The 243,793-nt window shown below is 38.4% G+C and overlaps 2 protein-coding genes across 4 annotated transcripts; one reads left to right on the forward strand and one right to left on the reverse strand.

Moving 5' to 3' along the window:
- The first annotated feature begins 122,378 nt into the window (after positions 1–122,378).
- Positions 122,379–130,810, forward strand: MOCS2 (molybdenum cofactor synthesis 2). Of its 3 annotated transcripts, none has more exons than XM_044232055.1 (6): positions 122,379–122,463; positions 123,520–123,664; positions 126,253–126,380; positions 127,159–127,309; positions 128,660–128,783; positions 130,686–130,810. In XM_044232055.1, the coding sequence occupies exons 2-6, from the start codon at positions 123,567–123,569 to the stop codon at positions 130,752–130,754; spliced, it is 570 nt and encodes a 189-aa protein (XP_044087990.1). In that variant the 5' UTR covers positions 122,379–122,463; positions 123,520–123,566; the 3' UTR covers positions 130,755–130,810. The 3 variants fall into 3 exon arrangements, with proteins under 3 accessions (XP_044087990.1, XP_044087996.1, XP_044088005.1); XM_044232061.1 differs by lacking the exon at positions 130,686–130,810 and adding an exon at positions 129,434–130,432; XM_044232070.1 differs by lacking the exon at positions 122,379–122,463 and adding an exon at positions 125,623–125,679 and having other exon boundaries at positions 123,647–123,664.
- A 5,218-nt stretch (positions 130,811–136,028) lies between these two features.
- Positions 136,029–243,369, reverse strand: ITGA2 (integrin subunit alpha 2). The gene is made up of 30 exons (XM_044232083.1): positions 243,229–243,369; positions 216,025–216,142; positions 200,931–201,040; positions 198,051–198,142; positions 194,701–194,815; positions 194,409–194,536; positions 191,422–191,570; positions 186,779–186,929; positions 186,329–186,494; positions 184,264–184,340; positions 182,169–182,307; positions 180,591–180,736; positions 178,219–178,362; positions 164,604–164,807; positions 163,757–163,893; positions 161,133–161,272; positions 157,809–157,960; positions 155,952–156,062; positions 155,295–155,377; positions 154,726–154,867; positions 153,317–153,409; positions 152,643–152,719; positions 152,472–152,555; positions 148,482–148,584; positions 146,278–146,388; positions 145,256–145,360; positions 143,353–143,466; positions 140,239–140,328; positions 137,589–137,705; positions 136,029–137,107 (listed from the first exon to the last, which is right to left on the reverse strand). Exons 1-30 carry the CDS (start codon positions 243,284–243,286, stop codon positions 137,027–137,029), a joined length of 3,537 nt encoding a protein of 1,178 aa, XP_044088018.1. The 5' UTR covers positions 243,287–243,369; the 3' UTR covers positions 136,029–137,026.
- Between the last annotated feature and the right edge of the window lie 424 nt (positions 243,370–243,793).

Genomic DNA, 243,793 nt, shown 5'->3' on the forward strand with positions numbered 1-243,793 from the left:
TTCCATGTCATTCAGAGGATAGTAGTGACAGTGCTTTTTCATTTAAGAGGACTGGGTTTTCACCTGAGCTGTTATCTACACATCTGGAATCATGCACGGTGAAAGGAGGACATATTGGATGTTGAGGAAGTAGCCAACGAAGTGGAAAGACAGAGGCTTTGGTAATAATTTAATATGATAAAAGTGAGAAGATTGTAAACTTAGAGGCTTAGGCAGGAGAACGGAGATAAAGTTAGATACATGGGACTCTTCAGTTTTGGTAACACTCATTATAAAATGTGCACTGTCATGGTTAAACCAACATTTGTAGATGCAAATTAAGAGGGATGATGTTTTCTAATTTGAAAAGATATATGAACCCCTATGTTTATTGCAGGAATATTTACAATAGTCAAGTTATAGAAGCAACCCAAGTGCCCATGGATTAAATGAGTGGATTTAGAAGTTACACACACATCCAAACACACTCACATACATACACTGGACTCAGTGTATACTCAGCCATAAAAAAGACTTAAATCTTGCCATTTGCAATAATATGGATGGACCTAGAGGGTATAATGCTAATAATAGTCAGAGAAAGACAAATACCAGATAATTTCACTCACATGTGGAATTTAAGAAACAAAAAAGAAGAAAAGAGACAAACCAATAAACAGACTCTTAACTATAGAGAACAAACTGATGGTTATCAGAGGTGGGTTGGTAGGGGGATGGATGAAGTAGGTGACCAGGATTAAGTTAAGCGTATGCTTATCATGATGAACACTGATTAATGCATAGAATTGTTAAATCACCATATTGTATACCTAAAACAAACATAACATTATGTTAACTATACTAGAATTAAATTTTTAAAAAAATAACAGAAGAAGGGAGAGATAAAAAGTTTTGAGGAAACAAACATACTGGCAAAAAATTTCCCAGAAATTCAACATAGGTAAACTCTTCAGAATGCTGTTACAAAACACACAAGTGTGTCTGTGCAGGTGAATTCTTGGAAAATAAAGCAGCATGAATAATTTTTACAGTTGTGCATATTGGAAAGATGATTGATTAAAGTATGCATTTATTTGGATAGGCCGGGGTAATCTCTTCCAATTTCATAGATAAGTCTTGCACAGACTTGTGCAGGTTGTGGTTTGTGGTTTTACAACCAAAGTGCCCAGAGGGAGGAGAACACAGCTGGGTTGGTGGCTGTGACTTTCTTACTTCCATCATCATCATTAGGCAACAAGAACACAGTACATCTTGGGGTGTTGAGTCCCACCACTGTGATCCAAATATCAACTGCCTAATTATTTCCAACTCTTCCAGATTACTGAGATCACAAGCCCAGCCTCAGTGCCAACGGAGAAACTACCATCCTCAACTGTGTTCCTTATCTCCCCAATCTCTAAGGATTCCTGGCGTTGCTATTATTATTCCTAGTCTCTGCTCTGAAATCTTACCTTATGTGACTTAAGTGACTCTTCTTCATAGCTCTTTGACCCATATTGGACATTGGACATTGGACAAATATTAGACATATTTCAGTTCTCCAAACTGCCAATAACACAAGGCTGAGCATGTGGCAGACTTTTACTTTGAGCATATTTGCTGTGGACTGAGTATTTGTATTCTACCCAGCTTCATATTTTGAAACCTTAATCCCTAATGTTATGTCTTGGTGTTCAGGGATGGGACCTTAAGGAGGTAATGAGGGTGGAGCTCTCATAATGAGATTAGTGCTCTTTTAAGAAGAAATAAAAGGGAGTTTGTTTCCTCTTTGCATATGCACAGCAAAGGTAAGCCTCTTAGAGACATAACCAGGAAGAGGAGCCTCACCAAGAACCCAATTTACTGGCTTCCTGATTTTGGACTTTCAGCCTCCAGAACCATAAAAAAATAACTGTTTGTTATTTAAGCCACCCAGTCTATGGTAATTTGTTATAGCATCCCAGACTAGACAGTAATAGAGTGATACATGGTATAACTATGGAGACAAAAAAGAAATGGAATATTAACCATCATTGTTCTAACATTCATTACTAATTTCCTACCTTCATATAATTTTTGCTATACATATGACCTCCTTAAGTTTTGGCTGCCTCCATTTTTATGTCTCTGGTCCTCTCTATCTGCTAGCCTCCAGCCCCCAAAATTCCCATTAATTTTTAGGCAATCTGCTTTAGTTTTTGGCCTGCTACTCTAAACTAGACAATGTAATTGAGTATGTTTTAACACAAAAGACTTTTCTACTGGGGGTAACTACTGTTTCACAGCATACATTTAAGAAGCTCTCCTAACCTAAAAGTCTTTCTACCACAGTTATCTAAAATTTAACAGTAGAGGAAAAAACCTAGCAGAAGCTCTGTAATTTTTTTATATTAAAATATAATGCGTTATTTGTCTCAGAGGTACAGGTCTGTGAGTCATTAGGCTTACACATTTCACAGCACTCACCATAGCAAATATTCTCCCCAGTGTCCATAACCCAGCCACCCTATCCCAGCAACCCTTAGTTTGTTTCCTGAGATTAAGAGTCTCTTATGGTATGTCTCCCTCCCGATCCCATTTTGTTTCATTTTTTCCTTCCCTATGCCACAAAACCCACAACCCCCTGCCCTTCCTCTCAAATTCCTCATATCAGTGAGATAATATGATAAATCTTTTTCTCTGGTTGACTTTTCATTTAGCATAATACCCTCTAGTTCCATCCATGTCATTGCAAATGGCAAGATTTCATTTCTTTTGATGGCTGCCTAGTATTCTGTTGTGTATATATATACACCACATCTTCGTTATCCATTCATCTGCTGATGGACATCTAAGTTATTTCTGTAATTTGGCTATTGTGGACATTGCTGGGTGCATGTGCCTCTTTGGATCCCTGCATTTGTATCTTTAGGGTAAATACCCCATAGTATGATTGCTGGGTAGTAGGGTAGCACTATTTTTAACTTTTGGAGGAAACTCCATACTGTTTTTCAGAGTGGCTGCACCAGCTTGCATTCCCAGCAACAGGGTAGGAGAATTGCCTTTTCTCTGCATCCTTGCCAACGTCTGTCATTTCCTGACTTGTTAATTTTAGCCATTCTGATGTGTGAGGTGATGTCTCACTGTAGTTTTGATTTGTACTTCCCTGATAGTGAGTGATGCTGAGCACTTTTTCATGTGTCTGTTGGCCATTTGGATGTCTTCTTTGCAGAAATGTCTGTTCATGTCTTCTGCCCTTTTCTTCACTGGATTCTGTGTTCTTTGGATGTTGAGTTTGAGAAGTTCTTTATAGATTTTGGATACTAGCGCTTTATATGATATGTTAATTGCAAAAATATTCTCTCACTCTCTGGTTGTATTTTGTTTTTTTTACTGTTTCCTTTGCTGTGCAAAATCTTTTGATCTTGATGAAGTTTCAATAGTTCATTTTTGCCCTTGTGTCCCTTGCCTTTGGCAATATTTCTAGGAAGAAGTCGGTGCAGCGGGGGTCGAAGAGGTTGCTGCCTATGTTCTCCTCAAGGATTTTGATGGATTCCTGTCTCACATTGAGGTCTTTCATCCATTTTGAGGCTATTTTTGTGTGTGGTGTAAGGAAATGGTCCAGTTTCATTCTTGTGCATGTGGTTGTTTACTTTTCCCAACACCATTTGTTGAAGAGACTGTCTTTTTTCCATTGCACATTCTTTCCTGCTGTATTGACCATAGAGTTGAGGGTCTATTTCTGGGCTTTCTATCTGGGTTTATTTCTGTTGATCTACATGTATGTTTTTGTGCTGTATGTACTGTATTATCTTGATGATTACACCTTTGTAATAGAGCTTGAGGTCTGGAATTGTAATTCCACCAACTTTGGCTTTCTTTTTCAACATTCCTCTGGCTATTTGGGGTCTCTTCTGGTTCCATATAAATTTTAGGATTATTTGTTCCATTTGTTTGAAAAAATAATTGATGGTGTTTTGATACGGATTGTGTTAAATGTGTAGATTGCTTTAGGTAGCATAGACATTTTCACAATATTTGTTGACTTTTGGTGTATTCTGGCCTCTTAGAAGAAGCTACCTCCCAAAATTTTAAAGAAAGAAAAACTTATATATATATTCAAAAATAAGGGTAAACACAATGAAGGGGTGGGATATCAGTAAAGATAAAAATTTAAAAAAGATTATAAAAGGAATTGATAAGGTAAGTTGGTTGGATAAAGAAAAAAAAAAAAGAGGAAAGAAGGTAATCAGGCTGGAGACTAGAAAAAGCCATGTGCTAGAATTAGGGTATATTTTGATGTATTAGAAGAAATTGTATCCCAAAATTTAAATTAAAAAAACCATATATGTATACAAAAGGTTAAATACAATGAAGGGATAAAATATGACTGTAACAATGAAAATTTAAAAAGATTTTTAAAAAAGGTATTGATAAGTTAAAATAGTTTAAAAAAAGCATTAAAATAGGAAAGAGGAAAAATTTTTAAAAATAGAATAAGAAAAAAATAAAAAAAATTTAACTTTGAAAGACTAAAGGATCATGGGGAAAAAGCCATGAATTCTATGTGTTTATTTTCCCTAGTTCTGGAGTTCCACAGTTCTCATTTATCAATGAACTAGTTCTTAGTGGGATGTTCTTGCTGATCTTTTGGGGGAGGGGCCTGTTGCAGTGATTCTCAAATGTCTTTGCTGGAGGCAGAATTGCACCACCCTTGCCAGGGGCCAGGCTAAGTAATCTGCTCCAGTTGGCTCTCTGTAACTTTTGTTGCCTGAACACTTTCCATAGAGCTTTGGAAGACGGGAATGAGGATGGCAGCCTTCAAATCTCTGGCCCTGTAGGAGCCAAGAGCTGGCGGCCCCATTCCTCAGTGCGACCTCAGAGAAAAGCAGTCAATCTCTCCCATCTCCCTGGTCTCTGGCTGCACTCTCAGCTTACCCAGCCTGTGATCAAGTGTCCCTATCTCTGGTGCATGGTCCCGTTTGAAGTCTCCAAATCCAGCAGATTCCTGCTGTGTGCTGCTGCACCACTCTTCCCAGAAAAGGAAGGAGGAGGTCTTCCCGGATCTGCCACTTGTGGGGTCCCTGCTCAAAGAGTAGTGGTCTGACTGTGTCTTGGGTCATGGTTTAAAGTAAGCCTGAGCTGAGAGTCCATTTATCGGCTCTGTCTCTGCAGCCAGCTATCTGACTCCGATACCTGGGAGCTCTACCACACTCAGAAAGCCCTGGTCTTTCTGTGACCCCTTGCTCCACAGGGGTGGAGCCCCTGCTTAACCTCTGGAGCAATGTCCCTCAGTAGAGCAGACTTCTAAAAGTTCTGATTTCATGCTCTGCTGCTCTCTTATTTGCCAGGAGCTGGCCCCTCCCCCCATGATCTATCTTCCTGTCACTTCAGATTCATGTCCTACCTTCCGCAAAGTGGTTGCTTTTCTGTTCCTAGAATTGCTGCTCTTCTTCTCTTCTATCTTCTGTTGAGTCTGTAGGTGTTCAGAATGGTTTGATAACTATCTAGCTGAACTCCTGGGGCCTGATGATACTTCAGTCTCCTATTACTCCACCATTATGCTTCTTCCCCCTCCGAGGTTCTGTAATTTTTTAACATAATCAGAACTTTAGAGAAGATTTCCTTTCCCTGGTTAGAGCACAACACATGGAGAATTTTTTTCTTCTTCTTTTAGAAACACAAATTAAACACAATGATCCTTATATTTTAATCATAACAAACTGAAACAATTCATTGTAAAGGGAAATAGAAAAATGTATTCATACAAAAAACTTCAAGTGACTTCATGAGTCAGAATTCGTGCTCAAGACTTTTAAAAAATTATTTATTTATTTATTTGATGAAAGAGACACACTGAGAGAGGGAATACAAGCAGGGGGAGTGGGAGAGGGAGAAGCAGGCCTCCTGCAGAGCAGGGAGCCATATGTGAGGCTCAACCCCAGGACCCTGGGACCAATACCTGAGCCGAAGGCAGACACTTAATGACTGAGCCACGCAGGTGCCCCTGTGCTCAAGACTTTCACATACCTAGTCTCCAATTTTTATAACCATCTGATGGGCAGTTTTTAGTCATTTAATTTCATAATGCTAAGCTATTGAGTGCCATTCAGATAGAGATCTTGACTGATGGGCCACTATATTGCAAGTTGTGTTCTCAGTTTGACATGTTAATAATCTATTCAATTTCATATATCCTGAAATGATCCAGATTTAAGTAACAGATTCACACTATCCTGATCCAAAAAAAGCTGATATATGATCCAGAATGCCAAAATTCTAATTTATAATAAGACACATCTCTCCCCAATGACCATAACTTTTTGTGTACTGTATCTTTGGGGGCTACTTTCTTCCTCTTGAGTCAATGTATTTGGGGGTCAAACTAGTAATCAGATATATATCATTGGAAAATAGGAAGAAGAGTTGCTTAGAGGTATTTTACCTAAATTCAGAAAACCGTGATCAACTATGTATATTGCAAAGTCTCCTACAAGGAGACATTTTCAATGCAGGCTACCCTCTTTTCCTTGACACATATTTTCTTAAGATCAGTTAATATTACCAGTTTATACATAACCTAGCCATTAATTCCAGAATTGAGAAAGAGTCCAATCATCAGAGTGTTTGATTGGCTCAAATCATAATTTATATACACTGTAGAGAAAAAGGAAGACTAAGATTAAGTGATTCATTCATGTCCCAAGGGGAGCAGGTATTCATTTTTTTTTGCTTCTATACTACAGAGGAAAAGCCACTGTTTAAACTGAGAGGCTACAGCATCAAGAGCTATTTTAGGGGAAAAATGAAATCAATATGAGTGAATAGGCCCTTGATTTTATAACAGAAATAAAATTACTAATGTAATTGGAACACAAAACATTGCTAATTGTGTATTTATAGTCTGTTCCCTCCTTTCACTCTCATCAGAGGAAAAGATTTTTGCCCTCTGCATCAGATTCTGGGCTTTCCTTTGGGGTAGAGAACCTTAGTAATGGGCAAAGGAGAGAAAAAAAATTTAAAGAGAAAGCCAAGAAGCTGAGTTGATTTACCTAAGATCTGGGAATGGGAATGGTGGAGAGTAAAGCAAAAACCCTTATGGCCTTTTCTTTTTTTTTTTTTTTTTTTTTTTTTAGATTTTATTTATTTATTTGAGAGAGAGATAGTGAGGGAGCACAAGCAGGGGGAGAGGCAGAAGAAGAGGGAGAATCAGGACCCTGGGATCATGACTTGACCCGAACGCAGAAGCTTAACCAACTGAGCCACCCAGGCACCCTGCTTTCTGGGCTTTTTATTAGGGAGAACACATTTTGCTACAAAATGGCAAGTGAGAAGCAAAGAATAAAAGATTCTAGAGCAGGTCTCATAAGGGAGGATCAGAGAATAGGAACCAGGAGTTTAAAAATTACAACTTTCCATTATGAATTAGATCCTCTTTATTGGTCTTTGCATACTGCAAGCAAAGAGAAGAATTATTCTTAATTACACTTAGCTACTTTATTGACTTCTGTTTCTTTGAGTGAGATACCCTGGCAAGTCTAGGTCACTTGAAGTCCTGGGATTTATTTGGATAACAGCTGGAGGAAAGACACATTGTACCTGAAAATTCATTTATTTGAAGTAAGGTTGGGGCTAGCTTCATGGGTATGTGGCAACGCAGTGGCACAGGCTCCTGTACTCATAGGACCCCATCTTTGCCAACTGTAGTCTGAAATTCTTGATAATTCTACCTCAGGATTTGTGTTTTGTAAGTGAGTTCTGATGGGACAGTGGGATATGGGCATAAAGGTGGGCTAGCTGGAGTCAGGCCATGTCTGGCATATCTGGCATAGTGGGTCATTGTGGAAGCCGTCCTAATGCCAATGATACAGAGAATTAAGTGGCATAGCAGAGTACAGCCTCCTGCCCACTCTGATGTAGGGGTTTTAAGATCCTTGGAGTCATTTATCTGCACAGAGTTGGGCTAGTGGGAAGGGGGAAATGATTGACTGGCTTTCTCTACGGTGGTTGGTGGGAGGAGGAACCCTTGCTTGGGTCCTGATGCAGTGCCTGCACATGGTCCACTCCCCAAGGCCAGACCTTAGGGCCTGAGGGTATGGAGTGGGAATGGTCTGGGAAGGTCTTCTGTCTCCCGCCACCAGTATTTTTGTGGCCTGGAGTGCTCCTTTGACTGACTTTTTATTTGTGGGCTTTTCCTACTTCCTATCTCCTATGTTTGACTTGTGTATGTCTCTTCTGGTCAGTTCAGAAGGCCTATGGGAATGAACCACTAAATGCTAACTGAGTAATTATGATGATTCCCCACATCAATTAAATACTCACATGTATCCATTTAGAACTAGCACTGCGTAGTATAAATATGGATGGTAACATTCAGGCTAGTAATTTAAAATTTTAGTTTTTCTTTACTTAGGATGACATTGAGTAGCAAATATAAAACAACATGATAAATAGAGATTATTGGGAAAATGACAAAACTTTGTGCTTTAGTTCATGTAATGGCATTTCCCCCCACCTCTATTTTTGAACATAGGGCTTTTTTGTTTGTTTGCTTTGTTTTGTTTTGCACTGGGACCCCCAAATTATGTAACTAGCTTCTATGAGGGAAATTTGAAAGACATCATTGCTAGGAGAAGGGAGAGGGCTGGCAGAAATGGATTCAGGCTTGAGATGGAAATGCAGTCAAGATGCTTTACCACTGGAAATGATGAAATTACTTTGAGTGGATAAAATGCTGCAGAACACACGATCCCACTTGGATTCTCTGGTATAGCATTTCATGACTTGACTTCTACATGTCAATGTATGGCTTCTACAGTGCATTTATGGAACTTTCATTTTTTGGGAAATGAATCATTCCATCAATTGCAGCATAGGGTGTAGCTTGAATATAGGGGCCATTTGAATATATTGTCACTAACTGAATTTTCCCAAGATCTTTATATAATTAGGTTGGTGCTGTGAGGTTGTCTACTGGAACTTTTGTTCCACCTTCCATAATGTAGAGTTGTCACTGCAAAGTGGACAGGTACTACATTTCCCAGTCCTTCTTGCATCTAAATAGGATCACGTGATTAGTTCTGGCCAGTAGAAAACAAATAAATGAAAATAGGGGTGTCCTTTCTAGGTAAAGGAGTTTAAGAAATGAGTGTAGTTTCCTTCCTTCTTCTTTACTCTTTTGTGGGTCAGATGCAGAGAGATCCAAAGCTTAGGGAACAGTAGAGCACAAGATGGAGGAAACCTCAGTTCCCTAATTGACACATGGAAGAAAGTTACCTGGAATGTGCTTATTGAACTTGGTCATGTGATGACCAGTAAATAAACTTATCTTGTGTTAAGCCTCTAAATTTGGGAGATTTTTTTTTATTTTATAGCGAGCTTACTCTAACAGCTTTCACCAAAATCTGTAACAGACTGCCCGTGACCTTTAAAAAAATTCAATCTACACTCTGATTTTACAGATGAGGAAATCAAAGTCTTGGTACTTAAATTACTCTTTCATATAAATGTAAATAACTGCTAGCAGAATCAGAGACAGATACTAGAGCTCCAGGCATCTAGTCCAGCTCACTTTCCACTTTTTGGTGATAAATTCTAAGCTTAGTAAATATTTACCTATGGTATGATTTTGGAAGCATTATTTGGTAGAGAACAGCAGTAGCATTTCTTACTTAAAAATCAAAATAGCACTAAACTAGTCAATATATATTTTTTCATGTTATATTGAGTATTATTCAATTTTGTTAGTCATAAAATCAGTCTTTTTCCTTTAAACATAATTTTAAATGTTTTAAATGTTTCATAAATTTTAATTTTGCTATGCATGTTTTATTTTAAATGAAAATCAGGAGAGAACTTGATTCATTTATGAACAATTTTCTTGATAGCAAACTTTGTTAGAATGTTTATTAAAATCTTCTAAATGAAAAAAAGAAATGCCAGTTATGAATGCTATGGTTTAAAATTGAGTGGCATTTTTGGAGACTGCCAAGAGATTGCTGTGAACTCCATTACCATCAAACAAAGGAATCTGATCACGAAAGAAAAAAAGCACAAGAGAAAGAATGTAGATGTTGTCTCTGTTTGAATATTGAATAGGGAAGGGCGAAAATGTCTTGTGCTTATGAGTTTTGGGTAAAAATCTTGGTCAAAGAATACTTTTGTAGGAAGAATGTAATGATAGATACTAGCATAAGTATAAAAAAATATTTTGGGTGGAAAATAGTGATATGCAGTGTATGTTGAAAGTGGTTCTCCTGTGGGAGGATTAGGAAATTTTCATCCTGTGTGTGAAGTATTTCTGTAATAATAGAATTTTGAGAATTCATAATTGTTTCTATAAATAACAAACCTTAATTTAGGCACAGAGACTTGAATCAGACTATGCACTATGTCAGTTCTGCAAGATATTGAGCAAAGTGTTCTAAAAATCTTTTATAGTTAAGGAAATAGTTAAGTAAAGTGTCAAAGGTGAAGTTTTAAGACATAAAGTCCATTTGAGAGAGTGTAGAAGTGATAATTACAGGCTTCTAGATAGATAGAAAGGTAGTTACTAGGATTTTGTTTGTGACATGGACATATCATCATGCCCTTTACTCTAATCTCCTTTCCTGATTATTCAAACTCTCTCATAACTATTTTCATACTTAACACTGGTTTTACTACATCTTTGGAATGGAGGTGGAGATGGAGACAGGAAGGAGGAGTATTAACTGAGAGAGAAAGCATTCTTCAAGGCAGGCCATGATCTGCAGAAATATCTCAGAGGTATCTCTCTAAGGCACTTCTGTTCTTAATTTTTGTTGAAACCATGAACACCTCTTTGATGTACTGGGTGTAGTAATACACACCTTCTTCCTTTCCAGTCAGCCATATGAATTTATTTACATCACAAGCTTCTGCCAGAGGCCAGGAAAGAGATCTGTGTAGTAACTCCAAACACAGTAAACAAAGGAAGTGCTCTGTAGTTTTCATAAAAATCAATGACACCTATCAAATGGCATTAGAAATATTTAGGAAGGACTATTCACAATTGCCTCAAACTGACATGATAGTACCTGTCTCAAATAAAATTGCACATCACTGGATGGTCTTGTAAAGATTCATCCAAAGTCGTGCAGTCAGCAAGACAGTTTCAGCTGCCCAGAAAAACAGATGTTAACTGGTAATTGTGCTTTGAAATAGAAGTGAAGTCAAGGGTCTTCTACTGCTTTTGAGTATCTAAAAAGCAAAACAATTAAAATGAAAACATTCTTTTATATTGCAGTTTTTTATGCATCACTCACATTGTGTTGTCTGTGTGTACAGTTTTATCTTTTTATAATTAGGAGAAAACTCTAAAAGCAGTTTCTACATAAGAATTGCTAGTAAAATCAGCTGTAGGCCTCTACTCACCTTACTGCATTAGAAGTAAGCTGTTAATTATAAAAACATCTGTATGCTGGGTAGGCAAGCATTAGATGATCAGCTCTTCAATTTTTAGATTAAACAGCAATAAATGTGCCATAATCCATCATACATTGATAGCTCCATTCTTTAAAAACGAAGTCTTCTTTTTTATCTAACAGGTTTTTTTTTTGTTTGTTTCTCAATATAACACTCTCCTTTCTAATTTCATCACTAATTCTTATGTACTGAATTCAGACATGCTCAATAATACCAGGTAGCATTTATTTTTGCTCAGTTGCATTCTTTTAGCAAGTCTTACGGTATAAGCCTTTAAAAAGTAATTTGTTCTCATAATCTGTGCCTCTGCAATATTTCAGTCCAGCAACTCGGAGAGTCTTCCAGTCATTCTTTCTTGTGTGAATCACCCTCAGGCCTTCCTAAATGAGAACAGAAGGCTCACTCAGCATTCTTTCCCCACTTTCGGGTAACACTGACCTTTCTTCATTGTTTGAGGGCAGCCTAAACTCGTGATTAAGATGAGATGCACTAAGATTGTAGGACTGATGTCTTGTTGTTCAAGCACTGGGTACTTAAGGGAATTTGGCCAACTCCTGTGTGTATGTGGATTTTTTATGCATGCATACATATCATATATATGTATTGTATCTTTAGAAGAGCAATATATACTTGTATAACAAACTGATTTTAAAGGACCAATTAATCTTTAGATAGTAATGAAGATATATCCTTGAGTATACAAATTTCTGAGTACAATTTAGTGTTGTTTAGGCATACAAAACGCTGACAGCCAAAATTGTGTTTATCAAATCCTAAGCTGCTGTTCCCATGTTTCAAACAATATTCCATATTTAAAAAAATGTATTAGGACTATATTAATAAGATTTTCTAAAATTTGAAAACCAAAAATTTAAAATAATCAGCTGGATATATCCAAATACCCATATTTTTTGCATTTGCACTATATACTAAAACACCTTGATATTTTTGTAGAGAACTCTTATCCTAATGTTTGAAGTCCAGTAGGTATGATCTATGTCAACTATGAAAATAAGCATTCATCCCCAAATTGTCTTGACTTTGACTAAAACTTTGTCCAGCATATGCTTAAAGTAATTAGGCAGTGCAATTAATGAAAATCGGGTGTTACGCCTTAAACACATAAAGTAGATTCTTCAGGGATTTTGTTTGAAAGAGACAAAAACTACTATTGTCACCAATAGATACTAGTATTTTCTTGGTCTAAGTTCCATTAGGTGGTAAATATATGATGACTTGTCTTTTTTCCTTTTTTTAACAACTCACTCTTTTTTTTTTTTTTAAAGATTTTATTTATTTATTTGTCAGAGAGAGAGGGAGAGAGCGCGAGCACAGGCAGACAGAGTGGCAGGCAGAGTCAGAGGGAGAAGCAGGCTCCCTGCCGAGCAAGGAGCCTGATGCGGGACTCGATCCCACAACGCTGGCATCATGACCTGAGCCGAAGGCAGCTGCTCAACCAACTGAGCCACCCAGGTGTCCCACAACTCACTCTTTTTATTACACTTGCCTTCCTCCCTTTGTATCTCCCCTTAATCAAGTTTCATTGGATATATCTGCTTTTTTCTATCATCCAGACTTAGAGAAACAATCATGATTTATTTTCTCAGGTCCCAAATCTAGGCTCTTAAAGAACCTAAACTGGTACATACAGATGGCTAACAGACACATGAAAAGATGCTCAGCATCACTTATCATCAGGGAAATATAAATTAAAACTATGAGATATCACTTCACACCAGTCAAAATGGCTAAAATGAACAACAGGAAAAAACAAATGGTGGCAAGGATGCAGAGAAAGAGGAACCCTCTTACACCGTTTTTGGGATTGCAAACTGGTGAAGAAACTCTAGGAAACAGTATGGAGGTTCCTAAAAAAATTAAAAATAGAGCTACCCTACAATCCAGCAATTATACTACTAGATACTTATCCAAAGGATACAAAAGTACTGATTCAGAGGGTTACATACACACCAGTGTTTATAGAAGCATTATCAACAATAACCAAATTATGGAAAGAGCCCAAATGTTCACTGATTGATTAATGGATAAGGAAGAGGTGGTATATATACAGTGGAATATTACTCAGCCATCAAAAAGAATGAAATCTTTCCATTTGCAATGATATGAATGGAACTATAGAGTATTATGCTAAGTGAAGTAAGTCAGTCAGAGAAAGACAAATACCCTATGATTTCATTCATAATAGAATTTCAGAAATTTAACAGATGAACATAGGGAAAAAAAAAAAAGAGAGGCAAACCATAAAACAGACTCTTAACCATGGAGAACGAACTGAGGGTTTTGGAGAGGAGGTTAGTGGGGGAATGGATTAAATGGGTGATGGGTATTAAGGAGGGCCCTTGTGATGTGCACTGGGTGTTGTATGTAAGTGATGAATCACTCAGTTCTACACCTGAGACTAATACTACACTGTATGTTAACTAACTGTAATTTAAATAAAAACTTGGGGGGGGAAAAAGAACTTAAGTTGATTACCCACATTAATCAACATGAGTATATTGATATGATACCCTTTCCAGTTAAGCTCTTTGCAAAATTTTATTTTATTTTTAAAGATTTTATTTATTTGTCAGAGAGAGTGAGTGCACAAGCAGGCAGAGGAAGAAGCAGGCTCCCCGCTGAGCAAGGAGCCTGTTGTGGGACTTGATCCCAGGATCCTGGGGTTGTGACCTGAGCCAAAGGCAGGCATTTAACAGATTGAGCCACCCAGGCATCCCAGCTCTTTGCAAAATTTTAATAGAGAGGATCATCATTTCCAGACTGGTTATGTAATAGAACTGAAAGGAATATAGTATTTGTAGTGAAAATATTTGGGTCAAATTCTGATTTTTCTACTTTAGGCAGTGAACCTTCCAGAACTTTCGTTTTTCATCTATAAAATAGAAACATGAAGAAAATCTTGCAATATGTCACAACATGGATGAGCCTGGAGGGCATTATGTTAGGTGAAATTAACCAGTAACAGGACAAATACCAAATGGTTCCAGTTATATGAGGTACCTAAAATATTCAGACTCATAGAGTGGAGGGTGGAGTGATAGTTGCCAGAGGCTAAGAGAGAATGAAATGGGAGGTTGCTAAAAACAGGTATAAAGTTTCACTTATGCAAAATGAAGAAGTTCTAGAGATCTGTTTTACCACATAGTGCCTGTAGATAACAATACTGTATAGTACACTTAAAAACCTGTTAAGAGAATAGATGTCATGGTAAGTGTTCCTAGCACAATAAAATAAAACTGAATTTTGAAAAAGCCAGTACACCTCTACTTGCCTCAGACATAATGGATACATTTTGGGGTTATCTGTTTAACTTATTGCAAACCAGTTGCTCTGAAATTTCCTATTGCCCACAGGCAGGCCATGGTAGCCATGTTTACAGTACCTGGCCCCAGTCTACTGACCAAAGAATACTGGCCCAAGAAAGGATATCTTTTAAACTAGACTGATTAGAGCTATACTCTCCTGGGAACTTGGAATTGATACTGAGTAATTATAATTCAGCTGGGCTGGTCACTTGATCAGAGGAGGAATAAACTGGGAGTCTTGATGGTCAAGTTGGGTATAATGTACAGAGAGAAACAGAGCCAGAGATGTAGACTGCAACTCTCAGGTTCTCCTGGCTTTCCCAGGCCCTGGTTCCAGCCATTTGTGAGGCTGGTTGCCCTTTGGGTTTTGTGAAACAATGATGATGATAATGATGATGATGATGATGGTGGTGATTTTTTTTCTTAATGTTTGACATTGTTTTTTTTTATTTGCTACAAAAAGGCTTGACTAAGCCATCATAGATGTGCTATAAGGATCAAATCATAATATTTGGGAGACTTTGTAAAACCATATTGATCTATATAAATATATTTTTAAAATATTATTTATTTCTTTAGAGAGCAATCAGGGGGAGGAGCAGAGTCAAAGGGAGAGAGAGAATCTGAAGCAGACTCCATGCTGAGCACAGATCCTAATTCAGGGCTCCATTTCACGACTCTAAGATCACGATCTGAGCCAAAATCAAGAGTTGGTGGCTCAACCAGCTGAGCCACCCAGGTGCCCTGAACTACATAAATATTATCTATGATTATTATTCGAAAATATCCTAATATTTGGGGTAGTGAATATTAGGACAGTGTGGGAGGTACTCACAGAGAGATAGTATCCCTAGTTAGAACCTTTTCAATGTGTAGATAGCTATTACTCTACTACTTCCAGTCAATTTTGTTTTTAGTCTAGTGATAAAGTGAGATGTAAGAACAAATCTGGGCTAGAATTGGAGAAAAGTAGCCCTGAAAAATTTTGGAATTGCCTAATTTAACATATTTTAAAGATTTTATTTATTTATTTGAGAGAGAGAGAGAGCGTAAGCAGGGTGAGGGACAGAGGGAAAAGTAGACTTCCTGCTGAACAGGGAGCCTTTTTGGGGGCTCAGTCCCAGAATTCCAGTCCCAGAATTCCATGACCTGAGCTGAAGGCAAAGCTTAACTGTCTGAGCCACTCAGGCACCTCAATTTAACCTTTTCAAGCCAAATAATTTTGTCATCTAAATATTTTTGAAAGTTATTGGGAAAACTTTAGTAATATAATAATCTGAGAGAATTATTGGAGATTCCAAATTTTCATAGATAAAAATAGATCAGCCAATGGGACAGAAATTAGTGATTGAGAAATGGAAGCATAATAGCAGTTGTTAACAAATATACTTTTTTATTATGCTTTTCCTTATTTTTGTTTGTGACTTACAAATATAAATTTTGTGTTCGTTGTTTCCAACCTGAGGGCCAAGGATGACTGGCCTGAAGACATGGGAGTTCAGAGTAGATTTAGAGAAAATGACCTTTGAATTCTTATATCCACCAGGCATTATCCATAAATGTGATAAATACTTTACTTTGTATTAAAAATGGCTAACATTTATTAAATAATTACCTAATGGATTATATAATTTAATTCTCACAACAACCTAGATTTTAGCCCCATGTTATAAATGAGGTATATGAGACCTAAAGTGATTTGGTCAGTGTCAAACAGTTAATGGGTAGAACTGATTTGCACCCAGTCAGCATGACTACTCTTAACTACCATAATCCATTACTTCCAGTATAAACATTATTAGGTTGAACCATATTAAACTGACATTTGTATAGGCTGAGAACATGCAAATATTAGCAATTTCATGATTCAACATTATTTTCTACTGGCTTATGTAAAGCACTAATTCATTTGGAAACATCATTGAATCTAATGCAGTTTAGTAACATATATTTTCCCATAATGCAGAAATTGAAAATACAGCTAATGTCTTATGAACATTGATGTCTTTGGTTTAATTAGGAGGTGACATCTTGGAATAACAAGAGTAAGGGGAAAAGGAGAAGTGAAGCAGGGAAGAAAGGGAAGCAAATACTAGATTGTAATTCTGAGCTGGCTACAGTTTATTAACACATGCACAGATTCATGTGTGTGCACACGCATGTATGCAGAGCTAGTTACTCTGGTACACGGGCTTCTTTTTGTGCATACTGTACCCAGAACAGTTTGTGAGGGATATGAAGACATAGGTGTTCATCTGCTGGTCACTTCTTATTTCCCAGCTCTTGCTGAGGTACCTAAAACTCAAAGTTCAGCCTTTCCAGGTTAAGTTATCTGGTCTGTTTGGGCAGATCTTTTTCTCATCTCAGTCTGGAAATTGTGAAAAGCCAGAACCCATCAAGGGTTTGGTCTGACAGCCCTGTATTTGCTATTGGTTCTGACACAGTAGGTTGACTGAAGGTGGTACTGACGCCTAGTTCTCCCTTGGGGGAACCCTGAGACAGCATTAGACTGTAAGGCCAGGACAGCAGCTGCTGAGGCACTCCATTCAGTAAGCACTTGAGGCCCAGAGGACTGGGGTGAGCCAGGCAATTCTGGGCAAGCTCATAAACTAGATCTAGTATAAGAGAACCTCAATTTTATTTGAAGCTTTGAAGAATTCCTGGTAATCTAAAGGGCTGAAAATCACAGAAAAATGTAGCATTTTTCGTTTGTTAATAGGCTGATTATTTTCTATTTTTTCCCCTTGGATTACCCTATAATCAGTTACTCCTAATGAAACCACAAAGTTTTAATATCATGCTTTTAGAAATAATATGAGGTGACCCCTCACCCCCCAAAATGATATCAAACAAACAAATAAACTAGCGTGCAATCTAGGATTGATTAAGACCACTTATCTGGTACAAAAAAAGAATTACATCATTCGTAAATATTCAGCTCTCATCTCTATTTGAGAAAAGATGTTTGCAATTAAAGCCCTCCAGTGACCATGACTTTGCCTTTTTTTTCCCAGTGACTACAAAATAAGTTTTATTGGAATTTAGTCATGCTTATTTGCTTACATGCCATTTTAGCTTTTGTGCCACAAAGAAGAATTAAGTACTTTCAACAGAAACCATATAACCTACAAGGTCTAAAATATTTCCTATCTGTCCCTTTACAAGAAAAGTTCACCAACTTGTGCTTTAGGTTGCTATCTGTATTCTGAGATTCCCCAAGGATTCCTCTGGACACAATTTTATATAAATACGGCTTGCTGTCAGTTGCCCAAAATAATTTTAGAGTTTAGCTAAGATGCAAGAACATTACTAATTACCTGTTCTTAAAACTAGACATATTTGACTTTCTGAAAAGGAACTGGGATATGCAGACAAAATGCACACGTGTATTCTTCTATCTGAAACAACTTAAAACTAGTTGAAGAATTTGGACATGTGTTTCTTCCCACAGATAATTTAGAGCAGTTCAGAGTGAATCCTCTCAATTGGACATGAAGTCCTGAACACCTTCAGAATAAAGACAGTGTGTGCTATTGGCCAGTTGAGAAGAGTTATTTTTTTTTGCCCTGACAAGTTGTCCCACCTCTGGCTTCAAAGGCGTGTCTGAGTCCGCCACCTTTTCTCTAATTTCTTTTCCTAGACTATTCCTGCCCCTCAAGACCAAACCTGTTTCTCAGATAATTTCACAAGCTCAGCAACAGTCACTGTGCATAAGGGTGGGAAGGAAAGCAAGCAATTAAAACATGTCTTTGCCTTTTATTCTCATTGAAAAGACAGCACCCTTCATGACACAGTGCCCCCAAACACTGCTATATTGAAATGGATCCTGAGAAGTATTTAATTCCTCCACAGTACTTGATCACATTTCTATTGTTGTTGGATAAGCCCCATTTCAGGATTGGCCAGAACTGACCTTTCATACAACTATCCATTCTGAATAGCCCTTAGCTTGAGGTGTTAAGATGTCAGCCAAATTGAAAGAAATATAATCCAAGAATAATGTATATTGATATTTTTTTCTCTTTGGATAGGTTTTTAAGAAGAACCTAGGGAGGAGAAAGTTGAGGAGGGAGGAAAAGACAAGAGAAGAGAGTAAAAGACATTTTCCATAATCCTGTGTTATGAATGTTGCCATTATAGTAGCAGTCATATGATGGCTGTCACTAGCTTTGTCCCTACTGCCCTGCCCAATGATATTACAGCAATCCTTTCTGGTGAACAAATGACAAGATGATGTGCTTGCCTGCCTGAGTATGGAGCCTTCATGTGAACACAATAGAGTTTCTCACTTTTACAAAAATCTTGGTTGTTCTTTTCTTTCATGAACAAAAATGTTTTCCCTACCTAAGACCTGCCACAGAGGACAGATATGATAGAAACTGTTCCCACATGGGGGACTTTGGGTATCTGGAAACCTCATTTACTTGGCATATACTTTTCAAAACTACCATGTTTTCTAGTTTTAAGACTATTTATTAACTTTAATTACAATTCATTGTGAAGCTGGCTAAAATTCAATAGCTAAAAGGGCTAAAATTCAATAACTGAAAGGTCAAAATACAATTGCATAAGGAGTGGGCAAACTAGACCAGTTTGGAATTGGCTTAGGTTTTCATCTTATCCTTTCATGGTCTCAGATTTGAGTATTTCTTAAAGTTTAGAGCAGAATATTTAAAAACTATATACATAGGAGGAAAACAAGATTAATTCCCAGTATTGTGTGGTGAGATGACAAGTGACAGCATGATTTTTAAAAATTCAAAAAATTCATAGTAAGAACTTGAGCAATATATTATTTCATATGCAATTTTTCCCCTCCCCCAGAATTGCACCATTTTTTGAGGCTATTTTGGTTCCTCCATATAAATTCATTTTTGAAATATTAGGATATGAAAATAGTCACACGGGAAATGATGGAGGCAGGTTGAAAGAAAAGACTGAAATATGAACATCTGGCTATGGTTTATTGATTAGCCTATGACACAAATTAAGTCCTAGAAATAGCTTGGATCAGAGTACTGGAGGTTTAAAATAAAATGCCAAATGCTTGGCATGAGCTAACTCAATTCAACATGATTTTCATTTTTTTAAACACTTAATGCCTGGCCAGTGATTGAAGAGAAGGTATCCAACTCTGTCATTGCCCTTGAATAAAGTAAGACACAGGAGATAATTAAGGACACTTATAAGGCAAAATGGGATGTTGTACAGTTCCAAAGCAGTTCATACTTTTCCAAGACTCTCATTTCACAACAAGTAAGATCGAGATGGGTCATGTGTTATTTTTAAAATTTTACAGATAGGAAAACTAAAATTCCAAGGGAATATTTGATTTGCCCAAGATTATGCAAGAATAAATGGTGTATTGTGAGTTAAATAAGGTAACATATTTTTCATTGTGGGATTTCAGTGGTAATGGACACAAATATTATGAGTCAAAGGGCAGGATATGACCACTTAGACAAAGCTACGCATAAAAAAAGAGGTTAAAGGCAGCTGTCTATGAATTCCCTTCAGTGAGTTGTTCCCTCGCCTGAAGCTAGAACTACTCAGCTGGTGCTCCAAAGTTCTGTCATGTCTGCTGCTAAAAAGAAGCATGAAAATAGGAACAGATAATTCATGGATTTTGTGTGTGTGTGTATGTATATATGTGTGTATATATATGTATATAAATATATGTACATATTCAATAAACCCATACATAGATTTTTGTACCTTATTAATGATCTACTTTGTGCCAGACATTGTTCTTGGTGCCAGGAGTATAGCACTAAACAGTAACACAATAATAATAATAATAATAATAATAATAATAACAACAACAAACAATAAAATACATATTAAATTCATAATAGGATACAATTATTTTTTGTTTCTGATTGGCAAAAGAAGTTTGAGGTTATAATTTTTTCAAAGATTTATTTATTTGTCAGAGAGAGAGAGATAGAAAGAGAGAGAGAGCACAAGCAGGGGGAGTAGCAGGCATAGGGAGAAGCAGGCTTTCCACTGAGCAGAAAGTCCAATGTGGGACTCAATCCCAGGACCCAGGATTGTGACCTGAGCTGAAGGCAGATGTTTAACTGACTGAGTCCCCCAGACATCCCCATATTATTTACAAAATCATAATAAACACTCATATACCATTCATGAAAACAAAGTACCAATTTTTAGAAAGAATTTTGGTAGTATATCTCTAAAGCATTCAAATGATAGCTTTAGAATGGGAAGTTCAATTTCTAGGAATCCATCCTAAGTACATAAGGATGTACCCAAATACTGTATATTTGGAAGTCGTTGAGGTGAATAGATTTTAAAAGTTATTTTCACAAGAAAAAAAAATCGGTAACTGTCTGTAGTTTATTAACTAACTTATTGTGTTGGTCATTTCACAATATATATACATATATCAAATCATTGTGTAGTACACCTGAAATAATACAATTATATCTCAGTAAAAGTTAAAAAATGTCTGTGGACCAGATCAAGAATTGCATATTGGTAGCCTCAGGGATACTTGAAGCCCACAGATGTGTTTTGTTTAGACTGCATGTTTTTTTGGTTTAGTTTTTTGGGGCAGTGGGTTGTATTAAATTTGAATTTCTTTAAGGTGGCCAGTTTAGACACTGGCCCCATGACTCCTTATTGTCTTAAACAAGTCTGAATCACAAAATTATGTACTTGCTTAGTCCCTTGTAGGCTTTTGAGGTTGCAAATTGGGGATTACGTTGTCTCTGAGACCAAAGTCAATTGTGTTTATTTTTTCCTGGAATCTCTGAGGGGAAAAAAAAAGTGCTCACCACTTAACTTCTTGGAAGTTTAATATAACATTGGTTTACAAGAGAGGTACACTGGGGCGCCTGGGTGGCTCAGTGGGTTAAGCCTCTGCCTTCAGCTTGGGTCATGATCTCAGGGTTCTGGGATCGAGACCAGCATCGGGCTCTCTTCAGCGGGGAGACTGCTTTCCCCTCTTTCTTTGCCTGCCTCTCTGCCTACTTGTGATCTCTCTCTCTCTTTCTCAAATAAATAAATAAAATCTTAAAAAAAAAAAGAGAGGAACACTATAAATGTGTATGTCTAATGATAATAGCAATAACAAGGGTAATGATAATGAGAATTATCATGTCATACTTATGTGTTAACACTGTTTTAAGTACTTTAAATATGTTAATGCACTTAATTCTTACTATTCCAACACCCTCAAATAAAACAATAAAAAGAGGAAAATTTGGGTGCACCCTGAGGGAATTTGAGCAGAGCTGATTTGAGCTATATGCTACTTCCTTTACCTAGATCTAGATCCTGTAAGACTAGATCCTATGCCAGACATCTCAAAGCATGGGCATGCCACTCTCCAGTGGTGACATAGAGTGTTACTCTCTATATCACCACTGGAGAGTGACAATCTTGTATTGTTCTTGAAACCCAAACAGCCAAGTATGACCTTTCCCTGAACTTCTGTATTTGTTGTATGCCCAAACTATTGTTTGGAAGATCACAGCAATGGTCAGTGTGTCAATGCTGAGTTTGATGATTCCCAAGGCAATTGGTGCTTGCAGGAGAACCACTTACTGAGTTTGACAGCTTTGGTTTTACTTGCACTGGGTTCTTCTGTGCTTAAGCAGAAATATCCTGAAAAGTTTCACTTGGTTTACTGGAATACCAAATATATGGGAATTTTGGCAAAGCTGTAAAACATCTTGATACACTGGCTGTTGTTGATAATTTGAGAAGGCTCTATATTCAACCAAACCTTCAGAAAATTAGTATTGCTCTGGAGTCTGTTAGACAAATGGCAAGTTCCCCAAATTTACTAATTTGGAGGGTCGTGACCTTTTTTTCTGAAATCTTTGGGTGTTGGATATACTCAGGCTCATTTTTCCAGAAACATGTGACCTATATTGTGTCCAATGAACCCATTGGTGTTAGCAGCAAATGGATGTCCAAAACCAACTTCAGTAAGGAAGATGAACTGAAGGGACTAACAGAAAGCAATTATTATCCCTCTTAGTTACTGAAAACCACACAAATTAAAGTGACCGTTAAATAAGATCATCTCAAAGCTGGTGTGCATATATTAATACCCCAGGGGAGTTCTGTTCTAGCTAAGCACAAATCAGCCTTGGAAATCTGGCACTGGCAGTGTTTCATCTTGCTTTCTATTTCCTTTATCTCTAAACCTGAGATAGTTACTAGTGAAGTGTGAAAGGCTCTAGACAAAGTTCAGTGTTCTTACATAGAGGGTCCATTGTAATCTGTGTGTCATGCTTGATAAAATTGTGATGATTGGTGCTTTGACTATGGTAGTAATTTTCCTATAGCAGATATTATAATCAAAAGATAAAGGAATATGAGTAGTGGCATTTCCTTCTTAGGATGTAGGGCTCATGAATACCTTTAGTTATTCACTTAAATGCTATTTTTAAAACAGAAAAGCAGAATGGTTGAGAACAAATTACATTAGTTAGGTAAATTTCATTATGCAAGGAGAATTAGGTAAAATGATTAGTCCCAAGATGAGGGAAACTGAAGTATCAACTTGAAATTTTAAAAAAAATTAATTAAACCTAAGAATTTTGCTATAATTCATTCACTTTTGAATTTCAGAGTTATAAATGAAGTATTTGCTATAAAGAGTATTGCAATTGGATACAGGAAATATTTACTTTTAGATAATATATCACAATAATAACAATCTAAGTGTTCACTGAATGAATGAATCCAATGAATCCATCCATTCACTGAATGATGAATGGATAAGAAATGTGTAAGATGTAAATGTATAGACAGTGAAATATTATTCAGTCGAAAAAAGAATAAAATACTGCCTCTGTGACAATGCGGATGAACCTTGAAAGACTTATACTAATTGAACTAAATCAGAGAAAAACAAATACTGTAATACCTCATTTATATGTGGAATCTAAAAAAAGCCAAACTCATATAAATAGTAGAATGGGGGTTGTCAGGGACTGGAGAGGGTGGGAGAAGGGAGAGATATTGGTCAAAGGCTATAAACATCTAGTTATAAGATAAATAGGTTCTGGGGATCTAATGTACAACATGATAACTATTGTTAACCATACTGCATTAAATAGTTGAAAGTTATGAGAATAATAGATCTTAAATGTTCTTACCACAAAAAAGAAAGGTAATTATGTGAGGTGATGGAGGTATTAGTTAACCTTATTGTGGTAGTTATTTTATGATGTATACTTGTATCAGACCATCACATTATACACCTAAACTTACACAGTTATATGTCAACTATATCTTAATAAAGCCAGAGAAACAATAACAAATATTGTATTTTAGACAGTTAATAAGAAAGCAATCATTAAAACGGAGAGAATTATATCCAAAAGAGGCAGAACTTGATAAATCACATATAAAGTTTTTATATTGAGAAATATATATTAAAAATTGGAAATTAAAATGTGTGCTTTTGGATTAATTGACTCAGTTACTTTGAAATGCTCAAAAGTTAGCAAAGCAGAAAATGATACATAAAATGCAAACATTTTATAGACATTGGGAACTACTGTAATGGCAACAAGTATTTTTTAAACTATGAATTTGGCATAAGCATTTATAACTGACATGATCTGAGTCACAAACTCGGGTACCATTAGGTGGTACAATAGTTATTTTTCCTTTGAGCAGGAAGCCCAGTCTTTCCTGCTTCCAAATGCCAGGTGCATAAGTTTATGCCTGCCATTGCTGCTTAACTCCATGTGCTGCCACTGTTTCTTCAAAGATTGCCAGAGGCTTGTTATCTTACAGTGATGTCTCGAGCATAAAGCACCTTACAACTAGAAGTGTCTCAGCCTAGTGGGACTGACTGCAATATGACAAGTTTTTTTTTTCCCCTGCTGTCCTGGTGAATTGTTAATAGTACTCCTTTTCCATTTAAAAGCATCATGGTTTAAAAAGGAATTACACGGCCTCTTTAGTTTTAAGGTTAGGGTACTATCTGTTACACGGTACCTATTTCTCCTCAAATTATACTCACTTAACTAGAGTTGTTCTTTCCAGAGAGCTGCCAGCATCAACTACATTACTTCTGAAACTTAGACATTTGCTTGATCCTGTATCACAAGCTTAGACTCTTCCCTTCCTAAGGATAATATTATTTCAGAGATCTCCTTGCTCCTTTTGTCTCTACTGGCCCTAAGGCCTTGATCTACCCCAGTTGGTCTCTTGAGCTTTAAAACCAGGTTTGGAGCCTCTACCCTAAAAACCTCTGGACTCACTATGGAAATGGATCTATCACAACCTCTGCAGCTAACTTCTAACACCAGCTCTCCTACATGATGTCACAGGTTTGACAAAGCCCCCAAAAATTTTGTAATAGCTAATCCTGGAGCAGTAAATCTCTTGTTCTTAAGAACAATAAGCAAGAGGGTCATCCACTCATGTGACCCTTCATGGGACAATAAAATACCAGCTTTTTTCATTTAAAATAATACACTACTTAACAATGAAAAGATAAATAACCCAATTTAAAAATTGGCAAAGGATTTGAGTAAACATTTCTCCAAAGATGTATGAATGGCCAATAAGCATTATGAAAAGATGCTCAACATCATTAGTCATTATGTACATAAAAATCAAAACCACAGCAAAATACTACTCATACCCATTAGGATGGCAATAATAATAATAACAATATCCAGACAAATGTTGTAAGGATGTGAGGAAAATTGGAACCCTTTATACATTAATGGTGGGATGTAAAATGGTGTAGCCAGTTTGGAGAAAATTTGACAGTTTCCCAAAAAGTTCAACTTAGAATTACTATATGGCCTAGTAACACCCAAGAAAAATATCAGTTCATGCCCACACAAAAACATGTATACAAATGTTCATAGAAGATTATTAGTAATAGCCAAATGAAGAAATAACCCAAATAGCCATCATCTTATGAGTGGATAAATAAAATGTAGAATACCTATATATGGAATATTATCCAGTTATAAATAAGAATGATATACTGATCGGGACACTTGGGTGGCTCAGTTGGTTAAGCCGCTGCCTTCGGCTCGGGCCATGATCCCAGGGTCCTGGGATCGAGTCCCACATCGGGCTCCTTGCCCTGCAGGAAGCCTGCTTCTCTCTCTGCCTCTGCCTACCACTCTGCCTGCTTATGTGTGCTCTCTCTCTGACAAATAAAAAAAAAAATCTTTAAAAAAATGATGTACTGATATATGCTACAACATGGATGAACCTTGAAAACATTGTGCTAAGTGAAAGAAGCCAGACAGGAATGGACAAATATTGTTATGATTTCATTTATATGAAATGTGCATAATAAGCAAATATATAGAGATGGAAAGTAATTTAGTTATTTCCAGGGGCTGGGAGGAGAGGAAATGGGGAGTGACTGCTAATAAGCATATTTTTTTTGGGAAGTGATGAAATTTTCTGGAATTAGATAGTGGTGATGGTTGCACAACTTTACGAATATACAAAAACCACTGAACTGTACACTTTTACAGGGTGAATTTTATGATATGTGAATGATATCTCAATTTTAAAAATATGTTGCTTTGAGTCATTGGATAATTTGGATTTTGTTCAAGACTGATGAGTTATTATTAATGAGTTCTTAGAGATGACGTTAAACCTAAAACTAGAGAGTGAGAGAAATGTTCTGTATAAGGCAAACTTCTTTTGCTAAATATTCCTTTTCTCCCCTCCATACACCTATGCAGATTTTGTATGGTATTTCCATTACATGTAATGTAATTCTTTTCAGATTGGTCTATCCAACTAATCCCATTATAACATAAATACTTTTTCTTTGAAAAAAAAAGATTATTAAAATAGGTAAACCTTTACGATTACTTATCGTTATTCATTTTTCACAGGGTTCCCATTATATAGCGAGAGTCTTATAATTTAACATATGATATTCAAAAAAATTGACTTGATATACCTTAAGAGATATATGAGAAAAAGGTCATCACTATATTAAAATCAGTCTTCTGAAAGCAGTTGCAAACTGGCAGCTCCAGATCAACATCTGGCCTGCAAAGATGTCATAGATTTATTTCAACTCCCTGATTCTATAGGCATTTGAGTTTATTTATTTATTTATTATTGACATATAATAATGTATTATTTGTTTCAGGGGTACAGGTCTATGATTCATCAGTCTTACACAATTCACTGAACTCACATGAGTTCTTTTGAAAATTTGAGTTTATCAGAATTATTGGTACTGTCTTTTTTTCCCCTTCCATTTGTCTTTCATTCCTTTATTCCCTCCTTTCCATTCTTCACTTTTTCTTTCCTTTCATTTTCTTTGTGCTTGCAGACTTGTGTCTGTCACATAATTAGCTCAAATTCAGAGAGTGGATTAAGGATCATTAATCCCTTTATTTTTAGGTCAGCGTAGCCCAACTTGGGTAAGTTCATCCATACAGAAATTCCCAGTATAGCTTTCCATACAGATCATGGAGATTCATCCCTTTCTGTATTATATCAAAATACTTAAAACTCTTATTATGGTGGTAGTGACAGAGGTATCTCCATTTCCTCTTCCACTTTAAGTCGATTATGGTAGTGACTTTTTCTGTTATATTACTCAAGCAGAAGCACAAAATAGAGGCACTGGGAGCTTGGAGTGGCTGATGAGTTTAAGAATATTACAATTTTCATAGATAAGATGGTCGGTCCTTAAGAGGTACATTTTTCACATTCTCTGGTTGAGTTATTCAAAGGGCACTTAAATGTGAATCTAATATGGTCACACATTGTTTTTCTGGAAGGAGACTCTGAGACTAAGTTTAGTGTGTGTCATATTTACTGAGGTGTGGCCTGAGGGATGAACACTTGGGGAAGTCAAACTGTGATACACGCCTAAGGACAGCCATGGCTGACCGCACAGGAGTTCTGAAACGAGAATGGTCCTTCAGAGTTGTTGCCCATTAGGCCAAGATGGCCAATCCTTTATAGTCCCACATCAATAAATTATTAGATGTCAGTTGTCCCAGTTAACCTTGGGTAAGGAGATTTTCTGTAGCTGAGACAGTCCCTGAAGAGACTGACAGTGATAGGCATCTGCTGATGGAAATCCCAGCAGCAGCAGCCATAGGTCCTTCTTTGAAAGGCTATTTGGATGGTACATTACAGTCACCATCACAAATCACATGTAGATTATTGCTAACAGTGTCAGGCAATTAATGAATCAATTAGTAGCTGGTTTATGCACAAAATAGATATTTAAAGAAATGAACTTCATTTTGTTTTTAGTCTCTTGATGATTGAATTTTAAGTCTTTTTCTCTCTCTACTTTTTGTTTTTAAGCTGGGAAATCAGTGTGGACTGCAATGCTGATAACATACACTTCAACTCTTTAGAAATCGTAATTATCTTGTCCAGGAATCCTCTCACCTAAATATCAATACCCTTTTTAGGAAGAAAAGTAAAATGAAGCCAATAAGAGCTGTTCTGGGAATATTCCTGAACCCAGGAAGTATGAGCTCTTCAGGATGTGTCTCAGTCATGATAGATCTGCTTGAGGTGTTCAGTAACTGAGCCCTTCTGAATTTGAGTGAAACTGTGACAGGCAACAACTCTTCTGGGTCTGGCCTAGACTCACTGATACACAAAAGGCTTGATGAGTTGGCTGGGAGAGGAACACTTTTTTGCTCTTTTTGTCTTTTTCTTCCTCTTCTCATTTTCTTCAGCCTTCCCAACAGTATGTTGTATTTGAAAAACTAAAACAATAACTCACAAATTCTGATTTGTGTCGTCTCCACAATACCTTAAAAAAAAAAATCCTTGGGCAATGCCAAACTAAATACATTTTTTCCCCTTCTGTGCTTCATTTGAAATGATTTATGCAGAGTCTCCTTCAATAGTAATCTTTATGTTTCAAAGACTGAAATACTTGCTTTGGTTTTGAAATAGTCTCACAATCTTTGTCTTCAGAACTATACTTAATGTCTTTGCAAATGTCAAATCTTTTATATGACTTTTCCTTACTTTATTAAACACTAAATATATATGCATGAGTAATAATTTCATACTACACTTTGAAGTTCTTAGGCTTCCTAAAATTTATTTTAAACATACTCTGGGGGTGCCTGGGTGGCTCATTGGGTTAAGCCTCTGCCTTTGGCTTAGGTCATGATCTCTGGGTCATGGGATTGAGCCCTGCATCAGGCTCTCTGCTCAGCGGGGAGCCTGCCTCCCCCCTTTCTCTGTCTGTCTTTGTATTTCTATTACCTCTGCAATCCAGGCTACTTATAAACTTTTATCAACCAGCAGTCCTAAGTTAATATTAAGTTAAAATATTCCAAAAGTTAGAAATAATGAATCAGTTTGGAGTATACATTCCTCTCTCTGCTTGGGTTGACAAAGTATACTTAACGATAGTTTATCCTCTATAAACTTAGTTCTGTTCATCTAGTTACAATACATATAGTTGTTATAGTCATTAATCCTTATCAAGACAAAGAGAATGAAAATGTTATATTGATTAAATACAGAACAAAACTATAGCTTAAACACCAAATCAAAAATCAAAATCTTGGGATGTCTGGGTGGCTCAGTTGGTTAAGCATCTGCCTTCGGGGCGCCTGGGTGGTTCAGTGGCTTAAGCCTCTGCCTTCAGCTCAGGTCATGGTCTCAGGGTCCTGGGATCAAGCCCCACATCAGGCTCTCTGCTCAGTAGGGAGTCTGCTTCCCCCCTCTCTCGGCCTGCCTCTCTGCCTACTTATGATTTCCCTCTGTCTGTCAAATAAATAAATAAATAAAATCTTAAAAAAAAAAAAAAGCAAAGCATCTGCTTTCAGCTAAGGTCATAGTTCCAGAGTTCTGAGATCAAGCCCCACAACAGCCTCCTTGCTCAGCAGGGAGCCTGCTTCTCCCTCTGCTCACTGCTCCCCTGACTTGTCTTCTCTCTCTCTCCCTCATCCTGACAAATAAAATCTTTTTTAAAAATCAAAAGCTTAATAATGAATAATGTTTTTCTGAAAATAAATAAATTGAAAAAAAAAAGAAAAAAAATATAAACACACAAAAAAATCAAAAGCTTACATGCCATAAGGCATTGGGAGATGACATTTATTTAAGTATTTGACTTAATACTTAAAGTACTTGACATAAATATTTAAGTATTTGTCATTAGTTTGAATTGTAATGGGACTATAGCGGGGCAGGGAAACATTGTTAGAGAATAGTTTCAGAATAGAGAAAATGAATGACAAATAGAAATCACTTGCCTTGGGGCGCCTGGGTGGCTCAGTGGGTTAAGCCGCTGCCTTCGGCTCAGGTCATGATCCCAGGGTCCTGGGATCGAGTCCCGCATCGGGCTCTCTGCTCAGCAGGGAGCCTGCTTCCCTCTCTCTCTCTCTGCCTGCCTCTCCGTCTACTTGTGGTTTCTCTCTGTTAAATAAATAAATAAAATCTTTAAAAAAAAAATTTTAAAGAAATCACTTGCCTATGAAGTTTTATCAGTTGCAAGGGCAACATTTAAAATTATATAACTTTTTTACATCTGCTAAGTTAGAATAATTTATTTCTTTATGGGATGTTGCAGTACCATATCTGTTCATTCCCCACTCTCCCACCCTTTTTTTTTTTTTTTTTTTTAATGCAGGGAAATGCCAGATAAGTTGGAAGAAGTGAGCCTCCTAACTTCCATAATCAGTATCTGTTGGGGGAAAGAGGAAAAAAAAGATTTACTGATGAGCATAATTTCACTACCAAATCACTGAGAATATATTTCATTTCCAAGAACACTAGCATAAAAAGAGAGCAAACTCATATATTGTGGATGATTCAGTGTTGTCAAGGAAGACTACAAAGGCTTTTTCTAATAATGAATCATATGGTAATGTCGTATCAGGTGGCAATAACTTAATTACTCTTAATAATTTACAATTCTAGTGGTCAGCTTTTATGTTGCAGATGTGAGATACATTAAAAACACATTTCATATTATCGCACAACATTTTGATTTGCTTTTTCCATAAAACCTGAATACGTTTCTCTGTCGTCTGTGCATTGGAGTTGAGTAAAAATGTCCACTACTTCTCTAATACTCTGTCTTCGATCCCTGTCTTAGTCAGCTTGTGCTGCTACAGCAAAAATACCACAAACTGGAGGGGCTTAACCAGCAAACATTTATTTCTCATAGTTCTGGAGGCTGGGAAGTCCGAGATCAGGGTGTAGACAGAGTCCATGTCTGATGAGTCCTCTTCCTGGTGGTTCTCTTCTTGCTGTGTCCTCATAAGGGAGTTCTCTAGGGTCTCTTTTATAAGGTCACTAATCCTACTCATGAGAGCTCCAACCTAATCACCTCCCAATGGCCTTATCTCCAAATAACAATGCGTTGGGGATTAGGTTTCAACATGTGAACTGGGAGGAACACAAATATTTAGTTAATAGCAGTTTCTTTTATTATATCCACTTTTTCTTCACTTTTTACCAGACAATATTTCAAACAATAAATTAAGATTGTTATTTTTTGAGGCACTCTCTGTAGATTTCTGTTTGCAAATCTGTTAGACACTGAGAAAATATGGTAGAATTAAAACACATGTTTCCTATTGGGTTTGCCTGTAGCTTATAAAGATTCTTTGTGCAAATTTGAAAAAGATGCCCTTTCCCCTGGCAGCAACAGCACTGCACCAGGACCCAAGGCTGGAGGGCAGAACATAGGCCAGATTGCAGCCCCTGCTCTGCCTTCAGCTGGGTGCCTGTTTGGCATGACCTGAACAGCGATATACAGGGCCTTGTTTCTACTTCCTTTCAGGAGTGTTCTGTGAAGTTGGGGAGAGTGATAGGTGGACAATAGGTAGAACACTATGTTATATGCACATTTAGTAAGTGTGGGTTCATGTGATATGAACTTGGGGATTGTATGAACTTGGGGTAGAAATCCAGAGAAGATGAAAAACACATTACAGGGGAAAACTGAGTTACTACTCTAAGTAAGAACCTTTGATTTTATTTCAAAACATGTAAGTCCACTTGGGTCTTGCTAAGCATAGTTCAAGATAACCCTGCCTACCATTTGTTGAGAAGCAGAGGCTTCTTTCTTTTTTTTTTTTTTAAATTAATTAATTTATTTTCAGCATAACAGTATTCATTATTTTTTCACCACACCCAGTGCTCCATGCAATCTGTGCCCTCTATAATACCCACCACCTGGTACCCCAACCTCCCCCCCCCGCTTCTTTCTAAAGTCTATGAGCTCCTGAGTTTCATCTCCAAGAGAGAAGGAGGGGACTTTCCAAATGACTGTTATCAGACTTTCCACCACATGTTGGCAGATGGAGGTTAAGCCAGTTCTAATTAAGTCTGAGAAAATCAAGAAATGCCAGACATTATGCTAAGAATTTAACATGCACTTGCTCAAACGATCCTCAAAACACCCTGTGAGGGGGGCGCCTGGGTGGCTTATTAGTTATTAAGCATCTGCCTTCGGCTCAGGTTATGATCCCAGGGTTTTGGGATCTCCTGGGATCGAGCCCTGCATTGGGCTCTCTGCTCAGCAGGAAGCCTGCTTCTCCTTCTCCCACTCCACCTGCTTGTGTTCCCTCTTACTCTCTCTGTCAAATAAATAAATAAATAACCTTAAACACACACACACACACACACACACACACACACCCTGTGAGGAAATTGCTTTTCATGTTATCCTCATTTTACAGATGGTGAAACTGAAATTTGAAAGAGCAGTAATATACCCAAGGTAAAGCTGGTAAATGGTATAGCCTAAATTTAAGCTGAGGCAGTGATCATAGGTATCACCACCTGGCTACACTGCCTGAATTTATCAGGTCTGATTCCACGAGTCTTAGACTTTATAGTAGGCATACAGGCTTGGCAAGCAACTCCATGACCCAGCAGTTCTAGCACAGATCAGAAGGACTTACATTAAAATACTGGTATTATGAACAGAGTAAAAATAGCAATATGTCAATATCAATCATGTGCTTGTTATTTCTTGAAGTGGACAGATACTAAACTGGGTTTATTTATGGTATACGATGCAAGGTAAGCTATGAATACGTGACAGATATGTAGGATATCATCAACACATCTATAAAAGCAGCTCAAATGTTTTTCAAAGCTCTTGAAAGGGTTTCCCTGATCCTAATTGTTAATTGGTGACCTTTTGAGTTAACATGTATTTTATGCCTTTTTCACAGGTACTTGCCGTTCATGCCTAATATCCACACCTTCCTTCTTCTCTAAGCAGGAAGAAGGCATGGGTATAGGGGTCTGGGTAAGAATTAGGTATTAACTGGAAGAGATTATGCTGAGTGAAATAAGTCAAGCAGAGAGAGTCAATTATCATATGGTTTCACTTATTTGTGGAGCATAACAAATAGCATGGCAGACAAGGGGCGTTAGAGAGGAGTAGGGAATTGGGGTAAATTGGAAGGGGAGGTGAACCATGAGAGACCATGGACTCTGAAAAACAATCTGAGGGGTTTGAAGTGGCGGGGGGGGGTGGGAGGTTGGGGTACCAGGTGGTGGGTATTATAGAGGGCACGGATTGCATGGAGCACTGGGTGTGGTGAAAAAATAATGAATAGGGACGCCTGGGTGGCGCAGTTGGTTGGACGACTGCCTCCGGCTCAGGGCGTGATCCTGGAGTCCCGGGATTGAGTCCCACATCAGGCTCCCAGCTCCATGGGGAGTCTGCTTCGCTCTCTGACCTTCTCCTCGCTCATTCTCTCTCTCACTGTCTCTCTCTCTCTCAAATAAATAAAATAAAAATAAAATCTTTAAAAAAAAAAAAGAAAAAATAATGAATAATGTTTTTCTGAAAATAAATAAATTGAAACAACAACAACAACAAAAAGAATTAGGTATTAAGTTTGAAGCCTAGGCAACCTGCACAAGAGCCAATAGGAGGCGATACTCAGCCTGGTTGAAGGATCTTGCTGGTGTAGGTAGAGAGCCTGAGGTGGGGGCTCTTAGATTTAAACCCATGGAGTTCTAGAAGTGTACAGGCAGGAGAAGGAGGCTTCTCAAATGATTGGTATTGGACTCCACACCAATTTCTGACAGATTTCGTTTCAAGTTGGTTTTAATTATATCAAAGAAGGAAAATGAAGGAATGTGAAATTACCTCTATCCTGAATATCATAGGAAGGGAGACCACAGAATTTATAATCCAAGCTGAGATCCTTTTGAAGATAAAAGGGCATTCTATTACTATCAGCCTGAACTCTATGTGTCCCAAGCAAATTAGGAGTCCCGAGCACATCTGCCATATACATAGTTGTTTATCTTTGTGCAGTATTTGAGAGTTTGGTAGCATATCCATTACCATATATAGGATATAAAACCCATTTCACTATATGCATTTGTACAACTTATAAAAATAATTCCCTGAACCTTAACTATCAAAGGGTCACTTGAACAGCCATCTCCTTCTTGCTGGGTCATTGTTAAAAATATTTCTATTTGAAGGTTATCAAGAGTCCCTCAACCTCAGCAATATGTGCTTTGTCTGTTTTATAAACTGGGTTATCCAAAAATCTGGGTCAGAAAGTTAAAAATTAAAGGAAAAGCTGATCAGTGAAGTCAAGTATAATACAAAGCTCTCCCAAATGAACTCCTTAAATGCACACTACTCAGCTGGGTCTTCAAAGCCCTTGATAATGTATCTATCTAGCCAGTATTCCTCTTGCTTCTCTGTTCTCTTGATTCCCCTTTATTCAAAGGGATTTATTTGAATTAACATTTTACTCTATCATCCTGAAATCACTGAAAACAGTGGCTTACACAGAACCAAATTAGAATATCCAGAAACTTCTCTAAAGCTTTGTCTGCGTCCCTGAACTTTGCGGTGACACTGGCACCATCTCTACCACCATGCTAAGCACATTCTGTAAGTGCTCAGAATGCAATGTGAATCATTAGCAAAATCAAAAAGAAAAATGTGAAGAACATTATAAATAAACTTCACACAGTAAGGTCTTTGAAATGGTTTTCTTGACACAGGGTTTATAAAAGCAGCAAACACTGAAAAAGTGCCATCAGAAGTTTGTATTATCTATTGTGCGGTGAAGCAGAGCATTTTCCATGGTGAATGAACGCTGAAACCAGATTCTTGGCAATGTATATCACTGCATTCTCTGTTACTGGTCCTGCTGGCTGCAAGCCATGCATCTACCAGAGTAAGACAAGTATTTGGAAAACATAAATAAATCTAGGCAATAAATCATTATCAATGTAGTTTTAACTGTGCCTTTACCACACTTAACCTTAATCTGCCTACTACCCTCCAAAATATCCTATTCACTTCTACATAGACCTTTGATCAGACTAAGGGGTACTAGAATGCCCTTTACTCCAAACCTCATCTGCCTAATACCTGCCTATCAGAACGCTATAAGTCCCAGTTCAAATAATCAAATTCTTCTAGTAGGATTATATTCTCCTTCCCCAGTGCCATGTTTCTATGTTCTCCTATACTATTTATCATAGACTATTTTCTCTCTAGTCTATGAGTACTCATGTAATATATTATGCAGATCAGGATACTTTCGAAAGTGAAATTATGTGCTGAAAAAATTAATAGGTGTTAACTGATGGATAATGGGCAAGAAACAGTGAGATGTCTCGTCAACCAATTGAAGATTTTTAGATGTGTGCCTATCTGCTCCCACTAGAATGTGAACTCCCAAAAGCAAGTATATTGGTCAGGATTGGTCAAATTTATACTTCAGTAACAAACAATTCCAAAATTTCAGTGGCTTAATAAAAAAAAAAATCACACTTTATGTCCAGCATGAGGCAGTGGGAAGAACTAGTTCATATAGTTACTCAGAATTCCAGCTGGTAGAGGCTCTATCATTGTGGCACTATAGCATCTCAGATAGCTTTCTTGATTGTCAAGGAAGGAGAAGAGCAACCAGGAAAGTAATGAGTCAACTCTTCTTGTGCTTTGGCCTTTCTTTTACTCACAGATAATTGATAGAACAAGCCACATGGTCTTGTCTAATTCCAAGAGGGCTGAGAAATGCAGGAAAGCAGATCAAATGTTTCATGGGCACCATTACCTCTCTCAAAGAAAAGATCCTAAGGGCTATATTTTTATGTATTTATATCCCTACAGTGCCAAGCATAGTGCTCTGTATGTAGAAAACACCCAGTAAAGTCTGTCATGTTGACTTCGTTGAGTTTTGACTTGACCCATTTTACTTTCCTTTTGTATATGCAGGGAATAATCTCAGTCTTTTGGTATCAGTTGAGTCCTGATTTGTGACCCAGTATGTGGTCTATTCTGGAGAAGGTTCCATGTGCACTTGAGAAGAATGAGTATTCTGTTGTTTTAGGGTGGAATGTGAGATTATTCCCTGCATATTCTCAGATCACAATGCTTTGAAACTGGAGCTCAATCACAAGGAAAAGTTCAGAAGGAACTCAAACACCTGGAAGCTAAGGACCACCTTGCTTAAGAATGCTTGGATCAACCAGGAGATCAAAGAAGAACTGAAACAATTCATGGAAACCAATGAGAATGAAGACACTTGGGTCCAAAACCTATGGGATACAGCAAAGGCGGTCCTAAGGGGAAAATATATAGCCATCCAAGCCTCGCTCAAAAAAATTGAAAAATCCAGAACACACCAGCTGTCTCTACACCTTAAAGAACTGGAGGATCAACAACAAATCAAACCAACTCCACACATAAGAAGGGAAATCATCAAGATTAGAGCTGAGATCAATGAGGGAGAAACCAGAGATACAGTAGAACGTATCAATGAAACTAGAAGCTGGTTTTTTTTAAAGAATCAATAAGATCAATAAGCCACTGGCTACACTAATCCAAAAGAAAAGAGAGAAAGCCCAAATTCATAAAATTATGAATGAAAAGGGAGAGATCACAACTAACACCAAGGAAGTAGAAACAATCATCAGAAGTTATTACGAACAGTTATACGCCAATAAGCTTAGCAACCTAGATGAAATGGATACATTCCTGGAAAAATATAAACTACCAAAATTGAACCAGGAAGAAATCGACAACCTGAATAGACCAATATCTAATAACGAGATTGAATCAGTGATCAAAAACCTCCCAAAAAACAAGAGCCCAGGACCTGACGGATTCCCTGGGGAATTCTACCAAACCTTCAAAGAAGAAATAACACCTATTCTCCTGAAGCTGTTTCAAAAAATTGAAGCAGAAGGAAAACTTCCAGACTCTTTCTATGAAGCCAGCATTACCCTGATCCCCAAATCAGGCAAGGACCCTACCAAAAAGGAGAATTTCAGACCAATATCACTGATGAATATGGATGCTAAGATTCTCAACAAGATCCTAGCCAACAGGATCCAACAGCACATTAAAAAGATTATCCACCATGATCAGGTGGGATTCATCCCTGGGCTACAAGGATGGTTCAACATTCGCAAATCAATCAATGTGATACAACAAATTAATATGAGAAGAGAGAAGAACCACATGGTCCTCTCAATTGATGCAGAAAAAGCATTTGACAAAATCCAGCATCCGTTCCTGATTAAAACTCTTCAAAGTATAGGGATAGAGGGAACATTCCTGAACCTCATCAAATCTATCTATGAAAGACCCACAGCAAATATCATCCTCAATGGGAAAAAGCTTGCAGCCTTCCCATTGAGATCAGGAACAAGACAAGGATGCCCACTTTCACCACTCTTGTTCAACATAGTATTAGAAGTCCTAGCAACAGCAATCAGACAACAGAGAGAAATAAAAGGTATCCAAATTGGTAATGAAGAAGTCAAACTCTCTCTCTTTGCAGATGACATGATTCTTTATATGGAAAACCCAAAAGACTCCACCCCCAAACTACTAGAACTCATACAGCAATTCAGCAACGTGGCAGGATACAAAGTCAATGTGCAGAAATCAGTGGCTTTCTTATACACTAACAATGAAAATACAGAAAGGGAAATTAGAGAATCGATTCCATTTACTATAGCACCAAGAACCATAAGATACCTGGGAATAAACCTAACCAAAGAGGTAAAGGATCTGTACTCGAGGAACTACAGAACACTCATGAAAGAAATTGAAGAAGACACAAATAGATGGAAGACCATTCCATGCTCTTGGATTGGAAGAATAAACATTGTTAAAATGTCTATACTGCCTAGAGCAATCTATACTTTTAATGCCATTCCGATCAAAATTCCACCGGCATTCTTCAAAGAGCTGGAGCAAATAATCCTAAATTTGTATGGAATCAGAAGAGACCCCGAATCGCTAAGGAAATGTTGAAAAACAAAAATAAAGCTGGCGGCATCACCTTACCTTTTGTATATTGTTTGCCTACTTTAAGAGGAAACCTGAATTTTTGAAAGTGAGGTTTATGTCTGGAAAACTTACCTCTGTAAGATGAGGAAAGGTTGGGAACTGGTTCTTACCATGAGACACTGCCACTCATAAGCATAAGGAGGCTCTTTTCTTTGCCAAAACATCTGTTTGCTATTTTGTAGGCATGGTCTCCCCAATGTGATCTATATTTAAAAATATGTTATTACATATTGATCTATGGCTAAAGGTCACATGTGGAATCTTGTGAACTTTACTATGGCTTTATCACTGTGAGGTAGAACACAAAATTCATTCAGGTAACTCTCAAGCTGAATTTTGAGATTGTGTGCAAAGAGCCAGAGACAGAAACACATATTTGTTCTACACACATAGGCAGAAGTATTGCATGTGACGTGCAGGACTTTTTTTTTTTTCCCCAATATAATTATTTTCAGAAAAACAGTATTCATTATTTTTTCACCACACCCAGTGCTCCATGCAAGCCGTGCCCTCTATAATACCCACCACCTGGTACCCCAACCTCCCACCCCCCCGCCACTTCAAACCCCTCAGACTGTTTTTCAGACTTTTGGAGCATCTAACTGTGAGAGGACTTTCTTTATGCCCACTCTGTATGGGACTGACATGGGAAGTGGAAGGGAATTAGGTAAGAAACAATCTTTGATACTGTTGATAGCTCTTAACCCCTTGGTCTTTGAATTTATTACTGTTTTTTCTTCTGTGATTCTCCTTCCTGCTTCTCTTCTTACCTCGCTAACTACTTTTCCTCTTTTTTTTTTTTTTTAAGATTTTATTTACCTGAGAGAGAGAGAGCACAAGTGGAGGAGAAGTGAAAAGGGAGAGGGAGAAGCAGATTCCCTGCTAAGCAGGGAGCTGGACGTGGGACTTGATCCCAGGACACTGGGACTATGACCAGAGCCAAGGGAAGCTGCTTAATTGACTCAGCCACCCAGGCGCCCCATTTTTCCTCTTTCTTTTCCTAGCTCCTCTTCTTTCAACTTCCCATTTAATATAGTCCCCAAGGGAAGTTATCAATTTACATGGTTTTATGTGTTGCCTTTCTGCAACAGATCAAATATATATTTACAAGGGATAAGTGAAGAATTTCAGTTTCCTAGTGCTCAGAGCTTAGGAGATGTTAGCATAAATTTCAGAAGGCGTAAGTCTGGTTCTGGTCTTGTAATTATCTCCCAACATGGACTTGGGACAAATTATTTATCATCTCCATGTTGTTTCTTTTTATGTAAACTGGAAATAAAATTTTCAATGCTCACTTTTGCTGAACTGTAGTGCATGTAAAACACAAAAATGGTGATAAAGTACTTTGTTCAATGTACAGAACTATTAAAAACATCACTCTAAATATTAACAAGAAAAATAAATATAAAACTATAAACCTGACTACTCTAGCACCAACTCTGAATTTGCACCTGTTTGCTGAACATTTATCTCCACATGCTTGTCTTCCAGACACCTCAAATTCAACATTTTCAGAAACAAATTTTTTGTTTTCTTCCCATGGGATTTTCCTTCTCCTTGTTCTCTGCCTCCTGCATTTCCTATTAGTTCAGGCATCACCATCTTTCCATTTTTCTCAATTGCAAGACTCAAGGACATCTCTAATTCATCTCTCTACTGAACCTTCGTACTTGCTTCTCCAATCAGTTTATATATCTTGTAGATTCCTCCTCTAAAATGTCTCTTGAATACACTCACCATTTCCTTCAGACTGCTGCCAGTCTTTTGCCCTATTCAGATTCTGATTTTTCCTTCTGCCTTTGTTCAATCTATCAGCAGTATATTACCTCTAGACCAATTACAGCTTGTTATGGGAGAAGACCAGTGCTTCCTTTTGGTAATGCCTGTAGAGACAATCTGTGCAATATAAGATAGACCTGAAATTTCAGTTCTTTCTGATGTACCTCAGAGTCTGCAGTCATGATGTATTTCAGCCAACTGAAATATATTCTCTCAAATAATTACAGAGGTATCCTTGATGCCCTGGTCCAGGGGATTTGATTTATGGTGAATCTTCTGCTGATACATTCCCTTAGTGCAACCAATCTTACCTGCAACAAGGACAAACAGTTGTGGGATAGCAGAACTCTACTGGTGTCACTTATTTCCAATACTAATGTCCATGAGTTACAATGAGACTTTTGGTTACTTAAGTTCAGGCAATGGTCCCTACATCTTATATATCAAGCTGTGTATCTTTGTACCCTGAAATATGTATTCATGACAAAAAAAATGTGTGTTTACTTTGTGAGACCAGAAACAGAAGAAGATAAAACAAAATCAGCCTCAAAACTTTTTACTGTGTTTATTTTTCATCTGTGTGTCTCCTAAAGCCCTCATTTTTCACTTAATATATAAAAACTTGTGAATCAATTAAAAATGTCAAGTCTCACATGCAAACAGAAGAGTTGCTCTTTCTTCTCCACGTGTTTCAAATTAGTTCTCTTTGTTCATCAGTGAGAAATAAAACAGTAGACCGAGTTCCTGGCAGATGCTAATCTAGATATATGGAAGTATTGAAAGATTAACACAACATTAAGACTCAGAATACAACATTAAGACCCAGAGTTGGTAAATTTCTTTTCCTGGAATTCATTTGAGATCTTCCACAGTGGTGCATCTTAGTATTTCTGAAATGCTGTTTCTTCTACTTTCTGTTCAAGTGAAAGATTATATTGAAGGAAGGCACTGACCTTCCCAGTTTTATATTACTGAGGATATTGAGCTAAGAATTAATCTTAAAGTTAAATTCATAATCTTGAGATTGGCTTTGTTTTCTACCAAATCATAAAATTATAAAAATTAGTTATAGCTTTAAAACTTAGACCATTTATTCATTTACTTTCAAAAAGTAAATGAAAAGAGAATACTTTAACATAGCTCTGACTCTGTGACAGTCATTGTTCTAAGCCCTTTACGTATGTTAACTCATTTAATAGTCACACCAACTGTATAAAGTAGACACCATTTTTTTACCCAATTAGTTATGAGGAAACTGAGGTAGCATAAAGAAACGGGAAAATGAATCCCTATCTTCCATCTCATCTTGTTCCAACACAAAACTCCAAAGACCCTCAGACTTACTCACTATACTTATTTACTCCTGTGTTTACTTAGGAGTTGTGACATCATTCATTCATCCCACAAATATTTTTAAGCACAGACTGTGAGCCCCATGCCAAATAGACCTGGAGAACAAAGGTAATGGCATGGACCCTGCCATAGAAAAGCTCAGAGTCCAGTGAGAAGAAAGACAAGGATGACTGCATGAGTGAAACCAGAATGAAAGTATAATGGGGCCCTCAAAACAGGGGTGGGGGTCAGGAAAAACAGTAAAGTGACCTGTGTCCTTGAGATCAAGTACGGGAGGACATCTGGTCCAAGGAGCAGACTGCACACAGCATGGAGATGGGAAAAGGCATTTGAGTAGATCTGTGTGGCTGGAGTATAGGGCATGAGAAAAGACCTTGAGCTTTGGAATTCAACTGAACTTAACTCTTCTACCACTTCTTTGACAACTAACTTAGGACACTTATTCTGACCCTCAATTTCCTTATCTATAAAATAGGGGTAATTACTATCTCAGAAAGTTATGAGGATTTAAAGAGATAACACATGTATACTTACTTCCTATGGCTGTTGTAAAATGTTACCAAAAATTTAATGGCTTAGAACAATAGGTATTTATTCCTTCATGGTTCTTGGAGGCCAGTAGTTGGAAATCAGTATCACTGGACTAAAATCTAGGGGTCATCAGGTCTGTACTTCTTTCAGAGGCTCTAGAACAGAATCCATTCCTTGTCCCTTCTAGCTCTTGGAGCTGCTGACATTTATTGGCCTTTGGCCACATCACTTTAATCTCTACTTCCATGGCCATATTTTTTTCTCATTGTCTGTATTATTTCCCTCTGCCTCTGTCTTATGAGGACACTTATAATTGCATTTAAGGCTCTTCTGGATCATCCAGGATAATCTCCCCATCTCAAGATGATTAATGTACTTTCATCTGAAAACACTCCTATTTAATGTAAGGTAACATTTACATGTTTCAGGTATTAGAATCTGAAATCTTTAGATGGTCATTATTCAGACTACTACAATTTGTAAAAGATACTGGCACATCAGAGGCCCTCAATGCATACTAATTCCTACCACTCCTATATTATGCTTTAGCTGGGTCCATGATGGGTCCTAGCCTATTGTACCTGTTGGCCTTTCTATTTCTAAGTGATGTTTAGGCAACTTTTATATCCCAGACAAGCCTGTTACTATAAAGATAAAAGGAACACAAAGATTAATAGCTTTGTGTTAATGCAGGAAATAATTCTTATTTTGCTAATGCAATCCAAACCATTAAGATTATTATGTTGAGCACCCAGTGGTACATTTCAGAGAGGGCTTTTCTTCCATGTTTCATTTGCCAGGCATGGCAATGGGCTTTGTATATGATTAGAGTAGATATATATTGATCTTTTTTTCTCTAAGCATTACTCATCCTTCTTTGCCCATCAGAGTATGGGAAGAATAATCACTGAAGAGGTCAGTTAGCACTTAGGAACAATTTAAGAGTCAAAGTACTAGGCTATGAACTTTGGGTAATGCTCAACTTTACACAGACTCATCAATTCTTACATTTATTTTGACAAAGACAAATATTTTCATAACTCACCAACCCTACGTCAAGAGGGCAAACCACAAGGATTTGAGATAAATATATATTGCCCTGAAAAAGTAGTAGTTTGAATTCACTTACAAAATTACTGATAATGGAATAATGAAGCAATTGGGTATCTGAAACAAAAAAAAACGACTAAAAGGATATATATAGTGTCAGGGATGTGACCCACTTAAGGTTCCAAAGTTTGGCTGACTTGAAATTCTTTTACTTTGACCACTGGACCTAACTTTCCACATCAGCACTTTAAGAGTCATCTCTTTACTCAAAACTGTGCCCTCAAATAAATTTACTGCCAGTATATTTGTTCCATATTGGTAGTCATCTTCATCAGTCTTTTTTTTTTTTAACTCAGATTATATCAATAAATATGTCTTGGGAAACTTCATGTGTTAGAGACATTAAGCTTGCCTCCAAGGAACTTTTAGTCTTAACCTGAGTTTCCCCTAAAGAGCAGAAGCTAGGGTAAGGACTTGAGAACAAGTAGTTTATTTGAACAATTGATCCCAAGGAACAGGAGTGTTGTATTGAGAGGTTAGAGTAAGAATTGAGGAAAAGCCAGTCCAAGAATTGTGATCAAGCTAGTTATTGCTGTGGGCAACTGAGGCTGAATTTCCTTGGGACTCACTGAGAATTCATGTAAAATGTGCCTTGGAAATTTTGGCTCAGGAGACGGCAAAAGGGAATATTTATTTATTGGTTCTTTTCCCCATTGGTCAAGGGTTCTTTGTATTTCCATGTTTGTTCATACTTCAGAATGCCTGAGTGACTCTCTGCGGCAGGGATCCCAAGTGATGGTGGTACAAGGGCACTGGGACAAAAAACGAGAGAGTTAGTTCTTTTAGCTGAGATGGATGAGGTACCTGCATGTTACACTGGCCATAGGTGATGGCTGCACCAGTGTCTGGACTGAAATGATAGGCCATGAAAATATGAGGCTGGGCATTATGCCCAGTACCTACATAGAAAGTTAGGAGTGCAAAGTTTGAACAGTAGTTTATGATAGGTAGGTACACAATATCATAGCCTATACAGAAGTAATTACCAAAGGAGTAATAGAGACAGAAAGTATATTTGGGGTTTATTGTACAGTTTTTCAGGACTGGATGTTCAAAGAAGTTTAACTGAAAAGGGTGGATTTCAATCTAGGACTTGAAGGAAGAGTAACACAGTGGACATCATTTGTGTTTTCCACTCAGTGTCCACTTGTCCTTCTTTTGATAACCAAATTAAATTCTCTTTAAAGAATGACTCTTCCTTTTCCCTTAGCCCATGTGCTCTGACTTCCTCCAGCCCAGAGGTAGAAAAGACAGGAGGGAGCCTGTGCAAATCAGAGCATGGTGTTCCTTGGCCACTAGGATTGAATATGAGAACAGTTACAATGAAATGAGACTTTCCCTAAAATTTCTGGGCAAAAGATTTGCCCTTATTTGCTGGATTTAAAGCCAAGATGATGCAAGGTGTAGATTTGCTATAATTAACCTATTCCTTTGACGGTGAAGCTGCCTGAGGAGGAGGATTTGAGAAACAGAAAGGGAAACGAAGACCCAGATATGATGTTTGAGTCCCTGCCTCAAGTATTACTTGAAGCCAGAATTTCCTCTGGATTTTTCGTCTGTGAACCAGTAATCTCCCTTTTATGTTTAAGTCAGGTTTAGATGGATTTTCAGTTGCCTCCACTACAAAGACAGCAAAAATCTTATAACTCAGGTAACTTTTAGGCACTTTTTTCTTCTCTGTAATTTATTCAATTTTTTAAACTTTAATTACAGCGAGTCCAGTGTATTCTTCTTCAACCTTTTCACTTGAGAATGAAAAAAGAGAGGAGAATGACTATTTTCAAAACACAAAGAATCAAAATAGGGTAGAAGTAGGTAAAGTGTCACAGGGAATTTTGATTATATAATGTGGCAGATAGATCTGTGTGCACGTCATATTTATAAGATATCTTGTAGTTCTGTCATGTGGAAGAAAAAGTACACAAAATTTCAGTATATTTCTCCATATGCCTGCACTGACCCTATAAATTTGTTATTTTGTTATTGGCTTTATAGGAAAACTGTGAAGGTTGCAATATCAATCAAGAATCTAAACCAGACTGTCTCTGAGTGACCTGCAGTTTCAAGCAGGACACAAGAAAGGTGAAGATGAATTTGCAGGAAAAAAAAATTACCCTAATACCTGAAAAATCTCTCGAAAATGAGGTGGTTACTTACTTATTATTTTCCCATCACTTACTAGCTTCTAACACAGTTGTGCATTAAAAATCTATCAGGTTGAATGGTCATGTCTGACATTATAACTCAGCCTGTAGTAAACATAAAAAGTAAGCTTGAGATGCAAATAGCATTTTTTTATTGTTAATAAGTCCATTATTCCCAAAGTCATCTATAGATTCAATGAATTCCCGATCAGAATTCTTTTCTTTTTTTTTGCAAATAGCATTTAAAATAAAACCAAATAGAAACTCTAGGAAGGAATTTGCCATGGCCATGCTGATATAGGATGCTCAGTGGAAGGCAGCCTCATCAAGCTCACTATAATTTCAGATTCTTAATATGAACTGGAAATGCAGCTACCTTTGTATTCAGACATTATTTTTTTTCATTCAGGTTGTCTAAACAGCTAGCAAACCATGACCAGTCTACACAATCCTGGCCTTTATTCTCTATGATAGACTTTACTCTTATTATATTAGGAATGATTGAAATCTCATGAGTAGCCATTTGTGCTGATCACATTTAAAGCTTTATCTTATGGAAAACACATTCTGGATGGTCATTATTCTTGCCAGAAGTTGTATTAGAAGCATGACTATTACATTTATATATCTATAGAATGAAAGTTAAATTAGAAGGTTGAAGTTATATTATCTTGGACCCACAGCCTTGCAACAATCTGGTTTAAAGGTCTCCAATGTCCAAATCAATCTCTATCAATCTTTTTTATAAAAAAACCCATATTATGCCTTTTTGTACATACTTAGAACTTAATACATGTATCTGAACTAAATTAATGTTACAAAATGTGAACCTTCTTTCAGTAGCAGAATTTGATATTGTGTCTGGGGCTTGAGTAACACACTTAACATTTAATTTCTGTTATGTTTTAAAATTGGATGAAAAAGAAGCTATTTTAGAGATATTATCTTTAAACCTCAAATCTCATATACAGTCATCTAATATATCTCCAGTTATACAAATATGAGCAGGAAATGATTCTGAAACAGAATAAAATTTTATTTTTAAAAAAGGAATGCTATGCAGTATTTGGCGTAAAAATGGAAGAAATTCATGTAATCAAATAACATGCCTCCCTCTAAGAGAACAAAGAATCATTGCTTTGAACTAATGAGGAGGTGGCTTGGTTAAACAAAAATATTTATTTTGGCTTAGTTTAGTTCTCCGAAATACCATATTAACATAGGGAATCATTTTGAAGATGATTTGGGTATTTTAACATTGCTCACTGAATATTGGAATCTCTTCTGGTGGGACATTTCACTAATCTGAGATAACACTTGATTTTGTTAAACTCCTGAGTCCCATGTTTGGCCACATTAACCTGAGAGCATGATTAAAGTTAGAAAAGCAACTCTGTAAAAGCTGTCACCTTCCTACTGAACCATATCTGCAACTCCCCATGTGTCTCTGGATCACATCTGTTTACTGACAGAGGTCCAACTAATGTCCTCATTCACTCACACGGAACATCAGTGAGGGTTGCGTGTATGTTCTGACAATACATGTTGGCCCCAAACACAAGACGTACTACTGTTAGCCCTGAAGTCCATACAAAAGGGACCTGGATTTTATCTACTCAGCTCTGTACATCAAAATAACTCCAACCAAGTTCCTACCCTTGCAGCTTCATGGTGGTGAAAAAAAACAAAAAAAACAAAACAAAAAAACCTCCCAAATACTGTGTTACAATTTGATTTTCAGATCTCAGATAGGGCTGTTTTAAGCTCACTGAAATATTAAAGTTTGTATTTCTAGCAAAGTAAGCTGCTTTGGTGGAGAAGTTAAAATTTACTGGGAAAAATTAAAGTTGCTTTCTCTGACGTGTATAAAGGTGCATTTCTCCGTATTTCTCCCCTACCAACCCTTAAGACCACAAATAGAGTTAATTTCTTTTTTCAAAGAGCAGCTTATGGAGTTAAAAAAATAAGTGTGAGATATTGCCTCAGATAATTTCAGCATATTTTGTAGGGAAGGAATATAGAGTGCTTGATGATAAATACAGAATCCTACCCTTATTTTCAAACAAAAAGTTTCATTTAATGTACTTTCCTTTATGATAGCTAATAATAAGATTATGCCTTTTCCTTTTAAGACTGCCATAGATTTTCTCTGCTTTGGTAGCTTTTTATAGTTTTAAGAAAGAATATCAACACGTAACTATGTAACTACTTTTACCTAAAGCATATTCCTGTAGAACAGCAGTGGATACATAATGATCAACATTATGGTGACCTAGTTTGAGCCAAATTCTTTCTGCTTATGAGGAAGAGAGAGGTATGCAAATCACCAGACCCAGGGGGAGCAAACGTAAGTAGAAGTCAAATGACAGCTTGTGATTGCACCCAGGACACTGTCACACACCAGTCTTTGCAAACACATTTATTTATATGGGAAATAAAATAGAAGCATCTATTTTAAACATAGTATTTCTAAGCTAGAAATGATGTGCTACACAACTGATAAATAAATGGATGAGTAAACTCAGGAATTTTGTTAGATCATGGAGCAATTTTACTTTTCTTTGATTATATACTGGTTTCTCAAAGAAAATGTGGACTTCTTAAGGTTACATACCATGTTGACTCATCATCTGGTGTGCAGATTACTATTTAAGAAATTATAACCCATGCATTCATTCAAAGTGTTTATTGAGAATCTATTATGTACTAGGCAATATGTTAAATGATGGATATAGGGTAGTGAATGAGGGAGATGAAGAAGAAGAGATCCCTACCCTAGGCAATAAGGTTGTAATCCATTTTGTAAATTTAGAAGAAAGAAACAGGCATAGCCAACGGAATGCTTCCTTCTATTTGGAGTCATCCTTTTGACAGAGAGCATGTTTTATGATCAGCCTTTCGCCAGGAGCTAATAGGGTCTTTACCTGTAGAAGGAGGTCTAAAGGTTCCCACCTAATCACTGGATGAGTAAAATTCCTGATTTTGGAATGAAGTATCAGCATGCCTCTTTGATCTTCTGCCCAAGATATTTTTCTCCCAAATATTCTCATCACTCAAAAAGTCAATTCTTTTTCTGCCTGACTTCTATCTCTTTCTAACTGGGTTCTAAATTTGAGTGGATAATAGAAGGGTAGTAATATTGACTTCTTAAAACACCAAGATAGGCATATCTCTATCACTAAATAGCAGGATGACCCATGTAAAATTACTTAACTTCTGAATTTCTTTATCTGAAAATAAGACTAGGAAGTGATTTCTAAATTCCATGCCTCCTCACATATTCTTTGATTCTATGATTATTTAGTAAAAACTGTTTTAAAGTGTAATTGATTTTAATTATTTTTTATTATAGAGAGTTTAGAAGATTTTTAGCTTTAAAACTTGTTGCATGGAGCACTGGGTGTGGTGAAAAAATAATGAATAATGTTTTTCTGAAAACAAATAAATTGGAAAAAAAACCTTGTTATTGGTTGTACAGTGCAAGTACTTAAGACTATGGTAAAATTTTGGAAAATACCTGTCACAGTTCCTTTTACATATGAACTGTTCCATATATACTTGCTTTTTGTTTCATTGCTATAAGTTGTGCCTTATAAACATAGGAATTCTGGGAAATTTTATTTTACATGATTTCTGTCAAAATTTTTTTAAGTATGACACATATATCACTGTATCTACTCTATTATTTAATGTATTTCTAAAAGAAGAACTTCCCTTTTGTTAAGGCACTCATAAGAACCAAATCCTCTTTTTTATATATGCAATGATTAGAAAAAATTTCCACAGGCTATCTTCTTGATCCTTCTCCATTATCCATGTATTTAAACTGCTATTGGAAGTATATGAAATTGACCTAGCTGTGAATAGAGGAGGATAAACATGTAAGATGAGAGGATTAAATTTATTTGTTCAATATAAATATTTTTACCCTAAAAGAATACTCACATGAAAAACTCATATTATCATAGTCTTTGGTGTGGACCTTTCTATTATGACTTCAAGTGGTTGGAATATTCCTGGAAGCCCTTCCTATACTAAGATAAGGAGAAATAATTTAACTACATACAAGTAATTATTTTTTTAATTTTTATTTTTTTTACAAAATATTTTTATGTACTTTGCTTTTTTAAAAATTTAAATTTAACTAATTAACACATAGTATATTACTGGTTTCAGAGATAGAGTTCAGTGATTCATCAGTCTTATTTAATAACCAGTACTCATTACTTCATGTGCTTTCCTTAATGTTCATCACTTAGTTAATCCATCTCCCAACCCCCCTTAAGCAACTCTAATAGGCAGTAAACTCTAGTTTGTTTCCTATGATTAAGAGTCTTATGGTTTGTCTCCTTCTCTGATTTTGTCTTGTTTTATTTTTCCCTACTTTCCCTTATGATCCTCTCATACAAGTAATTATTAACTACATAAATAAATACCACTAAACCCAAACTAAGTATATCTTCAAGTTGGGTTCCCCTTAGTTAGATCTCAAGTATGCCCAGAACCACTGCACCTTCATACAACACAAGGACAAGTGTGACAGAAGGTGTCATGGACTGAATTATGTCTCTTCAAATTTTGTATATTGAAGCCATAACCCCCAATGTGATGACTGTACTTGAAGATATAAGGTTTATGAAGAGGTTATTAAGATGAAATAAGGCCATAAGGGTAGGGTCCCAATCCATTAGGACTGATGTCCTTATAAGAAGAGGAAGAGACACTAGGGATACTTGTGTATACATAAAAGAAAGGCCCTGTAGAACATGAGAAAGTGGTCATCAACAAGCCAGGGAGAGAGGAGTTAGGAGGAACCAAACCTGCCAACACCTTGGTCTTGGATTTCCAGGATCTAGAATTGGAGAAAATAAATTCCTATCATTTAAGCCACCCAGTCAGTAATATTTTGTTACAGCAGCCCTAGCAGACCAAGACAGAGGGGAAAGTTAAGTGGAAAGAGTCCATGATCTTAATTGATTTTGATTAAAATATCTTAATTCTGAAAGTTTTGCAAAAATATATGACTCAAGTTCTGTTTCCACTCAGGATGTAGCAAGATACAAGAGAACATTGACTCCACCCTAACAATGAGAACAATCTGTACTGTCTATAAACTCACAACTTTTCTTCAGCCTATCAGAGAGTGAGATTGCAAGACAACTAGGTGGATTGAATTCCAAAGGGTGACAAGCCCCCCTGTGAAAGATGGAGATAGGAAATATTTCACCTTTGACAGAACATTGGATGAAGAGACAGCCACCATAAAAGAGGGTCAGAAGAAAACAGCTGAAAATTCAACAAATTCCCAATGGCAGACTCCAAGTTAACTTGACAGTTTGGAGCAGGGGTCAACAAACCTTAGCCCATGAGCCAAATCCAGCTTTCTGCTTACTTTCTATATTTTTAAATCACTGGGAAGCACTCAAAAGAGTAATATTTTGTGACATGTGAAAATTATATAAAATTAAAATTTTAATATTTATAAATAATTTTGGGGAGCACAGCGACCTCATTGTTTACTTATTGTCTACATCTTCTCTTTCTACTACAATGCAGAGTTCTTTAGTTGCAACTGAATGTATGTTCTGCAAGCCTGACCTCAATGTTTTTTAACTCCTGATTTAGAGCCCTGTGAGCCCAGGACACAGAGAAGTTGAACTTACCTGCCAGCTCTTTTCTGTGCCAGATCTCCACCTTGTTCTTATAAGAAAGACTGGGGCAGGGCAGTAGAACAGAAAAATCCCCTGGTGATACATAGACATAAAACTACTTCCTCCTCCCCAGAACTTTCTCTCATATGAGGCAAAAGCTGCAAGTGCCAGGGGAGTGCCAAGAAATCCTTCCACTCTCTAGCCAGGAAAAGAGTTAGTCCTCTGAGGGAAGAGAAGAAGTAAAAACTTCCGACACCAGGGGAGTTGTGGGAAACTCTTCTACTCTCCCAGTCTCTGGTCCTCACTGAGGAAGAGGTAGAGGCAAAAAGCCTCTGTTGCTGTTGGAGAGTAAGGAAATACTCTCATGCCCTGGATTTTGTGTTTAAACAAAATAGAGATCTAGTACCACTGGGTAAAGACTAATAAATTCCTCTTGCATAATACCTCTCAGCTATATAAGAACTGTTATATTGCAATAGGGGGAAGGGGCAGAAATGCTGAGAAAGTCCCTCTTCTAAGATCCAGATGTACAGAGCCTGCCTAGACTGAGGCTGGATTAGAACAATAGAGAACTATGCCTACCCACCATAAGCCTTGTACTAAGTAACCATCAGTAGTAATCTACTAGTTGGGGAAAGACAACTACCTACAAAGAAGCACTCTGTGTAATGTAGGTGTATAGGACTTGCTGAAAGGCATTGGTTGATCAGGAACATGGAAAAAGAAAAATCCTCCAACACTGCAGGTCATGAATTAGGTATAATATAGCAGTTGACCATTAATGGAGAAATTTGAAGTCTGTGGTACATTGAAAGTAACTCAATTAGTGGAAAACTCAAACTCAATTCAAGTATTGAGTAAATTGACTTAACTTCCTATACTAATAGTGATGCAGAAGAGATATGTCCTGTTCCAACTATAAGTACCACTTACCTTAGTCTCTGCTGGGTTTTTTTGTTTGTTTTTACACAAAATATTCAAAGAACCACAGAAAATTATGAGATATATTTAAATAACAAGAAAAAGGAAATTTGACCACTTTTCAAGAGAAAAAGTAGTCATTAGAATCAGATGAACAGATGACTTACATGTTAGAACTACCAAAAACTTTAAAGTAATTGTAATCACCATGTTAAAAGCCTTATGGAAAAGATGAATAAAATGAAATACAACATATAAGAAGTTGTAGCAAAGAGATGAAAACTTTAAGAAAATTAAATGGAAGTCCTATTATTAATTCAAATATTAAAGTTGACTAAGTCCTTTGGCAGGTTAGTTAGCAGACCAGACACAGCAGGAAAAAAAAAAATCAAGCATAGTCAATAGAATTTATCTGAATTGAAACATAAAGAGAAAAAAAAAAGGTAGAACAGTTCATCAAAGAGCTCTTGCTCACCATCAAATGGGCTAACTTGTGTAAATGGAATCCCAGGAGAAGATTTGAGAGAGAGTGAGGAGGAAGAAATATTAGAAGAGTTAATGGCAAGAATTTCCTCAGATTAATGAAGACAACAAACCACAGATTCATGAAACTCAAAAAAAACCCCACAGAGGATACATACAAAGAAAAACACAACCAAGCACATCTTAGTCAAACTGCTGTGAACCAAAAATAAAAGAGAACATCTTAGAGGTAATTCAGTGAATGAAAGAATTCACTGCATGTAGACAACAAGATAATAATAAGAGTAAACTTCTTATCAGTAATTATGTATATCAGAAGACAATAGCATATTGTCTTTTAAGTACTGAAAGGGGGGAATGCTCAAGCTACAGAAGACACGAATTATAAATTATGAAGATGAAGAATGAGAGAGAAGTCATTGGTATTGATAATATACACATTAAAATGATAATAAGAAACTATTTTTTATCTTCTCCATTTCTACTTCATGTACATAGGTTTGAAACCTTAGATGAAAAGGACAAATTCCCAAGCCCTTGCAAGAAAAAATATAGATAATTTGAATAGCCCTGTACCTCTTAAATACATTGAATTCATATTTTTAAAACTTTCTTATTGGTGTATTTTGCTAAACATTTAAGGAAGAAATAACACCAACTTTGTAAAAAATCTTTTAGAACATTAAAGAGGGAACCCTTCCTATCACATTTTGTGAGGTCAGCATTACTCTGACACCAAAACTAGAGAGCAATATTCCTCATGCACAAAGAAACAAAAATCTTCAAAATATTAGTAAACCAAATTGTACTGTATATATAATGATGAGATGAGTTTATCCCAGGTTTATAAAGTTGGTTCTAATTAAATGATCAATCAGTATAATTTACTGTCTCCATATATTCATAAGAAAAATCATATGTCCATCCCCATAGATGCAGGAAAACATTTGACTAAGTTGAACAACCAGCAGTGATAGAGTCACTGGAATATAAGAAAACTTCCATAGTCTGACAAATGGCATCTATAAACACCTGCAGATAACATCATATTAAATCATGAAAGAACGAATGCTTTCCCTCTAAGATAGGAAACAAAGCAAGGATTTCCATAAAGGCATACAGGTAGGAAAGAAAGAAAAAGAGTCTTTATATAAAAATGACTTCATTAACTGTGTGGAAAATCTAAGGAATTTGTGAAAAAAATTAGAACTAATAAGTGACATTAGCAAGGTCAGCATGCAGTTGTGCAAAAGAATGAAGTCCAAGGAACTTTGCTACCTGATTTTAAGATTTAATATAAAGCTATAGTAATAAAAACAGTATGATATTAGAGAAAGAATAGACATATAGATCAAATGAACGTAATAGAGAATCCAGATTTACAAAGTCAGAATCTGCATCTTAATAAGATTCACAGGTAATTCATTTATACATTCAATTTTGAGAAGCATTAGGCTAGAATAAGAAGAATGAATGTTGTTAATCTACAATAGAAATGATCTCTAATTAGCTCGCATCTCTTAAAATGAACTTACATTGACTAGGTCCTCAAATCTCTAACTTAGGTGTTTTCCTTTATTTTTTTCCCTTTTCTTCACCCCTTCCTCCAAAATCATAACCATCTTCATGTTGTGTTGGTTTGTACCTCCTGATCAGGTCTCAATCCATCAATGTCCCCATTCCATGGCCACCCTATTCCAAGACATCATTTTCTCTCCTATATTACTGTGGCCTCCTGATTTCTTTACTTTGTTTTTCCCCCTACAGACAAGTTACAAAACAGCCAGAGTGATTTTCATGGAGCTTGTGTTCTAGTGGAGAAGACAAAATAAACACATAAGTAAATAAAGTTAAATAATCATTATTAACTGTAATAAATGCAATGAAAGGCATCAGTATAGTGATATGATAGAGAGGAGGCTACTTGCCTCCTGTAGATGAAGACTATTTAAGTAAACTTGGGTTGTCCTAACAAAATACCATGGACTGGGTGGTGTGAGCAACAAAAATCTATTTTCTCACAGTTCTGGAGGCTGAAGTCTAAGATCAGGGTAATCTCAGGGTTAGTTCCTGGTTAAACCTCTCTTCTATCTTGTAGAGAGGGAGGTACTTTTTTGCTATATTCTTACCCCACCTTTCTTCTGAGTCCATACAGGGTGTGAGGGCATGGAGCATACTTTTGTGTCTCTTCTTCTTCTTCTTATAAAGACACTAGACCTATCAGATTAGGTCCCTTATGACCATTTAACCTTAATTACCTTTCTACAGGTCCTATCACCAACTGTGATATTGGGGTTAAGGCTTCCAAGCATGAAATTGCTTGGGTTGAAATACAATTCAATCCAAAACAGGGAGTTTGGGAAGGCTCCTCTGAAGATGACATCCAAGGATCTAAGGTTTGAGGTGGAGCCAACCATGTGAAAAAAATAAGGAAAAAAGCACAATGGGTAGAGGGAAGCCATGGACATGAGACACCTTCAAGTATTGGAGTTTTGTTATCTAGAGAAAAAGTAAATCCAGCTGTTTCCATCCTGGTCAGAGGTGAGACTTTACAATCGGACCTGACATCTTCATATTTCTATTCAAAAGTCACTTGACCAGCATTTGAAAAGGGCACTTGGATGAGGACAGAAAGAATACAAGAAGAAACCAATTACAGACAGGTGGGAATTGCAGCTTTTTTTTTTCTTTAATTGTGAGAGCAATTTAGTGCAAAACAAATAATAAGGCATGGAAAATGTAATAAGGGACTGATGGTATTAAAGAACTCAAAAGAAATAGTATTATATGTATAGCAATCTCTCTGGAAACAGATGCCACTTATTTTTGGGTGGTTTTTTAAATGGTAGTGAAGCGTGTACAATTTAAAAAAAATAATTATTTTTATTGCTTTCCCTTTCTGTACTTGCCTTTTTCCTTAGTTCAATTTCCCTTTAATTTTTTAAATTAACATATAATATATTATTTGTCTGTAAATCATCAGTCTTATACAATTCACAGCACACACTATAGCACATACCCTCACCAGTGTCCATTACCCAGCCATCTCATCCCTCCCACCCCACTCCACTTCAGCAACCCTCCATTTGTTTCCCGAGATCAAGAATCTCTTATGGTTGGTCTCCCTCTCTGGTTTTGTTTTGTTTCATTTTTCCCTCAATTCTGTCTTGTTTCTCAAATTCCTCATATCAGTGAGATCATATGATGATTGTCTCTCTCTAATTGGCTTATTTTGCTTAGCACAATACCCTATAGCTCCATTCATGTTGTTGCAAATGACAAGATTTTGGTTTTTAAGGGCTGCCTAATATATATATATATATATATACCACATCTTCTTTATCCATTCATCTGTTGACAGACTTCTGCACTCCTGTAGTTTGGTTATTGTGGGCATTGCTGCTGTAAACATTGGGGTGCACGTGCCCCTTCAGATCACTACATTTGTATATTTAAGGTAAATACCCAGTATTGCAATTGCTGGGTTGTAGGGTAGATCTATTTTCAACTCTTTGAGAACCTTCATACTGTTTTCCAGAGTGGCTGCACCAGCTTGCATTCCCACCAACAGTATAGGAAGGTTCCCCTTTCTCTGCATCCTTGCCAACACCTATCATTTCCTGACTTGTTAACATTTTAGCCATTCTGACTGGTGTGAGGTGGTATCTCATTGTGGTTTTGATGTGTATTTCCCTGATGCCAAGTGACGTTGAGAACTTTTTCATGCATCTATTGGCCATTTGGATGTCTTCTTTATAAAAATGTTTGTTCATGTCTTCTGACCATTTCTTTTTTTTTTTTTTTTTAGATTTTATTTTATTTATTTGACACAGAGAGACACAGTGAGAGAGAGAATACAAGCAGGGGGAGTGGAGAGGGAGAAGCAAGCCTCCTGCCCAGCAGGGAGCCCGATGCAGTGCTCAATCCCAGGACCTTGGGATCATGACCTGAGCCAAAGGCAGATACTTAACAACTGAGCCACGCAGGTGCCCATTCTGCCCATTTCTTGATTGGATTATTTGTTCTTTGGGTGTTGAGTTTGATAAGTTCTTTGTAGATTTTGGATACTAGCCCTTTATCTGATATGTCATTTGCAAATATCTTCTCCCATTCTGTTGATTCTCTTTTGGTTTTGTTGACTCTTTCCTTTGCTGTGCAGAAGCTTTTGATCTTGATGAAGTCCCAATAGTTCATTTTTGCCCTTGCTTCCCTTGCCTTTGGTGATATTTCTAGGAAGAAGTTGCTGTGGCTGAGGTCAAAGAGGTTGCTGCCTGTGTTCTCCTCACGGATTTTGATGGATTCCTGTCTCCCATTGAGGTCTTTCATCCATTTTGAGTCTATTTTCGTGTGTGGTGTAAGAAAATGGTCCAGTTTCATTCTTCTGCATATGGCTGTCCAATTTTCCCGACACCATTTGTTGAAGAGACTGTCTTTTTTTCCATTGCACGTTCTTTCCTGCTTTGTTGACCATTGATTAGTTGACCATAGAGTTAAGGGTCTATTTCTGGGCTCTATTCTGTTCCATTGATCTATGTGTCTGTTTTTGTGCCAGTACCATACTGTCTTGGTGATTATAGCTTTGTAATGCAGCTTCATTTCTAATCCAGAACTAACACCTCTCTCCCTGAGACTAGCTCACTTAACAGCCATCTCAATAAAGGATGACTTCTTGGGACATCTCATTAAGTATTCAGTGGCTATATGCCTATTCCACTGATCGTGATTTAAAAGCATTACCATGCAAGAAGATTTGTTTGACAGTTCTAAAGTTCTCATTGGCTGATGTACCTGGAAATTCTTAATCTCAGACTAAGTCAACTGAAAAATATTTGATATCACATGTCAGCAAAAGCTTCTTACAGGTGCTGCCTGCAGCTCTTCACTTTTACCCAAGCAGCAGCACCCAGCGGACTGTGGTTGGGATGTGCTCCAAGGCAGTAATGGGGAATATGCAACACTGAAATTTTTCCACATTTCTTCAACCACACCCCATTTGCATTATCTCCATGCAGAGAGGTGAATAGAGAGAACTACTAAATACCACAGTAATCATGTTTTATGCTTGAATCATTCTTTCCCCACTCAGTGTGATCGTATATAACATTGCACTGATACAAACGGGTATTTTGCTGAGTTTATGCCCAAGGAAGGGTTGCTTTCATGGCAGGTCTTTAAGGGATTGAAGTCTTAACTTACTCAGACTCTCCATATGTTTTCCTAGTGTTATTTTTTAGCAGTCATCTGACCAAAAATCACATTTTAAAAAATTATCTTAAACATTATTATAGTGCATAGATTCTATTGTTTGTGAAAAAGAAATATACAAAAACAATACACACTGTTCCATTGCCAATGAATAAGTTGATAGATTCTATGTCATACTGCTTTGAGATGTAATATCATTGGTTGGTTTTCTAAAGCAATAGTCAGGAAAAATTAAAATTTATCTTTACGTTGCATTTGGTGCTGAATCTGCTTGTATAAATGATAAGTAGAATAGGATTATGTTGCTTATCTATTTTTTTGTGGTTTAATTTGTACTTAACTGGAAAAAATTGGAAGAGGCTTTTTATTAGGTAAAGTGCTAGTATCCAAAATCTATGAAGAACTTATCAAACTCAACACCCAACAAACAAACAAACAAACAAAAATCCAGTCAAGACATGGACAGAAGACCTGAACAGACATTTCTCCAAAGGAGACATACAAATGGCTAACAGCCACTTGAAAAAATGCTCAATATCACTCGACATCAGGGAAATACAAATCAAAACCACAATGAGATACCACCTCACACCAATCAGAATGGCTAAAATTAACAGCTCAGGAAACAACAGATGTTGGTGAGAATGCAGGGAAAGGGAAACATTCTCACACAGTTGGTGGGAATGCAAACTGGTGCAGCCCCTCTGGAAGATAGTATGAAGTTTCCTCAGAAAGTTGAAAATCGAAGTATCCTATGACCCAGCAGTTGTACTACGGGGTATTTATCCAAAAGATACAAAAATAGTGATTTGAAGGGGCACATGCACCCCTTTGTCTATAGCAACAATGTCCACAATAGCTAAAATATGGAAAGAACCCAGATGTCCATCAACAGATGAATGAATAATGAAGAGTATGGATAAAAAAGACACATATAAAAAGACACATAAATTTTAAAAAAATATATATATATATGAATGAATATTGTTCTGGCACAAAAAGAATGGAATGAAATCTTGCCATTTGCAATGAGGTAGATGGAACTGGAATGATTATTATGCTAAGCAATATAAGGGAAAGAAAAGTACCATATGATTTCACTCATATGTGGAATTTAAGAAACAGAACAGATGACCATAGGGGAAGGGAAGGAAAACTAAAATAAGGTAAAAACAGAGAGGGAGGCAAACCATAGGAGACTCTAAACTATAGGGAACAAACAATTATAGGGTTGTTGGAGGGAGTTGGGTGGGGGGGAATGGGGTAATTGGGTGATGAACATTAAGGAGGTCACTTTATATAATGAGCTTTGGGTGATATATGCAACTCATGAATCACTAAATTCTACCCGTGAAACTAGTAATACACTATATGTTAACTAAATTGAATTTAAAATTTTATTTATTTATTTGAGAGAGAGAGACAGTGAGAGAGAGCATGAGCGAGGAGAAGGTCAGAGAGCGAAGCAGACTCCCCATGGAGCTGGGAGCCCGACGTGGGACTCGATCCCTGGACTCCAGGATCACGCCCTGAGCCGAAGGCAGTCGTCCAACCAACTGAGCCACCCAGGCGTCCCCTAAATTGAATTTAAATAAAAAATTTAAAAATAAAAATAATGGGAACAAACCGCTGAAAATCATTTGATTGTAACTATTAAAATCAAACAGAATCTTATATTTAAGATTAAGTGATATGTAAAAACATCTTGTTACCCATGAGCCTGGAGTAACCCAAACTTCAAATTTTTGAAGTTTGAGTATGTATGTTAAAATAATATACATGTTTATTTCAATTCAGCTTCTTTTTAGTGAATGCAGTTTTTCTGTGTCTATTAAAATCATTAAGAATCATTTAAGCAATTAAATAGTGAAACAGATTACCTTAAAACTAATACTGTGGTTTGGTCAATTTTAGATGACACTTATTTAGTTAAAAAATCCACTTGTTGGGGCACCTGGGTGGCTCAGTGGGTTAAAACCTCTGCCTTCGGCTCAGGTCATGATCCCAGAGTCCTGGGATCAAGCCCCACATTGGGCTCTCTGCTCAGCAGGAAGCCTGCTTCTTCCTCTCTCTCTCTCTGCCTGCCTCTCTGCCTACTTATGATCTCTCTCTGTCAAATAAATAAATAAAATCTTTAAAAAAAATCCACTTGTTATTTCTGTTTTCAACAAAACCTGTATATTCTTCTTGGTTTTCTCCAAGGACCAATTTTGGGATCTTTTTCTGTTTTGGCTTTGTACTAATAATCTTTTTTTCTTATAAATAATTTGAAGTTTACTTTATTACAGATGGTTATTTGTCTATAGCCAAAAATACTTTCCAAGATGCACCCTAGCTCAATAGACTAGTTTAAAAAGCATCTTTAGTGAAAACAACCAGTCAAAACAGATTAACAAGAATCAAAACCCCTTAAGAGCATTATAACTGGCTATTTGTACCTTACTAATCCTAGTTTTTTAAAAAATTAATTTAGAATACAAATGGGTAAGAAATAGAAAATGAATGGTGTAAACTACATACATGATTTAATGGGAGATGGTAACTTGAAGAGCTGCCACCTGTTAAAAACAGGATTTTGCACACCAGTCTAAACACCAGTTAACACTGATCACTGAGTTTAATACAGTCTAGAATACCAAGTATTGGAGCAGTTTTGGCTAAAACCTTGGACAGTTTGTTGAATAGGCAGAAATACTAATTTTTCTACACTCATAATTTTATCTGAGATTTTTGTATTAGCATGAAGCCATTTAAAGAAAATATCCTGCGTGTCTACTACTTATGAGGCACTGAACTAGATATCAGGGAACAAAATACATATGACATATTATGTGTTACATAAATGTATATTGCATGTATCATGTGATATTTATTATATATTTTTACAAATATTATCACTGATAATATGTATCAGTGAATAAAATACAGATTATCTACAATCATTAATTAAAATATAAAAACATCTGAAAGGTAGTTTCATTCTGATCTTTTATCAATTAAATGGGCAATGAATTGCCTATATGAAAAGATTGTTATTAGAATTTAAGAAAATGAAATAAAAATTCCATTTCAAAAGTAATGTGTTATACTAGCAGTATTAGGCTGTTCTGAACATGTACTGCCACCCAATGGAGATACGCCCCAATGGCACCAGCATGTAGGTTTGGAGACCATATATCCTTTCGTGGAAATAATACAATGTGCAAATCATTCAGTATAGTAGGCTTTTTGGTTTAGAAAGCACTAGATTGCCTTGGGGAGGGAGGAATGGCAAATTTTAGGTAAAAATATTTTCTTCTGTAAACCCAGAGGGGAAAAAACCTTATCCAAAATCTGATCTGAGGTGACTATAGTGAAAGAGTGAAATTGCCTATAAATATTTTCCATGGTATCAAGTGACAATGACTATCTCATGGAAACATTACCAACATGCTAATAATAACCTTTTCATGTTATGGAGAAGTTGTATCATGAAGAATTGAGGCTGGGAAAAAATACTGGAATAAACCAGAGGTCTTCCAGGCTGCAGTCTCTAAATTTTCAGCCTGATGCTTTTGTCCTGTTTTTGTTTGTTTGTTCGTTCTGTTTTTGTTTTTTCATAGGATCAACTGGTTTTTATGTATCAAGGATAGCTTGTAAAGAGTTCTGACTGCTCAAGAGGAGGAATATGATTAGAATGTCCCTCAGGATCTCTTCCACCTTCATGATTACATTGTTCAAGCCTCTGACAAAAAGTGTCTAAGGAGGGAAAAAAAGTAATTCACTTCCAAAGTTCCTAAAATGACTTACGTTAGGTGCTTTTTAAAAGACATTGAATAGGCATTTTCACATTTTTATTGACGCAGAACTTGAGATAACAGCATATTGTCCCATGGCAAGTTTTTAAATAAAAAGGTGCGCTGATGCAGAGCGTTGCTTTGATTAGGAAATCTGTCATTCAGTAAAAGTTAAAGTAATTTCCAGTTCAATGATAATGTTGCTGTGGAGTCTCTTTATGTTCAAAATGCAACTTCCATTTTTCACATACACCAAAGTAACAGAGGGGTTGGGGTATTGGCTGGGACCCCAGCACACTGGAACCAAAGCTCTTTTTTTTTTTTAACTTTAGCTGTTAAAAAGGTCTTGAGCTTAGTAGTATCATTTTAGGTATGCTGCAACATTCTCTAAGGCAACAACTGCATTACTGAATTTGTCATTTGATTACCTTAACACCCTAGTTGCCAAAGAGAGTAATTACCTAATAATGCATATTATGTGACTATTTAAGTTACAGTATGAAATGTGTTAAGAAAGATTAAATTGGTTAAATGAAAAATGTTATGGTAAATTTCTTGTATAGATTTCCTGAACAAGTGATTGAAGCTATGCTTTGCATAGACTTTGCAGAGTTTTCCTGTTTCTTTAAGTGTCAGAAAGTGACAAACATGGAGGCAAAACTGATGGAAAATTACATCAAATGATCATCAAGTGAATTGGTACATTGTTGCTATAATTGAAAATTACTGTTCCATTAAAAAATAACTATTATATTTTTTACAAAAATTATGCCAAGGATAGCATCTTTTAGCCAGAAGAAAGTTTCCATGATCAAATCAGATTACTTGAATAATGATAAGGTACTCTACTAAAAAAGTTATAAATGTTATATGTATGTAAGATCCGTAGTGATACTTTAATGACTGACCACACGGTAATGCAGTTGCTCTGCTGGATTCTCATTAATAAAATTTGTATCAAAGGAAGTTGCTAAAGGACCACAGGGTGATCTAGTTGTCCAAGATAAGGGGTCTTGTGTCTCACTTGCAATTCACTGGGATTGAGAATCACTGGAGTTGTGCATGTAAATCTTGATCATGCTTTTGACTTGCTCAAGTCACAAAAGGGTCTGTTTTACCCCCTTTTTATCTTAACTCCTGGTCAGATTCTCCAAATGCAGAAATCGCTTCCATTTTAATTCTTATGGGCTCCTCAGGGTGCCAGTTTAAAAATTGGCTTTTACATTAATAGCTCTCAAATGACCTTGGAGTTGAAAACTTTCTAAAATTGCCCAACTGACTCCCAGAGAGTAATTTATGAACAGAAAGTTACTGGTTTTGATCTCTGTGGGGCGTACTCTGTAGATCAGAAGGTGAGTGGACTAATAAACATCTTCATAGACTATTCATATTTTGGATGTTCATGGACTGTTCATGTTTACAGAATTAGAGTTAATTCAATTTGCTTGTTTTTTCATATTTATCTCTAACTTTGACTCCATCATTAATAACATCAATTATACATCCACTGTTTGTAGAACCCTCTGTCTTCCTTCTAGATTTCTAACCCTTTGAAGGGAGATATTTTGTTTTCTTTCAACAAAATTTATATCTGTTCTTCTCCCTTCCAGTGGACTGAGAAAACAAAGTGTTCTATGGGGGAGAAATATTTAATGTGAAAAGATCTCTATTCTGTGACCCTATCTGGACTTTCTAATTTGGACAGTATATAATAAAATTGATTATTTGGGAGGATAGAAGAGAATGTTTGGATTCTTTTAATGAATAAGTCCTTTATTAATGGGCAAAAGAACACAACTAGTTAATGAAGGAATAGCAGGTATTTCAAAAATTATGTCGTACTTTATATTTACTTTTAATAACAAAATGAAAACATTTAGAATATCTTTCTCCAAAGCCACGCTTATCTTCCACTCCCCACAGATGTACTCATAAAAATCACCTTATCTTTCTTTGATTCTGAGACTTTTTCTGTATCTTTAAGGCCATGTAATGTTTCTTGTTTGTCTGTTCCTTTCCATGGTCATTGCCCAATGACACCAGGTCCAGCCAACTTCCATCCACAAGGATCTGGGTTTGCCCATAGCTTATGTCTTCCAACTGTCCCTGATTTCTGTTCTAAATTCTGTGTTCTGTGTCCTCAGCTGCAGCTTGTCCCTGGAACTATTCCCAGTTTTTGGAACTAGCCAAGAGAAGCTGACCCACAAGGCAAGAGAAAAAGAAGAGAGATTTCCTCAGGTCTCTCCAATTCTTTGGATCTGTGGCTGTCATGGTAGGTAGTAGGAGCATGTCAGGTTCTAGCAATGCCATTCCACTCTCATTATGGGCATTAGCCCTTGAATCTTCACAATTCCATAAAGTGCATAATTCTTTTATACATAAAGAAAATGAGATTTCAGGAGGTTAAATGTCACACTTACAATGGCATAACTACTAAGAGAGCCAGGATTTGAACCCAGTTGCACCTGACTCCAGGAATCATACTCTATTTTTTTTTTAAGATTTTATTCATTCACTTGACAGACAGAGATCACAGGTAGGCAGAGAAGCAGGCAGAGAGAAGAGGAAGCGGAGGAAGCAGGCTCCCTGCTGAGCAGAGAGCCCTATGCAAGGCTTGATCCCAGGACCCTGGGATCATGACCTGAGCTGAAAGCAGAGGCTTTAATCCACTGAGCCACCCAGGCACCCCCAGGCATCATATTCTTAATCACTATAGGTCACAGCATTCTAGATATCCAGCTGTATAAACAGTACCTATGACATTAATTTTTACTAGCTAAGCAAGTGAGATGCAATACAAATGACCTATTCAATTATATTTTGTTTAATGTATTTGGAGTTTATAGCTTCCTGAATTTAATGTATGAATATACATTATACTCATAGTTTTGTATAGTTATTGTGTGCTAGGCAAGGTATTTTACATATATTTTCTTCATTTATTTCTCATAACTACCATGTAGAAAGGCAGGTACTATTATTTTTTCCACTGAAAAAAAAATGAAAACAAAGGCACAATATGCTTAAATAATTTGCCCCAAATCGGAGAGCTGGGAAGAACTGAGAGTTGAATTAAGTATTTCTTAGCCACTGTGTTTGCCACTTCAGACAGAATTTTATGGCTTCTATTATAAATGCTTCCCTATGAGTAGATATTGTGCAAAATGTTGTTTATGTATTATCCATTGAGTTTTCATATAAAGCTAGAGCGGTAGTACTATTATCTACCTTTTATAGCTGAAGAAAACAAGGATAAGAGACTTTAAGTGATGCAATAATGGGAAATAGTAGAACTAGGATTTGAACCTACATCCGACTGATTCAAAATTGATGCTTATGGGAAGTAATCTGGAAAATAAGAGAACAGTGCAAAATGGTGGCATAGACAGACCCTGAATTCACCTCTTCCCATGGACACATCAAATCTATACCTATATATAAAGCAATTCCTCCTGAAGAAGAGCTGAGGGTTGATTAAACAGCTTGTGCACAATAAACAATAAAGGTATCACGTAGAAAAGGATAGGAGAGATGGAGACATGGTAACAGTGGGAACCCCACCTTTTAAAAAAATTTTAATTTTTTTCAGTGTTCCAAAATTCATTATTTATGTACCACATGCAGTGCTCCATGCGATACGTGCCCATATTGGAACCCCATCTTTGATATGACACTCTGCAGTAGGGAGGGGTATTGCTAAGGAGCCCATGCACAGACTCACTCACGTTGGGACATAGTGGAAAAACAGTAATATGGAAAACAACTAGACTATAAGTGAAGAAAATACATTTACTAATGCTAACACATCAGCCAAATGGATGGGGAAGTGCTAAAATTCTCTCTGGGGTCAAGTGTGCTGATGAGGGTCACTTTTTAGGCTCTCCTTCTACCCTGACAGTGACAATAGGAGTAGCATACAGGTGCTCTAACTGGTTGGCTAGGCCATCCCGATGTGCCCTGGACCATGGGCTCACAGCTCCAGCCATTATGCCAAGGTGGCCTCAGTACAGTTCACCATGAGACCCCTAGGCCCATGCCCAATGTAACTTCAGCCATCTGCCAGGGTGGACCATTCCCAGTGCAGAATGCCTAGAGACCCCCTTGTCTGTACCTGCTTCAGCTCCTGCTGTCCCGTAAGTGTAGCCCTGGCATGGCATGCTCCAGGAGTCCCTGGACCACACCAGCTTCAGCTCTAGGCATGCTGCCAAGCTACCAGGCACGCACAGTTTACACAGGTGACATCCCTACATAAGGCCATTCCTTCAAGACAGAGAGGTAGCTGTTTCACATTTAACATAGAATGTTAAATAAAATGAGGAAATGGGAATATGTATCAGATGAAAGAACAAGATAAAACCCCAGAAAAACACCCTGGTGAAATGGAGATAAGTAATTCACTTGATAAAAATTTCAAAGTAATGGTCATAGAGATGCTCACTAAACTCAGGAGAGGAGTGGAAAGACCCAGTGAGGACTTCAATGAACAGTTAGAAAATACATGAAATCAGAGTTGAGGAATACAATAACTGTAATGAAAAATACACTAGAGGGAGTAAATGGCGGATTAGATAATATAGAGAAATGGATCAGTGATCTGGAAGATAGAATATGGAAATCACCCAAACAGAATAACAAAAAGAAAAAAATTTTTAAGAAGAATAGTTTAAGAGACCTCAGGGACAACATCAAATATAGGAGTCCCAAAAGGAAAAGACAGACACAAAGGGGAAGAAAACTTATTTGAAGAGATAATGGCTAAAAGTTTTCCTAGCGTGGGGAGGAAACAGACATCCAGGTCCAGGAACACAGAGAGTCCCAGAGAAGATGAACCCAAGAGATCCACACCAAAATCTATTATAATTAAAATAACAAAAATTAAAGACAAAGAGAGAATCTTAAAGTTACCAAGAGAAAAACAAATAGTCACATGGAAGGGAAAACCCTAAAACTATCACTGAGTTTTCAGCAAAAAGTTTGTAGGTCAGAAGAAAGTGGCAGGATACAAAATGTTAAATGGAAAAACTTAGAACCAAGACTATCATTCAGAATTGAAGGAGATATGAAGAATTTCCCAGACAAGCATAAACTAAAATCTTACTAAACCAGTCTTACAAGGAATGTTAAAGGATCTCCTTTAAGTACAAAAGAAAAGACCATAGCTAGAAATTTTTTTAAAAATGTGAAAAAACTCTTACTGGTAAAGGTAACTATATAGTAAAGGCCGTAGATCAGCCACTTGAAAAGCTAGTATGAAGGTTAAAAGACAAAAAATAGTAAAATCAACTATAACTACAATAAGCAGTTAAGGGATATACAAAATAAAAAGTTGTAAAATATGACATAAAAAACAAAATGTGGAGTGGTGGAACAAAATGTATTTTTGGAATGTGTCACAGTTAAATGACTATCAGGGTTTTGTTTTGTTTTGTTTTGTTTTACAATTTTTTAAATTAACATATAATGTACTATTTGTTTCAGGGGTACAGGTCTGTGAATCATCAGTCCTACACACTTCACAGCACTCATCATAGCACATACCGCCCCAATGTCCATCACCCAGATTAAAATAGACTGAGATAGATAGATGATAGATGGATAGATAGAGAGAGAGATAATAAATAGATTGGTGGATAGAGACTTCATGGTAACCACGAACCAGAAATCTACAGTAGATAAACAGAAAATAAGGAGAAAGGAACTAAAATGTAAAAGTAAAGGAAAGCGTCAAATCACAAGGGAAGAGAGAAGAAAAGAACAAAACTACAGATATAATCAGAAAACAATTAAGTAAATGGCAATAAGTACATACATGTCAATAGTTTCTTTTAATATAAATGGGCTAAATACTCCAATAAAAAGACAGAGTGGCTCCATGAATTAAAAAAAAATAAGACCCATCTAGCTGCCTACAAGAGACTCGCTTCAGATCTAAAGACATACACAGGCTGAAAAGTGACATGATGGGAAAAGGTATTTCATGCAAATTGAAATGAAACAAAGTTAGAGTAACAATACTCATGTTAAACAAAATAGTCTTTAAAACAAATACTGTAAGGGGCACCTGACTGGCTCTGGGATCACAGCTCTCTGCTCAGCAGGGAGCCTGCCTTCCCCTCTCTCTCTGCCTGCCTTTCTGCCTACTTGTGATCTCTGTCTGTCAAATAAATAAATAAAATCTTTAAAAAAATACTGTAACAAAGGACAATAAAGGGCATTACATAATGATAAGGAAAATCCAACAAAGGGATATAATATTCCTAAATATTTATGCACCCAATATGAGCACCCAAATATATAAAGCAGATAATAAGAGATACAAAAAGAAAAATTGCCAGTAGTCCCGTAATAGGAGGGGACTTTAATACACCATTTATATCAATGGATAAATCATCCAGTCAGAAAATCAATAAGAGAACATTGGCCTCAAATGGTATATTAGACCAAATGGACTTAATAGATATATACAGAACATTATATCTAAAAATTGCAGAACACACCTTCTTTTTAAGTGCACATGGAACATTATTCAGGATAGGTTACATATTAGGCCACAAAACAAATCTCAATAAATTCAAGAAGATTGGAAACATATTAGGCATCCTTTTGACCACAATAGTAAGAAAGTAGAAATCAGTTACTAGAAGAAACTAAAAAACCCCAAACACATGGAGACTAAACAACATGATACTAAACAACCAGTGGGTCAAGGAAGGAATTAAAGAGGAAATAAAAAAATAACTTTGGACAAATAAAAATGAAAACACAACAGTCCCAAATTTTTGGGACACAGCAAAAGCAGTTCTAAGGGGGAAGTTCATAGCAATACAGGCCTACCCCAGGAAACAAAAATTCCAAATAATTTCTTATTTAATCTCAATCTAATGTTACATCTAAAAGAATTAGAAAAAGAAGAGTAAACAAAGCCCAAGGTGAGTAGATGGAAGGCATTAGTAAAGAAAGACCAGAGCAGACATAAATAAAATAGAGGGGGAAAAGGCCTTAGAAAAGATTAACAAAACTAAAAGCTGGTTCTTTGAGAAGACAAACAAAATCAATCAGCCTGTAGCCAGATCCATGGAGAAAAAAAAGTGAAAGCCTCCCCAAATAAAATCAGAAGTGAAAGAAGTTACAACTGACACCACAGAAATATAGAGAGGATCAGAAGAGACCACTACTAACAATTATATGCTAACTGATAGGAAAACCTAGAAGAAAAGGGTAAATTCCTGGAAACATACAACCTAGAAAGACTGAATCATGAAGAAATAGAAAACAGAAAGACTGAATCATGAAGAAATAGAAAATCTGAACGGACCAATTACAAGTATGAAATTGAATCAGTAATTTAAACCCTCCAAAATAAAAGTCCGAGACCAGACAGCTTCCCAGGTAAATTCTCCCCAAATTCGAAGAATTAGTACCTATCTTTCTTGAATTATTCCAAAAATTGAAGAGAAAGGAATGCTTCCAAATGCATTTTCTGAGACAAGCATTACCCTGATACCAAAACCAGGCAGACACTGCAAAATAAGAAAAGTATAGGCTAATACCCCTGATGAACATAGTTGCAAAAATCCTTCACAAAATATCAGCAAACTAAACTCAACGATACATTATAAGGATCATACACTATAATCAAGTGGGACTTATTCTAGGGATGCAGGTATGGTTCAACATCTGCCAATCAATGTGATACATCACATAACAAAATGAAGGATAAAAATTATGTGATCACTGGGTGTGGGGCATAAACAATGAATTTTGGAGCACTGAAAATGAAATAAAATTCAAAAAAATATGTGATCACTGAATAGAAGCAGAAAAAGCATTTGAGAAAATTAACATCTATTTATGACAAAAACTCTCAAAGTACATATAGAAGGAATATACCTCAACATAATAAAGGCCATATGGGACAAAACTATAGCTAATATTATACTCAATGGTAAAAAAGCTGAGAACTTTTTTCTAAGATCAGAAACAATACAAAGTTGCCCACTCTTACCACTTTTATTTAACATAATTTTGGAAGTCCTTCTTGTCATAGCAATTGGGCAAGAAAAAGAAATAAAAGGGATCTAAATTGGAAAGGAAGAAGTAAAATTGTCACTATTTAGAGATGACATATACAGAAAATCCTGAAGACTCTACCAAAAAGATTATTAGAACTAAGACATGAACTTAGTAAAGTCTCAGGACACAAAGTTAATGTACAAAAATTAATTGCATTTTATAAATAATAACAACTTATCAGAAAAAGAAACTAAGAAAACAATCCCACTTCTAATTGCATCAAAAAGAATTAAATAGCTAAGAATAAATTTAACCAAGGAGGTGAAATACCTACATTCTGAAAACTACAAGATATTGATGAAAGAAATTAAAGATAACACAAATAAATGGAAACATATTTGTGATCATGGATTGGAAAAATTAATATTGTCAAAATGTCCATATTCCCCAAAGTAATCTACAAATTTAGTGCAATCTCTGCCAAAATACCAAGAATGTTTTTCACAGAGTCAGGACAAAGAATCCTAAAATCTGTATGGAATCACAAAAGACCCTGAAATGCCAAAGGACTCTTGATAAAGAACAAAGCTGGAATTATCTATCACTTTCTCTGATTTCAAACTAAATTATGAAGATGTAGTAAATAAAAAGCAATATGGTACCAGAATGAATACAGACATGTACATCAATGAAACAGACTAGAGAACCCAGAAATAAGCCCACACATATATGGCCAATTAATCTAAGACAATGGAAGTGAAAATATACAATGGGGAAAAGGTCTCTTCAATGAATGATGGTGAGAAAACTGGACAGCTACATGGAAAAGAATGAAACTGGATCACTGTGTTACGTCATATACAAAAATGATTTCAAAATGGATTAAGGACTTAAATGTAAGACCTGAAACTATAAAAATTCCAGAAGAAAACATAGGCAATAAACTCTTTGACATTAGTCTTGGCCATATGTGTGTGTGTGTGTGTGTATCTATATATCCATATATATATATATATAACCAGTTTCCTCAGGCAAGGGCAACAAAAGATAAAATAAACATGGGATTACATCAGACTAAAAAGCCTTTGCATAGCAAAGGAAACTATCAAGAAAATGAAAAGCAGTCTACTGAATGTGAAAAGACATTTGCAAATCATACATCCCATAAAGGATTAAGATCTGAAATATAAAAGGGACTTACACAATTTGATATTACAAAAAAACCTCAACAACTCAATTAAAACATGGCCAGAGGGCTTCAGTAGAAATTTTTCTAAAGAAGATTTACAGATGGCTAACAGGAACATGAAAGATGCTCAACATCACTAATCGTCGGAGAAAAGCACATCAAAACCACAATGAGCTATCACCTCACTCCTGTCAGATTGGCTATTGATACAGCCTTGAAAAGGTGGAGTCTCCCTTGCAAAGCATGAAGGAATGGTAGATACACAGAGATAATTGTCTCCCAACACATATAAGCAGTCCTGTAACAAATTAAATCTGTTGTTTACAAGGGGGAAAAAAGACAAAAAATAACAAGTGTTGGTGATGTGGAGAAAAGAGAATTGAGCATTGTTAGTAGGATTGTAAATTGGTTCAATGACTTTGGAAAACAGTATGGAGGTTGCTCAAAAAATTAAAAATAGAACCACCACATAATCCAGCAATTCCACTTATGAGTATGTATCTGAAGAAAACAAAAACACAAATTTGAGGAGATATATGCACCCCTATGTTCATTGTAGCATTATTTACAATAGCCAAGATATGGAAGCTACCTAAATGTCCATCAAAAGATAAATGAATAGCAAAGATATGGTATATAACATGATGGACTATTTCCCAGCCATAAAAAAAGCATAAAATACTGCCATTGGCAACAGCATGTATAAAATTGGAGAGTATTATATTAAGCTAAATAAGTTAGAGAAAGACAAATACCTTGTGATTTTACTTGTATGTAGAATCTAAAAAAACAAAACAAAACAAACAAATAAACAAAACTAAGCAGAAACAGTCTCATAGAAACAAACTATTGGTTCAGAGAGGAGAGAGTTTAGGGGGTGGGTGAAAGAGGGTGAAGGGAATTAAAAGGCGCAAACTTCCAATTATAAAATGCGTAAGTCATGAGTATGTGATGTATAGTACAGGGAAAATAGTTAATAACATTGTGATAAATTTGTAAGCTGACAGATGGTAGATTTATTGTGGGGATCATTTTGTAATGTATAAAAATATTGAGTCACTGTGATGTACACCTGAAACTAATAGATATTGTATGCCAATTATACTTCAATAAAAAGTAATCAGTCAGTCCATCCCCCGAAATAACAATTCCTGAAGAGGAGGTTCCAAAAAGACCTCCTTCATTCTCTGGCAAGTCCATTCATCTTGGGTTTCACTTGGGTTTCACATAGCTTCTTCTCATGAGCACTACAATTTGGAATAAGTAGTGTTTGAATCATAAGAAAATATTTATTGGAATTGTTTCTACCTATTGGTCATAGTTTAACAGTCATGGCATTAGCATTTTATTTTTACCTTCTTTTTTTTTTAGAGATTTTATTTATTTATTTGACAGAGAGAAATCACAAGTAGATGGAGAGGCAGGCAGAGAGAGAGAGAGAGAGAGAAGCAGGTTCCCTGCTGAGCAGAGAGCCCGATGCGGGACTCGATCCCAGGACCCTGAGATCACGACCTGAGCTGAAGGCAGCGGCTTAACCCACTGAGCCACCAAGGCACCCTTATTTTTACCTTCTTTTGAGGGGTTATATTCTTCATTTTAATGCTTTGAGTCTTAATTGCACACAGGTTGACTATCACGGACAGACCATTAAAATGTGTGTCACCTTCCACCCTCTTAATCTTCCTAGAGTCCAAAAACCTCTCTGCTGTGAGTGGTGTCTAGTCACCTGAAGCCATTTAATAGATCTGTTAATGCAATTCTTCTGGCTTTTCTGGAAGTTCCACTAGCTCATTCCATAGTGCTATTAGAGTGGCCTTATGTGATTATTGACCTGATGTGCCTTTCTGTGGTTTCATTACTACCCTCTCAGCTACATACTCTGGCTATATGATATTTGCAAATAAGTAAAGTTTTAATCTCCACTCTTGGAAGTGACAGATCTTATTTGGGAATGAAAAGCACTGTTGAGTTTTGTTACTTGCTCTTTTTTTTTTCTCTCTTCAGGCCAGATTTTGGACCCTTTTCCTGTTTCATATTATAATTCCCAGTTGTATTGACATTCGTATTCCAAGTTGAATTTCATTTCACAATTTTTTGCCATATTTCTAGCCCCTCTTTTTCATGGTGCATTATATTGTCTATCGTTACAATTTTAAATAGCTGCCAACTTAACACATTTATCAAACTAGCGGGAGAATATGGTTTACTCCCTGCCCTTAACCAGACCATGAATAAAGATATTAAAATAACTTGGTTCCACTCCAATACTATAGAGACCTTACTGGACACTTTCCCCTGTCCAGGGATGGCCATTTATCACTGTTTTTGGATGTGGTACTCTGGCTTGTTTTCAGCCCATCTGACAGGTCTTCCATATGAATATATCTACTGCAAGAGAGATTTTTGTGTTGCAATATATTAGCTGTAATATTGCAGATAGGCTCTATTAGGTCTACTGAATTCTTTCCTTCACACTGATCTTGGTAATTCACTTAAAAGATGGATTAAGTGTGCCTGGCATTATGCACACTGCATTTTGTTTAGTGTTCCATTATTCCAGATGTTCAGAATAAGCAGCTATGTGTGTACTTTTGGTGAGAAAAGCAAAATACTCCCAGGCACCACATTGTGTGTACATAAATGTCAGAAGTGGTTGCTGACTATAAGTATATATGTATTTATGTACATATTCACATATATGAATTTATATATGTATAATCATATATGTTCCCTGAGACAGCATATGGTGGCATGTGAAGCAGAACTTTGAAAGAGGGAAAACATTAACCAGGTTGTCAAGAGATATTTCTTCTACTTTAGATTCTGACACTATATAATTATTTGACCCAATTTAACCCACTGAGCCACCCAGGCACCCATTTGACCCAATTTAAAACAACAATCTTATAAAGTCTCACTTTCTTCATTTGTGAAATGTCTAGGTGGGTCATAATTATTTCTAATGTCCAATGTGGCATCTAAATATATTGTTGCAAATCCTCTTTCTTTTTATCTTCAATTCTAGTATCAGGGCAAATAACCGTCCTTTGAGGTAGCCTGGGCAAACTGATGTGCTACATCTGAGTCTGTGTCTTTCCTCCACACCCTCAGCATTAGGGGATTCAGGCTTTCTTGGCATATTAGCAGAAAATATTTGATTCTGGAACTAAACTATAGTGGGAAGAAGTGGGGGTACCATTATTGGTAGAACAGATGAACTGCATTCCATACTCTGGGCTGGAAGATTCGTTTTTAAGTTTGCTCCTAAGGGTTCCTGAAAATAAAATGAAAACTTCCTTGCTTTGCAGAGCTTCTGCCTTAGAAACTCACAGAGTTTTAGATCTGGGAGTATATTTGTAAGTCAACTGTCCAGGCCTTCATTTTAGGAGACCTAATTTCTTAAACTCCCAGTGTAGGGCTCTTTCCTCTACATGCAAGAGAGGAAGAATCAAGAGTTTATAGCCAAAGGGTGATCTCACCTTAAAGTTTCACTTGGAGCAGGAGCTGGGGACCTGCCACCTACAGCTGGTAAGCAAGAGGCACAGGGAGATGCCTCAGACACTCTCTGAGAGGGAGTAGGGAAGAATGACAGGGTCAAACACCGTTCCCCCTGACCCAAAACCAGAGCAGAGGGCTTTGTCCTTAGATTTTCATGAGAGCTTAATTCACAATTTAAAAACAAGTGGCCATGACTTCTCACCCTGGTATTTCTCTCGGAGTTTACAGTTCAGTGGAAACAAAGGTGAAGCAAACACTGAGGAGGCATGCTTACCCTCCATCTCCAACCAAAGTGCAAGAGTTACAAGGTTATTTACTCATAAAAGCACTAAAACCAAAGGAGAGTCTGTACTTTATTTAATCAAATGAATGTTATTTTGAAAGCCAAGTTTCCCAGAGTAAATTATGTCCATTTCTATTATGAGTGAAATTTCTGTATTCTTTAATTAAGTCATCTGCAACACATGAAGTAATGAGATTCTGAATATTTCAGAAATTATACAAATACTTTGCAATCACTTGATCTTAAAAACAGTTTCATAAACTATCGAATATACTAACTAAAAAAAGAGAAATAATCACCCTCTTTTATTAAAAAAATGTATAATTGCATAGGAAGGTTACTGGGAGAATGCTCACCAAAATATAAAGTGTTTATCTCAGATTTTTAAAGTTTTGGATAATTTTGCTTTCTTTTTAAACTTTTCATGTATTGTTTAAAGGGCATAAATAAAAATTATTTTTTGACTCTATGAAGACAAAGCTCATATCTTTCATAACTACTAATATGGTATTAGCTTCCAGGTGCCTACAGAATTTTTACCTTGTGGTTCATGATGGATACTTCCATTTCCCATCCACTCAATCTCTTCTTAAACCTCCATTATTTTTTCCTCTTCAACCCAACTCTAATGAAACTCTTTTTTGAATGTTACCAATGATTTGCCCTTTTAAAAGACCTGATGTTATTTTTTGTATCTTAATTCCCTGAATTTTCTGTAGTCCAGGAACCAGCTGACTTTATATTCCTTGAACATTTCTTCCCATAATTTTTAATGACACTGAAATTTTCTCCTCCTTCTTCATCCTATGTGAACATCCCTTCTCTATGCTATCACTGAACTGTAGCTGTATTTCCCCTCCTCTCTTCACTCACATCTTTGGTGAGCTCATCAGCCCCAATGGTTCTAACGCCTCAGGATTCTACCACATGGAAATTGATAGCCACTTGATGCCAGACATTCTGCTATGTGATGAGGAGTCCATCACAGATAAGGCACAGTATCCTCAAGGAATTCACAAAAATGGGAGGATATTAGATTATGCAGCTTGCTTATTTTAAAGCTGGTATCAGACAGGGATATCTAAGGAAGGAGTACTTAGCCCAGCCTAGAAAGTGAGGAGAGAAAGCCTTCCTTAAAGGAATGGTCAGTCATTTTAGAAATAGAATGTTGTTCAAGCAAAGAAACAAAGACATGGGTTAGCACAATGTACATGCTGAGCTATAAGCAGTCTGGTGTTGATGAGCCTGCAAGGCAGGGATGCCCACAGACAGCAGACAGTGGAGGCCCTTGTGTGATGTGCTAGTGCTGTGGACTGAATTGTGTTTCCCTAAAATTCATATGTTGAAGCCCTTACTCCCAATGTGACTGTATTTGAAAATGGGGCCTTTATGGAAGCAATTTTATTTTAGATGAAGCTATAAGGATAGGGCCCTGATCTGATAGGATTTGTGCCCTTTGAGAAGAAACACCAGAAAATTGCTGTCTTTTTCTCTGTACCATGTGAGGACACAGTGAGAGGGTAGCCATTTGTAAGCCAGAGGAATATACTCACCAAAACCTGAATATGCTGGCACCTTGATCTCAGACTTCCACCTTCCTGAACTGTGAGAAAATAAATTCCTGTTCCTTAAGTTCTCCCACTCTCTGGTATTTTGTTATAGCAGCCTGAGATAAGACAGCTAGGAAGTTTGGACTTCATCCTGCAGAGCGGGGATTCTTCACAAAGAGGTATGGCTGCCAGAGGCATTTTGGAAATTGGAGAGAGAGTGTTATTTTTTTGGTTGCCACAATGATTGCCAAGTGTTATTGGCATTTACTGGGTAGAGGCCAATGTTGCTAGATACATTTTACCTCATGGAGCATTTCCATGCGATGAAGAAATGTCTCACATCCAAGAAACATTGATGTAGGTGAAAAACCTATTTATCATTATCTGGATCCAGAACCAGTCTTCATTTTACATAGAAGTCCTAAGTGTTTTTATGTAATTTAACATACACTGAACTTTTCAGGAAAGTCACTACCCTGTAAATTGAGAAAAACATATTTTAGGCGCTTCAAAGTATAGGGATAGAGGGAACATTCCTGAACCTCATCAAATCTATCTATGAAAGACCCACAGCAAATATCATCCTCAATGGGAAAAAGCTTGCAGCCTTCCCGTTGAGATCAGGAACAAGACAAGGATGCCCACTTTCACCACTCTTGTTCAACATAGTATTAGAAGTCCTAGCAACAGCAATCAGACAACAGAGAGAAATAAAAGGTATCCAAATTGGTAATGAAGAAGTCAAACTCTCTCTCTTCGCAGATGACATGATTCTTTATATGGAAAACCCAAAAGACTCCACCCCCAAACTACTAGAACTCATACAGCAATTCAGCAGCGTGGCAGGATACAAAGTCAATGTGCAGAAATCAGTGGCTTTCTTATACACTAACAATGAAAATACAGAAAGGGAAATTAGAGAATCGATTCCATTTACTATAGCACCAAGAACCATAAGATACCTGGGAATAAACCTAACTAAAGAGGTAAAGGATCTATACTTGAGGAACTATAGAACACTCATGAAAGAAATTGAAGAAGACACAAAAAGATGGAAGACCATTCCATGCTCTTGGATCGGAAGAATAAACATTGTTAAAATGTCTATACTGCCTAGAGCAATCTATACTTTTAATGCCATTCCGATCAAAATTCCACCGGCATTCTTCAAAGAGCTGGAGCAAATAATCCTAAAATTTGTATGGAATCAGAAGAGACCCCGAATCGCTAAGGAAATGTTGAAAAACAAAAATAAAGCTGGCGGCATCACCTTACCTGATTTCAAGCTTTATTACAAAGCTGTGATCACCAAGACAGCATGGTACTGGCATAAAAACAGACACATAGACCAGTGGAACAGAGTAGAGAGCCCTGATATGGACCCTCAACTCTATGGTCAATTAATCTTCGACAAAACAGGAAAAAATATACAGTGGAAAAAAGACAGTCTCTTCAATAAATGGTGCTGGGAAAACTGGACAGCTATATGTAGAAGAATGAAACTCGACCATTCTCTTACACCGTACACAAAGATCAACTCAAAATGGATAAAAGACCTCAACGTGAGACAGGAATCTATCAGAATCTTAGAGGAGAACATAGGCAGTAATCTCTTTGATATCAGCCACAGCAACTTCTTTCAAGATACGTCTCCAAAGGCAAAGGAAACAAAAGCGAAAATAAACTTCTGGGACTTCATCAAAATCAAAAGCTTCTGCACAGCAAAGGAAACAGTCAAAAAAACGAAGAGGCAACCCACGGAATGGGAGAAGATATTTGCAAATGACAGTACAGACAAAAGGTTGATATCCAGGATCTATAATGAACTCCTCAAACTCAACCCACACGAAACAGACAAACACATCAAAAAATGGGCAGAAGATATGAACAGACACTTCTCCAATCAAGAAATACAAATGGCTATCAGACACATGAAAAAATGCTCATCATCATTAGCCCTCAGGGAGATTCAAATTAAAACCACATTGAGATATCACCTTACACCAGTTAGAATGGCCAAAATTAACAAAACAGGAAACAACATGTGTTGGAGAGGATGTGGAGAAAGGGGAACCCTCTTACACTGTTGGTGGGAATGCAAGTTGGTGCAGCCTCTTTGGAGAACAGTGTGGCGATTCCTCAAGAAATTAAAAATAGAGCTTCCCTACGACCCTGCAATTGCACTCCTGGGTATTTACCCCAAAGATACAGATGTCGTGAAAAGAAGGGCCATCTGTACCCCAATGTTTATAGCAGCAATGGCCACGGTCGCCAAACTATGGAAAGAACCAAGATGCCCTTCAACGGATGAGTGGATAAGGAAGATGTGGTCCATATACACTATGGAGTATTATGCCTCCATCAGAAAGGACGAATATCCAACTTTTGTAGCAACATGGACGGGACTGGAAGAGATTATGCTGAGTGAAATCAGTCAAGCAGAGAGAGTCAATTATCATATGGTTTCACTCATTTGTGGAGCATAACCAATAGCATGGAGGACAAGGGGCGTTAGAGAGGAGTAGGGAATTTGGGTAAATTGGAAGGGGAGGTGAACCATGAGAGACTATGGACTCTGAAAAACAGTCTGAGGGGTTTGAAGTGGCAGGGGGGTGGGAGGTTGGGGTACCAGGTGGTGGGTATTATAGAGGGCACAGCTTGCATGGAGCACTGGGTGTGGTGAAAAAATAATGAATACTGTTTTTCTGAAAATAAATAAATTGGGGAAAAAAATGTGCAAACATTATGTACAATTGCAGAAAAACATGTTGCCATAAGAAAGCCATTCTTGGTATTTGTCTTTCTAGTTTGTATACCTATAGAAGCCAGCATTTGTAATTGTCGTGTGTGTGGTGTTTCAACATATAGGTGTAAACATATATCTACTTTATCAGGTCTTTTAGTGGTTTTGTGTCTACGCATTTATTATTGAAAGATATTTTATTATGTTACTTTTTAAAATTTCTCCTTCATAATACAGCTAGAAAAAAATTCTTGTTTTTTGCTTCATTTTGTTCTAAATTTACACAGGAAGATTGTACTTTTATGTAAATTATATATGAGGATAATAAAAAGGACATAGAAAATATTTGTTATAAAATAGGAGGATTAAGATCTGTTGCTCTAGAAGATGGGGTTCTTGTGAAGAATTTTAAGACAAAGATTTATATAAATTATATAATTATATAAATTATATAAATCTCTTCAGAGCCTTTTACTTTTTCTTCTTATTCTGAGAAAGAGTTCAGAGGTAGGAAGGACACAAAAGTCCTCTTATTACCTACTTCCCACCCCCTGAGTACTTCTTTATTACCTGCTTCCCACCCCTAAGTACTGTTGACATTAAGAAATCTTTTCAAGCTCCCAATTTGAAAGTTAGATTGAGGAAAGAAAGGATTGAGCCTTAGGCTTGACTATTAGTGGCATAGACCAAATGTAGGAGGAAGTTGACACTCATTTCAATATTACTTTAGCCAACCTCATCAAAACCCTGCTGCTGCAAACTCAACACACATGAAACAGGCAAACATATCCAAAAATGGGCAGAAGATATGAACAGACACTTCTCCAATCAAGACATAGAAATGGCTATCAGACACATGAAAAAATGTTCATCATCACTAGCCCTCAGGGAGATTCAAATTAAAACCACATTGAGATATCACCTTACACCAGTTAGAATGGCCAAAATTAACAAAACAGGAAACAACATGTGTTGGAGAGGATGTGGAGAAAGGGGAACCCTCTTCCATTGTTGGTGGGAATGCAAGTTGGTGCAGCCTCTTTGGAGAACAGTGTGGAGATTCCTCAAGAAATTAAAAATAGAACTTCCCTATGACCCTGCCATTGCACTCCTGGGTATTTACCCCAAATATACAGATGTTGTGAAAAGAAGGGCCATCTGTACCCCAATGTTTATAGCAGCAATGGCCACGGTCACCAAACTGTGGAAAGAACCAAGATGCCCTTCAATGGACGAATGGATAAGGAAGATGTGGTCCATATACACTATGAAGTATTATGCCTCTATCAGAAAGGACGAATACCCAACTTTTGTAGCAGCATGGACGGGACTGGAAGAGATTATGCTGAGTGAAATAAGTCAAGCAGAGAGAGTCAATTATCATATAGTTTTACTTATTTGTGGAGCATAATAAATAGCATGGAGGACAATGGGTGTTAGAGAGGAGAATGGAGTTGGGAGAAATTGGAGAGGGAGGTGAACCATGACTGTGGACTCTGAAAAACAATCTGAGGGGTTTGAAGTGGTGGGGGGGTGGGAGGTTGGGGTACCGGGTGGTGGGTATTATGGAGGGCACAGATTTAATGGAGCACTGGGTGTGGTGAAAAAATAATGAATACTGTTTTTCTGAAAATAAATAAATTAATTTATAAAAACAAAAACAAAAACAAAAACCCTGCTGTTGGTTACTGTCAATCTCAGGGGATCATGATAACCCAAAGAACCTTCTGTCCCTTCTCTTGAAGATGCACTTGTTTCAGGATGTACCAAATTCTGCACTCATAGTAACCTTGGTTTTGTGCTCAGCACCTCATAGCACTCTTGATTTTGTGCTCAGCAAGGGTAACAAAGTGATCAGTGTGTCTGAAGCCACACTAAGTCACATGTCAACAGCTCTGTGAGTTGGATATCAATACCATGTATGGGTCTTGAGGAGGTCAACTCACAGTTTTATGTTGCATAGTTTAGCTTCTTTGCCCAGGCCTAGTTCTATGACTGCTGCTCTGGAAAAATCTTAGGATAGTTCCATGCAATGAATGCATAACAAAAACTGAAACACTACTTCTATAGGCTGGTGGACTTTGCCTTGATGTCAGATATGAAGTTGGCAGAAGGATCACATTTCACTTGTCATCTCTCCCCATTCCTACCAAGAGGTGGAGTGGGTCTTGATACTGGTGATTCTTGCACACCCTGTCTCTCATTGTTCCTCAATTCTAAAGCTGGAGCCAATTGTGTTGCATGTTAAGGCTCAGATCCCTGCAGGGGGAGTTAGAATTCTAGTGGATTTCCTGAAGGTGGGCATTTGCTCTAGATTGTGACAATAATAGATTCCTTGGCATGGGCATGGTTAGTAGACCAGAGTCACTATCTACCCCAAGGCTCTAGCATTTGAGATGTACAAGAATATCTTCACTACTTTTTGGGTTAGTGACCTAGGGGATCACATTCACTGAGAGAGATATAGGGAAAATCCTGAGATGCTAGGGCCACTGATCATGGACTCCCCACATCATACTTCAGTCTTTACCTTATGGCTAGAAGTTCCTAGCTTGCTTTTCTTGTAAATGAGCTATACCTTCTGCTTTACTCAGAATTCTCCTGTTAGCATTGTCTGTGTTCTCCTACAAAGCCCTATGTAATCCTTGTGCCATAGGTTCTGAGGAAATACGTAAGTAAATTTATAAGGAAGGAAGTAACTTATAAGGAAGCATATCTCCCGATTATGGTCTCCTTGCCCTTATTTTCACATTAGTAAAATTTTATGATTGACCTAGGGTCCATCTTCAAGGCAAGAAGATAACACAATATCTTTTAACCAACCTCTTATAAGCTTTTGCAATTTTATTGACAGAAATTTAAGACAGAATTTATGGGTCTACAATTGTGAGAGACAGTATCTTCTATGAAGAAAAAGTTTGTGAAGCTCTTTTCTGGAAATAGACTATGACTTAAACATGATCATACTCTTTTAACTGGTATCAATTTACCTGATTACTAAGCCCTTGGATCAGATCATCAGATGCCCTCCAGAGATTTTTCAACCTCGTCTAATTTTAGAAAGATGATAAATGGAAGAAGGTCTTGCAGACATGCCTTGTCTAGTATGAATATGTTCTAACACTGTGTGTAGTGGAGGCTGCAATGTCCCACCCAGATTCCCCCTCAGGAATGAAGGATTTATTACCCTAGCTGCTGGATGTGCTATCAAATATAGTTTTGGTGTCAGCCTTCCTCAGGTTTTGCCTCAGTGAAGAGAATAGGCTTACTCAATGTCATAACCCCTTTCTGGGGTGGCCAATATTCCATGTGAGGAAGTTATAAAGACTTTGTCCCTTCTCCCCAACTTGGGACCTCTAAAGGATTATCCATCTTCAGAATAACCCAGAGGATTAGCTGAGACTTCAGTTGAGGCTGTATCCCAAATTGGCTTTTTCCTTTGACTGATCTTGCTTCTCCCTTTCCTTTCCACAGGTCTTGATCCCAAGAGCACTATTAACATCCTTTATGTCAGTCTTTGTCTCAGAGTCTGCTTTCCAGGGAGTATGAACTTCAGTAGTTGGTTCCAGGAATGCTCTGAGAAAGCAGAAGCTGTGATTTTGGGGCTGGGTCACCCACCATTATTCTGAGCTGGGAGAGTATGCATTTGATGGGATGCTGAGGATACTGATCAAGAGAGAAGGAGCATATGTTGAAATGGAGAAGTTATAAATTTGGCATCACATTCCTAGGATACAGCACTTAACACTCTGGAGATGGTGCACACTAGTTATTAGGAGGACCCCCAAAAGTGTGAGAAAATCATGGCCCACTCTAAGTGAGGTAGAAGTGCCAAAATTGTATGGCTGGTGGGAAAGAAGAGTTTGGAAGCCTCAGAGAGGTTGGCATGCTGGAGTGGATATACCATAAGGCAGAAAACCCACTAAGACTGTGTTGCACTGGAGTGCTCGGAGGATATACCAATTACTCAAGCAGCAAAGCATGTACTGGTGAGCAGAGTACTACCACCACTCAGAAGCTCCACTGATGGCAGGGGAGGTGATAAGAGATGCTGTTATAGAACTGAGCTCAAAATATTAATGTACATGATAAGTCTGGGAAAGAATAGAGACCAGGTGGCACCACTTTACCAAGACACTCCTAAGTGCATGCAATGACTATAATGAGTGATAAGGAGGTAGGGGGGTGGCTAACCCACAGAGAGTTATGGATAGGTTTAAGAGAACATGGTGTCCCTAATGGCAAAAGAAAGAAATCAAGGACAGGTTATCAAGAAACTGGACAATTTATCATCTTTCAGATCTGAAGCATTTTTGGGGGTAGAATCTAGTCCTTCCCAAAGGGACCTGCAGCCATTTACTCAAGTAAATGTACTCTGGGGTAAGAGAATTACACATATATTTTGAGGACTTTTGGACATAGGGTCCGAGTTGACACTGGTATCTAGTAACCCAAAGTATCTTCATGGGCCCATGTCAGAGTGGAAGAATATAAGGGTTAGGTGATAAATGGAGTCTTCATATGGCTCCCATTGGGTCTACTGGATCCATAGACTATCCAGTTGCCATTCTCTGGTCTCAAATGGATAACTGAAATAACCTAATTGGTACTTGTGACAACCTGTATTGGTTGTCATATAGGTGACCTCCTATCTGGAGTAAAAGCAGTCATAGTGGGAAAGGTCAAGTGGAGCCTCTGAAACTATCTCTACTTAAGTCAAGAGAGTAAACCAAAAACAAAATCATATCTGGGGATTAGACCAAAGCCATCTTTAAAGACCCAAAAGGTGCAGGGTTAGTGGTACCCATCATATATCTGATTAATTCAGGAATCAGTTTTCTGCAGAACTCAGATCAAGAGGATAACAATAGATTACTGTGAAATCTACAAGACAGTAGCCCCTGCAAGATTCTTTGTCAGATATTGTACCTTTTGCTGGATCAGATGAACACAAATCCAAGAATGTGGTAATTTGCCATTCATTTGCTGAATCTTTTTTTATCCTTATCAGAAAAGAGATTCAAGATAAGTTTGTCTTATTTGGACCAAGACACAATCTATACTTTCAGTCTTGCCTCAGAGCTATATCAATTCTCCTGGCTTTTCTCATCATCAGTCTAAAAAGATCTGAGCTTACCAGACATCCTTCAGAATATTGCATCGATGGTATCATATTAATCAGACCACATGAATACATAGTTTAAGTACATTTGAAGGCCTGGTAAGATACAAGCACTTCAGAAGGTGAGAGTTAAAACTTATAGAAATTCAGGGTCCCACCACCATTTTAGGTACCTGGTTGTCTAGGGCATGCTGGAATATCCCCTTCAAAGCCAAAGCTGCATTTATTGCTTTTGTACCTCCCACACCAGTAGCAATTCCTCTCCTACTAATATCACTCCAGCTAATATGGTGTGTGACACAAACACTGCCAGGTTTAAAAGGGGTCCAGAGCAAGAAAGTCTTGTCAGTAGTTCCAACTTGCAGTGCAAACAGATCTACTGCACTGACCATAGGATCTGTAAGACACTATGTTATTAGAAGAATAGCTGGTGGGAAAAGACAATGTATGGAGTTTATTGCAAGCTTCAGTGGGGGAAATCATAATGCAGATGTCTTCGGTTCAGCCATGCCATCTGTAGTAGTATGAAATTACACACCTTTCAAAAAATAGCTTCAGAGGGTGCCTGGGTGGCTCAGTGGGTTAAAGCCTCTGCCTTCGGCTCAGGTCATGATCTCAGGGTCCTAGGATCGAGCCCCACATCGGGCTTTCTGCTCAGAAGGGAGCCTCCTTCCTCTCTCTCTGCCTGCTTTTCTGCCTACTTGTGATCTCTGTCTGTCAAATAAATAAAATCTTAAAAAAAAATAGCTTCAGGTGTGTTGTTGGGCCCTGGTGGAGACAGAATACCTCAACATGGGACATCAAGTGACCACAGTGCCAGAACTATTCTCATGAGTATTATCAAACCTACAAAACCCAAAATTCAAGTGGGCCCAGTGTCAATAAATCTTAAGATGGAAGTGGTACCTTCAAGAAGAAGCACAAGTAGGACCAGTAGAGGAGAAGCAGGTGCGTGAGCTGGTAACCCAGACTTGCATGTCATCCACCACTGTTGCACTTGTGCTATCGTCCTCAGCTTACATCTATGGTGGAACCATTTTTGACCACAGAATGAAGGAAGAAAAAAAAGTCCAGACTTGGTTTGCAGATAGGTCATGTTAGGAATTTGAATGCAAATAAAAAATGGATGGTGGTTGTGCTACATACTCACTCAAGTGTGACTTTAAAAGTTAATGGTAAAGGAAAATCTTCATAATGGACAGAGCTTCAGGCAGCAGACCTGGTTATTTACCTTATCTATGAAGAGAAGAAGCCTGTGGTTAGAATATACATAGTATACACAGACTTGAGTGGCAGTGCCAAATGTTTTGGCTCCATCTTCAAAAACTTGGAAATGAGCAAGTTTCAAGCTGTAGTAAGTGGACCTATGGGAGTGGACATAGAGTGTGAATATCTTTATATCTTATGTTATCCACCAAAGAGAACAGAAGAAGCACTAAATATCAGTTAATCAAAATGACTTGACAGTAAATATCAGCTAGACTGTGCCATTGGCTCCCTGATGCTGTCATAATGGACATGTGAATGGAGCAGCAATGTTGGCAATGATGAAGGGTATGTGCGGACGCAACAGCATGAGCTTTTGAGGCTGAGCCAACTATTGCTAATAATAAAGACCAGTGCTGAATTGCCAGTGGATTGTTAGATATATGTGTCTGGAACCTAGGAAAAAAGGGTAGGATGGTGGTATACATTTGGTACTTTACTAGTATCGGATTAGTATGTTATAGGCTCTGACCAAGGGGAAGATGGTAAAATGTAGGAAATAACAATAGTTATTTATAGTTATAAATCAGGCAAAAGAAGAAAAATTTTAAAGGGAGGCTGAGAAGGAGCTGTTAGATAGAAGAAAAATCAAGAGCCAAGGGAGGAGAGCTTCATATAGAACGAAGTACAAACATATTAACTAAGATGTGGATTAGAAATTATCCATTAGTTTTAGCAACAAAGAGAACATAAAAATTTTTGGCTGAAAAAAAAATTTTGGCTGGAGCAGTTTCAAAGGAAACTACAGAAAGTTTAGCCACTAGAAATGTAATTGGGAACTGAAGAAAGGAATGTAATGAGTGTTGGTTCAGTTTTCAAAGCAAGGTACTACTGTGGGAGAAGAACAGACAGGTGGTACATAAAGAGGAAAGTAGTGAAAGTCTGAAATAGCTGCTATAGAAAAATGAGTTGGCCAACCATATACACAAATAAAGATAGTCAAGCAATGCTAAAGCCAAGCCAAAATTCAAGTCCACAAATCTGCATTGGTACCAATCAGTTTGATCTTTGTGCTTTTTCACTGGTGCTTGGCTTCTACAGATGGGGTCCACAAGGTTGGATTGATTTAGGAATTGGTATAAAGGTAGAAGTTTTTTGCAGTGGGTATTGTGGGGGGAAAATGGGCCACAATGTTCAGGACTCTGGCAGGTAAGATTATAGTATGATTCATCATGTTTGGGGGCGGGGTTGGTGAGAAGGGAAACCATAAGGAGGTGATGGTTTAAGAAACATAGAGTCCAGATGTCTAAGGCCAAGAATTCTGAAAGCTAGGGGGTGAAAGAGATAGAAGAATGAGAGGTTATGGGAATATGTGATATACTGGGGTTTTCGCTTTCATAGGTTATTCTGTTCCAGCTGATGGTAGTGTCTACCTTGAGAAAACAATATACCTTGAAGTAGATACTTTGATGGATCACCAGCCTGGGTAGCCAATGGCTAAAGTGCAATGAATTTGAAAACTTTGAAGGAAGGAAGTCAATAGAAGTTGAATATGTCTTCAACATAGATTCTGAGTACATCCAGAATAATGACAGTAATTAACTTTGAACATCCTAACAGCTAAGGCATAATAGAGATCCATTATCTTATTTAGTTCTTATGTTCTTAAAGAAGCTATCATATTGGTCTGAAGAGGTGTTAAATTCCAGAAAGAATTTATTTGGTGAACAATTTTACCAAACTAGGGTTAGGGTTAAGGTTGAGTGTGACTCAAATGAATATGATATTCAAATGAAGTATGATATTGTTCCAGGAGCAACACCTGAGTTCTGTTAACAGGCTGGGAGAGTACCACTACTGCTCCTACCATGTCCAGCCACTAGAAATGCTCTATATTCCTTTCTAATTAGTTAAACTGTAAAATTTCTGTTTTATTTCAGTCCCCAAAATATAATAGTAGGGATGTGCAGCTAGGATGACAACATGTGGCTAACGTGTCTTCTAAGAGCCTCTCTGCTGCTTAAACCACAAATTCCATGGTCTGTGGGAATTCAGAGACTTCCCAAGAGTGTCTTCTGATTCTGCAGGTGGTTTCTGTTTTCTTAGCTTCTCCCAACTCTTAGATTTATCACTCACCTACATCATTTTGACCCCAAAGTAAAATTCAGTCTTTTCTGTAGTTTTTGCTAGTAAGACAATCACAAAGAATTTTCTCAAGTCAACTGTTTTTTTTCTGAGTTAAAACACAATTTACAGCATGCAATAGGTGGAAAACAAAGAGATAGCACAGAGAATGCCATCTCAAGAGAGCCAAGCCATAGCCTAAATAAAGTTTTGCTTGTCAACTCTAAAATTTCATGTTTCTTGAATCATGGAACACTACATCCAACCTAATGATATACTGTATAGTGAATAACATACCATAAAAAATAATGAAAAAAGAAAGAAATCTGTGATCAAAAAACGAAATAAAATTTTGTATTTCTAAACTCTAAATTCTGAGAATTCATCTCAGATGAAGTCACGAAATCTAAAGAAGTTGATTTCAGCTTGAGGCTGAGGACACCAGCATATTGGTAGCAATTAACTTTAAACATCCCAGCAGCTAAGGCACAATATTTAGTTCTTATCTTCTTAGAGAAAGTATCAAATTGGTCACTTCATATTTCTTATTTCAAGGCAAATGATTCTTTCAGTTTTATAACAGGAATGATAACCATTATAGCCCCACTAGAGAGTGTTTGCAGAGTGCACATGTGCTTAGGAATTTTGTACCTATTGCTTGAAGGCATAGATATATATCGTTTTGTTACTAACAGAGAAGTTTATAGGTCAGCCTATTTAAAGGCCAGACTATTTTCCTATCTAGCCTGAATAAACAGGAGAGGGGCAAACTGAAGATGCTATGTGTTGGCATAATAAAAATTTGCTAGGGGGCAAGAGGAACTGCACTGCAGAAAGTAATTATAGCTACAATCCTTTGAGAAACTGGCAGGGAGCAAATGATTCTTCAGTTTTACAACAAGAACAATCTTCTTAGGGACTACCCATTGTAGCCACACTTGATACTGTTTGCAGAATGCACATGTGCTCAGAGAGTGGTGGTGTTCCCTCTTAGGTATCAGGATAGATAAGCAACTGATGGATGCTGTGATGAAGAGGAAATCCACCTATTAGCCAAATGCACATTGCTTCCAACTTTTGCCCTAATCAGATTCTCCCCAAACTAATCAGAGGTACTTTTATTAACTTATGTAGGTGGATGATGTTTGGTAAATTATGAAACAGTTTGTTATACTTTTTAAAAAGTTAATAAGACAACATCTGATTCCTGTTAACATGTTTCTTCCCTTGAATATTTTCATTACTTTTGACCATGGACTTATAACCAGTTGTTATTTCCATTGACTAACCCAACTTTTCTAGTTTCTGGTTCCATGTAACTGGAGCCCAATAGATTTAATCACATTTAAAGATGACTTAAGTAGCTGAACTTTGCCTTAGCTTGAAGCTGTGAGTTCAACTGTGCCTTGATATGCATTAGCTGCCTAATCAATCACTCTGCTGGCTACACATTGTACTGTAGGAGAGTTTGTCTGTGTGTTCATGTGAAAAATAATGGATCTGGTCCAGAAGAATACCCAACAGACTTTCAAATCATTAATTTTTGGATTAGGCCTTTACTTTGGCAACATGTGTACAAATAAACAAGCATGACTGAAATTAATTTATTGCATTCAAGAGACATCTGTAATTCTGCAGTTACTCGGTGAGAAAGAATTAAACAATTTCAGCTTTGACCATTTCCCTTTTTATTCCAGCTAAACAAACCTTGCTTTCCTAAATTACTCAGATCCTCTCTTCCAGCTGATAGGAAAACAAAGGGCCTCCAAAATGAGCCTTTCTTTGTATTTGTAAATTTTAATACACATGAAAACACAAGGATGACATTAAAGTGTCCTGAAAGACCAATTTAGAGACAAATTAAAGACTAATGCTCTTTGCTTCAAGTGGATCTTGGGCATCTGTGCCAAAGTATTGCAGCACTTGCTATGTGAGAGAACAGGATCTGAGCTCATCCCTTTACAGTTCTAAAATATTAAGGCTGGTATACACATTACCTCTGGATATCTTGTGGATCTTGGAAAGTTATACTCAATAGGACCTTATTTCAGATTTTCCCCCCTATTTTAATTTACTTCCTTTAAAAAAAAGGAGGGGGGGAAACTTGGAGAAAGGGGAAAGATGCAGTTTGTAAGATTATCATAGTGCCCTCTTATCTTATTAGGAACACCCTCACCAAAACTGCCAGCTGGCTAAGCGTTGGGTTGACCTCTTCTGACCCAGGACCAGTAACCTAAGGCTAAAGGGTAATCAGAAATACATCAGGATAAATGACAGTCCTATTCCAATCATTGACAACTTAATGCTCCAGGGTATTTGAGATTTCTGCCAAGATTAGGAAAATTTTAATCCCAGGTGGCTAAGTGGGAAGATGTCCACAGCTACCTATATGTGTTATTGGAAGGCCTACAGGAAGAAGGGAGAGGGAGGGAAAGAAGATAAATCCAGGTAGTAGGATAATGGAAAAGGAGGAGAGGGGAGCCATTTAGTAATAATGGAAGAAAGCCCTCAACCTATGAAGAGGCAGTTTATAGTATGGGAAAAAAATATTTACAAACCATGTATCTGATATATCCAAAATGTATAAAGAACTCGTACAACTCAATGGCAAAAACACACATAATCTAATTTTAAAATGAGCAAAGTACCTGACTAAACATTTTTCCAAAGAAGACATACAAATGGCAAACAGATATATGAAAAGGTGCTCAATATCACCAAGCATCAGGGAAATGCAAATAAAAACCACAATGAGATACCACTTCATGCCTGTTAGGCTGACTACTATCACTTATTTACTCTGGTTGGGGTGGGGGACATTAAGATGGAAAGATATTTAAAATGCATTTTTTTCCTTACTACATAAGAATTTTTGTTGTCATTTCATATTGTTTTGAGAGCTTTGTGGAAGTACATTGAGTGGAATAAGTTCCACTCATTGAATATCCACTATGGATTTGCTCTTACAACATCATCATAAGGGGTTTTATCTAGATTTATCTGGGTTTATAAGGAAATTAAACCTCTAAGAAGTTAATGCATTAAGGGATTGGCTGAAGTCAAATATTTGGAAGGAAAGTTGGGTTTGATTGACCTTGGATCTGGTTTCAAAGTCTGAATACCTTATAGTGCCCCTCTAAAGTGCCAACTTCCCTGACTGCAAATTAAAATCTCTGCATCCGGTATTTAATTGTTCAAACATATTATCTTTCTTTAAGTAAGGTATTACTTTCATTATATGAAAATGTCATCTTCTTTTTTTTTTTTCTCAAGGTAAGCTCCATGCTTAGTGTGAGAGACCATTACAGGGTTTGAACTCATGACCCTGAGATCAAGACCTGAGCTGAGATCAAGAGTCGGATGCTCAGCTGACAGAGACACCCAGGTGCTCCCCAAAATATCATCTTCTTCTTAATGTGGGTTCTAGTCTATAGAATATTATTTTGTAGATTCATTTAGGACTTGGGGGACAACAAAAAGTGTTGTAGAAGGCAGACATAGAGCCAGAAAATCCATTTAGCATTGGCTGGATGATTTCATGGTACATAATTTGTGCTTTTATTTCATTTTAGCTTATAGAGTTAAAAATATGATTATTGACTTACAAAGTTCAAAATAATTGCAACCCACCTTGTTCTAGAAAGGATTTCAGTTGACTTCAATAGTTAGTTAAGTATTTCTTTACTCCTTCATCTCTCCACTAGGTAGTTTCAGTCTTTGGGGCCAGAGAGTATCCTAGCCATCTTTATTTCTCCAGCAGTACATAGTAGTTCCTGATACGGTAAGCGACCAACATTTGTTGAATTTATTCTTGCTGAGATGGCTTGACAATGGAGTATACAAACAAGAAGGACTTCTGTAGAAAAGAACTGTACTGATTGTCTCTCAAAAGAAATAGAATATTTTAGAATCATGGCTAGATGGAATGATTGAAGTTTGATACTCTTTACAGATTAGTATATGACTCTTTTGAATCTTCAAAAGCAGTAATTCACATTGAATGAAGAACATTTCTATATTTAAATCTATCATTTTATGAATATTTTCCAGGCCAGCAACAATCGTTCTACACTTATATTGTAATAGATATTGTTATTTCTGCTCTTTTATAAGGGAACAAAAGAGACAGGTGCACTGAGGAGCAAGCATGTAAATTGTATTTATCTCTGGGTTCTGCTTTTATTTATTGACAACTTTATGGATATTATTGGCTGCCTTCTACTTGTATTCTTTTTGCTTTTTATATGTTGGCAGATCTTCCTTAGACTTTGAGGAAATAAAAACGGTACCTGACAGACTTTGGTTTTACTTTATTCTTACATCATTTTTTACTAGCACAATATGAGTGCTATAATTAAAATGGCAATTAAAATTCAATGCTACATACTATAGACTCTGGGAATCAAACTGAGAGTTTTAGAGGGGAGGGACATCGGGGGATGGGTGACTCTGGTGATGGGGATTAAGGAGGGCATGTATTGCATGGAACACTGGGTGTTATACACAAACAATGAATCATGGAACACTACATCAAAAACTAATGATATACTGTATGGTGACTAATATAACATGATAAAAATTATTTAAAAAATAAAATTCAATATTACATTATGTATATTTAATGCTATGTTACCTGTGACATAGTGAAAACTTAACAAGTGATGATAGATTAAGGGTTCACTTGCTGTTAACTTTGGGTGAGTTGTATCTCCCCACCAGATTTCAATTTTAGCATCTGAAAAATGCGGAGATTAAAGCAACTAATGTACAAGGACCATTGAAACCTTAGCATTCTATGAATGACTACACAGTATAGATTAGTTCATTACCTTTGTTTTTACACTAGGAGAGTCCAGTTACTTGTAGGTTTATGGGGTGGATGAGTTGAGAATACAGCTTTACCATTTCTGCTTTCTTAACCAGAGACCAACTTCAGGGCAAATTATATTAAGGTGTTTTTTGTAGTAACATAAATACTCTTCTTTCAACCACTTAGGGTAGGCCTAGAAAGATTCTTTTTGCCATGTCATTCCACTAATGTCATTCCACTAATTTCAGAAATATTACTACTTTTACTGATATTCAAGATACTCTCTTAAAAAATTTTTTTAGTCTCCCAAAACTTCCCAGTAAGGAGAAGAAATAGCCAGAATCATTCTGACTTTAGATGAAATCATATACTAATCCAAATACAAGTTAACTTGGAAGAAATTAAATGTCTTCACAGTGAACTTCTAGACAAAGTCTGTGAAACTAGTTGCTATTTTTTCATAAGGGTATTGGGTGGGGAGGCTACCTAGCTACAAACTATACTATAAGAGCTAGTGAGTCCATAAATTATTTCTAAAAGATTATTGGTGATACTCTTTTTGTTATGCAGAACAAATTTCCAGAAAGAAAATTATCAAGATTGATAGCTGATATCCAAGCCAGTTAAAAAAAAAAAAAAAAAAGAACAGGAAACTTATTACAAGTGCCAATAAAATACTCAAATTTCCCCTTCTTTAAATGTGATTTCTTTTACTTTTTCTTTTATGGTCTTCACTTTTCTGATGCTAGCGATATGTTATCAAAAAATGTAATATGCTCCAAAGATGGAGATGAATTGCAAAAGCCAGCCAGGGAATTTATTTTAATACTTTAGGCTACCCAGAGGATTAGAAAATATATCTTAGGTTTCTAGGGATTCTGGAATAAATTTGGATTATGCTGCTAGCATTGAGTAACTAATACTTTGTGTACACAACTAATATTTACTGTATTTTAACTGAGATGGAGAAATATCTTTAAGTAGACCCTCATATATGTTTGCTCCAGAACACTCATTTTTTATTTCTTCAATTAACAATAAAAGAGTTGCTAATCATTGGCAGATGGCGTTAATCAACTCTGTAAATATGTTCTAAATTCATTTGAATTTTATATGGGAATCAATGTTTTGAGTTATGTCCCTTCTATCCCAAATGTGAAAACCTAACTTTGAAATTAATGTTTAAGTATATGCTTATGTATTAATATTTTTAAAAGAAAAATCTACAGATAGTTTAAGTAAAAATGTCTCATGAATGGATAAATGAATTGCTGTTTATATATTTTTTTATTTTTTAAGATTTTATTTATTTATTTGACAGAGAGAGGGCTCACAAGAAGGGGAAATGGCAGGCAGAGGGAGAGGGAGAAGCAGGTTCCCCGCTGAGCAGGGAGCCCAGTGCAGGACTCCATCACAGGCCTCTAGGTTCATTACCTGGGCCAAGGGCAGATACTTAACCAACTGAGCCACCCAGGCACCCCTGTTTATATCTTATTTTTAAAAGTTGTGCCATAGTCTTATAATATGCTCCAGTATTGTGTGCTACTATTGAAAGAGAGCAGTGAGTATTCAGAAATGTCATTGCCTTCCCCAGACAGGCTGACTTTTGGGGATTTTTTGTTCTTGAAGGTTATATACAATTCTGGTAGTTCATCCCATGAGAAGGTCATGGCCTTTGCAGCCTCTCAAAAACAAATAAAATAAAGACTGCTTTCTAAACTGTGGTCACAGAAAGATTTGCAACCACTGGAGTCTGAAGGGCAGTTTGAATTAATGTGCCATTGATTAGCAGACTCTTACTACTCTGAATTTAGCAGATAGCCCATACTGACCTTGACTCAAAGAGCAGAAGGGTGACCAACATTTACAATGCAATTTTGATGTCAGTGGATCATTTTAGTGTGCAAAACATTGGAACTTGGTAGAGAAAATGGAGAAAGATTGGTAGATAGGTAAAGAGACATATAGATGGACAGATATCGCCAGGAATTATTTTTGTGACATTGATTTAATTCACCACAGTGAGAAATACTTATTTTTAAAAATACCTTCTCCAGCCAATCTGTAGTTTCTGGTTTGGGGTAGAAATATTAGGTGCCTGGGACTTTTCTATGCCCTAATGGATGTCAGATGTTAGGAAAATCTTGCACCTGAGTGAATTTGGCAGGAGATCTACACCAGGAATTCTTGTCTCTACAGAACACTGCCCAGGTTTGGTTGGTACCTGTAGTACTGTCATCAAGTTATACTTGACTTTTAAGTGCTAGTTTGATTGAAGGCATGGCTTCTTCTGTTTGTAGTGATCCTTGTGACTACAGAAAAGTCATGATTGAATGTTATGTTGCATGCATCTGCTTTGTATAAATGCTTTATTTCACTTGGAAAAAGTTCAAATTTTTGAGCAACCACAACTTTTGAGTATTATGGACAGACAAATGAGGCTCTGGAACTTCAAGAGATAATAAGGAAGTGTTTAGTTTTTCAGGGATAACTGAAAAAGTCCCTTTATTTACATAAGATGTGGTTATCTTAGAGGGCACACATTGTTTGCCTTCTCTCTACTTTGAGCCAACATACACATCACTCTGATTTCCTGGAGTTTCTTCACTCCTCCTCCTGCCAAATTACATCCCAGTCTCCTTTCAAAACTATTTGTAAAACACACATCCTTCAGGGAGCTTTCTGGACTAATCCCACCAAGTTCCAGTCACTCTCATAATATTCCTGTTGAGTTTTATTTTTATTTTTAAAGACTCAATCATTCATTCATTGATTCATGTAACATATGCACCAACTCTATGCTAGGCATAGTTCTAGGACCTTGAGGTATATTAGTGGCCAAAAAAAGATTTCATTCTTCTAGAAACTTACATTTCACTTAAAGAGAGTGTGGTGGTTAATTTTATCTGTTACTTTGGGTAGGCCATGACACCCAGATATTTGGCTAAACCCAGTCTAGATGTTACTGTGAAGGTATTTTTGTAATGAGATCATTCAGACTTATTCAGAGTAAAGCAAATTAACTTCCATATTTGGGTGGGACCCATCCAGTATTTGTAGGCCTTAAAAAGACTGAGATCTCCTGAAGAAGGAAGTCTATCTCCAAACTGCCTTTGGACATCAGCTAAAACATCAACTCTTCCCTGCATCTCTAAACTGTTGGGCTGCATCAGTGCAAAATTCAAACTTGCCAGTCCCCACAATCAGGTAAGCAAGTTCTTTAACATAAGTGTGTCTCTCTTTTTACACACACACATACACACACACACACACAACTCACACACACACACATACATGCATACTGCACACTCAGTTAGTTTTGCTTCTTTGAAGAACCTTGAATAATTCAGAGATACATACAACAAATAATTAAGTAAATTACATAATATATTAGAAGATGGTAAATGTGAAAGAAAAACATGGTAAAAAGTAGAGCAAGATAAGGAGGACTGGGAATGTTGGGGATGGAATCAGGCTGTTTTATTAAAAAGAGGAGGCCTTATAGTGAATGTGAGATATGAGAATGAATATGAGAAAATATCTGAAAATACAGGGAATGCTAGCCAAGGGACTCTCTAGAGAAAGATCAGGCAGAGTGATCAACCGAAGCAAGTTCCTAAGGTAGAAGTGTGTCCAGTATATTCAAGAAATAGCAAGGAAGTCAATATGGCTGCATTGAAAAAACACAAAGGGTTGAGCAGTAGGAGATGTAGGCAGAGCAATAATAGAAAGCAATATGAGTTAGAGCCTTACGGCCCCCTGTAAAATGAGCCATTGTAGGGTATTGGGCAAAAGAATGATACGATTCTGATTTATGTTTTTTAAAAAGTTATTCTTTTCCCCTGGGGATAAAAATACATTATAAGTTTATAAAAAAGAAAAAATAAAAAAAATTTAAAAAAAAGTTATTCTTTTTTTTTAAATTTCTTTTCAGCATAACAGAATTCATTGTTTTTGTACCACACCCAGTGCTCCATGCAATACATGCCCTCCTTAATACCCAAACCTGGCTCCCCCAACCTCCCACCTCCTGCCCCTTCAAAACCCTCAGATTGTTTTTCAGAGTCCATAGTCTCTCATGGTTCACCTCCCCTTCCAATTTTCCTCAACTCCCTTCTCCTCTCCATCTCCCCTTGTCCTCCATGTTATTTGTTATGCTCCACAAATAAGTGAAACCATATGATAATTGGCTCTCTCTGCTTGACTTACTTCACTCAGCATAATCTCTTCCAGTCCTGTCCATGTTGCTACAAACGTTGGGTATTCATCCTTTCTGATGGAGGCATAATACTCCATAGTGTATATGGACCACATCTTCCTTATCCATTCATCCGTTGAAGGGCATCTTAGTTCTTTCCACAGTTTGGCGACTGTAGCCATTGCTGCTATAAACATTGGGGTACAGATGGCCCTTCTTTTCACAACATCTGTATCTTTGGGGTAAATACCCAGGAGTGCAATGGCAGGGTCATAGGGAAGTTCTATTTTTAATTTCTTGAGGAATCTCCACACTGTTTTCCAAAGAGGCTGCACCAACTTGCATTCCCACCAACAGTGGAAGAGGGTTCCCCTTTCTCTACATCCTTTCCAACACACATTGTTTCCTGTCTTTCTAATTTTGGCCATTCTAACTGGTGTAAGGTGGTATCTCAATGTGGTTTTAATTTGAATCTCCCTGATGGCTAGTGATGATGAACATTTTTTCACGTGTCTGATAGCCATTTGTATGTCTTCATTGGAGAAGTGTCTGTTCATATCTTCTGCCCATTTTTTGATATGACTATTTGTTTTGTGTGTGTTGAGTTTGAGAAGTTCTTTATAGATCCTGGATATCAACATTTTGTCTGTACTGTCATTTGCAAATATCTTCTCCCATTCTGTGAGTTGCCTCTTTGTTATGTTGACTGTTTCCTTTGCTGTGCAGAAGCTTTTGTTGTCTACAAGAGACCCATTTTGAACCTAAGGATACACCCAGACTGAAAATGAAGGGGTGGAGAAGCATCTTTCATGCCAGTGGGCCTCAAAAGAAGGCCAGGGTAGCGATTCTCATATCAGATATATTAGATTTTAAACTAAAGACTGTAGTCAGAGATACAGAAGGACACTACATAATTCTTAAAGGGACTATCCACCAAGATGATCTAACAATTGTAAATATCTATGCCCTCAATATGGGAGGAGCCAATTACATAAGAAAACTATTAATCAAGATAAAGAGTCATATTGATATGAATACATTAATAGTAGGAGATCTTAACATGCCTCTCTCAGTAGTAGACAGATCATCCAAGCAGAAAATCAATAAAGAAACAAGAGAATTGAATGACACATTGGACCAGATGGGCCTCATAGATATATACAGAACATTCCACCCTAAAACAACAGAATACTCATTATTCTCAAGTGCACATGGAACCTTCTCCAGAATAGACCACATACTGGGTCACAAATTGGACTCAACCAATACTGAAAGATTGAGATTATTTCCTTCATATTTTCAGATCACAATGCTTTGAAACTGGAGCTCAATCACAAGGAAAAGTTTGGAAGGAACTCAAACACCTGGAAGCTTAAGACCACCTTGCTTAAGAATGCTTGGATCAACCAGGAGATCAAAGAAGAACTTAAAAAGTTGTTCTTGTCTGCTGTCCTAAGAATAGACATTAGAGGCCAAGAGTAGCAGAAGGGGCATGTGTTAGGAAGCTGTATCCATCAGCTATTGCTCAGTGGAAGCCACCCCATATTTTAATTGCTGAAAACAAGAACCATTATTTAGCTCACAATTATATGGATTGGCAAAGGAGGCTGGGCTGAAATGGGCAGTTCTACTGGTCTTGCCTGCAGTTGGCTACAGGTCAGTTGGGTGGCTCTGCCTCAGGGAACTGCCTAGCTGTTGGCTTGGCCAATAGGGAACACTGGGCCCCATGCTTATTCACATGATGGCAGAAGGGTTTCAAGAGAATATGCAGGAGTGTGCAAGATCTCTTGAAGCCTAAGATCAAAACAGGCATGTCATCGTTTGGGGGTTATATTATATTAGCTGAAGCAAGTCATGGAGGTTTACACAGATTGAAGAATTAGAGGAATAAATTCCACATCTTGATAGAGAAGCTCCGAAGCCAGATTATGAAGTGATATGCTATAGCAAGGGGAATAATTGTGGCTTCTTCTTCTTTTTTTTTTTTTTTTTGCCAACAATCTATTTTGGATGTTATGAAGGCTATTTTGGATGTCCAGGTGAAAGATGATGGTTGCTTAGGCTAGGATGGTAGCAGTTGAAATAGTGTGAACTAGTCAGAGCCATATCTGTTTTCAACTTTGAGGCAACATGATTTCTTGATGGATGGTAGAGAGGAGGAAAGGAGAAGAGTCAAGGGTGAGTCTGAACTTTTCAGCCTGAATGACTGGAATGATGCAATTGTCTTAAACAGAAATAGAGGAGATTGTATGTGGGACATATTTCTCAGAGAAGATCAGGACTTTCATTCTGGCCATATTATTTAAAATGTCTATTAGACATCTAAGTAGAAATGTGAAACAGACAATTTGATAATAAGACTGACATTTGAGAGATAGGATTTAGCTGGAGTCCTCAGCACATAGCTAATATTTAAAACCTTAGGACTGAACAATATAACTTCAGGAATGACTAAAGGTAAAAGGAAAGGCCCACGGATTGAGTTCCAGAACTAATACACTAATTCTAGTACAATACTGATGCTAGTGCTAATATGATACTCCTAATAGTTAGGAGCTCAAGAAGAACAGCAAGAACTGATAATGGAGGCTGAGAAGGAACAGACAGTAACACGGAAAAAACATACTACAAGAGGGAATTATCCTAGAAATCAAGAGAAGACAGTGAGTGAATTGAGTTTAAAATGATTATGTCAAATGCTGCAGACAGATCACCCGAGATCATTGCCAGCAAGATCATTTGAGGATCTTTGCAAGATCAAGCTTTGGGACTTTTATGTTATATTTCTATCAAAAAAAGTAATATTCTACATAGGCTATTACAAGAGGGGCAGTGGTAGTAGTACCAGTAATACTAGTAATGTAGTACTTGTGGTGGTAGTTAGTTGTGGTAGTAGTTGCAGTAGTAACGTTGTAGTAGTAATGTGATAGTAGTAGCAACGGCAGCAGTAGTAGTGTAGTAATAGCAGCAACAGCAGGGCAATGGTTGTACAGTAGCAGTAGTACAAGTAGTAGTAACAGTAGTAGCAGTAGAATAGTGTAGCAGCAGCAGTAGTACTATAGTATAATGTAGCATAGTCGAGTACAGCATGGTGTGAGAGGAACAGTAATAGCCACAGCGGCAGCAGTGGTATGCTCCAGTCACTGTTCCACATGCCTTATGTGGGTTATCACTGAAGCTTCACAATAATCCTTTTCTTTATGGATGAGGAGACTAAGTCACGGAAAGGAAACTCACAATTCCAGAGTCACACAACCAGTATGTGATGACTCCAGAAGTCACATGCAGACATTAGGATTCCAGAGCCTTTCCCCTCACCACTCTGCTATACTGACACTTGGAAAGTAGGAGCAGGGGGCCTCCTTAGGGCTGGGGTTAGAACATATTACATTTTAGGCATCAGATTCAATCATCATTTATTATGAAAGCCAGGCTCCTGGGCCTGTAACCATTCTTCTAGCATATCTTGTTCTTATTTATTTACTTAATTATTTCCACTTCAACCTAAAACCAATTTGAAGCAGGTTGTACCAAATTATCTAGCATAACTAAAGAATAACTGATGGGCTAGCGCAGACATCTTGCTTCCATAGGTCATTCTAATACCTGACATACTTCTGAAAGGGAAATGATAGTTTTTATTGCCTCAAAATTCGCTTGCCAACCAGATAAAGAAGGTAATATGTGAATTTTGATAAACTCTTCCATAATTGTCAATTTTTTCATAGAATAAGTGGTAAATGTCCTATATCATTAATTATAAGCATGTTATTTCTTCCACTTGAAATTCTTTTTTTGTATTCTCCCACCAACTCCTCCCTTCTTTGTCTGTAGTCTTGCTATATAGTTTTAGATGTCTAGCTTATATGTCACCTTTGCTGTGAAAACCATCCTCATCTTTCTGGAGATGATAGCTCCTTTCTTTAAATTCCTGTGGAAGTTGACTATATATAACAAAGATCCTATCAAACCCCAGAATATAGTGACAGATGTACATGTCATCTCATCTTCTAAATTATAATCTTTGACTAAAATTTGACCCATATGTCATTATTTTCCCAGGGGTGGGGGGCATTGAACTTCAGTGTTCATTTTTTTTTCCTAAATGAGTTGATGGATGAATAAAGGAAATGGATTAAAAGTCTCTAAAATATAAAGTAGTGTGGAGTGACAGAATTCAAAAGTGGTGTTGTTGAGAGGACTCCCTAGATAAAGCCAAAGAATAGTCTCTCATTCCAGAGGCCACAAAAAGCTCCATCAATTATGGGACAACCTAAGTGAGGTTTTGGTCAATTGCAAGAAATGAAGCAACTCTTTGGTCTTAAGTCATATTTTGACTATTGGGTGGTTGTGCTTTTCTGCATCATTTTTGTTACATTTAATGAGAATTTGGCACATAATTCTATATGTTCTACAAGGGAAACTGGGCCCATAAAATATTCTAATTAAAAATTGTATTCTTTGTGGTTTTATTCACATGTTTTCTTTGTATTATAACCTAATATGCTTGCTTAGGAAAACACATTTCATTGTTTTTGAGTCATTTCTCCATCTTGAGTTTATTAAGCTTGAATTAAAATAATTCTAAAAACAAAGCTCTGTTTTCTACACTGGAACTTGAAAAACTTTTGAAACTAAATAAAGTTAAAATTCAAAACACTAAGCAAATATAAGTCTTAAAAATGCTAAGGCCTTCCTTGCCCATCTCAAGTATAGGCATTTATTACAGTAACATGGGAGTCATTTAGTTCCTTAGTCTTTTCCAGTCGAGGCTGATTAATGTGATGTTAAATCCCTAATATTAGATAATGAATTAAGTTACTCATACTGTGCCTAGTCTTCCCACCCACTTGTAGCAACAAAGGGTGGTTGAAGATAAACAATATGTGAGTGGAAATAAATATACTTACACATATGTACAGACAGACATATCTATGGCCTTGAAGAAAGAAAGAGAAAGAGAAAAGCTTTGAGGGGAAAAAAGTCCTTCAAATATTTTCCTTTTTCTCCCCATCACGTTTCATAAATATGTATTATAGAAGAAACAAAAAATGCTTAGCAAATAAGGAAAGCCTGCTAGTACCCCCTAAGGACTGCCGTCACTACTAGATCTTGACTGCCAGAATTCTGAAGAAATATATCTAAATCATGGACTTTTATTTTTTAAGTTAAGAAATCCAGAAAAAAAAAAAAGAAATCCAGAAAAGTCATAGGACCTGATTACAGATTCTGTCATGAGCTCAGCAAAAGTTTTTAGACATAGCGTCCTCTCAGTTGTAAACCCACATATGGGTACTTTACTGGCACTTCAGAACCAGTTTCTTCATGCAGGCCTGGAACTCTGTCTACTCCTTTTGGATCTTCCAACAGTTTTCAAGGAGTCATCTTCCTTCTTTCCAAAAAGAAACCACCCATTCTTTCAACTTCATGTCACTAAAATTACTCATCACAGAGAAGGAATAGACAAGGGTGCTCATATATTTTTTTTAATTTTGGAAATAGCCCAAAGTTTCCAAATTTCTTTCAAAATGATCTCAGTAGCTCCCCATTTTGTGATTGTCATTTTTTCAGAGGCTATTGGAAGTTTTTTTTACTTTGTTCATTCATTCACTTCTTTATTCACCAAATATTTATCAAGCACCTCCTGTACAGTGGGCACTGTTCTGGACTCTGGGAATACATCAGGGGACAAAATCCTAATGGAGATTGCATTCTAATAGGAAGAGATGATTATAAGCAAATAAACAAAAACCCAATATAGTAGGCAATGATAAGAAATACAAGAAAAACAAGCAGAGTTATGGAAAAAGAGAAAGCTGGGTGGGAGTACTACTATTTGCATTGTGTGGTCAGGAAAGGATGCTCTGGTAATGTGCACCAAGCTGGAAATGATGCTATGCAGATATCTGGGAGAAGAACCCTTCTGGCAGGGCAAACAGGAAGTGCAAAGATCCTGAATTTGGTGTTGTGTTCAGGGAATGGCTGGAGGCCAGCATGGCTAGAGCAGACTGGGCAAGATGTGTGGGGTTGGAGAAAATGACATTAGATATGACATAGCAGAGGCTAGATCAAGGCCTCATCATCCATTTTAAGGTTTTTGGCATCTACTCCAAGCAAGATAGGAAGTCATGAAAAAAATTTTAGGAGAGGAGTGTTAGGATCAGGTTTAAGTCTTAAAAGGATTACTTTGTTGAGAATGGACTGTAGGGATCAAGTTCAGAACCAAGGCGACCAGTTAGAAGACTACTACTTGTCCTGTGGCAAGCAGCATCATCCTAGGGGCACCAGTGCCTCATTCTTCAGCATTAGCAGAATTTGTCCTGCTTCCTTCACCCCTCAGACTTCCTACAAGTTTCCTGTTTCCAGTCTAAAAGATGCCTCTGGTCCAGAACTCATTTTAGGAGCAGCGGTGATTGACAGGCCCCTAGCCTTCATTCCACTTTTCAGTTCCGACCACCTTCTCCCATTACCTATGCCAGAGGTTGCTGGCAACCCACCAGCCATATCAGCTCACAGATGTGTTTCATTTGGCCTCTACAGTACTGTTTAAAATTTTTGAATAATTGCCAACACTTAGAAATGATGAGACTTATATAAAAACCTGGATTTTTCATTTCTCTTGAAAATTGGAAGACTTGGCTAAACTAGATATGCACACTCACATAACAACAGTAAACTGGGATTGAGTAGCAGCTGTGTCATTTGACGAGGCATGTACCATGCAGTTCTCCACCCCACCCAACTCATTTCACAGGTTACAATCCCTGCCTCTAGATAAATTTGAGTACAAAGCTTCTCATTCTCACATACCCCACTAGCCTTTCAAAAATTATTTCTAGAGGTCCCCAATGTCCTTGAAGAATTTTTTTTAAAGATTTTATTTATTTATTTGACAGAGAGAGAGATCGCAAGTAGGCAGAGAGTCAGGGGGAAGCAGGCTCCCTGCTGAGCAGAGATCCCGATGTGGGGCTCTATCCCAAGACCCTGAGATCATGACCTTAGCTGAAGGCAACGGCTTAATCCACTGAGCCACCCATGCGCCCCGCCCTTGAAGAATTTTTAAGGATGATAGTAATCATTTAAAATTATACCTTAAGGGGCATCTGGGTGGCTTAGTTGGTTAAGTGTCTGACTCTTGATTTTGGCTGAGGTCATGATCTCAGGGTTGCGAGATTGAGTCCCACTTTGGGTTCCACAATGGACATGGAGCCTGCTTGAGATTCTCTTTCTCTCCCCCCCTCCCTCTCCCTCTACTCCTCTAAATAAATAAATAAATAAATAAGATAAAAAAATAAAATTATACCTTAAAATAAAATTGACATCACCTCCCACCATATAGAAAAAATAAGAGCTATAATTTCACATAGCGAAGTGACTAGTTTCTCATATCTTCTCAAAATAAGAATCTAAATTGATGTCCACAATAGCCAAACTATGGAAAGAACCTGGATGTCCATCAACAGATGAATGGATCAAGAAGATGTGGTATATATACACAATGGAATACTATGCAGCCATCAAAAGAAATGAAATCTTGCCATTTGCGACAACATGGATGGAACTAGAGCGTATCATGCTTAGCGAAATAAGTCAAGCGGAGAAAGACAACTATCATATGATCTCCCTGATATGAGGAAGTGGTGATGCAACATGGGGGCTTAAGTGGGTAGGAGAAGAATCAATGAAACAAGATGGGATTGGGAGGGAGACAAACCATAAGTGACTCTTAATCTCACAAAACAAACTGAGGGTTGCTGGGGGGAGGGGGGTTGGGAGAAGGGGAGTGGGGTTATGGACATTGGGGAGGGTATGTGCTTTGGTGAGTGCTGTGAAGTGTGTAAACCTGGCGATTCACAGACCTGTACCCCTGAGGATAAAAATATATGTTTATAAAAAATAAAAAATTTAAAAAAGAATCTAAATTGATAACTGGCTTATTGTCCACTTTAATGCAACCTGTATAACCACTGGACATGCACCTTGACCTTCCCTTCAGCCCAGCCCTTCCCTGCCCCATTCCAACAAAGTCTCCTGAAATAGAATTTATAGAAAGATCGACTGTACAATGCAACTGTGGATAGAGATACTGGTTCTGGGTTTGCTATTGTTACTTCTGGCCTAATGCCAAAGTTTTTATTGCCCCTTGATCCATTTTCAGGTGTCTGTATGGTGAAGGAGGAGTTCTCCAATATCCCACTAGAGTTACTGAGCTGTCTCAACTCAATGGGGGGTATAAATATATAAAAGTTTTATTTCTTCCAGTTACTGCCTTCAGACATGCCTCATTCATTTTCCATTTCTTGTCACTTAATACCATCTGGGATAGATCCCATAAATTTCCAGTCACTTTGAGCCATTAAAACTCAGTTATTTTAAAGTATCAATCTCAAATTTGATTTAAATCCCTTCCTTCCTTTGTGAGCTTTCTTGTGTGGTCCATGTATGCGTCCTTTGGAGGGCCCTAGAGGACCCATCCACTCTGTAGTTCCCTGACCGGAAGAGCCAGCTTGAACTGCACCTCTTCCACCTCCCATCTGGTTGTACCATCACCCTGTAGCTTTTTGTTACTGGAGTCCCTTTGTCAGGGGAACACCACTGTGGGCATGGCCAGATGCCTAATCCTGCCACTTTCTATAGCATCCATTTGACCCACAGTCAACTCACTCATCACTCATCTTTGCCACCCAACAATAGTAGAGGAAATGGACCCTTCTCTCCCTTCTGTTCTTTCTCTTCAGACGCTTTCTTCTCAGCCAAATAGGCACAAGGACAAATCAGCCAGTTCACTGCCTAAGCAGACATGACATCAGGGCATCCGTCCATTTGACCCCACGTTCTGAGCTGTTTTCTTGGAGACTCCCAGTGACTTACCTTGGTGACAGGAGCACCGCTGTCTTCTCTCTGGTGAAGGGGAAGTGAATCATCTATCATCTAGACCCTAGAGTTTCCCTGAGTGGAAGGAATCCATTGGCTCTCACTCTATACTCTTCCCATCAGACTGGAGGAAGGAGGCAGTCACATGTGGGGTGGGTCAGTTCTGCAGACTTTGTAAGCCCTGAGGGAGGTGTCTGGCTGCTCTCTCCAGAATGCAGGGACTTCATGATTTCACATGTGTTGTTCTCTGTTCTGAGACTTGCTGCCAAGTTAGGGAAAGCCTGCTCAATATCCTGCTACACTGTTGTATTTGAGCTGGCTGAATCAGCTAGGGTACCTCCAGTTAAGGGTGACCAAGAACTTGACACAAAATGGCCTTGCCAGTAGGAAGTATATTGCCTCATGTAACTAAAAATGTCAAGTAGAAAGACCTGGCTCCAGGCCTTATTGATTCCTGGCCCCACTGCTCTCCCCAGGGTCCCTATCTCCTCTCTGTTTTCTCTGGATAATAAATGGTGGGAGGAAGAGTCTCAGGGTTTTTATGGAGGCCCACTCAAGGCTTATGCCATCACACTTCAGCAGAGGAGAGTCTGCTTTCCCAGTCACTCAAATAAAAATCCTGAAATGTGCCTTGGGTCATGTGCCTATCCTTGACCTAATCACAGTCTTCAGAGATGGTTGATGACACTTTGAGAGCCAAATAAAATTTGGAAATAACTTTCCTTTATCTCTCCCACTTCCTATGATATCCATCAAAGGAGACCATGGATTTCTTAGACCCACCCTTGTCCACACATAACTAAATACATTATAGGACCTGATTCCAAAGTGTAAGCCTGGTAATATCATGGAGTTACCGCTGGATTTCAGAGAGTCATGAAGAGAAGTGGTTAATAGTTTGGGGCCTTCGAATAAGATAGACCTGCATCCAAATCCTTGCCCTCAGAGGGCAAGAAACCTTGGGGAAGTACTTAAGTTCTCTGCAGCTCAGTTTTCTCAACTATAAAATGGGAGTATTGGTAATACATAAGTTATTGCATATTAAGAGGAGAAAATAAAATGTGCATGGTACAATTATTATTGTATAATGCCTGGGACAATTAGGTGCTCAATAAATACAATTTTTATTGCTAAACATTTTCTCTTTTGTGCATAGAGACCAACACTATGGAAAAACATGCTAAATTATGAAAGTCTTCTACAGTTCCTAGAAAGGACCAATTTGATACTGTTATCCCAGGGGGTAAACAAAATTTCCACCAATTCTTCTATTATTCTTTGCACACAGCAAGTGGAAGACTCAGTGTGAAAGATGAAGTGTGGAGGAGACCTAAGTATGTAAAATGTCTTAAGTATTGAGAATGTATGTGTGTGTGTGCATGTGAATGGGTTGTGTGTGTGTAGGAAGCTCATGCTAGGATTAAACTAGCAGAGATTTACTGGTCATTTCCAAAGAGCAACATGGGATACATTGGAGCATCTGCCAAACTTAATCCACCTATGAATTTAGCAACACCCCCAAGACACTGCTGAGGCCTTCTACTCTCAGATTTATCCCCATAAAAAAGGGGAGATTGAAGCATTTTTCTTTTGTCATTTAAAGCAAAGAAATCTTGCCAGATTTTACATTTGAAGTAAATATGTAAAACACTGATAGCATAAATTCATTTTTCTGAAATGCATTTAGTATTTATTTTAAAAAGTTAAACAATACTCGACTTCAATGTGAAAGATTTCTTTTTTCTGTGGACTAGGAGTGACCTTCCTGAAACTTAAAATGTTATTTTCTTGAGAGATAGTAACAACGAAGGTGATCTTTCCAAGTATACTATATGAATTATGTTGAAATATTTAGTGTAATTATAGAAGTATAAAATGTAACAACAGCCCATTATTTCAAAGTGGCCTTCCATTTATTGAGAATAAGATATTGGTTGGTGCCCTCTTGTGGAAATGATTATGTTAGGCGTTAGAAAGGAAAATCTATAGAATATTGTGTTATACCTCTCCTAGATGTGTTTTTCTCCCCCTTCGGCACTTTTGATGACTTCAAATTAATATGTAGTTTTGTTTACATGTGAAGTTCAGAAGAAGATTTTAGCATGTAGCATAATTATGGTCTTCACAGATTTACACTGTAAGACTTTTTTTCTTGAGTAGATCTTGATCTGTCTTCTGATTCAACTGCTCTAAGAACCTTAATCAGAGCTCATTTATGTACATTTACATTTTACCTCAAAAAGTTGAACCAAATAAGGATATTAAAATACAAATAAATATACTTTTCACAAGTTTTAACTCTGTTGTGCCTCCATCAGAATATTTTCCTCTAGCATCCGCCCTGCCAAAGCTTCTCTTGATGGTTTTCCTCCAGGGAGAGCTGGAATAGCTGACCCAGCTCCTGAACAACTTCTGATCGAGTGGGAAAGCTTCTACCAACTTCATGGCCATGGCCACCCTCATCTCCTTAGTGGCTGGTCATTCTGGCTATGTGTCGTGCAAAGAAGAACAGTTAGGCTGGTCCAAAACTGAAAGTGATTCCTGAGTTATAGAATTCTCTGGAATTGAAGGAGTAGCTGGCTAGCTGCTGAGTAGACATATGGCAGAATGCATTCAAGCTTGGTTATTTGGACTCAGTGATCTTCATGGTCTCTTTCAACTTTGAAATTCTCAAGCTCTTTTTAATGGTCAACCCCATCGAATAAACTAACCACTTGAGTGACTCCTCTTCAGTTCCAGGATGGCTACGCAGACTTGAACCTGCTCCTCACAGCATTGGTCTGTACATTCCTTTGGAATTGCTCTATCAGGTAAACCTTCAGAAATTTTAAAGGGCCAATCAGAGTGTACGTTAATCAGGACAGTGGATCATAATAGAGATATGAAGCCCTTTCACCATTATTTTTAAACAGTTATAAATAATCAAGGAATGTATAAATCATCTCTAGCAGGCAATTGTCAGGCATAATTATAGGTGGGATGCTGACTCATCAGGCAACATAGAAAGTGCAGGTATACATACTCTAAGGGGTGAGGTTGATGTGATGCACAAATGACCCAGATGCAAACCCTAGCTCTGTTACTTATGAATGATACTAGGTAAATGTCTGAGTTTCATTAATCTGTAAAATAATGAGTATATTACCTTGAAGGCTTGTGGTAACAATTAAATGACATAAAAATGCAAAACACAGAGCATGGTATTTAGCACTCAGAAGGCTCTTGAAAAATGCTAGCTTTTCTTATTAAGGGGAAGAAATAATATAGAAAGTGAAGTCATGGCCAGAAAGGGTCTGTTAAGGCCTTCAGAGACATGGAGAAATAACACTAAATAAATGTTTCTTGTATGTAATTAAATTATGCTCACTGAAGAGCTCTAATAGGCTTACCTTGTGAATCAGCGGACTCTCTCTCCATCTTCCCGAATATTTTATCTCTGATTATTGACTGGGGCACATTTTAATTTCTCAGCATTTGGATTCACACAGTGTAGGCACTCTTAGCTGACTCGGAACCATACATCTGTACAAGCAGCACACTGTGATTTGTACCTCACTTGGGTTTTCATTAGAGCATCTCTGAAACCTGACAACAAAATGTTTAGGAAATTCCCTATAGTGAGAGATACATATTTAGAACCTTGATGATGAGTCCTGACTATTCTTTAGTTCAAAATCCAAACTATAAGATTGGTCAGGTCTATAAATTGGTGATTACATTTTATTCAATAGAAGATAATTTCTCTATACTTAGTAGCCTTCAAAGGATACAGAACTGGAGAAAAATTCTATCAGAGGAGGCTATTTGTAATTATTAGCTAAAATAGTGCCATCATGTGGCAAGAGCAAAAATAGCATGCGCTCAGCCAATTCTGAAAATAGCAATTCTTTTTTCTTTCTTTTTTTAAAAAAGATTATTTATTTATTTGTCAGAGAGAGCGAGCACAGGCAGACAGAGTGGTAGGCAGAGTCAGAGGGAGAAGCAGGCTCCCTGCGGAGCAAGGAGCCTGATGTGGGACTCGATCCCAGGATGCTGGGATCATGACCTGAGCCGAAGGCAGCTGCTTAACCAACTGAGCCACCCAGGCGTCCCTGAAAATAGCAATTCTTGATTGGTTTTTAATTAATTGATTTTGATAATTAGATTAATTGATTTTAACTAATATTAATTTAAAATAATTTATTTCTGGGGTGCCTGGGTGGCTCAGTGGGTTAAGCGTCTGACTCTCGGTGTTGGTTCAGGTCATGATCTCAGGGTGGAGAGATGGGGCCCAATGTCCAGATCCATGCTCAGCACAGCGTCTGCTTCTCTCCCTCTTTCTGCCCCTCCTCCTGCTCATTTTCTCTTTCTCTCTGTCTCTCAAATAAATAAGTAAATCTTTAAAAAATAAAATAAGAATGTATTTCAAATGCTATACAAAATAAAACTTTATTGTTTTGGGGGGGATGACTTTAAATACACATAATTCAAATGTGCATAAAATGGAAAAGTCTTAATTTAGTTTCTGTGATCTAAACCTAATGTAGACAATGAATGATAAATTTGACTCGAAGCTAAGTGAAGCATGAATTCTGGACTTGAATAATGTTAAATAAATATACAATTGCTTTGCTTTGCTTTGCTTAAAACTCTATGAAATAGTTTGATTGATTCCCTGAGCAAAAATTAATATATAGAATGCTAAGAGAATTGACTGGCATTAAAAATACAAAGACCAGGTTTCAGTGTGGTAGGCTGAGTGCTAAAATTGATGAAATTTCAACAGGATATATCCTCAATGAGAAAGAGAGCGAGAGAGAGAATGAATGGGGTATCAGTGAATACCTGGAAGAAAAAGTACAGTTGGAGGACTTGTAACTAATGAGGACAGAGGGAGGTGTAACCATCTAGCATGTTTAAGGAGGAGGATAACCATCTAGAATGTCTAAGGAGAAGGACACAACTGAGAACATTTAAATTAGACCTCAGAAACCTGGAGCTGGAGAAAAAGCCCAGTGGTTTGTGGAAATGAGAATACATAGCAAAACCAAGATTTTTAAATTAAAATCTATATTTTGAAAAGTTGACCCCTAAATTCCCTGGCACCACCCTCTCTGTATGTATAGAACTCCAGGAAGCCAGACACTTACACCCCCAGAAACAGATTAGAATGTATCCTCCTGGCTTCTATTTCAAAATGCTACGGAAAAAGCCTCTTCTGGTTAAGATGAGAAATATGGACAACATTTACCCTTCCAATTGAAACAACTAAAAAAATGGACAAATATATGAAACAAGTTTTTAGGATATTGAGAAAACTTTTTAAAAATGACAGAGGTGGGGGGGAAAGCCACAGTAGGTGTAGGGAAACAAAGATAAAGTAACAGAAGAGAAAATAAAAACTATGTCACGGAGAAAAAGTTTCAAAGTACCCAAAGAAAAAAACTCAACCTAGAATTATGCAGTTGTTGGATATAGTGTTCTATATGTCAGTGAGATCAAGTTAATTAATTGTTGTATCCACACCTTCTCTATTCCTGACTTTTGTCTGCTTGTTTGTCTTTCAGTTGATAGATGTGTATTGATAGACGTGTTAAAATCCCCAACTGATTGTGGCTTATCTACCTTTGCTTTTAGTTCTGTCAATATTAGCTTTATGTATTTAAAAGCATGTTATATGGTATATACTAATTAGGAATGTCATACCTTCCTCTTGAATTAGCTTTTTTTGGGGGGAGGGGCAAAGGGAGAGAGAGAGAGAATCTTCAGCAGACTTCTCACCCAGAGCGGAGTCTGACTTGGGGCTTAATCTCATGATCCTGAGATCATGACCTGAGCTGAAATCAGAGCCACCCAGATGCCCCTTGAATTGACCTTTTAATTATGATGTGATATCCTTCTTTAACTCTCACATTTCGTGCTTTAAAATCTATTTTATTCTTTGTGAATATAGTCATACCAGCTTTTTTTTTTTTTGGTTAGTGTTTGCCCAGTATATCTTGTCTTCACTCTTTTCTTTACAGTCTCCCTTCTCTCTGCTTGGGGTCTATATCCTTATGCCAAGTTTTAGAAAATACCCTAAAGGAGAAAGCTGGAATAGAGGTGAGTCTTACCACATGTGCTTTCCTTCCCTCAATGACCCTAGCTCTTGCAATCCAGTGTGTATAAACAGTTGTTTAATATATCTTTCTAGATTTTATTTTTTTAATCCAGCTACTAAATTATGATCATAATTGCAAATGTCCCATGTACTATCTAACTTCCAACACTTTTCTTTTGCTGTCTTTCCTAGTCTCCTCATCCTTGTGGGTTTATGCCTTTTTCCCCCCTCCTTTTACCATACTTTTTTAGAGGGAGAAGAAGTAAATATACATGTTCAAACTGCTAAGTTCCGTAAGACACTCTCATCTATGTTATGCTGAAGTTTTGCCTGAAATTGGTTCCCTGCACACCTGCTTGCTTGCTTCCCCATCCTTACTTTCTGCCACTTCTTAACCAATAGTTTCCTAGGATCATTTCCTTAATAAATATATGTGTATTTAAATTCTCATTTCAGCTTGTGCTTCTGGGGAACCAGGCCTAAGGTATCTTATTATATGGTAGTATTTACCTCTTAAAATATATTTATATTTTCTGACCATAGTTCCCATGATTACTCAGGTTTGATTAAATATTTCCACAGATTTAAAGTTTGCCACCAATCTTTTGTCACAATGGCTTTTGTTTTAGTTCTTCTTTGGTCAGATTTTGAGGAAGATTTATAATATGGCACAATGTGTAATATATTTCTCAAATTCTTTCAATTTTATCCGTTTTCTTTGTGCTTGAATAACAATATGTCTGAATGTGAAACATTCAGTTTCTTTCCTTCACAGTGGTCCATGGCTTCTCAAACTACTAAATGCTAAATGTTATTGGGAAGAAATCAAAAGACAGTTCAACTTTCTTCCACTTCTAAATAACTTTAAAAAAATCTTCTTGAACAAGAAAGTTCTCAAATACACAACCTAACCCTACACCTAAAGGAGCTGGAGAAAGAACAACAAAGAAAGCCTAAACCCAGCAGGAGAAGAGAAATCATAAAGATCAGAGCAGGAATCAATTAAATAGAAACCAAAAAAACAATAGAACAAATCAACGAAACTAGGAGCTGGTTCTTTTAAAGAATTAATAAGATTGATAAACCCCTGGCCAGACTTACCAAAAAGAAAAGAGAAAGGACCCAAATAAATAAAATCATGAATGAAAGAGGAGAGATCACAACCAACACCAAAGAAGTACAAACAATTATAAGAACATACTATGAGCAACTCTACGCCAACAAATTTGACAATCTGGAAGAAATGGATGCATTCCTAGAGAAATATAAACTACCACAACTGAACCAGGAAGAAATAGAAAACCTGAACAGACCCATAACCAGTAAGGAGATTGAAACAGTCATCCAAAATCTCCAAACAAACAAAAGCCCAGGGCCAGATGGCTTCTCAGGGGAATTCTACCAAGCATTTAAAGAACAACTAATTCTTATTCTCCTGAAACTGTTCCAAAAAATAGAAATGGAAGGAAAACCTCCAAACTCATTTTATGAGGCCAGCATCACCTTGATCCCAAAACCAGACAAGGATCCCATCAAAAAAGAGAATTACAGATCAATATCCTTGATGAACACAGATGCGAAAACTCTCACCAAAATACAAGCCAGTAGGATCCAACAGTACATTAAAAGGATTATTCACCACGACCAAGTGGGATTTATTCCAGGACTGCAAGGTTGGTTCAACATCCGCAAATCAATCAATGTGATATAATACATTAATAAAAGAAAGAAGAAGAACCATATTATACTCTCAATAGATACTGAAAAAGCATTTGACAAAGTACAGCATCCCTCTCTGATCAAACTCTTCAAGGTGTAGGGATAGAGGGCACATACCTCAATGTTATCAAAGCCATCTATGAAAAACCCACCACAAATATCATTCTCAATGGAGAAAAACTGAAAGCTTTTCCGCTAAGGTCAGGAACACAGCAGGGATGTCCATTATCACCACTGCTATTCAATATAGTACTAGAAGTCCTAGCCTCAGCAATCAGACAACAAAAAGAAATTAAAGGCATCCAAATTGGCAAAGAAGTCAAACTATCACTCTTGGCAGATGATATGATACTATATGTGGAAAACCCAAAAACTCCACTCCAAAACTGTTAGAACTTGTACAGGAATTCAGTAAAGTGTCAGAATATAAAATCAATGCACAGAAAGCAGTTGCATTTCTTTACACCAACAACAAGACAGAAGAAAGAGAAATTAAGGAGTCAATCCCACTTACAATTGCACCCAAAACCATAAGATACCTAGGAATAAACCTAACCAAAGAGGCAAAGAATCTATACTCAGAAAACTATAAAGTACTCATGAAAGAAATTGAGGAAGACACAAAGAAGTGGAAAATGTTCCATGCTCATGGGTTGGAAGAACAAATATTGTGAAAATGTCTATGCTACCTAAAGCATTCTACACATTTAATGCAATCCCTATTAAAATCCCATCCATTTTTTAAAAGAAATGGAACAAATAATCCTAAAATTTATATGGAACCAGAAAAGACCTCAAATAGCCAAAGAAATATTGAAAAAGAAAGCCAAAGTTGGTGGCATCACAATTCCGGACTTCAAGCTCTATTACAAAGCTGTCATCATCAAGACAGTATGATACTGGCACAAAAACAGACACATAGATCAATGGAACAGAATAGAGAGCCCAGAAATAGACTCTCAACTCTATTGTCAACTAATCTTTGACAAAGCAGGAAAGAATGTCCAATGGAAAAAAGACAGCCTCTTCAACAAATGGTGTTGGGAAAATTGGACATCCACATGCAGAAAAATGAAATTGGACCATTTCCTTACACCACACATGAAAATAGACTTAAAATAGATGAAGGACCTCAATGTGAGAAAGGAATCCATCAAAATTCTTGAGGAGTACACAGGCAGCAACCTCTTTGACTTCAGCCACAGCAATTTCTTCCTAGGAACATTGCCAAAGGCAAAGGAAGCAAGGGCAAAAATGAACTATTGGGATTTCATCAAGATCAAAAGCTTTTGCACAGTAAAGGAAACAGTTAGCAAAACCAAAAGACAACTGACAGCATGGGAGAAGATATTTGCAAAGGACATATCAGATAAGGGGCTAGTATCTAAGATCTATAAAGAGCTTAGCAAACTCCAAAGAACAAATAATCCAATCAAGAAATGGACAGAGGACATGAACAGACATTTCTGCAAAGAAGACATCCAGATAGCCAACAGATACATGAAAAAATGCTTCCACATCACTTGGCATCAGGGAAATACAAATCAAAACCACAATGAGATACCACCTCACACCAGTCAGAATGGCTAAAATTAACAAGTCGGGTAATGACAGATGCTGGCGAGGATGCGGAGAAAGGGGAACCCTCCTACACTGTTGGTTGGAATGCAAGCTGGTGCAACCACTCTGGAAAACAGCATGGAGGTTCCTCAAAAAGTTGAAAATAGAGCTACCCTATGACCCAGCAATTGCACTACTGGGTATTTACCCTAAAGATAAAAATGTAGCGATCCGAAGGGGCATGTGCACCAAATGTTTATAGCAGCAATGTCCACTATAGCCAAACTATGGAAAGAACCTAGATGTCCATCAACAGATGAGTGGATAAAGAAGAGGTGGTATACACACACACACACACACACACACACACACACACAGAGGAATACTACACAGCCATCAAAAGAAATGAAATCTTGCCATTTGCGACGACGTGGATGGAACTAGAGGGTATTATGCTTAGCGAAATAAGTCAATTGGAGAAAGACAACTATCATATGAGCTCCCTGCTGTGAGGAAGTGGAGATGTAATGTGGGAGGTTTGGGGGGTAGGAAAAGAACAAATGAAACAAGATGGGATCAGGAGGGAGGCAAATCATAAGAGACTCTTAATCTCATAAAACAAACTGAGGGTTGCTGGGGGGAGGGGGGGTCAGGAGAGGGTGGTGGGGTTATAGACATTGGGGAGGGTATATGCTATGGTGAGTGCTGTGAAGTGTGTAAACCTGGTGATTCACAGACTTGTACCCCTGGGGCTAATAATACATTATATTTTATAAAAAATTAAAAAAAATTAATAGAAACATCTTGAATACCTGAAGAAATTTTTTCCTTAAAATTCAATAAAGACTAGGAAATCTTTTATTGTCTATTGTGATGTTTCAGAATTTTATTAAAATGTTATTAATATACACTGTGCCCCCCTGCATTTGGGAAGATTATCTTCTATTATGATTTAAAATTCATGTCATGTTCCATTTGCTTAGACTTTTCATTCAGCGACATAGCTTGTCTCTATGTTCTGTGGTCCCTATACCTATTTTATGCTTATTATGTTTGCTGGAACCATTTAATTTCTTTTTTCCTCTGTGTTCATTGTAAAATTCTCCAGAGTTTCCTCTAGACCTATACTTCCATAAATAGCTACTGGCCATATGTGGCCATTGAATCAAAATTAATTAAAAACTTTTAATGTAAACTTTAATTCCTTGATTGTAGTAACTACATTTTAAATGTTCAGTAGTCATTGTGGCTACTCTATTGGCTAGCACAGTTATAGATCATTCCAATTATTGCAGAAAGTTCTACTGGGCAGTGCTACTCTATACTAATAATTGAGTCTCTGCTGCTTATTGTATTTATCTTCTTATATATTTATTCTTTGTTCTGTGTTGGTCAAAGTTAGTCATAGGTTAGTCCATAGGTAGTGATATTTCCATATAACCTTTATTTCTATTTTGTATTTTTAACTTATCCTTGAAGCCTTATACAAATTTGTGTCCTTATAAATTCTTTCATAAAATATTCTGGGGGAAGGTGCAGGGAGCTTGCTTTCTACTATAAGATATTTTTTCACCTATCATTTGCATACTATATTTTTCATATTAGTTTTAATCAATTTTTGCTGAATATATTTTTCCTTGTTTTTTTATACTTTGGTTTCTGCCTCTCAAGATACTGATACTTAACATGGAGAAATTTGTCTAAACGTATTTATGCTGATTACAATGTGGCTAAATCCCCTTTCCTCCACTTCCATTCTTTTCCCTCATTTTATGAGTGACACTGCAAAGGTCAGCAAATATGGTGTGTTATTGCAAATTGGCCCATCTCTTAGTTTTGCAAATAATTATATTGACACAGAGACACACTTCTTCAAGTACATAGTGTCACTGGCTGCTTTCACTGTGCCATAGCAGAGCTGGGGAGCTGTGACAGAGATCACGTGACTTGGGATGTTTAAATATTTACTGTCTGGCGCTTTACAGAAGAGGTTTGCTGACCCCTGAGGTACAGAGAAGGAAGCATCAATAGCCTGAGGGCATGGGGTGGGCTGAGTAAAGTATTGGAAGAAATTTTTCTCAGTTAGGCCTGTGTGCAGCTTCTGTTGGTCAAAGTAGGCTCTGTTCTCTCTTGCACTTTTATTAAATGTCTTCATCTGGGTTAACTTCATAATGTCTGGGATATCTCTTTACATCCACGGATAAACTTGGGCTTCAGATCCTCCTCAATTTCTAGTTGGATTTGGGCATCTTGAACTTTTGCCATTTCCAAAGAGAGGCAGTAATACAAGAGGTTTCACCTTGTATTCAGGCATCAGTTGTTTCTACTTTAAAATTGGTGACAGGCATGTGATAGATGGGGTTGACTCCCTTCTGGAGCACCTTTAGGACAAGGGGAACTTTTCCTGGGCTGTCCCTAAGAATACTGGGCTCAGCTTCAGTCTGCTCCTGCAACTGCCTCATATGAGTTTTTTATGTCTAAAGGGATAGGTTTCCTATTTTTATAAAGATTTCTGTGTCACCAACTCTGCTTTGGTAATATTTTTCAGGTTTTTGTTTTCCTCAGTTTTCCCTCTGCAAGAGTATTAAGAAAGTCAATAATAGGTGCTTTCTAGAGCCCACAGCATGCTCCTTGAAAGTGCCTTTGTTTTTTCCTTGGCTAACAACCCCTGTGTGGTGTATTTTTTTGGATTTTTTTTCTTTAACTTATTTGTTGTGCATATAGTAGATTATGAAATCTGGTTTTCCTCTGCCATCTAAAACTGGAAGATTGTATATTGGCTTTAGAATGCCATCAGTGAAAAGCTGACCATTTGCAAAAAACTCTTTTGTATTTAGTTTCCACTTAACAGGGTGAAGGATTTGCAAGGGGAATAGCTAGGCACAAGTAGGCATATTTCTTTTGACTTTCATTTCTTTGAATAAACTAATCTATATAGTGTATACATTTTTATGTTTTCTTTTCTTTTTTTTTTAAAGATTTTATTTATTTATTTGACAGAGATCACAAGTAGGCAGAGAGGCAGGCAGAGAGAGAGAGGAGGAAGCAGGCTCCCTGCTGAGCAGAGAGCCCGATGCGGGACTCGATCCCAGGACCCTGGGATCATGACCTGAGCCAAAGGCAGCGGCTTAACCCACTGAGCCACCCAGGCACCCAGTTTTTATGTTTTCATTGAAAATGACCAATCAATAAAATTACACAAGAAGAATCCATTTTTGTTATTAACTTTTTTTGTTAAATAACTTCATTCAATTGCAAAACTGCTTCAACAGTAGTTTGTATACTTACTCTGGTAAGCTGTTTATTACTTGGGTAACCTGTTAAAACAAGTAATTAGAGATGAGTTTATGTTGAACTAGTCTTTCAAAAATAACTATTGCCTCATCCATTTTTTTAATGAGAAGTTCAAATACCATCAAAAATATATTAAAGATATTAGTCAGTCAAGTGTTTACAGATCTCACACCACACAGTTGAAATTTCCTCAGAGATATTTTCACTTTTCACAAGTCCAGCTACATTTAATAAGACCCTGCATATGGGTTGTGACTTGAAAATCTATTCCTTCTATTTTTTAAAAAAACCTTTCAGAATCACAGCATTTTATTTTATTTTAAAGATTACACCCATTTGAGAGCGAGAGAGTGAGAGAGAGCATGAGCAGAGGTAGGGCAAGGGGAGAAGTAGATTCCTCACTGCGCAGGGAGCCCCATACAGGATTCAATCTCAGGACCCCAAAATCACTAGTTGACTGGAAGGCAGACACTCAACCCACTGAGCCACCCAGGCACCCTCTTCCTTCTATTTTTTAACTTAGTACATGAGTATACTCTTCAACTTGTCTGAAGTCACTGAAGTAAGTAGCATTTCATGAAGAGTTCCTGATGATGGGGTAAAATATATGACCAGATACCTAGGACTAGATACTATTTAATAGCTGAAAATTATGGCAGAAAATATTTAGGAAAAATAAGGAATTTATTATCTCACATAATTAAAAAAATCCATGGATAAGTCTTCTTTTTTTAAAATTAATTTATTTTCAGCATAACAGTATTCATTATTTTTTCACCACACCCAGTGCTCCATGCAATCCGTGCCCTCTATAATACCCACCACCTGATACCCCAACCTCCCACCGCCCCTCCCTGCGACTTCAAACCCCTCAGATTGTTTTTCAGAGTCCACAGTCTCTCATGATTTACCTCCCCTTCCAATTTCCCCCAACTCCCTTCTCCTCTCTAAGTCTTCATTGGCTTTCTTTTTAGACTTAATTGTCCTCAGGGTCCTCAAAATGGCTTAGAGCTGATATAGAATCATATCTTTAAAAGTGTGTGTGTGTGTGTGTGTGTGTGTCTTTGTATGTGGCTTTCCACTGAAAGTAAAAAGCCACACTGGCTTTCAGGACCCCCCAGAATCTATACATCCAAGTTCCCTTTATTCTCTTCAAAATCATCTCACCAGCCTTGCTCTATTGCGCTCTCTCTCTCTCTCTTTTTTTTTTTTTTAAACATTTCAGCCACATTGGCCTCTTTTATCCTTCAAACATATGGAGTCTTTCCTACCCAGGTTTGCCTCTTCCTCCAGCACTGCACAAGGGTGGCTTCTCTCTCATCCTTCAGATGTCATCTCAGGTCAGGCAATGTTCATTCCCACCTCTCCCCCATCCTAACAAACCTGCATCCTGCTACTTCCCTACTCATTTCCTTCTAAGCATTCGTCACAAACTGTCCTTATTTTTAATTTTGATTTTTTTTTTTTTTTACATATAGTGTCTTCCTAACTAGAATGTAAGCCGTATGAGGCAAGAATCTTACTTTTAAGTTCACAGATGTGTCCCTGGTGCTTACATAACAATGAGCACTCAATAAATATTTATAGAATAAGCAAATTACTTCCAAAATCAAGCATCACAGAAACTTTCAAAGAAGAAAGGAAAAGTATTTTTTAAACCATCCATAATTCCATTACCCAGATACACTAACTCTCATCCTGTGGTGAATGTTATTCAGTCCCTTTTCTTTGGCCATTAAAATTACATAGATAAAATTTTTAAATGCAAGTATACTTTGTACTATTTTTCTTTTTTCAATTTTTATTTTTACTTGAATTTAACAACCAAGTAGGGAATTAAAAATGAGCAGGTTATTATTTATTCACAAGACATAGCTGCCCCTAAAGGATCCTTCTAAAATTAAGAAACAAGATTATGAAAAATAAGAATCTTGAATTGTATTTTGTAACTACATGTTCCAATTTGGGGGCAGTTTCTATAACTTTTTAATTATTTCAATGTTATTTACATTTTATTCCATAACCATAACCCTAAATTTATATATTTTTTAAGGTTTTACTTATTTATTTGAGAGAGAACAGAGCGGGGAAGAGAGGGAGGAAATAGGCTCCCTGCTCAGCAGGGAGTCCTACACAGGACTTGGTCTCACCACTCTGGGATCATGACCTGAGCCAAAGGCAGGTGCTTAACTGACTGAGACATCCAGGTGCTCTGATATCTTTGTTTTATAAAAATTTAAGTGGATTAAAATCATGTTCAATTGCTTTGTTTTGCCATTAACTGCTTTATTACTGTTTTTTTAAAATTTGTTATTTGTTTATTTAAATTCTATTAGCCAACTTACAGTACATCATTAGTTTTATTTTTTATAATTAAAAAAATTAACATATAATGTATTATTAGCCCCAAGGGTACAGGTCTGTGAATCATCAGGCTTACACACTTCCCAGCATTCACCATAGCACATACCCTCCCCAATGTCCATAACCCAACCACCCTCTCCCTACCCCCCTTCCCCCGGCAACCCTCATTTTGTTTTGTGAGATTAATAGTCTCTTATAGTTTTTCTCCCTCCCAATCTCATCTTCTTTCATTTTTTCCTTCCCTACCCCCAAAAGCCCCCACTTTGCCTCTCAAATTCCTTGTATCAGGGAGATCATATGATAATTGTCTTTCTCTGATTGACTTATTTCACTAAACATAATACCCTCTAGTTCCATCCATGTCATTGCAAATGGCAAGATTTCTTTTGATGGCTGCATAGTATGCCATTGTATATATATATATATATATATACACACCACATCTTCTCTAGCCATTCCTCTGTTGATGGACATCTAGGTTCTTTCCATAGTTTTGCTATTGTGGACATTGCTGCTTTTATTGATTTACAATTGCTCTCTTGATTGGATTTTTGTCAGAGGAGAATTTATAAGAAGGGCTCTTGGATATTTTCTTTTTTGAGGTTTTGCAGATTAGGAGTATTAGGCTATGCCCCTTTTGCAACACCCATTTGGCTGTACATAATAACATTTTGGGGCATGCTTTTGTTCTTAGCCTCTTTTAGATACTGGCACCATCTTCTGGCATTAGATCTCAGGGAGAAGTCTAAGGTATTGTCATCATTCCCCTGTTTTCCTATTTTTGTGAATGTAATTCTTTATCCTTGATATTTAACAACTTTATAGGCATATATGTTGCTGTTAGTCAGTTCTTGTCCATTTTTCCTCCCATGGGCTACCACCTGGTATCTAGCCTCATTTCCAATACTTCTTGGAGGGTCATGTGCACCTTGCCAACTATTTGCCCTTCTGTGACCTCATAATGCTGCGTTATATCCCTCTGGCTTGGCACACCTTAGCGAAATTCCCTCATCCCTACCCTCACTCTAACATTGCTGCTACTTACTCTAGCAGACTTAGCTCAAGCCTCTGTGAAGACTTCCTGTACTCCTCAGGTGACCAGCCACTTTCCCCTTACAACCCCCATGAAGAGTAACATGTACCTCCAGTATTGCATTTGTTACACTAACTTACCATTAATGGTTTATGGCTGTCTTACATCCAGTCCTGTGAATTACAAGGGAAGGGGCGCCTAGCTTATATCCACAAGACTGTGTAAGCAATTCAAAACAGAGTTCTTGCTTATGAAAAGTTGGAAATGTTGGATGGATAGATAGCAACTGGACTAATTACTGAGCAGCTACTAAACTGGGAAAGTGTAAATCTGACACAATTCGAATACTATGATAAATTGAATGCTCTGCCTTTAACGGACATTAATCATAAGATGGATGTCGGGGTAATAAGAAATGTCAAAGACAAGCCTACAATTGGGAAAGCCGAACTTCGGTGACGCAGGTGACAACTGTCCAGTAAAGACCGGTGTCTGCTCTCCCACACCTCGGCTTCTCATCTAAGAAGACAGGCATGAACGGCCAGCCCTTCCCGCATTTCGTGATACCTGTAGCTGAAGCTCACCACCGCTACCCAGCAGCAAGGGAAAATTGAGCTTTTCGCGGAGTCGTCTGCAGCTGGAACTCTGCGGGGAGAGCGGCGGGGCGGAGCTAGCTTTGCGCAGGCCCCGTGTGAGCGGAAAGAGCCGTAAGACTGCGCCTGCGCTCTCAGCCGACCTGCTCCGCTTCCTCGGCGGGGACAACGGATCCGGGATCCGGACGGGATGGTGGTGCAATGTCAGGTAAGGGTGGGGCGCCCTCACAGGTGCATCTGACCCCTTTTTTTCCTCCCTCTACCGGTCCGGCCCTGCTCAGCCGGATCCTCACCGTTGCCACCTTAGTGGGACCGAGTCTTAGTCCCTGTGCTGCGCCCACTACCACTGGTGTTGCCCCTCCGGGCTGCGGAGGCTTTCACTTCTGCTGCCCCAACCAAGGTCAGGTCCTCTCCGCTAACCCCTGGTCTCCGGGATGACGGCGTCAAAGGTGTAAAGGCACCCGTGACGTCGCCGCCTTGCTTCCATGATTATTCGCTTTGGCAAAGACAGTTTTCAAGTTCATGCATTTAACTGAGAGTTCTTGTGAAAAAAGGTGCTTCCTATATGCATTTGCAAACCCTCGATTATTTGCAAACCTCTGATTATTTCGTAGAGAATAATTTGCACACTGGGACAGGTGGGTTATTTAATTGGCCAGATTTCTTAGATACCAGGCTGACGGTATAGGTTTGTCCTAGGAAATACCAGTTTAACCTGTGTATCAAACCCACCAGCCTTTAGAAACCTGAGGGTATGTTGCATAACTTAATCCTTGGCAGCTAGGTTCGATGTAATGTGGACTGAATCAAGGGTCATATGACAACCGTGAGAGACGTGTCTCAGTTTTCTAGTTATTTACTTTATTTGTGTAATTCATCTCTTGACTGAGACATCAGTTCACTGCTTAAGTGTTTATAAAAGGTGCTGTAATTTATGTCAAATGAAGAACGACTTAACCTCATGGTTAACTTGTAATTGTAATTATACTAACTTTTTGGGGGGTGATTTAATTATCTCTAACTCATAAAATTTGTCTTTGGTTAAAATAATTGGAAAGAAAGCAAGCCCACCGAGACAGAAAAGGTCTATTACTGTTACGTTAAAGGCATTTCTTCTCCTTTGCAGGTTGAAGTGTTGTATTTTGCCAAAAGTGCTGAGATAACAGGAATTCGCTCAGAGACCATTTCTGTGCCACAAGAAATAAGAGCGTTGCAGCTGTGGAATGAGATAGAAGCCCGACATCCTGGGTAGTTAAACCTTTGTAGCATACATATGATTAATACTTTTTAACATTGAAAAATGTGTAAATAATTAGAGAAAAACACTAATTTTTATCCATGCTTACTGTCAAAAAAGTCAGTAGGTGTATTTTTTTTGCAATTACTAATAAATTCTAGTATCTAAAAATGCACGATTTCTTAAATTAATTTCTTAATGTTTTTTACTAAAAAACAAAAGTATAATGAACTGGAATACTGCCAAAGGGCCATGAATATACTTGCTTTTATAATTTATGAAATACTGAAAATGTGGGTTCTGCATTTAATAACATTAAATAGAATTGTTACAAATTAAGTCAAAAACTTGTGTTTTATATTTTTTGTCTTTCCCCTTCTTTAGAGAACTCAAAGTAGAAATTTCTAAGATAAAAAGAAAAGTGAAAGCTCAGAAACCTTAGCTGCTGCTGAATCGAGTTTTCATATTTGATTTTTTTTCTGGTTCTTGAAAATCTAATTTACTGCTCTTACTCCTACCTCAAGTCCTTTCTGCAACAAAGTATGAATATGGCTTATTTGAAGGAGTTCCAAGCTTGATCTCACGACCCCAAGATCAGGACCTGAGTAGAAATCAAGAGTTGGGTGCTTAACTGGCCAAGCCACCCAGGTGCCTCTTTAAGCTGCTCTTAAAGTGCCGAAGTGCCCTGATAATCAATGAAATGAGGTGGAGCCTCTGTCATGCTTTATCTTTAGCCTTATACCTGTTGGGAGACACTTGGTCTTAAATGTTGTATAGTCTTCTTCTTTTTTTTTTTCTTTTTTTGAGGAGGGGGAGATGGTTGTTTAAATCCCTGAGACAACACTCATTAAAGAGTTGTTAGCAGTTTACTGTGTTCATTGTGGTGAATAAGTATGTTCTTCAAGGGATATGTACTTTCTCTGCAGAATATGAATTGGTTTAATTAGTAACTTTGCAGGTGGTGCTACATGAAGTAATATTTAATGTGGTATTTTTAGTTGCAGCTGTGGAGATTGGAGGTCTACTACAACATTGATACTTCTAATTATACTCTTTTTTCCCTTCAGATTGGCTGATGTCAGGAATCAGGTGATATTTGCTGTCCGTCAAGAATATGTCGAGCTTGGAGATCAACTCCTCCAGCTTCAATCAGGAGACGAAATTGCCATCATCCCCCCCATTAGTGGAGGATAGTGCTTGTGTGCCACTTGGGTGTGTGTGACATGTATTTCTTAACCAGTTTTGTGGAAGAGGATTACATAGATGATAACTTGTATAAGATTTGCTTTAAGTATATACTCTTTGTAAATCTGTCTGCACCAGTAGAGTTGCTGTTGTAATAGTTGACGTAGACGGACTTATGTGTATCTTTGTATCATCTCTACATCTGTTCTCTTGTAAGCAGTTTAATTTTATGTCAGTTTGACATGTTCATTCTCTCCACTTCAAATGGTTTATTGAAATTTTATTATGTGTCAGGCATAGTGCTAGATTCTGGAGTATTAATATTCCTATTGTGCAGGAAGGAAAACTGAAATTCAGAGAAGTTAAAAACTTGTCTATGATCACATAGCTAGTAAGTGGCAGAGCCAACATTTGAATTCAGATTATTGGATTCTCTGTACTTTTTCACAAATTCATTTATTAATACAGGGTAATAGCTCTCCTTGGTACAGAGGAATGTCAAAAAATTGCATAGTCAGGAAGTAAAAAGATCACTATGCCTAACAAGAAAGCTTATCATTTTCCAGTTGTAAAGAAACAGCTTTATTACGATAGCTGCGTTGCAGGTGGTCCTAGGACCCAATGCATCTTCCCAAACAACACAGTCTTAATCTAAGTAGGATGATGCATAAGAATATCTCTTAGTATAGTCTGGAGAGACAGAATGAGACTTAATTTATTGTCAACTGAAGAGCAAATAATGTAGAAATGAAAGATTATCCCTAATTAAAAATTTTTCGTAAGTTAGGAATGAAGGAAAACTTTCTTACTGTGATATGGGCTTTTCTCCAAAGTCAACAGTAAATACAATACCCAATGGTAAAACCTTGGTTCCGTTAAGGAAAGGAACATACTAAGGATGCCAGTTTATTTTTTTTCACCTATTTTTTTTTCTCCACTCTGCTGGAGGGCAGTGCCCCCAAAAGTGAAGAATATATATTGCAAAGCAAATTACCCATCATACTAATAAAGACTGGATCTTTCTTAGTTCTACTATTTGGAAATAATAGAATTTTTTGTTAGATATGTGTCTCAGTTTCACGGGGAAACTGGTCACCATATCAACAGCTTGATTTTAGAAAAATGCCCATTTTTTTTTGAGTTTGGAATTTATTCAGAAAATAGTGTGCTGCTTTAAGGTGTTTGTTTCTGTGTGTGTGTGTGAGAGAGAGAGGATTAAAGGTGTTCTTTGGAAAGATTAGGAAGATTACTTAAACAACATTATGTATCATTTGAAGGTGTTTGGGTTTGTATTGTGGTTTTAGAAGCCATGTCTTTATAGAATCAAGTTGTAGGAATTTGGTATGGTTCCAAGTTCACAGAGCATGGACCATGTTTGGGTTACCTTAAGTTCTTCTAACAATCTCAGGTGGCATGTACGAATGTTGAAACATCTTAGAATCCAGTGGAATGTGATGATTTGTGCTTTTCTTTTCAGTAGCTGGAAGAATAGGGAAAAGAGTGTTGGATTTAGTGAGATTCCCTGATTGGAATCACCTTGAATGAGTCCTTAACTCCTCTGAGCCTTCTTTCCCAATGTAAATAAAATCCCTCAGGATTTATGATTCTATCCAGACAACTCCTCCTGCAAAGTCTGACTTGCATGCCCATTCTCAGTCCCTCTGTTCCCTCCTTTGAACCCTGGGTTGTGGCCTCCCCTTAGGTTCTGGAGAACACCCTGGTCTTTCTTTTTCTAGAGGCTTTGCATTTGCCATTCGTTCTGTCTCTGCCTGGGGGTCTGTTCCCTTGTTTCTTTCCAGGACTGCTTGCTTATGTTTCAGGTTTCACTTCTAAATCCTGCCTCTTGAGAAAGAAGAGCATTCCCTGATGCTCTTACCCAGCCGCACTTCCCCAGCACCCATGCTCTGTCTCAGAACCCTGTTTATTTTTGTGTTACTCCCATATATAATTTTTCTTTATTGCTTTGTTTCTCCATTCCTATGTAGGTGCCTTGAGGGCAGGAGCCGGGTTTTTTGTTCCCTGGTCCTTGTCTAATGCATGAGGTGGGTCTCTTAGTGAGTATGTGATAGATGCTTGATGAATGAAATGAGAAATGCGTGGCAGAGGGCTTTGTACGACATCTGGTGATAGGCACGCAGTTCATTTCCTTATTTCCTCAGTTACTTAACTGGATTATTTCTGGTTATGAAATGAGCCCAGTTCCTGTGGATTCAGCATTGCTTCTGTTCTTCCTGTCTTCTTTTTGGTTGAAGAAAAAGGCAGCTTAGGTGTGGTGCACAGACATATAGTGGTTAGAGGTAACATGTGTGTGGATGGAGGTGTCGATGTCTGACCTATACCATGATGGAAGATAAGAGCAGCAATTCCAGAATTTGGAATAGAGTGGCATATGAGATAGATTACATTTTAAGTGATCATGTTAATGGTAAATTCCTTTTTATATCCTGCTTGATTGATTAGGGACATTTATAAACATGCTGAGTTTTGCTAAAATTTTACACCTGCTTATTTTTATCATTCTATCACATCTAGCATATGAAAAATATTAGTTGAAAAACTGTAGGTTGGGTGTTTTGCCTCTCGTACCCATGTTAAGGTTTATTAATATCTTCTAGGGAAGATCTGAATGAAGTTGAGGAGAACTCTAAAGATGTAATAAAATTTACTTCTGAGAAGCTGTCCATAGATGAAGTCTCACAGTTGGTGATTTCTCCACTCTGTGGTGCAGTATCCCTCTTTGTAGGTGAGTTGTCATTTTCACAGTTTTTGTTAGGCTGCGTAAGATGAGAAATTAGCAAGTGTTTCCCATGTTCAGGGTTAATAGAGGATTTTAAGGTGCTGAGAACAGTAAGCCAAGATTAGCCATGGTGGTGGGTAGAAATTTTTTTGGTTCTTCTTTTGTTTTAGTAACCTGCAGATTAACTTATGTTAAAGGCATTAAAGGAGTAGGATAAAAGTCATTATTAATAGAATAATAGTCACTATTAATAGGGAGAAGTCTGTATTTTCCAAATACTGAGGGGGAAAAAATGGTGATGATATTAACTTCATGATAATCCTTGGAACATGTTTCCCATCTTGGTTTGTCCCTAAGTGTTTTTAGTCATGCTTGTCTAATCAGTGTCATTTTATTTATCTTTGTGATAATTATTTTTTCTTTTTTTTTTTTTCAAAGATTTTATTTATTTATTTGACAGAGCGCACAAGCAAGGGGAGTGGTAGGCAGAGTGGGGAGGGAGAAGCAGGCTCCCCACTGAGCAGAGAGCCCAATGTGGGACTCAGTCTCAGGACCCAAGGATCATGATCTGAGCTGAAGGCCGACTTAACATCCAGACGTTTCTATTTTTTATTTTTCTAACCAAGTCTTTGTTTTTAGAAAAATTGAAAGCATTTTTTAGACAAATTGGTATATGCTGCCTGTCTACTAAAAGATAATCCTCTTTTCTATTAATGTGTTATTTCTATTGTAAGGAAAAACCTTATTTTAATATTATTCCTTTTTTTCTCTTTTTTTCTTTTAGGGACTACAAGAAATAACTTTGAAGGGAAAAAAGTCATCAGCTTAGAATATGAAGCATATCTCCCAATGGCAGAAAATGAAATCCGAAAGATCTGTAGCGACATTAGGCAGAAATGGCCAGTCAAACACATAGCAGTGTTTCATAGACTTGGGTATGATTTCCTTTAGCGATTGAAAAGTTAACTGCAGTTGTTTTCCATCTTTGTACCAATTCTGATTCTGGAATCTTCCATAGGAATCCTGTGTTACCACGAGAGGAAGGTTTGTGTATGATTCTGGCAGACAGAGTGGAGACACTCTGGGTGTTAGTTACATTTGGAGAGTGGCTGATGCGGTAACAAAGTCCAAATGTGCCCAAACTGGAAGGCCCAGCACAGATGGCCTGTGCTAATGTGTGCTAAAGTCCTTAAGGCCTTTTAAGAATTGTTTCATAGTTTGCACTCAGTTTGTATGACAAATCTGTTAATAGTTTTTTTTTTAATGTAAATGCCTTTTTTTTTCCTAATTGCCATTTATTTTTTTTCCAATTTATTTATTTTCAGAAAAACAGTATTCATTATTTTTTCACCACACCCAGTGCTCCATGCAAGCCGTGCCCTCTATAATACCCACCACCTGGTACCCCAACCTCCCACCCCCCCGCCACTTCAAACCCCTCAGACTGTTTTTCAGAGTCCATAGTCTCTCATGGTTCACCTCCCCTTCCAATTTACCCAAATTCCCTACTCCTCTCTAACGCCCCTTGTCCTCCATGCTATTTGTTATGCTCCACAAATGAGTGAAACCATATGATAATTGACTCTCTCTGCTTGACTTATTTCACTCAGCATACTCTCTTCCAGTCCTGTCCATGTTGCTACAAAAGTTGGATATTCATCCTTTCTAATGTAAATGCCTTAAGGCCTTTTAAGAATTGTTTCATAGTTTGCACTCAGTTTGTATGACAAATCTGTTAATAGATTTTTTTTAATGTAAATGCCTTTGAAGGTCACTAAATTAGTTCGCCTTTTCATACTACTTAGAAGAGTGGAGTTCCACGCTTTCAAAAGAACCCAGCAATAGGGACTCCATTCTGTGATATTCCATTAGTAGTTATTTTATTATTAACAATTATAATTATATTAATAATTTTATCCATTCTATATTTATTTCTGTTTAATATTTTAAACTCTACATTATACTCATGCAGTAAGTTTGTGTCTCTAGGCATTGCCTGGCACTGTACCTTATCCAAACCAGAAACAGTGAAAGGTCTTTTTCTCAGTGCCCTTCAGACAGGTTTAATGGATCGATACTAACAAATTAGCCACAGTCTCAGCATCCCCTCTGCTGAATGCAGTTGGGATCAATTACTGTTTTTTTAACTAATGTGGAAGTTTATGTAAAACAGAACTGGATGTTTAGTTGTAAGAAGGCTTTACAGGAATTTTTTTTCATCTGTTTAGTAGGTTTTTAACTAGATTCAGAAGAAATGGCATTTTTTTTCTTTCATTTTGTCAAAGCTCAGTTCCAGTGTCAGAAGCAAGCATAATCATTGCTGTGTCCTCAGCCCATAGGGCTGAGTCCCTCCAAGCTGTGAGCTATGCCATCGATACTTTAAAAGCCAAGGTGCCCATATGGAAGAAGGTAAGAAAATATCTATTTTTGCCATTTGGACATGATTTTTCTTACAGATTTTTAAAAAGCTAATGAGATGACATAAAGAGCCTCTATTCATGGGTCTTCCCTGACTCTTTAGAGTCATGCGTTCTTTATCTGTGAACTAGGGTGTTTATGTAGTGTTTCCTTCTGAAGGTTTGTTAAACATGAAAAGGACATGCGCCAAAGAATGCATGGCTCAGATTAGGCCTCAGTAGATGGTAACAGCTAGAATTCCTAGTTGGGACTGCTCCATTGGTTCATATATGAATTCATTTTCTTTGGATTAGAATTCCCTTGAATTTCTTTTGGAGAGTGGGAATAATGCATGGCTATTTAGGCAATAGCTAAAATAGATTTCTGAAGGCAAAAGAGCAAAGAACTCTAGAATTTCTTTTTAGGAAAAGGAAAGGGTGGGGTATTGCCTCTTTGGAGAAAAATGCATAGTGAGTAGATTTTTAAAATAGAGTTAGGAAATTCTAGCTCATTTTATGTCAATATATCAAACCAATCAAGAAGAGCAAATGTCTGGTCAAAAAGGACATTCTGAAGGGGTGAAAAGACCCAACTCTCTAATTTCTTCCCTGGTGTAGTAACAACAGTGGGATTATTCTGAATTCTCAAACTTGTAATTGCAGTTAAGAGTCTAGAATTGCCTGCAGCATTTTGGCTGGTAGCAAAGCTGAGGAATCAATTAACTGCTCAGATCAGAAAGCCAGACCAGAGGACCAGAGGGTGAGTCTTTCCTAGGAGCCTACCATCTCAGTTAGTTGTGGAGATGAGCAAATGGGACTCTGACACAGGGCCTATGAAATTCAGTACCGTATTTTCTGAATAAAAACTGAAACCCGTTCTTATAAGGGGATGCTAGTGAAGCTCAGATAGACGGCGGCTTTGCTATGAACAAAGCTGTCACAATTTTGATGGACTACATGAGCTCGTTTCCTGAATAGAGTGAGGTAGGAAGAGCATTCTACATTGAGTTGTGAGCCTGAGTGGCAGAGATAGTTTTCTTTACAAGGGAGGAGCAAGGGACAGCCCGCTGATAGAAGGTAAATGAGAGGGTAGGCCTCCAGAACAAGAGAGTGGGCAGGAGTTGGGGCATCCTGTCCTTTTATACCTTACCTTGAGGACTAGCTGAGCTTTCTGTTTGCTTTTCTGTCTGTGGAGGGTGAGAAGGGTATACAGGTGTTCAGAGGAAAGTCAGATTTGGATTTCTGTCCCTTAGGAATAGCATCTGGCAGTTGAGTGAGAATAGTGATACATTCTTGTTCCACTCCCTTCCAAGAAGTATCTAAATTCTTGTGGGGTTCTAGTCCCACCTGTGCTTTGATGTCATGGGTGATCTAGACAACGGGTAGGCAGGTAGGTGGGGCACACACTCACAGTTGTCAATAAAATGCAGCCCAATCTACTTAGAAACTTCTGTGGGTGGTCACTTAATTTCACACCTAATGCGAATACCCCTTTTGCCTACAGAAAAACATTTAGAAATGTTGAAGTAGTAGATATGTTTGGAAAGAAAAAAAAAATGTTTAAAACCAAACATCTTTCATTTTCCCTGCATGATCTGCTCAGGCGGTCTCCTGACGTGGCCCCAAATGGAATTGTTTATTCCATTTTGTGGTTGCACCTTGTCTTGTTAGGTTTTCTTGTGTATTGTTGTGTAAGGACTTGTGTTAGGACACCCACTGGATTGGGAGTCCTTAAATGTAGGGAACATGTATATTCATTTTTCTACACTTAGTGCCTTATGCAAATGTTTGTTGGATTGTTAGAAGAGTAGCAGATTTAAATAGATGTGATATTTATTTGCCTGAATTGTTCAGATGTAGTTGAATTTATTAAGCCACTCTGTTTTGTATATCTGTTGTGGTTCTTTTTTTTCAGGAAATGTATGAAGAATCATCGTCATCCTGGAAAAAAAACAAAGAATGCTTTTGGGCAACTGGTGATTAAATCACACATTTTTTTAAGAGTACTAAAATTAAATTTGGTAAACCTCTGTCTTTAAACACATTTTGATTTTTTTTCTCCAGAAGTTAAGACAGTTTAATGAAGTACAGTTTCTCATGTCATACCAGTAACATGTGACAAAAGGGAGACAAAAAATAAGTGGGTGTTCAGGATGAGGGCTTAGGGGGAACCAGAGATAGAGGAAAAGCTTTAGAGAAAAGTGGGAGAGTCTTTGAAAGGTGAGGAAAGATGCCTGTGGTAGACATACTCTTCCATGAAGTAGGAAGTTCAGTTTACTTATGTTTAGTATTTTTCAATGAGAACTAAAAAGAAAAGGATTTTGTTTTCTTTGGCAGTAATAGTAGATGGTCAGTGAGTGAAGTATTTTGTGATTTTGTGGATGGTTTTGTCCTTTGGATATGATATTAGAGTCACAATATATTTCAGTTTGTTTTGAGAAATAGTGGTCAAGAAGCCAGTACTTTGAGTCTTGATCTTCAATCCCTGAATGAACCTACTGGAGAATTTGAAAAAGGGTTCCTGAATGTCTGACACCAGCTGTTCCTGTGTTTTCCATTGCTATATCTGTCAACCATGCCAGCTCTCCATTTCTCTTGGACTGCTGCTGTGGCCTGCTGACAGTCCCCTGACAGTCCCCTGCTGCCATTCTTCTGCCTCCCACTGAGTCAGTCCCTCAGAAGCTTGTGAGAGCCAATCCTGTTCTAGAACCCCACAGTCCTCACTGTGGCCTATAGTCTGTGATTGGACACCTGCCTGCCCCTCACTCGCCCCACCCCTGCCCTGCTTCCACTTTTGCTGTGGCTTATTTTGTCGCAGGGCCCTTACTCGTTCCTTTTTCTAGAATGCTCTTCCTCCAGGTATTCCCACAGTCTGCTTCCTCATTTTATTTCAGTCCCTGGTTACATGTTACCTCCTCAGAGAGCCTTCTCTGACTATCCTATTTCAAACTAGAGTCTTGTTCCTTTACTCTCCCTTCTATCTTGTGGCCCTCAGTGCTACCTGATGGACTATTTCTCTTGGTTTCCTCCATCACTAGACCCTAGACTTGTTGAGGTCAGGGAGTCCTGTCAAATTCCTGACCCCTCCCATGCACTGAGAAGTGCTGTTGGTGTTAAGTATTATGCCCCAGATTAAACACACTGGACATATGTGTAGTTGTAGCACTTAGAGTTGTGTGAGGGTGTCTGGCTGAATGCATGAGTGGGTTTCCCCTCCTCCCCTGCTCCCATACTGTGACACCCAGCATAGTCCCTTCACGCTCTGCACGGAGGTTGTGAGAGGTCTCTGAAGGTGGGAGTGGTCTGTGATGCAGTTAGTAGCTGATCCGCCAGAGGGCAGTAGAGCCAGCGCTGCAATAAGAGCAGCTTGAGTCCGCTGTTTATAGTCTGTTCCTTTTCTTTTGCATAGAACCGCAATTTCAACTTAGCCTTTTAAGTTAGGAGTGGTTCTTAGATGACAACTTTTAATAGGACCTGATGACTGACTTTTAATAGGTACCTGAGTTTAAAATATTAAGGGATTATGATAGGATGAGGACGGAATTTTAAAAAATGCGGTTTATAGTTTTTAAAAAGTGACATAGAGTAAGTAAAAGGAATTACTTTAAAAAAATGAGTAAATATACAATTTTCCAATTTTGGACAAATTGGTAACCTTAATAGTTAGATCTGTTCTGCGATAAAACTAATGTTCTTTTTCTTCATAGTTATATTTTAATGTACGATGCATACCCACTCACTGGTGGTGGTTCCCTGGTAAGCGGCCCTGACAGCTTGGTTCACCAGAGCTGAGATGGGCAGAGTTAAGGAAGGCATTTGACAGATCACCTGATCTGGGATGGGAGACATTTGTACATTGATGTAGATGGAAGCACGTGCCACCCAAGCTTTGCATTCATGTGCCATCTGTGCAGTTAGGGCCAGTCGGTAAGCTTGCTCTGTATCTTTCTTAATGCGTCATAACTTCAGCATATTTAATCCTTAAAATAATTAAACCCTCCTGCTTACTCAAACTTAAACAACAACAACAAACAAAAGAAACCTTCACATGACTCCTTTGGCAAGTTGCAACAGTTTGCCCAACCTTTTTTTTCCTCTCTATTCCAAGCACACATTTTATTTCAAGAGAGAAGTTGTATTTGAGAGCAGGGCTTCTCAAACTTCAGTGTGTAACGTAATAGGAATCATCTCAGGATCTTGTTAAACGTCCCACTGGCATTCGGTAGTTCTGGATGGCACCAGGGATACGCATTTTGTAACAGGTTCTGGTGATGCAACGCTGCCTATCTGTGGACACACGTTTAGAGGCAAAGTTTTACACCTAATCCCTAAACCATGAAGGTAGTTTAAAGGTTCTTACAGAACATCCTTTGGTCACTGCTAGTAATTTAAGAGATTAGATAACAGCCTCACTCTTTGCTTACTTTGCTTCAGAACTGGTTCAAGACTCCATGGGGGTGTGCAAGATAAATACAGTGAAATATACAAGCCGCAAAATTAAAAGTCCAAAGTAAGATCACTTTATTTTCAGAACGATTTTAATTATAATTCAGTAATGTGGTATGAAGATTGGTTTATAGTTAAATAACATTTTTCTTGATTCTCATACTTAAGAGTTTTTCTCATACTAATGTTGATCTTTCAATTTGATTTCTCAGAAATGAATTATACAATTTGAACATGCATACATTTTTATATTTTTGGTGGAGAGAAAAAAGGCAAAACCAGTTAATAAAAAAAATTAACTGTACTTATCACATCTTAAAGATTAATACTTTACAGGAAGGAAAATATCAAAGATAACTTCTCTTTAAAAAATACACAATTCTAACATAGCTGTGCAGTATATACATTTTTATTTTGACTTTATCTGCCAAAATCCAGTACAGATGAAACCATCTTTTTATATTTACATATGGCTATATTTTCATTATTTAAGGTTCAAAGATGGAGTTAACATTTTTATTTCAAATTTTACCCTCATGTTTCTCTTTTACCTCTGGATGTTAATCTTTCAAATTGTTTAAAATGTGTATGGTTAATGTACATGAAGGGCATAATCCTGAAAAGTTATGAATGGGGATATTTTCTGTGTGCAAACTGAAATAGCCAAGATGGGCCAGGGTGCTCAGTTTGAGGGATCCCCTTTCTGTTTAACGTCTTAATTGATGAGATTTTTAATATATTAACTTATAGCTGTATATCAGAATAGATAAATACATTATGAAATTACACTTTTTATAATAGCTTTTAGTATAATCACTTGTGTGATTATGATAAATGGGTTTTAGTTTTCTTTTCACAGTTAATAACTTCTGTTTTATAAGAAGAACTGTGCCAGCTAGGAAAAATTTCTTTCCAGTTGAGAGTTCTCCTTTTGCTCCTAAAATGAATGATGCACAATTTCAAGTCTCAAGGCAGCTTCCTCACAAACTACTATTTTATAAATGGCTTGTGGGAGCTGTGTATGAAGCAACTGTTTTTAATCACATTCTATAGATCTTAATCTATATACCATTTATGAAATGGAAACTTTAAGATGGTAACTTATAAGCCCCATATTATACTTCTAAAACAAAAGTAGGGCTGAATAGGAATACATAAGTCTTTTTTTCATGCAATGGGCTTTTTCTTTAATTTCTTGGATAAATACTTGCCTTTGCTTAAAAGTGCTTGAGAAATACTCAGTAGAGCCACCACCTCAAATTTTGATCTGATAACAGAAGTTGTGTATTTAGGCCACTTGCTCTTAGTGTAATGGGGTTCTCAGTGGGGGTGATTCTGCTTCCTAAGGTGTGATACGATGTCTGGAGGTATTTTTTGATTGTCACAATGTCTGGTGGATGCCAGGGCTGCTGAAGGTCCTACAACACCCAGGACCGTCTCCTGCAAGAATGAATTACCCAACCCCTCGCATCAGTAGCATCCAGGCTGAGAACCCTTGCCCTAAGGTAATAAATGGTACAGAGACAAGTGGCTCGGTTTTTAGTTTGGAGTAACCCAGCTACTTCATGGAGACAATGCTGACAAGGTAGATCACCTAAACCATGGCTTGGCCAAAGCTCTCAAACTCGCCATGGGTATGTGACCTCCCAGTTTAGTGCTTCTGTGAGAAAAGTGGGGCAGAGTAAAATGGAAGGAATGACCTGCCAGAAGTCTTTGTGTAGCACCCTGAAGAACGAGCATGTATGTGTACAGTAGTTATATGGTTTATTAAATACTCTATCAAGTTAGTGATGTTTTTCCTCTGCTCTTTTAAATAAGTTTTGGACTTAAAGTCCACATGGCTGTTAATGAGAACTGGGCCCTAGCACATCTGGAGAATACCATGTTTTTGCTATAAACCCCTGACATTTTGTGGCTAATTTTGCCCCCTAGTTTTGCTTTGTCACATACAAAAATAAATCACTGAAGATAAATCACTGAAGATAGCTTTAAGTAGCTCACCGCAGAGTTGGGCCAGGAGGGAGGTCAGGACCAGGTGCACCAAGGCATATACCTGTTTTCTCAAAGTCTGGTTTTTGGAGGATTGTAGTTACAAGAAATTGAGGTCATCGACTTTTAAAGCTAAAAGCATTGCTGCTTAATTACAACCTGGGCTTCCCATTTTCTAATGAGGACACTGAAGTGTAAAGAGGCAGAGTGACTTGTCTAAAGCTTTAGGTTTTTATGTCAGTTTTTGTCATAAAATAGTCTCTCTGCCTCGTTCCCCGTTCCTCCTGGAGAATGTGTGGGCTCAGAAATGGAAAAGGAAGTGCAGAAGGAGAAATGGGTGGTGCATCCCCAAGATAGTTTATTTACATCAGTGACTGGGATGCTTGTTAAAAAAAACAGACTAGTGGCATTTATCCCTGTCGAACCAAATGTCTCGGGAGTTGGGACCTAATAAGCTAGCTAGGGAGCAGTCTTGCCCAGGTGGCAGTCATTCTTCTGGAAGTTTAAGTCCTTCAGCAACACACAAACACAGAGGATGAAACCTGCTAATTAGGTGGTTCCAATATCTCCTTGTAGTCCTTGCAAATTCTTGAGTTTTTTTGTTTTTTGTTTTTGTTTTGTTTTTAACTACCTTCTTTATGCTGCTTGAAATTCCAACAATTAGAAATTTACTCTGGCTTATTTTTCTTACCCGTTTACCAATAAGTGAAAATAGCTTCCTGGAGTTAAGGGGATTATTCATGTAATTATATGTGAGATGATTTTTCTTCCTCATACCTGGTGCAGAGCAGCTGTCCCCAATGAATGGGATATCTGGTCAAGGGCCAAGGGAACGTGGTTAGCTCCGGATTACTGGAGAGGAAGGCATGCCTCGGGGGGCTTCTAGAAGATGGGGACACCCGGAGTGGGAAAAGTGGTTTAGTATGGAAGATGGAAGGATGCCGAAGGCAAAGAAATTACTCCTCTCCCAAACATTCAAACTAGGTCCCTTCCAGCCAGTCAGGTTAGCCAGCCGGGCATCCTGAAGGAGAAAGAAAACTTCCTACTTCCTGTAGCATAGGCTGGGCCTCTAGCAGAGAGGATTATACCGTAAATGTTGTGATATTACAGATTTTAGACACAGTTTTATGCTTTGGCCTCTATACTACTGCCCCTCTCCACACTTAAATGGAAGTTTTTTCTCCAGAAAGCATACTCTCAGCTCCTGCCGGGTATGCAGGTATGTTTTGGTAAGTACATCCTGGCAAACAAGGGACTGGGAAGGCGGCTGCAGGCCAGTAGCAAATTTTACCCTACTTTCTTAAGAAAATTATCACTTAAAATAACCTCTGAGGCAGCTTTGGATGAGCAGCATGAGATGAAAACCTGTGGTGTTTTTCCCCATCAACATCAGTATCCAAGCTAATTCTGTATCTGTGCCAACCAAGTCCTTCCACTTTGGTCATGACGGTTTAGAAACCGTTTTTAATGGTTGGGGTACCTCACCCCCCCCCCAATCGGAGAAAGGTTGTGTTTTTCTTTAAGACGTCTCATGATGGTAAGCATTTCATGTTTCCGACACAACACATGTTACAATGTAAACTCTGGACCAGCCAGTGGAAAGATCACTTTTCCCCCCGTATAAAATAAGTTTTACCCTTTATACTCCTAGCCACCCCACCCCCCAATTTCTTCTTTCCAAACTGACCTGCAGTTTTCGTAAAATACCAGGCTAGTTTACCTATTACACATAAAACACTGGGATTTAAAAAAAGAATCCATTCATGCAAATTGCAAACCCAGGGTGCAACCCTGTCCATAGACTGCGGGGTCAGGGGGAGCTCAGCTGTTGAGTTCTGTGGTCTCGTCAATCTCATCCGCATTTTTGGACATTTTTTCATATTTTCTTTTGAAGAAACCAAGCTGTAAGATGATGATAGAAAAATTTTACCACCTGTGGGCTATTTTGTTATGGCATCTCCCCCCTCCCCCGGTTGGCTGCCCACCGGAGCACCTCTGGGAATCTCTGGGCTCTGGAGAGAACTTTTCAGTGAAGAAATCATACCCAGGGAGTTGAACTGAATTCTGAATTGCATAAAGTTAAAATTTTCTAGGGTCTGCTCATTTGCAGCTGAACAAAACATTCAGGGGTCAGGATGTAAGGCAGGCTTAAAAAAAAAAAAAGTACATGTATATGTGTACACACACACACCCAAGACCAGAGATATAAAGTCCTTACTGATTGTTTTCAAGGACAGAAGGGAGAATTTGCAAATAAATTTGCATTTTCTTTTCTCTTAGGATGGAGGAGGTACTATATAAAACTTAAGGCTACTGTTCGGTAAGGAAATTCAAGACAGATGTCTTTAGGAGCCCAATATTTTAAATATGAAAATTTTCTTACCTTCCATAAGACCGCAACCAGAGCTAATAGCAAAAGGATTCCAGCAATTACACTCCCTACTATAACTCCAGTTGGAACTTCAGCTTTCTCATGGGGTTTCATTATCATAATGGGAATCTGTAAATGTATATATGCAATAGTTAAGTAATTGTAGCACCCAGAAAAAGTGAGATGTTCTAGTCAATTTCTCTAATTCTATAAATGGTGGTCCAGAAAGGTGACATGACTCACGCATGATCTCATTCCTCAGCTAAGCGTTGTGCAATATGATTTCTAGAGAAAGTGCTTCTTCACAGTACAGGCAAGGAATACAAATTTTCCAGTTTCCTCTCTTTTTGTGTCTGTATTTAGTGGGTATGTCACCTTTGACAACCTCAGCTGCTTTATTTATGAAATCGGAACTTCGGTTTCTGGCATAGTCTCATCACCAAGTGATAGCATTTGGAGTCAGTCTTGGAGAGGGGAGTCGAAGACCAAACAAATTACCAACCCCAGATCCCTTGTGACTAAGCAACAGCAGCTTTGTACTAGGATCCTAAGTATTCCTTTCACTTAACTCACTCAAGTTATTTGATATGGATTGTTAAAAAGTGGAAGTAACAGCTCAGGCTGACCTTTTTCAGTGATAAACTGTCCTTGAGGCTGCTTGTGATTCTTCATGTCTGCTTTCTGGGAATCTTTGTGACTTTGTAATAGAATGGCTGCCCTAAGAGTTCTAATGGTAAAACCGTATCATCCATATGTAAATCTCTCTCTCTCTCTCTCTCTCTCACACACACATATACACACACACACACACACACATATATATAATATATTTTATGTATCTTTTTTTTAATTACAGAAAGAATCACTGCCATTTCCTCCACAATTAAGAATATTAAGAGCTGCTTTTGGGGGAAAACAAGTTGACAAAGCCCAATTTATTGATTGATTTAAGACTCCGTTACAGTGGCAGATGTGCTGCTTGTCACAGAATTATGAGTTGGCTGAACTTTGTCTTGCCTTTTGGTAATTATTTTTCTTTTCATTTATATTTTCAAGAGCTAAAATAAGGTTTTACAATTTAGGAATAAAGTAAGTGAATTTGTACTTTACTGCTTAATGGCAGTCATACCTTTACTGTCCATTCCAGAATTTCCCAGGGTGGGGTCCATGAATTCAAAGGGATCCACAAGTATAAAAATTTGTTTCAGATTTTTAAATGGACTGGGATTTAAATAAATTTAAGAATCACTCATCTATCTATAGGGATATGCCAGTTTATTATCTGGATTCCAAGTATTCAAAAAAATTACCCAGATTATTTGGATTCAAAATATATTTTCATAGACAAGTGATAGTTGGCCTTTGGCATTTATCAGTATTGATAAGAGAAAACCAAGAAAAGATCCAAAGTGTTTATTTTAATTGTTAGATAAGTTAACTAAAAATTGAAATTAATAGTATTTGCTAAAAAAATAAAGACCTCAGCAGATGTTCAGAGAGTCTGAACACTACATTTTTCTAAAATGAACTTTTAAAATATCTATAGTACTGCTAAGTTCATAGTACTTCGAATTCGAAGTCCACATTTCCTTTGGCTCCATTTCTAATTTTTCCATGCCCTAGCCTCTGAAGAGAGGGTGCGGCCCTTTCCTAAGGGTGGTATGCCAGGAGCTGAACAGGATCCTTTCTCTTGGAATCCTTTCCCCTGGGACTGGGGTGGGACACCAGTGCTGAGAGTCCTACTCTCAAGGATTGAGAGAGGTCCAGAGTTCAGAGGCCATTGGCTTTTTAATGGCTACAACAGGGGACTGAGGCCAGCTACCAGGCTGGTCGTGGGGCAGAGTCTTAAACTGGGACTTCCAACTGTTAACAAAAGCATTGGGAGGAAAATGCTCAGGGCTCTGCCAGCAGATTAGCCGAGCTTGGAAATCCCACTATATCTAAATATGGCCTATTCCAAGCAGAGTTTCAGTGCAAAGGAAAGTTGTCCTGTGCCAGCCCTTGTAACAGTGAGCCTTTGTTTTCTCTGAAAGTACATTTCTTTGCAAGACTTTTTTTCTTTTTCTTTTTCTTTTTTTAATCAAGGGGAACATTTATAGTTTTCTAGACTGTAAGAACTAGTGAATGGACACTTCACACAGTGCCAGTGTCTAGCTATAAGGAATACTAAAAACAAAAGAATCCCCAAACCCTCTAATAAATGCTTTATTTATTAGGCATACTTAAGCACTTCTATTTAAACAATAAAATATATGATTCAAATAAGCATGACTTGAATGTCATGCCCTAAGATGTCGACTGTGCCATGAGAGCAAGAAGAGAGGGGAAGAGCTAGCAGGCTGGTTGAAGCCTGGATTAGGGAGCCACAAACAGTAGGAGCCCCCTTTGTTGTGCCTTGCAGTGGACTGGCCCTTCTGATCCAGCTTCACTGGGGCGGGGGGCAGGGGGCGGGCGGGGAGTGTGGAGGGCAAATACATCACTGAACTTTTTTGAGTAGCAAACAACTTTGCCAACTAAGCCTAATGTAATAAACCTCAGGTTTTTAGAGTTTCACTAAGAAACTCCTACAGATGCATAGGTGAGAAGAACCACTACTCTTAAAGTTTCCAGAAATAAATGCCTGTCAGAGACTAGTCCTGCTGGGGTGACAGGATGTGCTTACCGTGACTGTATTTTTTTCGATCACGTATATCTGAGGGTTATAGGTGTCAATTTCTGCAGATGCTGTCAGCTGTACCGTCTGGAAAGTTGACTGGAACATACAAATAGATTTTATCCTCACAGAAGTTAACACACGAAACTTTGGCATGTTTATTATTTATTTCCTTCGGAAAATGATAAGAGCAAAAGGCACCTATGAAGAAGCCCCAAGAATCTTTGTGTTCCTAAATCGGTGATCTATGTGGGACTGCACATGGGAAGCAGCTGGGGAACTGAAAACATGTGGATTTTGGGGCCATTAATAGCAGATTAAACCAAATCTTGGGTGGGTGAAGTTAAAGCATCAGCAGATAAAAATCACTCTCCAGGTGATTCTAACTTGAAAATGGCTGAAAAACAGGATTTAGAAATGAAGTTTTTAATTGGAAAAGATCATGGTTCAGATTTTTAAAAACTTTGTGAAGTTTGCATTATGAGGGAAAATGGCAAGCTTGAGGTCTTATATATTTCCCTGAATAAGTCAAATAATGGAAGCTTAGATTAAAAACAGTAAAAGTACACTTGATCATGCGTGACACCCTGCACCTTCTGTCAAGCTACATAATGAGTAATAATTTCAGGTTTCCTACTTTAAGTGTTTCTATAAAATACTGGATTTGGGGCCAGTATATAGGAAGGACACATTTTATACTGTTACTGGTAACCATGTAATATGAAATAGCTTTACATGTATTCTTAGATCTAGTTGCAGAAGAGGGATTTTTCAGTGGATGCATTATTGATGTATATTTTGTTTTCTTTTGTAATGCAAATGTTGGGACAGATGTTTACTTTGAAATAGCATACAATGGCCAGGTTTGAGAACTGCCTTCGTATGCTCTGGCTACTAGGATTCAGTTTTTCTGGTTACTAAGGCACATGTTTCAACATACTCCATGAGGTAATCTGCTAAATGATATCTGGGAGGCAGAAAGAGGAGGCATATCCAAAAAGTGAGCAACTTATTTCCTTTCCCCCTGCTCAGTGTGATTAGTTTTAATTTTCTCAAGATGGAAGATTGCATCAGAAGTTCAGCCTGAACCCTTGTGTCTTAAGCACATATTGTTGGGGAAACATTCACAGTATTGATAATGGTTTCCTTTCAAAAGAATAGTAGCCGTTGAGTGATGCTAGTGTCACAGGTCCCAGTAGACTAAAAAGAATTTCTGCACAACACGGATCTATCTGCCCTCCCAAGCCTGCCCGTTCGCACAGCTGTGCACACGGTATCCTGCAGGGTGAACAGTGGTGGTGACCCCACGCGGGCCTGGGAGAGTGGAGGAACACACCTGCTCGCACTCTCGAAGCTTTGCCTTCCGAACAGTGGCCAACCGTGCTGTTCATGTGGAGGCCTGAGCAATCACTTTATGACAAAATTATGGAAATGTTCACTTGCAGGGTGGAAGGCACTATGCTCATGGACTCTAATACAGGAAATGAGATTTGTATTTCAGACAGGCCACACTGGGTGGCCTAAGAACATCCATTTGACTGTTGAAATACCTGAAAACAAGGTGGGAATAAACATTTGACCTTTCATGGAGGAGGAAGATGTGTGGGACTCGACAGACAGGGACTCCCATGGGGGTTTTTCAGCTCATCCATAACCACTGAAAATGCATAAATACGCTTCTTCAGGAATTTGCTCCTAGAAATGAAACGTTTGCTCCTGACAACTTTTGGGAAGGTACTTTTAAAAGTCGTACAGTTAAAATAGTGTAGTTTTAAACTCAAGAAAACCCAAATGCTTTTTACAGAGCCAGCATGATTGCATTTTGATTTGCAACAGTCAGTTTTCCTTCCCAGCTGGCAGAGGTTGCTAGGAAAACATTTGTTCCTCAAATCCAAGGAGACAAGAACCAGTTGGTGAAGTCTGGCACCAAACTACATCAGCTGGGACAGTGGTGTAACTCGCCGCATGCTTCCCATCTAACGGGGTTTAGAGGGGTCCGAAAGGCTTGCAGGTGAGTTTACCCAACAACAAAATAAAAGCAAGCAAGAGGAAAACCCAGTTCCTCTCTGCTACACTCTCCCACTTCTCTGTTCTCTCCCTGCCTTTCACTGTTCCTCTCTCTGTTAGGTCTTGGTCCAAGAATATTGCTCATATTTTGGTTCCAGGGACAAGTTTGGAGGGAACTTAGTTCTCTAATCCTAAAATCCCATAGCAGGGAGAATGGGGTTGTTGGAGAGCTCATGAAATGGTTAGAAAATAGGGACTAGAATATGGTTAGTAAGCACCTTGGAGATTCATTATTTTAAAAAATCCACAAGAACTAAGAGGACCCGTGGAGGTTTCAGACTTTTTCTTTTCTTTTCTTTTTTCTTTTTTTTTTTTGCTGCCTTGATCAGAGCCAGTGTTGAGAAAATGAATAGCTAGCTACTTACGCAGTCAGCTTTAAGGAGCCCTGTCTATCCTATTTTTCTTGCCAGACTGAGATTCTGGCTACTAAAATCTCAGCTAAAGGCAGATATTATTCCTGCAGAGTCACACCTGCCAAATGGAAAAAACACTGACATTGTTTTGACACTTTCTTCAAACTTTTCATGAGATGGCAAGGACTTAAAAAAAGATGTATGTACACTGGACCTTCACCAGACAAAGGGTAAGACAGGAGAGCAGAGAGTTCCCATGGCAAGATTCATCTGCGTGGTGGGCCGCAAGCTCAAGGAAGGAGACAGACAGGAGTACTTTAATTTGCGTGTGTTAGAAGTGACTAGGAAGGCAGAAATGTCAAGGGCACGAGGACAAAGACAAACTAGATGGCCCACTGTGCCCCAGGACAGCACAGGGGATCCTGACGACGTCTCAGACATTCTGATGTAGTAGGGTGGCATGGAGTCTATGAAGCTGATGCTTTACAAGCACCGCAGGTGATGCCGAGGCACAACCAGGTTGGGCAAGCTTTGGAAAGGGAGCAGAAGCCTCTTGCTTTCCAGAGTAAAATTGCTCTGAGTCATCTGGGCATTGCTGATATCAGCCAGAATACTGCTTTTGTCAAAGGGTATGAACTGACTGAGAATGAAACTTTATGTATCCTTGCTATTGATAAGCCCAACAAATAAAGCTTATACTTACTGCTGCAAAAGTCCCGTTCCAAATTCTGGTCGATACGTTAAGGAAGTACTCTCCTTTGACCTGAAGGTCTTTCAGCCAGCAGGTAACATTACTGCACGAAGCCGTTCTGCAGTTCTTTCAGGAGTCAAAGGTGAAAGGAAAGAGTTAGTACGGGCTTAACAAAGTAAATGCTAAAATTTTACAGCGATAGATAAAACTTAGTGCTGAGAAGGATCTAGGAAAACAGTCTCCTGAACCTTCTAACCCTTCTTCAGGAAGTTGTGGCCCTAGGCTCTAAAGGTAAAAAGGGCAAACTCTTTGGCCCAGCCATTTCCCGTCTGTATGGCTGTTATCAGAAACGTGTGGACAAGAGTACGTCAAGCCTACTTGTGGCATTACTATTTCTGAGAGTAAAAGCACCCCAGCCCCCCATGAAATAATTTGTGTTTATCCGTAAGGTACTAGTTAGTTAAGTTACTGAATGTACATGCACAAAACGCAGTGCAATTTAGTCATTAAACATAATTGATAAAGATGTATTTTTTAGATGAAAAAAGAAGTTGACCGTAAATAATTATGGTTGCCAAGGGCTAGGGAGGAGGGAAGGATGAATAGATGGAGTGCAGAGTTGTTTTAAGGCAGTGAAACAATTCTGTATTATACTCTAATTGAGGATACACGTTATATACTTGTGAAAACCCATAGAATGTCTGACCTCCGAGAGTGGATGCTAATGTAAACTATGGGCTTGGGCTTGGGGTGATTATGATGCAACAGCGTAGGTTCATCAGCTGGACCACTCTGATGTGGGAGGGGATTTTGAGAGCAGGAGGCTGTCCACATGGGGGGGGCAAAAGGTAGTTGGGAAATTTCTGTACGTTCCACTCAGTTGTGCTGTGAACCTAAAACTGCTCTAAAAAATTAAGTCTATTAAAAAAAGTCAATGCTATATTGACATATTTTTTACAAAAATGTAGCAGGGTTCATTTATGTAACAGGTTTATCTAGATGTGGATTAATACTTAGAGGTATGGAGATTGATGTTCATTGAATACTGAGTGGTCGGCGATTAGATTTCTTAGAGGACTTTAGTTTCTTTGTTGTTTTGTGTTTTATGTTGTTCACAGTGAGCAGCTGCCATCTTTACAAAATCAAAACATTTTCATAAAAATAAGGAAAATGCTCAGAAGTATATTTTGGCATACCCTGACATGAGTTTCTCCTGGGCGTTTTTACATACTACTGTTTAGATTTAAGCCATATTTACACCGTAATTACACTATAAAAAAGAAACGATTTCATTCTCTTTTCCCATATCTCTACCCACCTCTGTCATAAAATAAAGCAATTTAAATAAGTGAAAACCAGAGTTTCAATGTCGTTCTTAGAGGAGAACTACAGTTTGCTTAAGTTTGCTGTTTGCCAAAGGTTTACTATTGGAGTTCTTAATACGTGCCAAGCACCATACCAGATGCTAGACTAGCCTCTTTCTCAAGGAAAGGCACATCGCTCTGGAGCAGGAGATAGTAAAATATTGGAAAACTGAGAAGGATGGCCAGAGAGGCATTCTGGTGGCGAAATAACCCCGGTGATCATGTGGAAGGGAGACGAAAGGAACTTCACCTTCCAAGCACGTGTGCAGTTCCCTCACAGCCCCTCGCAATGCTTCCAGAATGCCTGCTACCGTAGTTTCACACAGAACTCTTTTGATTTCATGAAATTTTATATTACCGGCATAAGGCATAATCCCAGTAATCTAGATTTGAGAGTGTATTTTCTAAATCTTGATTCGTACAGACCATCAAAGCCAAAATGAGGAAATTTTGTAACATGGCCTGATAGGAGAAAAGAAGTGCATTGATTTCCAGTTAGAACCAACAGTGGATCACCCAAAGAAATAGTCACCCCATTAACCTGTCCTCACCAGTTCTTTTATGTGCCGGAAATTTTCATTCTTGAAAGACACAGAAGGAGATGTGTGTCCTATTTTCAGTGGATTTATTTCGGCATTACAACTGATGTCGCCAGCCTATAAGGAAGGACCTCAAATCAGTATGAGGAAGAAAAATCATTTCTGATGTTCCTTTTGACATGTTAGGAAAACCCGTGGTCACATGTTGTGACCAGGGAGGGACTGCGGGCTTCTCTCTCATCACCAACCCTGCCACACTTCCTGCAATCATTCATGGAAACCTGGAAGTATTCACATCCTCTTAATGTGACTCTATGGGCGGCGCTGGTTCTTACACGGTATGTGTGATAGGTAATAAGACCATTTGCGATAATAGTAGACAGATGGACTGAATCTAGGGCTCTCTGTGGACCATTTTAAGACTTCCTGCGCACCACAGGAAGAACACCTCTGGAGAGCTAGCTCTGAGTGCCAGACTAAGGCCGAGCCGATGGCAAGGGGATTGGCTCCACAGTGCTTCTCAGCCTGGGCTGTGTGTGAGAACTACCAGGGAGTGGGGCCTTTTAAGGAATCTTTGGTGCTAGAGCCTTAGCCCTGAAGATTCTGATTTAATTGTCTGGGGGTGGACCTGAAGTTGGGCAGGAAACCCAGCCGATAAAAATGAGAAGCCAGGGTTGATCCCCACCAGGTGAAAGTCCAGGCTGGCATCTTAAAGACCAGCTAGTCTCCCACGGGGGCAGGCAACCAACTTCTTAGATAGGACGCTGACAACGTCAGATCTTCACCTGGCCAAAACAGAGCTTTGGGAATATTTTCTGCCATCTGTAACTGTTTCCTTATAACCATAGCCTGCTTCTAATAAGAAACTGAGAAGAGAAATTCCATGCAATTAACTTGCTAGTTAATTGGCACTCAGGATGCATGGAATTTATCTTCTTGTTTTCCATCCATACATCAGGCATGATCCCCCTAATCTCAGGGGGTATTTCCGTATCGAAAATTCACGCTTTTATAGGCAATTCCGTTGCCTTTACCTGATCTGTGTGCACCCCAGTCAGGTACATCAGCGGGTTCTGTCCTTTGGTGTCCTGAGGGATGTGGATGGTTACAGATGCCATGCTCACGGGAACACTCCCCGTCGTCACCTGCACAGAGGGAAGAAAGCATCTGGTTTTGCTACATCACACACATGCTGCGGAGAAAACGATCAGTGACCTCTGCGTGGGCGGAGGGCAACTATTAAGTGGTACCACTGAGTCCATTTGGAAGTAAACCTTGTTACTTCAGAGTCATGCTCGGGTGTCTGTCTCTCACTTCTTCATGGAGAATCTCAGCCCCTCCAGTGTGAACTGCTAAGTAATTCGAGGCTTCGGAGTTGGTTAAAAACATTCCCTGTCATGTTGGGCTCCCAGGGCTGAAGTCTCACTCTGGCCCTGATGAGCAGCGTGGATTGGGCAAGACACCGGACGTCTGTTTGCCTCCGTTTTCCTCATTCATAAAATAAAAAGGAATAAGCAACTTAATGGGTATGTGGAGATATAGGATTTGTTCTTATTGATGGGAAGTCTGTTCTACTAGGCCAGTTCTCATGTCCTACTGGTTGTTAAATACTTTTTAAGATTTTATTTATTTGTCAGAGAGAGAGAGAGTGCTCACGAGCACGAGTGAGGAGCGGCAGCAGAGGGAGAAGCAGGCCTCCCCCGGGCAGGGAGCCGCTGTGGAACTCGGTCCAAGGACGCTGGGACCATGACCCGAGCTGAAGGCAGATGCTTCACCTACTGAGCCACGCAGGTGTCCCTATTAAACATTTTGTATAAAAAATTTTTATGTTATGTTGACCACCAATACAGTGCATCATTATTTTTTGTTTGTTTTTAAAGATTTTTTTTTTTTAATTTGGAAGAGAGAGAATGAGAGAGACAACATGAGATGGGGGAGGGTCAGAGGGAGAAGCAGACTTCCTGCTGAGCAAGGCGCCCGATGCGGGACTCGATCCCAGGACCTCAGGATCATGACTGAGCCGAAGGCAGTTTCTGGCAGTTTCTTAACCAACTGAGCCTCCCAGGCGCCCTGTCATTAGTTTTTGATGCAGTGTTCCATGATTTATTGTTTGCATATAACAGTCAGTGCTCCAATACATGCCCTCCTTAAACCCTATTAAACATTTTAAATAACAGCCCTGGGGGGTACCTGGCTGGCTCAGGACAGCAAGCAACTCTGGATCTTGGGGTTGTGCGTTTGAGTTCCACACTGGGTATAGAAATTACTCAAAAATAAAAATCTTAAAAAGAAAATAGCCATAGGAATAATAATCCTACCAATCTTATAACTAACCTGGAAATTAAATGGGTTAATATACATAATGTATTTGATACAAAGTGCTGATACTTATTACATCCTATGAATAATGTTACTTTATTGTCACTAATAATTGATTAAATATCTTGTTAAATAATTGCCAAATACTAGTCACATGTTATAAATCCCAGTATCTGGATCACAGATCAGGACTTTTAAAAGATTTTTTTTTTTAATTACCAAATCACAGGGTTATAACCATGTAACTGACTAGTAGGAAATGTAAAACAATAAAATGGTATTCATTTAAGGTAGTGGATGGATTTTTTTTACTTTTCAAATTTTCTATAATTTATTATAAAATCACAATTTTCCACAAATTTCTGTTTATATAATTGGTAACAACCTTTAGATTATAATTGCTTATAAATGCAATGTAAACTGACTGAAGATATTTGTATGTAAAGGGTTAGTTTCTCAAATAGAAGTGGTCTCCAAGGATAAATTGACATTTTAATTATATTCCAGAGACTTTTGCCCACAGTAATGCCATTATATTAATACTTAATTAATATTAAACATTTGCTTTCAAAATATATCTATTTTTTACCCAGAACACATAGCTATGCACAAAGCCCAGCTGTTTACTTATTCAGAGTCCTAGTTCTCAAAGTTCTCAAAGTACAGTAGTGGGATCAGCAGCAGCAACACCTGAGGACTTGTTAGAAACTCACATTTTTAGGCTCGCCACAGACCTACTGAATCAGAAACTCGGAGGACGGATCCTATGACATGTGTCTTAACTTTTCTCCAGGTGATTCTAATGCATGCTCAAGTTTGAGAACCACTGGTATATTTCCACTTTTTACTTCTCTTCCTGGTCTCATTTCCTCCCCTTCCCTTCCTCCTGATTTAGTATTCTTAGGACAAGCTTACCCACCTTAATGGAGAAGATGAATTTTGGACCAATATCTTCAAAACTGTGCACGACGGAAGGAACATTCCCATCTGAGGAGACTTCATAAAAATTGATGTTGGTGGATCTGTTGAATAATGTTTGTAGAAGTCGAATATTTTAGTATTGTTTTTGTTCTTGCACCTTAATACCTCTTTTATTTAAATATCTTCTAGCTTATATTACAAGTAAAGATTTATATTTAGGTATAAAGACCTAATGAAAACAAATGCTACTTATAGGCTGATGTTTCCAAGGCTAAAACAAATTCCTTTAAAAACCTATCCCTTCATGATCTCTCCATAAGATTCTTTGTGTTCTGTGTTTACCAGTTGTACGGTTTCTAAAAGAAGTACAAATGTATTACTTTAGAACTGCTAGAGCTCAAGATTGCTGTTGCACTGACGGGTGTGCTAACGCAGTGCACACTTAGTCCTGGTTTATTGGATGGATTGACAAACCAGAGGATTTTCCACTCGGGTGGCTGAAATGCAATGATAGGGAATTGGGTTTTAGCTCCTGCAGTATTTTTTACTGGATGCCTGTAAAATAGGGCACACTTTTACCTTGTTATTCCTTCTCCCTATCCTCCTCTAGTTCCAAACCAACTCTAATGCTTTTGGTCTGAATTAAGGTTGGTCAGTCTGTTTCCACGACCAGTGTAGAGACCATGTTTATGAAGGCTGACCCGGAGGTTTTATCAGACTAAACTTAGAGGTATCAGATGACCTGATCTCTCTCCTTGGGCGGGGGGGTGGGGGGTTGCCAAGTAAGGTTTGCAGGTGAAGTGGGGACCAGGTTAGAGGAACTCCCACAGGACACTCAGACTGGAGCGTAACTGAGTGTCCTTCCCTTCCTCCTCACTCATTTCTGGGTCTAAGGCTGGGTTCCAACCGGGACAACTTTATTGGGAGTCCCAACTTCATTGTGTCTGTGTGCGGTGGGGGGGGAGAAGGTAGCAGACATAGGAGTCTAAAAAGCAGTTTTCTTCCCCCTGGACAATGTATCATAATTCTAGGATGCTAACTATTTCCTTAAAAAAAATGAACAGGGGGCGCCTGGGTGGCTCAGCGGGTTAAGCCTCTGCCTTTGGCTCAGGTCATGATCTCAGGGTCCTGGGATGGAGCCCCGCATCAGGCTTTCTGCTCGGCCTGTTTCCTCCCCTCTCTCTCTGCCTGCCTCTCTGCCTACTTGTGATCTCTCTCTGTGAAAAAAATAAATAAAATCTTAAAAAAAAAATGAACAGGACATTTTCTGAGATAGTTTTTTGGGCTTCTTATAGAACTCCTATCTTTTTAAAATGCTAAACAAAACAAAACAAAAACACAACTTTTCCAAATGCTCAAAAGGAAAATATGCCCTAGGAGACTCAAATAGATGTAGCATTTGTCAAGGTTATGTAGAAGAGAGGAAACAATGATCTGTCAGCCTTACATGGAAAATGGGAATACTGGCTAGAATTTGAAACAGAAAGCCTGGTTGTATTTGCATGAATTATTCCCTTTACCTTCTAGAAGTCCTTTGTGTGAGCCCCTAAAAAGAGTTAGTTTCTAAATTAGTATGTTGTGATTTTGCATTTTAAAGTGATCTGACATTTTTTCCATTTGTTACTTAAGTTTTCCTTAAGTTACTTAAGTGTGGATGATCAATTATTTATAAGCAGTTAGCTATGCTTGGGGGGGCTCCTGCTTAGAAATAATTCTATCATCATTTCCACCCATAATGTTTGCATAATATAACTGCACATTTATCAAAGTGGTTGCTAAGGGATACATTCCATGACTGGAGAGGACGTTTTCAAAAAGTTTTCAAGAAAAAAAGTTTTTTATAGTACTTGTGATGGTTAAAATAAATCTGCAATATCTTATTAAATATCTTATTAGTTGTGAACTGGTTACATAAATTATGATCTAGTCAGGAATAGGATAAGTTAGTTCTGTATGTCCTGATATAAAAGCTTCTCTAAGATTATATAAAAAGCAAGGTTGGAGAAGGATTTTATCATTCCATTCGGGTAAGAGTGTGTGTGTGTGTGTGTGTGTGTGTGTGTGTGTCCACGCGCATGCACGCACTCATGTGAGCATGTAGTGTGTGTGTGTCACGCATATATCCTGGTAGACAGACAAATCTCGCATCTGGAAGGTATTCTGAAAAATAGCTGAGTCATCTATGCAATGGCCAGAGGGGGTGGGAGGGATAACTTCACTTTTCATTTTTTTTTTTCTGTAGTGTTTAGAGTTTTGGTTTCTTTAAAACAAACAAACAAACAAAAACATCAAGAGGAATTATCTGGGTGGTGAGATTAGGAGCCATTTTAGTGTTTACATATCATAATGCTCCATATCAACTTTTTAAAAAACTTTTTGGTGTATTTTAAAGAATATCCGAGGGTCTTAAAGTCCAGTTTACCATCACAAAAACTACAGATCTAAAAGGTTACTGAAAGTGAATCCCCCTTCAATCTTATATTTATTTCATGTTAAACCATGTGGAAAAATTGGCTGTGGTGCGAGAGTAGAATCTTATTAAGGCTGTGTTAAGAAAAAGCATTTAGGGGGCAACTGGGTGGCTCAGTGGGTTAAAGCCTCTGCCTTTGGCTCAGGTCATGATCTCGGGGTCCTGGGCTCTCTGCTCAGCAGGGAGCCTGCTTCCCTTCTTCTCTCTCTGCCTGCCTCTCTACCTACTTGTGATCTCTGTCTGTCAAATAGATAAATAAAATCTTAAAAAAAAAAAAAGGCATTTAGGGTAAGAATCAATGTAGGTAGAAAGAAAAAAAAAATCAGGTAATGTGGTAATAAGAATCTCTCTGGATACCCTGGTCTTCAATTCTTTTAGCACTGTGGGTCCTTCTGGAATCTGCAGTTGCTGATTAATTTTTCAGGGATGGATGACTTGGGCTGTACTTTGTTCTGCTTTTGCTGTTTGCAGCTCACTCAATATAGAAGCATTCTTTCATCTTTGCTCATGTGTCTCATGCTCTAGACATAATGACACATTTTCCTTTTTCTTTTGCACAATCTATGTGTTCCATGCTTTTAGGGGTTGGGGTGATGTGGCATGTCAGAGAAAGCCACTGTCTCTAAACACTATTGGGCTCCTTGGCAATACAGTGCAGTGCACTGGTGCGTGCTAGGAAGCTGCCCTCGTGCCTCCCCAGGTGGAGAGTCCTGGTTCCCAAGCTGGGAGGTGGGCGTCACCTTCAGCCTGTGTTCCTGCATAGCTGTGGTTCGGTGTGTCAGCAGCCATGAACCCACTCCCCTTCTTGGTAGGAGGCAAGGTGATACCTCACCCTATTCTTACTTTGGTGTTCCACATGTTCGCCACTTCTCAAGACACCTGTCCCTCCAAGCGATTCAAGGTAGCTGGTACCAACCAGCATCATTCTGCTTGCTCGGGTCAGGCAAGAAGGGAAATACAGCACTGATTCATAGATGACTTCCTTTGGAAAATGCCTTGTTTCCTCTTGGTTGGAAGAAACCCTTAATAGATTACGTCAGGAATTTTCCACCCAGAAGCTAATTTTCCATGACGAGATTTCCTATTTGTGGTGGACCTACTATGTGCAAAGTATATGCATGGGGCTTCAGTGTTTAGGGATGAGGCTACTGCTTGTGAGCTCATAGGGATGATAGGAAGCTGGTGTGGAGAAGGGGGTGGTGGCATTTGCTCGGGGCCCAGAGAGTTCTGTGACCCCTTGGGAAAGTGTGAAGCTCATCTGAGGGCCCACAGAGGTCTTCCCCTGCAGCATGTGGCAGAGGGGCTGCCCCTCTGGCTTTTTTTTTGGTTGCTCCCAGTCCATAAACTCACTCAAGGTTTTCCTAAGGACTGACCTGTCCGGGACTTCCATTTTAGTTGACAAGGGGGACATATGTACTTCAAATTTTCCAGTTAAGAATGAACCTCCTTAGTCACGAGCCAAATGTGTTATACACCGAGTGATATCAGTGGCCAGAGGCTACTCAGCATTTCACCTACCTCGTTATGTGAATATCGGCATCATACCGCAGAGGAATTTTGAAGTTGACCAAATTATCTGCTTTGCTTTCTTCCTGGCTTTCGCTATTGAAACAAACATTAGGAAACTACTTAAAGAGATATATTATTAAAGCCCATCTATCATCAATTCATGACTTCATTATGTTTTACCTTAAGGCTTGGAAACTGACAGATGCCTGATTCTGAAGGTTTTGAAGATTGAAGTCAAAGTTAATAGTGAAAGTCACCTATGCACAAAATTAAAACTCATTAATCTGGGAGGGTACATACTCAGGGACTAATTAGGAAAAAAGTTCCCCCCAAAAGCAAACTTCCCCCAATTTCATTCTGAATTATATATGCCTTGAGTTTTCAAACTTGTAGACTATCTGTTCGTCTACCTTTCTGTATTTAGCATGCCTCGCTTTCAGAATGAGAGGGCTTATCTTTCGAGTCACATGTACAGATCATCACATCAGAGGCATATCTCTTTGTCAGAATTTGAAAGCTCTGTGCTGATGTGAAAATTTGCTCCCCAGGGGCTAACATGGGATATCTGTGACTCTCTACAACACTGATCAGTGTTGTTCAATGTAGTCAGGAAAAAAAAAGAACTCTCCCTCTTCTGTGTGCTTTTGAAATGAATTGCATGGGGGAAAACCCCACTTTTATTAATAACTTGAAACATTCAGATATTTTCAAAACTGCCTCGCAATATGCAGCTGGTTAGTTTGTGACACCTGTCAAATCACGTTACCTGACAACAACGAAGACGGAATGGTGGTGAATGACATTAGTGCCGAGGAGGGGCTAGTGTGGACTTGAGGAAGAAGTGCAAGTCATACCTGTTGCTCCCTCTTTAAAGCCGGGTAGCCAACATCACAGGTAACAGTCTTCTGAGATGAAGCAATCTGGCATGTTACTTCTGTCCCATCAACCTGGAGACCAAAGAAACACCGATCAATTAATATGTAGAGTGCATGTGCACATATGTGCTGAAGGATGTATGAACCACATGGGCATTTTAGCAGTAAAGCTAGTTCACAATGAATTTATTGTCCCTGATATTAAAAATCTCATATTGGAGGCACCTGGGTGGCTCAGTGGGTTAAGTCTCTGCCTTCGGCTCAGGTCATGATCTCAGGGTCCTGGGATCTAGTCCCACATCGGGCTCTCTGCTCAGCGGGGAGCCTGCTTCCTCCTTTCTCTCTGCCTGCCTCTCTGCCTACTTGTGATTTTTCTCTCTGTGTGTCAAATAAATAAAAATCTTAAAAAAACCCCAAAAAACCTCATATTGTCCAGGTAGCTAGTATACTATTTTTACTGCTAAGCAGGACACCCAATAAGCCAAAAGTGAGGTCAAATACTGGAATTTTCCCCCAGAAGTAAATCATAGTTCTTATATTTCAGAAGCAAAAATAACTTTAATCCAATATTTTAAAATGTTGACTTTAATACATACCTTTCTCTCAATAATAATCGAAATTTGTACTTTCAAGAGAAGAAAACAAATCATACGTTGGTGCTTATATTTTAAATACTTTAAAGGATCTTCTTTAGTTCTTTTTATTTTTTTTTTCTCTTTAAAATAAGAAGTTCCCATTTGGCACAGGAAAGTGAAACATCAAAGTCAGAATAGATTTAGAACACTAAATCTGTTAAGTTCGTGCTGACTTTAACTTGGATGAAGCCATTTGTAATCCTTTTATCAAGCAGTGAATTTGGGAAATCTCAGCTTGTCACTCCTCTCCCTTTCATTGCTTGGTGGCAGCGGAGGGGCCAGAGGACCCTCATGGCCAAGTGTGTTCCTGGTATAGTGATCAAGACAACATGATTAACTGACCTCGCTGGAATGCAGCATCTTGGCAGTAGTAAGACTTGTGGTTACAAAGCTTGGCCTGGGCTATAGGACTCTTAACTTCTCCAAGCAAGTGCAGCTCACAGCATCTGTGCCGCAGCACGGCAGCCTCATCCCACAGCTGGCTGGAGAAGAGTCATGGTTGTGTCTGGCCAAGTCTTAGGGCAGAGGAAAAACTGACCAAGCTGTGAAGCAGAACTGGTCTAGATACAGAGCCGGGCTACGCTCACATGTGGTTTAACTAGTTGGGAGCCCCAAAGTTAGGACTGATCACATCTCGGAGCAAGGCGCTTCCTCAGACAGCATACGGGACATGGGGATGTGAGTGTGAGCTAGATGGGCATTAGTATCAGGCAGGAAACACAAGAGTAGGGAGCCCGGAGTGTCATCACCTACCGGCATGGACCAGGAAGCAAAAAACAAGTTTTCTGAAAAATCAACAACAATTCTAGTGTTGTATGCACTTTCCCTTTTGTTTTTCAGTGTGACTGAAAATGTTAACCTTCTGTTTTGGTTGCTGACGATAAAGAGTTGATCTCTGTTAAAAGAAAAAAGGGAAAAAAAAGGTTAAAAAGGCTAGTGTTCAAATACTTCACTCATTTTTAAAAATAAGAAGATAAAACTCTTTATATTTGGAGGACTAAGAAAGTTGTTTAATAAGCCATCTTCATAGTAAAATGACTCAGACGACAAAGAAGTCAAGGCTATTACATTTGCTCCTTCACTGATTTTAATTTAAACACTGCAGGGAGAGGAACCATCCAACTACAAATGGTTTGAGATTTCTTACCGTTTTACTCCTTTATGGATGGTAGAAATTGAAATTCAGATTTTAAAGGTCTTTATTAGTTACTGGTTTCTGTGTGTGTGTGTGTGTGTAGGGAAAAAATCTCCATAAACATTCATTTGAGTAAAGCGTCTAATGTCTTATTTCTGCATTTTACCCTGAACTCCAACAGACTTACTGAGCAGCTGACAGTTGTTGGACATCAAGAACTAGATCCGAGATACAAACTCCATCATCACCACAGTCCTTGTAGAAAGGGATCTACAAAAAAAAGGAAAAACAATCCCACACATTTGCTCAAGTTAAAAACCAGACTGTGGAAGAGTACATGTAGAATTATTCTATTTACATAAAGCTCAAAACCATAAAAAGCCAAGCAACATTTTAGGAACATGTATATGTTTAGCGACATAGGAAGAAAAGCAACAATAAAGACACAATTCAAGGTGATGATTTGCTTGGGGGAGCAAGATGAACGTGGATGTGACGGAGGAAGAGAGGGACACAGAGAACATGGGTTCGGGTGACATTTTTTTACGTGGGTGGTGAGCACAAGGTGTTTGACTTGATGGTTATTTATTTCTTCAACAAATATTTATTGAACACCTGTGGTGGGCCAGGCACTGCTCGAAGGGCTGAGGATAGTGCAGTGAAGAAGACAGAAGTCCCTGTCCTTCACGGATCTTGCATGCTGATGAGCTTTGAACATAAAAATATTTCACGTAGAAGACAAGGATTTGGAAAGTTATGTCCTCTGGGCTTTTGAACATGACTTGCAGCAACCATGAAGCTTTCTTAGCCAGTCTGAATTCTAGGAAGGGCAAACCGCACTTACACTGAAGACCTTGGCCTTCTCAGAGTAGGCTTCAAGGGCGGGGCTGGTGCCAGGGTTCTCCAGACTGATGTTCACACACAGATCCAAAGAGCTGACAACGTCAGAGGGCTTCTAAACACACAAACAGTGAGGCAGTTTACTAGGGCACGGCAGGTTCAAAACAAGAAAATGACCACCAGTGTGTTCACAGTTAAGGACACAGTCCTCTCTCTATGATGGAGAATATCTTTGTTTTGGATTTTCCGGACTCTTGCTTCTCTTCTGTCTTAATTCTGCCCTTAGCCTCTTCACTACCAAAACACTTAGAGACTTGGATTCAGTAAAAATCTGAAGCAGCAATTCTTAGTTAAGATCACCAGTAATCTTGTTATTCATACATAATCTATAAACATTTAGAGGCTATGCCCAGTTTTAATACTTAGAAGTCATAACAATACACAGCTCTTGGATTGTCGGCTATGGTCTTTCCAGTCCCTACTGCCAAGACTTAGGGGTCCTTCGGTATCCTGACCAAGTCTTTGGGAGGGCATATGCCTGACATGGGAAGGTGCTCAGGGCTGGCTATCAGGCAGTGACAAGAGAACTCCCTTCCTTAGTCAGAACTTAACTCTGCTCTACAAAATTGGATAAAGGGGCGGGGGCGCTCAGCTGACTGTAAGACTAGCCCACAGGATGGGCTTGGGATTGATATCCAGTATGGTGTGATAACTGAAGCAAAATCTCTTGCACTGACCGAAATCACACACATCTTCTTAAAAACCTCATAAGTACACATCAGCATAAACAAGATACATGTGTGAACAACAGCTCAGCTGACTTCATTCCCCCAGAATGGACTACAGGTTTCATTTGATCTATGACTTAGCACAAAAATAGGAGAGAATGTGTGTAATTCGCTTCTTAACAAAAAAAGGTCCAGGCCTTCATAAACAAGATGTCTTTAACATGAACAAGAAATTAAACAATGCAATTGATTTTAATTCCTCTATTAACAGAGTTAATATTTCCAGAGTAATATTTAGTAGTTTTTGATATGTGATCTCTGTATCATTCATCTATATCAAAAATATCTGGGAGTACTCCTTCAATCTGTATATACCTTGGACCTTCAAACCCAAATTTCTGGTGGTGGAAACCCAGAACATGCATCTTATAAGTTCTCTTGGCATTCTTACACATCTTGAACTCTGAGAACCATGTTCTATGAAAGTTCTTAAGCAGCTCTTTTAAAGATGAGCTTTAAAAAAATCTTTTAAAAAAGGTTTCCTGAGGAAATCACACTTTGAAACACCATTTCATGGTTCTGGAGGGAAATAGTCATATAATTGATAAAATCAGTTTTCTGTTGGAAATCCTGAGATGCATTTTTCCTACTTGTGAGATTTTCAAAATTCATGTCAACTCTCAAAACTATGGGATATGATTGGAGCAAATAATTTTTACCTCATCTTTCCCCTATATTAATTTAAATCCAATAGTGGAAATCACAATTGAAATTGTCCTTTTCAGCAGTTTAAAAATAAAAATTTTCCCTGATAGGAAAATGCTAGAATAAAATTTGCAGTCTACTAAAAGTTTTACCTGTTAAATGTTAAAGAAAACACTATGTTTGATTTCTTTAAGAACCTTATTTTTAGCCTTTTGGTTGCAATCCCAAATAAAATTTCACGCCAGTAACATATGAGTAGAAGGAACCATGTACTAGCATAAAGAATAGGATTTCCTGCTCATGCAATTAGACATGAAGAGCATTAATTAGAAGGACGGGCATTTTCTAACTCCTAAGCTTCCTTTTTAGACGTTGACCGTTCATTAGTCATTCAGAGGAAAAGATGAGAGCGAGCATGGAGGCCTCACCTGTATGTGGATGGTGTACTCAGTGCAACTCTGTGCCTGACTCACCAGCATATTCTTCTGCAAGCACCTTTCATTGTTTTCTTTAAATAAACCCCTGGAGGTTACTCTGGATGAGTACAGGTTTGCATCAATTGTGATGTTGTATACAATAGCTGTAACAAAAACCACAAATGTTATTGCAAATAAACCTTTACCAAAAAACCATCCCTACCTTACTGTGTTTTACTGGGTGAAGTCAAGGACTTCAAGAAAATATAAAAACAATCTTTCCATGGATGGACTGTGAGCAATTCAGGCTCTGGTGTGAGGTAGGGACTGTGGTTCGAGAGAGGCGATTCAAAGAAGCATGGCTTGAAGGGTGGAGAGCAAAATGGACTTGCCTCCAGGAAATCTGAGGGAATTTGGTCAAATTACTTCCTCAAGCATCAATTTCATCATCCCTAATATGGTGATACGAAAAAGGGGCAGTGCCTGCCATTGAATATGTTCTCATATTGTTCACGTTTTACTATCAGTCAACCTGGAAAGTGGAGAGATCTCATATTTCACATAACAAACAGAATAAAAGAGGTAAAATGAAGCACTCCATTCACACAGCGAGGGCACACTCAGAAATAAAACCGGGGTAATTTTGAAATCAGGGCTCATGTTGTTTTAGCTTCCAGGCAATTGTGAGGATTAAATGTTATTTGAGATAAACTCTGAGGGAACACTCTAAATGCTTATTTGGGGGTTGAGGGGGGAGGCATGCAACTCCTCAGTAATAAGTTTGGAGTCAGACAGACTTGGTTTGAATTCTAATTCCATTGTTTATGAGCTCTAGGACTGTAGGCAATTTGTGTAACATCTTTCCCCGGTATTTCTGTTTTTCCCTAGTATTTCTGTTTTGTAGATGAGGAAATGGAGTCAACCTCCATTTCCTCATCTACAAAACAGAAATACTACTACTAAACCAGGGAAATGAAAATGAAAAAAAAAAATGCAATAAAAACAGAGGTCAGGGGATGCCTGGGTGGCTCAGTTGGTTAAGTGGCTGCCTTCGGCTCAGGTCATGATCCCCAGGGTCCTGGGATTGAGCCCTGCATTGGGCTCCTCACTCAGCCGGGAGCCTGCTTCTCCCTCTGCCTGCTCTGCCTGCTGTTCCCCTTGCTTGTGCTCGCTCTCTCTCTCTCTCTATTAAATAAATAAATAAATAAAATCTTTAGGGGGAAAAACAGAGGTCAGCAGCCAATATACAAAGTATCAGAGACTTCAGAGTCCACTGTCCAAAACTGAAAAAGAAGATCTGATGATATTCAAAGCATCAGCTGACTAATCTGGGGTTATTCCATTTTATTCTACTATTTTCAATATTTTAAAGGTTGAATAGACTTCCAAAATACATTATTTCTACAAGTTACCTTTAAAGTATCTATTAGAGATGTTGGATCATTTTTCTTAGTCCACTGACTTAAAAACATAAGTGAATCAAATGAACTAAAAACAAGCAGTGAAAATAATACAAAGGAAAAACAATGCCAGGGAGGTGAAGGTAGCCAGGACAGAGTTAGTTCATGTGGTAATACTAGCTCATTTTTCTCAAGTAGCCTGGTGAAAAGGATAGCCTCATAGGCAATATATCCATTTTTTTTTTTTTAGGTTATTAACTTTAAACTGAAGTGAGCACCTGATATAATAGAGACCACATGCTTTAAAAATTTACTTTTCAAAGTTGTGAAGATGGGATTCTGATCTTACATACAATTATTGCCAGACAGTTAAGTGACAAATGATCATGACTGGCTTGTCTGACTGGACCTGAAGAAATTCAGGAAAAGGTGCCCAATGGGAAGAAAGCCCAGGGAAGGACATTCTCTGAAGACAGAAAGCTGCTTTCGAGTTACAGCAACAGAAGGGGGGGAAGCCCCATCAAAAAGAGGAAGATTTAGGAGACAAATCCATGCTTTCAGGCCAGGAAAGCTAACCAGCCAGCCATTTCTGCCAACTAATAGATTTCCCAAATTAATGTTATAGGCAGACTAGCCACTTAATGTCCCCTCCTCCCCCAGCTTTGTGGAGATGTAATGGCGATACAATATTGTATCAATTTCAGGTATACAAGGTAGCTTTTTTGCATATGTAAATACTGGAAAATGATTACAATAAGATTCATTAACAGATCATCACCTCACACAGTTGCAATTTTGAGTGTGTGTGTGGTGAGAACTTGCAAAATCTCTCTGAGCAACCTCCAAATAGGCAACACAGAGTTACTGGCTCTAGTCACCATGCTGTGTATTGCATCTAGCCACTTCGTGTTTATACAGGGATGGTTTTTGATGCAACGATGCTCGCTACTCACAGGACAGGCCTGTGAGATGTGCTGTTCAGAGTTGGGTCAGTGTTTGAATGCCTGAAAGGCAAAATGCCAAACTCAAATGAGAAGCAGGAAAATACAGAAAGCATGGCAAGGTTTGAATCTAACTTCTGCTTTATGTTTTTAACCTATGTATTTCTTGGTTATGAATCATGACAAAGACTGAAAATAGAGTGGTCTGTTAACCACTTAATAGAACACTTGTAGGAACTATGGGTGGCTGAAGGTTAGAGCCAAAATCTGAAGGAAGGGGGATGAGAACCTGCGAAAAAGCCGCACGAGAAAAAAGGCAGAGTTTAATCACGTTCAAACTCCACTGCCATGCCCTGGCAGTGCTGGAGCAGGACAGAAGATAGTAAGGGGCAGTGGGTATGAGAAATTCGGCCAGTCCAAGAGAAATGACATTTCCTGGTGACATTTGTCCAGTTTTCCTCACTCCTGCTGACAGGACACAGATTTTTATTCACTTCTCCAGATTATTTAGAGCATTTAAAATACTGGGCACAAACTGCATCTTGTTTATATTTTCTCATTATTTCATGCCTACTATTTCCTCAAGAATAGGAATATTTGGTACTTGCACTGAACATGCTATGTCTAGATCATGTCTCAGCTGCAATATGGCATAAAATATGGGCAGAACATCAGTGTAATCTTTATTACACAAGGTTTAAGGTAAGGAACCCCTGGGTAAAAGATACTTCGATGAAGTTAGGAGAGCCCAGGACGAGGTCACAGAGAGAGTAAATTTCTGTGGCAGAGTGTTACGTTCCGGAGACAAGAGAGGAAGATCTAACTGCATCTTCCATACATAATTAACCATTCTCGGGCCCTTCAAATGTGCAGCAATGTAATATCTGCAGGACCCGTACTGCCTTTGGCCCATAAACACAAAGTACAGGTTATATTCAGGACTAAAAGTCTACAAGCAAACCTATCTCCACACAGATTATTTCAGGTCAACCCACCCACTTGATCATTTTGCTTAGGAGGTCTAAACTTGGCACTGAAACAGACTGTGAGTTTTATGTCAGCATTCTTGTTGAACAAAGTAATTTTTTCTGGTGTGAACGAAGCATCCACAGACACATCAGCAATACTTTGGGACCTGAAAGACATAAATGGAAACAGGTAGGTTACTGCCAAGTACGCGGTATAACCTTTACCTAGAGGACCCGGGACCAGCATTAGCAAATTATTCTCAGCACAGTCTAAGCACTGGAGCACAATTTCATGTTTGAAAGCTCTAAAAAAGTAGGCAAGAACAATATCTTTTGTGTTTGTGACTGACTGTATTGCCAGCCCAATCCACATTTAATATTTTTTGTTTGTTTGTTTGTTTGATACAAGCGTACGCATGGGATGTGAGTCTGTAAACTCTTTGCAAATGAAGTACAAAGTCATGATCTCTGTTGTGTTTTGTCAGCTACCAACAGCGATGTTTGCTCTTCCCACAAAGGGAGGGGAGAGAGCAGGGACAAGGGGAGAGTGGGGTGGCCGAGGAGTGTGGCTGTGGCTGAAGAGCGTGGCCGTGGCCCAAGAGCATGGCCATGGCCCTGTTGCCTCCCTTAATGGCCGGCAGCACTTCTTTGATGTGCGGCATAGGACCATAGTGGCGGCAACTAGCCTGGTACCAGAAAATGGCTGGGGAGTCTCTCAGGCAGGGTGCAAAAGACTTCTGACTCTGGCACAGCCCTTGAGATATGTAGAAAGCTTTCACATACACATGGGCTCATTTGCTCCTTTAAGACTCCTGTGAAATAGAACAAATATTGTCCCCTTTTTATTAATAAGAAAGTCTGAAACAAAAATCATTTAGTAACTTATGAGTTTACTGAGTAATAGTTAGCAAGTGAGGAGCTAGAGCTCATGATCTAGTTTCTCTGCCATTAAAATGTTGTACTTCATCATAACAACCCTTTGTGCACACACTCCATGATTTATAGAGCAGCAAATAGTAATTAGTAATTTCATGGTTTTGAGAAGTACCGTAAGAAAATGCAAAAAACATTTTATCTTTAATTTCAGGTACCATCTGAAGGACTTAAGTGAAAAATTGTTTCATCAGTTGATCATGTACCTGTAAGGCCCCCTAATAAGCAGCCATAAAACATCTAATAACAAGTACAACATGTCCTCAAACCTACAAGATTTCTGTAAGTCAATCTCTTTAAGAGAATCTTTTATCCCAATGGAGATGGTGGCATTGATTGAAAGGATTTTGTTAACTTGTTTTTTAAAAAATTATTCTCAGGAAGTTACCTAGAAAATCTAGTCTCAACACCTTATAGAAATAAGACCACAAAATGGCAAGAACTTGGGCTGACTGATTACTTCAATCAATTGATCTGACTCCATGTGTCTTGACTTTTTGAAGAATCAAGTCCACCTTTAAATAAAAAAGTCTGGCCATCATTGATGATATTAAAAGGGAGTTTCGGGGTGCCTGGCTGGCTCAGTTAGCAGAGCATGTGACTCTTGAACTCAGGATTGTGGGTTCAAAACCCCTAATAGGTGTAGAGATTACTTAAAATCTTTTATAAAATGGGAGTGTCATAGCATAGTAATTATATAGGCCTGAAGGATGAAACCTTCCAGATGGCTGGAGGGTGATGGTCCCTGAAAGGTGTCTTTAAAAATTTATAAGAAATTATAAATCCTGTGACAGTATTATCACATCTCATATTTTTCTAATGGCCTGCTACTCTTAAGTGATTTTATATATATTTTTAATGTGTCAGTCTTTAGTATGATCTGTGTATTTTTCCCCTACATGAAGTTTTCTTCTTAAAACTTTTTCAAAACAATGCATTCTCCAAACTTTTCAAAACATTCTCAAAATAATGCATTTCATTTTTTAAAAGCACATGTGAAATATTGTGAATAGTTTAATGAAACTCAGAAACAACACATCAATATGTGATGTTTTCTGCTCTTGAAGTATTTGGACATTTAAAGCAAACGAATGGAATATATTTTTTGGGGGAGGAGACTCTTGATTGAATTCTCAATTTTTTTATGATTCTAATCCCTGACCAACACAATATATTTATTTTTGTCCTTGTATCACACAGCCCTTGAAACCCATATTGTTGCTCCCTGCTCTTCAACTCCTACTGAGGTCAATGAGAGGTCAGCTAAACCTAAATAATAGCTTCTTGTTTATGACTAATAATTTCAAAAGTTACTTCATAACCACATGAGAAGTTATACTTAATTTGTGTGGTCTGAGTGTTCAGTATTTTTAGAGCATTCTCATGAGGCTTCCTTTCTGTGAGCTGAGGTAAGGTTGTTTGGAAGATAATATACAGCAATATCCTGGATACCATTTTAAAGGCTCTGTCTATTCTGTGTCCTTTTTCTGCTCAACATATAGAGAAGAGGAACTTGACGGCTATGTTAAGCAAATATTTTTCTTCTCCCATTAAGGAAAAATACATTTCTTCCATTGACACATAAACTATGACACATAATTGTCCTGGAGTCTTCTAGAATGCATGTGGCATTTCTACAATTTCAGCACAGCTATGTGTTCTACTTAGCAGGTTATTTTTTAGTTAGCCAGTTTGTGTCTGGTTCTCAGCTGACTCACCAGAGCTGAACCACTTGCCCAAAGGCTCCAATGGACACATCGGTGATGGAATCGCCATTTAAATCACCATAACCATCCAGAGATCTCCCAAAATACTGGAGCTGTCTCCTAAAGGCTCCATCAGATCCCAAGATTTTCTGAAAGAGCAAGTTTGACATGAAATTACAATGTGGAACAACTGAAATAGAAAAAAAGGGAGCTTCTACACTGCACTGTTAGATTTTTCTAAATAGTCACTTCTTAGGTTGTTTTATTTGCCACAAAATTCCATTGATTCTTTTCAATCACAGTGTTTCTCATCTGTTTATCATGCTTGCAGCCACAGAGAAACAGCATGAATCTTTTCACATAAAAATCACAAAGAAAAAAGAAAAAGCAGCAGATCTGTGGACTGAGCAGGATTTGAAACAAGCTCACATGTGATTATCTCCAAGTCCACGTCTTTTAGGACTGCCCTGGAAAGTTGCCTGATCAATGAAGCCCCTTTGGGCACCCTTTAAGCTACCTCATAACTCCCACTCTTGAACATTTAAAAAAGTTTTTTAATGTCTTATCATTTATTATGATCTGGAACACTTTATCTCACTTACCTTATTTTCCCTCTGTCTCCTCCACAAAAAATGCAAGAGCTGCAAAGAGCAGAGTTTTATCTGTCCCGTTCTTTACAGTATTTCCAGCACCCAGGACGGTGCCTGACACATAGTAGGAGATTCACTAAATGTTTGCTTAATGAACAAATAAAGTTCTAAAAATAAGTGGGATGGATCAGATTATCTGCACGGCACTCGGCAGCTCTAACATAAGGATACTCACATGTAAATACATCACCATGGAACTCACGGATTACCTGGGAATACCTTGTGCGAATGGTGCCCTCGTGACCGTTGTAGATGTACACAGCTCCAGAGTTCTGATTTTCTAAAGGGGAACCAACTATGACATCGTTGAAGCCATCCATGTTGATATCTGAAAGAGCTGCAATCGCTGAACCAAACCGAGCATTTTCAACACCCTCGGGGCCTTCAAGAAACCGGTGCCAATTCAAAACACCCTGGCAGAGAGGAAAAGAGGGATGAATAAAGCAAACCTTCCAACGTTTATCATTAAAATTCACAGCAAACGATGTCCGAGCCAATTTGTAAACTGTTAAAAGTAGACAGGATTTTGAAAACTAGATTTCAAAATTTTCTACGAAGACAATTATAAAATGAGAATTTTAGCAAGTCAGCTCCTAGGATATGTGCTCATAAACCGAGGTGAAAGGAGTGAATTCTCTTTACTGCGTCTGCACAACCTGTATTAACACTACTCATGTCTTTCCCTCCTTTTCCCCCATAATACTAAAATCTTCACCTGTTTCCAAGACTTCCCATTTAAGATTTGCTGATGAAAATCTACTAACGTCTTGAATAATATTAAGATGGAGACACACTAAAAACAATGTTTTATTTTAGACCTTTTCTTAAAAATTATAATGGTACAGGTAGTAGAAAAGGAGACCGTTAGTTTCCAGTTCAAGACAGCAACCCTGAACTCACCCCTTCCCTGGAACGCATCAAATTACACCTATTAATAGAACAGTTCTTCTTGGGAAAAAAACCAAACCGAGGGCTGACTGAACAGCTACTGGACAACCGAAGATAGACAAAATGGTAAGAGAACACAAAGAGATGGAGACACAGTATTAAAGGGAAACTGAAGCAGTGGAGATGCAGAGTACTGAGAGGGCAGGAACAGATTTCTCTGATCGTGGGCACAGAAAAGAAGTCACAGTTTAAAAGGGCAATTAAGGGGTGCCTGGGTGGCTCAGTTGGTTGGATGACTGCCTTCAACTCAGGTCATGATCCTGGAGTCCCAGGATCGAGTCCCACATCAGGCTCCCAGCTCCATGGGGAGTCTGCTTCTCCCTCTGACCTTCTCCTCACTCATGCTCTCTCTCACTGTCTCTCTCTCAAATAAATAAATAAAATCTTTTAAAAAAATAAAATAAAAGGGCAATTAACATCAAAAAGAGACAACACTAGAACTCTACCACATGGTGGTAGAGTGGTGGTAGTTGCAGGCTAAGCTCTCAAGTCAGAGGGACTGGAAAATGATGGTTTACATTATTACCATTCCACCTTAAAACCTCAGAGCACGGTCTGTCCAGCAGATGGGCAGCTCTGGTGGTCTCTGAGCTCTCGATCTCACCAACCTCAATAAGTCTAAGGTTCTCAAGCCCACACCAGTCTCAGTGGTGCTGGGACAGAAAAAAAAGCTACAGTTTAAAAGGGCCAAGGAGTGGTGGGAACACTCCCCCTCCACATTTAAAGCCCAAACTGGAGCAGGGTCCAAACACAATAACCAGTGGGTTTAAGTGTCAGAAAATGCAGGTCCCAACCCTGTAAATGGTAGGGTTCAGTCATCAGAGAGGGATCACAACATCAGTAAGCCCAGGGTCTGTAAGCCCATACAAGCCCCTGTGGGCATGGAAAATAAGCTGAATTTTAATTTTTAAAAAAATTTTTGTTTAAAAATTTTTAATCAAAACAGGTTTTTATTTTTAAATTTAAAGATATATCTTTTGTTTTATTTCCTCCTGATTTTTTTCTTTCAAATTTTATTATTTTCTTCTTTCTGCAAAAATCCAAAGTTTAAACAAGTAAGTAACAATACAGCCACAGCTCCAGCCACCAGAAGAGTCACCAAGAACACACAGTTTGCAAAGGGACACCATCCTTCAAGTTTAGGAGCAGTAGCTGTTCTGCTTAATCCACAGAAACAAACACAGGAAGTCAAGCAAAATGCAGAGATAGAGGAATATACTCCAAAAGAAAGGGAAGAAAAGACCTCACAGAAAGAACTAAATGAAACAGAGATAGGCAACATGCCTGAGAAAGAATTTAGCAATTGTGGGTGGTGGGAGGAGCAAGATGGTGGAGGAGTAGGAGATCTAAATATCGTCAGGTCCCAAAAGTTCACCTATATAGCTATCAAACCATTCTGAACACCTACAGACTCAACAGGAGATTGAAGAGAAGAAGAGCAGCAATTCTAGGAACAGATAAAGGACCACTTTCCAGAAGGTAGGATGTGCAGAGAAGTGAATCCGAGGCGATAAATGGGAAAATAGACCTTGAGGAGAGGGGCCGGCTCCCAGCAAGTGACACAGCAGCAGAGCACAAAACTGGAACATTTAGAAGTTTGCTGTACTCAAAAGGCGAAGTGTGTGTGTGGGGGGTGGAGCCCCCACAGGGACAGTGGGCTCTCAGGACCCACAGGGTCACACAAAGACCAGGGGTATCTGAAGATGGCAGAGCTCCCAGATATTGATCGGAGCATGGAAGCTGGCTGCAGGGACAGAGCCAAGGGGTGGGCTCTCAGCTTGGGGTTACCTTAAACCATGATCCATGGCACAGTTGGGCCACTGCACTTTGAGCAGGGACACCACATGTGGTAGATCTGTGGAGACCCTCTCATTCCTACTCTGGGAGGAATGGCATGGAAGCATGCTGCAGGAATCATCTGGAGACTCCAAATGGGGCTATGAGCCAAAGACAGAAATGCTTGGTCACAGGCTGGGTGAGCAAGGAGTGTGGCCAGAGACCAGGGAGACAGAAGGGATTGACTGTTTTTCTCTGGGGGCACACTGAGGAGTAGGGCTCAAGCTCTCAGCTCCTAAGGGGCCAGAGATTGGGAAGTCACCATTTTCACTCTCACCCTCCAAAGCTACACAGAAAGCATTCAGGAAAGAGAAGCTATGAGAGCCAACCCAAGCAGATGGCTCAGCCTGGCCCCTGGCAAGAGTGGTGCAACTCCACCTTGGGCAAAGACATTTGAGAATCACTGCAACAGGCCCCTCCTCCAGAAGATCAGCAAGAACATCGAGCCAAGACCAAGTTTACCGATCAATGAGAACTGCAAAACTTCAGAGCTATGGGAATACAGCACATAGAATTCATGGCTTTTTTCACCATGATTCTTTAGTCTTTCAAAGAGAAATTTTCTAGATTTTTTTCTTACTCTATTTTTTAAAAATATCTCAATATTTTAAAGTTTTTTTAAACTATTTTCTCTTATCAATGCCTTTTTAGAAATCTTTAATTTTCATTGTTATAGTCCTATTCCATCCCTTTATTGTATTTAACCTTATTTTTATGTATACATATAAGTGTTTCTTACTTTAAAATTTCAGGATACAATTTCTTCAAACAGATCAAAATATGCCCTAAATCTAGCACATGTCTTTTTTCTGGTCTCCAGCCTGATCACATCCTTTCCTCTTTTTTTGTTTCTTTTTTCAACCAACTTCTTATCAATTCCTTTTTTAGAATCTTTTTAATTTTCATCTTTGCACTCATATTCCATCCCTTCATCATCTTTACCTGTGTGTGTATGTGTGTGTGTGTGTGTGTGTGTACACCCAAGATCAAGTGTGCAGCTGGTTCTATTCACCAGTCTAATATATATGTATATGTGTATATACATTTATATTTATAAAAAATAAATATATATAAAAATACATATACATATAAAAATACATATACATATTTTTTTCTTTCTCCTTTATTCTCCCCCCAGTTTTGGGTCTCTTTCGATCTGGTTAGTGTATATTTTTCTGGGGTCGTTGCTACCTTTTAGTATTTTGTTCTCTCATTCATCTAGTCTTATCTGGATAAAATGACAATGCAGAAAAACTCTCCTAAAAAAATAAAACAAAACAAAACAAAAAAACCCAAGAGGCAGTAATGATGGCTAGGGGCTAAATCAATATGGACACTAGTAAGATGTCAAAACTAGAGTTCAGAATGATGATTATCAAAGTGCTAGCTGGGGTCAAAAAAAGCATGGAAGATACTAGAGAATCCCTTTCTGAAGAAATAAAATACCTTTCTGGAGAAATAAGAGAACAAAAATCTAACCAAGTTGAAATTTAAAAAGCTGAAATGAATTGCAATAAAAAAACGGAGGCTCCTATTGCTAGGATAAATAAGGCAGAAGAGAGAATTAGTGATAGAGAAGGCCAAATTATGGAAAAGAAGCTGAGTAAAAGAGAAAGAAACAACTACTGTACCACAAGGGGAGAATTCAAGAGATAAGTGATATCATAAGACAAAACAATATTAGAATAATTGGGATTCCAGAAGAAGAAGGGGGGGCAGAAGGTATTTAGAGAAAATTATAGCAGAGAATTTCCCTAATTTGGCGAAGGGAACAAGCATCAAAATCCAGGAGGCACAGAGAAACCCCCTCAAAAACATAAAAATAGGTCTGTACCCCATCATCTAGTAGTAAAACTTACAAATCTCAGTGACAAAGAGAAAATCAATCTTGAAAGTAGCTTGGGATGAGAGCTCTGTAACATACAATGGTAGAAATATTAGATTGGCAGAAGACTTACCCACAGAGACCTGGCAGGCCAGAAAGAACTGGCATGATATATTCAGAGCAATGAACAAGAAAAACATGCAGCCAAGAATACTATATCCAGCTGAGCTGTCATTGAAAATAGAAGATGAGAGAAAAAGTTTCCAAGACAAACAAAAATTAAAAGAATTTGCAAACACCAAACCAGCCCTAGGGAAAATATTGAAAGGGTTTCTCTAAGCAAAAAGGCAGTCTAAAAGTAATAGACCAAAAAGAAACAGAGACAATATACAGGAACAGTCACCTTGCAGGCAATATAATGACACTAAATTCATACCTTTCAGTAGTTACCCTAAATGTAAATGGGCTAAATGCTCCAATCAAAAGACATAGGGTATCAGAATGGATAAAGAAAATAAGACCCATTGATATGCTGTCTACAAGAAACCCATTTTAGATGTAAAGTCACCTTCAGATTTAAAGTGAGGGGGTGAAAAACAATTTACCATGCTAATGGACATCAAATGAAAGCTGGGGTGGCAATCTTTATATCAGACTCATTAGATTTTAAACCAAAGACTACCTCTACCATAAGAGATGAGGAAGGACACTATAACATACTTGAAGGGTCTATCCAACAAGAAGATCTAACAATTTTAAATATCTATGCCCCTGACTTGGGAGCAGTCAATTATATAAACCAATTCATAACAAAATGAAAGAAACACATCAACAATAATACAATAATAGTAGGGGAATTTAACAACCCCCCTAAATGAAATGGATAGATCATCTAAGCAAAAGATCAACAAGGAAATAAAGGTTTTAAATGACACACTGGACAAAATGGACATCACAGATATATTCAGAACATTCCATCCCAAAGCAACAGAATACATATTCTTCTCTAGTGCATATGGAACCATCTCCAGAATAGATTACATCCTGGGTCACAAATCAGGTCTCAACTGATACCAAAAGTTTGGGATCATTCCCTGCATATTTTCAGAACACAATGCTCTGAAACTAGAAATCAAGCACAGGAGGAAAGTTGGAAAGAACTCAAATACATGGAGACTAAACAGCATCCTTCTAAAGAATGAATGGGTCAACCAGGAAATTAAAGAAGAATTGAAAAAATTCATGGAAACAAATGAAAACACAACTGTTCAAAATCTTTGGGATGGAGCAAAGGCAGTCCTGAGAGGAAAGGATATAGCAATACAAGCCTTTCTCAAGAAACAAGAAAGTCTCAAGTACACAACCTACACCTACACCTAAAGGAGCTGGAGAAAGAACAGCAAAGAAAGCCTAAACCCAGCAGGAGAAGAGAAATAATAAAGATCAGAGCACAAATCAATAAAATAGAAACCCAAAAAACAGTAGAACAAATCTACAAAACTAGAAGCTGGTTCTTTGAAAGAATTGATAAGATTGATAAACCCCTGGCCAGACGTATCAAAAGCAAAAGAGAAAGGACACAAATTAATAAAATCATGAATGAAAGAGAAGAGATCACAACCAACACTAAAGAAATACAAACCATTATAAGAACATATTATGAGAAACTATACACCAGCAAATTTGACATTCTGGATGAAATGGATGCATTCCTAGAGATGTATAAACTACCAAACTGAAATAGGAAGAAATAGAAAACCAGGACAGACCCATAACCAGCAAGGAAATTGAAACAGTAATCAAAAACTTCCCAAGAAACAAGATCCCAGGACCAGATGAACTCCCAAGGAAATTCTACCAGCCATTTAAAGAAGAATTAAAACCTATTCTCCTGAAACTGTTCCGAAAAATAAAAATGGGAGGAAAACTTTCATATTCATTTTATGAGGTCAGCATTACCTTGATACCAAACCAAAGATGCCATCAAAAAGGAGAATGACAGAGCAATATATCCCTGATGAACATGAATACAAAAATTCTCACCAAAATACTAGCCAATAGGATCCAACAGTACCTTAAAAGGATTATTCACCATTACCGAGTGGAATTTATTCCTGGGCTGCAAGGTTGTTTCAACATCTCAAGTCAATCAATGTGAACAATACATCAATAAAAGAAAGAACAAGAAGCATATGATACTCTCAATAGATGCAGAAAAAGCATTTCACAAGGTACAGCATCTTTCTTGATCAAAAGTCTTCACAGTGTAGGGACAGAGGGTACATAACTCAGTATTAAAAAAGCCACCTATGAAAAATCCATAGCAAATATCATTCTCAATGGGAAAAACTGAGAGCTTTTCCCCTAAAGTAAGGAACATGGTAGGGATATCCACTCTTACCACTGCTCTTCAACATACTGGAGTCTTAGTCTCAGACAACAAAAATAAATAGAAGGCATCCAAATTGGCAAAGAAGAAGTCAAACTCTCACTCTTTGCTGAAGATATGATACTTTATGTGGAAAACCCCAAAGACTACACCCTAAAACTGCTAGAACTCATACATGGATTCAGTAAAGTCTCAGGATATAAAAATCAATGCCTAGAAAGCAGATGCATTTCTAGATACCAACAGCAAGACAGAAGAAAGAGAAATTAAGGAGTCAATCCCATTTACAATTGCACGCAAAACCATAAAATACCTAGGAATAAACCTAAACAAAGAGGTAAAGAATCTGTACTCAGAAAACTATAAAGTACTCATGAAAGAAACTGAGGAAGACACAAAGAAAAGGAAAAATGTTCCATGCTCATGGATTGGAAGAACAAATATTGTGAAAATGCCTATGCTACCTAAAGCAATCATTACATTTAATGCAATCCCTATCAAAATATCATCAATTTTTTCAAAGAAATGGAACAAATAATCCTAAAATTTACATGGAACCAGAAAAGACCCCAAGTAGCCAGAGGAATGTTGAAAAGAAAACCAAAGTTGGCAGCATCACAATTCCAGACTTCAAGCTCTATTACAAAGCTGTAATCATCAAGACAGTATGATATTGGTGCAAAAACAGACACATAGATCAATCAAGCAGAATAGAGAGCCCAGAAATGGACCCTCAACTCTATGGTCAACTAATCTTTGAAAAAGCAGGAAAGAATGTGCAATGGAAAAAAGACAGTCTCTTCAACAAATGGTGTTGGGAAAATTGGACAGCCACATGCAGAAGAATGAAACTGGACCATTTTCTTACACCACAAACAAAAATGGACTCAAAAGTGGATGAAAGACCTCCATGTAAGACAGGAATCCATAAAAATCCTTGAGAAGAACAACCTCTTCAACCTCAGCTGCACTGACTTTGTCCTAGAAACATCACCAAAGGCAAGGGAAGCAAGGGGCAAAAATGAACTATTGGGACTTCATCAAGATCAAAAGCTTTTGCACAGCAAAGGAAATAGTTAACAAAACCAAAAGACAACTGACAGCATGGGTGAAGATATTTGCAAATGACATATGAGATAAAGTGCTACTATCCAAAATATATAAAGAACTTATCACACTCAACCCCCAAAGAACAAATAAGCCAATCAAGAAATAGGCAGAGGACATGAACAGACATTTCTGCAAAGAAGACATCCAAATGGCCAACAGACACATGAAAAGGTGCTCAACATCACTCGCCATCAGGGAAATACAAATCAAAACCACAGTGAGATACCACCTCACATCAGTCAGAATGGCTAAAATTAACAAGTCAGGAAATGACAGATGTTGGCAAGGATGTGGAGAAAGGGGAATCCCCCTACACTGTTGGTGGGAATGCAAGCTGGTGCAGCCACTCTGGAAAACAGCATGGAGGTTCCTCCAAAAATTGAAAATAGAGCTACCTTATGACCCAGCAATTGTAGTACTGGGTATTTACCCCTAAGATACAAATGTAGTGGTCCAACAGGACACGTGCACCCAAATGTTTATAGCAGCAATATCCACAATAGCCAAACTATGGATAGAACCTAGATGTCCATCAACAGATGAATGGATAAAGACAATGTGGTATATATACAATGGAATAGTATGCAGTCAACAAAAGAAATGAAATATTGCCATTTGCAATGATGTGGATAGAACTAGAGCATATTATGCTGAGTGAAATAAGTCAATCAGAGAAAGACAATTATCATATGGTCTCTCTGATATGAGGAATTTGAAAGGCAAGGGGTTTGTGGGGTAGGGAAGGAAAAAAATGGAACACGATGGGATCGTGAGGGAGACAAACTATAAGAGGTTGCTAGGAGCTTGGGGGAGGAGGGATATGGTGGCTGGGTTAAGGACACTGGGGAGGTATGTGCTATGGTGAGTGCTGTGAATTTTAAGACTGATGACTCACAGACCCGTACCCCTTAAGTAAATAATATATTATATGTTAATTAAAAAAATAATAATTGTGAGGATACTCGGCTGGAGAAAAAAGTGGAAGATTTCACTGAGACTTTCAATAAAGACACAGAAAATATTAAAAAGAACCAATCAGGGTTAAAGAATACAATAACTGAAATAACAGAATCAACAGTAGCTTAGAGGATGGAGAAGAACATACCAGCAACCTGGATGACAGGGTAATGGAGAGCAACACAAGCTGAACAGCAAAAAGAGAAAAGATTTAAAAAAAAATAAGATAGATTAAGAGATCTCATGGACAATATAAACAAATATTTGCATTACAGGAGTCCCAGAAAAAGAGAGGAAAGTGTAGAAAACTTATTTGAAGAAATTATAACTGAAAACTTCCCTAATCTTGGGAAAGAAATAAACATCTAAGTCCAGTAAGCATAGAGAGTTGCAAGCAAGATGAACCCGAGGAGGTCCACACCATTGCACATAATAATTAAAATGTCAAAGTTTAAAGATAAGGAGAATCCTAAAATCAGAAAGAAAGGAACAAAAGGTTACTTAGAAGGGAAAATCTATAAGGCTATCAGCTAGTTCTTCAGCAGAAACTTTTGAGTATCTCCTGCCACATTCTTCTGGCTTGCAAAGTGCTGAAAGGAAAAAAGGCTACAGCCAAGAATACTCTGCCAGACAAGATTATCATTCAGACTTGATGGAGAGATGAAGTGTTTCCCAGACAAATGAAAGATAAAGGAATTCATCACCACTAAACCAGACTTACAAGAAATATTAAAGGGACTTCTTTAAGTGGAAAAGAAATGACCATAACTAGACATAAGAAAATTATGAATCAAAGATGTAAAATATGACAACAAATGTGGAGAAGGGGAGTAAAAAAAGGAAGAGAAGGGGGGAAAGACCCCCTTCTTCTGAACTTAAATGACCATCAAATTAATAGGTTGCTATTTACTTGGAATGTTGCACATGAACTTAGTGATAACCACAAGCCCAAAACATGATAGAAATACAAAGAAAGCAAAAGAAAGCTAAATATAACACTATAGAAACTCACCAATCACAAAGAATGAGAAGATGGGGGCGCCTGGGCAGCTTAGTGGGTCAAGCCTCTGCCTAAGGCTCAGGTCATGATCTCAGGGTCCTGGGATTGAGCCCTGCATCTGGCTCTCTGCTCAGTGGGGAGCCTCCTTCTGCCCCCCCACCTGCCTCTATGCCTACTTGTGATCTCTCTCTGTCAAATAAATGAGTAAAATCTTAAACACACACACACACACACACACACACAAAGAATGAGAAAAAAAGGAACAATAAAACAACAAGAAAACAAATTTTTAAAATGGCAAAATGTATATATCTATCAATAATCACTTTAAATGTAAATGGCCTAAATGCTCCAAGCAAAAGACACAGGGTAACAGAGAAGATAAAAAAATAAGACCCATCTATGAGCCTGAAGCTTATACCTCAGGCATATACAGACTGAAAGTGAAGGGACTGAGAAACATTCACCATGCAAATGAAAGTGAAAAAAAGCTGGGGTAGTAATACTTAGACAAAATAGACTTTTAAACAAAGACTAAAGACAATTATTACATAATGATAAAAGGATCAGTCCTACAAGAGGATATAACCATTATAAATATCTATATACCCAATACTGGGCTACCTAAAGACATAAAGCAAACGTAAGTGGACAGAAAGAGAGAAATCTGCGGTAATACAGTAGTAGTAGGGGACTTTACACCCCACTTACAACAGCCGATGGATTATCCAGACCAAAAAAAAAAATCAATAAGGAAATAATGTCTTTGAGCATCTTTGGACCAGATGGACATAAAATATATATATGGAATACTCCATCTGAAAACAGAATACTCATTCTTCATTGTTGTTGTTGTTTTAAGATTTTATTTATTTATTTGACACAGAGAGACACAGTGAGAGAGAGAACACAAGCAGGGGGCATGGGAGAGGGAGAAGCAGGCTTCCCACCAAGCAGGGAGTCCAATGTAGGGCTTGATCCCAGGACCCTGGGATCATGACCTCAGCTGAAGACAGACGCCTAAAAACTGAACCACCCACGTGCCCCCAGAATACTCATTCTTTTCAAGTGTACATGAAACATTCTCCAGAATAGATCATATACCAGGCCATGAAACAAGCCTCAATAAATTTAAGAAGACTGAAATCATACCATGCATCTTTTCTGATCACAACAGTATGAAGCTAAAAATCACAAGAAAAAAAGGAAAAAACACAAGCACACAGAGACTACACTCCATGATACCAAACAACCAATAGGTCAATGAAGCCATCAAAGAAAAAATAAAATGCACGGAAATGAATGAAGATGAAAATACAATGGTCCAAAGTCTTTGGGATGCAGAAAAAGCAGTTCTAAGAGAGAGGTATACAGTACAGAGTGATACAGGCCTACCTTAAGAAATAAGAAAAAGCTCAAATAAACAATCCAAACTTATACCTAAAGGAACTAGAGAAAGAACAAACGAAACCAAAGGAAACAAAGATCAGAGCAGAAATCAATGACCTAGGAAAGTATCCCCCACCCCAGCCAAAGAAAGAATCAGTGAAACTGAGTTGGTCCTTTGAAAAGATAAACAGGGGCACCTGGGTGGCTCAGTGGGTTAAGCCTCTGCCTTTGGCTCAGGTCTTGATCTCGGGGTCCTGGGATCAAGCCCCGCATCAGGCTCTCTGCTCAGCAGGAAGTCTGCTTCTCCCTCACCCTCTGTCTGCTTCTCTGCCTACTTGTGATCTCTCTCTCTGTTAAATAAATAAAATCTTAAAAAAAAAATGGACAGTGGACCTATACAGACATTTTTCCAAAGAAAACACACAGATAGTCAACACATGAAAAGAAGCTCAATGTCACTCAGAGAAATACAAACCAAAACCACAATGAGGTATTACCTGACAGTAGTTAGAATGGCTAAAATCAAAATGACAAGAAATAGCATGTGTTGGCAAGTATATGGACAAAAAGGAATTCTTGTGCACTGTGGGAAATAGTGTGTAGTTTCCTCCAAAAATTAAAAATAGAAATACCATATGATCCAATAATTTCACTATTGGGTATTTGCCCACAGAAAGAAAAAATACTAATTTGAAAAGATATATGCACCCCTGTGTTTATTGCAGCATTATTTACAACAGCCAAGATATGAGGACAACCTAAGTTGCCATCAATAGACAAATGGAGAAGGAAAATGTATACACACACACACACACACAACAACGATAAAAGAGGAGGAGATTGTGCCATTTGAGATAACATGGATGGAACCAGAAGGTATTAGGCAAAGTGAAATAGGTCAGAGAAAAAAAATACTGCACATTTCCACTCATAAGATGTTAGCTACATTTGTAATGAACATAGCCTGATGTATAAACTTGTCAAATCACCTTGTAGTATACCTCGTACACCTTGTTGTAAACTAACATAGTGTGTATCAACTATACTAAAAAAAATAAAGGGAGACTGTTAATGTCACATTATAAAAAATAAATAATTCTGTCCAAAGAAAAAACATTTTATTGTTCCCTTTTTTCCTTCCAGATTTTGAAATCAGGAATGGAAATATTTTGTGACTTCACAAGAAAGCGATGCTCCTCAAATATGAAACTAGGTCAGTGTTGATTCTTCTCTATAATAATCTTAAGGAAATCACTTTGTAACTGAGACTGACAAAGTATCAGGAGATCTCATCTTCCACACTTGATGATAATTCAGAATACTTGAGAAGTAACAAACATTTAAGAAACGAGACATTTGTTAAATTTTTAAACAGGCATTTATGCTCCTCCCTTACTGAACACTCAATTATACACTCTTTATATGCTTTAGAATTTTTTAAAGGAGGAGGGAGAGAAAGAAAGTGCACGAGCATGCTGAGTAGGGGGTGGGAGGGGGAGAAGGAGAGAGAGAATCTTAAGTAGGCTCCACACTCAGGAAGGGTCCCAACTCAGGGCTCAATCTAATGACCCTGAGATCATGACTTGCACCAAAAATCCAGAGAATCATTTAAACAAATAAGGTAGGACAAACTACTATAATAGCATAACATAATATTTACTATATTAATATCAGCCACCTTTTTTTCCCCTTCTTTTCTCCAGTTTCCTACGTCAACTTGTGCCTTTATTTCTGGTTTTCTTTTCAGCTCCAAGTTCCTTAGACTATGGACATGGATTTAGAGAGCTCGGTCTAGTAATAATCTGCTAAGTTTTATGTGCAAGGACTAAAATTTCATATACACATATCTAATATATATTTCTATATATTTCATATATACATATCTAACTACTATACTAAGCAACAGATTTCTTAATATAGAAAGCATCCAGGATTAAACAAAAATTTGCAAAATTCCGGGTACAATTTGTCTTTTTCACTGTAAAATGTTAATAAGATAGTTTGTTCTGTTATCATGATTTCTTTACAGTGAAGAAGAATAATTGAAGGAATAAGTGCGAACTACACGGATGTTTGCATGCGCACACATTTCAAAAACGACAGTACTTTTTGGGATATATATTATATATTCGAAGACCTTTCATGGAAAACAGCAGTGCACTATACATTAAGCTCTTTCTCTAAGGGTTATGCTTTTTAATGTGATTTTTAAAGTTATAAATTAATGGTTACATCCTCAAAATAATGCAATAGAAACCAAACTACATATGAAAATCATTCAATAAGTCTTCATTCTGCAAAAATGCAGATTAACTTTGTTTACCAATACTGAAGCAAATTAAACTAGGTCGGTTTAATGCTTTTTCTTACCCTTGTGATGGTAAACAAGTAAACTCTTCCTTCCTCTTTCTTTAGGTCATTCATGTACATTGGTGCACCCACCAAGAGCACGTCTGTAATGGTGTCTTTATTCACATCGACCGAACATAGCACGCTGCCAAAATAGGAGCCGATCTGCAATGAGAAAGCATATTAACCTTAGGATTTGTAGGATGCATATACTTTGGTTTTTTTTTTTTTCAAGATTTTATTTATTTGACAGAAATAGAGATCCCAAGTAGGCAGAGAAGCAGGCAGAGAGAGAGGAGGAAGCAGGATCCCTGCTGAGCAGAGAGCCCAATGCGGGGCTCAATCCCAGGACCCTGAGATCGTGACCCGAGCCAAAGGCAGAGGCTCAACCCAAGGACACATATACTCCTAATGGTACACTGAACTTTCATTTACTTATTCAATAAACAAAAATCGAATGCTTACTACCTATAAAGTGCTAGAAACATTAAGATGGACAACCTAGTCCCCTTTCTCAGGTTGTATCATGATAGAGCACTTGGTGGCTAAACCTTAGTGTGCACACAAATCACCAAGAACAAGTATTTATTTATTTATTTAAATTTTTAAAAGATTTTATTTATTTATTTATTTGACACAGAGAGTAAGAGCACCAGCTGGAGTAGCAGGCAGAGGGAGAGGGGGAAGCAGGCTCCCCAAGGAGTAGGAAGCCCGACTCGGGATCCCATCCCAGGACTCTGGGATCATGACCTGAGCCAAAGGCAGTTGCTTAACCAACTGAGCCACCCAGGCGTCCCAAGAACGGGTCTTTAAAATACAGATTCTGGAGACTATTTCCAGAAACTCCGACTGCATGCCATCCAGAAAACAGTCTTTTAAATAAGCACTCCAGGTGTCCTGGAGGAAGTCGAAGACCACATTTAAAAGAGAAACACTTGAAGGTCTGTGAGGTGTGCTGTACAGAAAGGCAGGAAGGAAGAGGGAAGTGGGACAAGTGCCCATGCTGTGTGGTGAGGGACGTTCTCCAGAGGCGAGGGCCAGCTGCTGCGTGAGCAGAGTGCGGAGTAGCCAGGAGGGCTCAGAAAGATTAAATGTCCTTTAAATGGCATCTTAAAAAAAATCAAGGAGTTTTCTAGGTGGAGAAGAGCAGGCAAGCACGTGTAATGGAACTGTCCGTGGCATGATCTTGGACAGGAGGGAAGTTCTCAGATAGTGGAACACAACACCGGGAGGAGAGCCAGTGAAAGAAGAGAGGCCAGCCACCTGAACGCTTCGCGCACGCCTACGTGAATACCTCTGCGGGATTCAGAAACAGGTAAGAGAGGATTCGATCTAGAACACGATCATCTTTTTTCTCAAAATAAAAGCACCCTTCCTTAAAAGAGTAAAGAGGAGAGAAAAATATGTGACCGTAGCTGGCTTGCAGTCAAGGAAGACAAAGACTCATGTCTTCTTACTCCTGGAAAAGCCATAGAGACGGGATCCTCACACTTAATCCCAGAGAAGGGAAATCTAGATGGTTGGTTTCTCGGACTCAAGGAAGGAAAATTTCTGTTTGTCAGAGACCGGGGCTGCCCATTTCTAATATGCACCAAGTTCATGGGTCAAAACTGCTTAGTAAGGAAATCGGAATCTGTCGGCTGGCCTCTACTCTAGCGGGCCACGACTGGGAGTCATCAGTGGTTCTGACTACTGAATGGTCATGCTCAGAAGGAAGTGGCAGAGAAGTGAGTTGCTTTAATTTTAGAAACCTCAAAGCCACAGGATCCCTGTGCAGGCCCAGATGTAACAGCTCAGTCTTAACAATGCTGTCCTTCTGCCTTCGCATCTGTCTTCCAGATTACCGGCTCCTAGGAGGAGCTCGCCAAGAAAGCCATGGTCAGGTACCTATCGTTAGGATTAAATAACACCCATGTTCTATTAATCTGGGGAGTCAAAAACTTGCAGTTGGATATAACCAAACAGCACAGGCTTTGAGGTTACACAGGACTGGGTTTTTAATGACAACTCAACCCCATGAAATCTATTTGACCTTAGGAAGGTAAACTCTCAGTAACCCGTCAGAAGAAGACAGCAGAACTCAGTATTGTGAGAGGATTTAAGGAATATTTTTCAAGTTTTATAGAGGATCAATTAATAAATAGTGTATTATTATTTTCAGAGGTAGAGTTCAGTGCTTCATCAGTTGTATGTAACACCCGGTGCTCATCACATGTCCTCCTTAGTGCCGGTCACCCAGATGATTTAAGGAATATTCAAGTAAATACAGATTACAGAACCAGCCACAGGGTCGGCACTCAATAAATGCTGGTTCCCGTTTCTACCAACTCCCACTCCTCATCTGCCCCAGTTGTCACTATGATTAATTCCACCTGCTACACAGTGGCATTTACCTGGTCACCTCGGTGAGCCTGAATAATTGTGACATTGCCATTCTCATCAACACTGTAGAGCACTATCTGGCCAGTATAATTTGCCCGAGGAGCACCGGCCACAAAGTGGATGTCTTTTCCAGTAGAAATCGCAGCCACAGAGTAACCTAGGAGAGAAGTTACAGAATAGGTACTATTGAAGAGCTCAGCCAGAGAAGCTTGCAAAGTTGGCAGAGAGGACCAGAGGTCCCTATGTGTGTGTGTGTGTGTATGGGTATTAGAAGGTGTTAGAAGGACGGTCAGTAATGTATCCTCTAGACTGAGCAGGTATTTATATAATGCTGAAACCAAAGCAGTCCACTCCCTATTGTTTGCAGAGTTTTTTTCGGGGTAACTTACTGACAAGGGCAATCCGGCAGGCAGGCAGTCACAGACAAGCGAACAGACGATCCAAAACGTTATGCAACTACTCTCCACCCCTACTCAGCCCTTCATCTCCCGCCTCCAGCTTTTATGGAGCAATGGGCACAGTGGTGAGGTCCAGGGTAGTCATCTAAAGTGGCGCCCCCTGTTCTAGAGGACTCTCGGTTGTTTATCTAAAGTGGTGGCATCTGTGCACCAGAGAGATGGACACAGAAGGCCAACAACGGGGTCAGTGTTGTCAGCTCTCCTTCACGGGAATGCACAGTTCCTCGTGGGCCCAGGCATATCACTGCGGGCACATCTTCCTTTTTCCTAAGATGAACTGCTCCTCCCCTTTGACGGGCAGCACTGCCCTGCAGAGGGGGAAACCTACCTATAAAACATCCCTAGTTTTGGGGTTGGCCCATCCGCCACTCATGAACCTGACACTGAACAAGTATTTCTTGAAATGAGTAATTACATGAATTTAAAAGGTAATTGTCATGCAGTGACAATTTGAAGTCAGATGGTCCCGAGTTCAAATTGTGGATTTGCCACTAAGTTGTTTATCTTTGGGAAAGTTATTAACCTTGCCGGCTCTCAAAGGTAAAATGGGGATATTACTTTCTTCAAGAGGTTTTAGGGGGATTTTTTTTTTTTTTTTTTTTTAGGCAGGCTCCATGCCCAGTGTGGGGCCCAACACGGGGCTTGAACTCATGACCCTGAGATCAAGACCTGAACTGAGATCGAGTCAGACACTCAGCCAATGGGTGAGGCATCCAGGCATCCCTGGAAGGATTAAAATGTTTATGTAGATAGAATTGCCAGCTCGGGAACTGTCCCATAGTCAGTGCTCAAAATCAGTGGCTGCTTCTTATAGAAACAAAAAGACTAGGAACTCTAAAGTAATATAAAACTACCACTTACTATATTGGCTTTTAGGAACTATTTCCATTTTAGGGAAGCACAATCACAGCGGCTTGAAGAGCCAGAAGAGATCAACAAGTGAAACACAGTGTGTCATTGAAGAGTTTCAGGATAAGGCCCCATTTGCAAAGAGGCAACATAAACGTGTGCAATAATTATAATAATTAGATGACACTTCAGGGCTTTGCTGAACGGATTCTGAAATTCAGCAAGGGGTTTGTTTAAAAAAGGGAACTTAAATTTGCTGAGTCAAATGCTGCTATGTCTTACCTAGATATGAACTGTGATTTTTATCTTGCAGAATTTGGTCAAAGGCTTGGTTAGGAAAGATCAGATATCCATGAGATGTCTGCTGGACAACAGTCCCACTCCAGGCATAAGCTCCTACGGCACCCAGCATCAGAACATCCTAAAATAATTGAAAAATGAAGATCATGAGAACAAACTACCTTTAAAGCACAAGAATGCAATATGGGCAAAGCACTGAAATAAACGACCTAGATTTAAAAAGAAAATGATGAAGTAAAATGTATATCAATGTATGTTGATATAAGTCCATTATATCATATATATCCATATATGTCATATATCCAATACATTAATATAAGTTTTAATGTATTTTGTGCTGGAAAACAAGCCTTCTCCCAGACCATGTCACTTTGATACATTCTATAGATAAATCTCTACTACACTATAGGAAGAGCAAATGGCCTTCTTTCAATTTCCATTCAAAGTTACACATGTGCAAATGACAAACATTTGTGAGCCTCCTGTCCCACATACCCATGAGAAAAGCTCAGGGTGGGATGTGAGGTATGCTTGAGGAGGAGAGATGGGGTCCCGGGGTGGCAGGGGAGGCCCTATTCTGACCTCTTCTCAGGCCCTCTTTAATCTATTTTCAATGCTCTTCTTCTTTCCATTTGACTCCTTCTCAAAGGTTCCTCCATCATCTATAACCTAGTCCATCTATTGGAAGATGGCACACCTACAAAAGGTAACTACAGAGTGAAATTCCATCTGCTTGGAGGAAGATAGCCATTGGTCCGCACCAGGACAGAGTTCTCCACACTGACTCAAAATCCAACCTGAATTGTCAAAGTCGTAAGTCATGGTAGGAGGCAGGGGTTGTCGGGATGGGATTTATGACTTTTAAGTTTTTGATGTTAGATCTCGGAAAACATCAAAGATATGGATTTTGAATTGGAAAATATAAGCCACTAAAAATAAAGCAAATAGGAAAATGTGTCCCATTTTGAGGACAAGAGACCATGAAATCGTGTGAAAGACTGTCATAAATTTGGGATTCCACATCAAGGGTACAAGGAGGGACTTCAGGAAGTGTACAAAAACTCAGGAAGTTGTGTGCAAAATCCTGAGTGTGGTTTCATTTACACTCTTTCTGAGGGAAAAATCCATAATTTTTATAAGCACTCCAAATGATTGGTGATTCAAAGTTAGCTCCTTTACTTCTAGAGAAAAAAAACAAGCCATTCCTGGTCCTTCAATCAAGTCCCTTGAGTTCATACTCTTCCCTCAGCTTTTTCAGTGCCATCTCTGTGTCCTCTGCTACTCCACTGGGACCCTGAGCAGAGGTGGAACCAGAGCCTGGGGAGGTCAATGTTTATGAGAAGGAAGAATGGATTTTCTGAGCTAAGAAATCTTCCCATCTCCCATGTTTCCTAACTCCTCACTTTTTTCACCTATCTTCTGTCTCTGCTCTAAGAAAAGAGATACTCTGGCACCTCAGAATTCAACAGTGGCAGTGATGACAAGAATTTGTGTTATGTTTTTTTCAGACACTTATTTATTTATTTATTTATTTGAGAGAGAGCGCGAGCGCGCGCGCACGTATGTGCACAAGCTGGGGAAGGGGGAGAGGGAGAGAGAGAGAATCTCAAGCGGACGCCCTGCTTAGCAAGAGGCAGGCTCAACCCCACACCCCTGAGATCATGGCCTGAGATCATGAATCAAGAGTCAGACCTTTAAACGACTGAAGCACCCAGGTACCCCAAGAGTTTGTGTTTTTAACAAATTTTTCCAGTAGTTAATTGATTTAAAGGAAATTCCTGCAATGATAATCCTTTGAATTAATATAGTGCCTGGCCTTGAAGCACTCATACACTTTCTTGCATATTAACATTTTTTTTTCCATAAAATATCCCTGTGAAACAGGGAAGGGAAGGCATTATTATCCTTCATCTTTTGGATGACTAATCAGCAACACAAAGAAACTGAATGACTATGACTAGGAATCAGAACTGTTGATCACTAGATGGCTGTTTTTTGTATTCTATATATAAAGCTACTGTGCCCTGAAGTGTTCAGTCAAATGACAGCATGGCCAGAATTTATCTGATATACACACATTTTGAGGAGAGTAATCAGCACTGAATCCCACTTGTGACATTTCCATCTGGAAGTTGTCTCCTCCTTGAACAGTACCTGGGAGATAGTAATTTCAAGAGTTACATCACTGCCAATTTTTAAATCAAGTTTTCAAGCACATGTGCATTCACTTACACACATGAAAACATGTGCACATGTACATATACGGATATACACACACTCACACACCCACAATGTTCTGATGTTCAGTCAAAAATACAGAGCTGGCAAATTTTGGGAGGGAGAAATCACTAAAGAAGTGTTCTAACAACACCCACAAGACTTCCAAGGTAGTGTTTGAAGTTGGGGTTAATCGTGATTATGCATTAATGTATTTATTTGTATGCATATGATGTTCCTGATATAAAAACACTCAACATGTGGGATGAGGTAAAATAAAAACTGAAGGGATGGCCTTTTTAAAAAATTATTACTAGCTAAGAAACTAAGAAACTAACTGAATTTTTGCTTTTAAATATTGGTACTAATAAGTACACACACATCTATCTCAGTGTAGTTGAAAGATGTGCAGTGAAAACCAAACAGAGATATTTGTGTTAGTCTTCAGGATCCGGGACTCAAGACTGAGTAGGAATTTTATCAATTGGGAAGTTTGTCCTATTTCTACATATGTGCTTGCCTCTGACACTGAAATCGTAGAATTCGATTAGTATTCACTTTCCATACCGTGTGGTCAAAATGGTTACATTTCATTATTTTTCACAAAAAGGAATAAATTCCTGGACTACCACTTGGATATAGAGAGTGATACAGATAATGTATAACATAGAACATAGTCACTTTTTACAAGATATAATAATTTATACAGGATGAGTAGAGATAATTTTTTAAAAGATTTTTTTTTAAGTAATCTCTATATCCAACATGGGGCTCGAACTCAACCCCAAGATCAAGAGTTGCATGCTCCACTGACCAAGCCAGCCAGATGCCCCAAGATAATTTTTAATAAAGTAGACCAGTGCTTCCCCAAAAGCCAAAATAGCAAATAAGGCACAAAATCATTTTTAATTAGCATTTAGGTTGCATTGTGATTACTCATGTCCATGCCACTACAAGCAAGCATAAGTCATACCATAAGAAGCCAAATAATTTTATATTATCTCAGGGCACATTAAATTTTGACAATGATTTCAACAACTTTGAGGTACCATCAGATGTTTAAAGAAGAAGTAATATTTTTTTGGGTAGAAGTTGCCAGTAGATAATCAGAAGGTGAAGATAAGACTAAGGTATGAATGTTTAATTTATGCAATGTCCTTGGACCCAGCTTCTGAAAGAGCACCTGACCTATGGTGGGTACTCAATAAATCAGGCTCTTTATTACCGAGAGTTATTTCAGTTAATCACTAGGAACCAAAATTTGGTCATGTGGGACTTTTTCCTAACTGGAAAGTGTGTTCCATATAGTGAGTTCTTGAACATGTGGTATTTCTACACTTCCAAAACCATTAAAGTAAATTATTGTAGATCTGGTAAATAACATGTTTCCTTGAAATCCAAACTATTAAAAATCCTATGTTTTTTTTAATTTTAAAAGTATACATGTTTGTTGCAAATGAATTCAAGAATTTCAGAAATTCCATAACAGTATAGAAAGGTAAAACTTTTATGATTATAAAAACTATGTGGGCTAAAAATGTAAAGCTGTACATCTATAATAGATATTACTAACTTGCCTTCCCCCCAGAGCTATATAATTTATAATCTTATCAATAGTGTATAAACTTCTTTGCTTCCCCATAGTATCTCCAAGATTATATATTATTAATCTTCACTATCTTTTAGGCACAAATTAACATTAACTTATAATTTAAAATAATTACTGAAATAGGGAATATTTTCTTATGTTTATTAGCTATTTGTATCTTACCTTTTATGAACAACTCATTCATGTCCTCTTTTTTTTTACTGATTCATAGGAGTTCTTTTCATATAAGGTATATAAGTTAACATTAAAAGAGCGAGAATAAGCAATAAAATAAAAAATTCTTGAAAAAAGTTTTTGAAAGATGGAGTTCTTTTACCTTCAATGCTAAAAATTTGTTCTCCTAGTGTCCCAGCCTTTTCTAATAGAGCTGCTTCATCAGACACGTTGAAAAAATATTTTTCTGTTGGAATACTGGCAATTGCTTTAATTTCTTTTATTAAATTTTTAGTATCACGTGCATTTCTGTTTAAGTACCCAAGAACCTTAAAAATAGAGGAGGAGAGGAAAAGAGTCATTACAGTTGCACTCCAATATTCCTACTAGCACTTTCTAATATTTATTTCTGAACAACGGTACCTCTGGAGAAGTAAATCCAAACCCCTTTAGTCAACAGGACTGAAAATCAGCAAGATGTGAGACATGGTGAAAATCTTTTCTACAAAGCTGTGAGCACCGAATGAGAAAGAAAGTGCAGTCTTGGGAAGTGATGTTATAAAGGAGCACATACCCATGAACTGAAAGACAACTAAAAAGAAAAGCTACTTACCGCTATGCCAAACCTCAGTATATTGTCTTTGTTGCATTGATCAATCACAGCTTTCAACATTGAACCATCATGTGATTCGCCATCAGTTACAACCACCATGACTTTGGTAGCCCCCGGTCGTCCTCCCGCAGCAGCCGCATAAGCAGAATCTCTGTGGCAGATGAGATTAAAGACTCACTATCAAAAGATGAAGCTAATATGTGGGCCTCTGGTTAGAAATATAAATGTGAAGCTAACTTCTTTGAGAATGACCTACTGGAACTTAGAATTTCTCTCTATGCCAGGTCTGGTGACATGTTTACCTACATTCTCTTTGCAGCTTATAGGGAAATATATATAAATTTTGCTTAGCATTAACAATAATTTCCGTAGTTTCTATGGTGTGTGTGTGTGTGTGTGTGTGTGTGTACTGACATCAAGAATCCTTAGAATTCTCTTCTGATAACAAAATTCAATTCATTAATACTAATCAACAGAGCCAAGATAGTCCTGTCACCAGTCTTACTTACTGGATCTGCATTTACTTTCTCAATATGAAACTGTTTTTATTTTTATTTTTTTAAGTAATAAATATATTTGATCAAAGAATTTCAAAGCATTTGGAAAGGCCAAGTCACTGTTCCAAAGGTAACTACGTTTATCTGTTTGTTTCCTTATAGAAAACATTTTATTGAGATGTATATGCATAATCTACTCCTCAAATATTCATGCAAATGGGGCCATAGTCTGTACAGTTGTTTTTCATTTTTTAAACACTTTATTCATCTGAGAGAGAGAGAGAGAGAGAGCACAAGCAGGGGGAGCAGTAGGGGGAGAGGGAGAAGTGGGGCTCCTGCTGAGCAAGGAGCCTGATGCAGGACTGGATTCCAGGACCCTGGGATCAGGACCTAAGCCGAAGGCAGACATTTAAACGACAGAGCCACCCTGGTGCCCTTATAGAGTTATTTCTCATTCGATGGAGATCTTTCCACATAGGCATATACAAAGTGCTCTTTCTCTCTCTCTTTAAAGGTTTTATTTATTTGAGAGAAAGAGCAATAGAGAGTATACAAACAGGGAGGTGGGAGGGGGCAGAGGGAAAAGGAGAAGCAGACATCCCAGTAAGCAGGGAGCCTGATGTAGGGCTCAATCCCAGGGCCTTGAGATCCTGACCTGACTGAGCCACCCAGGTACCCCCAAAGCTCTCCTTTTTAATGGCTGCATAGTATTTCATCATATGGGGATAGCCATAGTTCAACCAATTCTCCATTATTGTGCATTTAGGTCATTTTGAGTTTTAAAAGTAATGCTGTAATAAATGTCCTTGTCCATATATCTTGGCATACTTTTCCAAATGTATCAGTAGGATAAAATCTTAGTAGTGAAATTACTGGAACAAAAATTTACACATTTCAAACTTTGAAAGATATTATAAAATTGGACTCTAAATATTTGTATTTCCATAATGTAAAAGAATGCAAGTTTCTCCATCTCCTTTCCTTAACAATGAGGACTACTAAACTTTTAAATTGGAGACATTCTGATAAGTGAGAATATATAACTATCTTAATAGGCATTTTTTTCATTATTAAGAAATAATGAACATTTTATGTTTATTAGCCATTTGTATTTTTCTCTAAGAACTCTTGATTTTTCTTTATCTTTTCCCATTTTTCTTTGTATTGTTCATTATTTTCTAATTAATAAGAGCTCTTTGTTAATTAAAAAATAATCTTTTGTCATATATGTCACAAATATTTTCCTCAGTTCATTAATCTTTTAAATTTTAGTGGCATTACCTCTGTATATAAATTGTATATTTTGACATCAATTTCATTAGTTTTTTATGCATGTCTTTTATCTTTGACATGGTATTTTAAAAGGACTTATCTCTAGACTTGTTTCTTTGATCACCCAAGTTTCTCATAGTCCCTTCATAATTCTATTTTCTTAGATTTACATTTTTGGTACAGTTGAAATTTGTTTTGATTCAAGGAGTGAGTCAGGAGTTCAGCTTTATTTTGTTTCTAGATGGGTACCCAGTTGTCCAACAACTTTTTTCCTTTCCATGGGATTCTCCTGTTGCACATTCTTTCTGGGGAATGCCCTCCACTCCTTTGGAATACCTACCACTAATATGACGACACCTTAAAGTCTACATCTATTTCCATTCATCTCTCCCATTTCAAATTTATATATTCAATGCCTGCTGAATATTTTCACCAGAATGTGTAAGGGACACTTTAATTTAAACATGTTTAAAACTGAGAATATAATTTTATTCCCTAAAACTTTCCTACATAGCAGAATGCAGAAGTGTAAAAAAATATATCATATTTTTCACCCAGACAAATTAGAATACAGTACTTCCATGAAATACTTGTTGAGTGAATTATACTCTTTATGACACATGGTAGAATTCATGTATATTTATAAGATTTCTGAGGGTAGAAACTGTGCCTCATTTGTTCTAATTACCTTCAGGTCTTAGAATAATGAATCACAACCATAGGCAGTCAATGAAATAAGGTAAATGGAAAATGGCAATATTTACTAAAAGAGTAAATTCTATTTGATATTGTAAAGAAACAGACAAAAAATGGGGCGCCTGGGTGGCTCAGTGGTTAAGCCGCTGCCTTCGGCTCAGGTCATGATCTCAGGGTCCTGGGATCGAGGCCCACATCGGGCTCTCTGCTCAGCAGGGAGCCTGCTTCCTCCTCTCTCTCTGCCTGCCTCTCTGCCTGCTTGTGATCTCGCTCTGTCAAATAAATAAATAAAATCTTAAAAAAAAAAAAAAAGAAACAGACAAAAAAAAAAAAAGAAAAGAAAAAAAAAGGTAATTAACTTCTGGAAGGTGTGAGTAAGAAGTTAGGTGATTCTCAACAACAGAAAGGCTTCTATTAGCTTGGGAAATAGTGGTAAGAGTGAGATGCTGGCACAGGAGAGAAAACCAAAGTTCTGAAAAGATGATAAAAGCCAAAAAAGTCCCATCATAACAGACAGTGGCTCTTCTTGAGAGGAGATCTTATCAGCCAGGCCCCTGAGCTTCCTCACATCATATCCATACTTCCTGCTGAAAACATAGGTCCTCTACCATTTGTAACTCCTTCTAGGCCATTTTCTATGTCAACCTACTCTTCCTCTGAGTTTAATTTACTAGGCCATAAAGGGCACTTTGCCAGATGGCAACTGACCTATTGACTGGCCACAGCCTGTGAGAGGGTGTGGCCCCAAAAAACATCTCAATAAGGACAATAAAGATTAACCAAACCAATCCACTTGTGGGAAATCCACTTTTGAAACATATAGGGAAAGTCACCAATTGATAGAAACAGCAACTAGAATATACACCCAGATAAAGGAGGACCAGATACAATAGGAAATGCAGAAGTAGAAAAAAACAGGATGTGGTGACTGACCAGATGTGTGCTACTAAGGAAGAACAAAAAGAATAAAGAAAACCATGAAGTGCTTACTTTGAATGACTGGGGGAAAAAGGCGATAGCATGAATCAAAATGGAAAAGTTGTGAGCTTGGGTACGGAAAAGACTAAGGCTGTTTTAGGATGTATTGAATTTGATAAGTGAGACAACACTCCAAATTGAAAATATCCAGCATCAGCTGGATGCCTGTGTGAATTTTGTTTCGAGTTCAGAGCTGGCCACATAGTAATGCAGTGACCCACACAGGGCTAATGGAGATGCCATGAGAGTGGAGAAAATGCCCAAGAGTAAAGGGAGATTAAAAAAAAAAAAAAATAGAAGGCTCTGTTTAGTGAAGAAAAATAGGGAAAGGAGCCAATGAACAGGCAAAATTGTTGACAAAAAGTTGGCAGGGATTCCAAAAGTCTGTGATATCATAGCAACCGGGGTTGAAATAGCAGTGTGTGCTCATCAGCAGCAAATGGTTGGGGAAGCTTAAGAGGATGAGGTCTGAGGCAGGACCACTGGGGTGCTGGCTGATGAAGAGGCCCACATTTACTTGGTGGCAAGCCAAGTTCTCAAGGAAATGGAGGGAGGGAGTAAAGAAAAATTTTCAAGGAGTATGGTAGTGGAAGGAAGAAATGCACAACACCATGACAAAGAACAGGAGAATCTTTAGCATTTTTTGTAAAAGTGTGTGATTAAAACAGAATAAAGATGAATGCAGGAGCACTGAGAAAATAGAGAAACTGAGCTAAAAATTAAGAGTGTTATATAGTTGTAACATTCATGTTGCCCATGGTAATACGCATAGTGAACCCATTCCATTCAACGCAGACTCTTAGGTCATTAACATTTAAGATTCTATGACCCTTCTCAATATGCGTGAAGTAGTCCATTAGTTCAAGTCATCTGTGGCCTTGGTAAATATTAACAAATAATTGCAGATTGCTTCATTTCCTACTTAACCTAAGGTCTATTAATGCCATTTCATCTACTTCATACGAAATCTTCTTAAAAAATCATGGAATATCTTATAAAAGTCCTAGAAATCAAAGATTTAAAAATTTCATTTCCTATTGCCTTCTCGAAGTGTTCAAGTGAGAGAATGTTTGGACTTTTCTTACTACTTCTGACTTAAGTTTAAGTACCAGGTACATTATTTTTGTCTTTTTTTCTTCTTTCTCACTTACAAGCACTTCTATTTTATCAAAATACTGGGCTCTTAGGATCATTACTTACTTCGCATATTGAATTGCTTTGAATGTATTTGTGAGGTCTCCACCATATTGGTATGTCTGGGATGTTGCTTCAATCATTTCAGCTTTGGTTTTGAAAGTGTTCAGGTTAAATACAACTCTTGGTTCATTGGCATACTGAATTAACCCCACCTTCAAGAAAGCAGAATTTCATTAAAGGTTTGTCATTAGGTTCTAGGTAATTTCTAATTAACCACTATAATCAAAATCAAAAAGTGCATCTGGATATGGATAGTATAAGAGAATCATTTCCAATTTTGTTCTTAAGAAGAGTTATTTTTCTTCCAATGGAATGACTTCTTTGTTAGAGGCTATCAGTATAGAGCAGTAGTACTTGTTGATAAGCAAGATGATGTCCTATCTGGCATAATTTGGTTCTCAAGAGTAATAATTACAGATTTTCAACTATACATCTATCTATATCTTATAGATTATCTAGTAATAGATTTTAAAGCACTGTCTTATATTTTAATGTGGATAATATTCAAGTTCATAAGATTAAAATGATATAACCTTTCTACTTAACAATGGATATAAGCATGTAAACAATTATAAGCAGTCACAGATGGAAGATACGAACATCAACTGAGAATACTTGCATATCAAACACAGAATTAGACTTGAATACAAAAAAAAAAAAAATGAGTGAGCTAATCAACACGGTCAGTTTGGATGTATTTATTGTTCTGGATTTCCTCTAATCACAGACTTCAGCAACTTTGGAAGCAAATATGGAAGTTTCTGGCCTTCAAAGAAAATGCCATTAGAGAGAATCTTATTTGAGACATCTGACAGACAGAACAACTTCTGAACAAGATGCTGAGGCACATTTCCTAATCCCCTTTAAATCAAGAAAGCCAAACACTTCTATTAGCATCCTTGTTCTCAGCGCTGAAATCATTCTCTATGCCTAGGAGTTGGGGGCTTTCAGAACAGGAAGTGGCTATAGGAGATCAGTGGTAAAAAGGTCTCTAAAATAGAGGTCAGTATGTAAGGAAGGGCAAAGCCCGGATTTCTGAGTTCAATCAGCTAGTCTTGTTAGGAAGCAATCAAGTAGGCACTGGGAAGATGTGAAAAATATGACATTGCTGAAGTCCTCTTTTTAGGATAGGATGTAAGACTTGGGAGAGAGGATGGATCAAAAATAATTTTAAGGATTTAAAAGCCTAAAATGAGAAGAAGATGTCAGTAACTGCCATAACAGCCCCAGAAATTCTGTGTGAGAAAGGGGAATGATGACTAAAAGACTTAAAGGAATGTAGTATTTTAGGACTTACAGAAAGGCCAAATTTAGAATAGAAGAAAAAGAGACTTTGTAAAGTGCCTTTAGAGATTAAGACGATGCATTGGGGGAGAAAGATGAGAGGAGGAAGACCATAAATTCTGTTCAAGAGACCATTAAATACAGTAAATTTAGATATGGGGGTAATCCATTTAGAGACAGATATTTATGAAAATTTCTCTTCTAATGGGCCTTAACATGATGCTATACAGAAATCAGTGCTATACATAGTCTTTTTTTTTTTTAAGATTTTATTCATTTCCTCACTCTCACGTGTGAGAGAGAGACCATGAGATGGGGGAGGGGCAAAGGGAGAGGGATAAGGAGACTCCCTGCTGAGCATGGAGCTTGCTGTGGGGCTTGATGGGGGGGTGGCTCGATCCCAGAACCATAAGATCATGACCTAAGCTGAAGTCAGACACTTAACTGAGTCATCCAGATGCCCCCCTACCTAGTCTTATTTATAGAATTTTCTGGTAAAAGCCCACAGTGAAACCTCCAAAGTTTCAGTGGACATTAGTGTCCTTTTGGTACTGAGAAGCAATGTCAATGGAAAAAACATATAAAAATATTTTGTAATACTGTACAGGAAGTCAGAAAATCAAATTTCAATATATTTAACTGCAAAGCATTGAGGGGAAAATGTTCCAACAATTGTTACTAGATGTTGGACACTAAGGCATCAGATGACAGGAACAACCCAAGGACTTCCACAGGTTACTGTGAACTGGTCCTTGTTGATATTGGTTCAATGTGCTTCTACAACCAGAATGAGACATGAAATGGAAAATCCAATAAAAAAGAAAGAGAAAAGACCCAGAACTTTAACAATAAATGCTATTCAGTTTTATTAAAGCAGGAAGCTTCTGTTCCTGTGGATACCTATCTCAAGAAGATAGAAAAGCAAATTAAAGACTTGTTAAAACACGGATAGCTACACAAAACTACTGAAAGACTTGTCCTGCATAAAAAAGGAAGGACAGACTAAAATATGATAAAAGACTAAAAAATAATAAAAGATAGGTTTATACTATCTATGGACTTCTTTATAAAAATCCTAGAATTCAAGGACAATTGTCAATTGCTAGCAAACAATACACAAAAGAAATTAATAATTAGTCTAAGTGGCTGTCAAGAAAAAAAATACATAACTGGATTTCAAAATATATTAATAAATTCATGAGTTATAAGAGGGAAAAATAAGCAACTAAAGAGAATTAAAATGCTATATCCCAGGGGCACCTGACTGTCTCAGTCAGTTAAGCATCTGACTCTTGGTTTCAGCTCAGGTCATGATCTCTCAGGGTTGTGAGATCTAGCTCCACGTCAGGCTTTGTGCTGGGTGTGGAGCCTGCTTGAGATTCTCTATCTCCCCCTCTGTTCCTCCCCTCACTACTCTCTCTCTCTCTCTCTCTCTCTCTCACACACACACACACACTGCTATATCCTGCACCCAATGCTTACATTAGAAAAAGAAATCTAAAATCTCAAAGACCAGCATGGCACAAAGTCATAGACAGAACAACTCAATGTTTCAACTGAGAACAAGTTTCAATTAACAGTCAAGATGACCATTAAATGCATTTAATATAGGGATCTGACAAATGCAAAAATGAAGACCTCAAATCTAATCATATTTTCTCAGAAAGAAAGCTGTGGGTTAGTGTATGTATTATTCAAATCCATACCTGGGTTTTTTTGGGGCCTATATCCAGGCCTTGGACAAATTTTTCCAAAAAATTCTTTACTGCTTCCCAGGGATAAATACTGTTTGATTCATCACATACAACCACAACATCTATGAGGGAAGGGCAGGCTACAGAGGAAAAGAGGAAAGAAACAAATTTGCATTGGTAATTTAGTCTTCACACTCATATGCAAATGGAACAAAGTAATCAAGTACTTGAGGGTACTTGATAAATCCCACCTTCCCCCTTCACATAAGGTATTTCTCAGACCCACTGCACATTCATCACTTACTCTGAACTGCAGGTGCAAAGCTGGTCAAGAGCTGAAAATCGGGACTGACGTCAGAACAAACCCCTGTTGTGTAATATTGACTTCCACACTGCTGTGCCCACAGGGGACCACACGTCTTCAAAGAAATGAGAGCAACGACAAAACATAGGGAAAACATGAGTCCTCTATGTCTCCATCGGTGAAACTCCGAGATCATTGCTATGGCTTTACAGGACACCGGGAATTGTCAACTCTTGTAACTAACAGGTCAAAAAAAGCATCTCAGAGAAAGTGTCTCAGAAAGAAAGAACAGCCAGAAGTAAGGGAGAAAGAATTTTCTCCCTTAGCGGGGGCTGGGAGGCAGGTGTTGGCAGTGCAGGGAGAAGACCCTTAAGTCACCCCCAATCCCCAAGCTAGGGAAAGAGCTTTGGTCTCTCATCTTTGGTCTCTCAGTTACCTGGGCCTTGGGAGCTGAACCTGTAAATGAGGATAATCATACCTATTATCTTTTTAGGTTGCTGTAAAGATTAAGTGGGTCTGTAGATATAAAACATGCAGGACAGCATGGGGTAAATAGCAAATGGTCATAATTGTGAGCCAGCATCACTGCTATTGTTATTCTTGAACAAATATTATACTATTCATCTATACTTCTACTCTCTCGATATACTACCATTTGTACTATTCAGCAGAAGCCATAAGCCCACAAGCTCCAGGGCCAGGCAGGAACCTAGGAGTGTTGCGGGCTAGTATAGACGCCGTGATGCAGGAAGAACCCAGGCCTCAGACACAGGGACAGGCCACCATGGCACCTGACCATCGCCAGCCTTGCGAGATCTTTCCAATTTTCAAGGAGAGCCCAAGAGGACATATTTTTTGTGAAAATTCAGCTTTTAAAAAAAGCCACTCTATAGGCTAAACAAACACAGTGAGGTTCCTGAACTGCCAGTTTTTAACTTTGTTCTGAAGTATTTCTTTGAGGACTTCTGATCCCTCTACTTCTACTACCTAAAACCTTCAGTCATCCAAACTGGCACTTGTCTCCCTGCCCACACCAGACATACTACAATTCTTCATATTCCCATCAACCCTGCCCCAAATCTCTTTTTCAGCAGCCTTTGAATGCCAAGAACTCCTGCTTCAGTTGTGATTAAACCACATGGGAAACATTATATTAAATAATATTAAAATTTCTAGATGTAAAAGGACAAAAAAGGGAACAAGAAATCTAGTCAAGATCTTAAAGAGCATCTTTACTTAAAGCTTTAAGTAAAAAGCTTTACTTTTTTACTTTAACTTTACTTAAAGCTGTGGATCAATTATTAAAACTTAACAAAAAAGTGTGAACTTGCAAAAAGCAGTTGAAAGAATAAAAGGGAATTTATTTGACCCAGTTTAATTGTTGGTTGTTCAAAGGAAAAACAGCTGTGGTCATCTTTCATGTTCAAGGAATAAGCCATCGTTGTTCCTCCTATAAAACTGGTTCATTTTAATCACGGAACACGACATCAAAAACGAATGATGTACTGTATGGTGACTAACATAATATAATAAAAAAATTAAAAACTTAATTCATTTTGCCAATCAGTTAGGAGACAATCACAACTGATGCCTGTGGTTAGTTTACCAATTACCAATTACCAATTGGTTAGATACCAATTATTGATTCCTATATCCCTATCCCCAGTTGTTTTTTTAAAATCACCTTGAAAAACAATAGCTCATGAAGTATTCAAGATTTTTTTTTTTGTTTTAAAAGCAATGGAAAACAGCATTTAGAAGCTGAAATTAGAATATGCCAACTGTTAATGCCAGAACGACATTCCTGCTTTAAGCCCAGAACTTAGGAAGTTTCAAAAAAATGTGATGATTGTCAGTCTTTTCCACATAATTCTTAAGAGTATCTTAAGATTTTGACCTTTGAGGTATGTAAAGGAAGCTTTGGCTTTTTTTTTTTTTTTTTTTCTTTTTTTCCTCTCTCTCCTTCCCTTGCAACCTCTTCCATCCTTCTCTGCTTGCTACATAGGTCGTTAATCTCTTAAATTCTCTAGCAATTTTAATTTACTTTATCTGAAGTTACACATTAAAAATTTTGAAGCACATCCTATAATTTTTATATTTTAATATGTTTTAATATTTTTAATATTAAATTTTATTATATTTTAATATTTTCCTCTTCCTGACTTTATTCAACCTTAAAAACAAATAAGCAAACAAAACAAAAAGAGGAAGGCAACCTTATAAACACTTTGGAATATCATAAACCATGAAGATCATTGCAATATTCATTTATGCTTTGAATTACACAAATTATAAGCAATATCTGATGTCTAAATACCAATGTCAGAATACTAGTGTCTATTAATAAAAGTAGAATGACATAGAAACAATTGATTATACTTTTAGAATAATTTGGTTATACACATAGGCTTTTAGGTAAGCATGTCAATGACATAGAAATAACTAATGTAAAGTTAAACTATTAAGCATTCTATGGCTATTTTAACAGGGTAATATAACTAGTATCATCTATGAGCTGATGAAAATGCCTAATAAGTTTGGGTTTTTATTTGCCTTCAAAATTTTTCTTGGTATGTGATGGTTTTAATTTTTTAATATAGTCAAATCTTTTTAACAATTTCCTATATTATTTCTTCCGTTAGTTCTAAGATCAGAAACTCCTCCCTCTTTCAGAAAATTTCCATTTTCTTCCAGTTTTTAGTATTAACTCTTTAATTCACTTGAAAGTATATTTGGATATCCAAGTTACTAACCAATTAATTGTCCCCAGACCACTTGTTAAAGAAGGCATTTTATCGCACTGATTCGTGATGTCTTTTCACAGCATTCTAGAAAATAAATGAGAGTAAACACTAACATGAAATAGGAAGAAACCCAGCCATGACTTAGATGATATCAGATTTGCCAACAGTTATAGCAAAGGATTAAAGGCAGAAATACCCTTCAGGTTTGAAATGTACTCTCTGACTTAGCAGAACCTATCTTGAATGTTCCTATGGGAAGGAGAAATGAAACCTGGAATTCTGCTATTATCAACAAATGCTAAGCATAGTCTCCAAGGGCAAAGAATTGGTATTCCTTGTGCTGTTTTTTTCCAAGATGTTTTGTGGCATTGGTTTTGCTGAATATCTGAAGAAGTCTACACATCAACAGAAGGGCATTTCATGTTAGATATCCACATTGCATGATTTATCCAAAAGCATACTCGATACACTTCTCGCCATCCCACCTATCAAATCAAATCTTGATACATTTAAGTATCAAGATTTGATTTGATAGGTGGGATGGCGAGAAGACCCTAACTTCATACGTTCTTGAAATGGATGAGAATTTGAAAGGTAAACACTCACGAGAAATCCTCCGGTTCCCATGTTCCTTGTGAGTGTCAAGCCAAGGCTCATGTTGGTTTTCATTTCAGTAACATTGGGAATGCTTGTGGAAGCTTTCAAAGGGAAAGAGATTTTAAAAAGTGAGTATATCTTCATTTATTTAAACTTGTTAAAAACAAAAAACAAACCACACGCTGATGTTTAGTGTCCCATATCCAGGTACTCACATTATATAATCATAGGCAAAGAAATGAGGGTCCCTCATTCATCTGGCAGCTTGTACACGTTAATGTGTGAGGTTACAGAATGTCAGATATTAGGGGCTGGTGTGTGGAAAGGGTATGACTTCTAGGCATTTAAATTTAAATTTTTTAAAAACAAAGTGCTGGCCAAACAAAACATATCTGAGGACACTATTTGGTCTCCAATTTGCCAACATACTCTTTTCAAGGTCACGGCAGCTCCATCTAATGTTTTATGCTGGATCAGAAAAAAAAAAGTCCTTAAAGTGTCATTAAAAAAAAAATGCCATACAGTAGAATCTGGCGCAAAGCACTAATGAGTGAATTTTAAAAGGAAATCATGAGATTAACCATGTAAAATAATAAATACACCTCCCCAATCTTCTCTCTCCCACTGAACTAGGGTATCATCCACTGTAGCCATTCTTGAGCTATGGAGCATTGCAATTCTCTTCAATAGTATTATTTACTCAAGTTCTCTAATCTCTGCCAAGCCAACACTGCCACTTTCATTTATCCCCCTTGACCCAGGGTGATTGTTTTATTATCTTTATTTAAAGGTCATTCTTGGAACTTCCTCCTTGTTCTCTCTTTCCCTTGTGTTTTTGAGAAGGGAGAAATCTTTCTAAGAATAATTTTCGCATAGAGCAGTGATGTTAATTCCAACCACTTAATTCAATTCTTGACTAATGGTTACTCCCTTTTATCACTTTCTTCTATTCTTCCTATACACAAGATCTTCTCCTTTCCATTAAGAAAATCTTCACTCTACCCTGCTACTCCATGGAAATACTTTCCCAAGTCTTCACTCCGTAACTTCTAGAAATAAAGGTCTACCTTTAGTTGTAGAACTTGCTCATACCTCACAGGCTCCTAAATTCACTGTGACCTATTTCTCTCCTCAACACTACTAGATTCATACTCTAGGCAAGAAAGTTGCAAAGTGTGATCTGCTGGAGTGCAGAAAGAAAATAATGAAACTGCTAAGTGTATGTTTTTATTCTTTTAAATTTATTTTTTTAAACCTTATTTATTTGTTTGTTTCAAGAGTAGAATTTAGTGATTTATCGCTTACATATAATGCCTCGTGCTTATTCTTTTTTTTTTAATATTTTATTTATTTATTTGACAGAGATCACAAGTAGGCAGAGAGGCAGGCAAAGAGAGAGAGGAGGAAGCAGGCTCCCCCGTGGGGCAGAGAGCCCGATGAGGGATTCGATCCCAGGACTCTGGGATCATGACCTGAGCCGAAGGCAGAGGCTTTAACCCACTGAGCCACCCAGGCGCCCCCCTTGTGCTTATTCTTATAAATTCTTTTATAATATTAAAAAATAGAAAATATATACATTGGGATGTATTCAAAAGTTAGAGGTGATATGATACATCGGGGTGATAAAATAAAATGTTTGAACTATGTAATAAACCTTTGAGCATTCCCCATTAATGTGTATATTTTTATTATTTTTAGAAACATTATGTATATGTATATGTATTTATAATATGCATTACTTATGTTTTATATAGATGAGTATTCAAAATATTTGGAGATCATTGATCTAGCTCACTCATTATCTCCTTGTATAAGCTGATGATTGTACTCAGTCTTCACACCGTTCAGCCCCTATAGCATTTGACAGCACTGATATTCCTTCCATCCCATGTTTATTGAGCTCCTATTATATGCCAGAAATGATGCTAGTAATTAGGTACACATAAATGTGCAAGAAACATGCCCTTACTTCTAAGTAATCACTGTTTTTGAATCTCTACTTTCCCTTGATTCTTTTACTCTCTATATTCCTAATCCAGGCTTCAGTTCTTCTAAGTCTCCTCAGTGCTGTTTTGTTGTTGTTGTTTTGTTTTTATATGATGATTATGATGATTTAATTGAGTAATTTTTTAGATGCACCAGGAAATATTGCATGGAAACATGACTTTTTAGCTTTTTAGTCTTGCACCTTTAATAACTTTTGCATTAATAGAAATCATCTGAGATATGGATAATTAAAACATCAGTTCCAGGGCGCCTGGGTGGCTCAGTTGGTTGAGCAACTGCCTTTGGCTCAGGTCACAGTCCCGGAGTCCCGGGATCGAGTCCCGCATCGGGCTCCCAGCTCCATGGAGAGTCTGCTTCTCCCTCTGACCTTCTCGCCTCTCATGCTCTCTCTCACTGTTTCTCTCTCAAATAAATGAACAAAATCTTTAAAAAAAAAAAAAAACCAGCAGTTCCAAACAATTCCAAAGTATTCCAAATAGTGACCAAAAACAAGTGTTTCTCCGCATCTCCAGATGCAATATTAGTATTGACAGGTCTATACCTAATGATTTGTTTTGAGGTGGGAGAGAGCTATGGAGAGACTTAGATATCTGTAAATAATCAGCAAAATAATCCTAAACATTGATGGAAACTGGTCCATAGTCTGGGGGTAGATGGTCCAAGAGGCAGCACATTTCTCATGCATCTTATTAAATCAGGTCTTTAAGCTATGTTGGAAATTTGGATCCAACTAGACCTCATATAACTAAAGATATAAAGGCAAAAAAGCTGTCTACATTTCTTTAAGACAGACTATGATTGATTTTGTTATTTTTTTTTGCTAGAGTTATAACAAATGAGATCTTGTCATCTCTTAAAAAAATATTGCTAATTACCACTTACTTTCTAAATTCAGTTTTTCGCATGTAGCAGTGGACAAATCAACAGGACATTTATACACATCTCCCATTCGGTTCTCAGGAAAGCCACTCCAAGGTGAACCAACCAGTAACCTAGAAATAGGAATTTTTTTTTCATTAGATGTAAAATATTAGTATAGTTTCTTAAAGGCTAAAACTGGCCACAAAACAATGAAAAAACCCTCCCACATTTAGCTCCAATTTTTAACAAGAAAGTAGTTTATATTTGTTCAGCTATAATTTGTTCTTTTTCCTTTTCTCTTAGCTGATCAAGTTTCTTAATGAATATCTGCAATACAATATAGAAACATAATGCAGGCCACAAATGTGACCTGCATATGTAATTTAAAATTTTCTAGTAGTCACACTACTACAATAAAAAGCAAAGGTAAAGTTCACTTAAATAATACATTTTATCTAACTTGATATATCCAAACTAGTATGCAATTATTATAAATAAAAATTATTAATGAGATATATGACATTCTTTTTTCCATACTAAGTTTTTGAAATTTAGTATTTTGTACTCAGATCACAAAGCAGTCCAGAGAGCACAAATCAATATGGAAAAGGAACATTTCACGTGCTCAGTAGCCACGCGTGGCTAGTGGCTGCCGTACTGGTCAGCACAACTTAAAAGAATGAAGCAATATTAAAACCAAAAGCAAAAGCTAAGATTTTTTGAGTGCTTTTCTTGTCCTAAGTATTTTCATATGTTACTTTACTTGGGGAGTGGATGAGTTATCTAAGTGGTTTTACTATTTCTTGTCTATATAAGAGGATTCTTAGCAAAAACACAGAGCAAACATATGATGGAGCTTTCCTTAGGTGTAATGTGTTTGTAACCAGGACACAGGATGCAGCGGTTGGAGACTGGAGTTCACATCTTCCTTTTGGTTAGTTTAATTTCCTACAGAGCTTCTCCAACTAAAGACTTAAGTGTTTCCCCATGGAGCCACTCACCTAACATTTCTGTTCACAGAGGAATAGACAGAAAGAGTCCATGTAAACAGTCTGATCTTCAGAATCTATAGTAGGTGAATTACTCAGTAGTATTCAGTTACTAAGGAAGATATTTGATTCAATGTATTTTTTTCCTTGTCAGGGTTGGAAGATTAGATGAAACCTAAATTCTTTCATGAGCCTTCTGTATAAATATTTAATCATTGTTGATTAAACAACATGTGCCTCACATAGAGGTTACAAAAAGTCTAAGGTGCACACCTGTCTACTAAATCTAGTAAAATTGTTTAAGATGCATGACAAGTAAAACAGTAACAATACAAATGAACAGAAAGATATAAAATAAGTTCATCTCTGGAACAAACATTAAAATGGTCAGAGGATGCAAAAATAGATAACTGAAGGATGTAGGAGGCAGTCATCATTCTCAGCAGAAGGAAGAGTGTGAATAATTACGGAAAGAGGAAAATATAGTTTACTTTGAAAGACAGTTAATGATTCACACAGTTAGTGAGAGCTAAGTGTAACTGATTCTGAAGTCCAACCTCTTAACCCTTAACTTATTCTCCTTCCTGTTATCTGCACAAAGGCCTGCCATAGGGCCCAGATTGGGAAAACTAACTGGACTAATGGGCTGGCTTCCAGAACAATCAAGGAGCAGATCTGGAAACTAATGGTCAGGCCACGCCTATTGTGAGGGTGTGGCTGCATGGTGTGTTAGGAGGCTGGGGTCTAGGAGGACACCAGCCAACGTGATCTTGTAGGAGCACATCCATACTGTGGGCCCAGGCTGTACTGTTCATAATGTAGGTAAGGGCAGATTATGTTCAAATAGTACTAAATGTGGCAATTTGGGCAACTTTTATTATACACATATTCCATCCATCCTCACCAGCCCAGGGGCAAGCAAGAATAAAAGTAAAGTGTTTCTCACTAAAATTTAACAGTTTGTTCTTCAGAGCCTTCAGCAGCAAAGCACCATCAGCTACCTACTTCTCACTGAGAAAGCTCAAAAGCTCTTGGTGTTTCCTCTTGACTAAGTGTTCCCTGGACACCCCTTCCTGCCTCACTTCCTTCAACCTCACCAAAGGATTTGGGATTTGATAATCTCACATGCAGGAGGGGGTATGACATCTCCACTACTGCTGTGAGAGCTATGGCCTCCTACATGCATCAATGGGAAGAAGAGAGGAAAAGAAGCACCTGCGTAACTATGTGCCTCTTAACTCAAAGGATGTGAAAATCCTTGTAAATCTCTCAAAGAATCTCTGACAGTATGATGCCATGTTAACCTCATAACATAACAGATACCAGTGGAAAACCAGATCATTTTGGTGACTGGTAAAGAACCAGGGTGTCCTCATCATATAGGACTCATTCTTTCAATATGGCGAACCACATTAGTAAGTAGCCTCCAGGTCATACTAGTAACTACAGAGAACGTTTCAAAGACCATTGTCAACTCCTTTATTGGCAACATTTCCAGTAGACTCTCCTCTTTTCTACCAGCAGGCCTCAGTGAAATCCTGGTTCCTGACAATTCATCCTTCTAAGGAAAGGTTATGACATCACCAGTGGCTACTCCAAGGAAATTGTGACATTCCTGCATTACTCAGACAGGAAGATGAGGGAGGCTGGTATATAAAAATCTTATGTAATCAGCCGTAACAGGAAGCAACATGCCAGGAGAAAATGTTACCAAGGTAGAGAATAGGATGGGTGAATGAGTAAACCCTGCTGAAATATGGCAAAACATCTTTGAAGGAATGGATCTAACGTTGCAACCAGACAAAAGAGCTGTATGAACAGTCATGTGTACTGATTCCCAAAACAAAACAAAATCCCAAGATATAAACTCTCTTTCCTACAGTGAAACTGGGAATTCTTCCAAGATGACTTAAAATAACACTTACTGTTCAATTATCTTGTGGAGAAATAGTGATTATGTAGAGTTCCAAAACACAGCCAATTTGCCCACCTCCAGTGAAATTCAAAATACTTTGTTTAGTTAGTAAACAGTATTTATGGAGGTGTAGGTAGTTTTAAACCCACAATCCAGGGGCTGTTATAAATATCTTCCTTTGGTCTGTGAGTCTATAAACTCTCCAAGTGTTCCTTTAATACTAGCGATTTTTCTAGAGATTATTGACAGAGGTGTACTTAAAATAGTAGGGCAAAACATGTTTTCCTTGATTCAACAAAGATTTTTTAAAAAACCCTGTGGCGCTGAAATTTTGCACAACTCCAAGGGATACCATTTCCATATAAATAGAGTGCTCTGACCTTGTTAATTATGCAACCTGTGCAGCTATATATGGTGGCCAAACCTACTATGTGCCAGACCTGATTCTAGGCACTGGGGATACATCAGTGAATAAATCAGTCAAGCATTTCTGATCTCATGGAGCTTACATTCTAGTGGGGAAAAACAGAAAATAAATTTAATAAGTATATAAAACATATCATGATGGTGATCAGTGGGAAAAAGGAGCAAGATAGAAGTGTGGCATGGAGGGTGTGGTATAATCTTTATTAGAATAGTCACAAAAGGCCTCACTGAGAAGGTGCCATTTAAGCAAAGACTTGAAGGAAGTGAAGGAGTAAACCATAAGACTCTGGTGGAAGATTACTAGGCTGTGGGAACAGCAAGTGCAAAAGCCCTGTGGTCGGACCACAATGTGGGAGGAGATGCGGTCGGATTGGTAATGAGGCCAGGTCCCATAAGATTGGTATGAAATTCTAAGAACATGGCTTTGCCTCTGAGTGACATGAGAAAGCCATTGGAGGGTTTTTAGCACAGTGGTGATGCGATCTGACATTTTTAGGATTGTGAAGGCTGCCTTGTTGAGAATTACTGCACTAGGCAAAGGTGAAGCTGGTGAAACACTTCAGAGGCAAATGCAAAATCCAGACAAGAGGTGATGAGGGTCTCTTACAGGGCTGGTGAGAAGTGATCTTATTTTAGATATATTCTGAAGGTGGGGTAGCAGAATTTCTCGAGAGATTAGTTTTTAAATACACACCCCCACCCCCACCCCAACCCCACACACATACACACACAGTCAAGGATGACTCCAAGTTTTCTCTGCTGAGAATCTAGAAGGAACCAAGTGGTCAAGATCAGATAAGGGGGATACCTTAGAGCAAGATTTTGAGATAGGGTGAGCTCAAGAGCTCAGTATGAGGTATTTTTTTTAAAAAGATTTTATTTATTTATTTGAGAGAGAGACAGTGAGAGAGAGCATGAGCAAGGAGAAGGTCAGAGGGAGAAGCAGACTCCGCATGGAGCTGGGAGCCCGATGTGGGACTCGATCCTAGGACTCCAGGATCATGACCTGAGCTGAAGGCAGTCGTCCAACCAACTGAGCCACTCAGGCGTCCCAGTATGAGGTATTTTAACTTGAGATACCTAAAGACATCCAAGGGGATATTTTACTTAGGATTATAAACCTATTGTATATAGTACATTATTACAAGAAATTTCTGTCTATAGTATATTAAGTGTAAATATTATTCCTTACATTGGTTAGTTCCAAGCCACTGATGACACACGGGGTCTGGTGAGTTCTATACAGCTACGTGCTTCCTGCTTGTAATGTAAAAGGAGTTTATGATGCAAAGAAATAAACTGCGAAGACTTCAAGTTTCCAGGAAGGAGGAAGACAGGTAAAGAGAGTGCATTTTTAGCTCCCGGTTGGGAAATACTGTTGTTATGAATTTAATAGTTAAACCCTCTGGCATGTGTTGAAAGGCAATTTTAGTTTCTAAACTTCATTATGCTACCTCAGACTCCTTTGGCTGCCAGACTACTTCCTTAAATAGGAGATGGCTAAACCCTCAATGTCTTTCAGTTCCCTGATGTGGAGTCTACCAACCTCATTACCGCTAAAACATCTTAAGCCTATTGTTCTGTTTCATAAAAAGCCTGGAAATTAGCTTTTGCACTGGAAGCAAATGAATCAAATAAAAGCTGATTCTGTTATGCTGACTCATCTAACATGCGGCTTTTCTAAAGTTAAAATCAAAAGCTGATATGTTCAATTTAAAGCCTTGTGATGACATAAATTCCACATTCATTGAAGGGCAGGAAGGATTTTTAAGACCACAACATTTTTGTAAATCAAAGCCTATGAGATAGTACTTCCATACTTTGGCAGATGGTTGTTTTATCAATGATAGAATTTGGAAAAGCAACATTTATATACTGCTTTATAGTTTATAAAGTACTTTTTATGTACACTGTTTTCTTTAATCCTTATAAATAGAGGTCAAACAATAGATTGTTTTAATTATTCCTGTTTTCCTATTTTAAAAAAACCAAGTCTAAGTGTATAATTGGCAACAAAGTCTAGATCTGCACCTGTGTCCTTTCATTTCAAACCCCCGATTCTTTCTATCACAGTTAAGTTCTTCTTAGAACTCTTGTAGAGGACTAGTACTCATTGTTTGCCCATCTTACTAGCCATAAACAAATTAACAAACAGTTTCCACCTGTGTCACTTTGTATTCCCCAAATCCCTCTTTGGATGGAGTTAGACTAATGGAAAAGTTTCATACGACTGGTCACCAGGAAGGTGTGCATGTGTAAGCCCCCTTCATTTTTGTAAATGAACTTTGTTCCAGGAACAGACATTCAGGCATTAACACAGTGGAAAGCTTTGAATTATAAGACAAGCTAGCGAGGCATGGAGAATATTTACAGATCACTGAAGGTCTCCAGACATTAGGGAGTAGAGGATCTATCCCTTATGCAAGTCACTAAAGATATATATGTGTGTGTGTGTGTGTGTGTGTGTGTGTGTGTGTGTGTGTAGGTATACACACAAATTTGTGTCCGGAGTGGGGGAAGGGAGAAACAAGTCAGAGCGGGGATATTTAAAGTGCTTTTCTACTACAGTTTTTTACTTATGATAAATAACAGAAAACATGGAACCAATTTAGCCATAAAGATTATTTAAACTTGTGGAAAAGAAATGAACAACTATGGTATAATAAATGTAGGTGCATCAACACCAGAGTGGTCCATGGGGTTTTAAAAGGTCCTTGGTTCACTATTCTGCCCCTCATGCCTGCCTAGAGAAGATCTTTGTTGATAGGAGACATGCCATTTTGCACATCTGTATTAAAAGTGTTGAGTGATGGTTTAATTATATGGCAATAACATAATAATTATTTATAACATATTAAGTTTTTAAGCTTAAAAGTTTAAGACTATTCTAGTCAGACTTCTAATGCCTTTCCAGAATAAAAAATTGGACTAATTTCAAGTTAGTAAAAATAAAATATAATGAAAGAACAAAGAGGAATACATATCTATGTCATGTGTTTAAAATAAAAGCAAATTCTGAGAATAAACAAAGTAAGCACAGTAAATGGTACTGCCAAGATACCCTAATGGCAAGAGAATTTTATCTTTGGAAAAAGACATAAAGGATGATATTGGCTAATATTTAAAGGCCATAGACATGATTATTTTGGAAAAGGGATCAGAATAGCATTCTTGGCCAAGAAGAAGAAGAAATGGACTGAAGCTAATCCAATATGCATGGAACCTAATCGATGACAGATGAGAAATGGTTGAGAAACAGGCAGTGGAGAGAGGTAGGGAGGAACTGATTTTCAAGAAATCCTGATTTTCTTCCTATGTATTTTTACACAATGCTAAGGAGAGTACTTCACATATGCACAGTGACTTAGTTTTTTATTTTTTTTAAACAGTGAATATAATTTATTTCTTTTTTTTAAACAGTGATATCGTTTATTTCTGTTTTTTTTTTAAGTTTTTATTTTAATTCCCAGTTAGTTAACACACAGTGTAATATTAGTGCCAGGTGTACCATCTAGTGATTCAGCACTTCCATATGTACCCCTGGGCTCATCACAAGTGCCCTCCTTCATCCCCATCACAAGTTTCACCCATTCTCCCGCCCCCACGTCTCCTCTTGTAACCATCAGTTTGTTCTCCATAATTAAGAGTCTGGTTTTGGATTTTTTTTCTCTCTCTCTCTCTTTTTCCTTTTGTATGTTTTGTTGCTTAAATTCCATATAATTGTGAAATCATATAGTATTTGTCTTTCTCCAAGTTATTTCATTTAGCATTATACTCTCTACATCCATCTATGCTATTGCAAATGGTAAGATTTCATTATTTTCTATGGCTGAATAATATTTCCACATTCTATATCCATTCATCAATAGATGGACACTTGGGCTGCTTCTATATCTTGGCTCTTGTAAATAACGCTGCTATAAACACAGGAGTGCATATATCCCTTTGCATTAGTGTTTTTGTATTCTTTGGGTAAATACCCGGTAGTGCAAATACTGGATTGTGGGACAGTTCTATTTTTAACTTTTTGAGGAAACTCTAAACTGATTTCCACAGTGGCTGCACCAGTATGCATTCCCACCAACAGTGCAAGAGGGTTTCCCTTTTTCCACATTCTTGCCAACATCTGTTGTTTCTTGTGTTTTGATTTTACTTATTTGGACAGGTGTGAAGTGATATCTCATAATAGATTTGATTTGCATTTCCCTGATGATAAGTGATTATGAACAGCTTTTCATGTGCTTGCTGGCCATCTGTATGCCTTCTCTGGAGAAATGTCTATTCATGTCTTTTGCCCATTTTTTAAAAAATAGGATTTTTTTTTTTGGTTGTTGAATTCCACAAGTTCTTTTTCTTTTTTTTTTTATTTTTCTTTTTTTCAGGCTCCATGCCTAGCATGGAGCCCAATGTGGGGCTTGAACTCATAACCCTGAGATCAAGACCTGAGCTGAAATCAAGTCAGATGCTTAAGTGACTGAGCTTCCAGGTGCCACAAGTCCCATAAGTTCTTTATATATTTTGCATACTAACCCTTTATCAGATATGTCATTTGCAAATGTCTTTTCCCATTCAGTAAGTTGCCTTTTAGTTTTTTTGATTGTTTCCTTCACTATGCAGAAGCTTTTTATTTTGATGTAGTCCCAACAGTTTTGTTTCCCTTGCCTCAGGAGGCATCTCAAGAAAAAAATGCTATGGCTGATGTCAAAGAGTTCTACTGCCGTGTTCTCATCTAAAATTTTGATGGTCTCTTGTCTCTTCAGGTCTTTAGGCTTCTTTAGGTCTTTAATGGTTTCTTTAGGTCTTTAAACCCATTTTGAATTTATTTTTGTATATGGTATAAGAAAGTTATTTCCTCTTTCATGTAGCTGTCCAGTTTCTCCAACATCATTTGTTGAAGAGACTGCCTTTTTCCTGCTTTACTGAAGATTAACTGACTGTAGAGTTGTGGACTTATTTCTGGTTTTCTCTTCTGTTTCACTATTTTTGTACCAGTATCATACTGTTTTGATCACTACAGTGTTATAACTAGAAGTCTAGAATTGTAATGCCTCCAGCTTTGCTCTTCTTTGTCAAGATTGCTCTGGTGATTCAGGGCCTTTTGGGGTTCCATACAAATTTTAGGATTGTGTATTCTAGCTTGAAGAATGCTGTAGGTATTTTGATAGGGATTCCACTAAATGTGTAGACTGCTTTGGGTCATATAGAAATTTTAACAATATTTGTTCTTCTAATCCATGAGCATGGAATATCTTCCCATTTCCTTGAGTCATCTTCAATTTCTTTCATTAGTGTTTTATAGTTTTCTGAGTATAGAAAACTGTACTCTTTGGTTAGATTTATTCCTAAAGTGGTTTAGTTTTTGAAGTGATTTACTTTCTTCTTCTTTTTTTTTTTTTAACTAAACTACAGATTTTATTTGGATTTCACCAGTGAAGTTCTTTACTTTTATACTCTCATAAGGTGCTCAAAACATTCCAGTTTGGTAGGAATGGCTCTCTCTTTGTGCTCCAGAGAGGGTGTGTGCCTTTTTCAAAGTCACCCAGCTAGGGGTGGGGAAACTAAGGGTAAAACCCTTGTGCTCTGGCTCCTGACTTACATGACAAACTTCTGTCTATGAGAGAATGAAAAGACAGATGGGAACTGTCATCGCTGTTCAGGCAACGCTGTTTTGTAACAGAAATTTTAATTCAAAATACTGAATGAAGTTGATCTTACTTTATGAAGTTTACATGACAATAGAATTAAATATTTTTTATAAATGCCAATTACCCTTTACCACTCTCTTTTTTGGATACTTAAAAAAATATGTACACTTGGAACATCTTATCTCTGTTTTGCAATAATCCACCATATGCACATTACTTCTTAGCTCTGTAATCTTAGGCAAACTACTTAACCTTTCTAAGTTTCAGTCCCCTCATTTGTAAAAGATAATAGAGCCATTGTGAGTATTACATGTTCGGCAAAGAAAGAGTACTCAGTACTTTTAAATATTACAAATATCAGTAAATAACAAGTACTTACTGTTATTACCAACCTACATATGGCATAATCTTTGGTATGTGTTATAAAACTGAATATTTCTTATTCATCTAAAATTCTCTCCCATATCTCTTATAGACAAACTGTTATAACACACATAGAGCTTTATTCATATTTTTCTTAGTTAAAAAGTTAGAACTATAATATAAGCTCACACATAATGGAATTTTTTATTGGCCATAACACATGTTCATTATATTTCTCTTCTTTTCTTTAGGAACAAGTATGTACCAGTCCTTGCTGACACAAGAAACTACATCTGTCCCACTGGAAATACCCCTTATTACCAGACAGTTTCTGTTACACAAGTGACTGTTCTAAGGTTTTTGAGTCATATAATGAGCTCAGACTGTTCATGCAACAGGCCTTTCGATTAGACAAACAGAGACAGTACATAGCACCACAAGCTTCCAGGAAATGACTTTAAACATATCTCAATCCTTTGTATAATTGCTTCTGATAAGAATTGCCTCATCTACATTTGCATATCCTGTGTGTACAATGGGGGCTTCAAAGTGACACAGAAGGGGGAACAGACCACAGCTTTACTTACAGGCAGAGGGTTGCACTGCTTGGGAGGTAATCTTGCATTTAAAATTATGGAGCTTGTTTGAGACTGTTAAAAAAGCACTAGCATTCTGAGGGGTTTGAAGTGGCGGGGGGGGTGGGAGGTTGGGGTACCAGGTGGTGGGTATTATAGAGGGCACAGCTTGCATGGAGCACTGGGTGTGGTGAAAAAATAATGAATACTGTTTTTCTGAAAATAAATAAATTGGGAAAAAAAAAATAAAGTCTAAAAAAAAAAAAAAAAAAAAAAAAGCACTAGCATTCTCAAAGCCAATCAGCATTATTTCTAGAGTAAAAGTCCACAGTGTAATGAAAGTATAGTAAATAAAACAAGCAAAAGCATCAAGATCATTTTGTGAAAATCTTGTCCATCCCAATGTAAACCACACCTTGTTTCTAAGAAACAAGGGACATATGGGACAGCTGAAGTTGTACTTGAAAAATAAGGAGCGTGGTTTAAGAAAACTCAGGTAGAGGGGTGCCTGGGTGGCTCAGTGGGTTGGGCCTCTGCCTTTGGCTCAGGTCATGATCTCAGGGTCCTGGGATTGAGTCCCGCATCGGGCTCTCTGCTGGGTCCTGCCTCCCCGCTTCTCTCTGCCTGCCTCTCTGCCTACTTGTGATCTCTTTCTCTCTGTCAAATAAATAAAATCTTTAAAAAAAGAAAACTCAGGTAGAGCCACAGGCAAGATGTTAGAAGGGAGGAAAGGGCTGAGAGAGAGAGTTGGGGCTCAACAATGCAGACTGTAAAGAAAGTCAAAGAGAGCAGCAGAAAAGCTATCCAAACAGCAGCTTCAGGACAAGCAGTAAGAGAGTAAGAAAATAAAAGGGTGTGTATGTGTGTATGTGTGAGTGTGTTATTTAAGTCCAAGAGAAAAAGACTCACAGTTATTAAAGGAATTCACAGTAATCCCACTTTCTGTGCCCAAAGTTAACTTGATTAGTATCAGGAGGAAAGTTAATGTTTAAACAGCCCTTCCCACATCTGCTACTTCCATAATGTCTGTGCAGTTGTCATAAATTAGGAGTGGAGAAGGGCACGGTGCCAATCGTCAAAACAAATAGGCAATTCTGGATTCCAAGTTTCATATTATTTTCCTTGAGCCTGAGAGCTGTGAGGGCTGCCTGTCCTCACTGTGGCCCACCCCAGCCCTGCAGTGGGACACGCCGTCGCTGGATCCTGCCACAGCCCTGTCCCCCGAGGCAAGGCACCTTGGCAGGGCCAGGCTGACAAGAGAGGGACCAGGAGGAAATCTTGTCCCTCGAGTGTCCCACGCTTTGGGAGGAGAGAATGAGCTCCTAATAGTAAGATAATACAGTTATGACCCTGAAAGAACAGCAACTCTATTCACCACATGGGGCCGGCCTTTACTCTATCTCTGGTATTTCTCATGGCTGCCGGCTCTGCGTATCCATCTTCTGCTTTGACGCTACTCCACACTCCTTAAAAGGTCAGTCGATGTTTTCTACTTTGCACTTCACACAGGGTCCAGCCTGTAGTGGATCATGTCCATGACACAGCCTCTTCTGCTTCTTTGCTTTCAGAAAGCCAGCACAGTGAAAGGACAGACTGGAATGCCCGCCTGCTTTGGCTATCTTTCCTTGCAGCTCTGCACTGCCACAGGACTCAGCCTCTCGGGGAACACACGTACTCTCCCTTCTCCTCAGCTTGTGTGCTGGGGTGTGCTCTTATAAACAGGCTTGAGGGAAGCAAGGCTAACATTATACCTTACCAGAAAGCTCTACACTGGAGTTAAAAGCACCAGCCCAGCCAATAATAGAGTGGTGCCTTGTTCCCCACAAGTCACTGTCCTGTGTTTATACATCTTTCTGGAATGTCATGAGAAGGCCACGGTAGGACTTAGGAATGTCTACTTTCCTTGGTCTGGACATAACCTGATCAGCACCAGAATCTCATCATCAAGTTGCCGATACACTCATCTTTTAAGAATGCTTTGCATCTTCCGAGAGAATCATGGAGACAGAAAGGATGTATGGCTGCCTCTCACATTCCCAGGACTCTGCCTGCTAGATTCCTGTCAACATTTTGTCCCTGTTGGTCTTACTCAACTTCAACCTGCAGCGTGGCCAGTAGTTGAGCTGTCTTCCAGTCCTGGGTAGGCTTGCTGTCTCTGACAGCATCTCCTCCTGATGGTGGCTCTTTCTCTCAGAATGACCTTGCCCCAGAAAGAACAACCTTTACCTTGTCCCTTGAAAGGAACAACCTCAAGCTTGATGGCAGGTTGTCCTCAGCAAGGTCACACTTAGGAAGCAGGCCATCAGAGTCCTTCCAAAGGTCTTGTTCAGGTCACACTTAAGTCAACTACTATAATTCACTTTGTAGAGTACCTGAGGTGATTCATTTGGAAATAGGACTTTCATTCACTCATTCAGTAAATAATCACTGATCCCCTACTTGGTGCCACATAGCACTCTGTTTCTGAGTACACACCACTGGAAAAAAATAATGTGCCTCTATTCAGAGACAGGGTAGAAGACAGACAATGGGCATATAAACAAATGAAGGTGACTTTAGATGCTAAGAACTACTATGAAGAAAATAAATCTACACGGAAGGTAGGAGAGTGGCTGGGAGGTGTGTTGAGATCTCGTTTTGGCAGACATGAATGCTCTGAAAGGTTTCTATGAAGAGGAGACATGTGAGCTGAGACTGAAGAACGGGAACCTAGAAGCCAAGTGAAGATCCTGGGAAGATTGCTCCTGATAGGAGAAAAGCAGGTGCAGAAGCTTTGATGTAGTAATGAGCTTCGTACGTTCAAGGGACAGACAGAAGACACAATTCATGGAGCACAGGGGCGAGGGGATAAATCATGAGATGGGACAGGCAGACTGATACCAGATCACAGAAGACCCTTTGTGGAATTTTAATGTATTCTAATAGCAGTAGGAAGCCACAGAGGGTTTTCATCTAGGCAGTGACATTATTTGAATCATGTATTTAAGAGTTCACAAGATTGGGGGCGCCTGGGTGGCTCAGTGGGTTAAAGCCTCTGCCTCCGGCTCGGGTCATGATCCTGGGGTCCTGGGATCGAGTCCCGTGTCGGGCTCTCTGCTCTGCAGGGAGCCTGCTTCCTCCTCTCTCTCTGCCTGTTTCTCTGCCTACTTGTGATCTCTGTCTGTCAAATAAATAAATAAAATCTTAAAAAAAAAAAAAAAGAGTTCACAAGATTGCCCTGAGGGGTAAGAAGGGAAACAGGAGATGGACTGAGAAGTGGCTGCAGCAGTACCCCCACGGGCTCATGCTGGCTGTGAGCAGGGGCTGCAGGGAAGACAGGGGAAACCCAGCGACTGTTATCACATGTATTTTGGTGGTGGTGCCAACAGGACTGGCAAATGGATGAGATATGGGGGAGGTGACAGAAAGAGAGGAGTTGAGAACTTTTGGTCTCATTAGCTAGTTCAGAAAATCAGATATTTAAGTTTTTTTTTTTACATAATTCTTTTTTTTTCCTTTTCAATTTATTTATTTTCAGAAAAACAGTATTCATTATTTTTTCACCACACCCAGTGCTCCATGCAATCCGTGCCCTCGATAATACCCACCACCTGGTACCCCAACCTCCCACCCCCCCGCCACTTCAAACCCCTCGGATTGTTTTTCAGAGTGCATAGTCTCTCGTGGTTTAAGTTTGATATGTTAACCTTGTTGTGTCTAGTAGGCATTAACATAGTGATGGTTCTGATGGGTGTCTACAGTTCAGGAAAGAATTGGGGCTGGATATATAAAATTGTGGGTCATCTGCTAGATTCCAAGGTCAAACTATACCAACCATAACATCTTTCTAGCTTTCTGACTACAGTTTATGGTTATCAAAGCCTAATAAGATAATAATTAGAGACATCCTCTCACATCCCAAATGACGTCAATAATTGCTACTCTTTGGGTTTTCAACCAGATTTTATCCTTCTAGATGACTGGCAAACTCCAGCATCCCTTACTTTCCAAGTCTCCTCATTTTAGTTAATGCTTCTCTCCTGTCTATTCGTCTCCTCCCTTTAAGACCCACTTCATGATTCACCTCCTTCAAGATGTCTTAGACCCTTAGACGTACCTCTTGAGTGATAATTTCATTTTGTTTCTTTATCACACAGATAGGCCTCCTCCAAAATGTGAATAATTTGGATTTTAAATGTGTCTATGAAATTAATTTTTTGAGTATCAAACATAAAGTCGCACGGAAAAAAAGAGAATTAATTATAGCTCTTACTTGATAAGCCAACAATAGCTCATTCAGTCTTTGGAAGGAGCTCTGATGGATCCAATTGGAAGCTCCAGAGTGAGTCTGGAACCTTCTGCTGCAATGGGGAGTTAAGTTTCCAATGGCAGGACTCCTGTGACCAGTGCACATCAACACTAACAAGAGAGGAGCTACAGTTCTACCTAAAGACAACTTTCAGAATCACTTGAACTCCCTTGCATTGATTTTCATTATTTTTGTGGGAAACCTAAACCACCAATGGGAGTATATATTTCCATATCCGGTTCGGTAGTATATATAAATGTATGGTTTAAATGTAACCATTAGACAGCATGAAAAAACTGGGGGCACTTTCATGCAAAAGCAAATGATGCAAAGGCACTAGGGAAAGGTAACTAAATTCTGCTCAAATGCTTGTGAGTATCTTGTGGGAGGGATGGTTGCCTTAGAATAAAGCCAGCGGATAAAGACTTGCTGAAGGAAAAAAATTTAGGGAAAAATTCTATCATCTAGAACTGGCCAATAGCCAGCATTATCTAGATGACCATTTACAAAGTTCAATGGTGGATACAGTTTACAGAATAAGAAATGAAGACAACTGTATGTATGTATGTATGTATATCCATCTAATCCACCCACCTACCTATCCCTTTCTTCCTCCTTCTCTTCCTCTTTCCCTCCCTCCCTGACCATTAATTAAATGGTCAAAACTGCTACTGTGAATTGACTATGGAATATTTAGGGAAAATTTTCTATCTAGGTTTTTAAAAAGTGCCATTATACATCTCATTAATTTTCAACCTGAAAGTTACCAACTCTCAAGGACAGATCCTTCATTTAAGGATATTTGAGGTCTATCCATTAATAATACATTCATGTACCAACTTGAACAAGCTATTAGAGTTAAATATTAAATTTATTTAGTATTTTTATTGAAATCATAAAAAGAATATTCTTACCAGTTGCCATCTGGATTTACAAACTGCTGCACTGCATAACCAAACTGTTCGCTTGAAGGACCGGAAAATACCTTTGCTCCTAGGAGACCAACATTGTACGCCATACAATTCAAAATGCCTATTAAGAAAAATGAAAACATAGTCCATATTTACAATTTGTGAATAAGTTTTGTACTATAATTCTCAAAGGCCACTTAAAAAACTTGTTTTATATAATCATTATTCTCCTTTTTAGCGTTTGCCAAGAAATAATAGTACTGCTTTTGAAGTACTTATTTGCAGCTCTGGTACCATGGTAAATACTTTATATGCATGATTCATTACCTCATTCATCCTCATAGCATCTCTAGGAGATGATTGTTAACATTATATTTGTTTTGCAGATATTTCTAAGGTTCCTGGAGATAAGTTTGTCTCGTAGGTGGAAAGTAATAAGGGTAAGGGCAGGATCTGAACACATGGCTGTCTGAGTCAATAGCTTGGATTCTTTTTCTTTTCTTTTCTTTTCTTTTTTTAAGATTTTATTTATTTATCTGACAGAGATCACAAGTAGGCAGAGAGAGAGGAAGGGAAGCAGACTCCCCCCGAACAGAGAGCCCAATGTGGGGGCTCGATCCCAGGACTCTGGGATCATGACCTGAGCTGAAGGCAGAGGCTTTAACCCACTGAGCCACCCAGGTACCCCAGTAGCTTGGATTCTTACGCCACATATTATCTCTAGGAACTCAATCCTGTTTGCCCTTCTTAACACAGCAAGACTCCAAGCTGCCCAAGGGCAGAAGATAAAGGCTATCGACTTCTCCCGCTAACTTCCTCTGAGGATTTTGACACGGACTCTCTATGAAGTATCTGTTGGAAAAGCATGAGTAACTAGATCAAAGGAGGAAGGAAAATCACAGCTCCTTGAAAACTATATCATTTCCCTTCAGAAGAGATCATTTTTGAGGATGAAAATCTAGGGGATGGTGTCCCATCACTTTTATTCCACTGAGAACTGTCAAAAGTGTTTTTGGTTTTTGATGCTTCTTTCTGAATGCTCAAGAAATGAAAATCATTTTCAAAAACAACAAAGACTTTTTTTTTTTTTTTAAAGATTTTATTTATTTATTTGTCAGAGAGAGAGAGAGAGAGGGAGAGCAAGCACAGGCAGACAGAGTGGCAGGCAGAGGCAGAGGGAGAAGCAGGATCCCTGCAGAGCAAGGAGCCCGATGTGGGACTCGATCCCAGGACGCTGGGATCATGACCTGAGCCAAAGGCAGCTGCCTAACCAACTGAGCCACCCAGGTGTCCCAACAACAAAGACTTTGATAAGATAAGGCCCTAATAGACTTATTTGAAAAATCTTACTTGTGATGGAAAGGGTATAAGGCAAAGAGTAAGGCTGATGGCTGTCAGTCCTTCGTTCTGGAGAAAGAAACCTGTGTGGCTGTAAGTGCCATCTGTGGGGACGGGCGTACACTTGATGCTGAGATCAGTGTTTATTTTTACAGAGACTTAAGACAGAGTGGGTTCTTTTTTTTTTTTTTTTAAACATTTACTTACTTGAGAGAGAGTGAGAGAGAGTGCATGAGATGGGAGAGGGTCAGAGGGAGAAGCAGACCCCCGCTGAGCATGGAGCCCGATGAGGGACTTGATACCGGGACTCGGGATCATGGCCTGAACCGAAGGCAGTGGGTTAACTAACTGAGCCCCCCAGGTGCCCCTAGAGTGGGTTCTTTAAAACTGACATCCAAGTTCTATTAATACATGTTTTCATGAGAGAATATCCCACTTTCTGGGCAGCAATGAAAGTACAGAGTATTTCATAAATCTATTGTTTCATGTACAGAAAGGCTGGATGAAAAGGGCCTGTTCCTCCATGGGGCCTGCATACGTCTGGGAGCTAATTCCACGCAGTGCACTAAAGGAATTATGAAGTCAGTGATAGAGTTTTGGGGACTTAAAGTAGATAACGTGCTTCTCTACGTGCCAAAGTCCTTCCGCCACGATCTGTTCATTCAAGACATCTCAGCTCATTATTTCTTAGAAATGTGGTCAGACAGGAAGAGAAGGACAAACAGTAATTTTGAAATACTCTGTGGCAAAATCTACATAGCTTTACATTTGCAAATTTTCTTCTTAACATCTATTTTTCACATGTACCATTTCTCTTTCCTATTTTTCAGGAAATAAAAAGCAGAAGAAAGTAACAGCAAATTAATCATGGAACCAGAACTGACACTCAGAATACTGGTGTTTTCAACCAACAGTTTAACTTCAATGCCATTTAATTATGTTACCAATTATCTAACATACTAGTAAAATCTTGGGGAGCTGATGTCAAATGCTCCTACTTTTCTAATATCTAATGCTGGAAAGGCCACATAGGACTGTAATGACATCATTTAATTAATTATACCTATTAATTAGACAGCAGATCATGTACTGACACAAAATCAAGTTGGAATTCATTTTACCATCTCGCAGTTATATTTCAATTTATATATATAATATACAAATAGGTATTTATATATTATATTAATGTATAAATATACATATATACATATATAAGATGTTTATGTGTGTATATACATTTTTAAAATAAAAATAAAATAAATAATTATCTTATTAAATTAAATATTTTATTAAATAATAATTTATAATAATAAATATATACAAATATAAATAATAATAATAAATATATTATAATAGATAAATAATATTTACAATTATTAATTTTTAAATTTTTATTTGGTTTCTACTTTTTAAATTTTCAGGTCAAACATTTTATATTGCACTTATTTGTCAAAATAGAATCTCACATGTATATATAAAAATGTGTGTACATATATGTACATGTATATATGCATATACATATATACAAATACGCATATACCACATCTTCTTTATCCATTCTTCTATTGAAGGACACATGGGTTGCTTTCATATCTTGGCTATTGTAAATAATACTGCAATAAACATTAGGGTACATGTATCTTTTCCAATTTGTGTTTCTGTATTCCTTGGGTAAATACCAGTAGTGGAATTACTGGTAATTCCACTTTATTGAATGGAATGGAATGGAATGGTAACTCTATTTTTAATTTTTTGAGGAATCTCCATACTGTTTTCCACAGTGGCTGTACAAAATTACATTCCCACAACAGTACATGAGGGTTCCTTTTTTTCCACATCCTAGCCAACCCTTGTTGTTTCTTGTGTTTCTTATTTTAGCCATTCTGACAGGTGTGAGGTGGTACCTCACTGTGGTTTTGATTTGCCTTTACTTGATGATGAGTGATGTTGGGCATCTTTTCATGTTTGTTGGCCATCTGTATGTCATCTTTGGAGAAATGCGTGTTCATGTCTTCTGCCCATTTATTTGGTATTTGTGTGTGTGTGTGTGTGTGTGTGTGTGTAGACACTGGATATATCACTTCCAAATATCTTCTTCTATTCAGTGGGCTGTCTTTGTTGTTGTTGTTTTTGATGGTTTCTTTCATTGTGCAGAAACATTTTATTTTGGTGTAGTCCCAACAGTTTAATTTTGCTTTTTATTTCCTTTCCCAGATGAAACATATCTGGGATGTGATGTCAAACAAATTATTGCCTATTTTTCTTCTAGGAATTTTACTGTTTCAGGTTTCATATTTAGGACTTTAATCCACCTGAAGTTTATTTTTCTGTACTGTGTAAGAAAACGGTCCCGTTTCCTTCTTGTACATGTAGCTGTGTAGTTTTTCCAATATTATCTGTTGAAGAGACTGTCTTTTTCCTACTATATGTTCTTGCCTCCTTTGTCATAGAAATATCCCAATGTCTATCAGTATACTGAGAATAAAATCCAATTTTCTTACCATGGTTTCAAAGATCATTCATGATGTGACCTTGTGTATCTGGTGACTTCACTTTCACTACCCTCCTTCCTCACTATGTTTCAGCCACGCTGGCTTTCCTTCTGTTTCTTCGAGCACAAGTAGCTCATTCTCCTTATGGCCTTTGCAGCTGCTTGACCCACTGCCTACAACATTTTCTTCCCAGCTCAGCATCCATGTCTTGGCATCCATTCATTATTTAGGTCTCTACTATCCTCACAGAGACTTCCCCCGATTCTCTATCTAGCAGCAACACTCTACTCCATCAATACACCACAGCACAGCACTAATTATCTGAAATTATCTTATGTATCTGCATTATTTCGTGTCTGTCTCTGCCTACAAAGACCTAAACTCCTTGCGAGCTCAGATTTTATTCCTTTTATTCACTCTTATTTTCTTAGCATCTAGTATAGTTCATTTGTTGAATGAAATGAATTTTTAATTAACATATGTTCTTCAAAGCTAATCTGGAATATAGAGAATTTAGGGGAAGAAAGATCACTCATAGTCATGTTATTTTAATGCAAGTGCAGTGAATTTAGATATATTTCCCTCCAACATTTTTTCCTCTTATTTAAACCATAAACTTTTATCATACTATTTTAGTATTCATGCCCACCCACCTATCTCAGAATCATTCTGACTCATTTGATCCTCCATGAAACCATGAGAAAAAGCAAAATGTAGCTATTATTACCAGTGTGTATCTAAGGACATTAGATACCATTCTTGTTGTTCAGTGTCACACAATTGGCGGCTAAGCTCTGAGTCTGGGTCTGGCTCATTTCCTCAACCTTACTGTCCAAAACTTCCTTCATAAATGGTCTGTTCGTTTCCTCACTAAATATGTCATTTTCCCTTGTCATTCCTCATTCCATGGATCCTAAATACCTTCTTTCCTGCTAATTCAATCCGCCCGTCAAGACCACGCCTCTTTTGATAAACCTGGATAATCTCAGTTCACGACACTTATTTCTCTTCAAATATATATTTACAACTCACTATGTCATCATTTCACACTTAGCCTATGATAGCCAAATCATTTATGTTAAGTTTATATATATATATATATATATATATATATATATATTTTTTTTTTTTTTTTAAGATTTTATTCATTCACTGAGAGGGAGGGAGACAGAGGGAGCACAAGCAGGGGGAAAGACAGAGGGAGAGGGAGAAACAGACTCCTCACTGAGCTGGGAATCCGACGTAGGGCTCTATCCCAGGCCCTGGAGATCATGACCTGAGCTGAAGGCAGATGCTTCACCATCTGAGCCACCCAGGTGCCCCTAGCTTATGTAAATTTAATGTAAGTATTCTATCTAATTCACTGTCTATTCTTCTTTACAGTCCCATTGTGTATGAAAATACCTTTCTATATCTGTTCTTATAACTTAACTGGATAGTATGGATAATAACGGCCATTTTTGGTTCATTGTGTTCCCTTCCACCAGACCCATATGTCTGTACCCACTAATAAATGGCTCATTGGAAACATATTCATCTAGATTTTTTGTGCCAGACATTTTCTAGTTCCTGGGGATATAGCAATGAATAAAACAGACAAGACCCCTGCTGTCTTTGAGCTTCTTTCTGGTAATTTGAGTAAAAAACAAATAATTATTCATAATGGGATGAGTATTAAATTTCAGAGAACTACATTGTATCTAAATTTGAAGGCTTCAAGGGAGAGGTGGTGATAATTTGGACCTTGGAGGAGGAGCTGAAATTCATGACATAAAGAGGAAGGCAGAGGTCATTCCAGGCGTAAGGAACATCCTGCTCAGCAGTACAGAGATGTGAAAGAGAAGCGTATGGGATAAAAAAAAAAAAAAAAAATTGGCACCAAAAGTCATAGGTTGTTTCCTTAATTTAGACATTTCCAGTTCTATGTTAGATATAGTGAATTTCAAGGTGACTTGAGCTTTGCCCTGCCAGGGACATATCATTACCCAAAGTGCAAATCTTCCCTCCTTGTCCTTATGTGAATGCCTATGAATGCAATAATAGTGCAGCAAACTCAAAGTATTTATCAAAGGTGACTTCGCTGTGCATTTATCAACAGTACTGAAATCGCAGTATTCCAGCGAATCTCACTAAAACTTACTGCAAATATAAACACTATATCCCTTGAAAATCTAACTTATTTCCTCTATGCTCACAGTCCTCTTTGATTATAACCTGGCTTATTGCCATTTTAACATTCATAGGCAAACCAAATATAGAAGCACACCTTGGCTACTGTAGAATTCATTTTTCTTCTAAAATTTTTTTAAAATTAAAAAATTTTAAAGAACTCCCTGCCCTGAGAATTCCTGCCCATCTCTGAAATAAGTGTTTGGGGAGCCTTAGTAATTTGAGAACTAGTTTCAGAAAACATGAAATTCATTCTCCCACTTCATTCTGGAACCCAATTTTAAGTTATAAGATAATTAAAAAGAGAAATACATGTTTGAGGATTAGATTAGTTAACCCAGTTTTGTTCTCAAAATGCAGTGAAGCTTAGATAAGAAAAAACATCTTTTGGAAACCAGAGCAGAAATAAATGTATAAAGCAAAATAGGTCATTCTATATTCAACAACAAAAGTTTGGCAGAGGAAGTTTATTGACTTCCAAAATATCATTATAAGAGATTAATGGCACATATTTGTAGTAAGAGACGGCAGAAGGAGGGTCTAACTTGCACAGTCGGTGCAAAATTTGAAAATGTCTACATATATTGAAGGGCTGTGGGGCAAGCTTTTCATGGAAGGCTTCATTTGCAAAAAGGTGCAGGGAAATATAAGGGAAGAAATTCATGAGGAGAAGAGACTCAAGGCCAAAAGCAAAAGGTAGATTAGGGAAGAGTGTGGTGTTTTTAACTGGGTACTCAGGTTGCACTCTGGCCCGTTCCTGCAGATGTATGCTGGCATTTTACAGGGGAAATATCTCTGTTAACTGGTAAACAAAAACAAACGAACTCTTCCAGTGATAAAATACATAAGTCCTGGAGATGTTATGTACAGCATGATGAGTACAGTTAAAAACACTGTATTGCATATTTGACAGCTGCTAAGAAAGTAAATCTTGAAAATTCTTATCATAAGAAAAAACTCTGTAATTATCTGTGATGATGGATATGAACTAGACTTACTGTGGAGATCATTTCACAATACATATATACAGAACCATATGTTGTACACCTCAAAGTAATATATATGTCAATTACATCTCAATAAAAGATAAAATCTTAATTAATCACATACAGATAGATATAGATCTATCAATTTGTCCTCCTCAGAAGCTGCAGAGGGTAGGCAAGAGCAGGGGCAGCGAGCCAGGCACTGCAGGGGCAGCAGGAAGGTCTAGAAGTCACCAAGCCACAGGGGAACACTCTTAAGGGACAGCAATGATTCCCAGGAAAACTGTGCTTAAGAGTCCTAAATTAGGGACAGGTGAGACTCCAAGTGTGGGTCTGTCCTGGGGCAAAATTTCTCTCCATCTGTGGGTCTATGAGTCTTGAAAACAAGTTGTCTGCTTCTAAAATATAGTGGTGTGACAGGTATGTGACAGACATTTCCATTTCAAAAGGGAGAAATGAGAAGGAATGAAGGGTCACAGGTACCAAGAAAGTTTAACCCAGCAGGTCAAATTTCATTAGGTTTCAAGGCCTGAGAATTATACCCTGCTACTCAAGGCTCTGTCGCTTGGGTCCACAGCAGCTCTACTGGCCTCTGCTTCTCTGTCCCTTTCAGTCCCAGGTGGCAGCATTTCTGCTGAAACAACATTCCTAAAAGCTTGGAGGTCTCCTGTGTGCATCACAGGGTTCTAAGCCATTATACAAGAGAGCTCTCCACAGACCTTTCTTGGCTAACTCCATCTCTATCCCTGGCCTCTGCCAAGATGGTTGAGAGGATCCATGGATCACATGCCTAATCTGTTCTGCAAAACGTTCCAACCACACCCTTGGCCTTTTCTTCAGAGCAACATTTTCTTAACAACGAGTCTCCTAATATTAACTTTTGTTTCTGCAGTCTGGATAGACTGAGAGTTTTTCATATCATTAAGTATTGTTCTGTTTCATTGAAGTTTCTGTCTCAATTTTCTCTCTTTCGTCTTACAATTCAGCAAGGAAAAAGTGGGCTGCACCTTCAACATTTTGTGGGAAAACTCCTCAGCCAAGCTTCTATGTTCACTGCTTGAAAGCTCTGCTTTCCACACAACCTCAGGGCACAATTAGCCCAAATTTCCTGCCATGATATAACAAGGATTACCTTCCCTCCAGTTCCCAATAGCGTGTGCCTCATTTCCTTCTCGAGAACTTCACCAGAAGCAGCTTCAACCTTCATGTTTCTACTAATGGTCTCCACAAGGCAATCTTCAAAGACCCTCTCTCCAAATGAGGTAGTATACACAGATTTTGGGGGCAAGGATGTAGACATATCTTTTGGGGGGCACCATTCAACTTCATAAAATGGGTATGCCAAGAATGTTAAGATCCTGACTGCTGTTTACCTCGGCCATTTCTTGGGGTGATGTTTACAGTGGGCAGCTTTGATGGATGAGGTAAGATTTCCCTCCAGGACCAAGAACAGGCTTGCTGACTTCTTGCTGTAAAACAGCAGGTTCCTATCTTGTAATGCAGCCTAGTGTGGGTGCAGGAGTCCATTTGAAACCCTTTACACAGTCCGCAGGAGACTTCATGGAGAAACCAAAGGGTTCCTGATATAAAGACGCTCGTGTGCATGCTGCTTGTTGTGCGGTTATAAAGTCCTTTGTTTTTGACACAGAAATCTCGTGTCATCTGTCAGCATCAGTGAAACAGTAACACGCTAATGTATTAACTTGTACAGAGGACACAATCAAATAGTAGACCTCACAGAGTGGAGAGTAAAAACTCCATAGTCAGAAGTTGGAGATTGAATGACAGTGAAAATGGGTAACTCCTGGGAGTTCAGAGAGCTCTTGGGAGAGCACTGTATTTTCCTATAGGGTGGAATAGGAATTTGAAGGAGTCTTATCTCAATTTTAAGAAGCAGAGAGACTCTGGTTGACATCTGGGTAATAACCCCCTGCTTCATGGTTCATGTCTACCTTTAAAGAAAAACCCAATTTATGCATGTATCATTTATTTAACAATTACTCTGTGTTCATATTAAAGAAATGTGTGCATCATTTCCATGGTCAGAGATAAATCCATTAATATATTATTAATATATTTAATTAATATCAATATGCATTATTAATATATTATTAAGTTAATATTATTATTAATATATTATTAAGGCTACAGAGGTGTTATGGATAAACTGTATCCCTCCAAATTCCTCTGTTGAAACCCTAAGTCCTCATGGGACTGCATTTAAAGCTATGGCCTTTAAGGAGGTAATTAAGGTAAAAAGTGGCCATAAGGGTAGGACCCTAATCTGATAGGTCTGGTATCCATATAAGAAGAGGAAAAGTACCAGAAAGTTCTCTCCCCATGTGATCACTGAGGTAAGGCTGTGTGAAAACACAAAAAGAAGACAGCAGTCCACAAGAAAGACAGGTCTCACCACAAACCCACCCTGATGGCCCCTTGGTCTTGGATGACCAATCTCCAAAACTATATATAACAGAAGATAAATTTCTGTTGTTAAAGCCACACAGTCTGTGATATTTTGTTAAGCGTAGCCCCAGCAGATTAAGACAGGGGAAAATCAGGTTATATCAGAAAATTTTAATTTACTATTCTGAATTTCAAAGATAATTCTGCCAATCCATATATGTGCATATATAAATACAGGATAGTTATATATAATTCCACTTATGTCATTTAAAGTTCATATTTTGTGTGGAAAAAAGGTTCAAGTGTTTTCTTGACAGAGTAACTGCATCAAGTCTTGGGCTGCTGTGACACGTAGTTGGATGATTTTGAGGTTCTTTCGTATTTTTTGATCTTGCAGGCAATGAACATCTCCAAATTCTCCTTAAATTCATGAATGACTTAGTGCCTCCTGATAACTCAATAGATTCTATTTTATTTTGTTTTTTTTCATAAAGATGCCATCTGGGAGACTCATGGTCTCCTAGTGGCCAAGAGGATTGGGAATACCCACTCATCGATTCCCTTCTTATTTTCACACTCCATTCCTAAATTCCTTCTGCATGAAAGGAGAAATTCTCCTTCTCTCTCTCTCATTCTCTCACAGAATAGCATTTTTGTGCATTTAGCAAGTCAATGCCTGCTAAATAACTTGCTCAGTAACAAAATATGCCTTATATCCTGAGGCAACGTATGGAAGGAGCAGGCATAACTGAAGTGAATATTTCCTCTATTAAATCTCTGTTCACAGGCTGCTTCTCTATAAACTTTGGCTCTGGTCTTCCCCTACCATTCAACCTGCATACACCCTTCTTCTAACTCCCCTGATACTCTCCATTCACATCTCTCACTGTGGCATAGTGACGTGAAACGTTACTCCACTGTTCTTCATGTGAGTTCTTCCTGGAGAGCTATGCCATCACTTCCTCCCCTGCTTGTCTGATCTCACATCCTGCCCTATCCCCTTATCCCACTCAACTGGACTCTGGCTCTTCCTTAAATACACTCTGACCTCTGGCCTTCTGCATTCGGGCCCTCGAGCATGGAATATTCTTTTCCAGAAAGCGTCACCTTCACTCTTGTTGCCCTTCTGTTTGAATCAAACATCGGTCCATCAGGGCTGTCTTTCCTCACTACCTGTGGTGGTCAGGAGGCTCCTAGTAAACCCCATCTCTTGTTATTCTTGCCTTTGTGTGACCCTCTCCCCTGTGACTTCAAACCAAAAGACCTGAAGATTCAAAACATAGAATTGAAGTCTACAATAGATCACTTCTGTGATTATCTTACATAAGACTGTAATTTCTGTCTTGCTAGCAGATGCCCTCTCTCTCTTTGTCTTTGAGGAAGCAAGGAGGTCCACAGGGCAAGGAACTCAGGGCAGCCTTCAGTGAGAGCCAGCGAGGAACTAAGGTCCTCTGTCCAACAGCCCTGGAGAAAATCAATCCCGCCAACAATCAAAGTGAGCAGAAGTCAGCAGAAGAGCTGGGCATTCAGATGAAGCCCCAGTTCTGGCCCATACCTTGAGTACAGCCTTAAGAGACACCCTGACATAGAGGACTCTAGTGAAGCCAGGCCCAGATTCCCGACCCACAAAAATTGTAAGATAATAAGTGTCTATTATTTTAAGTCATTGCCTGTGTGTTAATTTGTTATGTAGTCACAGGTAACTAATACATAAACCCATGTAAGATGATACCTGCCCATTTCCCACCCACTGTCTAGCATTCTCTATCTCCCTTACTCTGCTGTGTTTTGAATAATGCATCACTACCTCACAAGTTATACATCTATCTCTTATCTGTCTGCCTCCTTCATTAGAATCTCTACAGGGAGATCTAAGTTTTGTTGGAATTGAACCTTCTACAATTTGGGGCAGAGTGACCTTTTCAGGAAAGGAAATTACAAAACTGTGAAATAAAATTCAGGTATTAAATACTTAATTAGGATGAGAAAAGCAATCCTAGAAAATTACATATTTTTAAAAGCTAAAAAATCTGAAAAAACAATATACATATTATTGATCACCTAATACACTTCTGTAATATCCTTTTCCTATAGTTTTTTGCCTCTATATCTTTTAATCACCTCTTCACTTGACAATTTATAAAATCATATTTTCTAAAAGGTATTCAATATTTTTTGGCATGGTAAGTTGAATCTTAAGAAATGTTTATTATTTATAGTTAAGAGAAGTTCCTTTCATTTTCATAACTCCTATTTGTAATGTCATGTGAATGTTTAGGACTGTTTTCCAATATCATACATGAGCTATAATATTTTAAGTTCCCTCAAGTTTTCTTGAGGGATTAATCCAAAAAATCTTTCAGTTGGTGACCTTTCTCAACCAGTTTGTTGTTAACATCTTTGTTGAATATGTTAGGGTGCAAAAGAGACAGTGACCTCAACTTTTGCATGTCAGGTTGTGCAAACACTTGGGAAGGGGCCTGAAGAGTGAGGGTCCTTGAAACTTAAGCTTATCTTGTTTCATAGTTAATCTGTCTTTGTCCCTAAGAGTAGGGAATCGGACTATTGTCTTTACTACTGTCCCCAGCATTCAGAAGAGTGCCCAGCTCATGGTTGTGGATCAATAATAATCAACTGAATTGACAAAGTGCTGATTGTTTCACCTTTCTATCTAACAATAACATGTAAGGGGAAATCAGTATCTAACAATAACATATAATGTGAGGTCAATAAAGACCGGTTTAGTTAATAAATATGAGTTCTGGACTGATTCAAAGGAAAATGCTTGACTGCAAACTACTGAGAAGATACAGACAGATGGAGGCAAAGTCAGATTAGTAAACATCGATACGTGCATAGACATATGGATGGACAGACATATGTACAGACAACTACACAGACACATTTTATTTTCTATTTAGAGTTTTAGATAACATTTAACTTCATTTTTTATCTAGCTATAGGTGAACCCCCAAAAGATGGACTATTTGTGGGGGAAGTATACCAGTGTTAGAAGTATAAGGATTTTTTTTTTTTTTTAACTGAAAAATCTACATACTGGGCAAGACCCACAGTATCTCATGGTGCCCAAGAGCTTAGGGTTTGAATAGCTCTGTGACCTTAGGCAAGTTCCTCATCCTTTGCCACCACTTTTTCACCTGTGAAATGGATATAACACACAAATCTGCCTCATTGTGATCAGACAATGTGTCTTAAACTCCCAACCCAGTGCCGAGCAAATGATGAGCACTTAGTAAAGACACCTGGTTTTGTTGGTTTTGTTTTTCTGGTTTTGTTTTGTTTTCATTATTAATATCCTTGTACGTTACACAGGCTAGCACGGTTTTTGTGACGTTTACCAAGCATCCCAGTTTTGACCCCATCTTCACCTCTACCATGAAAAGCATATTCTAAATAATTTTCTATTTAAGTTTCTGAGAACTGGTGTGTAATGCGTGGGAGGATGACACATTGCTGCATTTTGCTGAGGCATACCCTAAGGATACCACGAAAGCCAAGAAAACATTATCAGTTGGTGGATCCTTCAGGAAGTCACACAATCAGGAAGTGGGGTTACTCAGATCCTGACTTTAAACTTGGAACACAGACTTCAAACTCCAAAGTGTAGCTAATCATTACTTAGAATATTTATGACAATGACAAATGGTCATAGGTCACATAAGATCATTTGAACACATACACAACCACAGGAAATCATTTTCAATGGCATTGTCTTCATGCTAAAAGGACGAAAATGCAGAATAATGTAGAAAGCCCTCTCCTGCTCTTAAAAACACACACACACACACACACACACAGCAAGTAAATTTAGAAATAATAGGCCCTCTAGAAAGGACCGTATATTGTATACAGACTTAAGCTCTATGATGGCTGACTTATAGCTATAGTGCTTTTAAAACAAAAAAGGTAGTGCAAAATCCAAAAGCATAAGATGACTTTACAATGGCTTTTGGACTATAGCGGCATAATGTTTTCCTGCTTTCATTAAGAAAAATACAATTTTTCTTTAAATGACTTTGTTTTCAGTGTTTAATTTTATATTCAGTAAGGATCTACGTGCTACCCTTTTCCTCCAGAGGTGATGTTAAAAATGAAAAGCAGAGCTCCTGAGGGTCTACCCTGAATCTTCCTATTCCCCCCAGGGTCTGACACAGCTGCCGTTGGACAGGACTACATAAAGATTCCTTAAACAGGGGACGCCTGGGTGGCTCAGTTGGTTAAGCAGCTGCCTTCGGCCCAGGTCATGATCCCAGCGTCCTGGGATCGAGTCCCACATCGGGCTCCTTGCTCGGCGGGGAGCCTGCTTCTGCCTCTGCCTCTGCCTGCCATTCTGTCTGCCTGTGCTCGCTCGCTCTCCCTCTCTCTCTCTCTGACAAATAAATAAGAAATCTTTAAAAAAAAAAAAAAAAGATTCCTTAAACAGATCTCTTCAATAAATTAATGATGATAAAAAGAGATGAAAACTAAGTATATGGATTTTTTATTTTTAAAAAAATATTTTATTTATTTATTTGACAGAAGGAGAGACACAGCGAGAGAGGGAACAACAGGCAGGGGGAGTGGGAGAGAAAGAAGCAGATTCCCTGCTGAGCCGGGAGCCCAATGTGAGTCTCCATTCCTGGATCCTGGGATCATGACCTGAGCTGAAGGCAGAGGCTTAACGACTGAGCCATCCAGGCGCCCCAAGTATATGGATTTTTTAAAAAATAACATCATATATGCTTTTCTAGTTTGCAAAATACTTTGCTATTAATAATCCCCTTTGGTCTTCCCATTGGCCCAGAAAGGTAGGGAACAGCTCTCCTGTGACACGCAAAGTCACCTGGAAAAGTGGTATTTCGTTTATTCCCCAGGGCTAGAACTCTTTCCACAAGGTCATGAACAATACAGGTGCCTAATACTGACACACTTTGTTGTATTGTACTTCACTTTACTGAGCTTTATTTGTCTTTTTTACCAACTGAAGGACTGAGGCAACCCTGTGTCTGGCAAGTCTATTGGTCACATTTTTTTCCAACAGCATTTGCTCACTTCATGTCTGTGTGTCATATTTTGGTATTTCTTGCCCTATTTCAAACTTTTCCATTATTATTATATTTGTTAGGGTGATCTGTGATCAGTGATCATGACTTGCTGAAAGCTCAGAGGACGATGAGGACTTTTTAGCCATAAAGTATTTGAAAATTAAGGCATGTACTGTTGGGGGACATAATGCTTCATACACTTAACAGATGACAGTATAGCCTCAACATAACTTGGAAGCAGGGTCCCTGCAGAGCAGAGAGCCTGATGCGGGGCTCCATCCCAGGACTCTGGGATCATGACCTGAGCCGAAGGCAGAGGCTTGAACCCACTGAGCCACCCAGGCGCCCCTCAGCATAACTTTTGTACACACTGGGAAACCAAAAATCACTTAACTCACTTTACTGCAATATTTGCTTTATTGTGGTGGTCTAGAACTGAAGTCCCATTATCTCTGAGGGACATCTGTACTTGTTTGTTTAGTGTAGCGGTTCTCAGCTGGGAGAATTTTGTTCCTCGGGGGCATTTTGCAATGTCTGGACATATTTTCGGTTGCGGCACTGGGGGTGTGGGGTGGGTGTTTACTAGCGTTTAGTCAGTGAAGGCCAGTGATGCTCTTCAACATCCTACAGCGAGTGCAGAGGACAGCCCCTCCACCCGACCCCACCTGCCCTGCAGGAATTATCTGGCTCTAATGTCAATAATGCCCATCTTGAGCAATTCTGATGTAAACAACGAACTGTCTTGTAAGCCCCCTTAAGTTGATTAAATTACTGTGGTGGCTTTAAAATCTGTCTGGGAATTACTTGACACTCTTCCCATCAAGAGAGTATGTCTCCTCCCTCAGAATCCAGGCAAAACTTTATGACTGCTTTGATGAACAGAGGCAGTTACATGATTTTTGAGTTTATGTTAGAAACGGCCATGCAGTTTCTACCAGTTTGGGGAGGAGGAAACACACGCCTTTGGATTCCTGAGTCATCCGGCAGGAAGTCAGGCTATCAGAGGGTGCCATGATGATAAGGCACTGTCTTTATGCTAAAAGGCTGAAAATGCAGGAATATTGTGGCCCATTATAGGGCCACACAAAGAGAACTGCCCACCCTCTGAAAGTAACCACATGAGAAACTTCAGGCTAGAACTGCCCAGTCAAGCTATTCCCAAAGTCCTACTCAAGAAACCATGAGAGATATCAAAGGACGGTTGTCATTTTAAGCCACTAAGTTTTAGGGTAAGGGCTTACATTGCAAAAGCTAAAAAGAACAATCTCCAAATTCGGTTACTTGAAGTCAAGTGCTCTGGCAGACAGAATGTCCCCTCTCTCCCCCTAAACAGGTCTGACCCGTGGAAGCATGGAAATCTTAACTAGAGGCCTGCCACTTCCCAAGTAAAATGGATTTTAATGAGTCTATGGGAAATAGGTCACCAAAGGGGGTTTGTCAAAGAAATTCTGAAGAGCATTTTGAAATGATGGACAGCACCTTGAACATTGGAGTTTTGGGCTTTAGTCATTTCAAAAACTGATTATTATAAAACTGAGGCATTTACTAGATGATCTCTTGATGTTTTTCTAGGACTAAATTCCAGAATATCCTAATCTCCACATATTTTCCTAAAGATAGTTTTAAATTATAACTTAAAAAGTACACCCTACTGAATATAAAGAATGAGGATTTAAAATAAATATGAAGGATCACTTTACATCTACCAAACTACAAAAAGATAGAAAAGAAAAACTACAAAAGGTAAACTAAAACCTCATGTGGGTGAAATCTGCAAATTCACACATTATTGAGGCCTACACTGTTCATTATGCAACAAGAGCTACAAAATACACAGAATCTTTGATCCAGTAATGCCTCTGCTGGAGACTGTCCAAAAGGAAAAAGAAAGAAAAAGCTTCTTGCACAATGATATTTATAGACACATTATTTACAGTAGGGGAAAAAGCCCACAGGAAACAACCTAAATATCCAACAATGAAACAATAGTTAGCCATGATATGGCAGGATACATTAAGGCAAATCTGCAGAGACGAAACCCATATAGAAAAGTATGCATGAAAGATACCAAGTGAAAAAAAAAGTATATATATATATATTTTTTTACCATTTTCATATTTATGGTAAGTATATCTATAAAAGTTACTTTCACACTTATAAATATCGAAAGAGAGAAATACAAACCCTTTTTCTGTTAAGATGGCTATTTTAGTATGTGCTATTATTTCAGTTATTAGTTATTTAGTTATTTTAGTTATTTAGTTATTATTTTAGTATATGTATTATTTTTCTATAATATTAAATATTCTGCTTTAATGTTCTGAAACTATTAATCAAGTTAGTATTTTAAGAGACATATAAGCACCTTAAGTTATCTGAATTCTTGTTTTTTATTAATTTTTGTAAAGATTTTTATTTATTTATTTGTCAGAGAGAGAGAAAGACAAAGCACAAGCACACAGGGAGTGGCAGGCAGAGGGAGAAGCAGGCTGTTCACTGAGCAAGGAGGCCAACGCGGGACTTGATCGCAGGAGCCCGGGATCATGACCTAAGCTGAAGGCAGACAATTAACTGACTAAGCCACCCAGGAGTCCTTAGCTTCAAGTTTATTAAAAAAAAATTTTTTTATCGATCATTTTTTTGAGCACTTACTACATATGCCAGGGCCTGTGAATACTGTAATAGATAGGATTGAAGATGATTTTAGAGAATGTATTCAGTGGGAGAGAGAGTCCAGCTGAAGCTGAATTATGGGTGCTGCTTTATGAGAACAGAATAGGGATATGGGACAGTGCTTTGGGGACAAAAGGATGTCTGCACCAGGCTTGTGCTTTGCTTCATCTTGTTACTTGTTGATAGAGCTAGACTAATTGGACATTTCAAGGCAAAGAAGAGACATTCTAAAAGCTCTGCCAAAGAAGTGAAAAAAAAAAAAAAGACTGATGAAAGAAATATTTTAGCCAATTCAGATAAATCTGCACATAGAGGGTTTTTTTTTTTTTTTCATATTCTAATTGGAAAGAACAATGAAGTTTTCAGCTCGGCCTTCGTTCAGAAGTGTGTCCTCCCTCCATGCTACAGGAGCTGACATACATGTCTCCAACTGTCATCACTCAGTCACCAGAATTCAACTGGGCCCCAGTGAAAAGGACATAGGCCCTATCTTCTCAGGGTTTGCAGCTGATGGGGGTGAGAGCTAAGTAAATGGCTTTGTGAAGTAGAAAGTGACAAGGGCAAGGAACATGTGGAGAACACCTAAATTGGATTGGGGTTGAGGAAGTTTTCTGGGGTGCATGAGCCTCAATGAAATTGACACATAAATGATTGCAGAAGATGGACTGCGGGATGGAGAGTATTTCAGGAATAGAGAACATGGACAGAGGTAAGAGTCAGTGGGACTGTACTCTCTCTCTTATTTTTTTTTTAAGATTTTATTTATTTATTTGACAGAGAGAGAGAGAGATCAAAGTAGGCAGAGCAGCAGGTGGGGTTGGAGGGGGGCGGGAAACAGGCTCCCTGCTGAGCAGAGAGCCCGATGTGGGGCTCAATCCCAGGACCCTGAGATTATGACCTGGGCCAAGGAGGAGGCTTAACCCACTGAGCCACTCAGGAGCCCGGGACTGTACTCTTAATAGGGGTTAAGTTCATATCTCACTTATACCATAACAAAAAAGTAATGATAAAATGATGCCCAATAATTTTGGGACAAAAATTAAATACTGTAATAATAAAGGGGTTTCTTATCTACCACGTGCTATGGTCTGAATGCTTGTATTCCCCTTCCCCACCCCAACTTCCTATATTGAAATCCTAACGTCCCAAGATGATGGTGATAGGGAGTGGGCTTTTGAGAGGTAGGCTTAGGCTTCACCTTCGTGAATGGGATTGGTGCCTTATAAAAAGCTGCAGAGAGACTCCAGCTCCTTCCAGCAGCTATTAACGAGAAGGAGGCCTCTTGCCAGAACGTGACCATGCTGGCACCTTGATCTTGGATTTCCAGCCTCTAGAATCATAAGCAATAAATCTCTGTTGTTTATAAGTCACCCAGTCTGTGGTATTTCATTACAGCAATCCAGATGGACTAAGACACTATGACATTTACATAAATTATTTATTTAATCATCTCTCAATTTTTCATTAAGGCCCTTTTATTCAGGGTATCTATTACATTTTTTAGGCTGAAAAGTAAATAAAGATCACATATAAGTATCCCAGTTTCCAAGGTTAAGTTATTCTTTTTTTCCCCTGAACAATGTTAATAAGTACATAGAAAAACTAAGTCAATTGTTCTGAAAGATCTATTTACATGCCAGCATTTGGAATATGGCTTTGGAAAGGTTATAAAATCCAAAAGATTCAGAGTCTGTATTCTAACAAGCACCCATGAAGCTATTTGGTTAAGGACCTGAAGGTAACTGGTAAACAATTTGGAATAGAGTTATCTGACTGAGCTGACCAGAAGCCAGCTTGCATTCAGTCTGCATTTTTACACAGCATCCATGGGAATGAGATCAGGCGTGCACAAAGACAAACAAAGGCCACCTTCAAATGAATGAGAGGGAATGACAACTGCCAATGTTCAAGGCATCCACGGGCGCTAGAGCTTTGCTCATGCTTTTCAAAACACAATGAAATCATCTCTTGCACTGACAATACAGTGTCCATCACTGCTTTATTTCCATGGCTCTGTTTAAACATTAACCTCATTTTTATACAGAAAGCCTTTCAGTGATCAGGAGTTATGTATGGCTTCTGTAGTAAAAACTGTCTCTAGTCACTTTCAACTACTAAAAGGAAGAACTGTACTTAATCTTTCAGAATGCAGAATAATAACGCGGGAACCTTCACTGATAAAATTGCACGGTTGCCGTGAACTGTTTGGACAACACAACGGAGAACTCTTTCAAAGGAAGAACAATATATTTGAAAACTATTAACAGTCCCAGCACCTGAAAACATTACCAAAATATGCAGTTCAAGTTTATACTGGTTAGTAAACGTAATTTTATATGTACAAGTGTCAGCAGGCACAGACTAGAAAAAAAATACTTGAATGTAAGCCCTTTGAACTAATTATAACGTTAACAAAATTAAGAAATTGATGTTGATTTCTTTTCTAATTCTTATGGTGAAATGAAAATGTTTTAAAGCACTTTGAAAACACCACTGAGTCACACAGAATAAAAGGCTTTAACATTTCACTAACAGAACCTTTCAAAGCCAGCTCTAATTCTCTGAGTTCTATGGGACTATGATTTCTGAAAAGATGACTTTGAGAATTTTATTAAACAGGATAGAAATAAAGAACTAAAAGCCTAACCGGAGAAACTTACCTATAGTTCTAAAAAAAAAAAAAACCAACTTTGTTTTTCAGGAAATCTGACTAAAGCACAGATATTAATTCTGCAACCAGAATTTGAACCCTGTTATATATGACGCACCCCCCAAACAATGCAAAGTTTATTAATTACAGCTATTTTAGCGTGGCAAGTCTGTTCTGAAACAGAAATATTTACAAGGGCTTCCTCATCAATCTAAGCGGCCACACTGGAGGGTGGGGGGTGCCCACTCCCACGGCGGGGCTATCTCCCTCTGTGCTCCTCAAAGTCATCAACTTTATCTTTGTCTCTTCAGCTCATGTCTTCTCCTTGTCAGACCCCAGAACCCACTCCGCCTTCCTTCCTGTGGTCATCTGTGGCTTCAAAGCTGTTGTCAGAGATGCTACTCTGGCAGCTCTGTGATTCTTGCCCCCTACCCCCCACCATGTTGTCTATGACGACCCTTTGCCATGGACATCCGCATTCCTCCTGTGCTGCCGTCTCTACCCCAGTAGGGACTCCTGCCATACATACAGATGCCTCAGGGCAGTTCTCAAAAATCACAAGTAGACCATGTAATAACATGAGTAATAGAGGTAAAAAAAAAATCTCATTACAATAATGTTTATGCATGTTTGTAGGTTTGTTTATACAAGTCTCCCCCATCCTGTCCCTCCGCCACGCCCTCTCCTCTTTCACTACGTAACTTCCGGATTCTGCCCGCATTTCCTCACAGTGACTGACTCCTCAGCCCAAGCCACTCCGGCTTCTTCTGCTTTTCACCCCGTGGAGAAGGCCCTCGTCAATGCTGTCCGACATGCTTGACTTCCGTGAAGAAGCTGATCCTACTGACCAACTCTTCCCTCTCAAAATATTTGTGTGGCGCCCTACTTCCTGCCATCTTCTCTCTGCTTACTGCTCCCTCTGCTCCTGTCACCCTGGTATCTCCCCTTCCTCACCTGACTCTCTCAGGTAACCCCTCCTGTGGTGGCCAAAGCTGTCTTCCGGTCTCTGCCTGACTCTTCAATGGCACGTCTTCAATGACTCTAATTGCCTCTGACTCCTAAACCTCTATCTCCTGTTGTTCTCTCTCCTACTTCTAATCCCGCTCTGTATATAACTATCTACCTACTAGACATGTGCACCTGGAGGTCTCAAACAACGCATCAAGGTGAACTGATGGATCTTTTTCATCTAAGTTGCCTTTTTTCCTTGCCTCCCCCTGTCTCAGTCAGTAGCAGCTCATTGAGTTGTCCACAGCCAAAACCTAGGCCTCAGTCTTGTCTTCTCCCTCACTTGCTGCCACCGTAGTAAATCCTTCACCAAATCCTGTCCATTCTCCCTAACGACTTTTCAAATCTGTCTTCTGTGATTTTTCTCTGCTGCTACTGTTTTAGCACCATCATCTCCCGATTGTGTGCTAACCTACAACCAAGACCAGAACCAGTTTTCCTAAGTGCTTTTGGAGCCTTCAGTCTGGCCTCCTCCCTGCCTCCAGAGTGATCTTCCTAAGAAGCCAATCTGATATGTCACTCCCCTGCTTAAGACCTTTCAAAACCTTCTTGTTGTCCTCAAAAATCCATGCGTACCACAGTTTACAAGGCCATTTATGTTCAGGTTCCCACTAACTCTCACCTTCTCAACATTTCACCCTCTGTGAAAACCTTGAACAGGGTGTTCTGTATATAATGACCTTCTCCTTCCCTATGCAAGCATCTAAAACATCTGGTCCAGGAACTAGGAGACTTGGGTCCCATTCCTAGTTATGTTACTCTTTGTCTTATATTATTATCACCAACAGCCATTTTAAAGGGCGAGAACTGGGGTTCTCTGACCTCTGAGGTCCTTCACAGTAGATGTGAATTGTAAAGATTCTTTCCTGTCCCCATAAAGGCTTGTCAGGAGGCTTGACACTTAAATGCATCACAGTGACATCTCTGAACCACCCTCTAAACTCAACCTTAAGTTCTGTACCACCCATTTAGCAATTAATTATATGTAACCAAATGGTATCTATTATGTTATAGAAATTTATGTTACATATCTCTGTTACAAGCATAGACAACAAGACAATATGATGAAAACAATGTAACCAAGTTTTAAATTATATGGACATTTTCTTAGGCACAACAGGATGGCTCTGAACTTCAATAATTCAGAAACTCAAAGACAGTATCAAGGACCTGTTTTCCGTCTTTCCCCTGGGCCAGTACTGGCTTTACCCTCAAGCTAGCCAATGTCATGGCTGTTAGATGGCTGCAGCTGTCCCAAGCTTCACTAGAGCTGACAGTATGTTTCTTAACCAGTGTCTCTCCTAAGAATGAGAAATTCTTTCCCAAAAGTCTCCAAGCATATCTGCCTCCTTATCTCATTGCAATCACATGGCCTTTTCTAAAACAGACACTGGAGAGAAGCATGAGACCCAGGAATGGCCCAGTGCAAGCCCCCTTGAAGTCCCCCGCTCTCCTAGCTGCACGGGGTAGGAGACAGTCTCGTAACCGCACTTCTGTTAGGAGGGAGGATGGCAGGGCCTGAAATGGTTAGGTCCCTCCCAGGGGCTGAGACAGTGTCCTTCCCTCAGGTTTGGACTTGTCTCCAAATAGACTGTAAACTCTCTGGACCATGTTTCAAGTTTCCTATGACTGGTCCAAAAAGCACCTAATGGGTCATCCGAAGGGCATCACAGGAACCACGTTCTCATACAGAATCTCTTGTTATTTCAGGGTTCGTAGTATTAAGAGTCTTCTCTTTAGAGAGACATTCTTCTGTGTACTCAGGTAAATCATTAGTCACCATCACAAATGAAAACAACAACAAAACAAAACACCTACAAAAACCCTTCTATCTTTGACTTGCCATTTACAATGACAGCCTTCTGTGGTTCTTTCTCTTTTATGCTGCGCTGAACAGGTCAGTAACATCCCAAGCTAATCAAGGCTGATGGTCCAGACCAAAGCTTTTTTTTTTTTTCTCTCAAAGATTTTATTTATTTATTTGACAGACAGAGATCACAAGTAGGCAGAGAAGCAGGCAGAGGGGGAGAAGCAGGCTGCCCGCCGAGCAGAGTCCGATGTGGGGCTCGATCCCAGGAACCTGGGGATCATGACCTGAGCTGAAGGCAGAGGCTTTAACCCACTGAGCCACCCAGGCACCCCCAGACCAAAGCTTTGACCTCAGTGGGAACATTCACATGACATCAGGATGACATTTTTTGGTCCCCAATGTTTTTCCCCATTCTTCCTGAAATACTTTATTTTTGACATACTGCCTTGAATGTGTATCTTTATTTTGCTGAATGTCTAAAATTCCACGACCAGAAGCTCATCTCTTTACACTCACAGGCTTCTCCCTTTTACAAGGCCCACGGCTATTCGCACAATGAGACAGGAACAGTCATCACCCACTGCAGAGGGGAATTCATTTGAACTGACGCGTTCACTGACTCTTGGTGTTGAAACCTACCTGTCTTGGTGGTCGTCTCACAACAAGGTGGTACAGGCAATACTGGAATTTTAATCTGTTAGGAAAGATGAGGTACAGCCCTAATATTTAAGCAATTACTTTGATATCTGGCTGTACGTCAGAAACGTATGAATAATTATTCTTAAATACTGATCCTGAGCCCCAGTGCATAAATTTAAACCAAGCAGAGGCTCACGAGCCAGGGCTTAAGAGAACAAAGCATAGTCGTAGTTGGGCCAGGATAGCTGGAGAGCCATGGGGTGGGGAGTTTCTCTGTAAGATGGTGATTTTCGGCTATGGGGTGCTAAGGATAAGAAGGAAGAGGCAGTGTAGGGTCAGTGCTAGAAATGAGAGATGACCTTGAACTTCCCTTTTAGTCATAAAAGAAAAACCTTCCCTACTTTATAATTCTGCTTGGGGTTGTCTTGGGACAATGGTGAGTTGCAAAGGGATAAAAGGAAAACGGAAAAGGCCATCTAGGCAGTGAAGGCAAATGCAATAGTCTGGAAAATAACATAAAATATGGTCTAATCATGTGCAGTCAGACACAGGTGTGTATAGGTGTGTCTATAAGGCTCAGGGGCATGGGTGTCATGTCCGTGCCTGTGTGCCGTGTGTACTAGCATTACGTGTGTGCGTGAGGAGGGCAGCAGAGAAAAGCTGGAACTGGCAGGCCAGCCTGCAGCCAGAGGGCAGAGGACTTTTTAGGCCAGGCCAAGAAATCTGGACTTCACTCCGACAGGGGAGCCACCACACGTTTGAACCAGGGGTTGACTGGATACAAATAAGTGTTTAGAAAGATAACACGAGAAGAATGGGTCAGAGGGATAAGAGATGAAAACAGGAAAACCAGTTTACATTTGTCCAGACACAATGAAGGAAAGGGCCTGAACTGGGCGGTGGCAGAAGTTGTCTAAGGCGGAGAGGACGGACAGAACTTGGAGATGGGCTTGAGGTTGAACCAAGGGAGAAGATCCCTGGGTTTCGTTTGCATGCCAATGCTGCTGCCGGTTTACAAGAGTAGACAATACAGGAGAGAAGTCTGGAGGGCAGGTGTTGACTTCGGTTGAGGACCCGTTGAGTCCATGCTTGTTTGACATCTGGGTGGAGATGCGGGCAGATGGAAAGACTGATCGAGAACCAGAAGAGTCCGGCTGCGGATCCTGACTCAAGTGGGGAACTGGCCCAGAAGAGAACTGGGAGAGCGAAGACAAGGCTCCAGGATGGAAGTCTGAACACCAAGGACTGGGCCAAACAGATGAGCCTGTGACAGAGAGGAAGGAAGAGCTTCTGGGAAAACAGGAGAAAAGCAGGGAGAAGAGAAGACAGAGGCAGCGTGTGTTGCAGGAGGACAGAGCTCCCAAATTACATATTAAAAGAAGGATTTACTTATTCTGAGAGAAATTAGAATACTTACAGCTCGAGGGGAATGAGGGAGAGGTTCTGAAGGTATTTTGCAAAGAGGGGGTGACTCTGGGGTAGGGTCCGGGAGACAGGGTGAGAAGATAAGGATTATCTGTGGTCTGGCAGCACACTGGAGAAAGTGTCACTGTGCACTTTAAAATTACATTTTCCTGGGCACCTGGGTGGCTCAGTGGGTTAAGCCTCGGCTTAACCTTAACCTGACCTTTTGCTCAGGTCATGATCTCAAGATCCTGGGATGGAGCCCCACACCAGGCTCTCTGCTCAGCAGGGGGCCTGCTTCTCCCTCCCCCTTTGCCTGCCTCTCTGCGTACCTGTGATCGCTCTCTCTCTCTGTCAAATAAATACATAAAATCTTAAAAAAAATTTAAAAAACTACATTTTCCTTTCCCCTATGGACCTATTATGAATAGGTCCTAGATTACGAATGATCTAGGCCCCTTATGGCCTTTCTCTTCCATCCTTCATCGGCCAGTTACCATTTCAGTGACGGCAAGCACTTAAACCAAGGAGTGATCAATGCAAGGTGATAAATAGGAAACTAAACATTGAGCACTGCTTTTTCTTAAATACCCATGAGAAAGTTTACAGAAAGCAAATTTGATTCTAAGTGTTAAAATGAGATTTGTGGGTTTTAAGTTTCTACAGTAGTTGCCATGTTTGCTGGAGAGGATGTGAGATATATAAACACACATACATACACACATGCTTTTTACATTCTCATTTTTGGTATGTATTTACATTACACAGTTGCACATGTATATAGTTTACAAACACCTATAAAATCATGTCTATAGTAATGATGAATACTCAAAAGTGTTACATACCTAGGGTAATATCAAAAAATGTCAGCTATCACTGACCTAGAGATTTAATTATTCATGTTAATTTGGGATATTCATGGTATCAAAAAATGATGTTGCTTCCCCAGAAACCTGGATTGATCTCACAAATGACCAAGCCTGCTTATGATCATCTTGAATTAAAAGAAAACCTGTTTCTTGAGTATGCAAATAACTGGAAGAGAAGAAAGGAATAAATGTTAAAAAATCATCTGTACAGATGTCATATTTAATCACCTCTGCCTGCTTTGTCCTTATTAACTACCTCCAGGTTAGAAATCTCTATCCCTGACTTCATGCCTTGTAGCAACACATTCCACTGAAGTATTTCTCACTGCTCTTTAAAAAACAAGCCTCAAAGATAAGAAAATGTTGTTATGTTTCCATAGCTTCTGTTAATAATGGGTAATTAAAGAGAGATGAAAAGCTTGGATTTAAACGTCTGTTAGTTCTTGGGAAGATTGTGGTGTTCCAGGGACTGCTATTCAATGTGAATCCAACTTGACCTGAAACCACTAGATTAGGGTTGATGGTCCCTCAGAACACTCTTTGGGTACCAGCACACAATATCCACAAAGCACCCGACAAAGAGTTAGACAGAAACCTAACGATGCCTGGTTTCTGCTGTGGGTCGGGGATAGTGGTACTCCCTGTCTATTATCTCTGACTGGAAGAAAATACTATAGAGTTATCTGGATTAAGTTTTTTTCCATAATAAAGAATACCCTGGCTAAATGCCTCAAAGGAGGATAAGAAATATTTGTATGTATTAGGAAATATTCATATTCTTTGTAAAAAACACTTGAAAACCAGAGACCATTCTTTTGTTTTGATAGTTTTTAAAACTACAAAATACAAGTGACCCGCTTCCTCCCAGTAAACTACAGTCCTTACAGTAAGCACACAGGAGGCTCTGGAAAGGTCTGGAGAAGGTATACTAGATGGATAGGGTCGCTCAGCTTGGTGCAAAAGGCGGTGGGTGGGCTCACTCTCACCGCCCTGCCCCTTGGCGCTCCGGATTTAGTTAATTCTCTTGTTGGCAGCTGCTAAGATCAAGAAAGTAAAAAGAACTTTTCCTGGCCTAAGTTTATATTAAGTTGAACAGAAACGTTACAACAATTAGAGGAAGGCAGAAGGGAAGGAAGAATTCCCCTCTGCCAAGTACTTAAGAAGCGCTGGGTTAGAAACATCCGTGCTACAGCCTGAAGACGTGGGAGCATAATTCACACCCTCGGTTTGAAAAACAAGCATTTCGGGCTCCCAGTCTCCTGCAAAGCCTCCAGGCATCGCGCCGAGCTGGTGCATGCTGCCTCCCAGAACCGCTTTCCCGGGACCCAAGAACCCTGTGGGGCGCGTTCCTGGCGGCACCTGCTGTCTAAGCGGGTCTGCAGGACTCTCCATCTTCAGGACACCCCGTAGTCTCCACTCCCTCTGTGCATTTGAGTGCGTGCGCGTGTGTCTAAAACCAAAGCGCGCAGGGAGCTGACTTTGAAGGGTGCTTCACAAACAGGGTGAGACATGCCTTATGGGGACATCAGGCGGGGGAGAGAGGGAATGGGGAGTCTCTCTTTATCCAGCTCCGGGTGGCTGGGAGCCTGGGTCCAAATGGAATCCGAGCAGAGGGGCGCGCTGCCTGCGCCTCCGTCCCGCAAAACTCCTTCCTCTTCCCGGGGGGACCGGGGCAGGTTCCCCCGCGGCCGCTGATGGAGAGCGAACTCCTCGCTTACCTTGACTGAGCACTAACAGCAGCCGCAACGGCGCGCCCCCTGTCCGTGCTGGCCGCATTCTGACCCTGTCGGGGGACAGTAGCTGCTCTCGGTTTGCAGAGGGACTCCGGAACGCGCACTCCAGAAGCTGTCCCGAGAGCTTCTCTCGCCCTCCGGGCTGAGGGCAGGGAAAAGTTGCCTGGCAGCTTTTGGGACTCCAAGGCCCGCCCCAACCCGCCCCTCCGCGGCAGCGGCGGCGGCTGCAAACACCGGATCTGCTCTGCCCGGCCCCGCCCCACCTAGGCCAGTCCCTGGGCCCCGCGGGCACCTGCGCTCCACCACACCCCTGCAAACCGCACCTTAACTTCCCCGCGCGGTCCCGCCCTGGCCGGGAGGATCCTGGAGGCAGCGGCGCTCCACTCCGCACGCTTGGCCCTTTTCCTAACCCCGCACCGGACTGGCCCCGCACATCCGACGGGCGGGAGCCAGCCTGCCACTACCCCGCCCCTGACGGCCTGCCACCCGCGCGCAGCCCCCGGCCCCCCGGAGAACCTTGGCCCTTCTGCTGCCCTTTGTGGCTCCAGGC

The sequence above is a fragment of the Neovison vison genome, chromosome 1, assembly GCF_020171115.1.
Source record: "Neovison vison isolate M4711 chromosome 1, ASM_NN_V1, whole genome shotgun sequence".
Taxonomy (NCBI): Eukaryota; Metazoa; Chordata; class Mammalia; order Carnivora; family Mustelidae; genus Neogale; species Neogale vison.

What these genes read in the sequence shown, in the direction of transcription:
- ITGA2 (XM_044232083.1), bottom strand. Translation starts at nt 243,286, where the DNA reads ATGCGGCCAGCACGGACAGGGGGCGCGCCGTTGCGGCTGCTGTTAGTG. An exon ending in TAGGCCCCAAAAAAACCCAG is followed by an intron (nt 191,571 to 194,408) that starts GTATGGATTTGA and finishes GCTTTCTTGAAG; the next exon opens with GTGGGGTTAATTCAGTATGC. An exon ending in TTGCTTCCTGGTCCATGCCG is followed by an intron (nt 153,410 to 154,725) that starts GTAGGTGATGAC and finishes TTTGGTCTCCAG; the next exon opens with GTTGATGGGACAGAAGTAAC.
- MOCS2 (XM_044232055.1), top strand. Translation starts at nt 123,567, where the DNA reads ATGTCGAGCTTGGAGATCAACTCCTCCAGCTTCAATCAGGAGACGAAA. An exon ending in AGTGCTTGTGTGCCACTTGG is followed by an intron (nt 123,665 to 126,252) that starts GTGTGTGTGACA and finishes AATATCTTCTAG; the next exon opens with GGAAGATCTGAATGAAGTTG. An exon ending in TGCAGTATCCCTCTTTGTAG is followed by an intron (nt 126,381 to 127,158) that starts GTGAGTTGTCAT and finishes TTTTTCTTTTAG; the next exon opens with GGACTACAAGAAATAACTTT.